Source organism: Urtica dioica, chromosome 8 (genome assembly GCF_054948205.1).
Source record: "Urtica dioica subsp. dioica isolate 48M chromosome 8, U.dioica_male_clone48M_v1_H2, whole genome shotgun sequence".
NCBI lineage: Eukaryota > Viridiplantae > Streptophyta > Magnoliopsida > Rosales > Urticaceae > Urtica > Urtica dioica.
This window is the reverse complement of record NC_142763.1, coordinates 1605065-1821303: the sequence shown is the minus strand read 5'-3', so window position 1 is coordinate 1821303 and position 216239 is coordinate 1605065. Positions and strand designations below refer to the sequence as shown.

At 35.7% G+C, this 216239-nt stretch overlaps 25 protein-coding genes and 10 pseudogenes across 32 annotated transcripts in view; 19 read left to right on the top strand and 16 right to left on the bottom strand.

Moving 5' to 3' along the window:
- The first annotated feature begins 15328 nt into the window (after positions 1-15328).
- EXL2 (EXORDIUM like 2) lies at positions 15329-16584 on the top strand. Its single transcript, XM_089623455.1, has one exon. It carries the CDS (start codon positions 15413-15415, stop codon positions 16313-16315), a length of 903 nt encoding a protein of 300 aa, XP_089479581.1. The 5' UTR covers positions 15329-15412; the 3' UTR covers positions 16316-16584.
- Positions 16585-18509: 1925 nt separating this feature from the next.
- LOC149387106 (polyadenylate-binding protein 2-like) lies at positions 18510-21875 on the bottom strand. 2 transcript variants are annotated; one of them, XM_089624277.1, is made up of 6 exons: positions 21692-21875; positions 21448-21550; positions 21022-21092; positions 19204-19395; positions 18983-19110; positions 18510-18833 (listed from the first exon to the last, which is right to left on the bottom strand). In XM_089624277.1, the coding sequence occupies exons 1-6, from the start codon at positions 21740-21742 to the stop codon at positions 18821-18823; spliced, it is 558 nt and encodes a 185-aa protein (XP_089480403.1). In that variant the 5' UTR covers positions 21743-21875; the 3' UTR covers positions 18510-18820. The 2 variants fall into 2 exon arrangements, with proteins under 2 accessions (XP_089480403.1, XP_089480402.1); XM_089624276.1 differs by having other exon boundaries at positions 18510-18837; positions 21692-21873.
- Positions 21876-30203: 8328 nt separating this feature from the next.
- On the bottom strand, positions 30204-34843 carry LOC149387105 (ABC transporter G family member 1-like). Its single transcript, XM_089624275.1, has 8 exons — positions 34473-34843; positions 33742-33821; positions 32584-33039; positions 32200-32286; positions 31970-32101; positions 31575-31775; positions 31391-31477; positions 30204-31042 (listed from the first exon to the last, which is right to left on the bottom strand). Exons 1-8 carry the CDS (start codon positions 34768-34770, stop codon positions 30368-30370), a joined length of 2016 nt encoding a protein of 671 aa, XP_089480401.1. The 5' UTR covers positions 34771-34843; the 3' UTR covers positions 30204-30367.
- A 4381-nt stretch (positions 34844-39224) lies between these two features.
- Positions 39225-42288, top strand: LOC149387104 (uncharacterized). The gene is made up of 4 exons (XM_089621900.1): positions 39225-40062; positions 40444-40585; positions 40657-41217; positions 41770-42288. Exons 1-4 carry the CDS (start codon positions 39314-39316, stop codon positions 42001-42003), a joined length of 1686 nt encoding a protein of 561 aa, XP_089478026.1. The 5' UTR covers positions 39225-39313; the 3' UTR covers positions 42004-42288.
- Positions 42289-45082: 2794 nt separating this feature from the next.
- On the top strand, positions 45083-49189 carry LOC149387103 (metacaspase-1-like). Of its 2 annotated transcripts, XM_089621904.1 has the most exons (6): positions 45092-45253; positions 45362-45729; positions 47300-47630; positions 47720-47831; positions 48081-48272; positions 48765-49189. In XM_089621904.1, the coding sequence occupies exons 2-6, from the start codon at positions 45369-45371 to the stop codon at positions 48822-48824; spliced, it is 1056 nt and encodes a 351-aa protein (XP_089478030.1). In that variant the 5' UTR covers positions 45092-45253; positions 45362-45368; the 3' UTR covers positions 48825-49189. The 2 variants fall into 2 exon arrangements, with proteins under 2 accessions (XP_089478028.1, XP_089478030.1); XM_089621902.1 differs by having other exon boundaries at positions 45083-45729.
- A 3754-nt stretch (positions 49190-52943) lies between these two features.
- On the top strand, positions 52944-55499 carry LOC149387102 (metacaspase-1-like). Its single transcript, XM_089621901.1, has 5 exons — positions 52944-53481; positions 53930-54260; positions 54752-54869; positions 55060-55257; positions 55349-55499. The coding sequence occupies exons 1-5, from the start codon at positions 53019-53021 to the stop codon at positions 55406-55408; spliced, it is 1170 nt and encodes a 389-aa protein (XP_089478027.1). The 5' UTR covers positions 52944-53018; the 3' UTR covers positions 55409-55499.
- A 143-nt stretch (positions 55500-55642) lies between these two features.
- On the bottom strand, positions 55643-57998 carry LOC149387101 (1,8-cineole synthase). Its single transcript, XM_089621905.1, has 2 exons — positions 57214-57998; positions 55643-55947 (listed from the first exon to the last, which is right to left on the bottom strand). The coding sequence occupies exons 1-2, from the start codon at positions 57872-57874 to the stop codon at positions 55643-55645; spliced, it is 966 nt and encodes a 321-aa protein (XP_089478031.1). The 5' UTR covers positions 57875-57998.
- Positions 57999-59230: 1232 nt separating this feature from the next.
- On the bottom strand, positions 59231-66443 carry LOC149387099 (uncharacterized). Its single transcript, XM_089621603.1, has 13 exons — positions 66236-66443; positions 65806-65885; positions 65603-65683; positions 65373-65507; positions 65212-65298; positions 64849-64902; positions 63889-63982; positions 63708-63775; positions 63512-63581; positions 63287-63339; positions 62427-62520; positions 59522-59619; positions 59231-59320 (listed from the first exon to the last, which is right to left on the bottom strand). Exons 1-13 carry the CDS (start codon positions 66441-66443, stop codon positions 59231-59233), a joined length of 1212 nt encoding a protein of 403 aa, XP_089477729.1.
- Positions 60204-61572, bottom strand: LOC149387100 (uncharacterized; annotated as a pseudogene). Its single transcript, XR_016300768.1, has 4 exons — positions 61166-61572; positions 60658-60793; positions 60495-60562; positions 60204-60418 (listed from the first exon to the last, which is right to left on the bottom strand). The product of XR_016300768.1 is annotated as an uncharacterized LOC149387100 (transcript).
- Positions 66444-69526: 3083 nt separating the features above from the next.
- On the top strand, positions 69527-72478 carry LOC149387098 (uncharacterized). The gene is made up of 4 exons (XM_089621599.1): positions 69527-70083; positions 70586-71018; positions 71729-72106; positions 72425-72478. The coding sequence occupies exons 1-4, from the start codon at positions 69527-69529 to the stop codon at positions 72476-72478; spliced, it is 1422 nt and encodes a 473-aa protein (XP_089477725.1).
- Positions 72479-74595: 2117 nt separating this feature from the next.
- On the bottom strand, positions 74596-76408 carry LOC149387097 (phenolic glucoside malonyltransferase 1-like). The gene has a single exon (XM_089621495.1). It carries the CDS (start codon positions 76328-76330, stop codon positions 74936-74938), a length of 1395 nt encoding a protein of 464 aa, XP_089477621.1. The 5' UTR covers positions 76331-76408; the 3' UTR covers positions 74596-74935.
- A 3528-nt stretch (positions 76409-79936) lies between these two features.
- TOC64-V (translocon at the outer membrane of chloroplasts 64-V) lies at positions 79937-84991 on the bottom strand. The gene is made up of 13 exons (XM_089624440.1): positions 84604-84991; positions 84360-84512; positions 84141-84265; positions 83314-83439; positions 83039-83221; positions 82782-82926; positions 82498-82666; positions 81984-82118; positions 81702-81902; positions 81284-81411; positions 80880-80931; positions 80546-80615; positions 79937-80447 (listed from the first exon to the last, which is right to left on the bottom strand). Exons 1-13 carry the CDS (start codon positions 84867-84869, stop codon positions 80365-80367), a joined length of 1836 nt encoding a protein of 611 aa, XP_089480566.1. The 5' UTR covers positions 84870-84991; the 3' UTR covers positions 79937-80364.
- A 1320-nt stretch (positions 84992-86311) lies between these two features.
- Positions 86312-89751, bottom strand: LOC149387095 (putative protein phosphatase 2C 9). Its single transcript, XM_089623291.1, has 6 exons — positions 89366-89751; positions 89033-89127; positions 88346-88585; positions 87914-88190; positions 86955-87109; positions 86312-86866 (listed from the first exon to the last, which is right to left on the bottom strand). The coding sequence occupies exons 2-6, from the start codon at positions 89069-89071 to the stop codon at positions 86726-86728; spliced, it is 852 nt and encodes a 283-aa protein (XP_089479417.1). The 5' UTR covers positions 89072-89127; positions 89366-89751; the 3' UTR covers positions 86312-86725.
- A 3525-nt stretch (positions 89752-93276) lies between these two features.
- On the top strand, positions 93277-94109 carry LOC149387094 (small ribosomal subunit protein uS10y). Its single transcript, XM_089622106.1, has 3 exons — positions 93277-93484; positions 93591-93704; positions 93808-94109. The coding sequence occupies exons 1-3, from the start codon at positions 93373-93375 to the stop codon at positions 93948-93950; spliced, it is 369 nt and encodes a 122-aa protein (XP_089478232.1). The 5' UTR covers positions 93277-93372; the 3' UTR covers positions 93951-94109.
- Positions 94110-95574: 1465 nt separating this feature from the next.
- Positions 95575-99100, top strand: AOX2 (alternative oxidase 2). The gene is made up of 4 exons (XM_089622105.1): positions 95575-95915; positions 96026-96154; positions 97660-98148; positions 98810-99100. Exons 1-4 carry the CDS (start codon positions 95685-95687, stop codon positions 98867-98869), a joined length of 909 nt encoding a protein of 302 aa, XP_089478231.1. The 5' UTR covers positions 95575-95684; the 3' UTR covers positions 98870-99100.
- A 937-nt stretch (positions 99101-100037) lies between these two features.
- Positions 100038-109388, top strand: PAA1 (P-type ATP-ase 1). 2 transcript variants are annotated; one of them, XM_089623261.1, is made up of 17 exons: positions 100038-100627; positions 100723-100776; positions 101004-101157; positions 103346-103420; positions 103530-103807; positions 104535-104768; positions 104895-104993; positions 105233-105382; positions 105679-105825; positions 106008-106058; positions 106600-106748; positions 107081-107216; positions 107671-107768; positions 107964-108204; positions 108283-108486; positions 108674-108754; positions 108873-109388. In XM_089623261.1, exons 1-17 carry the CDS (start codon positions 100235-100237, stop codon positions 109119-109121), a joined length of 2793 nt encoding a protein of 930 aa, XP_089479387.1. In that variant the 5' UTR covers positions 100038-100234; the 3' UTR covers positions 109122-109388. The 2 variants fall into 2 exon arrangements, with proteins under 2 accessions (XP_089479387.1, XP_089479388.1); XM_089623262.1 differs by having other exon boundaries at positions 100039-100627; positions 107084-107216.
- A 160-nt stretch (positions 109389-109548) lies between these two features.
- Positions 109549-110810, bottom strand: LOC149387091 (cytosolic sulfotransferase 5 pseudogene; annotated as a pseudogene).
- A 1077-nt stretch (positions 110811-111887) lies between these two features.
- Positions 111888-117541, bottom strand: LOC149387090 (potassium transporter 7-like). Its single transcript, XM_089623140.1, has 10 exons — positions 117060-117541; positions 116053-116281; positions 115711-115959; positions 115507-115557; positions 115018-115278; positions 114845-114897; positions 114658-114772; positions 114282-114536; positions 113337-113859; positions 111888-112917 (listed from the first exon to the last, which is right to left on the bottom strand). Exons 1-10 carry the CDS (start codon positions 117339-117341, stop codon positions 112383-112385), a joined length of 2553 nt encoding a protein of 850 aa, XP_089479266.1. The 5' UTR covers positions 117342-117541; the 3' UTR covers positions 111888-112382.
- Positions 117542-124655: 7114 nt separating this feature from the next.
- LOC149387089 (cytosolic sulfotransferase 14 pseudogene) lies at positions 124656-126177 on the top strand (annotated as a pseudogene). Its single transcript, XR_016300986.1, has 2 exons — positions 124656-124782; positions 124973-126177. The product of XR_016300986.1 is annotated as a cytosolic sulfotransferase 14 pseudogene (transcript).
- A 6951-nt stretch (positions 126178-133128) lies between these two features.
- On the top strand, positions 133129-134061 carry LOC149387088 (cytosolic sulfotransferase 15 pseudogene; annotated as a pseudogene).
- Positions 134062-138305: 4244 nt separating this feature from the next.
- LOC149387087 (cytosolic sulfotransferase 15 pseudogene) lies at positions 138306-139309 on the top strand (annotated as a pseudogene).
- Positions 139310-141995: 2686 nt separating this feature from the next.
- LOC149387086 (cytosolic sulfotransferase 15 pseudogene) lies at positions 141996-143259 on the top strand (annotated as a pseudogene).
- Positions 143260-143747: 488 nt separating this feature from the next.
- On the top strand, positions 143748-144991 carry LOC149387085 (cytosolic sulfotransferase 15 pseudogene; annotated as a pseudogene).
- A 9757-nt stretch (positions 144992-154748) lies between these two features.
- LOC149387084 (cytosolic sulfotransferase 15 pseudogene) lies at positions 154749-155723 on the top strand (annotated as a pseudogene).
- A 1750-nt stretch (positions 155724-157473) lies between these two features.
- On the bottom strand, positions 157474-158448 carry LOC149387083 (cytosolic sulfotransferase 15 pseudogene; annotated as a pseudogene).
- Positions 158449-162893: 4445 nt separating this feature from the next.
- LOC149387082 (CD2-binding protein-like protein) lies at positions 162894-166447 on the bottom strand. Its single transcript, XM_089624589.1, has 10 exons — positions 166293-166447; positions 165990-166206; positions 165285-165410; positions 165004-165156; positions 164572-164701; positions 164383-164424; positions 164000-164269; positions 163865-163907; positions 163273-163350; positions 162894-163166 (listed from the first exon to the last, which is right to left on the bottom strand). The coding sequence occupies exons 1-10, from the start codon at positions 166376-166378 to the stop codon at positions 163109-163111; spliced, it is 1203 nt and encodes a 400-aa protein (XP_089480715.1). The 5' UTR covers positions 166379-166447; the 3' UTR covers positions 162894-163108.
- Positions 166448-169275: 2828 nt separating this feature from the next.
- On the top strand, positions 169276-170395 carry LOC149387081 (cytosolic sulfotransferase 1 pseudogene; annotated as a pseudogene).
- Positions 170396-171532: 1137 nt separating this feature from the next.
- Positions 171533-173268, bottom strand: LOC149387080 (tropomyosin). The gene is made up of 4 exons (XM_089623494.1): positions 173174-173268; positions 172567-172754; positions 171893-172049; positions 171533-171796 (listed from the first exon to the last, which is right to left on the bottom strand). Exons 2-4 carry the CDS (start codon positions 172744-172746, stop codon positions 171660-171662), a joined length of 474 nt encoding a protein of 157 aa, XP_089479620.1. The 5' UTR covers positions 172747-172754; positions 173174-173268; the 3' UTR covers positions 171533-171659.
- A 1612-nt stretch (positions 173269-174880) lies between these two features.
- LOC149387079 (dentin sialophosphoprotein-like protein) lies at positions 174881-180379 on the top strand. Of its 3 annotated transcripts, none has more exons than XR_016300720.1 (8): positions 174881-175125; positions 176526-176684; positions 176970-177547; positions 177665-178016; positions 178425-178500; positions 178599-179146; positions 179266-179388; positions 179644-179883. XR_016300720.1 is itself a non-coding variant. In XM_089623492.1 (8 exons), the coding sequence occupies exons 2-8, from the start codon at positions 176661-176663 to the stop codon at positions 180072-180074; spliced, it is 1923 nt and encodes a 640-aa protein (XP_089479618.1). In that variant the 5' UTR covers positions 174884-175125; positions 176530-176660; the 3' UTR covers positions 180075-180379. The 3 variants fall into 3 exon arrangements, 2 of the variants coding, with proteins under 2 accessions (XP_089479618.1, XP_089479617.1); XM_089623492.1 differs by lacking the exon at positions 179266-179388 and adding an exon at positions 179970-180379 and having other exon boundaries at positions 174884-175125; positions 176530-176684; XM_089623491.1 differs by lacking the exon at positions 179266-179388 and adding an exon at positions 179970-180379 and having other exon boundaries at positions 174884-175125.
- A 137-nt stretch (positions 180380-180516) lies between these two features.
- Positions 180517-183473, top strand: LOC149387078 (Tetratricopeptide repeat (TPR)-like superfamily protein). The gene has a single exon (XM_089623490.1). It carries the CDS (start codon positions 181100-181102, stop codon positions 183224-183226), a length of 2127 nt encoding a protein of 708 aa, XP_089479616.1. The 5' UTR covers positions 180517-181099; the 3' UTR covers positions 183227-183473.
- Positions 183474-183667: 194 nt separating this feature from the next.
- On the bottom strand, positions 183668-185972 carry LOC149387077 (plant/protein). Its single transcript, XM_089623493.1, has 4 exons — positions 185687-185972; positions 185068-185215; positions 184577-184745; positions 183668-184000 (listed from the first exon to the last, which is right to left on the bottom strand). The coding sequence occupies exons 1-4, from the start codon at positions 185912-185914 to the stop codon at positions 183781-183783; spliced, it is 765 nt and encodes a 254-aa protein (XP_089479619.1). The 5' UTR covers positions 185915-185972; the 3' UTR covers positions 183668-183780.
- Positions 185973-196825: 10853 nt separating this feature from the next.
- On the top strand, positions 196826-201071 carry LOC149387076 (uncharacterized). Its single transcript, XM_089622900.1, has 13 exons — positions 196826-197139; positions 197646-197719; positions 197881-197964; positions 198093-198173; positions 198483-198563; positions 198808-198900; positions 199244-199423; positions 199513-199580; positions 199760-199811; positions 200105-200158; positions 200242-200331; positions 200551-200617; positions 200717-201071. The coding sequence occupies exons 1-13, from the start codon at positions 196998-197000 to the stop codon at positions 200809-200811; spliced, it is 1161 nt and encodes a 386-aa protein (XP_089479026.1). The 5' UTR covers positions 196826-196997; the 3' UTR covers positions 200812-201071.
- A 124-nt stretch (positions 201072-201195) lies between these two features.
- Positions 201196-205501, top strand: LOC149387075 (Polymerase/histidinol phosphatase-like protein). The gene is made up of 5 exons (XM_089622899.1): positions 201196-202247; positions 202465-202589; positions 203020-203334; positions 203512-203681; positions 204931-205501. The coding sequence occupies exons 1-5, from the start codon at positions 201900-201902 to the stop codon at positions 205314-205316; spliced, it is 1344 nt and encodes a 447-aa protein (XP_089479025.1). The 5' UTR covers positions 201196-201899; the 3' UTR covers positions 205317-205501.
- A 2064-nt stretch (positions 205502-207565) lies between these two features.
- Positions 207566-209302, bottom strand: LOC149387074 (cationic peroxidase 2-like). The gene is made up of 3 exons (XM_089623894.1): positions 208794-209302; positions 208437-208599; positions 207566-208164 (listed from the first exon to the last, which is right to left on the bottom strand). Exons 1-3 carry the CDS (start codon positions 209190-209192, stop codon positions 207743-207745), a joined length of 984 nt encoding a protein of 327 aa, XP_089480020.1. The 5' UTR covers positions 209193-209302; the 3' UTR covers positions 207566-207742.
- A 6532-nt stretch (positions 209303-215834) lies between these two features.
- The window catches only part of LOC149387073 (peroxidase N1-like), a 1782-nt gene continuing 1377 nt past the window's right edge, over positions 215835-216239 (bottom strand). Inside the window, exon 3 of the mRNA XM_089624000.1 lies at positions 215835-216239. This exon is cut by the window's right edge and continues 180 nt beyond it. Coding sequence (XP_089480126.1) covers positions 216007-216239 — 233 coding nt within the window. The 3' untranslated portion in view covers positions 215835-216006.

The following is a 216239-nucleotide window of genomic DNA, read 5'->3' as shown; positions in this document are numbered from 1 at the left end:
AAATAAATAATCTGTACCTCTACATTTTTCCAAAGACTGACATTCGAAAATCTTCACTGTAAAAAAAAATTAACAGTGAGAGTCGGGCGACCTCTAACCAAGCTCCGATCGTCTCTCCCACCAACCACCGCCGTGAGGCTCGTCGCGACCCCCTTTCGGAGCGCCGACCACGGCCTCCCTCCGGAATCCGAGAACACCGACTCCTTCCCCTACACTCTAGTCAACCGCATCTTGTGGTCGTCGATCTGGCTCCGACGAGCCTTCGCCGACCTCCTCCGCCGCCTCCGGCCGATCTGCGTCATCGGCGACAACTTCTTCGGCTGGACTGCCCCCTTGGCCCGCGACCTCGGCGTCTTCCTCGTCATCTTGGCATGTTGAAGGTTAAAAAAAACCCAGATCTGGTTTTGTGGAGAGAGAGAGAGAGAGAAAACGTGGATTCTAATATTTGGTAACTACTTTATACAAAATAGGAATTTAACATGCACAAAAAAAGGAAAAAAAAAATAACGTGATTTAAAAAAAAAAAACTATCTTAATTATTGAAGGACAAAAAAGTAAAAAATATTTTGCCACCTAATACGTTTGGTTATTTCCCTAAAAATCTCCAAACATAGGCTAGATCCCAAATCAAACGTTTTATGTGGCCTAGTTAGTTACAAATCTCTAATTAATATCCCATAAAACAAGAAACAACTCCCCTAAATAACACAATCGTAAAAATAATTTCCATTTTGAATATAATTTTTCTTATTCTTCGCCATTTGAATCGAAAACGAGAATAAACCGAAAAAAAATCCCGTAAAAAAAAGCTGAAGATGTCAACATATTAACAATTATTAACTTCAGTAAGTGATTTATAAGAAAAAACAAGAAAATCAAATGTTTATGCAAAAAAAAAAAAAAAAAAAAAAATAGTAACTAGTATTACGGATTTTTAACTAAACGTAATTCACAAGAAGAAAAAAAAAAAAAAAAAAACCATAAAAACCCTTATATCTATTTAATAGTTACTACCAATTATTGAAGGAAAAAAAAATCCAGAATTTATAGAACCTAAAAAGAAAGTCTATTATCTCCTTTACCATAGTAGATGACCAAAGAAACAAATATGGAGGAATAAAGTTATAACTTATATTTATGGCGATCAATGAAGAAACAAATAGTAAAAAAAAATATATACGAACCTACCACTTTCAGACTCCAAGCAGAAAAGATTGTAGTAGTGAGCAAGAAAATAAATATATCGTAAACCTTGACGAAAAATGATATAAAATAGTCATTTGAAACTTATTGATTAGCAAAATAGTCAATGTTTCAACTTTTCAGCAAAATAGACAAATTTACTTTTTCAAAAATTTTTGAGTCAGGATTAAATTTTTTGACGAATATTATAAACAATTTATCACTTTAAAAAAAATTAATCTTGAGTTCGAAATTTTTATTAAAATCAATTTGCTGCACATTTTAGCTATTTCACTCAATTAAGACAAACCTTGACTATTTTGCAAATTCATAACTTTAAATTGGCTATTTAGCTACATCACCCTACAAATAATAAGCGCCCAATAACGATTTCAAAAAATTGCAGCATTACCAAGTATTTGTACATTGACAAATTCTTATTAGTATGGTAACAAATTAATTAATAATTATTAACTAATTTAGAATATCTCATTTAAATTTATTTATTAACTGTAAACACAAAAATAGAAATGATATAATCTTATTTATCTTGAATAATCTCTTTCCTCGTCAACCAAATGACTGATGGGCTAAAAAATAAAAAGTATTGGCTAAAATAAAATTCTAACATTTCAAATTACTTAGTTAATAAGTAGATTGGACAGTGCGTACAGCCGGCCCTAAAAAAAACCCTAAAACAGAGTACATCTAGATCTAGATCTAGATCTCTCCCCTGGGGCCAAATCCGGCGGAGACTTCGGTCACCGATTAGGTGTCTCTCGGCTCCGGGGGAGGAAGTACGGCGGATCTACACCGACAAAAGGAGTCAAGAGCTGTGGTGATGGAGGTTTTGTGTGACGGTTTGAGTTATGGTTTTTGTTGCAGCGCGGCTCTTCGGGGGCAGAGGCATGGCGGTTCGGTTTATCGACGACGGAGGCTCGTCTCCTCGGCGACGGCGGTGCGGCTCGTCTCCTCTGCGTCGGCGGTGCGCCTCGTCTCCTCGGCGACGGCGATGCGGCTCGTCTCCTCTGCTTCGGCGGTGCGGCTCGTCTCCTCGGCGAAGGCGGTGCGACTCGTCTCCTCTGCGTCGGCAGTGCGCCTCGTCTCCTCAGCGACGGCGGTGCGGCTCGTCGCCTCGGCGAAGGCGGTGCGGCTCATCTCCTCTGCGTCGGCGGTGCGCCTCGGAGCCTCGGTGGCGAAGTGGCTCCGCTCCTCATCGACGGTGGTGCGACTCGTCCCTCGGCGACGGCAGCGCGTCTCTGTGCCTCGACGACAGCGGAGGGGCTCGGCTCTTCGGCGATAGTGGGACAGCGTGGTTCATCGGCAACAACAGCGTGACGTGGCTCTTCGTGGCCATCTTCCTCCCATCGTATCGGTGTCGACTCTCGTGTGTCGGACTCCGGTTCCGATTTTAGATTTTCTTTTCAGTCTCAGTATTAGTTTGTGTGTGAAACTTTTAATTTATTGTTGTGATTTACTTGTTTTGGCTTATTATGTAGGCGGATTAGCCGTTGTCTCCTTTGTCGTTTTGGATTTCCTGTTAGAGTTTTCTCTATGCAGGCAGAAGAATCATCTTCTTCTTGGTCACCGGATCAAGGTTGATTGGATTTCTCCATCATCCGTTATGGATATTTTGAAAGAGCCATATATGTGCTCGATTTCTCTTGTGCTCGTTGTTCTTCCTTTTGTCGGAAGTATGCACAAAATTGCGCGATTATCTGAACTTAGTGTTAGATTCACTTCGACTTAGGTCTGTTGTGTTCCTTGTACTAAGATGTAATTCTCCTGTATTTCTGGGTATTTTACCCTTTTCTTAATGGAAATCCATTTCTATTAAAAAAAAAAAAAAATTACTTAGTTAATATATTTTTATTTTTTTCAAGTTAGATTAGGAATTCAAGTTAAAGGTGTAAATTACGTACTTTCCTTGGCCAAAAGCAAAAGTGGATATCCGGGTTCTTAGACTTCTAGTACTATACTTTTTTTTTTTTTGCTTAGACTATACTTTATATTTATATTTCGTATACGTACTACATGCATGGACTAGTCGTAGCTAGTGGCACTTGACAACTGGCAATATGAATGTAAACTCACTCCTAATTATGCCCATCGTCATCAAAGTGTTATTTTTTCAGTAGTTTTGTTGTATCGAGTCTCATCCAGCTATTTGCGATAAGCCCCATTGGACCTCGTCAACCCATAACCATACCCAAATTACATATAGTATTCATTTGATCCTATAAGCGATAACAACCATATATACATAAATTAAGATCTCATCAATTCTAAATTGGTTGACGTTCATTGCTATTATTATTATTATATGCAATAACATATCATGCATGAACCATGGATAAAGTTTGTATTGAGTGTGACAGTACAAGCTAATCGATAATCATATATATTTTATACTTGAGCAATATTAAATAAGCTGATGGTAGCTCCAAAGATCACTCTCTCATCAAATTGAAATTACTAATTAAAACATGCCTTCAAATCTGAAGGCACGCGTGTCCAGCTCATTGCCTGAGATTAATATATATATAACAACGCAAGAGTTCCATCGTAATGGAATAGTTGTATTCGTATATATCCATCGATTTTAATTGTGGTCGCTGGTCAAATGTATTAAGTTGATGATAAAAAAAATTAAATTTAATAAGAAAATACTATAAATGTCATTTATTCAATGGGTTTTTTTTTTTAATTATTTTTCATTCATATATTCACATATAATAGATTTCATTGAATAGCTAAGCACAAATTACAAAACAAAAATGCCTAAAAACTCCAATAATAAAGATATTGCACTATTTTTTTTAAGATTGGACTCACCCTCATAATAAGAAAGTAGTGCCATCCAAACTATGTCTTCATGGGGGGTTTTGTAATTTCTTTTTGAACGAAAACTAAAACTAAACATGAGATAAATTTATATATAGTACTCCTCATTTGTGCAAAATGATGACAAATATTAGTCAGAGGTGACAATAATTTAGCCAAATTAATAATTGTTGAAGTTTGGTGATACCACTTGATTTGGTTCGAATGGAAAAGTTCACGGTGACAAATATGAATTTTTTAAAATTTAGGAGTAGTAGATTTTGCGCGAGAGAGAATAATATGACTCCACGTAGTTATCATTTAATTAAAAGTGGAAATTTCCTTATAAATTCTCCCGGGTTGTTAACTTGTTTTTATCTTTTATAGTTCTACAATTTTTATTAACAATTACATGTTTAGCAAACTTATACTTTATAAGTGTGAAATTTTATTATTTATTATTTATTATTTTTATGTTTGAAAAATTAAAAATTAATTTATATTTCTCAGAACTTACAATAAAAATCTAATTTATATTAACCATTTATTTCGATAATACCATACGGTTAAACACCATATTTTTTCAACAATATACACGCGATGACGAAGCTAGCTTGACCAGATCAACAAAAACTAAAATAATATGGAATTAAGATTCTTTACCACTATCTTGGCTGGTTCTTGACTTGTCCGGATTTGAACTAAATTAGTGTCCCACATTTTTTTTCGTCAAAATTATTGGACTAAACAAGTTGACGAGATGAGAGGAACATCGTGTACCACAAGCCAGTCTACCATGCAATTTCCCATACAAAAAGCAAATAATGTTTTTTCAAAAGTTTGATTTTTTGTCTTTTAAGTTAAACCCGACTTGATATAAGCATTTTCCCAAATGGACCCAAATGCACTTTTTTCCTTTTTTTTTTGACTTTGTTCACCTTCAGTCCAATAAAGTAGGGCAAGTGGTTGACGCGTGGAATTTGTAATTTGTCCTTGTTTACGACACCATATAAAGATTGTAATTTTCAATCTAATACTTAATTCAAATGTCGAAACTTGAAATAGGCTATATATATAGCCAACCCGATAGGTCATATTGCCTGTTTCTTTGCTATATACTGTTTCGACGGCTTCACCATTTTCACTGTGCACAATTTAAATAAATAATGCACTATTTTATGACTTAATATCAGATCAATTATTGTAATAATGTACTCGGAAATCAAGATAGTTATAAATGTCTCAGCATATTATTGTGTTTTTGTTGGCTTACAAATTTCAACAAATATTCCAATCACTCCATTGTTTTGTTTTGTAAGGCGTGGCCGGCAAAATCTTTGATTTTGTGAATTATAATGTCTGTCGGTCCACAACCAAATGAATCCAAATTTGGTTGTTCAATTTTTTTTTTTTTTTTTTTTTTTTTTTCATTTCGGACTCGCTACCGACTCATGTTTCCCATAACCTAATTAAAATTTTCATTTTCTTTCTGGAATACGTTGCATGTTTCTCTCTCTCTCTCTCTGTGACCTAATTAACATTTCTTTATTTTTAAGCGTAACCTTAAGGTCCGTAATATTAATTGGCAATAATATCAAGCTCTCCTGAAAAAAAGGGAAAAAAAGTATATTGAATAATTATCATATAGCTGGGGTAAGTATGCATAGAAGTTATAAACAATATTAAAGAATCATAAAAACATCAAAGACAAGGCCTTTGTATGGACTTTCAAAGTAGCCCCACTCGTGCAACTTTATGCCTTTTAAAAATCCAATTTGGATTTATTCTCCTTCTTCGTAAAGTATAGAACATGTTTGAAACTACGAGGCAATATTTGCTATAATCAATTACGGATCCATGAAGCACTATGCTATTTTAACGTAAATAATGCATTTCCCACTCAAGCTTAGATTATATTATAATATGTACAAAATTATGTTGAAGACACTAAAATAAAAGGTTAGAATCTACAAGGGCGAGCTTCAAAAAATTACTCTTTCTTAAACAAATTATATATACGTAATTTGGTACATATCTTGTTTCGAAAACAACATATATAGTACTCTCTTTAATTCAACGTACGTACACGAGGAAAGTTATATATATTCTCTGTTCCACTTTCTCTTATTTCTATAAGTAAATGATCAACGCTAATCCATGGAGTGTTTATTTAATTACCAAATTTTCTCCCAATATTCTAATAACTTTTTGGTTTGCTTAACAGTTGTATATATGAATATAAATGATTCCGAGCTAACTTATTTTGTATTTTTTAATTACCAAAACTTATCTATCGAATGTGTCACCAGTCACCACCAACCCTAATTGTATGAAATCCTACCATTTGTGTATTCTTTCGAACTTTACGTAATAAAGCGATTTTTTCCGTATTATAATTATCAGTGTTTATGGGGCAAATTAGCTTTTTCTGTCTTAAAATTCCTACACCATCTTCAATATCAAGTTTGCATGGAAAAGTAAAACCTAATGGGAATCCAGAAAAGGGGTTACATTTTCTATATGTTAGCTGGCTCACTTTTGTCTCATCCAAACTATAGAGGTCCTTTAATTAATGTTCATTGTCAATCCATCAACTGAGATGTTGATAGTTATTTAGTTTTCAGAAATAAGATATTATCAAGATAATATGATCTTGTGTTTTTCTTGTAATTTTGTAAATATATAAAAAAAATCATTATTTGAAAAAACCAAAACCTTTATTCTTTTTAAGTGAACATATATCCCTATCTTATGACCTATGGTCATGTGAAAATCCTATTTTTAATGATATATATATATATATATATATATATATATACATATATCACTACTACAAAACTGGGATCCTATAACGCTTAAAAACAGTTGTAAAATGATTCTACAACGCTTATTAAGCGTTGTAAAATCCAGCGTTGTAGAAGCTTCTACAACGCTTAGATATCCGTTGTTACACATCCGTTGTAGAAGCTTTTACAACGATAGAGTTCTATTGTCCATTTTTCAAAAATTCAAGAATTTCTCGCCGCGGCGATGTATATTTCTCGCCGCATCGAGATATTCTACAACGGATAAGATATCTGTTGTAGAACTATCTCGCCGCGGCGAAAAATATACACCGCTGCGGCGTGAAATATCTGGGTTCTTCCCCAATTCTCGTCGCGGCGATGTATATTTTGAGGCCGTCTTCTAGTTTTTCTTTTACCGCTACCGCTAGAACTAGTAGTAGTGGACGACATGAAATCTAAGAACCACAATTCCAACTAAATATCAAATGTAAACTCAATTCCAACAAAATATCAAACAAATATGGTGTTTCAACCTACATTATATCAATCCATACTCTCAATTCCAAAAAAAGACTTATTTTCAACCTAAATTATACATAATTCTCAACCAAAAACTAACCCGGAGTGTAGATGAGGAGCATGGAGGCGTGGAAGAAAAGAGAGAGTCGGAGTTGTCGCCGGAGATGCCTAGGCTTGTGTGAGTTTGACGCGGTGGTGGAGTTTATGGGTTTGTGGTTGTGGGTTTTGTTGGTATGAGGTTTGAGTTTTGTGGGTTTGTGGGGACGGAGAAGAATAGTGAGGGCAGAGAGAGAGAGTAAGGGAGGAGAAGAAGAGAGCGAGGGCGGAGAGAGAGAGAGAGACAGAGAAGTGAAGGCGGAGAGAGGGTGAGGGCGGAGAAGAATAGTGAGGGTGGAGAGAGAGAGAAAGGGAGAAAAAGAATGAAGAACAATGAAGTATGAAGAAGAAGAAGAAGAATGAAGAAGAAGAAAAATTGACTAAGTTTGAAATTCGGGCGGGCCTTTTGAAAAAATTTAAATTTTTAGGTTTTAAAACGCTTCTACAACGCTTAGAGTAAGCGTTGTAGAACACTCGCCGCAGCGAAGACTATTTCTCGCCGCGGCGAGGCTACTAAAAAGTAAGCCCAGAATTTTCTCGCCTTGGCGAGAGATAGTCTTCGCCGCGGCACGAAAAATATCTTCTCCAAAAAAGGCTTTCTAGAATGGACCTTGCCGCGGCGAGGTCCATTAAATTTCACTAATCCTACAACGCTTAGATTATCCGTTGTAGAAAGTTCTCGCCGCGGCGAGAAAAACACGTCGCCACGGCGAGGCTTCTACAACGGATAGTCTAAGCATTGTGGGAGATCTGAAATATGGTGAAATTTTACAACACTTATAGTAAGTGTTGTAGAAACACCAAGCTTCTACAACACTTATAGTAAGCGTTGTAGAAACACCAAACTTCTACAACGCTTAGCCATAAGCGTTGTAGAAACACCAAGCTTCTACAACGCTTAGCCATAAGCGTTGTAGAAGCACCCAGTTTCTACAACACTTATTTTAAGTGTTGTAGAATCTCCTGTTTCTACAAACACTTAACCGTAAACGTTGTAGAATATGGGTTGTAGAATCCAACTAGTAGTGTATATATATATATAGTAAGCGTTGTAGAAACATCAAACTTCTACAACGCTTAGCCATAAGCGTTGTAGAAACACCAAGCTTTCTACAACGCTTAGCTATAAGCGTTGTAGAAGCACCCAGTTTCTACAACACTTATTTTAAGTGTTGTAGAATCTCCAGTTTCTACAACATTTAACCGTAAACGTTGTAGAATATGAGTTGTAGAATCCAACTAATAGTATATATATATATACACGCGCGCGTGTGGCTAATAATCTTATGTAATTCGTAATAAAGAGTTTATATGGAAGGGTATGTAGTTCATACATTTTGTGAGAGAGAGAGAGAGAGATATATATATATATATATATATATATATATATATATATATTATATATGGGAATGATTGTTTGTAATTATTTTCTTCAATTTTATAAATGAAATATTTTAAATCTTTAAATTTGTAATTGGTGGCAAGTAGAAAGAATTTTCCTCGTATTAATATTCTTCCTATCTACTATTTTTGTATAATACATTTATTAAGTTTTAGGGATATTTTTAGAATATTGCATGCTATCAATAATACAATTACTTGTTAGCTGTCACGTCTCGTGTACATATCAAAGAGAAAGTTGTTGCGAAGGCTACGTAGAGCTGAATCCTAGTTAGGGTGCCTAATTTCGTTTATACACATATTGGCATGAAATAAGTCACGAAGCGCCAAGACTCGAGAGCCAAACCTATAGTACTGATATTCGGATATTGGACCCAATTCAACAAAGCTCGAACGAGCATCTACCGAGTGTTCGCACATCCGAATCTGCGCATATAAATAATAAAATTCTGTGTATATATAATATAAGTTAGGCAGGAAATATATAAACAAAAAAGGAAATCAAGATTCGATGGCTCTCGTGAAGCGTAGATGATTGACCATACATCAACTTGGGATATACATTCTTAACAAAATAGCACATATATAATTGACAAAACAAAAATGAGTTTAGTGTTAATTAGCTGGAAATTGAGATCTATGACGTAGAGTGGTCCTAATTTTGTATTTAATTACACGAATCAAATGTGCATTTATCATGTAAAGGCGACATTTGAATAATAAAAAAAATTCAAAAATTATAAATTTGAAATGTAGATATCAAGAAGTGATGGGTCATGGCACGAGCATACACTTCGAGATGATATATTTTTATTAATTCTCAGAAACATAAATTCCAAATTGCGAGGGTTTCAAATGTTCATATTATTTACTTCTTTTGCAGCATTGTTATTTATTATTATATTTCCTCGTTTCACTATCTTTGCCAAGTCTTTGTAGGTCCAATAAATGATTGTTGTACATGTCCACTCGTGCAAATACATGAATATCTTCCTGTATTTTTCCCCTAGAGCGCTAATGAATGAATGCATGTAAATCTGATATTTCCGAATGAAAAATATCAAAATGAATTAATAGACCACCAATCACATTAATTAGTAACTGTTTTTTTTTTTTTTTTTTCCATTCACATTATGAGTATACAGAGACAAAGCCAGAAATCTAGATTAGGAGAGCTAATATGCAAAAAAAAAAAAAAAAAAAAAAAAAATTCAAGAGAAACTAATTTATAAATTTTTAAAAGAAACAAATATACAAATTTTAGAAAATAAGGACAAAAATTAGTGCAAAAAATAATTGAGAGGAGCTCAAATCCCCAATGAATTGGTTGTGGCTTCGTCCTTGTCCTTGGAGCGTACACACAGTTAAACTTAAAACTTCACTAATCTAGTTATCTTGTATTCAAGTTTTGATTTGCTCTCCGAAAGGTCCTTATGTACAAAAATTAAAGTTTTGCTCATAAGGTTTGGAAAAAAAAATAGAATTTAATTTTCATTTGTTTTACAACAAAAATTAACATGAGAATCGACTACTCGCAAAACTTGGGACATTTATATATTAGGAGTGTGAAAAAAAAATCAAAAATCATAAATCGGACCGGATCACCGATTTTTTAAACCGCCGGTCTAGTTTAAAACGATTTATCTAATCCGGTCCCGTCCGAATTTTTAGACCACTCTAAAACGGTCTGGTCCGATTTAAAAACTTTAGACCACGGTTTAGATCGTACTGGACCGATTTTGATTTTTTAATGTTTTTTTTTTTAATAATTCTAAAACATTTGAATGAACTAATATAAGTGGGACATTTTAATAAATATATGTTTATGTTAATTAAATTTTTTTATACTTTTTAATTAAATTTTATACAAAATTAAAAAAAAAAATTAAAACAATTTAAAATGCTCTAAATCGGACCGGACCGATTTAAAACGTTTTGGTCCGGTTAGATTTATTTTCTTAAACAGTCCGATCCAATCTAAAAAGTTTAAACCGTTTAAAACGATCGGATCAGGTCCGATTTAGAGGTCAGTTTTAGATCGGACTGGATTACATGTGTCACATGCAAATGGTAAATAATTTTTTTAAGGTACAAAAAAAAGTTGTAGGGAAAAAAATGGTAAATTATTAGTTTGCAGTCAAAAGGAAAATCTGAAAAATAGAGCAGAAGAAAGCGTAAGAGTGAACTGTAGATCCACTTACGTTCAAATAATAGGTCAAATTTCTCAAAGTTTGTGACCAAGTACTATTGGAAATTTTGGACAACTTTAATCATAATGGACAAAAGAGCATGATGATCGAAAGTAAATAATAAACGTGTGGGATGGTGAGTTATTGGATGAGGATGCCACGTGTCAGTCGAAGGCTTGTCACACGTATTAGTCACCATTGATATGAATTCCGGCTGCCGACCATTATGGTGCTACTTGTGGCTGGTTTCTATTTTCCTTTAGAATTTCAAACAAACTTGTTTCACTTCCATCCTATACTTCAATGCTATATTATTTAAATATTGTTTCTATGGCTACCCCTTATCTAAAGTATTATAGTTACTATTTTGGACGCACGCATTTAAATCACTAACATAAAATATATTCAATATTATTAGTAATAATTTAAATACAAATACGATATGTAATGCATTAGAGAATCTTTACTTTACATCTTCATAAAAAAATATATTAATTATGATCTTTCCCATTATAACTTTTAGAATTTTAGGCATTAGAGAATCTCCAATCAATACATTTTCATATTTCATCTCTAAAATACTTATTTGTATCAATAAATAGTATATTTAATCTCTAATCCATCTCTATCCCATCTCTATTGTACATCTTGTTCAAAGAATATTCTAATTATGATCTTTGCCGTTATATTTTTTAGAATTTTAGTTTCAAACCATTACTATTTTATAGATTACAAATTTTCCCCTAAAAAATTAGTAATGTTCATATTAATTAAAATACAAATATATTATGTAACTTTTATGAATCCTAGCTTTTAGTTTTTAATTAAGTAACTTTTAAATTCTTGCTACTTTTATTTGTTGTATATGTGATATAGTGACTTTTTTTGTAATAGTTTTAATTAATATTTTTTCAGTATAAGTTTATTTGAATTAGTGTTTTTACAATGTATTAATTTAAAAATAAACAATATGTATAAATTGCAACACAAATTAAAAAGTATAAAATTAAAAGAATAAATGTAATATTCATATAAAGCATAAAATTATAATTATAAATCAAATTTGAAGTCAATTATATAATTTTAAACTTTATAAAAAGATTTATATCATGAACAGTGCATCTCCAAATTTAGAGAACATCTATCCATTAAGAAGATGTAAATTTAAAGAATGAATGCAAATGAAGATGTATTTGAGCATCATCTCTATATTAATCTCCAAAGTAAAACTGTATGGGAAATGGTCTTATAATATGTATATTAAAAAGGATCATTATCTATTATATAAACTACTCAATTTTTGGAGTGTTGGTTTTGAGTAGGGTAGCTTAAAACTCGGGGTATTCTTATAAGTTTACATCTAAAAATCAAAGCTATCCGTGATTTGTATTTCATTTATTTTTCATACTTACAAATTGTAGAACCTTTTTTTTTACAGCGAGGTTAAATTTTGTTGCCCGAGTGTTACGTGATACTTTCATGTGTTATCATTTAAGTACATGTATCGTATCTGTGTTGTAAGTTATTAGTTCATGGAATACGATGTAGATTTATGAATTGTTGTTGCTTTTTGTCGGTGGTGTAGTTCGATACTACTACTTCTTTTTACTCACGTGTAGCATGCCTTTCAAAAAACTATGTAGACGTTTTTCTTTTATTTTTTTATTGTTTTAATTTTATCTTGCCCTTATTAGTCCACGTGCCTGAATTGGGAAATGCAAAGAAAAGGAAAAAAGAACAGTTATTGGTTTTTAAAAGCAGAAATATCACATCAGACAGAAAAACATCTTAGTCACAACAAAGTCTTAATTTTAATATGTACTGTAGTCATATACTATTTTAATTTTAGTACTCTATTAACCGATCGAAGATTTTTCAAACTTGATCTCAAACACACTATTAATATTTCAAACTTCTCAAAAACTTTACGCTGAAGCCAATTTTGGTGGGTGTGTTTAATTACTCATTCAAAGTACTAGAATGTAACTATTGTAAGTACGTCTATAGTCCATTTTTTGTCCAGTAAAAAACCAGTTCTCCAAGAGATATATATCAACAAACAATTCTAATCATTTTTTTTTCCAATATAAGATGTACATATTCTATGATGCACTTCATATTTTGATACTAAATACATGTTAAGTTAGAAGTATGATAAATATATTTATTCCAAATATTTTTGTTTATTACTAAAATAAATATTATATTAAAAAGTTCTATGTTATTCATACATTAAATAACAAAATACATATTTTTTTAGTCGTCTAAAAGAAATACTAATTTGTTCTCTCAAACTTCTAAATTAAAATCAATATGATTTATAGATAAATATCTGGTGGAATTCAGATAACGATTGATCAAAATATCGTTGACTTGTTGAGTTGAAGAGAATGATTATTACGTTACCAAATTAATTGTCCCATATCGTATGATCCAGTGGAGAACACCACACCAGAAAAAAAAAGCCAACGAACCTGGTTGGTGCACGCAATTACGCACCTATTATTTTTAACATACCGTCACACTATTAAATACGTTATAATTTATAATCATAATTAGGAGATAGAAAGCTATTAAGTTGGGGATCCGGAATAAGAGATTAATGTTAAGACAAAGGAGTTAATTTAGAGAAACTCGAGAATAAGACAGATGAGTAAAATAATGTTATATTATTATCATCGATGCATGCCATCGCAATTCCATACAAAATAAAATAATAAAGTTTCTAAACACTTCCCTCGAAGTCTGTACCAACCTACTAGAGCCCACGCTCTAAATGACGTCATTATTCAAAAGGTGGGCCCTCTTGACGCCTCTGATTCCAATAACGCAAACCCGTTCGTTTATTTATATCCATCCGATCTGATTACTTTTAGCGCAAAAATATGAAATATATTCTTGATATAATTACTGACTACCAAATTGCTTCGTTGTGGTCCCTACTTCATACCCCACACTCGAGTGTTCCTTTAAAGAAGAATTATTACAAAACAAAGGTAAGATCACAATATACAATCAGGCCACAAATTTAATGAAAAATGTATCACATAAATTTAAAGGATAGTATTTCAATTACAGAAATAATTGTCATACAAATTTTAAATAAATATAATAAAAAATTAACTCTAAATTAAAGGCAAAAACTAAAGATTAATGATTTGAATTAATATAAAAATTTTTTCACCAATTGCAGCATCTTTTTTGGAATGAGTTAACGTTTTTAATTGATATGCGAAAGTGACCTTTGGGGATTTAATTAAAGATTAAAGACTGGTGAGGAAGAAAAGAATAAAAAAAATATTAAACTCCAATAACTATTTTTAAAATATATATCTCTTTTTTGGGTCAATTTAAAAATATATATCTACTTGTTCGTTTCGTTCTATATTGGGAAAATAACACATTTATACCCTGTGTTTTAGTGAAATGTCGAGTTTAACCCTCGGTTTTCAAAAATGTCGAGTTCATACCCTCTGTTTAACTAAAATGACGAAATTATACCCCATGTTTAACTAAAATGATGAAATTATACCCTGAAATAGACAACAGTGTCACGAATATTCTTTTTATTGACTTTTCATTGACGTTGACTATAATATGTATATATAAACACCAATTATCTTTATTCATTCGCGCCATATATGTAATTTATTTAAAAACTAAAACATAAACAACAGTCTCTTAATCGTGAAGAACACATAAAGAGGCAAATGGGTAAACATCGATAGTTGATAGTCATCAAAATCGCATATTCGAACAGAGAATCCAGAATTTAGAGTTACAATTCGAACACGGAATGAAGTCATTTCTTAGGAGGTATGCGTTTTATTATTTAATTTCAATTTAAGGCTATTTTTATTTCAAAATTGAGAATTTGGAAGTTAGGGCACTGATTTAGATTTGATTTGGTTTTTCTTATATAAGAGTTAATATCAATGAAAGGGAGATTTGTGACGCTGTTATTCATTTCAGGGTATAATTTCGTCATTTTAGTTAAACAGAGGGTATGAACTCGACATTTTTGAAAACCGAGGGTTAAACTCGACATTTCATTAAAACACAGGGTATAAATATGATATTTTCCCTTCTATATTTCCTCTTGCATAGTTGCTGTGCTGCTGCTGACTGCTGAGTCAGTCTACGCTACAAGCTAAATAGACCTTCCACGTCACTCTCTCCCTCTAGTCTACACCAGACACATCACAGTACAGGCTGGCAACAGTCCAACCGTGAATGGAATGCATCCACGTGGACTCCCTCGATGGCGACACTACTCTACAGCTGTCTCACTCTCCCCCCTCAGAACCGCTGTATAAATACCCCCAAAACTTAAAATCAAAAATCCCCAAAAACTAAACGCAAATCGAAACCCAAAATTAAAAAAAAAAAAGGAAAGGAAAAAGAAAATATCTAACGATGGGAACTATTTACAACTCTGCCATCGTCTCCCTCCTCGTCGTCGCGGTGCTCTTCTCCTTCGACACGGCGGTCGGGGCTCTGGTGAAAGAACAGCCGTTGACGATGAAGTACCACAACGGAGCTCTGCTGAAAGGCACGGTGACGGTGAACCTCGTCTGGTACGGGAAGTTCACCCCGGCGCAACGCGCCGTCGTCGCCGACTTCGTCCAGTCGCTGAGCCCGACGAAGCCGACGCCGTCTCCGTCAGTCTCCACGTGGTGGAGGACGACGGAGAAGTACAAAGGCACGGCCGCGAAGGTCGTCCTCGGAAAGCAGACCCTCCGCGAGAGCTACACGCTCGGAAAGTCCCTCAAAAACCCTCACCTCGCCGCCTTAGCCGCGGGAGCCGCCACGCCGGGGTCGATCACGGTGGTCCTGACCTCGTCCGACGTGGCGGTGGAGGGGTTCTGTATGAGCCGGTGTGGGACCCACAGCGCGACGGGGAAGGGCCGTGGGAGACGAGCCTACGTTTGGGTCGGAAACTCGGTGGCCCAGTGTCCGGGCCAGTGCGCGTGGCCGTTTCACAGGCCGATCTACGGTCCCCAAACGCCGCCGCTGACGGCGCCGAACGGCGACGTTGGGGTTGACGGAATCGTGATCAACCTCGCGACGCTCCTCGCCGGGACGGTGACGAATCCGTTCCGGGACGGGTACTTTCAGGGCTCTCCGGCGGCGCCGCTGGAGGCGGTCTCGGCGTGCCCCGGGGTGTTCGGGTCCGGCGCGTATCCCGGGTACCCGGGTCGGGTTTTGACCGATAAGGTCAACGGAGCGAGCTACAACGCGAACGGGGTCAACGGGAGGAGGTTTCTGCTTCCGGCGATGTGGGACCCGCAGGTGGCCACGTGTAAGACGCTCGTGTGAGAAGGGAGGGGAGTGAAGTACGGGAGTGTACGGTACGGTGGCTTGCTGACGTGGCTGTGTGGTTGTAGATAAGATGGAGAAGAAAGGAATGGAATGTGAGGTTCTGGGTTGTTTGTCGTCTTGCGTGACGTGTAAATGGTGTTTGGTTTAAAGGAAATCATGAGATATAATTATATATTATATGATATGTATATTTGTCTTTGGAGGCCTATGCTGGGAATGAGATTGTGGTTTTTATTAATAAAAAAATGATGTCTTTTTTTCTAAAATGTGAATGCAAGTGGGATTAATTAATAGTTTTTGTCATTTTCATTTCTTCGCCTTTGGGTGATTAATGATTGGAATATGGTCAACAGGAAGTGGATGTGGGAGATTTTCTATTACATAGTTTATGATTTGAATTTAAATTTCAAGTGAAGTTGAGGTTTTTCATATGATTATCCATTGAAATGAACGAAAAAGAAAAGCCTAATGAGTACTGCTTATTGTAGTTATCTTTGTGGACCACTCAGACTTAATGAATGCTCTTTTTTTTTTACTCCCAAAACAAATAAACGACTTTTATTTTATGTATTACTTCAAGAATCCAGTTCGATCTCTATCTTACAATAGAAAGCCAATGCAAGTAATGAGTTACGAGTCCCCAAAAACAATAATTAGTTGTTGAATAGAAGAGGAAAGCCAAAAACAGAGAAATATGCAATAAATAAAAACAAAGACCCTTTTGTACGAAATGGCAGAATAGCAGAGAAAAAAAATGTTTTATGTAGTTTTTTTTATCAGAGTTTGTGTAGTTTTATTTGAAATATGCAATGAATGGGCTTTTAATTCTGTCTTGAACTTGGGCAATAAGATTGAGGTCTCACGTCATTTGTCTTGTTTTATTTCTCTGTTTGTTCCTCTGTACTAGCCTCATGGACATATGCAATTCTTTATTTTCTCGTTGTCATGTTTGGAAACAAATAATGCCAAACTCCATTATTCTGGATAAGCTTGACATCACTGCTAGTCGGTCCTAGTGAAATGCTTACTTACACGTAACCAAATGAAATAATATCTTGTGATTCTCAACGTCAATAATTGTAACACTCCTTGAGGCAAAGAAAAATTAAATAAAAAACCTTAAATTGGTTTATTTTAGTTCTTGTTAGATGACAAAAACTTGTCATAGCGAGAACCAAGTCACCGACTATAAATTGGTTAAGACTTAAGACTAGACTGTCTTCATAATAGACCTAACCTGATTATAAGAGAATAAATTTTTAAAAAATGTGATTTCAAGGGAGCTCATGATAGGTGGAGAGTAAATAGCAAAGGATTGTTTCTGTGTGTATCCCATCATTTTTTATAGGTAGATTACACTTATGATCTCGACGGATATGAATCTATAACCGTCGAAGTTCTTGGTATAATCATCATTGTCCTCGTGTTTGAGACGGTTACAATATAACTTTGTGGTCATGTTTTGACAATCGTTTGACTAACTTCTCCAATTTTCTAGGTTTTGACCAGTGGTTTATTAGCCCTAAACTTAGGGGCTCAGCGTTTTTCTCTTCCTAGATGGTCCTCGAGCTCTTCTCTCTGTATAGATGTAGAATAGGACCGTTTTCAGTTTTCAATGAATCACGGACATTTTTCTTTCTCTTATTATGAAACATATCAAACCATCATAAACTGTCCATGTCCTAAATATAAGTTTTTTCTCTTTATTTTTTAAGATCACGAGAAGCTAAAGAACCAGCTTCTGTAGCGTAACAAACCAAACCAAAAAAATAAGATTAAGATAATAAAGATATCTTTTGTTGGTAATGATATAATCTGGTAGAGTTCCTAAAAAATAAAATAATAATGATCTTGTAGAGTTCAACTATTTTGGAGCATATTGACATTGGTGTCACGTCCGCCACAATACACCAAAGTTGGTGAGGGCCACGAATTTCACGTGAGTCCTCTTTCAAACGCTACAGAGATTATTAGCCTACTAATGTTTCAGCTCCTAGCTAAATCTAAATAATTCACAACCTAAGCAAATTTCTGACACATAGTTCGTATTATTTTTGCCTTAGCTTTGATTGTTTGTTCAGAATAGGGATTCCCATTAATCTTCTTGAAATTTCCTAGTTCCAAACTAGCTCATACAAAACATCAATATAACAGAAACGGATAACCCAAAAAAAAAAAAAAAACCATGAAGAACAGAGCTGTTAACTACAGCAAAAAGGTCCTATCTTCAAAGGCACATAGAAATTACATTCACTCTTCATCGTTTGGATAAAATGCTTTAATTCCACACGCACAAGTTATCCACATTAACCTAAGCGACCCAAAATTAACTACCATGAGAAACCATTTTGAATTAACATCCCAGATAATAATAAATAAAAAAAAGATTAAAAAAAGGGGGAGGGGGGAAAGAAGAAAAAAAGATATAACGAAATTGGATGAAACATACTGCGAGAACGAACTCGGAAACTCAGAAATAGGGGTTGTAACGCATAGGCATTCTCATCCTCGGAACCTTTCTACAATTGAAAAAATATATAGGGAAAATCGTCAGAGCTGAGGACACCAACAAGACTCGAAATTCCACAGCTTTTTCGTAACACGAGTTAAAAAAATCAAATACAAATCGGAAAAATAGAAAGGCATAGTAATCATGAGGCATACCCATAACCATATGGGGCGTACATAAACGGAGGAGGTACATACGGGTTCCTGCCTCGGAATCCCATCGGACTCGCTCGCCGCCCACGAAACTGCTTCATTCCAGGCACATTAGTTCTTTTAGCAGAGACCTGAAACACAATGAAATAGAGCTCAGGGTTATTTTTTCTTAGCCTTTTAAGTTTCAAGGATATGATGTAATATGAGTTAACAATGGCTCTAACTTTTAGCTGGCGGCCGTGTAGCTCAGACTCATTAAGAAGAATGGCCTCTTGAACAGCTTCGACCTCGACAAACTCCACATAGGCATAACCCTTTGGTTGGCCAAACTTATCTGTGCGAATCGTGACCCGGTTCACAGTTCCACATGACTGGAAATGCTGTTGCACTTCTTCAGGGGTGCACGAATAATCCACCTGTGTATATCCCAACAAGATTATCATCAGCGGAAATACCAACTTGTGGAGAAACCAAAGCAAGTTGTTGTATGGGTAGCAAAGAAAAAAAAATATGGTTAAGGAAAGCTAAGAAGCAATTTAAAATAAAATTTATTAGAAATTGGTTAAATGGAATTAGCTTAAGTCTTTATCTTATCGATTGGGATAATACTAATTAGAGTCACTAAAGAGACATCAAAGTCTAGAGACCCCTCACCATACGCGAAAAAGGTAACTTAGAAACACTTGAGCTTTAACCATCAATAAAGCATCTGCTTCGCATGAATAATAAGCTCCACGCTTGTTTGCCGTCTTACTTGATTAATCTTGTTAAAGAAACCTCAACCAAGGCAAGGCAAACTAATCTAACCTCTTTCATAATGTGTTTCCCTTTTCTTTTTTCTAAATCTTTCTTTGGTTTATTTTCTCTCATACTTTTTTTTTTACTTCTTTTTTTTTTTTTTTTTTTTGGATAAAAGATAGATTCATAGTCCATTTTATTTTTGAATCATCCAAAATACTTTTTCTTTTCCTTTTTGTTCTTTCTGTTCTCATTTCTTTTCAGTTTTCACTTTTTCTAGCATTCTCTCAGTACCCCATATCTATCCCTATTCCCTACCCAAGAAATTTGGTTATTGGAAAGCTGGAGTGAAATTTGACCTGCCATTATAATGAAACATGAGAATATGAGATGTCAAATCAGATTCCAGATCAACGGAAACTTTAGATACAACATCAATAAATTAGCTTTGAAAATTAAACAAATAACTCAAAAGAAAGGAAACGTTTTTCTCTTAAATTCTTGATAGAAAACTGAGCATTCAAAAAATCACGGCCAATTAGTCGAGAAATAAAGGCCAAAAGAAAAACTGAACTAGTTATGTGAAAGTTCAACAGGGCATTCGGATTAGTTATGCAACAAAAATGTTATACAGCGTTAAGATTGAATGGCAGTTTCTAGTTTCCTACACCATTTAGAGTTCATTCCGTAACTATCTAATGATGTTCCTTATGATCAAAACAATGGTGTATCTCAACAGCTATTAGTCTTACCGACTATTAGATGACTACACCTATAGAAAATTCGCCATTGCACATTTCTCGTCTTTGAGGAACAGATACAAATCTTTCTTCTCGTCTCCGTACACGATCTTCCCAAGGGACACAAACTATGAAATCTCTTAAGCCCAATAACATTCTCAGCATCGGTTAGCCACTCATTCTCTCCCTCTCGTCAAGATATTTTCATGGTCTAATCCACTAGTAACCAATATTTCAATCATCTCTATTCATTTCATCCTATACAAACCTTCAGTTTTCCCGACATTTAGTAACCAACTATAAAAAAAAAAAAAAAAAAAAAAAAAAAGCGTGCACCTACACAATAACACGCACAATACCTTTCTGATACCTCCCAGAACTACGTTATTTATACTGCCGATGAGTCAAACACAAATTGATTTGCAAGTAAAATGACATTGCAGAAATTGTCTATGACTTTAATATAAGACACACACACACAAGAAAGCAAGAAAACTTTTAACCGAACGAATAAATGAATATGGTAAAAATCATGGAATAAGATTATATAAGACGATGACTCACATTGCCCACAAACACAGACCGAGAATCAACTTCCTCCTTGTTCGCCTGGGTCGAAATAGCCGAAGATGGCTCTGGTTGCACAACAAAATTCAATTAGCAGAAGATTCAGGAAAAAAGGAAATCAACAAGAGCATAATAAAGGATTAGATTTACATTTGCACATTCAACATTTCGCTAAAATTACTCAAAACAAATTATTACAATAGGCAATCCACCTTAAGAACACCCTAAATCTAATATCTCTCTGAAGAAATCTAAATCCAATCAAACTAGCTCCATTATTTATAAATTAGGGTTAAAAAATATATCAATTTTTTTTCTCTCTATATCAGTTCTTTATGGAGACGAATTCCGAATTCGGTTACAGGAAAAACGAAAATGCAACTACGAAAAACCCTAACAACCGAAAAAAAAACCCCAAATCACCTCTTGCAGAGCCCATCTCCTTCTCGACCTTAGCCTGCATCTCCCGGAGCGCGGCGGCTTCGTCCTCCATTTCCTTCAGCCTCTTCTTCATGTCGTCGAGCTCCTAAGAAGTTCCAAGTTCGAATGAATCGATTTAAACAAAAAGCTCGGATTTGTTAGGGTCTCAAACACAGACGAAATCGAAGCGCAACGATACAATCGGAAATGAGAACAGATAAATTGAGGAAAGAACAAGAGAACGAACCACTTCTTCGGGCACGTCCGTGCTGGTCATGTCGACATCATCGTGTTCCATCTCTTTCTCTCTCTAAAAAGCCGATGCTCAGAGAGAGAGAGAGAGGTAGAGAGAGAGAAAGGGAAAGAGAGTGCTCTGGGAGAGGGGTAAAGAGAGAGTGAGTGTATTTGATAATAATACTAGTACATAGGAAATTTCACATTTATATATTTAATATATATATATATATATATATATATGCATAAAATGTTTTATTCCACTTTATAAGATTTTGAGATAAGATCTCAATTTTTTTTTTTTTTAAATGTTCATAAACTAAAAGGATGTCCAAAAAAAGTTCTTATGAAATCACAGTTTTTAATACAGAAAATTGTAACGAGATGACCTTTAATAACATAAAATAAATATTTTATGATTTTATAAAAGACAGATCCATGCTCCTTTCTTTCTCCCACTTTCTATTTTTATTGTTAGGCTTCATAGTACAAAATTGGATTTTAATTTTAGAGCCAATATAGTATTTTTTTTTCAGCCTAGTGTAAGCTTTCACATTAAAAGTTCAATAGTGATAGTCGTGAAGGCAATAGTTTAAGAACATTCTTGATGTCATGAAAAGAGAAATCTCATAAAACAGTCCAAATAATCTACCATATGCAGTTATAATGAATCCAGGTTCAGCTGAATTATTTGGCAGTGGCTTCAGAGCAATTTCTGGATATCTATGGTTTTTGTGTGCACGATTGATAAGTGGATAGATAGCAATGAATTGATTTTTTTTTTTGAAAGTCACCATGACTTGAATTCGGGTTCTTTGAATGAAGAAGATGATCGTTTTCTTTTACTATTTTGAACCATTTTTCAGAGTCCATACCAAATTCTTAAAACATAAGTTGATGACGTTTTTGTTAAATTTTATTTTACTTAAGGGTATCTTTGTCTAAATAAAAGAAAAAGGCCTAGTTTTGGATAAACTTTAATCGATGAGCATATTAATGAATTTATACCTCGTCTACTTTATGAAATTTTTCCAATGACATTTTTTTTTGTTGATAAAATTGCTCAAGGCTTTCATTAGATAATGTGTATGAAATTCAAAAGTATAAACATCTTACATCTCTTAACGAGATAAAATGAATCCCCAAAACAACAATGATTTAATTCTAGGATTTGATGAAAGCACATTGTGTGATAACTTTCGATAACTGGAATATACATCACATTGAAATTCGAACAACTCATTGACTCTTTCAAAAAAACACTCAAAGATTAATGAACGAACCAAATGCTCGAGGAGCACCAACCATAGTAAAAAAAATGTTCGAGTGTTCGCACCGTCAAAATACTAAAAAAAACAAGAACCCATTAAATGGTTAAGTCATATTTGTCACTATAGTGTAGTTGGACAAAACATAAAAGCTTACACAAACTAATTGCACATAATAAACTAAACAAAACAAAATCCCTAACATCAAGGGTAAAACACACAAGTTCAATATACAAAAATTATTCATGATAAAACTAACATCTTCTCTATAAAATCCACCACATGGAATAACAATCACCACTGAACGCATGGGAAGGGTCGCGACAGAAGGGGTCACGTAGCCGAAGGAAGTGGATGGAGAGGACGACAATGAAGGCGGAATCCGGCGAGATGGAGGCGGAATCCGGCGAGAGTGGCATTAAGTGCTCTAAAAGTGATGTTATAGAGAAGATAACAAAACCACCATCTCTTCCTAAGTTGGAGAACGTCGGTGAGCGGTGTCTCAACCCTTAGAGAGAGGGTGGTGGTGGGGAATCAAAATATCTTAAATTTCTTTACAAAGAAAAAATAGAAGAAGAGAGAAAAAGTAGTTCAAAGCAAGAAAAAAGAAAGTATGATCTGTTTTTTCAGTGACATTGCACAGACAAACTTAGCATCATTGTTTCATATACTTCTCTCTACATTACATATATATATATATATATATATATATATATATATTTTGTATAACCACGTCACACAATGTAATTTCATAACGGTTTTAGATCGTCGCTTTGGCAAATAAAATAACCCGGAGACCGTATAAATGGAATTCACACCTAAGATACATAAAAAATAGAAAGTCCTAATGACATTAAGGTATTGTCACGCCCCGGGAAAGATGGGGCGTGATTAGAATATAAAAAGAAACACTAATAAACTTTACGAAACTAACCCACGGTACATACTCAGTTATTTACTTTACAAGTCCAAAGATAAAAGAAAGAAAACGGAAATATAAAACCAACCTTCGACACTTGATAGACTATCCAGCGAAAACCTTCCAACTCTCGACCACACTTAACTCCGAGGTCTTCCTAACCCTTCTCCTTCTCACATCCTGATTATAAGAAAAATTTGAGGGAAATAGGGGTGAGCCTGAGGCTCAGTAGGTACTATAGTAATGGTTTGATTTTTAAAAAAAAAATTTCGAAAATAATACTTACTTTATAATAATAATATTCTTGTCCCGCGTAAATCACCATACACGTACAAGTATAATAACAGTCTTATACGTGTAAATCACCATACACGCACAAGTATAACTTGCAGGAATGTAAATTGCATGAATGTAAATGACAGAAATGTAAATGACAGAATGCTGATGCTAGAAATGTAAATGCAAGAAATGCAATTGAATTTAAATGTGCATCTACGCCCATTTAAACGTCTACTATTTCCTGAGCCCCTGTCAACATAACCCGTGACAGTCCTCTGATCAGAATGGTGCACTCTCCACACCCTTATATATATACGATTGCACTCTCCGCTTCATATATATACGTTTCCGGCTCTATCAGGATATACAAAACATTTTATTTCGCAAATACGGGATATATGTATAATATCGAAAATATTCTCAACTTCATGATCAGATATCCTGAGATGAAGTTCCGCCACATTTTCTAAGAACGGTTTAGGTTTCGTGGCACGTTCACAACCATTTTCATTTCGAAAATAATATATACTTGAGGCCAAACCATAAAATCAGGAGAGAAGGGTTATAATAACCTACCTCGAGAGTAAGCGTCCATGTCGCTCTTCCACGAGACGTTCGCTCGTCCTGTGAACCTGAACGTTCACTAAAATCGAGAATCCAGACGTTCACTTACTCCGTGAACCCTCTAAACGACTTTCAGTCTTGAGTCCTATCACGGTAAATCAAACCGATCCTGAATCAGAATTCTATGAGTAATCCACAATACTCAAACCCAAACGTACGATTTAAAAGAATCGTAGAACTCAAAGACATATCCTCGGAACAAAACTTCAAACGATACGAGAACGTGTAAATTCGAACGAAAAACTACGATCAATCTCAAAACCGAGAAACAATTCTAATAAGCAAGCTCGTTCTCCTTTGAACGAATCTAATTCCATTTATCCATAATGAAACTAGAAAATAATTTCAACAAACGAATAACGTTCCTTTTCTTCTCCGAATCTCAAAGAAAACATAGTCAAATTTCTTATCGCGACGCTCGAGTAACCGAGATACCAAACGTTAAATCACAATCGAGTCTTAACTCTTAAAATCCTTAAACGAGCTTAATAATAATAACGAATAATCTACTATTTTTTTTCTCTTTCCAACTTGCATCGAAACCGACTTTCAAACAAATAAAACGTACTAACGTACTAACTCGAACCTATTTGTACAAAATAACTTTAACTCTGTAAATTACAACATAATAAATAAATAACTCAGCTAATCCTAAACGGATGCTTCGCGAGCCTCCGAGCCAAAACCGAAACGCCGTATCCACTCGACGTTCTCCGGGTCTTGTTCGTTCTCGCCTCGTCGACACTCGCGCTATAGCTCCGTCGTTTCTCGGCCACGTCCTCGCCGTCTCGACCAGCCGTTGTGGGCTCTGCGTAGCCCGCCTAAGACGACCCTAGACCCTTGACAAATAAGACTCACAAACGAAAGCCAAACGATTCATCAAACCAAAATTCCTATACAAACCTGAAACTCAACTCAGATAAACAATAATCCATAACATTCATTCTCAAATTCACAACTTTAAGCAATAAACATTACCAACCGAGTCTAATCAATATCCAAAACCAGTTAATTTCCCGAAATCACTCAAGAAACTCAAAAATCCCAAATTCACTTTCAAACCCTAGAGTCCAAAATTCATTCGGGTTTGATTTCTTTTACCTTGTTTTCGGGAGATTCGCAAAACCTGTCACGACCCGCGACCTCTCGTCGGCGGCTCACGGGCCGAGACGGTGGGGTTACGTCTCAGATTTCAACATCAATATATAACAATATATCTCATATCAGCGGAAACATAATCAAATCAACATAATAACCATAATACTTATATTAAACATAACACGATCATATATAAGTACTATAAGTGGTTATACGAAAACCTGGGTAAATTTTTCGCTGTTTAACTTTAGGAATTAGAGCCTTATAGCGACTCTTATTTATACACAAGCTCCCTAATTTTAAGTATATATACAAGGGATAGTTTGGGGATCATAGTTTACGAAAGGGGTTCAACAAAATATAGATATTATTATAGAAGGATTTGAACCCGGGTGAGTTCCCATTAGCCCAAAGGTCAAGAGATACACGTCTGGTCTTCATCCACGACTTCCTTATTCACATCGGCGCCTTGCCCTTCTCTACATTACCAAGGGTCATAAAACTATGAGTCGATTGACTCAGTAAGTGGGAGTCTAACCTAGAAAAATAAAAGCGACTAATGCCATGTGATAACATGTGACGTGCAAACAAGCACATAAGAATGCATGGATGCAAGTCTAACAAGTCTAGAGCATGACTCATGTGTACACATTCTAACTAGTACTTGTCGTCTTTAAGGTTACACACATCCCCCACTATAACCTTCAGAACGACAAGAGACCAGCCTTAGACTTCGAGCAGCAGTCGTCCGGCGGCCTAAGAGTTTTAATGTTAGTCTGGGATCCACTAATGGTACCACTTCATTCGACGTCGGCGCAACCCCCAGGCCCTCATAGCCCGTCAAGGTGCATTCTTCAGGTCTTCATAACCTGGTAACAAGATCGGGTGCGACTCTTGGTCGACTTCCCGATAAATGACTACTCAGCGCCATCCCCCAGGCCCTCATAGCCCGTCAGGGTCCATTTCATTTTTGGTACCATCGACACAACAATTCTTTAAGGTTCGGGTACTCTGCTGCACTCAGAGTACACACCTATGCTACTTACAGGAGAGCGACTCAGGATAAATCCTGAAAGATATTTCATTTCCCTTTTATGCTCGTTAGTGTTTTAGGTTGAAGACTCGGGATGTGACTCCCGGTACTTCTACCCTCGATTTGAATTCGAGAGTTAAACATGGCTCTCCTGTCTCCCCCGTTCTAACGGGTCAATCACAGATCCTAAGGAATAACTATATCACATATCAGAGGCTGGGTTTCACAAATCTTACGTTTGAACTTATCGAGCGAACTCACGCTAAGTTTTCAGGAAAAGCGGCCGAAGCCTTAATCTTTGAGATTATTCGATTTTAAAGCTTTCCTATTCTTGTTTACTAACAAACAATAATGCACGTAAACAGGGTTATTCCCTTGGTATGTAGTTGACTTAAGTCTCCACACTTACCCGGAAAAAGATCGTCTGGAAATTGTTGACTTCCGGAGTTTCCTTTCTTTCACGCTTCCTGAGACTCTACACGACCTGGAGCGTTAACACGTTCTGAAGTGTCGAGAAACTAAAATCCAAAGTTGAAATCTCATCAGTCACCATATCTCCAACTTGTCATAAACTCTCAAACATGTCAATAAACCATATAACTTGTCAACAAATTCACTTTACTTGACATAACTTTTCTATCTCAAAAACGAGCTAACCAAACTCGAAACGAACAAACTCATCTCAAATCACAAATCATTACTTTAAATTCCAAATTCCCAAATCCCGAAACTATAATCATAATAATCCAAAACTCATGTCATTTCTTCAAGTCACGTTAACCAAATCCAAGAATTAAGACCCGAGGCTCAAATTATAGATACACAACAGTCTCAAGGCCACAATATCACAATATGGCTCACGGTTACAAACACCCAAACAGCCACAATAAGTCACACAGGCATAACAACCACACGGCCAAGATTTTCACATCAACTAAACAATTTTAACGTCTCATAATCATCACAGCCTCATAATTCTAGCACAACAATGATCCTCACTGACTCAGAATTTCAAATCAACACACAGAGCCAAAACAATTCCAAACCAAATCGAATTCAATTCACAAATCCAACAAAACCAAAAAACACTCTCGGCCAAAATTCACGTCACACGGCCAACAAACAATTTCGAGTTCAATTTCTTCAATTTCAAGTCATCAATATCGATTATCAAACTCAAATAACAACTAATCACCTCCAATTCTTCAGAAATCATCAAAGAACACGAAATCCCCAAAACCAATTTCTCAAAACCCTAGTTTCCAATTCGGGTCAAGAAGATTTACCTTGTTTATGGAGGAATTGGACTCTCCGGCGTGCTCTCTCTCGATTCCTGTGGTTCTTCCTTGGTCGGCAGCTTTGGGTAAGCTCGCGGCGGCCGTTCTCCTCGCCGGAGCGCGCGCGCGGTCGCTGTGAGACGCGCGGGAGACAAAGCGACGAAGACGAGGAAGAAGAAGAAAGGAAAAGGGAGAAGATGAGGTGACTATGGCCGAGTGGTGAGGGGTTTCCCGAGCTTTGATGGCTGCTGAATTTTTTTTTTTCCTTTCTTGTTTTCTGCTGAAATTTGACTATGTTTTCTTTGAGATTCGTAGAAGAAAAGGAACGTTATTCGTTTGTTGAAATTATTTTCTAGTTTCATTATGGATAAATGGAATTAGATTCGTTCAAAGGAGAACGAGCTTGCTTATTAGAATTGTTTCTCGGTTTTGAGATTGATCGTAGTTTTTCGTTCGAATTTACACGTTCTCGTATCGTTTGAAGTTTTGTTCCGAGGATATGTCTTTGAGTTCTACGATTCTTTTAAATCGTACGTTTGGGTTTGAGTATTGTGGATTACTCATAGAATTCTGATTCAGGATCGGTTTGATTTACCGTGATAGGACTCAAGACTGAAAGTCGTTTAGAGGGTTCACGGAGTAAGTGAACGTCTGGATTCTCGATTTTAGTGAACGTTCAGGTTCACAGGACGAGCGAACGTCTCGTGGAAGAGCGACATGGACGCTTACTCTCGAGGTAGGTTATTATAACCCTTCTCTCCTGATTTTATGGTTTGGCCTCAAGTATATATTATTTTCGAAATGAAAATGGTTGTGAACGTGCCACGAAACCTAAACCGTTCTTAGAAAATGTGGCGGAACTTCATCTCAGGATATCTGATCATGAAGTTGAGAATATTTTCGATATTATACATATATCCCGTATTTGCGAAATAAAATGTTTTGTATATCCTGATAGAGCCGGAAACGTATATATATGAAGCGGAGAGTGCAATCGTATATATATAAGGGTGTGGAGAGTGCACCATTCTGATCAGAGGACTGTCACGGGTTATGTTGACAGGGGCTCAGGAAATAGTAGACGTTTAAATGGGCGTAGATGCACATTTAAATTCAATTGCATTTCTTGCATTTACATTTCTAGCATCAGCATTCTGTCATTTACATTTCTGTCATTTACATTCATGCAATTTACATTCCTGCAAGTTATACTTGTGCGTGTATGGTGATTTACACGTATAAGACTGTTATTATACTTGTACGTGTATGGTGATTTACGCGGGACAAGAATATTATTATTATAAAGTAAGTATTATTTTCGAAATTTTTTTTTTAAAAATCAAACCATTACTATAGTACCTACTGAGCCTCAGGCTCACCCCTATTTCCCTCAAATTTTTCTTATAATCAGGATGTGAGAAGGAGAAGGGTTAGGAAGACCTCGGAGTTAAGTGTGGTCGAGAGTTGGAAGGTTTTCGCTGGATAGTCTATCAAGTGTCGAAGGTTGGTTTTATATTTCCGTTTTCTTTCTTTTATCTTTGGACTTGTAAAGTAAATAACTGAGTATGTACCGTGGGTTAGTTTCGTAAAGTTTATTAGTGTTTCTTTTTATATTCTAATCACGCCCCATCTTTCCCGGGGCGTGACAGGTATGCTCGTCGAGGCTGTTTCTGGTAGTAACGCATGGGTCTTCTTTCTCCAGCGTTGACTGAAGCAATGGTTACTAGAGAAGCCCTAAGCTGGATCAAGCGCAGAGGTTGGGAAGATGTATTAGTAGAATCAGATTGTCTAACAGCTATCCCAAGCCATTAGGCGATCTGATCACATTATGGCTTCTGATTTTGGCAAAATTGCAAAAACATTTTGGCCGATTTACGTTCTTTTACTCTTTCTTCGGTAAAACGTTCTGCAAATTCGGTTGCTCGTTCCCTTGCTAGAGCGTTGGGTTTACCATTAGTTCGTATATTCCAGGATGAGTCTGTTCCTTCGGAAATAATTATGATGTTGTTTTTCCAAGATTGAAGTAATTAATAAAAGGTAAAACCATTTTTATTTTTTAGAATAAGGACATGGTCAAACAATATAGAGTCAATAGTACTCAAGGAACAACCTTACTAAATGCATCTTATTAACTGATAATAAACGATAATAGTAATGATCTATTGGTAACCTCTCTTTATCTCTCTCTTTTTCAATGCATTGGAGTTGCTACGGGATTTTCCATGATTTGCACGCTTTGCTTGCATTGCATTTTCGTCGCGAAAGAAACTCTCCAAGTCTTCAACTTCTCGTTAGCCTTGAGGATCACCAAGAACAAAACCCTATAGAAAACAACCATCCCAAGCAAAACACCAAGATCCACCCACTTGGAGTAACTCATGTCAACCTGCCACGTGTCCCTCAAGATCACCTCTCCGGCGATCTTTGCCCTGCCCCCATCTTTCCCAGGGAACACCAAACCCTCGAACTCGTTCTTATACAGCCCTTGATAAGCGTACCTATGGAACGCGACATAGAACAAAGGGTACTTCCAAAACTCTTCCGGGAGATCGCTCGGGAGCCTGAAAAACCCTCCCCCGAGCATCATCACGGCTTGGATCCCAGCGCCGACGATGATGCCCATGAGGAAGTTTGGGATGAGGCTCGCGACGATCATCATGATGCTCTCGACCAACATCATGCATGCGTAGAGGACGAGGACGAAGTACGAGAAGTGGGTGAAATCTTTCTGGAGCCCCGATAGATAGTAAGTCAGGGCGCCCGGGATAAGGGCGATCAAGACTAGGTAGGGTTGAGCGGAGAGCGTGTTGCTGATCACGAACGATGTTACGCTATAGTGTCCGTTCAATCTTTCCCGTTCAAATACCTAAATAAAGATCATTCGTTATATAATAGTTAAGTAAAAATATGTAAGACATATTCCGATTATCTACGATGAAGATTTTTTTCCACTTTTATTACTATGATTGTCATTAAATACAATTTTTTGTGACATATGTGTCATTAAATGCAATTTTCATGACATGTGGTGTCAAAAAAATGAAAACAGAAACATTTCAATGAATAATGAGAAAAATTAGACTATTGAGGAACTACATGCTTTAATTCAATGCTAAATTTATGCACTGAACTATTGTGTAATTTCTTTTGACTGTAAATCAAAATCTCCACAATAATACTATGGTGAGACTTAGACATAATGAAAACGGCTTACCTTCATGTCTTCAACAAAAGAAGGGAATCCGCCGATAGCCATGAAAGTTAAGAATGTAGCCGTAAACATGATCAACGAACCTCTTGCCTGAAAATAATCAGAAAAACGATCACACAATTCATTACTTTTATTATACTAAATAAAGTGAACCTCGCGAATGATTTCTAATTTTTTTTTTCTTTACCTGAATCGATCCATAGGTAGAGCCAATATCATAAAATATAGTTCCGAGGCAAATGGCGAGTATGACGTAGACCGCGACACGCATCCAATAGTAGCCGAGATCTCGGTACATGTTTTTGAATGATCTCCTTGTTAAGACTTGACATTGAGTAAGAAAGCTGGCATGACTTCTCTTCTTAGTCTCCAATTTTATACAATTTCTCTGATCATTAACAGTGATGTTAGTTTTTGGATAAGAAATGTAGAGCAGCACGTATATATGCTATTAGCACCAGACTATTGTATTTCTTTTTTCATGTATATTATTCAGACTCAGACTCTTCATTTTTCTCTTTGAATCCCTAAATCTTCATATGCCAACTAGTTTAAGAGAGCTTTGAGATGCTAATTATTAACCTTTTGATGAATCTCAGCTACTTGTCTTCGAACTTCGGGGTAGCCTTGAGATGCTTTGTAAGACTTTATTAGAGTGTCAATTGCTTCTTCTACCGTGATTATCTCTCCATTCCCACACCCCTTTTCAATATCCTGAAAAGATATTACTCAAACAATTCATATCCTATCTATATACATACATATATATAGTAGCATTATAGATATTCCTTAAAAATCAATCACGCACATACCTGCTCAAAATCCCTGTTTATGGTTTTTAGGAAGTGATCCGATGGATTTTGGAGAGTTGGGCAAGGAAAACCACTTGAAGCAAAAAACTACAAAAAAAAAAAAAAAAAAAAAAAAAGCAATTCAATTATAGACATGAATTAGGCAGTAAGCGCGTTTGGCTAGTTCATGTATGTGACTAAACCCTAGAGATACAAAAAAAAAAAAAAAAAAAAAAAAAAAACATTGAATATGTTTAGATTGTTAATACTTTAAAAAAAATGAGTTAAACTACCTATTTTAACTCTATACGTTAAAATTTTAGTTGAAAACTTCGTACTAAATATGAACTATATAGACACGAATTAGGCTATAATTTTAATTGGCTGTAAGCGGAGATGAGATACCTCGGTTGCTGCGGAAGCGGGGCCAAAGTAAACGGTTTTACCGGCGGAGAGAAGGCAAAGAGTGTCGAAAATGTGGAAGACCTCGGAACTGGGCTGGTGGATAGAAGCGACGACGGTCATGTGGCCGAGAGCGGAGATTCCTTTGATGACGTAGAAGGAGGCGGCGCTGTCGAGGCCGCTGGTGGGCTCGTCGAGGAAGAGGAGGTCGGGGCGGGTGAGGAGCTCCATGCAGATGCTGACGCGGCGCTTCTGGCCGCCGCTGATGCCCTTGACGCCCCACCCCCCAATGCGAGTGTGCGCCGCCTCCTGCAGCCCCATCTCGCGCACCGTCGTCTGCGCCCGCTCCTTCTTCTCCGCCGCCGACATCCACTCCGGCAGCTGCAGCTGTGCCGAGTACTGCACCGCTTCTTCCACCGTTAGGGTTGTTGTCAATGTGTCCTCTTGCATCACGTACGCCTGCAATTTTTTTTTTATTATTTTATTTTTTATATAAGTAAGGGACATAATCATTTTTTTTTTTATTGAGAAACTAAATTAATTATAATATTTTGACAATGTATCTATATAATTATAATTTTTTGTTTTTTTTTTATGAGAAACTAAATTGATTATAATATGTTATAAGTAAGGGACATAATCATTTTTTGTAGTGTCTCATTGTAGTGCTAAATTATTATATGTAAATGTAAGACATCAACCAGAAAAAGTCATGAAAAGGGATATAAAAATTTATCATCTCATATAAAATATTAAAATACTAGATAATTTATGTCTGTTTCTTTTTTTCAATTTTATGTAGATATATTAATTATTTAAACGTTACAAAAAAGAAGTTTGGTAATCATTCTATTCAATAATAATAATATGTTGGCACATCAATTGAGTTTTTTTTTTTTTTTTTTTTTTTTTTAAACTTACTATATTGTTAGAGAAATGATTTTCAACCGTGCATCAAATAAAAATGTGCTTGGGACCCACATTTTTTTTTCTATTTCATTAAAAAAAAAAGGTGCTTATGTATATGCTTTTCTTTTTTTTCAAACAAAAGCAGAAGTCAGAGTATAGTTATTCTTCTTACACTTTTCCGGTTTTATTAAACCCAAGACTAGTTTTAAGAATAAAACGTCCACACAAGTTTTGCTTGAAAAAATGACATACCGATGTACCATAGGCCAACGTCTGTTTCTGTCCATTTATTAGAATCTCCCCACTTTGCCTTGCATTTGAACTCAACCTTCCTGCAAATATTTTCAAGGAGTTGACTTTGAGTTGTCTTATATGTATATAGAAATGACTCACTATATTCCTAGTCATGTGGAAGTGACAAACCCGAATGAGAACCATATAGTATGTGAACGCCTTTATATGATCTGACCCACAAGATAAATAAATAGGTTCTTTCTTTGAAATCTTTGGCTTTTACATCATCATTTCACTCAAATCAATATTAAACATGATTCATAAATATATATATATATATATATATATATATTAATTATATGGTTGTAAAAAAATATCATTAAACTGTATATCAGTTGTGTGATTAAATACGATCGCATGTTTAAAAGAAACATCTGTTCATTTTAATTGTGAAAATATATATTTTTTTAATATTGTAACATTATAGTTTCGATTACGGGGAGCAAAATTGTTTTAAGGCCAAACTAACAAAAATTAAAAAAAAGTTAGGGACTAATATGTTACAATCACAAATTTGATTCAAGACTTCCCTAAAAAATAAAGGCTATTTGCGGCCTTGAAGAATATAAAGATAGATAAGGTATAGACGATTTTTAGTGAGATGAAAATATAAGTAGTAGTTCATATATACATGGTAATAAGCAGTACATAAATATATGTATATATATATATACAAACACTGTATATACCTGCTAAGGCATCAAGAAGAGTGGACTTGCCACAACCAGAAGGACCCATAATAGCCAAGAGCTCTCCTGGTTTGGCGTAACCAGTTAGGCCTTGGAGGATTGGTTTATTTCTCCCTTTTCCATTTGAAACGGTCACCCAAAGATCTTGCCACGTCAGCAAAACTCCGGCTTCTAAGGGCAGAGCCGTATCATTAGATTTTGTGTGATTATTCGGAACCCATTTTGGCGGTGGCTGTATGATATCTAGTGCCGATCTAGGCACTTCTATTATACGCCCAGAATGAACATTACAATCCATGTTTGGTGGACAGAGAGAGAGAGAGAGAGAGAGAGTGAGAACGAATTGCCCTAGCGTGGTGTCACTTAGTATTATGATACATATATATATACTAATTACCAAGTATGTGTGTGTGTGTGTGTATATATATATATATATATATATATATATATATATATATATATATATATTCACCCTTGCATTATTTTCTTGTGAAACTAAACCGTTTATGAACGTTTCAAGTTTTAGAGTAGTGTTTTAGTATGCAACTAGTATTGACTAGCTAAAGCATTTAATGAGCAGAAAAACTTGTAGTTCGAAAATTATGGATGGGGTACCCATTTATTGCTATTATTATTGAATGTCTACTAAAATAATAAAAATGTATTTCATTGTGTCTGTTTAGTCATTGTCATTTGTCTGAGTAGTAGTATTACGTCCAAATTCCGTTGGTCTAGAATACATTCGTTTTTCATGTGTATGGGGTTAGTTAAATGTAATTCATTTGAGTTGATAAACTATGACCTACGTTTAAAATCTGGGCGAGATATCGGAAAAAGAAATTATCGGTAATAAGATTTGTTATGGGATAATTTGGTCAAGCACCGAGTATATTAGTCGGAATCCCGAGCAGTAGACAAAATTCAGCACCAAACTTAGGTAAAATAGACCCAAGAGCTAACCATTGAAAAGGAACGATCCGTTCATAAGATAAGAACGAAACCTACCGATCAGAACTTCGGAGAGAATAGAAGACCGTAGGTCAAAGACTAGTCAAACCAAAAGAAAACATGTTTCAAATTCCTAAAACGCACACCTCAACGGTTCCAAAATCATAAAGAGAATAGTAACCGTCCACCTCTGCGAGTAGAAAGCGGCAGTTACCCAAAAATCACCAAGAACGTGGGATTGATCACCCCACGTTCACCAGAATAACCGTCAGAGCCCACGATCATGTGGTAAAGGAAGCAACCCCAGACGGATATAAATAGGAAGCTACAAAGATTCTCAGGACAGGAAAATTTTACGCCTTTATTGCTTTCTTCTACTTAGAACACATTGTAAATATTGCTCTCTTGTATTAGATTCGTCAGTATAAAGAGAAAGTCTTGCCTAAATCATATCAATACTCGGAGTCTTCGTACTCGGAGCCTGTGTATTTTCGTAAGATATTGTTGTACTAATTTTACGGGTCAACAAGATTGTAAGCAAATTCGGCCGGATGATTTGCGGAGGGAAAAAATTTATCCAGGAAAAACATGTTTGAAAATAGGATATAATATTAAGTTCAAATATATAAATGATAAAAAAAAATGCGAGGCACACATTATATTTGTCATAATAATTATGAATATTAATGTAACTAAAATATTAGCATCATAATGCTTAATTATTTCTGTCAGCTGTATTTTAACGAAATCAAATGTACACGATAAAAGTAAATATATATGATATATCATAACACGTGTTATTAGGGATTTGTCAGGTGAATTAAACTCTACAATAATTTGGACTTTTCCGTGAAGAAAAGTCATATAAATCGCTAGAATGTCTTTTTCCCATGAAACACTTTTTTTTTTTTTTTTTTGAAGGCATCCCATGAAACACTTGTCTTGTCTAAAGACCATATAATTTTGTGGGTTATACTCACAGTCCAGTCACTTCAGTGACCCACATTGTCATTGGTCAATACATTTTATTTTAGTCGATATATGCATCTCTTTCAATATCTCATAGGACTAAATATGTGAACGGGAATATTTTTCAAATTTCCTAGTATCAAAATTAATATTAAACCTCAGTTTCTCAATTTTTATGCATATGTGTACAAGAACTAGGTTGTTGAGGGCACAAAATAGCTCCAAAATATATATCTGGTATCTACTCATGCTTAACAGGCACGAAACAAGGTGTAACTCAAGGGTTATAACCCCTCCTCAATTTTTTTTTTTTTCACTTTTTACTTACTTTTCATTTTATTTTTACAATTTTTTACCTTTAAAATTTATAAATTAACCCTCCCTAAATTCTTTTTTTTTTCAAATTAGGTCTCCTTAAAGTGAAATCCTGATTTCGTTCCTGATCATGCATATGCATATAGATTATCGTTTACTATCGTATTATGCATGCATGTATACATATGGCGCACACACACATGCACATGTTTACATGGAGGTTTTTTATTTTTTATTTTTTAATAACTATACTATGGAACATCTTAAAGCGAGTACAAATGATTAATTAAGCCACATGTACCCACAAACATGATTAATTTCAAGTTTCAACAAATATATGATAACAATTGTATTAAGGAAGTGATTAAAAAAACTTGTAATTAAGGGAATTCTCTCTCTCTCTCAAAAGTTGAAATTCGTTCGGTTCGGTTCGATGTTGACCATTTTTCATATATGAAACCGAATTTTCGATTTTAAAAAATTTGGTCAAATAACCAGTCTAGTTTAGTCCAAAACCGAAATTCGGTAACCAAAATATTCGGATATATCCAGTTTCTTAAATCTAATAAATTTGGTTATCCGATTCTTTGAAATCCGGATTCAGTCTTAAAACTAGGTTTAAAAAATTGGTTATCTAGTTATTAAAATCCATAACCACTATGAAACTATTTTTTAATCCATACTCGGGTATAAAATTATTCAAATGATCAAAATTTGAGTAAAAATGAATCATATAATCCTAACGTGATTATTTATTTTATTTTATATTTATTTTTTTTAATAAAGAACAATTGGTTAAATATCCGATATCCGATTTTTTCGAAATTTATAATCGATATCCGGTCCAATTTTTTAAATAGAATTTGTTATCCAAATCCGAATTTTAGTTATATGAAGTGACATCAATTTTCGATTTTGGATCAGTTCTATTTTATCTCATTTTTTGTTCGGTTTTGCTCGCGTCCACGCACTATCAGCTATTTAATTATTTTCCGGTGGAATGAAATGTGATGGATGGTTTCATTAAATTTTCTGAGCTGAATGTTCGTAAACACGTGAAGAACATTTGAAAGGTTTATTTCACGACCAAATTGAGACCACATGCTGATCATCAAGACAATTGCATTTTCTGCACATATCTAATGAATTGTGTGGCCAGCCATGCCCATTTGTGACATCATCAATGACGGACATATAAGAGAGGGATTTAAGACATGCTTGTTTAGAAATTCAAGCTAAAAACAGGATATTATAGAGCTAAAAACAGGATATTAGTAACATTATCGTATATTAAGAATATTTGTTAAAATAATATCAATTTATTTATATTACAATAATATTTGTGGTAACTTCATTCTTCAACAGATAATTAATTACCTATTTTGTACGAATTTTTCTAAATTTGGGAAACGTCGTTCCATATCTTTAATCAAAATAAGAAAAATTTAGTTCTATGGCGTGGTAAATTTTTTTTTTTTTTTTTTTTTTTTTTGTATACAACAAGCTCCTAAACAAATAATATTTAAGCATATCTAATGGCTTAAATTAGTATGAGTACATTTGTATAGTAACTCTTTTTTTTCTTCGTATGTTTGGTTCAAGCACGAAGGTGCACATGACAAACAGATGATAATATATAAATCTCAAGACCGATTAATCCATTTTAATTTTAATAAGTAATTCGTTGATATCAAAAGCAATTTTTTTCACCGTGATGAATTATGATCATGGTATTTTAAATAAATTAATATCTTCGACCACAATATTACCAAAAAATTGACCGAAGTTAAAGGTATCAAAAAAGTCGAGTCGGGCCAACCCATTTTTCAAGCTAAAAAGAGGTGGATCCGTGTCCGATCAATCTAGACCCTTTTGTTCGAGGGTCGGGTCAAGCCGGGTCTAAAGAATAGGACCTTAGGTCCAACCCTGGATCAAGCTCTCAATCATCGGGGTCAAAAGCCGGACTTAAACTGGACCTCAAAAAGCCCTAGTTAGCAATAATCATAAAAAAAAAATAAGATTTTTTAATTTAAAAAAAAAATATCATTTCAATCAAAAAGATAAAAATATTAGTAAAAAATATCTATATCATTAATAAAAAATTAATATATGTGCCAAATACACTTGTTATATGCAAGTAATAAATAATTTAATTAAAAATATAAACATTATGATTATTTATTGAAATATTTATTAATAAAGAGATTTAGTTTTAGTAATATAATAATGATGAACAATGTTTAAGTGTGAAATTGGGTTTGTGATTGGAGTTGGAAAAAAATTTAGTGCTAAAAACGTGATTACAATACTAAATTTAGTGGATGGATTGGAGTCGTCCCGTTGTATACTAAAGTCTAAAAGGGCATTATTTTGAAAATAAACATGGAATTGTATGAAGCATTAAAAAAAAAAAAAAAAGTTGGGCAATGAGGTCCAGTAGTTGTCATTTCTCCAGTTTTTATGTCGTATTTATTTTGTTTTGTCGTTTTCTCCCGCAACAAACAAGTACAACAATGAAGAGAAGAGATAGCCCAGTATAAAAAAAAAATCCAAAAAAATTATATTTTTTTAATCCAGCCCAGAGTCGGTCAGTCACTCCAATAGAACAAATGGCGGCGGCGATCACACAGTCGCCGTCCCTCCCGGCGGAGGCACCACCGTTAATGTCCTGCGTCGACCTCTCAACCCTCTCACAGTCCGAACTCCAAACCCTAGCTCGCTTCTCCTCCTCCGCCACCACGCAGTCCCTCGTCTCTCCGACGAAAATCGACCCTTCCATCTTCAACGAAAGCACTGGATCTCGCCGCCAGACGTACTCCTCCTCCTCCGCCGCCGTTCACCACCGCCGTCGCACCGCCGCCGCTTCGCATTCCGACAACCCCTCCCCTCCCCCGCCACCTCCCTCCGCCGCCGACCTCACGCACAACCGCCTCATCATGGACCGCCTCAAATCCCTAATCTCCCGCCACCCGAACTTCCACTCCGTCGAGCTCCTCTCCCCCTCCCTCCCTCCGCCTCCGCCTCCGCCTCCGCCGCGGAAGCGCGGCCGGAAGCCGAAGTCCTCGTCGGATATCACGGCGGCGACGGATCATCTGAGACCGGTGGACGCCGCTGCGCTGGCGGCGGCGGAGGATCCGTTCGGGGACGAGCTGAGGCGGAGGACGGCGGGGATCGAGAGCGAGGAAGGCTTGCTAGGGTTCATGAGGAGCGTGGAAGGAGAGTGGGGAAGCCGCCGGAAGCGGCGGAGGATCGTCGACGCTGCGGAGTTTGGGGAGGTTTTGCCGATTGGGTGGAGGCTGTTGCTAGGGATTCGCAGGAAAGAAGGGCGGGCTTGGATTTATTGTCGCCGATACCTGAGGTGATCTTTTGAATTCGATTTCTTCTTGCTTTTCTTTCTGGTTGGCTTATCAGAGATAGAACTCCAGAGAAATGTCGTTTTAGGATGAATTCCAATTCAATAAAAGCATGGCTTCTTAGTTTAGGAGAACTGAAATGGTGACTGGAAATGCTAGGATTAGAGCTTCTAATTCAGATGTATAGAACCGATAAATCATGTTTGAGCACATTCTTCTCAGACGCTTATACTGAAAAAAAAAACACACTAGAAATGGTTTAAAGTAAACGAGTAGTCTTGGGCGGAAATAAAAGTTTAATGCTTGGCTTTATTGCCATTGATGGGAAAACAAGAATAAAAAAAATGATCTGTGTTCGCTTGGTTCATTGTTCCGATACTCCACAGCCCCACAGGGCAGCATTTCATTAGCTGCAAGGAAGTTTCTTCGTATTTGCAATCCATTGGCTCTCAAAACGAGACACATCACCCGGATTACGGTCACCCAATCGAAGAAGATATTCATTTCGAAAGACGTGTCGCCAAACATGTAAGTACACACTGTGCGGTTGTTCTTTATCTCTAATCATGGACTGAGTTGAAAAAAAAAAAAAAAAACAGAATGCAGGTCTGATCTTCAAGGACGGAGATTCCAGCAACACAATATCCATTCTTTCGGGGATAGAGAATCTCTCGGAGGTACCGATACGAGACCTGTTCGAGTGTCGCAAGTGCGATGATACGAGGTTCGACGACAAGGAGTCGTATCTTCAACACGTCCTGGCGTTCCATCAGAGGACTACAAAGCGGTTCAGCCTCGGCTCCTCGGTTCAGGAATCACCCGAACCGTCTTTGAGGATCTCGAAAATGGACGCTCTGGTCGAGATTGCGCAGAATTCAATAATAGAGACTTCTGGGTGTGAAATCGTCGATAACAAGGATGTGGCCATTGATGATGGGATTGTGGATGTGAAGGTAGTTTCTGTTCTCGACGATACATTTCTTAGCGTTGATGCCGAGGATGTAACAAAAGGAGATAACAGATCGGAATTTGCTGAACTTAGTACCAGTGATTTCCCGATTAGAATGGACATCGATGAGAGTATTCCAAGCCCTTTCGCTACGATCGAGACAGAACAAGCCTCGTCTTGTTTCCCCTCGGCGTATGAAATTTCGGATAAGGTAAGACATTAGCTATATAGGCCCTCTATGCTTGTCAAACTTATTTTGAATAAATATTTTATTTGCCCCCTGAATCATGGATGGCGTGTCACTTTGTTTCTGGATATAAAAAAATACCTCAAAACGTTCCTTTAGGCTACAAGTATAAATTGGATCAATTTAGTTTTTTGTTTATTTATTTATTTTTATTTTTTTTTAATTCTTTATTATCTTTTTGTAACATTTGTTATCTGAAAGTGACAGAACTAGTTAGTTATCCAAAGTAACTAAAGCATTTTAGTTTAAGGCATTCCAACCCGAAACGAAGCTCATGAACTGATATGATCTTTAGATAAAAACCTACAGTGGAATACAATTTTATATCTTATAAATTGGGGGATAAAAAATGGCAAATAAATAATATGTTCATTTATTTTTAGTCTCATCCTGGTTATTGTCGGTTTTGTGTCATTGGCTCTGTACTTCGCTTGTCTTGTGGGTCAAGCAAACATAATCCCATTTTCATATATTTCATTGATCTCAAATCTTGAACATAAAACGGTGATTTTTCAGGTGGAGCAACTTTTTGGCATAGAACCAAGTCACGAGAACGAAACAGATTTTGACGAGCCGATGATCGATGATGCGATAGAATCTGCGACTTTGCAAGACGTACCGATCGATCTGGCGAACAGCTCGGAGATGGAGAGCTTGATCGCTGGTCCCTCTGTTCAGTTCGAATCGGAAGAATCAATGTTAAACACGACTCAACCGTCAATTCAGAAGCAGGACAGTAATCTTCCGTGAAATTGGTTGCAAAACAAAAACTTTACGGCGCACCACGATGCGGTGGATAACGATTCACACGTTCACCCTCATTTTCTTTGAATTTAAGGCATCTCTTCGATTTTAGGGTTTATTAGTAAGAGACCGAGAGGCCTGAAGATGTTGTAGTAGTCTTAAGCGAGTTGTTTCAATTTCTTACATTTGTGATTATTCTGGAATTTTTAATTTTTTTATTAAGGGCTGAAACATCAGAAATTGCTTGAACAATAGAAAGACACAATGGAGAAAGAACAATACTTCCCAAGACGCAAAAGTTTACACATTTTTTTAAAAATATTATTATTATAATTGGTAATGATGCCACAACGATATCCAATTGATGCTCGTATCACTACACTAGTCATTTTGTTCCACGTTTTCCATGCTTTCCTTCTCATTGCATCACTTTTCTGTCAACAATTGATTTAAGGGAAAATAACACATTTATACCCTGTGTTTTAGTGAAATATCGAGTTTAACCTTTGGTTTTCAAAAATGTCGAGTTCATACCCTCTGTTTAACTAAAATGACGAAATTATACCCTATGTTTAACTAAAATGACGAAGTTATACCCTGAAATAGACAACAGTGTCACAAATATTCTTTTTATTGACTTTTCATTGACGTTGACTATAATATTTATATATAAACACCAATTATCTTTATTCATTCGCGCCATATATGTAATTTATTTAAAAACTAAAAAATAAATAACAGTCTCTTAATCGTGAAGAACACAAAAAGAGGCAAAGGGGTAAACATCGATAGTTGATAGTCATCAAAATCGCATATTCGAACAGAGAATCCAGGATTTAGAGTTACAATTCGAACACGGAATGAAGTCATTTCTTAAGAGGTATGAGTTTTATTATTTAATTTCAATTTAAGGCTATTTTTATTTCAAAATTGAGAATTTGGAAGTTAGGGCACTGATTTAGATTTGATTTGATTTTTCTTATATAATAGTTAATATCAATGAAATAGAGATTTGTGACGCTGTTATTCATTTCAGGGTATAATTTCGTCATTTTAGTTAAACAGAGAGTATAATTTCGTCATTTTAGTTAAACAGAGGGTATGAACTCGACATTTTTGAAAACCAAAGGTTAAACTCGACATTTCACTAAAACACAGATTATAAATGTGTTATTTTCCCATGTAATGCAAAAACAAGAAAAAGCCCTACTAAATGCAAAGAAGAGGCATCTATTACCCACCCAACATCGAAGGATTTGAACTATGAATTAAATATGGGATTAATACACCTAGCCTATGTGTAAAGTTGTCCTCTAAAAAAATAATATTATATTGATGATGGATCACTATAAATCCGTGTATTATTTGTTCGTTGCATTTTAATATTTTTTTTACGGTTAGCTCAGATTTGGGACCAAAATCTTACCATCTGTGAGCGCATTTTAGAACAAAGAATTATGTAATCTCAATCTTTGACAAATTTAGCCAAAAAAAAAAAAAACTAATTACATGACTCATTAGTCACATTTCTCCAAATTTTTCTTTAATATTGCTAGGCTTAGAAAATGGTTTTCGATTTTGTTGAATAAAAATGTGTGATAGCTAAAAAAAATGAGTGCAAATGATCCTTGAATTATAGGTACTTAGGTGTAAGTATATTGCTAAAATAATTTAAGAATTCTTTATGACACCAAAAAAAAAAAAAAGAATTAAAATTTAGTATAATTTTCTCTTGAAAATTAGTTAGTATGTTGATATAGTGTTTTTAGGATCTAAACATAGTTTATTTAGTTTAACAAGTTTGTAAGTACGAAGAAATGAAGAAAGAAAAAAACAAGAACCTCTAAAAGACGATAATCTCTTCCGTAAAAAAAAAAGAAAAAAAGAAAAAAAAAAGAAGTCAATATTATCTATAAAGTTTAAATGAAGCGCCTCAAATTTCAATAGTAAAATGAGTACTGTACATTTTGTACATAAATGCGGTTCCTTTCGTATATTTTTTAAAATATCAAACATCTCATTTTTAAGCGGCTTCATTTACATATCTGTCTCCTTTTATAATAATGCGTCTTAATAGACACTCTCATCTTCCACTATATATAAAAAGACAGGTATCTGATTCTTTATTGATTTGAATCGTTAATGCTTATGCTTTGAGCAATACCGCTCATATTTGATTACGAATGAATATGATTAATTGAAAATAATAATACTCCTCTCAAAATCAACATTCCGCACTTCTATTTATAAACGGGTATATTATAAATATACGTCCTCAAATATTCTATACTAATTAATCTGTCATGTCTATTAATATACACCTTAGTTTATACATTTATGCGACGTCAAGATTCGATTTTGTTCTTTTTTAACACACGCTTCAAACCTAAGAATTATACAGTCTCTTCAAAGATCTTCACTTCAATGATCGGAATAGCTTTTAGCATCCAGAAAAAAATAAAATAATTCCTTATAAAATACACCCCTGCAGAAACGTACGTGCCAACTTCTCCCTATCTTTAACAAAATGACATTGAACAAACTTTTCATAGGAATAGAGATATGACTTGACAAAAAAGTGTTTTTAGATTCTTTTGTAGAAAAAAATTTCTGCTTTCAAAAGCGCAGAGGTGTTTGATAAACTGTTGTAAATAATTGTAACCGTTAGCAAAAGAAAATTTATGTTTGGTAAAATTAGTATTAATATTTGTAATCAATAATTATTTATATAAAATATAATTAATAATAAGATATTCTTAGGTGTATAAAAAATATATTAAAGTGGGTGTCATAAAAAAATTATTTGATAAAGCATATAAATATAATTAAAATAAAAAGCTTATATAAGATAATAAAAAAGTTAGAAGAGAGTAAGTTATAAGTAAAAGTTACATACAAAAAAAACTTAAAATAATATATTTTAATTAAAATATTAAAAAACAGTTTTCAACTAAAAAAAAGTAATTTTATAAAAAACTTAAATATGATTTAACTTTAAAAAAATACTAAAATCAAACGGGTTTAATAAGCAATGCTAAACACATTGTTTCCTTCCAGTTTATTCTAGGTCATAAGAAAACCTTCACGCATTACTTAAATCTCCCTTTCCACATTCAATTTTTTCGTCTGTTCTTGCAACGTTGGTTTTTATTTTATTTTTATTTTATTTTAGCGTCCTTTCCGACGTTCAAGTTTTGTCAACTCTTCCTGTACCGTTGGTTTTAAAAAAACCCAAGTTCTCTTTCCTTTTCCATAGGTAAGTCTACTAAGATTTCCCTACCGCACATCTGTAATAAATAATTAAATACTGATATCTCTCTCTATCATACATCAACCTTTTCGGTTTGCCCTAATCAACAAACAGTATAAATATGGGGTCGAGGAACCAATTGCCGGCAAATCACCACTCTCTCCGGCCACAAGAAACGGACTGGTCTATTCCAAAGGGACGTTTCAATCAGTTCTCATCGCTTAGAGAGATAGCTTACAGGCTAAGAAACCGCGATCAACGTGCGATCATGAGCACGTACGGACCGTCGATGAACACTAAGCTCTCTTCGGCTAATAGCGATGCCAATAAACGGCAAAACAAACGAGCACTTCTGTGCGGAATCACGTACACTAACAAGAGGAAATACAGGCTTCGAGGGACAGTCAATGACGTGAAGGACATGAGAAACTTGTTGATCAATACCTATCAATACCCAGCTCATTGCATTCGAGTCCTCACAGGTAAAGATAGTTACAACTCCCTTTTTTTTTTGGGAATTTAGCATAAATCATATGTATATTCCTTTTTTTTAATCATTATTATTACATATTCATATGATCTACTTGTTTTTTTTTTTTTTTTTTTTTTTAATGTTGCGTATTAGTCCAAATTTTTTTCCCTTGATTCCTTGAGTAAGCATTTAATTATTATTATTATTTTTAATAGAATAAACATAGAATTAAAGTGTTACGTCAATATGCAAGAACTTCGATAAAAAAAATAGTGTGGACCTCCCAAAGGTTATGTTTTTGGCAAAAGAATCTGAATAAACTTTGACATCAATATTATTCTTGTTGTAGTCGTTTCTTATATAAAGTACACTCTACATTTCTAATCATACAGTGTACTTTTCTTTTATATTTTACTTTCCCGCCTTGTATAAAGTATAATTCTAGAGAATACAATTCTTTTGCCTCCACTTGATTATTGTCTATCTCCCCGTGAAAAAAATAGGTTAGAGTTTCTAAATACTAAATGTAAAAATAAATTTAGGTACTGAGATCATATTTCATCTTATCAAGATTGAATTAGATTCTGGATTAAATTAGATTCTCAAGTCACATCTCACTATAAAATACATATATATATATATATATATATATATACATATATATCCGAAGCGATGTACCTCTCTTATTTGCAATGTCTTTTTTTTACCATAACAGCAAACATGACTGCAATTATATTCTTCTTCAGCAGAAAGAAAGAGAAAAAAAATAGTAAAATTAAACTCAACATTTCCAGTAGATCAAATATATTCCCTTCATTGGTAAGCCGGTGGCAAGTTTATTAGCCTTCAATATTCCTTTTTCTTTTCTTTTTCACCCTAAAAGTGTATTATTAAATGGCGTTGGAATAAGAAAAGAACAATTTTTTTATTGGTTAACCGTAAAATGAATATTAGGTAAGAAAAAGGAATATTAAATGGTTACCTTACCTAACCGTTTTATTAGTTTATATATGCATTTTACTATAACGGCTATGGTAACTGAACCAATTTTATTAATTTAAACTCTATATAAGCATTTCTCATTTATTTCTGACAAAAAAATCCAGCACTTTCATTTTCTTTACAATAAAAAAGTTATAGGCCGCTACAAGAAAAAGAAAAAGCGTCACCACTAACTTGTTTTCTAATCATCTTAAACCAGTTCATTATATAGTTTCAAATTTTGTTCTACATTTGTAAACAATAGTATAATTTTAAACATATCAATCTCTAATATAGTACTGCTGCTAAAATATCCAAACCTCAATCATGATACCGCATTTAGAAGCACTAGTTACATTAGAAAATATAATGTTGGTGGGTTTCACCTCTAAGATTAATTTGATAAAAGATTGTACTAATTTTCCTTATATATTTTGTATAATTTTCTTTAGAGCTTTAATATTCTAATGGATCGTTTGCAAATTATAATGTGTTTGATTGTTCTAAATTCAAAGGGAGAAAACACACGTTTACCAAAAAAAAAATAAAAAAATTACTATATATGCTAAATTTAAACAAATATTGGTTCGATCCGGAAGAATTTGAGCAGGACAAAGATTTTAAGCCGACGAAGAAGAACATCGAGAGCTCCTTGAACTGGCTCGTAGAAGGCTGCCAGGCCGGGGACCACCTAGTGTTTTATTTCTCGGGACATGGCTTAAGACAACCCGATTTCAACAACGACGAGATTGATGGGTTTGATGAGACCATTTGTCCTCTCGATTTTGTCGAAAATGGCATGATTTCCGACAATTACATAAATGTGACTATTGTTAGGCCACTTAAAGAAGGCGTGACACTTCACGCCATCGTCGACGCCTGCCACAGCGGAACTATTCTTGATCTAGAGTATGTTTATAACCAAAATAGGTTAGTATATCTTCTATTTGAATTTGGCAATAATTTTTCCCTAATTTTAAACAATATCAAAATATTCACCTACAAATTTCCCAATACAGTAAGAGGTGGATTAGCAACAAAGCTCCTTCCGGGGCCCGGAAGAGTACAAGTGGTGGATTGGCTATTTGTCTCAGCGCTTGTGAAGATAGTCAAATCGCTGCTGATACTACTGTAAGAAACTTTCTAATATTAAAATGAATTTTTAATGTATATCTATTAATTTTTTTTTTTTTTTTTTGAGTAATTAACTGGACTATATCGATAAAGAGCGGACATATATTCAAAATATTTACTCCAAATGATATGTTGACATTTGATATTTTAAAAATGAAATGAAATTGGAAAATTTTCTAAGATAGAAAATTAATTGAAATTCGGGGATCATCTAATAGTTATTTTTTTTTTCTTTCTCGGTTGAAGGCTTTCACGGGAAAGGAAATGTACGGTGCATTGACATACGTTTTCATCGAAGTAATTCGGCAAAATCGCAATGTAACATACGCAGAATTGCTTGAGCAATTGTCCGCCACCTTCGGTGAAAATTCGGCTAACCAAGTAAAATGCTTCAACTCAAGGAGACTAGCAAGACTATTCGGCTACAAAATTGTGCAGGTTTTATATATCCTTAATATTTACTCTTAGATATATCTTAATTTTTTTTTTTCTTAAAAATTCATGTTAATTAGTGTCTGTTTGAAGGATTTCAAATATAACTTTTTTAACCCTTCTAAATTTATTCTTACCTGTTTATATTAAAAAATATAATTTTATTTTTTTAAATTAATTGTTATTTTAAGAAAATCAACAATGAAATTCACAAAAAAAAAAAAAAAACACTAAGCTCGCTTTTGAATTCTAATTTGTTCATCTAGAAACTTTGAAGTAATTAATAATATATGTATGTATGTTGTGGTCTTGAAACATTTTCATGATATCTAGTGTTCCAACAATATGATTTTATTTTTTTGTAGTATATCGACGCCACAGCAAAAGAAAACCTTTCTGCAAAACAATTTTGATGACATGTCTTTAATACCAGGGTCGATTCTATACGCGTATATTATTTCATTATGTAAACTCATATTAATTCATGAAAATATGCAGAGGCCGTTGCTATCATCTTCATCATCGGAGTTCAACATTAATACAAAAATTATCCTCTGAAAAAAGACAAGAAGCGAGATTGAAATGTCTGCATATTGCATGGAATATGCTGATCTAATGAAAGCATGAGCAGTGACTGGCTTTGTTTATTGTGTTGTGGTTTTGTATTTTCAATTTCTAATACTGTATTCATGTTGTGTATCACCCTTTATTGGTCCACGAATAATAAGTTAAGATCACAGAACAAATAAGTGGACCAAAAATACGATGCATTTTATATTACCCTGTAATATTACTTCCTTAATGACTCCAGTTATAAGAATTTGATTACTTGAATACCGTACTATTGTTACACTGCTACTATTGGAATTTGTTTAGACTTAATTGAAATAGCTCATAACTTTTGTTAGATTACCTGTCTATGATCTACTGATGCATTTATATATCTCAACTCCATTTTTTGTAGATGTGCGGTTCTCTATTTATTTGTCTCATTATTTAATGCAATATTGTTTTTGCGTCGCGAAAAAAAAAAAAAAAAATTCGCGACCTTTCTGCCGAGTCTTTGCTTTTGTTTTGTTTTTTTTTTCTTCTTCAAAAACTCAGGTGTGCAACTTATTTTAAAGTGAAATGATAATTTATGTGTAAAGAATATTTCAAGTATGCGATCCAGTTTAAACTTGAATATAGTTTATTCTTTTGATAAATTTACTTAAGAACTTACTACTTCACCATATAAAATAAAAAACATAAATAGCATATTTGAGATTTTGTCGAAAGTTTGACGAAAAAATTGACAAATAATGGCCGCGGATGCCGGTATAGGAATTTCTTTAATATTGATCATCACACAACTAATTTTTTTTTCTTCATTTTTCAGACGTTGAATGAAAAACCTTTTTATGGTCTTGAGCTGGACTCAACCGTATCTATATATATGGTTGGTATTTAAAAGAGCTGCAGGAAAAAACATGAAAAGAAAAAGAAATAAATAAAATACAAAGCATAAAGTGGAGTTAGAATCGGGTTCTGCCTTGGCTTTAATCTACAACTCGTCAACTTCGAATAAGTCACCAATAATAAATACTCCACTTTATGCATGCATAGAGCATGTATTAGTGTGTGTGTGTGTGTGTATGCATAAAATACTCTAGTATTGGAGGTGACTAGATTAAAGTGTATTTGAAGATCTTCGTTTCGTTAAAGAAACTAGACACAAGTTTCTAAAATTAAATAAAATTCTATTTAAAAAAAATAAAAATCGTATATAGTATTATTTTAAGTCACCAAACTTTATTAAAAATGTATCACGTAGAAAAAGTGGGTGCTCACTGCATCAAAGTAATCGAGTTTTGCAATGGTACTAGATTGATTAAAAACGGCAATCTAAACCATGTGTTATGCATTTTAATATATTCCGCGTAGATAATATATAGTACTAATTCAACTCATGCTTATCTTAGTTTGATCATTTTTTTTTTGTTTGTAATTTTTAGATAATTAGACTAAAATTTTAACGTATAAAATTTAAGGACCGGTTAAACAGCTAGCCAAAACAACACCCATATTTTAAAATTATAGCCCAACTATTAACATATTTAGGAAAATAGTCAATTTATCATGACAACATTCCAACATTCCAATAATACCCTTAGGTTAATATTATTAACTATTATAGTAAATAATATCATCCATAACAAAAAAATAGTAAATCTTATTTACCGTAACAAGAACAACAAATCTTATTTACCGTAACAAGAACAACAATAAATCTTATTTACCGTAACAAGAACAAAAGTAAATCTTATTTACCATTGAGTAAATCATTCGTTTCTATGACACATATAATAGTAAATCTGATTTACTACATATTTGTTAGACAATTCCAGGACAAACACTTTCAATAGAATTACTAGCACATTTTCTAGTTAATTTAATAGTAATTCCGACAATAAATCATATTAACCATTGAGTAAATCATTCGTTTATATGGTAAATATACCAGTAATTCCGATTTATTACATATTCCGAAGATTGACTCACGCTTGGATTTTAGCTTCCTCTCTTCGGCACCTAACCAAACAAGAATATAATTAAATAAAATATTCAAATTTAAAAATAAAAAAAAATCACCTTCAATTTCTAATAACGTCCTTCTGGCATATTCCACGACTGGCTGATCAGACTCTGGTTGAGCCTGAACTGCGATATCGAGCCGAACTCGAATGGCAATGCCGATCCGAGTCCGCCGCTGGAATTCGCCGCCATGAGGTTCGCGAGGCTCCCGATCTCCTAGAAGAGTCCGCAATCGGAGGAGCCTCCTTCGAGAACCGAATTCGCCGCCGCGGCGGGAGGCTCGGCGAGTTTCGGCTCGGGATTCGACGGCGGCGCCGACGCGACCTCGGCGGTGGTGGTTGTCGCCGTGAGGCTGGAGCTCTCGCTGCTGGAGTGAGAGTTCGTCGTCGTCTTCATCCTCTCCTCCTCCGCCGGCGCCGCCGCGGAATTCACCTTCTGTTTGGATCGCTTGGTTTTCCGGCATCCGGCGCCGACAGGGACGTTGCGGAGGACGCCGCCTTTGGTTCTGTATCTCCGGCAGCTCTTGCAGAAGTGACGTGGCTGAGAGAGGTTGTAGTAGCAGAACTTCGTGTTCGCCGAGTCGCAGCGAGGACACTTCAGCACCGGCGGTGTCTGTGAACTTTCCTTCACGAAGATGGCCATCGAAGATTTGGGCAAAATGGATACGGTTATGTAGGGATGAGGGCATTTTTGGTAACCTAATTTCACTTTGGCTATTCTTTTAAATAAGTTAATAGATTTACTATAATTTTAAATTACCCCTTATAAACATGTTAGTTGTTAACAAATCTCAAAATTTAAATATAGTGTATGTCTAACTCCGCAATATATATTTTATTTAATTTATGAAAACTAGTACATATTATCTTAACATTTTGTTAACCTTATGTTACCGCGAATTCATAAATTACACTAGTATTAAGTGTTACAATGTTTTTTTTTTTTTTTTTTTTTTTTAAATTTAGTTCTACTCTGTTAAATATTATAATAAGTTAAACTAAAATCAGTTGACAATTAGATAGATATTCAATGACCTTATATACTTAACAAACAACTGATAAAAATGTGTATATATATATATTATGTATATTATAACTTGTGATATACAATTTACTTTCCGGGATAATTAGATCAATAATTCAATAATTTAAGAGATTTGTAAGTAATTAGGCCACTTTAAACATGTAATTTTGGATCTAGCCTATGTTTGACAATTTTTAGGGATATAGCCAAATGACTTATGTGGCAATAATTAAGGTCTGATTTGCCCTTATTTATTAACAAATTCGTCACTTTCTCTCTCCTATTTTTTTTCAAATAATTTTTTTTGTATCAAAACTTAAAAAATTCATATTTTTCTCATACGAACTCGAAATTGAGTGATTTCAGATCCTACAAATTCGTGGCGTCGAGATCTTCAAAAATAGACCCATTGTGTTTGATGAAAAATTATGTTTAATGCATCATAGTTACGTTTCCATTTATTTTTTTGATAATTTCAAAAATTTCCAGTTATTTCCATATATAAGGTAATAACGTGATTTTTCTACATCTATGGTATTAAACGTGATTTCTCATCAAACACAATGGATCTATTTTTGAAGATCTCGGCGTCACGAATCCGTAGGATTTGGAATCACTCAATTTCGAGTTCATATGAGATAGATATGGTTTTTTTGAAGTTTTTATGTAAAAAAAATGTAGAAAAAAAGCAGGAGAGAGAAATTGACGAATTTATTAATAAATAAGGGTAAATCAGACCTTAATTATTGCCACACAAGTGTGTTGGCTATTTTCCTAAAAATTGTTAAACATAGACTAAAAACAAATTTCATAGTTTCATTTTGGCTATTTCGCTACACTGCCCATAATTTAATTGTATTTTAAAAAATAGTTCAAATTTTATTTTATTAAAAAAAATAATCTACCAATCGACAGTAAATAAAATTAATTAGAGAGTTATTTTGAATTAATTTAATTTATTGCAAGTTGGTGATTTATTTAAAAAAAAAATTGAGTCAGAATATTAAAAGGAGCGGTGGAACGAGTAATGGCAACAAATTCTTGATAAATTAAAGCCATCATCATATTTATCCCATACGATATACGAGTGAATTAGTGTGTCTCAGAAACAATATTCCTGAAAACCTAGATACAGCTCTCTCTCTATCTGATATTATGGCGGGAAGGGCAGATAGATGCGGGGGTTGCGGGACCCAGCTTAGGGTTCCGGCGGGATCACAGAGTATCCGGTGCGCTGTGTGCTGGACCGTCACAACACTCCATCCCGATCATCACTATCACTCTAATCATACTCATAATTTCAACACCTCCATAATTCAGGCCGGCCAAGACTCGATCTACTGTGCCACGGCGATGCTCCGGAACGCCGTCTCTTCGGTAGTGACCGGAGGCGGATTCTACGGCCGTCCCCGGCCGGTGAATATTCCTCCGGCGGTGGGACCGGTTCCGGCGACGCCTCTCCCGGTGGCGTACGGAAGGAGGCGAGCGGTGCTGTGTGGGGTGACGTATATCGGGAAGAGTTATGGGATCAAAGGAAGTGTGAATGACGTCACTTTCATAAAGTATTTTCTTGTTCACAACATGGGCTTTCCACTTTCCTCAATACTAGTTCTTACCGGTACACATACTCATACTCGTTTTTTTTTTTTTTTTTTTTTTTTTTATGTTTATCATTTACATACATTTTTTTTTTTTTTTTACAAAATATTAGCAAAATAGTCAACTTTGAATTTAGCAAAATAATCAATGTTTCGTAAATTTTAGATAAATAGCCACTGCATTTTATTTATAAATATTTTTTTTACAAAAATCCCCGTAAATAAGTTCAAAACTTTTTTTTAGTATTTATGGTTATTTTTGTAAATATACGCTTGTAAATAAGCGTAAATAAAATGTAGTGACTATTTACTTAAGATTTACGAAACGTTGACTCTTTTGCAAAAACAAACGTTTAAATTAACTATATACTGAACCCTTTTTTTTTTTTTCTTTAGCTTCATTTACCTGTATTTAGATATCCAACCCAAAATAAATGAATAATATTATTTGTTTTCTTTGGGAGATAGAATATGAAGCAGATCCTGGAAGAGTGCCAACAAAGAGAAACATGGTAAGGGCGTTGCGGTGGTTGATGGAGGGCTGCCAGTCCGGCGACTCGTTGGTTTTCTACTTCTCCGGCCACGGTTCGCGTCAGAGAGACACCAACAACGACGAGCTCGACGGCTACGACGAAACCCTCTGCCCCGTCGACTACGAGACAGCTGGCAAGATTCTAGACGACGACATCAACGATCTCATTGTTCGCCCGCTGCCACGTGGCGCCACGCTCCACGCCATCGTTGATGCCTGTCACAGCGGAACTGTCCTCGATCTTCCGTTCGTATGTAGAATGAACAGGTATACGAGTTCGGATATATACTCGTTTTTTTTTTAATTCAAATTTTTATATTTTTTTTAATTAGTTTTGGTTATATTATTTTTTCTAATTTGTTAAGCTGATGTTTCCTTATTAATTTTAGTTCTAAATTTGACATGACAATTAATGGGCTATACAACTAAAAAGAATTTCAATATTAAAGAAAAAAAAAGAAGAGAAATTCCACAAATTTTAAAATATTTTATGAATATTTAATTATTTTTTAATTTTCAAATGATTTTGCGAAAAACTCAAATGAAACGGTGAAAACAAGAAAAAAAAAAACTGTAAAAACAAGATATGTCCGGAATAAAATTAAAATTGATATGTCTCGATATATTTTTTTAAGAGGTAAGGTCGGATAATTTCAATAGAAAAAAAGGGGTATCACTAGAACTTAACCAAATGTTAAGTTGGTGAAATTCATTGCCAACTTTACAATGATGTCATATATATTGATATGATGTGTTAGGGAGGGATGTTATATGTGGGAAGATCAAAGGCGTGGAACGGTTTATAAAGGAACAAGCGGAGGGTTGGCTATTTCTATAAGTGCTTGTGATGATAACCAAACCTCCGCAGATACTAATGTAAGCGCGTTCACTCACTCACTCACTCGAATCACTTTAATTTCCCGTGTGTGATTTATTTTGTTTATTTTCTGGTTAGGTCAGATTCGGAGCTCAAATTAACCGTATATATATATATATATATATATATATATATATATATATATATATATATATAATTAATGATTGTGCGTGTGAATAAAAAGCGCAGGCTTTATCGGGAGGACATACTTTAACCGGAGCGATGACGTACAGCTTGATACAAGCGGTGCAAAACGAGCCGGGATTGACTTACGGTCGATTGCTTGGCTCAATGCGAAACACAATACGCCAAGCTAAAACCGGAATACGCCTCGGTGGCCCTATTGTCTCTCTACTCAACAAAATTCTCCGTACTGAGTTGTCCCAGGTACGTACGGACTAAGATTCAATAATTTAATTTGCCCATGAAACATTTTTCTTTTTTAATTTATTATTATTATTATTATATATATTTGCAGGAGCCTCAGTTGTCCTCATCACAACAGTTCGACATCTACTCCAAAAGATTTGTGCTGTGATCAATCAGATGGGATATTAAAATTAGAGTGATTATATTTGACTGTTTGTTTTCCTTTTTTCAATAAAGAGACTCAAATTGATTTGGTGACACGTAATTATTATCATTTTCTAGTTACTAATACTTCATCAAATATAAATGAGTTTATAGGAGTAGCAAATGTGAAGTGTACAAAAAGCCAATTTTGATAAATATATATTTAAAATTGTAATGTAAGAATAGAGTAAATAAATAATTATTTGGCGAGCAAGAGGTTGCGAGAAGAGTCGCACCAACGAAGGTAAGAGGCGCGGAGGTCGGGCCAATCGGAGGAGGAACATCGTGTGAAATGGTGGAGCCAAATGGCCAAAATCTTCTCTTTCTCTTGTTGACAATCCGACGAATCTATGGCTTCTTCCAAGATTCTCTCGAGCTCGCAACGCTCAGCCGAGCTCAAGATTGGCTCGTCCGTCCCGTTGCTTGCCCGACACAGCAGCGCTATCCACGACTTTATCATTTTCATCTTCATTTCCTTGTCCTTGCCATGCTTCAATAACAAGGCTACACCAAAACAGCTTGGCTTTAGTGCATAACACAAGAGGCAACGTTTTATGTCTTTTTCTATATAAAACCCTCCACGTAATACTAGTGTTTCAGTTTTTGTTCATGATTTTTTTTTTTAACTCAGTAGAATTTAGCTACTTTTGAACTCTAAACACTAATTTGTGTCAATTTTTTTTTTGTTGCTAAAAGAGTAGTTACAAAATTGATCTATACTTTAAGGGAAAATAACACATTTATACCCTGTGTTTTAGTGAAATGTCGAGTTTAACCATCGGTTTTCAAAAATGTCGAGTTCATACCCTCTGTTTAACTAAAATAACGAAATTATACCCTGAAATAAATAACAGCGTCACAAATCTCCCTTTCATTGATATTAACTCTTATATAAGAAAAACCAAATCAAATCTAAATCAGTGCCCTAACTTCCAAATTCTCAATTTTGAAATAAAAATAGTCTTAAATTGAAATTAAATAATAAAACTCATACCTCCTAAAAAATGACTTCATTCCGTGTTCGAATTGTAACTCTAAATCCTGGATTCTCTGTTCGAATATGCGATTTTGATGACTATCAACTATCGATGTTTACCCATTTGCCTCTTTCTGTGTTCTTCACGATTAAGAGACTGTTGTTTATTTTTTAGTTTTTAAATAAATTACATATATGGCGCGAATGAATAAAGATAATTGGTGTTTATATATAAATATTATAGTCAACGTCAATGAAAAGTCAATAAAAAGAATATTCGTGACACTGTTGTCTATTTCAGGGTATAATTTCGTCATTTAGTTAAACAGAGAGTATAATTTCGTCATTTTAGTTAAACAGAGGGTATGAACTCGACATTTTTGAAAACTGATGGTTAAACTCGACATTTCACTAAAACACAGGGTATAAATGTGTTATTTTCCCATAATTTAATTAGAAGAATATTAAAAGAAATAAATAAATAAATAAAACAAATAAGGTTTCGTCATCTTTTGAGTCAGTTATAGGAACGCTTAAAATTGACCCAAAATCTAATTGCGTACGTCGTGATCAAATACGGACAATAAATAATCGTCATTGCGTTATTACAGTGTATCAAAATAAAAATATTTTCCATATATACATGATTTGGGCGATTTATCTATTATATTAAAAAAAAAACCCTAGAATTTTGTCTTATTAACCAAAAAAAAAATTAAATAAATAAAAGTCAAACATATTAATATGGCAAGAATGTTTTTACATTTACTTGAGATCTTTTTACTATTACGTACCCGAGAGCTTAACGAGTGAGCACTGAAGCCGCGGCTCGGCGGAGAGAGCAAGCCGAGCCAAGCCGTCCGCCGAGACCCAGCGGCGCACAGCCTCCTCCCCAAACCCACAGCCGACCATCTTCCGTCCAAGCCACACAATCTCCGCCGCCACCTTCTCCGCCGCCGGACCCTCCGCCGCCTTCCCACCTCCCATCGCCGTCCTCGCCGCCCTGTAGCACCACCGTGACACGTCGTCACCGGCGATGGCCTCCTCGAGAAGAGCCAGCGTCCTCGCGAAGGCCGCCGAGAGGACCGCCCGGTTGATCTCCAGCAGCGCCGGCGAGGCGATCCTCTGATTGTCGTCGATGAGGCGCTCCGCCATCGAGCGGACAAGCTCGTACTTCCTTGAGGCGACCGGGACTTCGGCGGCGGCGCCGAGGAGCTGCGAGAGCGCCCCGGCGAGGCCGCCGCCGGCGGGGAGGGAAGTCACGGCGTCGTTTTTGGAGGGCCCGCCGGAGGAAGGAATGAGGGCGAGGAAGAAGAGGAAGATTGATCGGACGACGCTGAGGATCGACGCTGCGAGTGAATCATCGGAGAGAATGAAGATCCACGACACGACGTTTCGGATGAGATACGGTGCGACGGTGATCGGAGAGCTTATCAGTAACTCCATTGCTCCCATTTCTCTCTCGAACTTTCCTTTTTGAGCGTTGATAATATATAGTGTTAATAAATAAAATTTCGTGCCTGTTTGAGGTTTTATTGGTGAGAGCGAATTTAGAGATGATAAAAAATGGAAATAACTTAAAATTTTACGAAGATTGTGATAAACATGAAAATAAAAATATAGGGATAGGAATTAATGTGTTTCACACCGTTACGTGTTTTCTCAGCCACATGAGGAGAGGAAAAAAAAAAAAAAAAAGGTTACGTAATGTACATGCTAAACATGAAAAGGAAAGTGCGTCAATATCGAAATGCGAAGTTAAATTAGCTCTATATATTCCCATTTTGAAGAAGAAATATAGATACATATTTATATTCTGGTAAAAATATATAGCCATGATCTTTTAACAATGTCTATATAAATTCATGTCTATATAACTTGATTGACACTAGAAAAATAATTATTAACAGTACTGGTTTTCGTCTATTTCTCTCATTTTAGATTAATTTTATTTAATTTATTAGCTTCAATTACTTATTAGTTATTTAGCACGAAGATCAAATAAATTCCCGACGACGACTTCTCGGGTCCATGTACTGTACATGGACCAAAATGTAATTAATTCATAAGTTTTATTTAACAAAAAAAAATGGATTGATTTGAATGGGTACAAATTATAATGTAAAAGGAAGGTAACAAGCAGGCACGAAGCCAAGTGGTGGCCAGGGGGGCCCCCCTCAAATTTTTGTTTTTGCACTTTTTACCCAGTTTTTCATTTATTCTTACATTTTTTTACCCTCAAAATTTACAAATCAGCCCCCCCTGAACTTTTTGTTGCAAATTAGCCCCCCTAATTTTTATTCCTGGCTTCGTCCCTGGTAACAAGCGCGTAACTTACCAAATATATATATGGGTCAAGCGGCTATATAGCCAAATAGAACTTAAGCTTTTGTAAAATAGCCATAGTTTGTCAACTATAAACAAACTAGCCAAAGTAAGATTAATCTAGGCTAGATTAAATTTAATCCCAACGAACTATAAAGACAGAATGTAAGTTTTATGAAGGCTGGATTAAAATTAATCGAGACAGGATTAAAAGTCGTAGTACTCTCAATTGGCTATTTTGCTATACCTAATGAAACTATGGCTATTTTGCAAAAGTCATAGTTTGAATTGGCTATTTCATACCATTTTTCATATATATATATATATATATATATATATATATATATATGAAATTATAATGCAATAGTAATGACTAGATACCTAAAACTATTTTACTGTTACATATACATATACCTTGTAAATCCAGTAACAATAATATTGCATGGTCTGCGCATATAAAGTGAATGAGACGATTAAACAATATTATCATACGCCAAACTTGTTGTCAAACCAATTGCAAGCTTCCACTCCCATTTCCGGGGTCATCACGTGACCAATTCCAGGCTGAGCAACAAACTGATCAACGTCGTACATAAAAAATAAAAATCAGAAATATTAACTAGTTGAGAACATCGAGATAATACGACACAATAACTGGAAGTCGACTATTTACCTCATATTATTGTACTTATTTATGACTACGAAAAAAAAAACTCATATTATTCTTAAAAATTCATAATATTGATTAGTTGAATGATATATTGAAGTTACATATACCTCAAAATCATCTGAACTATTCAGATTCATATAAGCTCTTTGTGCCCCAATATTAGGGAGATCTACACCTTGAACGGGACACCGTGGATCTTCTTCGCCTGCAGTAGCAAATTAAGTGGGTTAATAAAAGGGCTATTTTGGCCTTAATTTAGTCCTACTTTTGGCAATTTTCCTTAGTTCTAATTGACCCACCAAAATTAAAGGATTAGCCCAAATTTCAATTTATTAAATAAATTGTCCAATATTTTAGACACTTCCTAAACTACCCCTAACTAAAAACTCGCACAAACCAGAACCGCTCTTCTTCTCCTTCTCCGACGACCTCCGAGTCTCCCTCGCCGCCGCCGACTCCGATCTCCGCCGCGATCACGATTCCGCCGCCGCGGACTCCGAGAAATGTACAGCGAGTTTCCGAAGCGATTCCCCGAAATCGGAGGATTCAATCTCTGCCTGATGTTAGCGATCAACAAACAATTGGTGGTCCGACTCGGATCTCGATTTCTCCTCGCTCGAGTCACGCTCCTCCACACCAGGGGATAGGGACTGGAACGACGAGATTCTTAACGTCGTCGGCGAGATCCGCCATAGACGCCGTTGAGCTCCGCGGCGGCGATGCTCGACCTCACCGGCGGCGGCGATGCTCAACCTCACCGGAACGAACCAGCTCGACCACGGCCAGGGCCGGCCCGATCTCATCCGGGGCCCTAGGCGAATAAACATTTTGGGGCCTTTTGATAACAATAAAAAATTAAATATAAAACAAAAAATTATAATCAAGTTTTTCATTCATCAAAACATAACACGCCTAGCACTTTAGATGTAGCAAAAAAAAAAAGCATAGTGAAATACAAATTCAGTTTCCTCATGCCTCTTACAGTAAGAACACATTAGCTTAACCTGCATTAACCTAACATTTAATGAGAACATGCAAAAAATAGAAGAAAAATAAAACTCTAAGAAGTACCATCACAACCTTCTTGTGGGCATCATCGGGTATAGGGTCTCTGAACTTCCATCTGTTGAACGCCTCCAAAATATCCGCTAAACAAAAGAACCAGATTGAACGAGTTAGGCGATAAACACTCAAGCCGAGGCAACACAGAATGCAAGGACACCAAGCTATATCCTGTGCCTACCTTTGTTTTGCTTGTCCATGGCGAGAATCAGATCAAAGTCTACAAAATCGGAGGGCTTGATTGGTGTAGATATTGACGTTATCTCGATCCCACGCCTTTTCGCGGTTGCCCTCATCCTTTGGTCAGCTTGATTTCCCTTCACAGGGGACAAAATATCAAGCATGCCCTTCCTCTTTAATTTATGACATTCAACTCTCTCAAATCGCCAATGTTCTCTCAAAGTTTTCAGACACCATAAGCAAACAGGCTAGTTTTCGAATTTATATTTCCCCATCTAATTTAATTTAAGGAAAAAGAACAGCCATGTATTTATCATCTTCACATCCATGAAATGCAAAGCCAAACTAATGCACTTGGTTATGTTCACACAGATTAAATTCTACCATTAAATCCTGGGTCATCTTTACATTCACACGTGAGGGCAATTATAACAGATGTACATCTAGAAAGATGAGATCTTTAGCATTCATAATCCGGAATGAAAAGTAGCGATTAGTTAGTTTAATACCTCATGGTAATTAGTCAATGTTGAAGTTAGAATTCAAAGCCCTTTTGTTGACCAAGTCACTAAAGACCCCTTCAGCGGCTGGGCTTCGACAGATGTTTCCTAAGCAAACTAAGAGCACTGAGAAGGGTTTGGTCGTCGCCTCTGAACCAGAAACTCTTGACTCCGACTCTGAAGAAGCCATGGACGCGCTGATAAAAGCCCTCTCTGACCTCACCAATCCCCAAGTGAGTTTTCTTGGAGGCGTTTGAAATCGCAGAAACGGGTGTTTTGTGGAGACAGCGTCGCCGGTGTGGAAGCTCTTCGCAGGGGCTCTTCGCTTGGGTCGCGTGACTCGCGTCGTTAGGTTAGGCGGAAGAGGCTTGTTGCCTCATTCATTAAATAGAAAAAAATAAAAAAAAAATTGGGGGCCCTTAAAAATTTGGGGCCCTAGGCCTGGGCCTAGCTCGCCTTAGCCCAAGGCCGGCCCTGACCACGGCGCCGAGGAACAAGACGAAGAAAGGAAGGCAATCTGCTGCTTGGCGGCGCAGGGAAGGTACGGCGAGGATCGGCCGAACTAGTGGTGAGAGATCGCAGGTGTAGAAGAAGAAGAAATAATTTCGCGATAAGTTAATTGAATTAACTCGCGAAATTGAGTTAAGTTAATTAAATTAACTTATTGGTTGAAAAAATTAGATTAGTTTATGAATTTTTTTGTGAGTAAATTTAATTTACTAAATGATTGAATTAGGAATTAGGTTAATTAATTGAATGCTTTGAATGACAAACTTGACTTAAGTTATGATTTTTGTAAATTTTTTGTGAATTTCAAATCCTTCATGAATTAGTTAATTAATTAACCTAACTCACTCCAATAGGTTAATTAAATTAACCTATTCGCGAATTTACCAAGAGCATTATGATCTGAGCTGAAAATATAGGCTATTTGTTTAATAAAATGAAACTTGGACTATTCCACCAATAAGAATGGCAAACTTGGCTAGTTACAACAAATTTCACTTAATAAAAGGTATCGAGTTCATTTTCATAATTAGTTTAATTAAGCCTATAAACTATATAAATACAATTAGGACAAAAAAAAAATAGACACGTTTTTATTTTATAAGGTAAAGTGTAATTAATTAACAGCTGTTGATAAGCTATTTAATCGCTCTTCAGAATAGTGCGAAGTGATGCCAATAAGGGGGTAGTATATACGGACAACTATATATTTTTTGTTTTGGAAATATATATACGGACAAATTAAATACAACATTAGTGATACCATTTAATATGAGAAGAGGACTAGGTGCGATTGCTGGAATGGTATAAGGAGAGTCAAACTGGGCAGCTAGTCCTGGAACAATCCTAGCCCACACCTATAAACAATAATTGCAATAATAAGTGTGAATGTGATACCTTTTACGCAATATTGTTCACACAAAATACATGATTTCTTAAATAAATAAATAAAAAATACATGAAATTATCTTTACACAGTTATATTATAAGTGTCACAGTTTATCACCACCACTCTAGCTATAACATTAGGGTGTTCTAATTATATAGTCAATTCAAATTATTAGATTAATAAAATAGTTAAAATTATGTGCAAGTACTAATAAATTGTTTAGATAGGTGTCAAAATTTTAATTGACAATATAAAAAAAAAATTTATAACTTTGACTATTTTACAAATAAATCGTTTAAAATTGCTATGTTATATAACATTTTCTTAATATTATTTCTCACATTTCCATTCGAGAGAGTTTTTATTTGAGTGCTTTATTTTTGTTTGAGAGCTTTGAATGCATTGTTTAAGTTTTCTTGGTGTGTACATTCTCTAGCTTGGGGCTCCAATATAGGTGCCTTATGCATATAAGAAACAGAGAATTTGTTTTTACTTTGGGAGAACGGGAAACACACTGATCTTATTCTCGGAAGAAATAAGAGTGGAAGTGAGGGGATTTCGGACGTATATATGTTACTTAGTTAGCGAGAGAGTCGTTGAGTGTAAAACTTAATTAATTGTACCACGGGATCGTAATAAAATTGATTTTCACCGGCAAAGGCCTTCAGATGTGGGCACGATTTGCCGAATTGTTGCTGCAGTTTCTATGTATCATACATGATGTTTAACTTTACCTTGTCCACCACTTCGCTATCAATCGCAGTCTTTCCTAAATCAATCCTTGCTTCTGCAACGAAAACAAAAATTACAAATCAGTAAAAACATAACTGAACGATTGTATAAACTTTTGTGAAGAAATTTGTATTTCGGATTGCACTGTATTTATCTAATCAAGAATAAGATTTGCTTGATAAAATGTACTCTAATTAACTTAAGTGTAGTTTGGAAAGTGGTCTTACGCTCAAAAACCGGCCTTATGCTGTCAACTCGTGCCTGCCACTTGTTATTATCTATAGCCCAGCGGAAACCCTAGCGTCACATATATTATTGATTAATTAGTTTTACAAATACTGGCTTTTTATAATCAGTTTTCCATCCATATAGTATAGCAGATAATGGTAATCATATATATTAATATATTCTGAATATGACTACCTGAACTCCAATTATTGGGGCAATTACAGAATAACGTGGATCGGCAAATGCAGCGAACCATGAATTAATGCATACCTGCAATAAATTTTACATTGAAAGTTTGAATAATTTAAGGAAAAAAATAGAATAATACTGTTGCATTTTTTTTTTAATAATATTGATAAATTAGAATATGAACAATGACCTCCAAGAGATATTCCAGTGATGCCAATCTTAGTAGGGTCTACATCCTTTCTTGCTGTTAAATAATCTGCCAGTTTTATCAAGTCCCACACCTACGAATATGATCTCTAAAAGGTTATCATTTCTACTAGGAACCAAAATTATCGAATTCAAGTACGACATTTCATTTCAGACAAGAAGAAAGGAAAAAAAAAAAAAAACCTTTAAGATTATTGAAGGAATAAAAAAATATTATAATTCCTTTCTGTATCGTATTAATTGTTACATTTTTTGATAACTTTTTAGAATGTTGGACTTTGGCCTTTAATTTATTTCGGAATTCATACCCCTAAACTTTTAAGTTTAGACATTTTTAGCAATTCTAGAAGAATAGCTAATTAATCTACATAATTTAATAATATTAAATATTTATTTAAATAAATAAAAACTCTCTCAAAAATAGAAATTTATTAACTTTAGTAGTATAATTTATGAAGTAATTAGTGAAATTTCTAAAATACACATTAATTCTAATTTTTTGCTTGAAATCATGTAAAATTTGTCGTTGAAAATATCAAAGAAAAATTTTAGCCGTCTAAAATGTTTCTTTGATATTTAAGGAGAATGTAAAAAAAAAAAATTAAAAAAAAAAGAAGAAGAAAACTTTAAAGCCAAAGTATAACTACCCGATAAATCTAAGGAATTTTAACAAAATTATGACAATTTGTAACTTTTTATTTATCGAAATCAATTAATTGCTTATAATTCCAAAATTATGATCAAGTTTGTCAATAAATTCAGATTTTATTAACTTGTTTGTCAATAAATATATATTGATAAGTTTGTCTATAAATAGTCATGAAATTAAAAGCAATCAATAAATTTTGATTTAAAAAGTTATAAAAACATAGTTTTAAAATTATCCCCAAATTTAAGGACAACAGATATCAAGAATCTAATATTAATAGTATTTGTTTACCGTGTCATAAATGAACGGCATGGTGTCACCTCTTTTCCATGACAATACGAGAGCCTGAAATATTTAAGATAAGAGTTCATTAGACATGTAGTCATATTTATAATTCCACATTGCTATATAGGCAACGTTTAGTAAATCTTAATTAAAAAGTCACGTTCATGTATGTACACGTATAAATTGACGTAAATACTCATATTTTTATTTCAATGAAAAGGCAAACATCACGTTATCTTTATGGTTATTTAACTAAGATTTATGGAACGTTAGTTATATAACAATCGCAAACGTTTTAATTGACTAGTTATCTAATTTTTTGTTAATATAATTGTTAGCATAATTGTTAATATAGTTGTTAATATATACATCATTGTAGCTATTATTGTTGCTGGCACGTTCACCATGGTAGCGAGCGTCAACGGAAACCGTCACGTATCCCTTTGATGCATAGGCCTATAAAATAAAATTAATAAAAACAAATCCATGTTAGTTGTTTTTTCCAGATATGTACTTGTAAAAATATATACCTCAAGCCATGGTCTTATTGACTCTTTACACATGCCCGTAGCATGAAGAAAAACAACACAAGGCCTTTTTTTCTTCTCATTTGGTCTTCTCTTCTTGCTCAAAATTAAAACTGGTAATCGTCCTTGTGTCCCAGCCTAATTAACCATCATGATTAATCGACATCATATGTTTACCTTAAAATAATTATAATAGAATCTGATGTACGTACTGAGTACTGTATATTATATACCTCTGTGGTCAAGTAATAAAATTCCTCTTGAAGAGATCCTTTTAAATTCTCAACGTTTGCGTTCGGACAAGACGACAATGCCTGTATTTGAAAGAAAAACGACGCAAAATGCTAATGTTAGTACAGACATCGACATTCAAGAATATATATATATATATATATATATATATATATATAATACTTTATTAATTTATATTAATAACCTCTCTGAACTGAATTGATCGTGCTGAAGCTTGACATGAAGGTTTCGTGACTGGTCTTGCCGGTGACACAAGCAAACGAACTGGAGAGAGAGAGAGAGAGAGAGAGAGCACTTTTTTTTTTCTTTGCCATTTAAAATTAAAACATATTGATTTATTTCTCAAAAAATTCTTATGTGTCCGTGAAAAAAATATATTATATTCTGTTCTGATATATTTCTGATTGATGTATCGTCGAACAGCTTTTCTTTTTTTCCTCAAACAGTCTACGAATAAAGTAGGTCATTTGCTTGCATGTTCCACCAACCTCCATAATGAGCAGTTCATTCTTTTTCTCAAATATATATATATATATATATATATATATATATATATATATATCATTATTTCATGTGTAAATTTCAATTACATCAAAAACCACGTACACACGTACCTTCAGCGGATCGTCTGCTGCAAACAACATGGATGAACTCTGCTCGTAGCTTTCCGACGCCGGTGACCGTCGCTGCCTTGTGAGACACGTGTGAGGAACACAGTTGTGCACGTGTGAAAGTATCGAGATCGGAGCTCTTGATCAGTAATGGTAGAGTTGATAATATTAGTGTAAGCCTAAGAGACACGCAGAGGAGAAAGAAAGACATTTTAAACAAAACATATACAAGAAAGAAGAATTACTAGTATTGTAATAAATGTATAAAGAAAGCTAAATTAATTATTTGAGCGTTCAATCAAACGTTTTGAACTACATTAGATTCGAAGTATTTATATAGTGCACAACGTGAAAGTTACGCGTATTACTCTCATCTCGAGATTGTATAAGATATGAATCTGATATCCTTTGATATGACAATATATATATATCCATCAAGCCTTGCAGGCTTTGTTTGGTACAATGGGCACGAAAAGGATTTGGACAAAAATAAAAAATCTGGTTGCACTTGCACATTGTAAATAAAAAAAATTCTTGGACATTCGACGGATCCATCCAAGTAATTAAGAAATGAGAAATTATACAATATAGGCCACTTGAAACTATTTCAACTAAGAAATGGTCAACATGTCCTAATTTATAGATAACTAGCCACTCTCACTTTATTAGGCAGTTTTTATTGGTTGATTTTACTATCCTATATAATTCATTTGTAATTTTAAATAATGATAGTTTTTTTTTTCTTTTCCTTTCCAGCGTTTTCCTAGTTTTTTTTCCTGTTGACTTTCACGTTTTAAAGGACATAATTTGACAGTTTATGCACTAATTACTCTGGTATTTTCTGTGTTAAATTATTTATTTTGAAAGAGTTTAACGTATCGACTTTCCTAATTTTAGGCCAAATAAACTTTTTTATTTTTTTGAATTGTAAACCCGTTTGTAAATAATTCTTCTTTTAATGCGTTTGTTTGTTAGTAATTAATCAGATGCCCAGCATTAGCATTACCAATTTAAAAATTCTTAGTATTTGTTTGTTTATAAACAAGTTTCGTTTGGGTTGTAAATGAACATATAGCGTTTGAAAAATTACAAACAAAATTTAGTTTATTTACAAACATACAAGTTTAAATATATTTGTGAATACATTAACTACAACCAGATAATATGTTCATTGCCCTTAATAATTTGGAAAAATTAAGTAGATGAATTTTATGTTAATTTGGATGTCCAATTTTCCATATTAATTTATCTAATATATATATATATATATATATATATATATATATATATGTTTTTTGATATTCTTGGCCATTTAATTTATATTTATTGGAGATCCAATATGGCAAAAATTATTTATCTGTTTCATTACTTTTGGACCTCTGAAAAATTAAGATTAATTTTTTAACTCATTTTTTTGTGAGAGATATGTATTGATTTGTAAAAATTACTTTATCAACTTTTTTCAAAATAATAAAAAAATTACTATTTTTATTAAGAGCTCATCGTGGGAATATATTGTACAAAGACCAAAAAAGGCTCAAAATCACAAGAAATAAAGCTCAAAGAAACTCTTAAGAAAAATGATACAACGTGGGCATAAAAAAAATCATAATGTTATACCAAGAACTTGTTGATTGTGGCTGATATTTTAAGGTAACAAGTACTATCTTTGTTCTTGATTGCATTTTTGTTGGCTTTGCATCCATGTCCAAGAAACGAAATATTATAAAATAAAAAATATAAGGTTCATAACAAAATAATAGAACTAGAAATCACAGGAACCAAAGATTCAGTGATAGAGATATATTGTATCTAAATTTAGACAATTGAAACATTAAAAAAACAACAAGAGGAAAATAGTATAACAAATAAAAAGAATCCCTCCATTAGAGATGCTAGAGACGCAGTGAAGTTGTGGCGGATGGCAATAACTCCCCCACTAGCGAAGGACTCAGTGAAAAACGACGAAAGAAACAAGAATAAAAATAGGTTTTTCTCCTTCTTAAATTAGGGGTTATCCTCAAACAAATTTTATTCTTACATTATATCGCTTGTGTTTGGAACTCAGAGGATGTGATAGGCTCTTTTTCAGCCAATCTAACATTTCCATTTCCTTGATTAATATCTTCCAGCTTTGTTGAGAGATCTAACAAAGGTAGGAAGTGAAAATTTAAAGAAAAAGTAATATATAAGAGAAAAATGAGAACCCTATGTGTTTGGATTTCCAAGTGTATTATGAATATGTATATATATATATATATATATATATATATGAATCTAAGTCTTATAGTTATACACAGGCACAAGCCAGTGTCTTAGCCCCTCAAAATTATTATTTTTTTCGTTTTTTTTTTGCCTATTTTCATTTTTTTTACAATAAAAATTTACTAATCAACTCTCTGAACTTTTTATTATTAACCTCTTAGTTTATATTCATGACTTCGTCCCTAGTTATACACATGGTATATTTTAAATAATATGCCATCAACTTATTATTGTGTATTTATCTGTTTATTAACAATAGTTATTAGTGAATGCAATTCCTATAACAAAGTTCTAGTGAAGTTACTGCAGCACTGCTAGTAAAAAAAATAATAGAATTCTAATTACAAGTCATAAGAGACAGCAGACGTGTAGGGCCGCCCGAGGTTTAAATTACATAGACAACAGTCTAGGGCCCTAATTTTTTTAAGGAAAAAAGGTCCGAAAACAGTTCTCAAATTTTAGAAAAAAAAAAGGCTATTATACCTATTTTTTTAATATATATTTAAGAATTCCTAATTTTTTATTGTTGCCCGAAGCCACACGATAGTTTGGGCCGGCCGTGCAGTTGCAGACACGGTGTCATGCTCATTGTTCAAAGGAGTTGGAAAACATATATATATATATATATATATATATATATATATATATATATATATATATATAAGCTTAAAACGAATCTCAATGTTTCGTACTGGGAAACGAGATTTTATTTTTTATGTTGTACCAGTAAACGACTTAACAAGTAATATACATTTAGTACGTAACGTTGATCACACACATACATGTAATAAAGCTCTCGTAATCACATGGGACTTGCATAGTAAATGTATAATTTACTCAATATTTCAATCCCATTTTTTTTTTTTTTATATATCAGCCTTCAATTTCAACAAAACTTAAGACTACTCTTTTTTTTTTTTTTTAAATATTTGATTTTAACAGTGTGACTAACCTTAAATCACATATTCTTGACTATTACACTGAAGATTAGAACATACAAAATCAATATTACAATAAAACCAAACCACCATGTCCAGGTCATCATCTCACCGGAGCAATAACTATCTCTCCTCCGTCAGATCATCGGTCATCTTGGCCGTCGTAGTCCTCGCATTCCTCATCTTCCTCCACGTCCGGTCCCTCCACGTCATCACCACCCCTTGTCCCTCCGCCGGAACCCGCTTCTCACCGGAGCTTCTAGAAGATCGGCTCCGCCGCTCGGTGACGTTCCTGCCTCTGAAAGACCTCCGGTACAGCTCCGCCGCCTTGGCGGGCCACACCTGGTTCATGAGCTCCCTCTACGACCACCAAGATGGCGACGGCGACGTCCAACACCAGCGTTTCCCGTCGCCGGAGTCCGGTGGGAGAGTCCTCTGCCTGAAAGGGAGGGACCACCACGACGGCGCGTGGAACTCGTACGCGCTGGCGTGGCCGGAGACGCTCCCGGAGAACGCCACGGTCATGCCGGGGCTCACCTTCGTGTCCTACAACCACTACGACTACGGTAACATCTGGCACGGCCTCTCCGCCCTCTTCCCCCTCGTCGCCTGGCACCGCTCCGACGGCTGCACGGCGGCGCCGGACCGGTGGGTGCAGTGAAATTATGTTTTAGTCCTTCAAATTAGTTTTTTTTTTTAATTTTTTTTTTTTACGTAGTAAAATTAATAATTTCTTCGTATTATTTTATTTATTGATTTTTGTATTCATATTTTAACATTTTTGGAAAATTAAAATTTATTACTCTAATTTTTATTGTTGTCCCAAATTATACCAACGAAATTGACGAACTGGCACAAATAATCCTACTCTTTATCAGTTTTAATCAAATTGTCCGTACACTGTTAATGTGTACATAATTTTATCCTTGAACTTTTGAATTTGACGTTTTACGTCTTTCAACTTTTAATTTTTCTAATTCCTTCCATGAGCTTTTCATTTTTTCTAATCTCGTCCAAGCTTAACACAAATCAATAAAAATATTTTTTTTTTTAAGAAATCAATAAAAATAAATTAAATTTCAATTTAATAAATAATTTGTCATCTTAGTTATAGTTTTTCATTAATTTTTTATAGTTTCTCCGCCTCTAGGTGGGTGTTGTACCATTGGGGAGAGCTTAGGGCAAAGATGGGTCCTTGGCTAAGGACGCTCATGGAGGCCACTTTTGACGGCCGGTCTCTGGCGGTGGAGACATTTTCCGGTGGTGGCGATGACGTGGCGGATCCGGCACCGGTGTGCTTCGAGGAGGCGGTGGTGGCGCGGCACAACGAGGGAGGGATGTCGAGGGATCGCCGGACCGCCGTATATGATCTCATGCGCTGCAAGGCTAGGGTTCACTGTAACGTCAGCGCCGCCGCCGCCGCGAGGGGTCATGAGATTGGGATGACTGTGTTCATGCGCACCGGTCCAAGATCGTTCAGGGACGGGCCCGCCGTGCTTGATATTTTCCGGCGGGTTTGTGCCGCCGTGCAGGGTTGCCGCTTCAGAGTCGCTTACTCTAGTAACTTGACGTTTTGTGAGCAGGTAATATTTTCATTTTTATTTATTTTGCTTCTCGAAATTTGTTGAATATATTATACATACACACACGTATAATTACACAACATATCTTATGCATGACCCTTGGTAATTAATTAGATAAGTTAGATATATATATAGATGACTAAAAAACTTTTTAGTCTCAAATTTTTCTTGTAAATATAACAGTATGTGTAAGTATACAAAATATCTTATTCATCACGACCCTTGTTAATTAATTATGTAAGTCAGTTATAAAATGCTCAAGTCATTAGTGTTATAATTTCTTGTAAATGACTCGTAAAAGTTATATCTTAACATTTTTTATTTGCATAGCTAGTCCCCATTTAATTACCTTATATGATGACATGCCATAGACATATATATGAGAGAGACGCGCTTAAAGGGATAATTCATTATCTGAATACTACTAATTTAAGCCTTACTACTCATTCATGAATAATTAGTCATAGGGGATGATAGTACAGAAATACATTAATAAAATTCATATATAAAACGCGCAAAATAAGCAGAAATAAATGGTAGACTTTTCATGCGATGTTTTTTAAAGGTGTGTTATCTTCAATAAAATTCGTGCTTTTATCTTTGAGGGTTTGGAGCTGAAAAAAAAAATGTTGACTAGTGATAAGATATCCAATAAAGGTATTTAAATAAAAAATATATATATATATATCTAATGATATAACTACCTATAGGTGAAGCTGATGAGTTTGACGGACGTTCTGATATCGCCCCACGGCGCACAGCTGACGAATATGTTTCTGATGGACCGAAACAGCAGCGTTATGGAGTTCTTCCCTAAAGGCTGGCTCGAGCTCGCCGGAGTCGGACAGTACGTCTACCAGTGGATCGCCAGCTGGTCCGGGATGCGCCACCAAGGCGCCTGGCGGGACCCACACGGCGTCGACACGTGTCCGTACCCCGACAACGACCGCCGCTGCATGAGCACCTTCAAGAGCAGCATGATCGGACACAACCGGACCTACTTCTCGCAATGGTCCACCAAGGTGCTCGATGAGGCCAAGGCCGTTTCCGAGGCCCGATGGTCAATCTCTACTCGTTTTAATGATTCCGTTTGTTCTTGTTGATTATAATTATTTTTTTTTTTAAAAACCCAAATTGCATGAGATGTATATTTCACGTGTATTCTGCGTTGCATGCTTAATATTTTTTTGTCATGCTTAATTAATAATTGATGTTAAATTAAAAATATTATTAATCGTTTTAAATAAGAGGCTGCCACTTTTTCTTTTTCCATCCAATATAACAGTCTAAGTACTTATGGGCAACTAAAACATAAAAATATGTATTTTTTTTCCGCAAATATATATATATATATATATACATATAAGTATGATTTTGGTAATGACGGAGAATATAAGTATGATTAGAAGGAAATGATGCACATTGCTTTGGCTCAAGATTCAGAGTTTGCCGGTCTCTAATTAATTTGGTGTATCGTACATATATGTGCATCATTTCCTTCTAATCATTCTTATATTCTCCATCATTTCCGCCATGAACCTCCTCGCCTCTGCCAGACTCTGCCTCGATATGGCCTCGTTTGATCTTCTGCGCCGCCGCCACAAAACCTCCTTCGGCGGAGAGAATTTCTCCGGCCGTAGATCTAATCTACAAAACCATTTTACCATTCAAAATGGTTAATAGGTTTTATCGGTTAGCTACATTTTTTTAAAATGGTTTCAATATTTTGGTTAACTGTGATTATTTAGGATATCAGAATTCATTGATTGCATTGATTTCAATCATTCTTTCAATGATATCAGAATTCATAAAAAATCCAAACCACCATGTCCAGGTCATTATGTTACCGGAGCAATAACTATCTCTCCTCCGTCGGATCATCGGTCATCTTGGCCGTCGTAGTGTCGCATTCCTCATCTTTTTTACTTTTTTTTTTATTTTTTTATTTGATAGTATATTTTTATGTTTTTGGCTTTTTTTTTTCTTATAAGTTTCTAATCACTGTTTTTTAGTTTGAATATGGTAAATTATTTGAAACGAGGATAAATAAAAGAAAAAAAAAATACATTAAAATGCGATATTATTGAAATAAGATAATAAATATTTGAAAAATAATGAAAATAGATATTGTCTCAACAAAATTTAAACAGATAATTGTTTAAAGTTTAAACAAGAGAAAAAAAAAATGTTAAATCAGGTATTTTAAGAATTAAAAATAACTATCTATGTATTATAAAAAAACAGTTATGAAAAAAGTTAAGAGAAATTGTCTCATTTGCCACCAATTTCATAACATTTTCCCACTTTCCACCAAAATGCTAATTTTTCCCAAAATGCCACCATCTATGTCAACAATGTTGACATCTATTTTTTCTCTTCACTATGAGATGTCAACATTGTTGACATAGATGTCAACAATGTTGACATCTCGGTGGTATTTTGGGACAAATTAGTGTTTTGGTGGAAAATGAGAAAATGTTATGAAATTGGTGGCAAATAAGACAATTTCTCAAAAGTTATATACGGTAATTGTTTTTTCTGAAAAATCTGAGGCCTTAGTTTTGAGGAGGCCTTGGGCTTTTTTCCCTTGGGCCAGGCCTGGCTATCCATTGATGATTGAGCTTTGTGAAAGATACGACACGTGTGCATTGGAGCAGACAAGAGGTGTATGAGATCGCATGGAATGAGCTCCAGCCGATCATCACGATCATAATCGATAAAGCTTGGAAGAATGTTGGACGATGAGATTACTCAGATCATGGTCATCGTTGTTTGATGAAACTTCCACAATGAGCAACTAATTTATAGGGGAGTATTTCTTTTCAGTAGAACACGACAATTTTGACGTTTACGACCATATCGAACAATAAATTGTAATCAATTGTAATAAACAAAAACAAATTAAGACAAAACTGCTATTTATATTTTAAAAAGCAGTTTTGTTTATCTTTTTTTTTTAATTTAAATTTTGTTTCTTTAACAAAACTACTATAATTTTGCAAATGAACGTCATGGTATTTTTTTATCAAATGTCTTCCTCGAATTTTGTTCTTCTTCCATTTCTTACAAAAGTTTTTGTTAAGTGTACTTCGCAGTTTTCAAGTATGATTTGAATAATTTATATCTTTGTCATGTTGGTATGTAACGCAAAGAAGCTATCACCGGAAACAAAAACAAAAAAAAACCCAAATATTTAAATTATCATTTTCTAATAAACCAAAATATGAGTTGAGGTTAGTAGTGTTCCAAGCACCATCCATAAACATAACCAACATATATAGAGGGAATTTTGAAGAAAACAAAATTTAGAAATAGGAAAATAAAACAAACTAAAATCCTTTGGACTATTATAATATACCAGTTGGCTGCTAAGCTGTTGTATTTTTATATTAATATTAGCTACTACATACTATAGTTAGGACTCCGATCATAGGACCTATGCCTTTCTTTTTCTTTTTCTTTTTTTTTCCTTCTTTTTTTGAGAAAGATGAGAGCAAATGAGAACCTAAGAAAACAATCGAAACACGATTATGAAAGGCTTATCATGGTAATTTCTTTATTTCTTCTTTCTAGAACAATCGAAACCTGGTAACGCACTTTCTTCGATACACGAGTTATAAGAAAAACAAACAACGCACATAACAACTAACAAACAAAATGGAAACATAGATAATTGTTGTATTAGAACTACTTTAGTCATTTTTGTAATACAAGTTGGTACTGATCTGATACAGCAAACAAACTACTTAATTATTCCTTCTAAATTCAAACAGAGTCTCTGTCTTTCCTCTTGAGTCTGAGTTCTGATACGTAGTGTTGCATGAAAGTGAAACACATAGAAATTGAATATGCATCTAAAAAATAAAAAGTACTAGACAATCTTTCATAATAGAGTGAAGCTAGCGACGATGAACAAATCACTCAATAAGACCTCGAGTGAAGAGAGAACCAAAAGCTTCCATTTCGTTTATTTCGCGAACCAATCCGATCTCGATCCCGCCGAGCCCGTCTCGATCGTCGGAAAACGCGAACGCTCCCGTGCTCTCTACGGAAGCCATCTCCACTTTCCTTGGCCTACCGTACCCGAAATCGGTCCCGTAGACCTCGAACCGGTTCGACCCAGCAACCCCGAACGCGTTCACATTATCATTCGGGTCCGTGAACGCTCCGATCAGCAACGCGGCCCAGCTCTCCGCCCCAGCCAGAGCTCCGTCACGGTCGACACTGTTCACAGTCTCGGCGATTGCCTTTGCGGCCACAACGAGGCCGTCTTTCCCGCGCAGTGCTTTCGGGTCCCGAACAAAGGCGACTCTGCTTCCGATGCAATTGCCGAAGAAATTCTCCGGCAGAGATGGGCTGATCCGAAACCTGCAATCGTAGTTCAGGACAAGCATTACCACGCCGGATTCGATTCCTTTCGCCGTGGCAGCGCAAACGACGGAATAGGCGAAGGCAAGGCCAAAGGATGAGAGTCGAAGACTATTCCGATCTTCGTCTCCGAGTCTGTTTCTGACCGATTCTCTCAGCTTCGCTACGTTATCGCGGGTCAATCTGAAAGTCCCCCGAACTAGAGGATGACTTGGCGTGGCTTGTTCGAGTCTCCAACTCATGAGGCTTCTGTTGTTCGGACCGCGATCTAGATCTCTCCAGTCCTTCGCGAACGCCTCTTTGAGCTTCGCTGGGTCTTCTATCGCCGCCTTGTCGCAGAACGGTTTGATCTCCGGCGGCAAGTCTTCCGATGATCTGAAGAGATGAGCCCAGGCTCTCATGAACAAGGTCGTGGTCTTTCCGTCGGCGAGCGCGTGGTGGGTCGAGATTCCGATGCAAAACCCGGCGTCCGGGAAAAAGGTGATTTGCAGGGCCGCGAGCTCGGCCTTCTCGTCGGACTCCGATAGCTTCGGGATCAGAGGAAGGCTTGCTTTCGCGTCAATGAATTCTCCGTCGAAGCCGCCGGAGAGGAGGTAGAAATCGGCGCCGCGGGACTCGGCCACCGCGAGGGAGACGCCGTCGCCGTCTTCGCGGACGACGAAGGGCTCGTCGGAGGATTCCGGCCAGACTAGGGTTCCGGCGAGAGGGAAGTGGGCGAGAGCGAGGGATAAGGCTCGTTTGAGGCGGGGAAGGAGGTCGGAGTGGAAGGAGGATTGAGAGGCCGAGAGGTCGTAGAAGTAGAGCCGTGTGACAGCTGGCAGTCGGAGCCACCGGACATCGAAGAAAGTGAGAGCAAGAGTCGTACTTGGATTGCTTGATTCTGGAGACTTGATCTTTGAGGTTTCAACTATTTTGACTGTAATTATTTGTGGTATTCCTTCCATAATTTCAGATCATGTGTTAGTTTGCAGAGTAATAACAAATGGACGTACATTGGATATGGAACAAGGGATTGTCTTCGCTCCCTATACATAGATATTTTTTTGCAAATTAGTCCTTTTAAGAATTATTTATTTATAGAATAAAACCAAAACGTATAACCTTCTTGCTTATTCAGAAAGTTAGGAAAATAGTCAACTTAAACGTTTGACATTGCTAAATAGCCAATTTTTAGTAAATCTTAAGGTAAATAACTGTAAATAATGACGTGGCCTAATATGTTGAGATGACTATTGATCTGAGATTTACGTATGTAAATACATGAAAATAACTATGTACCTAAGATTTATCAAACGTTGACTATTTAGTAATATCAAACGTTTAAACTTGCTGTTTTTACAATGGGCATTTATTTTAATAGTGTTTATTTTGTAATTTATCCAATAGAATTTAAATTTGATCCCTAAAAATACCGTAAGAGATATACACAAATTTTAGAGCAAGATAATTTTTTTAATCTGAAATTAAGTTCTATTTCTCTCTCAATATTTTGTATTTGATTTTTACCTTCCAATATATTATTTTAACATGTAGCCCTCTAAATCTTAAATTTTGTATTTCGATAATGCTATCAATGGATGAATGAGCTTTGCGAAGGATAAGACACGTATGCATTAGAGAAGACGAGACGTGGATGAGCCTATCATCGTGATCATAATCGATATAGTTTGGAAAACCATTGGGTGATATGAGATTACTCGGATCATGGTCAATGATGTTTGATGAAACTTCCAAAATGAACGGGGAGTATTTCTGTTTCTACATTTACGACCATATCGAACAATAAATTGTAGTAAATTGTTATAAGCAATAAATTGTAATAAACAATAATAAATTAATACAAAACTGGAAGTCGAATTATTGTACATATTTATGACTACGAAAAAAAAAAACTCATATTCTGAAAAATGCATAATATTGATTAGTACCTCAAAATCATCTGAACTATTCAGATTCATAGAAGCTCTTTGTGCCCCAATATTATGGAGATCTACACCTTGAATGGGACACCGTGGATCTTCTTCGCCTGTAGCAAATTAAGTGGGTTAATAAAAGGTGGCGAGTTCATTTTCATAATTAGTTTAATTAAGCCTATAAATTAACAGCTGTTGATCAGCTACTCTTTAGAATATTGATGAAGTGATACCAATAAGGGGGTTGTATATACGGACAACTGTATATTTTTTGTTTTGGAAATATATATACGGACATATTAAATACAATATTGGTGATACCATTTAATATGAGAAGTGTACGAGGTCCGATTGCTGGAATCGTACAATGAGAGTCACACTGGACAGCTAGCCCTGGAGCAATCCTAGCCCACACCTATAAACAATAATTGCAATAATAAGTGTGAATGTGACACCTTTTACGCATTTTTTTTATTTATTTTTGGAATGAAACGGAATTTCCATGAAAAATTGGGTATAAAAACTCATCAATATAGGAGAATAAAATATTAGTACATGAAACAACAAGATTTAAGTCGAAGTGAATCTAATACTAAGTTCCGATAATCATACGTTTTGTGCATACCTCCGATAACGGGAAAAACGACGAACACAAATAGAGCACACACGAGGTTCGTTCAAAAACCCAAAGATGGTCAATGGGAAAATCTAAACCTAACAGTAAGATTTACTGCGGGATAGGGGACGACGGCTAATCCGACTCCAAAACAAACCAAATAAAGCAAAGCACAACAATAAAATAAGAGGTTCACAACAACACCGAAAATTAAATAGACTAAAATAAACGTTAAATAAGCGACCGAAATCTGATAAACAACACCAAGATGATGGACGGAAGATGAACCAGAGGGGTCCCGCCGCACCACCATCGCCGACGAACGCAGCCGCACTGCCGATTTCGACGAGCCCAGCCGCACTGCCATCACCGGCGAGCCACTCTGTACCGCCATCGCCGATGAACACAGCCGCGCTGCCATCGCCAGCGACCCACTCTGCACCTCCAAGGCCTACGAACATGGCCGCGCCACAAACGTCGACGAGCCACTCCGCACCGCAGCCGCCGCCAATGAAACCGGCCGCATCTTCGCCCGAGGAATCAGGCAGCGCCGCCTCCACTGTCGCCTCCATTGCCGACAATGACCCTAAACAAATACCCAAACTTGCATAATCATATTTGGATATCATTTCTCACGTCGTACCTCCTCCCCCAGGGCCGGAAGACAACCAAACGGTGACCGGAGTCTCCGTCGGATTTGGCCTCAGGGGAGAGTAAGAGCGGAGGTCTAGATCTAGATCTAGATTAGAAAAGAGGGAAATGACGCTCTAGGGTTTGAGAAATATATTATTTTCCTTATGTTATATTATGTACCTTATACGCAATATTGTTCACACAAAATACATGATTTCCTAAAAAAAAATGGTAATTTAGCAAAATAGTCAACTTAAACGTTGGGAATTGCTAAATAGCCAAGGTTTGATAAATATTAGGTAAATAACCAATTTTATATATTTACAAACGTAAATATTAAGTAAATAGTTACTGTCATATATTAAGTCATGTCATCATTTATGGTTATTTATTTAATATTTACCAAACATTGACTATTTAGCAATATCAAACGTTTAAGTTGACTATTTTTCTAATTTTTTGAAAAAAAAAATACATTTTATAAGTGTCACAGTTTATCACCGCGATTAATCTAGCTATAATATTAGGGTGTTCTAATTAAATAGTCAATTAAAATTAATAGATCAACGAAATAGTTAAAATTCGTCTAAAATAAAATCGCTAGGTCCGTTACTGCGGCCGTCGCGGACCTCGTTGTGACCATATGGACCACTGACACCAAAAAAGGCGCTCAAGTAGCTCGAGAAACTCATCACCGGGAAAGGAAAAGACCCTCCGATGCTCCTCATGTTCTCGTGAAACTCCTTGTAGTTGAACTCGACGTGAGCGACGAGAGTGAAGGCCTCGGTGACTCCCGTGAAGAGGAACTATAGCCACTTGCTCGAGAAGGATGAGTCAGCGCCCGCCTCTTGTCCTCGACGAGCCCGAAGATGGCTAGGGCCACCAGCGCGAGGCTTATCACCAGAATGGAATCACTCTCGTCACCACTTACATCTCCTCCACTTGTTGCATGCCCGAGAGCCTCCACGGGTTGCTCCGACCCGTCCGGGTTTATTTCATCCTTGTACAGAATGAAAGAGAGTGAAATGAGTTTAAGTAAATTGTTAGTTAGTTTTTAATAATAATAGTAACATTATAAGTATTTCAATAATATAATAATAATGAAATTTTAAAACGGAATTTTTATTCTGGTCTAATGTTACTACACGAAGAAAATTTAAGAAAATGGATGACGTTGTTTATCTATTACTTAATTAGAACTTTATGAGCTTAATAATTAATGGCATAGATTACTATGATAGGAGTCTTTCAAAATATACTAACTTATGTATAAAAAAACCAAATAAGTTGAACATAATTACAGCCATAACTATTGATTAGCAGAAATGCAGCGATGGAAGCGAATCCAAGAGTTTTGCAACGACCAAAGAAAGTGACACATAGAAAAGCACCGATAATATTAATAGAATGCATTGTCTTGAAAGCTCAAAAGTATTCAATGAGACATCACAGTAAATAATATCAAAACACCCGACGAAAGTCCGGTTATTCTTATTCTCGACGCGTATTGTTTGGCGTTTATGTTTTTCTCTTCGATATCCCGTTCTCGGTGGTTAAATCAAGCATCCACTTCCACAAAATTGGGAATGAGTGAAAAATACACAGCTCATGGCATTTCTCTAACCAACTTTGATCACGCAACTTAATAATATACAGAAGAATTTTTTTGCCGCTCGCAAAAAGGCGAAACTAGTCTTGACTTTCAAAGTTTTTTTTTTCCCTCGGTATTCACAACTTTCAAGCATTGTAAAATGGTCTCAATTCTTTAGGCACCAAGCTTCTCCAACGCGAAACCGAGGAAGAGAAAAACCACAGTTTAACTCATCAGTTTCCTTAGTCTTTTCTCGGCAATATTAGCAGTCTTATTGTGTGGTTCGAGAACAAGAGCATGCTTAAAATCTGCATCACAAACAAAATACTTTGGAAAAGAGAGAAGACGAAAGAAAAAAAAAAGACGAGCAAATCCAAGTTGTATAGGAACACCAGGATTCTCTCACCTTGAGCAGCCTCTTTATAACGAATAAGTGATTCTCTAGCTGTTCCACGTCTTAGATACGCCTTCACATTCTGTACACGGAGAATATCAAAACGCAACAGGTCATCATTCATAAGAGCATAGATTTAGCGAAGCGTCTCACTCTAATATATTTCTCCTACACGTTATAAGAGTTTTAGGTGACTAATCAATTAGCTTTGACTTCACTCGTGACAATCCATCATTGAGAAAAATAAATAACATGTATGTCACATATTTAAAGTGAAGCGATGACGGGTATTATGCGATTCTAGTTTGACAATGACTAGTATTGAGATTATGAGCTCGGACCGTACCTTCTTGTCAAGTTCGATCGCCTTACCAGAGTCGTCTTCTGCTTGCTGGAAGCTACATGATTAAAATCAGATTATAAATCAAACATCTAAAAAAATACCGAACAAAATGACGAACTATCATGTTGTGAAAAACTCAACAAGTGTCATACTGTTAAGAACCTCACTCATTTTATCAGTGAAAAATAGGCTAAACGTAATACAAAAATAGTTGTCGGACTTTCAAGCGGTCTCTTAGAAAGGAATTTCTTCCCCTCCCCAAAAAACCTATTGTAATCAGCTTGCTTTACTTCTCTACCAAAGTAGCTCTTGTTTATAGCCTGACAACTTTTAGCTATTCTATATTTGAATCCATATCTATTAATTATTTTAAGTCCAATATTCCTTTTATGCTAATACATACATACCAGCCCAACTCCAAATATGCAGCTGCCCGATTGCAATAAAACGTGGCATTTTCCCCATTTAACTTGATAGCTTCGCCGTAGTAATTCACAGCTTTATTCCATTGCCTTCCCTTGAAAGCAGCATTACCCTGAAAGTGAACTTTCCATAAATATAGGACCATCTTTCATATAAGTACTAGTCACTAGCTTAGTCTCGTGATTGCTCATTGGTTTAATTTTAATATTTTCTCTTTAAAAACAAAAACAAAAAAAGCTTACAAAATTATGTCAAATGTACCTAAATCCCAACCCACCAAAGTGGCATTGAGACTAACAAATCAGATCATCTAATTCAAATGACTCATGATTTAAGAGCAGTGACAAGAGAAAAATGAGCCAAAAGAAAATTAGTGGAGAGAAATAGCAACGATGATCAGACCTTCTCCTTTAAGAGTTCAGAAGCATCCATGTCGCCATTGGTATCTGGCAATGGCTCAGAATCCGACGCAGCAATGACTTGCTCTTGTAGACACGAATACATATCCAAAACTGTATCAAGGAGAAATTTATCCGCACCGTGGAATGACATAAATGAAACGGACATTGGGCAACTGTCGTATTTGCCAACTGGAACTGTAACCTGGTAACGAGAGCAAGTATTGTTTACAAATGGAATGAGCCGTTCCAAAAAAAATTAATAAAAAATAAAAAAAACATTCACCTGGCAACAACCAGACATGCTTGCAATGCTTGCTAAAGCAAGTGTCCTGTCAAGGAACTCGGACGAATGCCATTTTTTGGTACGAAGCTTTAATGGAGGATCAGCTACAGTAGGAAACACAAGTAGTCCATCATCCTGAAACACCAAGTATGGGTTAGGGTTTTTTTCTTCTTTTTATCGAGTTTCCTTTTTTTTTTTTAAAAGTACAAGTTGGGGTCTACGACGTAAATCGGTATTATACGGTTACTAAAAAAACACTTACTGATAAACAACCATAAAACCCATGATCAGTTAAAAGAACTTATAGTGAATCATCTTTTGGGAGGCGAGCCACGTAGAAATAAGGAGGAACCCGTTAAGAGATGAAAAAAATGGAGGTTTCGTGTCCACCAGTTAAAAAGAAATACAGGCTTGATACGGAATTATTAGTCGCGACATTATACAACATTAGAACAACGGTGGTAGTACAAACATTGATTGAGCAATATACAGTAGTTCTGGGAAAAAGAGATACCTTCAATAGACTCTGAAGAGCAGCTCGCATCTCTGTCCTAACTTTATATAAAATCTTAATGTTGTCGTGTGTAGTCTTAATTGCTGCATAAATACGATCTGATACATGAGGTCCAAACTTCGCTTTCGCTGATTTTATCCACTCTTCATGGTTTGATTTAAATTCATAACTGAAGGGAATAACCATAACAAAATCAGGAGTTTATGTCAACAGAAAAGTTAGATATATTTTACACTTCAAATACCAATTAAAAGGAGGGGATTCAAAACTAATTCTGAAATTACCTTTGCAATGAAAACATTGCAGACGACAAAGCTTTCAAACAAAATGTACCATCTTGAAGATTTGTCGATACTTCAGAGAACCCTTTGAGACTAGGTGCCTTGGAAGCAATATACTTCCCAAAGTTCATATGTTTTGGTGGCATATCTGCAGATGAGACAATTTTACGAGGGAATTCTCACTTTTGCAATATATAGGCAGATTAAAAAATTGCAGCTAATTATGAACCCCAGATTTTTGCCAGTTCAAGCAAACTTACATCCAGATAGGGTTTCAATCACTTTATTGACAACATGTCTAGTCCTTTGAGTGGGAATTTTAGAGAGCTGAAAAAGATCATCAGCGAAAATTAAGCGCCTTGGCCTTCTAGTTTCCACTGATTTCAGCTGAAGCAAGGCATGTCCAGCTCGATGTAGAACGGACGGGTCACGAGAAAACAATCCTTAAATATCAAGACAATAAAAAAAAGATTAAGAAAATAATTTTGAGGAGAAATTTAAACGGAATGGACTGGAACTCTGTTTTTTTGCATACCAACGGTGTCCAAACTTTGTGAATTGGGCAAAACACCAATCATGGACACAGCTCCGTGAGACGGTCGAAATCCAATTACACCACAGAATGAGGCTGAGATTCTTATGCATCCAGTTGTATCGGTGCCTATTGTAGAAAATATAAATTGAGAGGATCTTCAAATACAAACACGGACACACTTGTGGATAGGAGATACACATTTACCTATGTCTATAGTACCGGTAATCAGATATATATACGAGTAGAATAATAAATAGACAATGTTAATGAAAGTGTATCAGGACATATTGACTAGTCGCTATAAGTAGAGCTTGAATAGTACTGATATAGCCGAGCGAATTTCTAAAAAAAAAAAAAAAAAAAAAAAAAAAACAGAACAAGGCAAACTCGTATCTTCCAGCAACTTTTTTGACTCATTTTACGACACAAATATAAAAACGGCGCGAAAAGTTACACGATGAGAACAAATTACTGAGAGGATCTTTAAATGTAAACAAACACGGACACACTCGTAGATAGGAGATACACAATTAGAATATAGACAATAAAAATAAATAATGTTGATGAATTTGTATTCAGAACATAAACAGTCGCTATAAGTAGAACTTAAACAAGCATCTGGAACAGAACAAAAACATCCGAAGCTACATTCTTAGCAGACACTAATACTGATTCAACCGAGTGGAATTCTACAGAAAACAGAACAAAGCAAACAAGAAGCGAAACACACATCTCTAACAACTTTTGTTGGCCAATTTGCAACAAATATCAGAAAGGAGAAAAAAGGTACAAACTTGAACAGCCATTTTCAATACAATTGCAATTACCAAGAGCGAAATCGACAAGACCAGCAGCAACAGAAACGGCTGCTCCGCTGGCCGAACCGCCAGGGATACACGAAGGTACTTCCGGATTAATTGGTGTACCGTAATGAACATTCTCTCCAGTCAATCTGAGCCAATTCGATAGCAAATTTAAACATCAATACTAAATTTTCTATCTATATATAGAGAGATATGTATGTGCAAACAAGCCTTTTCTTTTACCCATAGCCAAGCTCGCCCATGACAGTCCTTCCAACACATTTGGCGCCATTCTTCAGCATCGCCGTCACAGCTATCGCCGTCTTTTCCGCCGCCTGGTGACTCCGCCGCCAGTCCCGGCTCCCGAAACCGGTCAAGTAATCCTTCACCTCAAAGCTGTTAAACGTTTCAAAACCCTAAGCACCGAAAAAAACAAATCAAAGAGAGAAGAGCTCGAGATCAGATTTCCAGAGAAGTAGAACCAGACATGTCGGAGATGGCGAACGTAAGGCCAGCGAGGGAAAGCGCGGCGGCGGGGGGCGGCGGCTGAGGAAACGGAAGGAGCTCGAATCGCTCGACAAATGCTCCGAAATCCTCTCTGTGGATCGGATTAATTGCTCCGGCTCTTCTTCTCCGGCGAGTTTCGGCGGCGGCGATGACGACGACGATCCCGGCGACGCCTACCCCGACGGCGATCCAGGTCTTAGGGTTGGAAGACGCGCTGGCCTTTGCGAGCTCGAGAGGCTTCCACATGATCGGCCGATCAAAGAAGAAGATGAAGAATCTTGTGACGATCGTCAGAGGGTTTTGCGAGGGTTTAACTTTATATGCTTAGAGTTAGACGAAAGAAAGGTGTGTGTGCGCTTTATTTTTTCATTACTAAATTACTAGTTAAAGTGACGTCATGACATCTTCATATATTTTTAAGTCCGCTATGATATTCGTATAGTCGTATAAAAACTCAAATTTTACCAAATAATTATTCTTTTATAAATTTTAAGTAAATAATCATAAAATTTTATTAATAAACCCATAAAAACATGAATAGTTCTAAATATTTATTAATAGTTAAAAGTAATTATCAGACTCCAAAAACATAAATAAAATGCTAAAAATATTCAAATAATGTCACATCAGCATAATGATTATTTACTTAAAATTTTTTAAAAAAATTAATGTCTTAATTACTAAATTAATTATATTTTGAATTTATACGTATATTTTATATTTATTTAACCAATATAAGGCAAGCTGACGAGAAATTAACCCTAAATTTCACGTGAATGCTGAAAATGAGTTCGAGTTTCGCTTTTATACCCTGGTATTCGTTTAAAAGTACACTGAACCACGCCAATTTTTGTGAATCGGGAACTGGATCACTTACCGTCCAGTTCCCACCGGTTCTTAAGGAATCTATTGATTTTGTACGGAATCGTGCCGCGACCATTCCTAAACTCGATTTTCGGACAGGCCGTCCCGAAATTTTAAACCTCAGGTGATCGATGAAACCAATTTGATATTAGAGATTTATAGAAAACCAACAAGTAGCAAGGTACACTGTGTTGAGACTTGAGAGTGGCATAAAAAAACAAGAAAAACCAACCACCTAAACGAGCGCGTTTCAATGGAATACTTGCTCGCACGTGCGGAAAAAAAAAAAAAAAAAAAAAAAGGAAGATAGCGTGATTGATTATCATCAATGCACTGATGATACTAAATTACTATAAGAGGTGAAACCCACCTGACATTATAATAATAATCATTTTCTATATATATATATATATATATATATATATTATATAGGTAAAGAAAACATGCTGTTAAATTTTATTTTATTTAGCAAAAAAAAAGAAGGTTACCCAAGGAAATAGCCGTGGAGGCCACGGCTAACTTGTTGCCGAAGCAACACATTGCTATGGCAGATACAAAGCGATCGGACTTCTTCTTGCTGATATCGGACAACTGTGTTCAAAACAAAGATATTAATCTAATTTCTCTTTAGACGGCCTTAATTAGTGTTACTCACTGTTGATAATAACTAATAAGTCAAAAGTTGGGGAAGATGAATCTTGTTCTATCAACGAAAAAATGGCTAAAGAAGAGAAACAAAAATTGGAGGTAAATAAGACACTAAAACACACACAAACCAGAAAAAAAAAAAAAAAAAGAGCACACAAGATGACACAGTTGGGAAAAGTTCCAAACAGAAATGTAATTGCGACGAGAAAAAAAATAATTACAAAAATATTCACTTACACGAAAGCGAGTTGTTTTTCCTGGTATACCATATATGTATCCCCACTACAAGCAATAATATATATAAAGTTGACCGTTGACGGACTTCAATATACTTTGAAGTCTCATATGCAAATTACACAAAAGACAATTTATGGTATGTATCTACACCCCTCTCAATTAACTAAATAAAAATAAATAAATAAAAAAAGAGCAAATATAAAAACCCCACAACAAACAAGCTATAGGCAACAAAGTAAAATTTTACATGGTAATAAAACCAACAAAATAATATATATATATATATATATATATAATTTTGTAGCCTTACTTCCTAGAAGCAAATAAAACTCTCCTGGAAGATCGAAACCGTTTCAGCCCTTGAAACGAACGACGATGATCGAAATGTCGTCTTTGCTATCTTTGTGTAGCGCTGCGGCGGCGAGTTGCTTCGCTGCCCTTTGAGGGTTTTTGCTCTTTTTCGCAATATCTACGGCCTCTTGGTTAGACATGACCTGAAAATTAAATAGACCCCAATAAATAACGGCCGGAAAAAAATGTGATAACTATAAGAAGAAAAAAAATTAAACAAATTGCTGTTACCTTCCATAGGCCATCGCTGGCGAGGATGAGAACATCGGTATCAGAATCGATCTTTGCAGATTTAATGTCGGGATCGGATCGAAGGTGTGACTTTAGGTTCTTGTCCCCGAATGCTCGAGAAACGGCCAGTTGACCGTTTACCCGGGCCACATCTCCTGGTACAGATAATAATATAAATTTAAACCCCTTTTTCTTTAAACATTATAAAAAAAAGCATGGAATGAATGAGCTAATGAACCAAAAAAGATGATCAAGATATGTGAGAGTGGTTCACCCAAGTTGTTGTAGTAACCAACAGAAAGTAAAATTCTTGTTATTGTGATGTGTAAGCTTAAGGAATGACTTCTTAAAAAACGACCCGAAATGACTATGAAAATAATAATAATAATAATAAAACACGCTATAATTCAAAGAAACCGAATAAAATGGGAAAACATGGCAAGTTATTTGGATTGTGAATGTACTCTTGACAAAACCCACAACAAACAAGCTATATTCAAAGTAAAGAGAAACCAGCCAACCAACCAACCAACCAACCAACTTAATTCACCTAGCTCCTTAAATGGGATTGAAGCTTTGAATGAGTCAAAGAGTCACATCATTCCAAAATGTGTATAAATGAAATGTGGTTCGGAGTCAAACGGGTAAAATAGGAGTAGATGCCAACATACTATATGCCTCATCTAAATTATATATATATTTTTAGATTACTAGCTATAGAAAGAACTTATACATTGTTGAGTTTTACAAGCTTTGGAGATAAATGAATCTTAAAAAACAAAGGCGGAGCCACTCTTTGGGAAAATTAGTACATCTATTTTTTTTTTTACATTTTAGACCAAATTTGTATAAATCTTATCTTATACGCCCCTGAATTTTTTTTTTCTCATAAACCCCCCTGTATTGAAATCCCGGGGCGGGACATAATAATAAAAGTTTCATCGTGTACAAATTCAAACCTGGCATGTTGGAGACAAAGCCGCCTCGGTCCTCGATGCTGTCGCGCTCGGTGTTGGGCTCGTGATCCGTGCTCATCTGAACCGCTTGGCCTCTCTTTGACAGCACCGCTCGAGAGTCCCCCAAATTCGCGACCCACAACTTCCGACCGTCCACAAGGATCGCCGTCACCGCCGTCGACCCGCCTCGCCCCAAGTCCGGGCTGTGACTCAGAATCGCTTGGTCCGTCCTCTCGTAAGCTTTCGAGATCGTCCCTTTCGGGTCCGTCCAAAACTCTTCCTACAAACCGCCCAAAAAAAATACATTAGCGTAACATTGCTTCTTTTCTTTTCTTTTCCTAACGGTACGTTCACTAAAACTAGAAACGGAACACCATTTGAATAAAACTCGAGCGATATTGAAGACCACTTTGCGTGAGAGTTTTTGAGCCTCACGTCTTTCAAGATGTTGGCGAAGAGATTCTTCTGCAGATACGCGGGAACGCTGTCTCCCAAATGGCCGTCGTAGATCGCGAAGAGCCCGACTTCATGGCCGTGCGATTGGGCGAACTTGGCCACGTGATAGTCCTCCATCGGGTGATTCGCTTTGCCTTTGACCAAGCTGTAACCATACTTGACCGGGTTCTGGTGGCTCCGACCCTTCCCTGAGCTACACGAAGATCTATTACCCATGACCTGGCACGAAGATAAGAAGGGAAGAAAAAAAATGAAGCAGCTTTTGAAGAAGCTAGGAATTTTTTTTTTTTTTTTTCGGAGCCGAGCCCCATGGTTCTTGTTGACCGTAAATTATCAAACTTTATTCCCTTAGATTCCTCCTAAAAGCCATAGACGAGTGACTCGATCTCGTTCTCTGTGTATTTCCATAGAAAGTCTTTTCATGAAATTTTGTAAACTGATATGTCTGAGCAAAGCCTTTACAAGGAGACAAATATCAAGCTTTTGTTAACCCTTGCATGATATAATTTAAAAATAAAAATAAAACTCATGTCTTCTATATTATCTCCAGATAAAACATGGATTGTTACCCCGAAAAAAAAATCGTAGAACTACAGGCAACATATATACAAATAAAATAAAACAAAATAAATAGTGAAGAAAAAAGAAAGATATATATAAACTCACCTGAGAATAAACAGAATTGAAGCAGCAAAAATTATCCATAGATTTAAATCTGAACTCTAAAGCCCTCGATTATTTCACTCAGCCATCTACCACTTCTGCAGGAGAAGAAAGAAAAAGTGAAAGCTTTAATCAAATTCAACTGAACTATTCTTCAGAATATATATCAAAGCATGGAACTTTGATCATCAAAAAGGATAATTCAACCCTGCCCCAAATCAAAATTAAATAAAAATTCAATAAAAATATAAAATAAAATAAAATTAAGATAACACCTGAATCTGTGGGTATGTGCTAAGAATCATAAAAATACTAGTATCAAAGAATAATCCTTACCGATCCGCCAAACAGCTAATTTCCCCAAGAACAGAGCTGCAAAACAAAGACTTGAAATTTCCTATTTATTTGTGTTATTGACTTCTTTTTTAGAGAGGGAAATACACCAAAGATATAATTTATCCACAACCACCTTTGAGAAACAGAAAATTTTAATATATTATATCGGGTATACAAACAACATCCAAATAAAAAGTTGAAGATGTAATCTCTGTTTGTAGTTTAATTTTTCCTTCTTCTCTTTTCTTTTCTAGTTTTGTATGGAAGAATGAAAGAGAAATGAAAGATGAAGAAGAAGAAGAAAAACAAGACACCGAAGAAAGTCTACTTTGAGGAGGCAAAGAAAATGGCTGCCCAAAAGGCAGAGCTTGCTGTTATTGACTTTTTTTTCTTCTGTTTTGTTTTTTTTTTTTTTTTTGGTTTAATTTTACTGACACTGTTGTTTTAGCTTTTGTTTTATTATTAATTGAATATTATTATTATTATTTACAGCTGTGTTTGAAGTTGAACTTTGAACTTTGAGGTTTCATAGATTTGATCAAAATTAAAGATAAAAAAGTTAACAAATAAAATATATGAATATTAATATTGAGGGCATTGGTTCGGTCACCTCTGGACTGTTTGTTTGTGGGGACATGACAAAGAAGCGTCCTTGCTGGCCTTTCTTTCCAAAGTCAGCCACTTCTTTTCTTTTTTCTTTTTTCCTTTTTTATATTTTTCATTTAATTAATTATTTTTATTAAAAAATATATTAATAATTTCAAGAAGTTTCTGTGGTGTTTTTTAATTAGTGAATTAAAACATACATGATTATTATTATATACATAATTATACGTATAATTAGTGGGTCCAACACGCTATTTAGGGGGTGATACACCACATTTTTATGTTTATGAAAGCATCCTCTACTTTTCAAAGTCTTCCAAGTCTCCTTCCCTGGCCATTAGGATATATCCCAATTTGTGCCGAGAAGTTTGATAAATTGTGTGTGAAAATAACTTTAATTTATATTCTGATTTCAAATAAACAATACTCATAAAGACAAATTTAAAATTATTTTTCGGCCACACTAACAAAGAATAACGAAAGTAAAATTGCAGGAAAAAAAAAATCAAGGTAAACTTATCTGTAAGAAATTTGATAAGAAAAAAATTAACAAATAAGCGTAAAAGTTCACGTATTAGCTTGAAATTAGTAATTGAAAGTCGTAAATTTGTATACAACTTCAATGGTTGAGTATGCACAATTTTGTGATGTTACGGAAGAAAAAAATGTTAAAGAATCACAATTAGATTTTTTTTTTTTTTTTTTGGTGAGTTTGAACTCATGATCTTATTCATTTGAATGTAGTATGCAATTATCATTTTGGTTAGCCAAGAATCAAAACAATTGACAAGTCATTTTGGTTACGACGCTTCTGTTCTCTTTTTCTCTCTCTCTCTCCAAAAGGGAAAAAAATCTAAGGTTTTATCTACAGAGACGCCATCGTTACCGGCTCCCTCCTAGGTCCAAGACGCCCAGCGCGACTTCGACCTGAGGGAAGAAAAACGTTCTAAATCTTATCTGCATAGTCAGTCTCTCTCAATTCTCTTGTCTCTCCTATCATTTATGTTTTGAACCATCCTCTTCGGTGATTTTTCCCGTCCAACTCATCCCAAATCCGACAACTCTCCCAGAGTCGTCGCTCCCGGCGTCGCCCTAATCTGGAGTTTGGATTTGTTTGTTGCGGTGGGTCGTCTTGTTGATGGGTGCAGGTTAGAGCACTTTGAGATCCCGATATGTCATGTTCAGTTGGCGAGGGTGCAACGCTTCGAATGTCTGGAAGGATGGGGTATCTTGTAAGGAAGGACTGTTGTCCTCATCGGGGAATATCGGAGATCAGAGGCGGGGTGTGGACTAACTTTCGGTGTGTCTTGGATTACATGGATCATTTTTATGGGATTTTTCTTTAGTATTGTGCTTGTTTGATATTTTAGTTCTTTTGGTTGTATTTTGGATTTGTTTGTTAAGTACTCTTCTTAGTGGTCTTGTTGTTTTGGTTTGATTTTAATGGAATACGGATTAGCTGTCATCCCCCGTACCAATTTGGGCTTTCTGTTAGATTTTAATCTATACAGACATACAAAATTATCTTTTTTATGGTCATTGTACCCTAGTTGATTGAATCTATCCACTAACCATTTTAGGTATTTTGAAAGAGTCATATACGTACTCGAGTTTGAATGTGCTATTCATTTTTCCCTCGATCGGAAGCAAGTACAATATGCTATTATTTGTACTTGATGTTAGATTCACTTCGTCTCGAGTCTTTGATATACACTGTAATAAGATGTTATTTTCATATATGTGTTGGTGTTTTACCGTATTATTAATGGAAGTTCGATGCATTTAAAAAAAATCGACTTTTTGAGTTCCCAATGTTGTACATTCTTTTTCCTTTAAAAGTATCTTGATTCATATAATGAAAAATATATTCTTCTTATTGTGGTTGAATAATAAATAGAAAACTAAAGATGTTCATTTTTTACAAGAGTAATGTTAAAATATCAATTAGATGTATAATTTTATCAAATTTATCTGGACACGTGTGAAATGTTTTTTTTTTCACCAACATTCGAAGTTTTCTATTTTAACCATATTTATTCAGAAATGCATTTTACACTACTATGATATAATAGTTTTCTTGTTGCTTGAATTGGTATCCGTACAATAAATGAAAATGGTTAGCATTTTAGGATGGTCCACTTTTGAATTCTTTGTTCACTTTGTTTGACTGATTTAATGGCGTGTTGGGAAATTGTGGAACTCGCTCTTGCATGACCACACTTGAAAAGAAAATCACGAAAGCCTATTTTGACAAAATTAATATGTAATTTTGTTTTTTTAGTGGCGTGCTTAGAATACATCATACAATTAAAAATCTGAGGAAAAATCAAAAGTAATTAATGAAAATTCGGGACAAATAGTCACGTTTCAAATTCCATATCAAGATGTTTAATTAAAAAAAAACAAATTTAGCACATACGACGTGAAGTTCTCGACAAACTGATTAGCGTGTTGTATGGTTGACTTATCACATAGGCCGCGCTTATAAGAAGTTGTGTCACGATTCTCGACTTGTCGAATAGGCAACGCTGATGATAAGGTATGTTGCAGTGCAGTGTAAGTCATCGTGGTGCACCACAGAGTCGAGATGATCTGCGAAAGGATTGATGGCTAGCAGAAGCCTTCGCCGAAGAATGATTGTCGGGCTTTGGCCGATGTGCTAAGATGAGGTCATCATCCACGGTGCGTGTCGCAATGTAGGGTGGTGGATGGCTCGAATTATATGAATGTATTCCATATGATAATATCGTACGAGAATAGTTTTATTTGATAATGTAGGCTGGCTTAGTCGTTTTTCACAACAAACATTGATTCTATGATAATATCTTACGAGCCATATGTTTAACTTGTATGTATAATAACGGTTGCTTTGTTAGAAGATTGGTGTTTAGAATCTTGAACACTTTACACTTCACAAAATAGTTCCTTGGAACGATTTTTATTTTTCTTCTTAACTCATTGTGATTTACTTGGTCAAAGAAAGTAGCATCATCATGCCACTATAAACACACCATTGAAACACAAAAAAGTCTTTCATGTTGAAACTTAGGGGTTATTATTGTAATTTTCCAATTTAATTGATGATACATGATTGTGATACATCGTAAAATGCCAGATTGGAAATATTAAAAAGAAAAATAAAATAAAAATCAGTATTTTTTTTCCCAAAGCATGAATAGGGTTACGGGCCGATAGTAATGGATACAATCAAGAGGCCTACGGGCCGGTTCTCACTTAAAACTCCAAATCAAAGTCCAAATCGAAGCCCATTCTTAAGCCCAAGCCCAAACAATATATATAGAGTTTCACAAGCAATACGTTAGGGTTTCTCTGCATCGTTGCTCTCTGATAGTACAGACGAACGCCAATCGCTTCATCACCTTCTCATCTCAGTGGTAAGAATGGCGTACGCTGCGATGAAGCCGACGAAGCCAGGGCTCGAAGACCCTCAGGAACTTGTCCACAGGATCAGAATCACACTCTCCTCGAAGAACGTCAAGAACCTCGAGAAAGGTCTCTCTCTCTCTCTCTCAGCACTCTTTCATTTTTCCCCTTCAAATCAATCACAAAATTAGGCAATTTGAGAGTTAGGTTATAATTAGGATGTATCGTTGGACAGTTTGTGGCGATTTGGTCCGGGGAGCGAAGGACAAGAGGCTTAAGGTCAAAGGACCGGTGAGAATGCCGACCAAAGTTTTGAACATCACCACCAGAAAGTCTCCTTGCGGAGAAGGTATAAATGATAATCGACGATCAATGTGTTCTTTCTTGTTCCGATAATTGAATATTTTCGAGCTCAGTACAAATTTTGTCTTCCTTTTTTTTTTGTTCTCCAGGTACGAACACCTGGGACAGGTTCGAGCTTCGCGTTCACAAGCGCGTGATCGACCTATTCAGCTCACCGGACGTGGTGAAGCAGATCACTTCCATCACAATCGAACCAGGCGTCGAGGTCGAAGTCACCATCGCCGACTCTTAAATTTGAATTTATGATCGCCTTCTCTTTGTGGCCATTTTGTGGCGTAGTTTTATTTTTGTAAGTTTACTGTTTTGTGGTGAAGAATCTTCTTCTTTTTTTTTTCGTTGGGTTTACTATATTCAAAATTTTGGATGCTTCTATATACACTTAGTTCGATTTCGCTGTGCCATGCACATTCTCATAGCGCACTTAGTTGAATTCTGATAGCTGTTTGGCTTTACCAAATTTGAAATATTTTGCTGCAACCTCTAGTATTAAGGCTTAGGTATAGCTTAAATTGATTTCTTAATTTGAGGCCAACCATCCCTGGTAATTATCTTCGGAGCTCTACTAACTAGAGGACTCTATCTTCTGGGTTACAATACTTTTCCATTATGAAGTAATGTGAAAAGTTAGAGATGATTACAGAAAGTTTTACCATGAATTATGTTTTATTATCCTATGGCTTTTACCTTGTGTCCCATCAACACTTGGTTGCTTGGTAACCAAAAACAAGCGATTTACCGAGTTTACTTGTGTGAACATTTATTCAAAAGTTTAGATTTTTAAACATACAAAAAGCAAAAAAAAAAAAAAATACTTGTACATTAGTGCGTTTGCAATAGAAATTGTTAATATGGATGGTTAATAGTATTATTTTTGTCCTTGTGTAATACCTCAAGCAATTGCGGATATCATAAAACACTCTTCCTATTGTATCGTGTTATTCAAAAGTTTAGATTTTTAAACATAAAAAAAGCATAAAAAAAATATTTGTACAGAAGTGCGTTTGTATAATAATTGTTAATAGGGATGGTTAATCGTATTATTTTTCTCCTTGAGTAATACCTCAAGCAATTGCGGATATCATAAAACGCTCATCCTATTGTATCGTGTTAATGCACAGAATTGGAATTGAAATTGAAAACTTGCTCTGTTTATCGCTTTGTTAATAATGCTTATAATGCAGTCTTGTGCATCTCTGCAATGCAAAAAAAAAATAATAATAATAATAACATTTAACATAATGTATAACATTTAACACCTGTTAGCTTGGAAGTTGCAACCGTTAGATTGTTGTGTAGATAAAAGAAATAACAAGAGAGAAAATGTAAAAAAGAAAACAATTCAAAATGTACGACTATTAAAATCCAAGTAAAATTGTATTGCTCTCCTTACTATCTCCGTTACTCTACTATAAAAATTTCAGTGCACTAGAGAGTTTCGACGTTCTCTTGAATTTTCTTGCAAATTTTATTTTTACTTGCAGATTTTATTTGCATTTTAAAATCATGGTTCCAACTTCCAAATATATGGTGATTTGAATGATGGGCAGAATAAAAAGAGTTGCAACAAATTGGAAATAAAAGCGACAGTCAGGTGTTTTAAAAATGAGTGAATAGAATATTAGAAATAGAATGCAATGGAAGGGAAGTGATGCACTCAAAGCGAAATTCGCGGGAATTGGACTATCAAATCACAAACGTCGCAGTCCACTGAATTAACTTACGCCCGTATGTGTATCCCAATCCTGACCGTCAAAATTTGCTTCTCCTCCAAGAAATTTCATCAAACGGTTTTAAGAAGCCCAGACTCGTATAGACTCGAAACACCACACCGATTAAAGTCTCTTTCAACGCTCCTTCACCTTTCTCGCGTGTAAAGCACAGAGTGGTTTGATCCTCCAAGAAAACTGGAGAGTTGAAAAAGAAACGTCTCGAAAATCTGAAACAGAAGTAGGAAGAAACGAAAGCGATGATTCGTATCGCAGCAAGGTCTCTGATCAACAGTCGCGCTTCCGCGGCGAATTTCCCGGCCATGGCGGCGGCGAGAGCGATGTCGAGCGTCGCGCCGGGGATACAGACGCCGCCTCCGCAGAAGACATCGGAGGCGAAGGGGAAATTGTCTCCGTCGAGCTACTGGGGGATTTCTAGGCCGAAGATCACGCGCGAGGACGGGACTGAGTGGCCGTGGAATTGCTTCATGGTTATGATTTCTTTCAACTAATATATCTGTTGTTTTGAATATTACTGAATCATGGTTGTGTAGATTGAAGATCTAATGTAGTTTATTTTGTCGTTGTGAAAATTGCATAGCCATGGGACAGTTATTCCGCTGATGTATCGATTGATCTGGGGAAACACCACGTTCCGAAGAGTTTTGCTGATAAATTTGCCTATCGGACTGTGAAGGTTCTGAGAATGCCTACTGATTGGTTCTTCAAGGTTTGTTATTCGAGCTTTCTCTATGTTTAACAATAGTCTATAAAATCACTGTGATTTTTGTTTGTTCACTTAAAATGACAGAAAATGAATAGAAATTAGAACAGTGATGGTACATATTCGAAGGTTATTGATGTTGAGTACTGTATTGATACGAGTACTTTGCTCTATCAGAAATGCTTTTCAGATGTTAGTGAATGTGTAAAATATGATTTGTATAACTTATTCATGACGTTTATATATGCTTGCATATATGTACGTCTTTTTCTGCATGGAAAAATTTCAAAAAATTGGGTTTGGGACTATATCTTCAATTTCAATTCATTTTTAACATTTGATATCGCGGTTTCCTTGAGCCGATGTACTTGTGTTCATTGATGCTCAAAGAAAGCAATAGAATTAGAACTGCGTAGTCTGCATATATATGTGTATATGATTTTCATTGTGTTCTGTGGCGTTTACACTGTTTGGAAGGTGGAGGGAACGGAAAACTTGTTGATTTTGACAGGTTTGGTTGTTTGCCATTTTAAATTCGTCTCTGAAATTTTGAAAATTTGTGTGTTTTTTTTTTTAATTTTATTAATGTTATAACAAGAAATACACCACGAAACAATCCATCCACACATAATTCTCTCTTTTCTGCCAAACAAAACTAAGGAAATGCATGACTGATTCTTTTTCTTTCCATTTATTCCCTAGTAAAATAATTCATCCTTTCTTCTTTCCTTCCTTCTTACCAAAACATAAAACGTTGTCCTTTAAAAATTAGTATCTGTTCATAAGTTCAATGCCCATGGTGATATTTGTTCATATCTTGAATTCATGGATGAGTGTCTAGAATGTTAGCTTATGAGCTGTTACACTCCAGTATTTCAGCGGAAAAAACTCATCAATTCAATTTTAGCCTTTTGAGTTCACCCGTATTGCTCAATTGAAATCTAACAACGAACACGATCCTATAATTTACCGTCATTTTCAGGGTAATTCACTTTAAGCACAACGATAAAAAGTTGTAGATTAGGTCACACACATACAAAATTTGGATCCATGGAAAATAGGATTTTTAGTAATGAGTAGACAATGGGATTGAATATAGATAAGTTAAAAGATGTTAGTATTTACTGTATACATAACAGCTATTATGGTAATATATTGGTGAGGGGCGAAGATGGTTTTTTTTTTTTTTTGGAGAGAGCAGACCTCCCAACATATTCTGTTTATCTTGTTTTCTTTTAATACAAACAGTTGAGGTTCTTAGCGCATACATGAATCGAATAATTAATATATTTTAGTATGGAAGAAAAAATATATAGAGACATGCTCAGAAATATTTAGGTTCTAAAAAAATATATTTAACGTTTTTTTGGAGACATTTTTATCTTTCTTATAAAAAAAAAATATTGGTACAAATGATTAGTACTTGTGTTTAGGGTTCAATCTCTTATTTTTTCTAAAAACTTCTTCTACTTTATATAATAAATATATGTATATATATATATATGTTGCAGAGGCGATACGGGTGTCGAGCGATGATGCTTGAGACGGTGGCGGCGGTGCCGGGCATGGTGGGAGGAGTCCTCCTCCACCTGAGGTCTCTGAGGAGGTTCCAGCAGAGCGGCGGGTGGATCAAAGCCCTGCTCGAGGAGGCCGAGAACGAGAGAATGCACTTGATGACTATGGTGGAGCTCGTGAAGCCCGTCTGGTACGAGAGGCTTCTGGTCCTCGCCGTCCAGGGCGTCTTCTTCAACGTCTTCTTCGTGCTCTACATCGCCTCCCCAAAAGTGGCCCACAGGATCGTCGGGTACCTCGAAGAGGAGGCGATACACTCCTACACCGAGTACCTCAAAGATCTCGACGATGGGAAGATCGAAAACGTCCCTGCCCCGGCCATCGCTATCGACTACTGGAAGCTCCCCAAGGGCGCTCGCTTGAAGGATGTCATCATTGTCATCCGCGCCGATGAGGCTCACCATCGCGATGTTAACCATTTTGCATCGGTAAGATTTATTTGCTTATCACTTGCGCTATCTTTATTCACGGTGTGACCCAAGTGTTGGTGGTCTAGTGGTCAAGTTCTTGGTTTATTTCCAAGAGGTCCTGAGTTCGATTCTCACCAACACCTGGGTACCCACCTAGCAATTGCTAGTGTTTCAAGTTCCCAAATGTTGTGGGGTCAGGCAGGGAACAGTAAATAAAAAAAAAAATCTTTATTCACGGTGTGCATGTCTGGTCTGGTGGTTGGTCTCACAACTGTGGACGAAACCGTTTGGGAAAATCGAGAATGGTTCGGACCACATAAGAAGGTTAATCAAAGCGGACACCAAACTGTTTAGACTGTTTAATCTTCCAAATTCAAGAAAAATAAATAATTTCAATAAATTTAAGTCTTAACATAAACACACTAACAATTAAGATGTTCAACTCAAACTTATGTGTTCAACTAAAATTTTATAAGTTCTAAGTGTCTTAGAAGTTCTAAAAACACAGAAAAATTGTATTTTTTGAACTGCTGTGAACTGTTTGACCGGCGGTTTAAAAGATGGGATGTCCTGTACGGTTTATGATATTTCGGTATCTCCGCAAACCCCTATTCTCAAATCACTATTTTATTTTCGATCTTTCGAGTACTGAATTGGTTCTGTTTTTTGTTGTTGTCAGGATATCCAATTTCAGGGAAAAGAACTGAGAGAAGCCCCAGCCCCTCTAGGATACCATTAGATATGGTCTTTCCTATGTGGATTCATGGATTTGAAATAATGTCAAAAAGAGATTCTCGTCAGTCGTCTATGCAGTAAATCTTGGTATATGAAATGCCCATGGATTGATAAGTCGGATTAGTTAAAACTTTTTCTGAGTATTAAATGGTGGTTCATGCTTGTAATGTTTTTCCTAGTCTTCTGTGTGTGTATATATTGGCATTAAAATGATAAGACGTCTAATTTAGTAGGATTTAAGGATATTTCTAAATTCTTTAAATTCATAACTCTTTCTGTAGTAAAAAAAAAACAGAGATTGACTTAAATCCATTCATCCGAATATTTGGCCTAATTATAGCCATGAACATCAGTAAAAGAAAAAATAACATATATAATACTTTGTGTTTTAATAAAATGAATAATGTAATTTTTGGTTTTAAAAAATTTCGAGTTCATATATTCTGTTTTAAGTAAAATGATGAAATTATACCCTGAAATGAATAAAAGTGCCACAAATCTTATTTTCATTGATATTGATTTATATATGAAAAGTCAAATCAAATCTAAATCAGTCCCTTAATTTTCAAATTCTCAATTTTAAAATAAAAATAGTCTTAAATTAAAATTAAATAATAAAATTCATATTTCCCAAGAGATGATTTCATTTCGTGCTTGAATTACAACTATGAGTCCTAGATTTTTTGTTCGAATATGTGATTTTGACGACTATTAACTGTTAATTTTTACCCATTTGCCTCTTTATGTGCTTTTCTTGTTTATTTTTTAGTTTTTTAAATAAATTACATATATGACGCTAATGAATAAAGATAATTGGTGTTTACATATAAATATTACTGTGAACGTTAATGAAAAGTCAATAAAAAATCAATGAAAAGAAGATTTGTGACACTGTTGTCTATTTCAGGATATAATTTCGTCATTTTAGTTAAATAGAGAGTATGAACTCGATAATTTTAAAAATGGAAGGTTAAATTTGATATTTCAACTAAAACATAAGGTATATATATTAAAGTTATTCTAGCTATGTTGAACTGTAATAATTATAAGAGATTTACTATAATTATAAATTCTAACTAATTGATTATTTACTATAATTAACCTACTCGCGGCAGGTACATAATATACCATAAATACTTTTCTTCTTTTAAACGTGGTGGTTTACTTTCCTGTCCTTTTACACAGTAGACTGAATTTCCTACCAAACTCCGTGACTCTTTATTGCAGATTCGGACCGTTCCTCAAACACCCACGCCGCGCTATTCATTACTGATCGTTAAATTAATATACGAGAAGATAATATCTACATAAAAAAAAAAAAAAATAAAGAAAGAAAGAGAGAAGTGAGACTCAGAGTCACAGAGCTCCAATGGAGTCCATCAATGGCTTCTACACAATCTCAAAAGCTCTCAGCCTCGGTGGTCCCGGCGGCTCCGCCGTCACTAGAGCCGCCCTGACTCGCCACTGCGTCGCCACTCGCATCGTCACTCGCCGCCTCCGCTGTATTTGCGACTCCTCGCTCCTCCGGAAGACCGCCTCGCCACCGCATTTTCTCCGCCTCCGAGATTCGACACCGCGGTTCGTCGCTTACTTCGCGTCTTCCGGCGGCGGAGACGGAGGTTTCGGCGGAGAAAGCGGCGGCGGCGGAGGAGGAGGGAGTGGGCCTGATGGCGGAGACGCGGATTCGAAGCTGGCGGCAGCGGCCGAGGGAGGAGAAGGCGTCTCCGCTCTTCCAAGTGACGTCATCATTCTCGACGTTGGAGTAGGTTTCCTGATTCCATTTCTACCTATAGTCTGTCTATGTACGAAGTTTTTCTTTTCGAAATTATTGAAGTTTCTTTTTGGTTTCCATGTCAGGGAATGAGTTGTGGAGGCTGTGTCGCGAGTGTGAAGAGGATTTTAGAAAGTCAAGTAAAGTTCTTTCTTCGGTGATTGTTTATTTTTCTGTATATAAAATTCTAGCTGAATATAGATTGTACAACTGTCCAAGGGAAAAAACATAACATGTGTGAAGATAAACATTGAAAGATTACTATAATTGTGATTGAATTTGTGGATTTATAAGTCTCTATGAATATCGAAATAGAGTTTTGAGGAAGTTAGATTGATGTATGTTCTTGGTTTATTGTCAATGTTAGCCTCAAGTGTCGTCAGCTAGTGTAAATCTCACAACTGAAACTGCCGTGGTGTGGCCTGTGGCTGAAGCCAAGGACTCGCCGAACTGGCAAGCACAGCTAGGCGAGGCTCTTGCTAAGCATTTGACAAATTGTGGGTTCAAGTCTAATCTCCGAGGTAAATAAATAATAATTTATTATTTTATTTATGTAATGCGTGGCTTTTTCCCCCCTAAGGATTAACTACTAAACTGTTGCCAAGCATACTTGTAAAATAATCCATTAGTCATAAAAAATAAAGTTACCAAGTCTATTTGAATGGAGATTTGGAAAATTGGTTTATTTTTTGTCTGTGAATGAGATAATGAATCCATGGTAAGCATTAGAATTGGATGGTTTTTATTTTCGAGCAGTTTATTTTTTCGTTGTTGGATGATTTAATTATTTGATGAAAATCGTGTTGAACCAAGGTTAGTGTTAAGTACGAAATCTCTTTTTGGAACCATCTCTTATGTTTTTTTTTCTTATCTATTTTTTTTTTATAGTTGTTCATTTCTTAGACCGAAAAGAAGACGTACTTGTTGTGCGTGTTCTTTGTACAGTGTTTGACGCTAATTACTATTTCTGTCTTTGCGTAAAAGTGGATTTAAATTTGTGCATTCCACTCTTGTTGATTCTTGTTTATCACTCTGTAGCACTTAAAAAAAAAGAAAAGAGAAGGAATAGTGTGTAAACTTGCATTAACTTGGCTTACAATTTTACTACAGTAGATGTGTTATTGGACACTTGGATGTCATAAAGTGTTCTAGATGCCAAGTTCATCACCTGAAGAAGAAAGACAAAACACAATGATGATTTTGTGGAATTTGGCAATAGATGTTTGTCTGATATTTTTAATAGAAGTTCCTAAACTAATGAATAAACTACATATTGAATGGTTGTCTCTTTAGCACATTAAATTTTAAGTAAGCTACCACGTCATGGGTTCCAAGTCATTTTTTTGAAATTTTGGTGGGTTAAGTGGCAGGTGAGGCTATTAGTGAAGGAGATATATCGCCGTAGAAATGCGAAAAAGAGCTCTTTTCAGGAGCAACCATAAGTCTTTATGGTATGTCCTCAGATTATTGGGTTTGATTTCTAGAAACAAAATTTCTGCTACATCTTAGATCTGCTACAATTAGAAGCCAGTGATGTATAGGTATCAGTATGACCCGATAATCAAAGTTTATTTTGGTTGATAAATAAATACTTAGGTAAAAATGTATATACTGAATATATTCTCGGAAAATAGAAATTCGTCTGAAAATATTGAATTATCTGTTGAGATTTTCTACAAAAGCCAAGGTTAGATTTTCCAGGATTTGTCATTGGTTAATTTGGAAGAATGTTTGCAACATCTATCGGCATTACCTGAAATTGCGGGAGAGAAATTAGAAGTGTCTTTATCCCTGTATATCTATGTCCAGAGCTCAAAACTGACAATGTTTCAAGAATATGGTGTTAGGGCTGTCATTTCCCCCTAGATTAGATTTGAAAGAATAGGATGATGATGTATTATTAATATATGATTCCTTCTTTCAATAGGTGAGACTCAGCAGCTACTTATGGATTGGTTGGAGAGGCATATATGTAACACGGCATAATATATATCTTGGAGAATTTGTTATTCCATGTTCTGAAGTTTTTAGCTTTCCTGTTATCGAATAGAGTTCTACTAATGAATAAAATTGTTCTATGACTAAAATGAAGCAAAGTGTTGTATTTCATATTTTTGTTTCTAGACACAGTGGACCTATGAGCATTATTGTGATGAGTAAACGCTTAATGGACTTGGCAATGGAAGTATAATTTTTTTTAATTAATGATACATCAATATATTCAGATGCCATTATATCTCACGATGCTTGCATTGATTTCGGGCGCTTTACTCGTGGATGCGTTTTGCGAATATTACTCTATTCCTATAATACTAATTTTGCCTCTTTTCTTCATATGATTTTGTGCAATTAAGGTTAAACATGCTGCAAGATCTCTTAATCCATGTGAATGTTAATAGTTCTGCATTACACGTGCTTTCATATAATTTGAACTTATCGCGTTTCCCCTCTGGCTGTTCTTTGTCTACAACTTCCAGTCAATGATTAACTTGTTTTCCAAATTGTGAAATGTAGGGGAAGGGTTTTTATTTTTTTTGTATTGTAGGCATGCCTTCCTAATTCTGTTGCTTGGTATCACATTTGGAATCCAATTGTATGTGGGCAATCTTTAATATGCATTTTCTTTTGATCAGATTTCCAAACAATCTATAGCAATATGATTTAGCTGTCAGAATGAAATGGTCTAATTCACTGTACATGTCTATGCAGATTCCGGGGGAGACCATTTTCTAAAAGTTTTTGGAAAGAAAATGGAAGAAAAGCAGCACCGCCTCAAAGAAAGTGGTATGAATATTGTCAACTTTGATTAACCTATAAATTCTGCGCAAAATTATTCTTATATGAATCCTCATCTATTAGCAGCTCAATTATGATAGTCATCTTTATCTTATAGGTCGCGAGCTTGCTTTTTCCTGGGCTATGTGTGCTGTCTGCATTTTCGGTCACATGTCTCATTTCTTTGGAGCTAATTCTGCATGGATCCATGCTCTTCATTCCACTACATTCCATTTATCATTGTCTTTATTTACATTACTCGGCCCTGGCCGTAAACTTATTCTTGATGGTATGAGGAGTCTTTTTAGAGGGGCTCCAAACATGAACACTTTGGTTGGTCTTGGGGCTTTGTCATCATTTACTGTCAGCACATTAGCTGCCCTTATTCCGAAACTGGTACGTAATCGGTGACCCTTACAGTAGACGTTTAAATATTATGTTCTTGAAACTGTTACAGTTAGCTATTTTTAGACACTTTTATTTGCTTTGGTTTGAGTGATTACATTTTCTCTCGTGTTTAATATTGAAGTGGAAATTTTGGTTGATGTATCGGGTTATGGCTCTGGATTCTTGGGTTCTCTTGTTGTTTTGCGTTGGATCCGTAGTCGAGCATAACTCCGACTTATCCTTTTTGTAAATCTGGCTTTTGCCAATGTTAAATTTAAGGTGTGATTCTTTTCTTGCTGTAACGAGTTCAAAATATACACCTTAGCAGATTTGTGTCGGGATTGGTCTAGCACTTTGTAATTTATTTCCCTTGTTTGTTTTATGACTGTCAAGTGGTGTTTTTGGGGTCTCAGGGTGGCGTGTTTGACTAGGGTCAGCTTTAGTCTCCTTGGCTTTTCTCGCAGCCTGGCTTTGTAATTTTCACGGCTTTGCCGATTTTGATAAATTTCTTGTTATTTATTTTAAAAAAATATATAGAAATGTGTGATTTTTTTAAAAGAATTGCACTGTGATATTTTGTTACATATGCGAACTGACCATGAAGACCATTTTAACCGACTGCCATGCTTGTTGACTCTTCTATCTTTCTCTTCAGTCAACTAATTTCGTTTTATTTTGTCTTCTCTGAAATAAAACCAAATGATGATGTGGCTTTTTATTGATGACATTGATGTAGGGTTGGAAGACGTTTTTCGAAGAACCGATTATGCTAATAGCATTCGTCCTATTAGGGAGGAATCTTGAACAAAGAGCTAAAATTAAGGCTACAAGTGATATGACAGGACTACTAAGTATTTTACCATCAAAAGCTCGTCTTCTGCTAAATAGTGATGAAAAAGGATCAGACTCGACTGTTGACGTTCCATGTAGCAGTCTCTTAGTTGGTGACCTAATTGTTGTACTACCTGGAGTACGTGTAACACCACTCAATTTTTTCTGCCGATTTAGTAACACCTTAAGTAAATTTTTTTTTTTGTTTGGGTCAGATGGTTATTATACAATTCTCTGCGAATCTTATACTGAGATCCCTTTGCAGGACCGTGTTCCCGTGGATGGTATTGTCAAAGCTGGAAGAAGCACCATAGATGAATCAAGTTTCACAGGGGAGCCATTACCAGTGACCAAACTACCTGGGGTATTACTCTATTCTGATTAAGCAAAGTATTTTTGCCACAAACTTGGGTTCGATTTTTTGAAGCGTTGATTCGGCTTCTGTTTGGTCCTCTAGCCTTTTCTTTAGTCCTTGCATACATTTTTGTGAAAGCGTTGATATGTACGTTGTGTATAGTATTCATTCATGGTTTTCTTTTCTTGGATAAGCTAAGGAAAAGCTGTAATACTTCAGAATCCTTATTTGTTTTACATCTGGTACAGAGCGAAGTTGCAGCTGGAAGCATAAATCTTAATGGGTCTCTAACTGTTGAAGTGCGAAGACCTGGTGGTGAGACTGCTATGGGAGACATCGTTCGTTTGGTCGAAGAAGCCCAGAGTAGGGAAGCTCCTGTACAGCGCCTAGCAGATAAGGTTATACCTTCTTCTTTAATTGGTTGATGCCATGATGTTCATAGTTTGTTAAGGCCGAAAGAGGATACAAGTGTGTTTTTTTTTTTTTTTTTTTTTTTTTTTTTTTCAGGTGTGATATTATAATGCTCTAATTGTTTGGGTGGCTTACTTGATGTTGGAATGATCAAGTGAAAGTTTGATGTTTGCTTTCATTTTTAATCAAGTTAGGGAATAACATATATATATATATATATATGTTACCTTTCTAAACTGCCCTAGTGTTGTATTAACTTTTGATATTTTATGATTTTCACCAGGTGTCTGGGCACTTTACTTATGGAGTGATGGCTCTCTCAGCTGCAACATTTTCGTTTTGGAGTCTCTTTGGTCCTCGCGTTCTACCGGCAGCTCTTCATCAAGGAAGTTCAGTTTCCTTGGCACTGCAGCTTGCTTGCACCGTTCTGGTATAATATATATGTATATGTGGAGTTCATATGCAACTTTCAATTATATTTTGAGAAAATGCAACTTTCAATTATTGTTAGGCATCGATTCAAGAATTCCTAGCCTTGCAGTTACACTCGCTATGCCAAAAAAAAAAAAAAAGGATCTAAAAGACGTGCTTACATTTACTTTCTGAATGCAGGTTATTGCTTGTCCATGTGCACTTGGTTTAGCCACACCGACGGCAATGCTGGCAAGTGTTTTCCCCCCACTTTTTCATAATAGTGATTTCTATTTAAGGCAAGAAATGTGATATTGGGTTCTCATTTAAAACTTTTGTATAAAGAAGGGGCGAATCTAGACTAAATGAATAGTATTTGATGTTCCATACGTCTGGTATGATAACCATTGCATTAAATTTTTTTCTTGCTCATTGTTGCGATAATTTTCTCTCGTCATTTAGCAAAGACCAGAAGCTCTTAAAATTTAATTAAATCTACTTTCAATCGTATTATCTTATCGTATTTTCTCTCATCATGTACTTCCTTCCGTATTCTTAAAGCTTTCTTAAAAGCTACTTCAACTTGATGATTAACGGCAATCACATTAAAGTATCTATCTTTGCTGAGCAAGCATAAATTCTTTTCGACTTTGTTAAACATCTAGTTATCAACGAATGATGATATCTGTGGAACAAAATTCTAGTTCTTGTTTTTATTGCATAGCTATACATTTGAACTAACTTTAATATTATACTGTATATGTTTATAATACTCTTTTCACGCGTTCTTCAGGTCGGAACTTCATTAGGAGCAACTAGAGGATTGCTTTTGCGGGGAGGAAATATTTTAGAAAAGTTTTCAATGGTAGATACCATCGTGTTTGACAAAACAGGGACTTTGACTATTGGGAGACCTGTTGTTACAAAAGTTTTGACACCAAGGTGTGCTAATTCAATGTCTCTCTCTCTCTCTCTCTAATGATGTTTGGACAAAAGTCAACTTTCTTGTCTCTGGTACACATAAGAAACATGAAGTTTATCGAGTAATATCGACCCATAATTTGCTAATGCTTCCTCTTCTAAGATTCGAACTTTGATCCTTTGAAAAAAAAAACCACGGCCAATTCATGGCAACTATAAAGTGTTGAACTAGTTGAAGCTTTATATTTTCCCCTCTCTATTTTTTATTATATATTTTTCAGTTTCCTCTAAAAAAACTAGGTTCATCTTAAATACATTTTCGCCAATGTGACCTATTTCTCCTTCACTTTCAGCAGACAACAGTCAAGCTATACGTTGTCAGAAGTTGAGGTTTTAAAGTTAGCTGCTGGAGTGGAAGCTAACACAATTCATCCTATTGGGAAAGCCATCGTGGAAGCTGCTCGGCAGATTAACTCGGAGAACCTGAAGGTACCTTCTTCACGTAGTTTGTGCAATGAATCAAATTGAAAATATAACACCGTGGTAAATAACAACATTTCCAAAAACTAGGGATATATTACAATGAAGAGAGGACAGAAAGACGATAAACAGAGAAAAAAAAAGAAGGAAAGGTCGAACCCTAAAGCCTAAACACAGTACAACCTTTCAATTCCTCATCTCATCTCTGTAGCTCAAATAAATTAGAGACAATGAACAATTCTTCAGTGGTTTATCGGTTGAGTGTTGGCCCTCCAATTAGAATAGTGAGCTCGTGTGTAGCATTGACGCCCCATTGTTAGGCTAAGATTTTACTTTCTCATTTCTTAATTAAATAGGTTTACGAAAAAGAAAAAAAAAACTTCCTATCCTTGTTTGTAAAGAGTATCCCGTTCCACTCGAATTGAATCGTCATCAAATTCTCTAACAAGTCCATGTCTTACAGGCAGCAGATGGAACTTTCACAGAAGAACCCGGCTCTGGCGCTGTAGCAATCATTGGCAATAAAAAGGTGTCTGTTGGGACATTGGACTGGGTACAGAGGTAACATGCCAGTTTTCTCTTATCTTCATGGCTTCAAAATATGCCAGAATCAGTATCGTCACATTCAATCATTTGATAGTTGAGTCTTGGAAAATATCAATTGATAGAAATAGTTTCCTTTAGCTCGGAAGCAGATAGAAGCAAAATTTAGGATTGTCATTATGTAGATGTTAATTTTTCTTCTTCTTCTTCCAGGAACGGAGTTACCGAGAACCTGTTTCCAGTAGTAGAAGATCATAAGAATCAATCTGTCGTTTACGTCGGAGTCGAGAATAATCTAGCCGGCCTAATTTATTTCGAGGATCAGATCAGAGAAGACGCCAGACAAGTCGTTGAAGCGTTGTCCAGACAAGGTATCGACGTGTATATGCTATCCGGTGATAGAAGGAATACAGCAGAATATGTTGCGTCTGTCGTAGGGATTTCAAAAGACAAGGTATATTTTTTTTCTTCTTTTCTCTTAAAGGGAACATACAATTGTAAACCTATAATAATTCGATTCCGACTACTACAGGTTCTATATGAAGTTAAGCCAGAGGAAAAGAAGAGGTTTGTAAGCAAATTACAGAGTGAGCAAAACATTGTAGCGATGGTCGGAGATGGAATCAACGATGCTGCGGCCTTGGCGTCGGCCCATATTGGAATCGCAATGGGCGGCGGTGTCGGCGCAGCCAGTGACGTGTCTTCCATAGTGCTGATGGGCAATAGGCTCTCTCAGGTATTTATCTATCTATCTATCATGAACATGATTCTTGAACAACAGATTTTCTGGTTTATTTGTATATTAGTAAAAAAAAATTAATTTTTTTTTAATTGCGATTGCCAAAAGATAAAATCATTTTTCTCCCCCCTCGAGAATCTGAATATATATATATATATATAATTCCGTAAATTATGCAATGCAGTTACTCGATGCTTTGGAGCTTAGCAGGCTGACCATGAGGACGGTGAAGCAAAATCTCTGGTGGGCTTTTGGATACAATATTGTAAGTGTACTTGACGAAGCCGATAGTGCATTTTTTTTTCTCATGTAATTTACTTTGCTCGGTGCTCTGGTAGTATATTCGTTTATTTATATATATATGTCGGACATTGTTCATTCAGGTTGGAATTCCTATTGCTGCCGGAATGTTGCTTCCGGTTACGGGGACGATGCTCACTCCATCAATCGCCGGAGCTCTCATGGGTCTGAGCTCCGTCGGAGTGACACTTAATTCATTGCTCTTGAGACTCAGATTTTCTGAAAAGCAGAAACGTTTTGATGGATCATTTGCTCATACCAAAATCGACATAGAGGAACCAAGAGAGAGAGTACAGCAACGTACTTCTGATTCTAGATGGAAAGGTGCATGATATTCTTAAACGGAGAAGAAGGCTATTTTTGTAAAATAGCTTAGAGACGCCTCAATAAGCTAAGTCGTACTTTTGTTCATCAACAGTATTCTGAACAAGAATACGGCGTAGCAAAACTTCAAAGATTATTCGTAGTTGAGATAATTTATTTCATCCTTAGTTTTCTCTAAATAAAGGGTTAGGTCTCCCTATTTTTATATCCGAAGCATTGTGTAGTTGATAGTCACGGAATGCATAAAAAGCGGGACTTCTATATAATATAAAAAAAAAAAAATCAGGGAGAGCCACAGGTCCGGTGCTATGCAATAACTTCAATACGATTTCTCATGCTTGACTGAATTAAATGTGGATAAAATAACTACAAAATAACTTTTTTGTTTTTTTTCCCTTTTTCTCTTATTAAGTATAAAAAAAAGAATATTATTTGTCAAGTTTTTCATGCTAAAGCGGCTAAATTTAGGTCTAATTATAAAAACTTTATAATTTAAGAGATTGAGTGCCCTGTTATTCAACATCAAATCGAACCCAATATCATTCCATAAAAGTAAACGCAGCGTACAATAATGCAAATTCCAATCAGCAGTTCTGAGCAAAAAAAAAAAAAAAAAAATCAGCAGCCAATTGAATTGGAAAATAAAATTACTCAAAAAGACACGCAATGACCGATAACTTCAAAGAACCCATAACATAATAAACCACTGTTTACGATGTTTTAAATGCCAGACCAGAGCCTTGGAGCTTCTCTTGGATCACACTTTTCACTCGTTCCACCGATTGAGGACTAAGATCGTTGACCCAATCACCGACCTCGCCTTTTCTGAAGAAAGTCTCGTTCTTGAGGTTTGGGACACAATCTTCAGGCTTGTTCTCGGCTTGAATATCTCTCAGACTCCTCAAACTACACAGCTCGCAGATCTCCCGAACAACCCCTTCATTCTCTTCCTCGGCCGAGAAAGGAAACCCCACGAACTCCGCGAGCCTCTTCACTTGTCCCTCGATGTCCTCTTTCATGTCCTCGTACTTGAGAAACAACACTTTCTCTGGTCTCTCCAGGCTCGCCCTCCAAAACCCTAGGACGTGGTCCCAGAACGGTCCGAAAGTGTCCTCTCCTCTGCAGAACCCGTCGACGTAGTCGTCAAAGGTCCACGTGGGGTCCACTCTCGAGTCGTCCTGTCGGAGGACGAAGTGCCAGTAAGAGACGATGGTGTCGAGAGGGTTTCGACACACGTACACGACCCGACACTCGGAGGACTTGATGGACTCGGGGAGCGACGCGTACGGGACGTGCGTCGAAAACAGCCTAGGGCTCGCCACGTGGCTCAGGTCCGGGGCGTTGACCGGGTCCGAGTACAGCGTCGTCTCCAAGAAGGGAATGAGCTTGTGAGGGCTCGAGGAGAGCAAAAGAGTGTCGTTGACCGTGTACTTGCCCCGGTTGACCACCGAGAACAAGAGGGCCTTGAGCCACGTGGTTCCGGACTTGGGCTTCGACGCTACGATGATGTCTTGGTCTTTTGCTCGGAAGCCTTTCTGAAACCTAATGATGCCGGGGATGAAAAAGGTTTGGTACCAAACGCCTTGATACTGTGACATACCACTTTGATACCTGCTTCGGGCTTTAGGAAGCCGAGAAACAATCATTTCTATATCATCATTATCATCATCTTTGCCATGACTTTGATCAGACTCCATTTTAACAGAGGCACAAGAAAGAGATTTAGAAATTACTTGGGTATATAACTTGTATATGTATGTGTAACTAAGGACGAGGTTATAAATATTGAACATGCTCTCTGAACGTATGTATTGGAATTTGGAACGATGACGGTAGATAGGAGGGACAGGAGTATCTTTCATTTTTTTTTTTTTAATTTGATATGGTTTGGTGATATAATTTTACCTACTGTAATTTGATATGAATTAAATTATTTGGCAATAATACTGTAAAAGTTTATCTTGAAAGGTAACCTTTTAAATATACTAGTAAAATGGCCGTCAAAAGAAAAAAAAATACTAGTAAAATAGTGAGGGGCACAAAACGACATTTCAGCTGCCTCATTATACGTAATTATTGTTGAAGATCATCAAATTTCTCTCATCATGTGCCCACACCTTGGATATATATACATAATATATATATATATATATATATATATATATATATATATATATATTGTCGTACTCAACAATTGAATTAAGCTCTTTGAGTTGTTGGATAATGATAGCATTTGTTATATTTAAACTATCGTCAAATGGTATCTAAAAAGTTAATTGACAATTGAATAATTTATAACTTTCATATTCTTATTAAATCTTCTCTTATCTATGTAAAAGATTTACACGTCTTCTCAAGAGAGACAGTGCATCTTGTGTGTGTGTGTTCATTTTTGAGCAGTCTAGCTTGAGGACCATAATTTATAAAAACGGTAGTTCATAAGGTAGGAGCAAAAAAACATTATATTTAATAATATCAAAGCAGTTAGCCGGAATAAAAGGCTAGTCAAAACTAAAGACACGATTATATATATGGACGCGGTATATATATATATATATATATATATATATATATATATATATATATATATATATATATATATATACTCAAATACATGGTCTTACAGTTATTTGTTTCACTAATATAAATCAATCTGACAGTTCAAAATATTACAACTATTCAAAACTTTTCTCTCAATTTTTTTTTCTTTCTGTAAGCTTAACCTTCCAGAAAATTTTAAGTCGATGACTTGTTTAGCGGATAACATATATTGATTTGAATTCAAATGCAGCCAACAAATTCTCAATTTAATAGAATTTAGTACACTGCATACGCATAAATGGCAATTTCATCTTTCTTCCTCGTAAAATACATCCGTAAACAGAACGCCTCAAACAGGGGATTATTATACACCCAAAAAGATAAGAAGAAAGCCTATGGATGTCATATCATCTTCCATGTTTTGTATCATATGCCTATACATCGTTAATCAATGTGAAAGATACACAGTAAATGTCTGTCAAACCACCCGACTTTGTACTCAAGCTCCTATCAATTCTACATCACAAACAACGATCCAGAAATGGATATCATGGCCACAGGCAAAACCAAAGCCGACAAACGGGTATTTCCCCGACGGCTCATTCTCTTTTGAATTCCATCAACAGCCGAGAGAGTATATACCAAAAAAGTTAGACGTCTCAACCCGATTTTTCTTTTCTTATTTACTTTTAAGATATTTGTGCTTAGCGATTTTGAAGCTAAGACCATCAAACCATATATGTCATACCAACCTGCATCAAATTCGAGTGAGGCACACTCAGATTCGCGATTCCCCTCCTGCAATTTTTTCTCAAGAAAGCATAGAAGTAGTTTATTATGAGCTTCTTGATGAACCATGACTCTTTTCTCGCCCTAATGTCCCCGTGACCGAGAAGATAAACGACGCCGGACTCTTTGGCCTTTCGGATAAAAGACAGCTCTCTCTCTAGCGTCTGCTCCGGGGTCAGCGTCGGGTCAGTGGAAGGAAACGGCCTTATTCCTTCCGATGTGCTTGCCTCTGAGATGGGAATTCGGGTATCTCTGAATTCTCCGAGAAGAGGGACTCCGAGAGAGTACACGCTTCCATTCGGAGCTATGAGAAGCCTTGAGCAAGAAGGCTTGTCCTCTGAGTCCGAGTCGTGGTCCCCTTCACTCTCCAGTGACCTTTCCTGAGCTTCGCGGCGAATGAATTTCTCGAGGCTCTCAATCAGGAGCTGCTCGAATGTTACGTGGTTTTCCTTGCGAACATCCTTGTACCCATACCTGATTTTAGAAATAGATACAATGATATCTCGTAACAGAATACTAAATAGCCTAAAAAATCTCAAACAAGATAAAAAAAAAGGTATTAATTGCATGTGATAGTGCTCATCTGAAAGTTATTGCAAGAATAGTGTCTATAGTTTTTATTGCAAAAATAGTGTTTTCAAGTTGGAAACAATCATTATTATTGATATTTACAAGTTTTTATAAAAATTGTTTACTGTTTTCGGTTTTATTTAAATTCTATAAGAAAATTAATCCAAAATAACCGATAACAATTTGAAAAAACACTACTTTTTAAAGGATTAAAAACCACTATTTTTGGAAATGTTGCACTTCAAAAACACTATTCCTGTAATTTTCCAAAAAAAAAAGAGGTTCATACAATACAACAATGTCAAGGGGATTCAGAATGCTACCTTGCAATGCAACGGAAGATGTGGTATCCTTTTGGACAGACTCGGCGAAAGAGGAACCTCTCACTTTGAGGAACTACAGGGACCGGGACGTACTTTATGCAAACAAATATTATCATGGAATGAATCGCTGGAAGGGTGGTCAGAAAATGGCCAAATATTGCAGGTATACCCTTCACGAGCTCATTATATAGCAAGCCGATTCCGGGAGCTCTTATCGTGCCGAGGTTGCAACCCAGTTCCCGCATTAAGTCCATCGATAGCTTTTGCTTGACTTCAGTTTCATACTTGAGCTTACTCCCATAGTTCCAAATGGACATTATCAAAAACATGATCACGGCAAAGACCAAGGTAATCCAACTTCCGTCGCCCACACTCCACAAAACTGACGAGAAGAAGGTCAACTCCAACCCAAGGAAAAAGATTAAAAAACTTATCACTACGATTATGTTTATCTGCCATATAAGAAGCATAACAATGGTTACTAAAACCGTTGTCATCATCATAACGCCCAGCTCCGCAATCGCTGCAAAACAAAATCCACTTTTAGAAAGAAGAAAAATATTGTATATAAATGAAACAGCAGGATGAAATAATCAGTATGATTCCATCAAACTTTGCAATAGCTTAGTTTTCTTGTGTATAATGAACTCTGCAGTAATTTTTTTCATGAGTCAAAACCCTCGAAAAGGTTTTCGGTGGGAGTCAATGTGCTTATTTCAGAACTAACCTCTATTGTCAACTCATTAAGATTAAAAGTAAATTATAACTTGGGATATGGAACACCAAAAAAACGAGTAAGAAAATTGCTGATTTTTTTAAGTAAAAAAAAATGCTGATATTTTTCTAAGTAAAAAAAAAATGCTGATATGAGTATTGAAATTTTGTTCAATTTTTCAAACCCGGGAAAAAAAACATACAAGTTGAAATAAATAAATAATAACTTACCATATGCATTTCCAATCTCATTGATGCTTGAGATAGAGCAGACAGTGACTAAGCAAACCACCAAGAGAAACCAATTTATGACGGGGATATAGATTTGGCCCATGAACTTCCTAGAGGTATGAATGATTTTAAGACGAGGAAAACAGCCAAGTGCCATCGATTGCTTTATGCATGAAAAAGTAGCTGTTGTCATGGCTCGGCTGGCAATCAACGCTGCGATGTTGGCAATAAGCAAGATCGGCCAAAATGCACCACCTTCACACCGCAACAGTATGATTCCATAATGTAATTGGTTGTTATAATATTCAATACCAAGATACAACTGTGCTCTCATATTGTAAATAACAATCACTAGAAACTAAGAATTCTCATTTACCTGGAATTGAAGAGAAAAATGCTTGCTCAACCGCAGACTGGTTTTCCATTAAGTATGCAGCTTGGCCCAAATAACCCAATAAAAGGCAAGGCAAGACAAGAAGCACAAAAGTAAGCTGCAAATACCAAGTCAATCAAGTCATATCACAGCAAAAGAATACCTAAACCACATTAATTTGCTTCTTTACCTGTACTGACCGAACAGAAAAATAACAAAGATCTGCAAACATAGCCTCCGAACCTGTAAGTAATACAGAGTCAGTGACACCTTAAAATGCATTGGTGGCTGGGAGGACCTAATAAATAGAGCACCTGCCAAGTATTTCCAGAAATGAAAAACCAATTCTTCTACACTAGTTACCTGTGGCACATAGAAGGCAGCCTCCAAGAGAATACCAAGCCTTTGTAGAGTTCCTTTTGAAAAAGTAATACATGTGAATAGGGTTAAATGCGCGTAGCACACTGGCATCATACTTCACGAGGTTGTAAATGCCAATGCCCGCCAGGGAACAAAACCATACAAATAAGGCCGGGCCTACTGCGAGCCCGACTTTACTTGTCCCATATTTCTGCACACTGAACAATATTACAAGGAAGGCAACTGAAATCATCACAACTTGATCTGCAACCAAAGAAATAAAGAAGAAGAAGGAAGTCAATTATGATTTTCTCCACAATAATGCTATCTCTAACTACAACCAGAAATGCAGTTCCTTATATTCCATTACTAGGAAGTTCAGCGAACTTTTGTTTATGCCATGTCTCAGTGGACAGCCATATCTCATATGCTTGATTAATTATAGTTCAAATAGACGGAGTTATAAATTCTGCAAATGGAATATAGTAGTACCTTGCTTAATGGCAGCCACTCCAACTTTTAAACCACCAACGGCTGAGATTACTGCATGAGATTAACAAAATATATTAACAACAAAACCTACATAGTCGATATATAAAATCTAGCCAGATCAGAATCATTTTCATTCATTTCAAGTTTTCAACCATGGCATTTGAAACAAACAGAAAACTGGGCAATATAGTCGATGCAAATAACCTGACATGGCTGGTGTAATTACACCGTCAGCAATCACCATCGCAGTACCAGCAAGAACCAACGTCAGAAGAAGCTTTTTCAGAGTGAGTGAAGCCTCGAGCCTTTCCTTGATTCTTAGAGATCTCTCGAGTTCAGGGGAGGGAACTTTCAATCTGAAGCTCGATATACGAGTATCTGACGGAAGCTGATTCGGAAGAAGACTAACTTTTGCGTGTCGACAGATCAACGAATACAGAGCAAAAGTTCCACCTAATAAATTTATGATACTGTAAGAAGATAGCCGCTTAAAATCACAAAAGAAGGCAGTAAATAATTGGTGAGATTAAATTTTTGAAATATTACCTTCACCATCATCGTTGGCTAAAAGTACAACAAGAACATACTTAACAAGGGGGATCAAGATTAAGGTGTACAGAACTAGTGACAATGCTCCAAGAATATCTTCACCCCCATTAATAGGTGCTTTGCTAAACATCACACTGAACGTATACAGAGGACTAGTTCCAACGTCACCAAAGACAACCCCAAGGGTTTGGAACGCAAGTACTATTTTCTTTCCGACACTGAATTCCTGCAAATAAACACACATTTTAATGTAATACGTTCCATTTAACCTCTTATAAAAAAAAAGAGTTATTTAACAATATAGAAGGGCCAATTATGGAAATAAACAGAATCTTTCCTACACAAAGTTATAGGATGTCTCATTCAAACTAAGATTGCGCTCTCTTGATTATATCTGGAAAAGGTTACCAGGTTGACTAAATAGTCCTTTGAAAGAAAGAATTTGCAATAATGGCTGATAACTGGATACTTGAATATCTAATACACTCAGATAGTGGTGCAAGTCAGCCTCATTGCATACTTGTATTTAGTGTCTCCATGTTCATGTAGAGCTACCTTAGATAGAAATGATTCCTACATGGGCTATACAAAGTGATCCGGAACTTCGATCGGCTCTCCTCTACGATAAATCACAAAACCCTACTCAGTACAACATTCAGTCAAATCAAATCCGACTAGAGGCTTCAAAAGAAAAGACACTCAATGCGTGGATACCAAATTCAGCTATACTTGTACTTTTTCTTTTCTTTTCTTTTCTTTTTGCTAGGGTACTTTCTTTCAGTTGCAAAATCATGATCATGATTCGCATCAGAGCGAAAGAGAAATCAAACCGAACGATATCAGCATTTGTCTTGTATTAAATTCCAATAAAACAAGTGTCCATACTTTTCTAATGCCAAGCTCATCAAATCTTGCTCCGAAGAAAATATAACAAGAAAAACAAGAATCATCAAGCAAACAAGATTATAACCACATTTTCAAAGCTCAATTACGAATCGACGAACCTCGTACTCGTTCCGCTGAGCTCCGGGGACATCCAGGGCCTCGACGTCGAAGGAATCGACTCTCGGACCGGTCCGAATCAGCCTCTGCTCGGCATTATCGTCTTCTTCCTCTTCCTCGGAGTCCACGGTGACTCTGAGCCTATCGCCTTCGTTGTCCTCGTCCTCGCCGCGGTCGATCTCCGAGTCGTCCTCGTCCTGGAAGACCCAACGCGACTCGATCGAGTCCATGGAAGCCAATCCGCCGTTGATCTCGCTCCTCTCGGAACTCGCATCCTCCGCCATGGCTCTCGGCGGATTTAGGTTTGGTTGCGGGTATTGGATGCCAAGAAAGCTAAGGAAATCGGAGAATCAAATTGAGCGAAATTTATTTATTTTTTGGAGATAATGAGAACACATTTTAGCAATGACTCTGTTTTACACACCATATGATTTTTGGAGAAATCCTTAGACTCCTTGTATAAATCTCTAATTTTTTTTTTTTTTTTTAATCTCAGATTTCATATTCTTTGTTTTAAATTTATCACAATCGCACTCTTAATTAACTAGTCTATCGTTGATTATCTTTATATTTTAATATTAATAATAAAAATTCTTCAAGTCAATATTTTGAAAACAAATTTGTCCTACTTTATCAAAATTATAATTATAAAATAGATTATCACAATTGTTAAAAATTATCCATGAATCAATATATTCATTGATATTTTTTTGCATGTTAATAATTAGCAAGTGCGAAACTTGATTATTGTTATCTCATTGTGAGAGCAGTGACGGATTCAGAAATTTGATTCAATGGGGGACACGAATAGGATTGATATGTGTACATTTAATTCACAATTTTTGTAAAATTTATAATCATATTATAAACAAAAATTATGCAAACATTTAACATTTATCATTTTTAAAAGCTCAGAAAGAAAAATAGAATTTTTAAATAAGACTTTATGTTAAAATATTATTATGAAAATGCTCTATCTGAATACAACTCCAATTTCTTCATGAACCAAAGTAATTGTATAATGAATAATTACAATCACAATTAAACCAACTCATCATAATTACCTCCATATAACCAAGAGAAAAGGTCCCCAGATAATCACAATAGCGAAACCAATACAACATAAACTGTGTAATATGAAGCGAAGCAAATGCAACAAAAAATATCTAATATAATCATATGGAAACCGAAGAAGAAAAAAATAACTTTGAGACAAAACCGACCAAAAACATATGACAAAAGAAATATAATTAGGAGTGTATATATATATATATATATATATATATATATATATATATATTTAACGTTGGTTCGCTCTAGTATACCACCGAATTAGAGAAATGATTGTTTAGATCATTTTTACCGCCCGTTCTAACCCGCACTCCATCTCGTCAACATCGGAGCGAGTAAATTATATGGTGAGTTTTTTTTTTTATCCTTTTTAGTCTAATGAAGGAGAAATTGAAAGTAGTGAATTCATTCAAATTAAAATAAATATTAATTATTACATAGCTAATAAAAAGGAATCATGGGAGAGAAAGGTCTGGATATATACGTAAAATAAGGAGTCGTGTAAAATAGCAAATTATATAAAGAATTATAACTTCTTTAGCTGTTATATATATTTAATGAACAAAATTGACCAGTTTGCTAGAGCATTGGTTTAAAATGCCATATTTAGAGTGAATTCTCTTTTAAAAAAAGGCCAATCATATAATATTTACAAATAAGATGAAAATAAACTAAACTTAAGATGAAGACAGTTAAGAACTAACGAAAATGAAGATACAAGAGAGATTATATCTTACCTTAATCTAAATGATTTTGTTATGAGGTAATAGAATATTAAATGGGTCCATTAAGAAAATTGCAAATTTAAACGTTTGATATTGCTAAATAGTCAACGTTTGCTAAATCTTAGGTAAATAACCACTTTCAAACATAAATTATAAATAATTACTCTCATATATCAAACTTTGACTATTTACCTAAGATTTATGTATGAAAGTTACTATTTACATAAGATTTACCAAATATTGACTATTTAGCAATGTTAAACGTTTAAGTTGAATATTTTCCATTTTAATTTGTTGAAATTAAAATGCACTACTACTACCTTTTGCTCGAGACAATGCGGGTGATTAGTCCATTAATTTTTTTTTCTTTCTTTATTTTTTTTTTACTATTTTTCATTCATACCGAAATTACTTAACGTGATGTTAGATGGTTGTTCAACTAAGTTGTTGTGACTAGTTGTTAAACAACTGATTGATTTATCCAGATAACTAAGACCAGTGACCAATCAAACATATAAACAAAAGTAGTAAGAGACACACGAGATTGGTAATCTTGTTCGGTGAAAACTACCCACACAGGGGGACTGACACGTCTAAGTGAAAAGCAATCCACTAACAATCGTCAAAGATACAAGAATATTAAGTTTGACTAAACTCCCCTTCACAAACACCTTCGTCTTTGACACATTCTGGATTCTTGGCAACCTAAGCTCCTCTTAGGTTTGAGACTCCCTATCACTTTCACTCAATCTTCTCCCGAAGATTCTCAGCACGTCAAGATGCAAAACACACGTTCCCACACGTAGTACGACGGTACAAAAGCTATGAGTTGCTTTAAGTTTGTTTGTCGATGAAGATCTCATGAATAGAGAAAAAAAAAACTCGAAGCTATGGCTACGTGAATTTGCCAAACAGTAAACGAAAAACCCAACCACGCAAACCCTCATTGGATTTCATATGGCTAGGTTCCTATACATTCGCGAAGTCTAATAAGTCGGATTCCTAAATCCGATCTTATTCATCCAAGAAAATCGGAACTAAAACAACGTGTTTTAGTTGATTTGTTTCGCGTGATATGCTAAGACACAAGTACCCTTCTGCTAAGTTGCTTGAATAACTTCTTGATGCTTTGATTTGAACAATATGTTACAATTTGTTTTGCCAAACATAACTATGCCACAAAAGATCTAACACATACATATTATATATTTAATTACATGAAATATTTAAACTCGAATTACAAAGAAATATTGTAAAGATTAAATAATAGAGACGAATCGTTGTCTAGGAGGATTGAACTCACGTCCTCAATCAGAAAGAGACATTACAAGCATGAGATAAAACCACCAAATCTACATGTTTGAAATCATTTATTATTTCTTATAATTTCGTTATCGTTTTCTATCACTTACTTGCATCTCAACCTCTTAAATTTATTACAAAAAATTAGGTAGCCAGACAACTAAAACGTTTAGGATTGCTATATAGCCAACGTTTCGTAAATCTTAAGTAAATAGTCATAAAAATAATGTGGCATTTTTGGTTTGCCCTTTCATTAAAATAAAAGGGTGGGGTATCTACGTCAATTTACACGTATAAATACATGGGCATGGCTATTTACCTAAGATTTACGAAACGTTGGCTACACGTGTAAATATAACTATATAACTAATGGACCCAATTTATTAATAACTATCGTATTTCAATAATTTTTATGTGCTCAAGAGTGAATGACGGGATTTCGACAAAAGTGTTAGTGACTTCAAAGTTTTGAAGCAAAATCAATTAAACTATAATTTAAGACACTTTTATTAGCATGCTCAATGTGCAATGTTCTTTCTCTCTATCTCTCTCTCGTATGTTTCTCTTTGCTCTTTGTTCTTTGTCTCTCTCTCTTCGACGCTGATCACATCTCCCTCCCTCAGCGTCCTCTCCTCCGCCTCCAGCTCCGCCCCTTCCGGCGTATATGTCTACAATTATCAAAATTATGGACGAACATGTCTACAATGATCAAAATTGTAAAATTGTAGTAGACATATAATTATACTCTCTTTTTGTAAATTTATTTTTACCATCAAGAACTCTTCTCCGTTCATACATGTCTATGGTTTAGGTAATGGAAATGGCCGAAATAGAATGGTTCTGAAGCAAAGCCAGACCTTGCTAGATACGAGCAATAGTCGAGAAGAATTCGGGTATGAAACAACAACTAGTAGAGCTCTTTCACGCAAAGCACGGCCGTCCATGGTAAGGTCATACTTGTATCGCTTAGAGACTCCTATATGACGAGAAACACCTCCATTTTTCTGTGCAGAGACCTCGATTTATCCTATGGAAATGCAACGTCGCGTCAGGGAAGGATTTGGACCAAAGCAACACTTGTCAGGTTGACCGAAACCAAAAAAGCTTCCATCAACAGTGATCTCCGACGTCTCATGGACGATAATATTGCTGTCGACGCCATTTTCAACACCATCTATATTCCTAAACTTGAATTTCACTTCCATGCTCGCAGATTTCTCTCACGGAAGATCTATTAAAACACACACACACATGCGCGCGCCCACTCACGCGCGCGCGCGCGCGCGCGCGCACACACACACACACACATATATATATATATATATATATATATAAAAGATGAAGTTAAACCTCCCTTATTCACACCAAAACCCTAATTAGATGGAGACAACAACATCAATGGCCGCTGCGGCGACGCCACCACCCAATAAAAATAACACGAGTTCTGGTGTAGTGCAAGAAGCACGCCGCGGCAGAAAGGAAGAAGAAGTTCACTCCAAGTGACGCCGAACGGCTCAGAAAGTAGGACGGCGAGTTCGCCGCCGGACTCGGCGACATCTTCGTACTCCAACTCGCTCTCGCCGCCAACCACCGTGGCGAGGAACTGATCTTCCACCGAGGAGTTGGGATTCGCCGATCAAGCTCCGTTGTTTTTGTAAAAGAGCATACTGTCACGAGTAGAGGAAAGAGAGAAAAAAAGAGAGGTGATGGGACTGAGGAGAAATAAATGAAAGAAAAATAAATGAAGAGGGTAAAAAAGGAATTTCACATTGTATCTACTAATAAATTTATTCTAATTAACATTTTAGTTTGTTTTGGTCAAAAACATCACAACAACTAATTCATCCGTCCAAATCCCATGAATGATGGAGATTAGAACGAAATAGAATTTTTTGGAGCTCAGAATCAAAGCCTACAAACAAGAAAAAGAAAGTCCTGAATCAAACTCATAAGAACAGAAAGAGGTTCCTCTTAGGCCCAGAACCCACAAGCACAATACTCCACGTATAAATGAAATTATTCTTAAATTAGAACCATTGATAATTTTTTCTACCATAATTCAAAAGTCCTATTTATTTTAAAACTATAATACATGTCATTATGTGTCATTGTATTTTTAACTATTTTTTTTACTTTTTCTTATTTATTGGCATATTTGTTTATCAGTTAATCGGTAATTTGTTGATATGTTTGTCAATAAATTTGTTAGACCTGATTTTAATTAGATAAATTTTAGATTCTAAGTGGGAATACAATTTGGCTTCATAAAATAAAAGCATGTATGTATTAGCACCGAATATAGGGTGTTGCTTTACGTTACAAACAAATAAGAAAAAAAAAAGTTTGACTTTAAAGCTCTGAAATTATTTCAGGACAATAAATGTAACGAATGTATATGCGGGACAAATAATTGAACCCATAAAATTATGTTTGTCACACATTAAATTTTACTCATTATTGCACATAAAAAAAATTGAAGCTAGGATGTGTAGTTCATAAATTTCACACTTTAAATGATTTTTTTTTTTTACTTGATGAATCTTTAAAAAAAAATTACTACATTTGTTGACATCCCCAAATAGCTGACAAATATGTCAATATATTTTCAAAGAAAATCTTAGATTCTTTAAAGATTTATTAACATCTAAAAATTTGTTGACATCATAAAAATCTCGAATTCTATGAAAATCTCGAATTCTATGAAGATTTATTGACTAACATGTCAATAAATTTCCAAAAAGAATCCGAGATCCTATGAAGATTTATTGACATCAATGAATTTATTCACAAAGATGTCAATAAGTCTTCAAAAGAAGTCTCAGATTCTTTGAAGATTTATTTACATCTAAGAATTTATCGATAAATATGTCAATAAATTTTAAAAAAAAAAATCATATTCGATAAAAAAACAGCTCGAGCTCATAATTTTATCTTCACAGAACACTTGATCTTCCATAAAATATATATTCAGTCAACCCTTGGACGCTAAACTAGAAAAAGAAATGAAGAACGAAATCATATAAACATGAAGAACGAAAATGAACCCAACCTTACTTCTGTGATGTTTCTCGAGTCCGTTAGACATCGTTGAGAGAGAGTGAGTAGCATGAGAGAGACAATCTGGAAGAACGAGAGAGAGAGAGAGAGAGAGAGAGAGAGAGAGAGAGAGAGAGAGAAACTTTTTTTTAGTTGGTTGAAATATTAAATGAGTTAATTACTCTCTCAAACTCTAACTCAAAAAGTTTTTTGTTTTCTGTTTTCTAATTTTTGTAGTTGTATTGAAAAACTGTTTTGTAGTTGTTTTCAAAAAGTTGTTTGGTACAGTTTTCATTTTTGTTTTTGAGAAAGTTAAAAAACTGAAAAAAGTGTTTGGTATAGTTTTCATTTTTGTTTTTGAAAGAATGAAAAGAGAAGATGAGGAGAAAGAGGAGAGAAGAGAAGAAAAAAAATTTCAAAAACACCTTTTATTTGTTTTCAGTTTTCTTTACTTTTTTCCAAAACAACTTCAAAAATTTTTGAAATTTTTTTCCGAAAACACTTTACCAAACATGTTTTCAATTTTTGTTTTCAATTTTTTCAACTCAAAAACTAAAAAACAGTTTTTGAGTTGCTTACCAAACATGCCCTAATAGGGTTGTTTGTTAGTTAACTCAAAAAATTTTTGTTTTTTATTTTCTAATTTTTGTAGTTGTACTGAAAAATTATTTTGTAGTTGTTTTCAAAAAGATGTTTGGTACAGTTTTCATTTTTGTGTTTGAGAAATTGAAAAAACTGAAAAAATGTTTGGTAGAATTTTCATTTTTGTTTTTGAAAAAATGAAAAGAGAAGATGATGAGAAGGAGGAAGAAATTTTTTTCTAAAAACACATTTTATTTGTTTTCAGTTTTCTTTCCAGAAAATTAAACCAAATACATTTTCGTTTTTTGTTTCCAATTTTTTTAACTCAAAAACTGTTTTTTTTAATCTCCAACTTGATTCAGGTTCAAAGGTTAGATATCGCTAGTGTTTGATGTCGATTTTGTAGATAGAAGGGACAGATTGTTGTTGAATTTTATGTTTTGAAGTTATAACTTACTGTTTTTCGAGTTGGGTTTTGTTCAGTCCTTTATTTTATTTTATTTTCATCCAAAAGGTCGTTTCGATGACTATCCTCGAAGATCTCGACTTGAGTAAAGAAAAATAGGTGGCTTCGTGCATGCACGTTAATTATTAAATTTTGGTTAATACATGCCAGCTTGCAAAACAATTAGGAATTTCACAACGTCAGAGAGGTCTATCTATCTATCACAATTCCAAAACGATAACCACTACGGTGATAAAATATTATATTTACCATTCCTGGGTACACATGCTCATCACCTTGCGGATAAAGACACCATATTTACATAGTTTACACACACACACACACATATATATATATGTATATATATGCGTGTGCAGGCACAAGTACCAGTCCAGGATGAGGTATAGCCCCCTCAATTTTTTTTTGCACTTTTTGTCCATTTTTCATTTTATTTTTATATTTTTTTACCTTCAAAATTTATAAACATGGCTTGTGTATGGTCACTTTTATTACATTTCACAATTAAACTGAGCTCAAGACTAAATCCAAATCCAGGACACAAAGGTATGTTGCGCTTGAACGATGGATTTTAAGATATAAATAAGAGATGCTTATGAAACTTTCACTTTTCTTTCTAGCATAAAAAGGCACTCCTTTGGTTATAACACTTCGGACACAAGCAGATTAATTTTGTAACTATATATCGACGCGGATTAATAACCATATATATAGCGATTGTCTTTGGTCTTTGTAGAATTTATATACCCCAACGGCCTTTCTGGACTTCTCTTAGTGCTACGGAAAATATGTCGTCGAACAATGAGTTTGATCATAGCCATTACGATCCTGAGGATGATATAGAGCTAATTGTTTCTCAGCTGCCTAAAGTTCGAAGCAGGTTTCGCAGTGGATTTTCACAGTACCAAGGGTTTTGGTTCCCATCGTATCATGTTTCCAACATAATTAGGTTCCAAAGAAACTTCCAAGCCAAAGGTCGAGACATCATTGTAGCGTCGAAGCCCAAATCTGGCACCGTGTGGCTCAAGGCACTCTTGTTCTCGGTGGTCAACCGGGCAAATTTAACGGTCAACGACACTCCCTTGCTCTCCTCAAACCCCCACGAGCTTGTGCCGTTCTTTGAGTTCATGCTCTACACGGACCCAGTCAACGTTCCCGACTTGAGCCACGTGGCGAGCCCAAGGCTGTTCGCCACGCACGTCCCGTTTGAGGTCTTGCCAGAGTCAATCAGGAGCTCCGAGTGCCGCGTCGTTTACTTGTGTCGAAACCCTCTCGACACGCTAGTCTCTTACTGGCACTTCGTCTCAGGTCAAGACGTTTCAAGAATCGACTTGGCGTGGACCGTTGAAAATGACGTTGACATGTTTTGTAGGGGACAAGACACGTTTGGGCCGTTTTGGGACCACGTTCTGGGGTTTTGGAGGGCGAGCCTGGAGAGACCAGAGAACGTGCTGTTTCTCAAGTACGAGGATGTGAAAGAGGACACTGAGAGCGTCGTGAAGAGGCTCGCGGAGTTTGTGGGGTTTCCTTTCTCCGACGAGGAAGTGAAAAAAGGGGTTGTCCGACAGATCTGCGAGCTTTGTAGTCTGAGCAGTTTGAGGGATATTCAAGCCAGGAATGAGCCTGAAAAGTGCGTCCCCAACGTAAGCAACGAGACTTTCTTCAGAAAAGGAGAGGTCGGCGATTGGGTCAACGAGCTGAGTCCTCAAATGGTGGCGCGCGTGGAAAAAGTGATCAAAGAGAAACTTGAAGGTTCTGGGTTGGCCTTTAGAACATCATAAACTGTAGTTTTGTTTTGGTATGTGTCCTTTGTTTCAAAATCTCTTCTTTGAGTGTGCATTTTCGGTTTTCATTGATGAATGTCATTTTCTGGATGACTCTATTCTCGGAGAAATGCTTCATATAAATTGATGTTTTCACAATTTTTTAATATCTATGACAAAAGGGAAATCTGGATGCTTTATTTTGATATTTTGTTAGGCGTAATAAATCCATATATATTTCATTTGTTTTCGATATATTGATTTTCTCAACCAATGTTTTAAATTCCGACGAAATCCGTTGGAAATCTATAGCAGCGCTGCTACCGGAGTAAAAACGACTGGCGAAAAGCATATTTTTCTTTTTGTCGTCGATTTTTATAATTTTCGCCGATTTTTCGTTTGTCGTTTGTTTTTTTTACAAAAGTTAAAAGAAATTCAATGGAACTAGCTAAACATGGAACACAAGTCACACGTAACCCCGAAACCTTTACCAATTAGACCAAGTACCAATTTTGTAAGAGTATTGTTTACTTTAAATTATATATTATATTTATTTTATGATTTTAGACAAATACTACATATAAGATAAAAATTCATGTATAAATATAACAAATAAAATTTTAATAATAAAAATGGATATATTTTCAATTAATGATGCATTTTCAATAATGTATTTAATTATATTACTACGCATAAAAAATAAATGTATAAAAACAAAATAAAATGATGAAAATGGATGTTTATAAAAGAAAATAATATTATAAAAAAATTGATATGTTATCATTGAATACTTATTACCCATTTTTAGTACATATATAAACACGGATATTTCTAAATTATATACCTGAATATATAGAATATGTATTAAATAAAATAAAATTAGGATAAACATATATTAAATAATAGTACTAAATATATTGCTATTACTATAACTTAAATGTTTATATTACAATTTTAATAATTGAAAGATACATGTGTGTATATATATATATATATATATCATATTTTGCAATATTATTTTCGTTCGGTTTTCAATCGACATGTCGATTTTTCATTGAAAAAGATATATCAATTATCTTTTTCAACTATTTTTATGTTCGGTTTAAATTAGAGGACTCGAAACGGCATTTCAATCCTTGAATTTTCTAAATATAAACAATAAGGCATGGAGATTACCCTTGTACTCAAAGATACACATGCAAGAGAATCGAGATAGCGTCTTTTACAATAATAAAAAAAATTATATAATCATATGGGTTTGCGTTGATACTCGACATATACACAGAAGTATCCATAAATAATAATACTATAATATACGTATATGTAAATTATGCGTGCGTCAATGCGTGCATGTTAGAAGATCTGCACTGTAGCAGACAATAGTCATAAATATATATAATATTATGACATTGGCATCTTGCTATATAGATTATTTTTGGAGAAATATAATAATAGAATTATCGATATTATTGTATTTTTTTTCACTGTGTGAGAAGATCTGAGAGTAGTATCTTTAAAAAGGAAATAGTCTTTTGTTTACAAAAGAAAAAAAAAAGGAAATAGTCCTAAATATAATATAATGAAAGTGTCATATAGCTCTATTGTTTTTGGAGAAAAGTAATCATGCAACTATCAAGTTTATGTTATTAAAAAAAAATCAAGTTTGTAGTATTTTTTTCATTTTAAAAAATTGATAAATTTTCATATCTCTAAACAACTTAAAATATATTTAAAATTCTTAAAAAATTGTTTATAACTTTATGAAGTATCAAATATAATCTTCTCCAAAAGATTAAAATTTGTCAACTTAATTTGTTTGGTATTTTAATGAGTAAATATATAAGAATACTGCTTAATTAGATTTTTTTATGAAAACGAATAGATACTACAAAAAAATTGATGAACCAACTAGAATATCATCGACATAGTAATTCACGCTACAAAAAACTAAAATAATAGGTCGAGACTCGATTTATGCAGGCGGACATGTGCACCACATGTATATAACGTTTGTCTCAGCTTATTAAACTTGATTTTAGTTTTTTTTTTTTTAAGTTAAATAATATTCAAGTATTTGGTAAAATTATTTTTTCTAAAAGCTAAAAAGTGTTTTTAAATATTTTAACTAAAAGCTACAATTTGTAACGTTTATACGTAACTTTAGTTTTTAATTTGTAGTTTCTCTCTCTTAACTTTTTTTTTTTCTCTTACACTAACTTTTAATTCTAATTATCATTATATGCTTTTATCAAATAATTTTTTTGAAGTCACCAAAATTTATAATTTATTTTTTACATTCTATAGACACCCACTTTGATATATTTTTTATATACCAAAATATATCTTATTATTATTAATTACATTTTATATAAATAATTATTACTTATAAATATTAATATATATTTTACCACACACTAAATCAGCTTTTGTTAACAGATACAGCTATTTTACAATAGTTTACCAAACACTCATCTGTTTTTTAAAACAACAGTTTTTTCGTACAGCTATTTTAAAATCACTTTTTAAAAAAGCAAAGTTATGCCAAATGCAGCCAATGATTGCGTTTGACATATCTTTGCTATAAAATAGTGTGGTATTTACGTCAATTTATGCGTATAAATACATGGACGTGACTATTTATCTAAAATTTACGAAACGTTGACTATATAATAATGTAAAACTATAAATATGGTTACATATATCTATTGGACTGTTCCTCGAATTATCAAAATACTGATTTAAACACTTTTACATGTCGAAGACATAGAATAAAATTAGACAGTACATTAACAACCAAATTGATTTATTTTATGTAAAATTATTGCATACCAATAATAAAGTAGAATATATTGCATTCTTAGATGGAATACTTTTCCGGCAGTATTGCCAAGCAAAGAGAGTGAAAAGAATATCAACCTAGTATATTATTGGCGGTAAAATATTAAATATTTTCGATTTATTATAATTTAATACTCATCTTTAAAAATTACGATAAAAATACTCAATGTTACCAAGTCGTATCTCCGTCATTTTAATTGAAAAACACTATCACGAGTGTAAATGACGCGCTGACATGGCAACACTTTAATGGTGTTTAAAAAATGAAGACCATTAAACATCCTAACTGCACTTCGACAGCGTGTCATCCACGTCGTCACATTTAATGGTATTTTTTCATCCAAACACCATCATAGACTTTTAATGGCGCCTCTTTTAATGACGCTTAAAATGTGCAATTAAATCTATTTAATGACGCATTTTGAACGCCATTAAAAACATTTTTTTCTACTAGTGAATAATCTTGTTATATTTATACAATTTTAGTATAACATATGTAAATCGATAATTTTAATATAAAAATCTTATAAAAAGATAAATAAAGCAATAAATTTATAATTATTATAAATTAAGTTATTAAAATCGTGTCTCATATAAATTAAAAAGATATATATATATATATATATATATATACACACACATATGTATATACACATTTATACAACTAAATATATGTATTAAGTAAAAATACGTTGAGATTTAAATTAATGAGAGTATTTGATATTATATTTGTGCAAAAATAATTAGATATTGAAATTGAAAAAATATATACATACATATATGTATATATATATATAACATATTATGTAACACTATTTTCATTTGGTTTTCCACCATCATCTTAATTTTCCATCGAAAATGGTATTTTATTTGTCATTTTCCACATTTTTTCGTTCGGTTTTCCGTCGGTTTGTCGATTTTCCGTAAATCATAAAGCTCGAAATGACGTCGAAATTGGTATTTCGAACCTTGATTTAAAATACAAACTTTACTTTATTTAATTATTGCATAGGATAATAGTCGGCTATGCAAAATATATGATGAGATATGATTTTAGATTTGGACAATTCGGCCTCAACTAACAACTTTTTGGAAAAACGTATTGGGACCACGTTCTAGGGTTTTGGAGGGCGAGCCTGGAGAGACCAGACAAGATGTAACATCTCAAGTACGAGGACATGAAAGAGGATGTCGAGGGCAATGAATAATGTCAATCCAATTTCACTTTGAATAAATTGTCATTGACATCCCTTTTTAAAGTTTGTTACATTTTTTGTGAACATGAACTAAATTTTTTAAACTTTAAAATATGATCACGTATGTAAGTTGCAAACCTGAGATTCCATCAACAACAAAAATGATGAAAGTTAGATTATTCTTTTTTATTTTGGTGATTTACTTTTATTTTCATCATTGTTCTATCTATTTCCTCATTTCATTTCACAATCTATTCCCTTTACTGGTCGTAGTCTACTATTACTCGTGTTATATGTTTAAGTGATTCTTGTCTTAATGGAAAAAAGATGTATAAATCGAAATTCACAAACGTTTAAAAATCACAAACTTAGCAAGCCGTAACCTTCAAACAATTATCACTATCCCAGGTCAAAATCCCAGTTGAATTGATAAAAAAAAAAAGGTGCATATTTCAGATCAACATTGCAACGTTGATTGATGATGTAAAAAATACGAGTTTAGTGGGTGTCAATGCAAGATCTGGAGTTGTGCTTTGTTGATGCTCAGATTGTCAAACAATTTCTCACTTTATACTCTTTATTTTTGCACCAGGCTTATTAAAAAATTATCCAATGGTTGGTAATTTTGCATACAATGGTTGTTTTTGTATTATTCGGAAAATTCAATAGTGGGACATAGTTATTACAAATCTTGTTGTGATCATCCTCTATTGAAGGAGAAATGCTTCATATAAATTGATGTTTTCACATATTTTTGTGTAAATTCGGAGGGCTAACGATCAAATAACGGTTAAATTTTTTCAGCCGTTCAGATCATAACCGTTGATAATCTTATAACGGCTAAGATTTAATAAATAAAAAATTAAAAATGGTAACATTAACGTTGAGAGAGCATACACACGCTGACACACTCTTGATTCATCCAACGGTACACACGCCTGCCGAGACTTCCGACACGCCTTCTGCACCTTCCGCCACTTGTCGGAAGTGGTTCTTCCGTCCGTCATCCTCACGGTACACTAAGCCACGTAAACTTCAATATTGTAAAATAGCCAACGTTTTAAAAAACTTAGCAAGCTAGCCAAATTTTGCCCACCTAACCAGTCTTTAAGTTTTTGCTTTACCCAAATTAACCGTTTAAGAATTGAATAAGAAAATTGGTTATTTATAGAAACAAATTAAATCGTATATTGAGTAGGCATTTTCATTGTATTGCTTCTGTGTGTGTTTTGTTATTTGTAGCTCTCATTTAAGGGATTAGTTGTACTCTCATTAGTTGTATTTATTTGTATTAGTGCTGGTATACAGTGGCGGATCCAAACTCGGAAGGAGGGGGGGCCAAAACTGAAATTAGGCTGTAAAAAAAAAAAAAAAAATATTTAGCCCAATTTTTTTTTTTGAGGGGGGGACCAGGCCACTTGAGCCCACCACCTGGGTCCGCCCCTGTTGGTATATTATAAATTATGTTAATATTGATTTATTTTTGTGTGTATTTGTGTTAATATCAATAAATTTGTTAAAAAATCCAACATAAAAAATATGGGAGACTACGATGCAATATTCGAACGTCACAATGAAAAGTTAAAATTGGAGAGACAAAATATTGTTGATGTAGAGTGAGATAATTACGAAATAAATGGTCACTAAACGTGATTATGATTAACTCATTTGATGACTTTTTAATTTTGAAATATTTAATCGTTAATTTTTATTAATAACTATTTTTTTAAAATTAACGAAACTTTGTTTATCTAGCGAAATTTACGCTTGTTATTATCTCTAAAAGTATGAGGCCGGTCAGTAGGTGGGATAACTTTTTTTTTTTTTTATTACTAAAAAAGGTTGGAATTTGGAATACATAATTAAAAGATTAAAAAATTAAAAAAGACAACCTTTCTTACGTGGGTGATACCTCTATATTCTCCTCTGTTTTCGTGGACAGATATAATTGTATTCAGCTATCTTCGATGACCTCACTTTATAAAAAAAAAACCCATCGCCCCACGGCACTGAATTACAAGAGTTGTTGAAATGTCTTAATCAATAATATCCTAATCGCTGTATAAGACAAAAAAGATAAATCAACAACTCCAGTATTGTCCCGAGTGAGTGTTAGATAATGTTGCAAAGAATCAAAATTACACATACTCCATTATTACATGGATGATGAATGGATTGTTCTCCAACTGTATAAACCTTCAATCAATAAGAGCGACCACGTTTATTACATGGATTATCTATGTTAAGACGGAGTACAAACTCATTAGATTAAATGCTTGTAGTTACACGTCAATATATAGCATATATAACCAACGACAAGTTCGCTTGGTTTGAATATTACAGCGACTAACAAAAATGTCGTTTGATAATAGCCCTAAGAATGAGTCATACGATCAAGATGATGATATACAGCTAAAAAATGTAGAGGCTTTTCCTAGAAATGACTGCAATAAAATTTAGTATGAAATTTTGTTTGAATAAACAATGCAAGAACTTATATGATTTTATCATTTCAGTTTCGTCTCTGATATGTAGAGCAATTTGATCTCTTTTTTCTTTTTCTTTTTTTTGAAAAATCAATTTGATCTCTAACCTACTGATTTTGTTGCATCTGGTTAATTTTGGTTTTTTATGAGTTTATTCAACGCCTTATAAAATGTAATATTTTTCCAAACTACTTTTTTATTTTTTTATAGAACTTAAAAAAGGACCATCGACATAAAAAATATTCTAAATATTATAAAATCATCGAACTTTTTGTAAACTAAAATAAAATAAATTATTCTCTTTCATAAAATTAATAAAATATTTTAGTTTATAAATATGTTATAAAGTTTTTAGATTAAACTATTACATATATGGGTTGATAAATGTCCTCCTTTCTTGCCATTTATAAAATAAATAATATATGAGTTCTGGCTCCAAACTTTTAAAACTTCGAATTAATATTCAATAAAAGAAGGAGAACCACACTTATTGCATGGATTATTTTATTTAAAAAAAATAAAAATTAGAGTACAAACTCATTACATATACATGGATTATATATACCCAACGACCTTTGTTATTGTTTTGACCTAGGGCAACTAAATAAAATGTCATCCACTATACCGTCCGATGATAGCCATAATAATGATGATGATATCGAGCTTATCATATCTCAGCTTCCAAAAGCTAGAAGTTGGCTGAGCAGTGGTTTCTTACAATACCAAGGTTTTTGGGTCCCAGACTTTCTCGTTCACAACATTATTAGGTTTCAGAGAAGCTTCCTAGCAAAAGACCAAGACATCATCGTAGCGTCAAAGCCCAAGTCCGGAACCACGTGGCTCAAGGCCCTCCTGTTCTCGGTGGTCAACCGGGGCAAGTACACGGTCAACGACACTCCTTTGCTCTCCTCGAACCCTCACAAGCTCATTCCCTTCTTGGAGTACGACGCTCCAGCGGATCTAAGCCAGCTGGCGAGCCCTAGGTTGTTGTCGACGCACGTGGCTTACACATCGCTCCCGGAGACAATCAAGAGCTCGGAATGTCGGGTCGTGTACGTGTGTCGAAACCCTCTCGACACGATTCTCTCTTACTGGCACTTTTACGAAAGCCAAGATGGCCCGAGTGGCGACCCCACATGGACCTTTGAGGACTGCCTCGATGGGTTCTCCAGAGGAGAGGAGATGTACGGGCCGTTCTGGGACCACGTCCTAGGGTTTTGGAGGGCGAGCCTGGAGAGACCAGACAAGGTCTTGTTTCTCAAGTACGAGGACATGAAAGAGGATGTCGAGGGCGTCGTCAAGAGGCTCGCGGAGTTCGTGGGGCTTCCTTTCTCGGCCGAGGAAGAGAAAGAAGGGGTTGTTCGGGAGATCTGCGAGCTGTGTAGCTTGAGGAGTTTGAAAGATATACAAGCCAAGAACAAGCCTGAAAATGGCCAAGTCGGGAATTGGGTCAACGAGTTGAGTCCTCAAATGGTTGAACGACTGGAAAAGGTCACCCAAGAAAAACTGAGTGGTTCTGGTTTGGTATTCAAATCAACCTAGAAGGGAGGGTTTTTTTTTTTTTTTTTTTGTTGTACTCAATTAAATTTTCTTCATGGTCTAATTTGTTGGTTTTTGTTTTTGTTGACTGTAATTTTCTTCGTTGCGCTTAGATGGTTTTCTTTGAGGTTCCAAATCCAATTTCTGCTGATTGGAATTTGAATGACGTGTGTATCTGTTGTTATTGTTCGCAACGAATGATATAAATCCATTGTTATTTGAATTATTGGACATTGAGTTACACTTTTAAAGTAAAATCTTTTGATGATAATAACAATGTATTAATCTTAGCTTTAGGCAGGAATGATACTGATTTGGAATGGTATACAAGACATAATATTTTGCGCAGAGCAATAATAACCACAATTATTATAATGGATTTGTTATCTAAAAAAAATAGACATCGTATTTTATACCGTCTGCAGTTACACACAGGTAGACATCATTTTATTTTTTTTTTATACGTTTATTTTTTATACATAGTAATATAATTAAATACATTATTAAAAATGCAGCATTAATGGAAAATATATCATTTTTATTAGTAAAGATTTATTTGTTACATTTATATATGAATTTTTATGATATATATTATTTGTCTACAATAATAAAACAAATGTAATATATAATTAAAAGTACAATTGCAAAATTTGTCCATGGTTCAACTGGCAAACGCTTAGGTTACTCGGGTGGGTGACTTGGGATCCATTTTGAACTGGCTCCATTTTATTTCATTAAAATTTTGTACAAAAAAAACGACAACCACCAATGAAAATTGGCGAAAAATTTCGACGGAAAAAAGGAAAATTATGCTTTTCGCCGGCCGTTTTTACTCCGACAGCGGCGCCGTCGTCGATTTTCGGCGAATTTCGCCGGAATTTAAAACGACGATTCATGCTACAAAAAACTAAAATAATAGGTAGAGACTCAAGACTCGATTTATGCAGGCCGACATGTGCACCACATGTATATATGGGCTGAGTGGGATTATTAATTTTATCAAAATATTAGACACACTACTACAAATTAACATATTAGGTGCGGAAGGGTATTAGGTGCGACATGTCGCACCTAAATGTCGCACCTAAGCACATATTAGGTGCGACATGTCGCACCAGATAATCTTCCAAGCGACTAAAAATTTCGCTAATGATTAGTGCTATCCGGTGCGACGGGTTATCCGGTGCGACGCTGTCGCACCCAATGTCGCACCTAATAAACTTTTAGGTGCGACATTTTAAGCATTGGGTGCGACATTCGTTGCACCGGATAACGTATTTTGTCCTAGTGACAATTAGTCAATTAAAACGTTTGAGATTGTTATATAGTCACTGTTTTGTAAATCTTAGTTAAACAATCATGAAGAAGATGTGACATTCCTGATTTTCCTTTTTATTAAAATAAAATAGTGTAGTATATACGTCAATTTATGCATGTAAATACATGAACGTCACTATTTACCTAAGATTTATGAAACGTTGTCTATATAACAATGTAAAACTGTAAATATGACTAGAACTATGCCTTGAATTGTCTAATACTGATTTAAACACTTGTACATGTCAAAGACATTATAAAATAAAGTTAGATAGTAGAATCCAAAAACAATTAAATTAATTTATTTTATGTAAAATTATTGTATCGAGCGCCATACCAATAATCAATAGAATACATCATTCTTAGATGGAATACTTTTGCGACATTATTGCAGAGAGTTTGCGACATTATTGCAGAGAGAGAGAGAGAGAGAGAGAGAGAGAGAGAGTAGCAACTAGTAACCCAGTATATTATTGGCGGAAAAAATATTCAATATTTTTGATTTATTATGGTTTAATACTCACTCTTTAAAAATTGCGACGAAAATACTTAATGTTATCAAGTGTAAATAACGTGCTGACATGGCAACACTTTTAATGGCGTTTAAAAAATGAAGGCCATTAAACGTCTTAACTATACTCCGGCAGTGTGTCTCCACGTCATCACATTTAATGGCGTCGTCATATATATATTAGTCCTAGAATGCTATTAATTTATAAACAAACTTTAAACTAATCCATATTTAAGCTGGCTTCTCGGACGGCACGCCCACGGAAGGACGGATTCCCGAGTCACACGTGCCTCACGGTACTTCCGACACGTGGCGGAAGGTGCAAAAGGCGTGTTGGAAGTCTTGGAAGTTCCTTTGAAACCTAATGATGTCTAATGATGTTGGGGACGATTTAGTGTAGGAACCAAAACCCTTGGTACTGTGACAAACCAGTGCGCAACATGGTTCGAGCTTTATGAAGCTTAGAAACAATGATTGATCTCTAAATCATCTTCATTATGATTTTCATGAGTATGATCAGACTCTTTGTTGCTGGATATAACTGATGACATTTCTTAAGTGGCTGTATGATTCAAAATGAACAACCAAAAAAAAGGTCAGTTGATCTATCTTGATGTCTACCTGTGTGTAACTGCAGACGGTATAAAATACGAGTGTCTATTTTTTTTTTAGATAACAAATCCTTTATAATAATTGTGGTTATTATTGCTCTGCGCAAAATATATCCATTTGAAAATCCATTTTTCTGTTTCTGGATTGATTTATTGGACAGAAAAAAATTATGAATGCTAGAAGATTAGTTAATAGTCTGTTAATACCTATTATCGCAGGTTTTATTTATCGGTACTTACCGTGATAATCTGTTTGTATAGTGTTTTTTTCTCCTGTTTATGGGTTGATTTGGCTGAGAAAGAAAAACGAAATAAGTATTTTTGTCAGTAAGAAAAGAATGAAATACAAATTGTCTTTTTAATTTATTGCTTTGATTTCTAAAAATAATCTAGACATGCAAATGCGCGGAAAAGTGAAACCAGGGGCAATACGATCCACTACTAGTACTACCCGTTGACAAAACGTTGACCACTTAAAAAAAACGTTGATTATTTTGCGATTTCTGTTTCGAAATAGCTATTTTGTAGTTCCCAAATTTTATTATTTTTTCTTATTAATTGATGACTGTTGTATTCTTGTAGGCAATTAAATGTTAGAAATTTAATGGGGAGCGTATTTACATGTACTTGGGTCTGATATTTTGTAAGGGTTTGCATAGTAGTTAAAAGATTCGTGGACAGAAAGCAATGAGCTGTTAAATTGGATTCAGTATCTTCGATGACCTCACTTTATTAAAAACCCATCGCCTCACCGCACTGAATTACAAGAGTTGTTGAATCAATAATATCCTAAACGCTGTATAAGACAAACAAAGATAAATCAACAACTCCATTATTGTCCTGAGTGAGTGTTAGATAATGTTGCAAAGAATCAAAATTATACATACATGGATGATGAATGGATTGTTCTCCAGCTGTATGAACCTTCAACTCAATAAGAACGACCACGTTTATTACATGGATTATCTATGTTAAGAAGGAGTACAAACTCATTAGATTAAATGCTTGTAGTTACACGTCAATATATGACATATATACCCAACGACATATTTGCTTGTTTTGAATATTACAGCGACTAACAAAAATGTCGTCTGGTAATAGCCCTAAGAATGAGTCATACGATCAAGATGATGATATACAGCTAAAAAATGTAGAGGCTTTTCCTAGAAATGATTGCAATTAATTTAGTATGAAATTTTGTTTGATTAAACAATATACAAGAACTTATATGATTTTGTCATTTCAGTTTCGTCTCTGATACGTAGAGCAATTTGATCTCTTTTTTCTTTTTTTTTTTGAAAAATCAATTTGATCTCTAGCCTACTGATTTTGTTGCATCTGGTTAATATTGGTTTTTTATGAGTTTATTCAACGCCTTATAAAATGTAATATTTTTACAAACTATTTTTTATAAAACTTAAAAAAGGACCATCAAAATAAAAAATATTCTAAAAATTATAAAATCATTGAACTTTTGTAAACTAAAATAAAATAAAATTATTCTCTTTCATAAAATTAATAAAATATTTTAGTTTATAAATATGTTATATAGTTTTTAGATCAAATCAAACTATTACATGTATGGGTTGATTGTCCTCCTTTCTTGCCATGTATAAAATAAATAATATATGAGTTCTGGCTCCAAACTTTTAAAACTTCGAATTAATATTCAATAAAAGAAGGAGAACCACACTTATTACATGGATTATTTTATTTTAAAAAAAGAAAAGAAATTAGAGTACAAACTCATTACATAGACATGAATTATATTATATATACCCAACGACCTTTGTTATTGTTTTGACTTAGGGTGAATAAATAAAATGTCATCCACTATACCGTCCGATGATAGCCATAATAATGATGATGATATCGAGCTTATCATATCTCAGCTTCCAAAAGCTAGAAGTTGGCTGTCCAGTGGTTTCTTACAATACCAATGTTTTTGGTTCCCAGCCTTTCTCGTCCACAACATTATTAGGTTTCAGAGGAGCTTCCGAGCCGACGACCAAGACATCATCGTAGTGTCGAAGCCCAAGTCTGGCACCACGTGGCTCAAGGCCCTCTTGTTCTCCGTGGTCAACCGGGGCAAGTACACGGTCAACGACACTCCTTTGCTCTCCTCGAACCCCCACAAGCTCGTTCCCTTCTTGGAGTTCAACGCTCCAACGGATCTAAGCCAGCTGGCGAGCCCTAGGTTGTTGTCGACGCACGTGCCATACACGTTGCTCCCGGAGACAATCAAGAGCTCGGGGTGTCGGGTGGTGTACGTGTGTCGAAACCCTCTCGACACGGTTCTCTCTTACTGGCACTTTTACGATAGCCAGGATGACCCGAGCGCCGATCCTACATGGACCTTCGAGGACTGCCTCGATGGGTTCTCCAGAGGAGAGGACATGTACGGGCCGTTCTGGGACCACGTCCTAGGGTTTTGGAGGGCGAGCCTCGAGAGACCAGAGAAAGTGTTGTTTCTCAAGTACGAGGACATGAAAGAGGACATCGTGGGCGTCGTGAAGAGGCTCGCGGAGTTCGTGGGGTTTCCTTTCTCGGCCGAGGAAGAGAAAGAAGGGGTTGTTCGGCAGATCTGCGAGCTGTGTAGCTTGAGGAGCTTGAAAGATATACAAGCCAAGAACAAGCCTGAAAATGTTGTGCCCTACTTGAAAAACGAGGCGTTTTTCAGGAATGGCCAAGTCGGGAATTGGGTCAACGAGTTGAGTCCTCAAATGGTTGAACGACTGGAAAAGGTCACCCAAGAAAAACTGAGTGGTTCTGGTTTGGTATTTAAAACAACCTAGAAGGTAGTTTTTTTTTTTTTTTTGGTACTCAATTAAATTTTCTTCTCGGTCTAGGTTGTTGGTTTTGTTTTTGTTGACTGTAATTTTCTACGTTGCGCTTATATGGTTTTCTTTGAGGTTCCAAATCCAATTTCTGCTGATTGGAATTTGAATGACGTGTGTATCTGTTGTTATTGTTCGCAACGAATGATATAAATCCATTGTCATTTTAATTATTGGACATTAAGTTCCACTTTTTAATTAAAATCTTTTGACGATAATAACAATGTATTAATCTTAGCTTTAGGCAGGAATGATACTGATTTGGAATGGTATATAAGAATCAAGCTTTCAAGTGTGCAGAAACGTAATATTTTGGCTTATTGTATTATCAAGACAAACAACATAGATGAAGGAAAAAAAGAAGAAGACAGAAGCTATGAACCATTGCCAATGATACTATAGTTATAAAACTTTTATATATTTCAAAGATTAAATTATTATACTTGAGTCGACCAAATTAATTTATTTTATTTATTTTTAGAATGGAGAGAGAGGTAAAAGTACACTATTAATTTTTATTCGTGATATATATACTAACTATTAAAAATACATTAATAAAGGTATATTGGTAAATTTAATTTAAAACTCATTTATATGCTAATACATGTCTAATTCCGTTAAAAATAATGGACAGAAGGACAAAATTGATAGATAAATAACGTTCTGGTAAAAAAAATGAATATCAAGAAGTTGTTATACGTGCATGAAAAAATATGTAATTTACCAACTAAATTATTGCTTGATAAAATATTAAATCTAAATCAGAAACTAAATTCAATTTTTGAATAAGACACACAATTTATCAGACTCCAAGCTGAGTGGTACATATTGAATAGTCCTCGATATTACATTATTGAATACGACAACAATAGCTCAACTAATTTTGTTTCAGGTGGAATATAAAATTTTATAAGAAAAATTAGATGAGTTAAGCCACGTGAAACTTCAATATTGTAAAATAGCTAAAGTTTTGAGAAAAAGCTAGCCAAATTTTGTCCACCTAACCAGTCTTTAATTTTTTGCTTTACCCAAATTAACCGTTTGAGAATTGAATAAGAAAATTGGTTATTTATAGAAACAAATTAAATCGTATATTGAGTAGACATTTTCATTGTATTGCTTATGTGTGTGTTTTGTTATTTATAGGGAAAATAACACATTTATACCCTGTGTTTTAGTGAAATGTCGAGTTTAACCCTCGGTTTTCAAAAATGTCGAGTTCATACCCTCTGTTTAACTAAAATGACGAAATTATACCCTCTGTTTAACTAAAATGACAAAATTATACCCTGAAATAGACAACAATGTCACGAATATTCTTTTTATTGACTTTTCATTGACGTTGACTATAATATTTATACATAAACACCAATTATCTTTATTCATTCGCGCCATATATGTAATTTAGTTCAAAACTAAAAAATAAATAATAGTATCTTAATCGTGAAGAACACAAAAAGAGGCAAATGGGTAAACATTGATAGTTGATAGTCATTAAAATCGCATATTCGAACAGAGAATCCAGGATTTAGAGTTACAATTCGAACACAGAATGAAGTCATTTATTAGGAAGTATTAGTTTTATTATTTAATTTTAATTTAAGGCTATTTTTATTTCAAAATTGAGAATTTGGAAGTTAGGGTACTGATTTAGATTTGATTCGGTTTTTCTTATATAAGAGTTAATATCAATGAAATGGAGATTTGTGACGTTGTTATTCATTTCAGGGTATAATTTCGTCATTTTAGTTAAACAGAGGGTATAATTTCGTCATTTTAGTTAAACAGGGGGTATGAACTCGACATTTTTGAAAACCGAGGGTTAAACTCGACATTTCACTAAAACACAGGGTATAAATGTGTTATTTTCCCTTATTTATATCTCTCATTTAAGGATTAGTTGTACTCTTCTATGAAGCTCATTATTAGTTGTATATATTTGTATAAGTGCTGGTATATTATAAACTTGTGTTAATTTTGATTTATTGTTGTGGTGTATTTGTGTTAATATCAATAAATTTGTTACAAAAATCCAACATGAAAAATTTGAGAGACTACGATGCAACCTTCGAACGTCAGAACGAAAAGTAAAAATTGGAGAGACAAAATATTGTTAACGTAGAGAGAGATAATTACGAAATGAATGATCATTAAACATTGTTATGATTAACTCATTTAATGATTTTTTTTATTTGGAAATATTTAATGAAGAGTATATATATTTGATATCCTCATTCATGATTATTTTGTAAAATTAACAAAACTTTGAAATTTACGCTGCTTATTATTTCTAAAAGTCAGTAGTGGGATAATTTTTTTTTTTATTAAAAAAGGTTGGAAATCGGAATACATAATTAAAAGATTCGTGGACAGAAAGCAATGAGCTGTTTGATTGGATCCAGTATCTTCGATGACCTCACTTTATTAAAAACCCATCACCCCACCGCACTGAATTACAAGAGTTGTTTAAATGTCTTAAATCAATAATATCCTAATCGCTGTATACGACAAAAAAGATAAATCAACAACTCCATTATTGTCCCGACTCCCGAGTGAGTGTTAGAACATGTTGCAAAGAATCAAAATTACACATACTCCATTATTACATGGATGATGTATGGATTGTTCTCCAACTGTATAAAGTATAAACCTTCAACTCAATAAGAACGACGACGTTTATTACATGGATTATCTATGTTAAGAAGGAGTACAAACTCTATAGATTAAATGCTTGTAGTTACACGTCAATATATGACATATATACCCAACGACATGTTTGCTTGTTTTGAATATTACAGCGACTAACAAAAATGTCGTCTGATAATAGCCCTAAGAATGAGTCATACGATCAAGATGACGATATAGAGCTCATTGTTCCTCGTCTTCCTAAAGCTAGAAGCAGGTTGTGTAGTGGTGTCTTACAATACCAAGGCTTTTGGTTCCCAGCCTTTCTCGTCCACAACATTATTAGGTTTCAGAGAAGCTTCCGAGCAAAAGACCAAGACATCATCGTAGCGTCGAAGCCCAAGTCCGGAACCACGTGGCTCAAGGCCCTCCTGTTCTCGGTGGTCAACCGGGGCAAGTACACGGTCAACGACACTCCTTTGCTCTCCTCGAACCCTCACAAGCTCATTCCCTTCTTGGAGGTCAACGGTCCAGCGGACCTGAGCCAGCTGGCGAGCCCTAGGTTGGTGTCGACGCACGTGCCTTACACATCGCTCCCGGAGACGATCAAGAGCTCGGGGTGTCGGGTCGTGTACGTGTGTCGAAACCCTCTCGACACGGTCCTCTCTTACTGGCACTTTATCGCTGGCCAGGACGACCCGAACGCTGACCCCACGTGGACCTTCGAGGACTGCCTCGACGCGTTCGGCAGAGGAGACAACCCTTACGGGCCGTACTGGGACCACGTCCTAGGGTTTTGGAAGGCGAGCCTGGAGAGACCAGACAAGGTGTTGTTTCTCAAGTACGAGGACATGAAAGAGGATATCGAGGGCCAAGTGAAGAGGCTCGCGGAGTTCGTGGGGTTTCCTTTCTCGGCCGAGGAAGAGAATGAAGGAGTTGTTCGGGAGATCTGCGAGCTGTGTAGCTTGAGGAGTTTGAAAGAAATACAAGCCAAGAACAAGCCTGAAAATGTTGTGCCCTACTTGAAAAACGAGACGTTTTTCAGGAATGGCCAAGTCGGGAATTGGGTCAACGAGCTGAGTCCTCAGATGGTTGAACGACTGGATAAGGTGATCCGAGAGAAACTGGATGGTTCTGGTTTGGCATTTCCTAGAAAATAGTTATTTGTGTTGAACTCCTTCAAAAAAAACAAAAAAAAATCACGGTCTAAATTGTCGATGTATTGTTCTGTTCAGATGTTATAAAATCTAATTCGTTTGGATGACTTATTATCTACTATTACTAAAATGTTAACTAGTTCACAATTTTTAAGTTTTACAATGACTCGAATGTCCTAAGAATATAATTCAACTGCTGAGATCCATAAAATATCTTAACTCCATTAATGAGATGACTAACTGCCAGCCATTTACAATTAAATATGACAATTCCGCTTTAAACGATACTCTTTTGGAATTGTAAATTAGAAGATAAAAACAACCTTACTTACGTGGGTCATATCGCTATACTATTTTTTATTTATTTATATATATATAAATATATGAAGAAGGACAGTCCCATCGAATTGTGACTCTATTCATTTTATTAAATTATAGACTTTTGTCCGAAGATATGATTTTATAGTAGAAAGTAGAAACGAAACGATCAAATTAAGTTTATAGTTATTTCATTGAACCAAATTAGATTTTTAAAAGACGACTTCCTCCCTGGACCCTCTGCTACATCATTGATCCTTGCACCAACCCAATAAGTAGGTTTAAAATATCACAGCTATTGCATGGATTCTTAATTAAAAACAAGAGTAGAAACTCCTGTAGCTACATACACATCCTCAACAACTATTTTTTTTTTTTTTTGGGTATTACAGCCACTGAAAAAATGTCATCAGCTATAACCAGCAACGAAGGGTTTGATCATGATCATGACGATATAGAGTGGATTGTTTCTCAGCTTCCTAAAGCTAAAAGCAGTTTTCCGAATGGATTGTCCCAATACCAAGGCTTTTGGTACCGAACCAACTTCGTTCCCGGCATCATTAGGTTTCAGAGGAGCTTCCAAGCCGACAACGATGACATCATCGTAGCGTCGAAGCCCAAATCAGGCACCACGTGGCTCAAGGCCCTCCTGTTCTCGGTGGTCAACCGGGGCAAGTACACGGTCAACGACACTCCTTTGCTCTCCTCGAACCCTCACAAGCTCATTCCTTGGTGCGAGGTCTCGCTCTATTCGGACCCGGCCGCCGCGGAGGACTACTTGAGCCACTTGGCGAGTCCGAGGTTGCTGAGCACCCATCTCCCTTACACCTCGCTCCCCGAGTCAATCGAGAGCTCCGAGTGCCGTGTCGTGTACGTGTGTCGAAACCCTCTCGACACGCTCGTCTCTTACTGGCACTTCATCGCCGGCCAAGACGACTCGAGAGCCGACCTAGCCTGGACCATGGAGGACTACGTCGACGGCTTCTGCATCGGAGAGGACACGTACGGGCCGTTCTGGGACCACGTTCTAGGGTTTTGGAAGGCGAGCCTCGAGAGACCCGAGAAAGTGTTGTTTCTCAAGTACGAGGACATGAAAGAGGACATCGTGGGCGTCGTGAAGAGGCTCGCGGAGTTCGCGGGGTTTCCTTTCTCCGGCGAGGAAGAGAGCGGAGGCGTTGTGCAGAAGATTTGTGAGCTGTGCAGTTTTAGTAGTCTGAGAGATATCCAAGCCAAGAACAAGCCTGAAAACTACGTCCCCAACATAAGGAACGAGACTTTCTTCAGAAAAGGCGAGGTCGGCGATTGGGTCAACGAGCTGAGTCCACAAATGGTTGAACGGGTGAAAGAGGCTATTCAAGAGAAACTTAGTGGTTCTGGTTTGGTATTTAAAACATCCTAAAACAATAATATAGTTTATGTTTACGTCTTTGCCAGGAGTTTTAATTTGCAATTCAAGCTGATAGGTAATTCGAATTTTGCTTGTTGTTTGAAACTGGCTTATTTACACTTTTGGCACTTTAATTTGCACGCGTTGTCCGTCAATTTTTTTTTTTTTTTGTTAGAATATCAACTATATATGTAACCTAATAAGTGACTTTTTACTATAAAAATGATCGGTTCTTGTGTGTGTGGTCACAATTATTACTTTGTCGTTTTTCATGAGTAAAAACCCCACACAAATTTAACGTCCAAAATACAAGAAAAGCTCAAGTGCATGTTAACCGGACCGGCCCACTTCACCAAATAAAGACCGCGAAGCGTATCTTTAACATTACATGATCATTCTATGTCCTCATTTTTTTATAATGCAAATTAACATCCACAAAATAAATAAATAAAAATCTAACTAATTATAACTCTCTATGAAAAAACCCCCAAAAAATAACTGTTTCCCTCCAATTTGTAATGATCTAAAAAATCACAATTCTTTCTTTTCTTCACCCGCAAGCTTTTTCCAATTTCTGCTCGTTCTTTCTTTTTCTTTAGATCCACGAGCAATCACTGACATATTTCTTTTAGGACAAATGGTATATGGCTTTGACGTTTCCACTCAAAATTGGGCCTTTTATATCTCGTGAAAAAAACCAATAATATTGTTCAAGAGCGCCAGTCATCATAATTTTTGAGATTCTAAAAAAAAAAAAAAAAATTATGTTTGGTAGTACGTACACCATGTCGCTTGGCAAAATGACGAAAAATCCAATACTGTGCCTTAAAAAAAATTATCAAAATTGAGCCTTTTTTCCCCCCAAAATTTATGAGGCCTTATTGCCTAAGTTTCATAAAGCTTGGACCTGGTCGGGTCTTAATAGACGTTCACTGGTCAACCGCTTGATGGCCACTGAAATGGATTCATTCACAAAATTGTTAAGTTTTGAATTTTGAAGACTGTGGAATTTTGAATTTTACCCATCTTTACCACAGTCTTCTTGCGATTGACCGCAGCTGCCGACGTGGCCTTCTTAGAAATTGTGGCATTTTGAGTTATAAACCGAAAGTTCTCCCGAGACGCCACCAAAAAGACCTGTTGGTCTTATTGTGATTTCAACAGCTCCTTAGAAAAAGTGTCATTTTAAATTGTATCCCTCGTCACCACGGTCCTCTCGAGATCGAATGTTGATGATAAAAAAATTATGTTAACAAAAGTAAGAATATTTAAATTCATTGGTGGTAACACCTAAAGAAGTTAGGATGAGTTAACGATTAAAATGACGTTTTCGTGGACAGATCGATGAGCTATTAAATTCGATTCAGAACCCCCATAGCCCCACGCACTGAATTACAAAATTTGAAATGTCTTCATCAAATCTGAAAAAGCAATCAAAGTCGAACTAAATTACCCAGGACAAGATATATTATATTTTAGATCATAATACGAACTTAATTGTTATTTCAATTGCTGAAAACGAGATATATCAACTCCAGGCTGTGGGCTGGGGAAAACTGATGAAAAGGGCAATCTACTTCGAATGAATAACAACCACGCGTTTATTACATGGATTCATTGTTTTAAAAAAGAAAGAGGAAAATTTATAAGAGGAAAAACTTTTTATATATCTACTGCTTCTATAATATATCTTTTGACATTACTAAATAGTCGACGTTTGTTAAATCTTAGATAAATATCCACTTTTAGACGTAAATCTTAGATAAATAATCATTTTCAGACGTAAATCTTAGATAAATAACCACTTTCATATAACAAACGTTTGCTATTTACCTAAAATTTAGGTCTGAAAGTGATTATTTAGTTAAGATTTACCAAACGTTGGTTATTTAACAATGTTAAACATTTAAATTGATTATTTTCTTAATATTTTTTTTTTTAGTTTTGAACTACAACGACTAAAGAAAATGTCATCGACTATACTGTCTGATGATAGCCATAATAATGATGATGATGATGATGATATAGAGCTTACTGTATCTCAGCTTCCTAAAGCTAGAAGTTGGCTGTGCAGTGGTGTCTCACAATACCAAGGTTTTTGGTACCCAACCTTTGTCCTCCACAGTAATGTTAGGTTTCAGAGTAGCTTCCGATCCGACGACTTAGGCATTAACATTTTGGGGCCACGTCCTAGGGTTTTGGAAGGCGAGCCTGGAGAGACCAGAGAAGGTGTTGTTTCTCAAGTACGAGGTCGGCAATTAGGTCAACGATCTTAGTCCTCAATTGGTGGAACGAGTGAAAAAGGTCACCCAAGAGAAACTCCAAGGTTCTGGTCTGACATTTAAAGCAACGTAAAGATTGTTTATGTTATATAATGTACGTGTTTTCAAGAGTTTGAAAGGATCTTCGTTGTCTTACGAGTTTTTGAGTCATTTTAAATTTCCATTTCAATTTGCTGCTGTCTGTAATTTGCATTAATGTATGTATGCCACTGTAATGTTGAATAACAGGACACTAGTGTCTGTCTCATATTTCTTAAATTAAATAAGTTGTAAATAATAAGACCAAACTATTGCTACTTTAGCATGGAATACTTGAGAAAGAAAGCCGAGTACGTACTTTCGCCTAAATAACTCTTTTAATTCTGAAAAAAAAGGTTATGTTAGAGTATCATGCGCGAAGACGTGTCGTTCCTTTATTTCTTGTCGTTCTCTCTCTATGTCGTTTACTTCCCTAAGTCTAGCTTATATATACTCTGTACTCTTTGAATATTTGGCGGTATGGAAATGAGATCTTCTTCTTCTCTTTTCTATCCAAACACTCTCTAAATCTATCATGGTATCAGAGCAGCGATTCTCGTGACCTAGAAATCGTCAAGCTCTCAGATCGGTGGTCTTCTTCTTCTTCGATCTCTCGATTCATCTTCATCGGCGATCTTCTTCTTCTCCGATCTCTGTATCCAATTTTTTTTTTCGCTTCGCCAAACACAAATGGATCCTGGAAATGCTATCCAGTTCATTACCTTTTCTCATCCAATCTCATCCAAACTCGATGGGAACAACTTCATCGTGTGGCGCAAACAGGTGTTAGCACATCTGCGTGGTCACAATCTTCAGCGATTTCTTTCGACTGAAGTGATTCCTCCGCCTGAGTTTACTTCGGAGCGCAATCGCGAAAATGGAGTGGTCAACCCTGCCTTCGTCGTCTGGGATCGACAAGATCAGCTTATTTTCTCCTGGCTAATGGCTTCGATGAATGACAGTCTTCTCTCAAGAATGGTCTCATGCGAGACGTCTGCTCAGATCTGGAGCACCTTGAGGATCTACTTCGCTTCTCAGATCCGCGCGAAAGTCTCTCAGTTCAAGACACAGCTGAATAACACGAAGAAAGGTGCGTTGTCGATTGATGAGTATTTACTCAAGATTAGGAATCTTGTAGACCTTCTGGCCATGGTTGGTGAAGAGACTAAGCCTAAAGATCACATTGAGTACATCTATCGTGGATTACCTGAGGAATATGAGAATTTCATTATGAATATGGACACTCGTGCTGAAACTCTCACTGTAGTGGAAATCGAATCTCTGCTTCTCACGCAAGAAAGCAGAATTGAGAGAAAATTCAGTGCGATTAATCTCCAAGACATGTCAGTGGCAAATCTGGCGAACTACAGTCCTCAAGCTAACTGGAGTCGAGGTCGTGGATCTAGCACCTACTTTGGTGGTGTCTCGATGACAAGATGAGGCTCATTTTCCCATCGTGGTGGTCAAAATTACAATCGCGGATCGCTGAGCAATACTGGAGGCTACAACACTGGTCGTGGCTTCAACAAACCTCCTGGTCCAAGAGGACGTGCTGCATATGGTCGAGGTCGCGTGCAATGTCAACTGTGTGGAAAAACAGGTCACCTAGTCATGCAGTGCTTCTATCGTTTTGATCAGTCCTTTTCTGGACCTTCAATGAAGACAATCTGATGCAAAAGCAAGAGTTCACCGGCAATGAAAAAGTTCTCATCGGAAATGGTATGGGCCTCAAAATCTCACATATAGGAACCTCCTTCTTTTCCTCACCTAATAACCACAAAACACTCATCCTAGATAAACTCTTACATGTGCCTAATATTACCAAAAACCTGTTGAGTGTGTCTAAGTTTGCCAATGATAATCATGTGTTTTTTGAATTTCACCCTACCTTGTGTTTTGTGAAGGACAAGGTCTCTAGGCAAATTCTTCTCCAAGGACGTCTCCTAAATGGCCTCTATGTGTTTGATAAAAATTAGCTACCTCTACAAGCGTTTACTCAATCTCCTATAGCTGATAAGTCTTTTGTTCCCACCCCCAGGACTATGATTTCTGCTCATGTTTCTAGTGTTAAACCAAGTAGTACTAATGTTTTTGAACTATGGCATAACCGATTAGCTCATCCCTCAGAGAAAGTTGTGAAACTTGTCCTACATCAGTGTAACGTTTCAAATGTCAATAAAAACTCATTTTCTGTGTGCAAATCCTGTTGTTTAGGCAAAATCCACAAACTGCCTTTCCCATCGTCCATAACATCCTATACTAAGCCCCTTCAACTAGTTCATACAGATTTATGGGGCCCATCACCACACCCATCCACAAGTGGTTATCGCTACTATATTAACTTTGTTGATGCCTTCTCACGGTTTACATGGATATACCTCTTGAGGAGCAAGTCTGAGGCACTCCCTACATTCAAGCTTTTTCAAAAACATGTGGAACTTCAACTTGGTCATAAGATCTTGGCAGTACAATCTGATTGGGGTGGAGAGTACAGGTCATTCTCAGCGTTCCTTACCTCTCAAGGCATCACCCACAGGGTCTCATGTCCTCACAGCCACCAGCAGAAGGGTCTGGCTGAGAGGAAACATCAGCACATAGTGGAGTCTGGACTTACACTGCTTGCTCAAGCCTCCATGCCACTGTCATATTGGGATGAAGCGTTCAGGACAGATGTATTCATCATAAATAGGCTTCCCACTCCTACCCTGTCATTCTCAACACCTCTAGAGACCTTATACCAAGTCAAACCTACTTATATGCAGCTCAAAGTCTTTGGCTGTGAGTGTTATCCTAATATCGGACCTTACAATACCCACAAACTTGACTTCAGGCCTCAGCAATGTGTTTTATTAGGCTATAGCATAAACCATAAAGGCTACAAATGCCTAGCCAAGTCAGGGAGGATTTTCATCTCTAGGGATGTTGTCTTCAATGAAGGTGTTTTTCCCTATCCTACTCTATTCCCCACTGACACTCCCACTGCCCCTGTCTCACCCCAGTCCCTACCATCACCACTGATCAGTGCCCTCCCTGACCCTACCACCGAACCAGTCCAACAATACAGGTGTCCCATTCAGGTACCAGACCCCATTCCTGTTCCTGAGCCTATTCTTGTTCCTGACCCTGCCCCAGACCCTAACATTCCTACCTCTATTCCGGTTCCTGACCCCAACATGTCACCTGACATTGCTCACATACCTACTCATCACATGGTCACTCGAAGTAAGAATGGAATTTCCAAACCAAAGGCTTTTATTGCTAGCAAAGAACCTGAAACAGTGGCTGAGGCTATAGCGTCTGAAGCATGGAAACAGGCTATGACTGATGAGTACCTGGCACTATTGAGGAATGGAACTTGGAGCTTGGTTCCTCTTCCTCCAAATCGCAAGGCCATTGGTAGCAAATGGGTGTTCAAACTTAAGCAAAACTCTGATGGATCTTTGCTCAGGTACAAAGCAAGATTTGTGGCCAAAGGTTTCAAGCAGATTGCTGGTTTTGATTATCATGAAACCTTCAGTCCAGTGGTGAAGCAAACCACGATTCGCGTTGTGCTAACTCTTGCCCTTGCTCGAGGCTGGTCAATCCGTCAACTTGACGTGAATAACGCGTTTCTTAATGGCGACTTGAAGGAGGAGGTCTATCTAAGCCAGCCTGAGGGATTCACTGACAAGTCTTCTCCGAATCTAGTTTGTAGGCTTCACAAGTCCCTGTATGGGCTCAAACAGGCGCCACGGGCCTGGTTTGACAAACCTCATCACGTACTGCTTGCTGCTGGGTTTTGCTCTGCCAAGTCCGATCAGTCACTCTTCATCAAAGTCACTGCATCTCTGACTCAGTTTGTCTTGGTGTATGTTGATGACATTCTAGTTATTAGCAGTGAGGCAAGGTCGCTGGACACGCTGGTCGCTCATTTGGACACTCAGTTCAAGTTGAAAGACCTCGGCGATCTTGATTATTTCCTAGGAATTCAAGTGCACCACGTTGGCACTAGTTTGCTGCTTTCACAGAAGAAATATGCTCTTCACCTGCTCACTCGTGTCAATATGCACACTGCTAACGGCATTGCCTCTCACATGGCTTCATCAACTCAACTATCTGCTTATGGTAGTCCTGAGGTTGACAATCCTCAGTTGTATCGCAGTGTCATTGGTGCATTGCAGTACCTCACTATTACACGTCCTGAACTAAGCTTTGCCGTCAATAAAGTCTGTCAGTTCATGCAAAGGCCACTTGCTGATCACTGGCGCGCTGTGAAACGTATTCTGCGCTATGTGGCTGGTACCTTGGATTTTGGGCTTCATATTCGGCGCCAACCTGTTGCTGATCTCTCTCTGGTTGGGTTCAGTGACGCTGATTGGGCCTCTGATGGCGATGATCGCAAGTCCACGTCGGGTGTGTGTGTCTTTTTGGGCTCGAACCTGGTTGCTTGGTCCTCACGCAAACAACACACCATCTCCCGCTCCTCTGCTGAAGCTGAGTTTCGTAGCCTAGCGTGTCTTGTCTCTGAAGTGACGTGGATTGGTTCCCTTCTCCGTGAACTCAATCACGTTCCTCCTCAGCATCCTGTCTTGTGGTGTGATAATCTCAGCGCCGTTCTTCTTGCAGCAAATCCAGTCCTCCATGCCCGGACGAAGCACATTGAAATAGACCTGTATTTTGTGCGTGAAAAAGTTCTGCATCGTCTTGTGGATGTCCGTCATGTCCCAGCTATCGATCAGACTGCAGACGTGCTTACAAAGCCAATCTCGAGCCATCAGTTTCCTGCCTTGCGTTCCAAGCTTCGTGTTGATTCTCTCTCAACACTAGCTTGAGGGGGGCTGTTAGAGTATCATGCGCCTACGACGTGTCGTTCCTTTATTTCTTGTCGTTCTCTCTCTATGTCGTTTACTTCCCTAAGTCTAGCTTATATATACTCTGTACTCTTTGAATATTTGGCGGTATGGAAGTGAGATCTTCTTCTTCTCTTTTCTATCCAAACACTCTCTAAATCTATCAGGTTATTTGGTCACATCACTTATTCATACGAAGAACAATGTGACATGTGAAGTGGCCCATCTCTTACCCTTCTTTAAAATAATAGGCTAATAAGTTTAATTTAACTAAAAATAATGACCAACTCGCGACCTGCATCGGCTAAGCTGCCAAGCTCGCGTCACAAAGCCACCATCTCGCCACCTACTCGTTAAGCAATTGCCTAAGGCTCATATTATTTTTTAATCTAAGAATGATGGATTTCTGTTTGGGTCTCAAAATTTGAACAGCCAAAAAGCCTACAGTTTTACTAACACCTTTCTCTATGTAGAACGAAAACACTATGACAATTAATGTCAAAGGGAAAAGAGGACATGGAAAATTGAAAAAAAAATATACATTTCCCTTTCCTACACAATTCATTCTACCATTTAGGAGGTTTTAAAGAAGAAGACTATCCAACCACCTAAATTAAGATTATAGAAATATGGTAATTTAAACTCAGAAAATATATAATATATATATATATATATATATATATATATATATATATATAAAATTTATGTTGAGTGTTGTCTAATAAAATCATTAGCTAGGTTCATGTATTAAAAATAACAATGTTTTTTTTTTCAATCAATAAAGAGCAATGCATTATTACGATATTTATTGTAAAAATGTTGGTCATAAAAATATGATACGACTGTTTGGATTTTTTTTTTCTTGCTAGTTTTTTTTTTAAGACCTAATAATTAATTTTGTAGATGTCGAGCCGACCCTAAGTCAGGGATCTCAGGTTATGAGTGTTTGTACGAGCCAAGACTTCAAAAGCCTCTATAAATAACTCCTCAAATAACACCGTTTTAAGGTAAATAAAAACTTTTTTTTTCCTATTTTCACTACTTTCTCAAACACAAGAGAATAACTTAAACCTCACCTCACATTTTTCAGTGAACTCGCGTTCAGTGTCGAAAGTACGTTTAGGGAAATCCCTCTGAAACTTAATTTCAACAAGCGGTGTAAATGCCAAAGTATAATAAAGTTTCATCTCAAAACTAATTGGCGAGAAGAGTAAATCATGACATTTATTAACTCTTATTGGTTCTTATCTACTTTCAAGTTTCAATGTGAGATTTTTAATAGTAAATGTTGCGTGGCCTTCTATATGTTAGGCAAATATTGGACGCCGTAGATGTCGTCTTTTTGTTCGATTTTGGATAACAAGCCCATTGCTTAAGCTACTATCGAGCCCACGTCATGTATCATTGAGCGCCCCGACCATATGTCGGAGAAAATCTCTCCACACTCCGATCCATCATATTCTTCTTATCTTGTTTAGTTGAAGTATTCCATGTGTTTCTTGTGTTTTTGTGGACAGGTCAATGAGCTGTTTAACTCGATTCAGCTATCTTCGATGACCTCGCTTTATTTTTAATCATAACTAAGGTCCCCATGCAGTGAAAAATAACTTTTATAGCCCCACTGCATTGAATTACAAGAGTCGAAATGTCTTCCGTCAAATAGAAATAATTAATTTTGAATTAAATACACAAGACCGAGATATATAATATTTTCATTCATGATAGAAACGTGGACACAATTGCCAAATACGACAAAAGACTATATCAACTCCAGGCTCTCGGCCACGTATGAGTGGTAACTAATGAAAAAAGATAGGGAAAATAACACATTTATACCTTGTGTTTTAGTGAAATGTCGAGTTTAACCTTCGGTTTTCAAAAATATCGAATTCATACCCTCTGTTTAACTAAAATGATGAAATTATGCCATCTGTTTAACTAAAATGACGAAATTATACTATGAAATAGACAACAGTGTCACGAATATTCTTTTTATTGACTTTTCATTGACGTTGACTATAATATTTATATATAAACACCAATTATCTTTATTCATTCGCGCCATATATGTAATTTATTTAAAAACTAAAAAATAAACAACAGTCTCTTAATTGTGAAGAACACAGAAAGAGACAAATGGGTAAACATTGATAGTTGATAGTCATCAAAATCGCATATTCGAACAGAGAATCCAGGATTTAGAGTTACAATTCGAACACGGAATAAAGTCATTTCTTAGGAGGTATGAGTTTTATTATTTAATTTCAATTTAAGGCTATTTTTATTTCAAAATTGAGAATTTAGAAGTTAGGGTACTGATTTAGATTTGATTTGGTTTTTCTTATATAAGAGTTAATATCAATGAAAGGGAGATTTGTGACGCTGTTATTCATTTTAGGGTATAATTTCGTCATTTTAGTTAAACAGAGGGTATGAACTCGACATTTTTGAAAACCGAGGGTTAAACTCGACATTTCACTAAAACACAGGGTATAAATGTGTTATTTTCCCAAAAAGATAATATCTACTCCATTATTGTCCCGAGTGAGTGTTATCTAGATATGTTGCAAAGAAGCAATAAGAACCACGAATACATATATTCCATTATTACATTGCTTGCATTGAGTTCTGGCTCCAGTTGTAGAAAACTTCAAATCAATAAGTACCACATTTACGACATGGATTCTTTATTTTTATTTTTATTTTTAAAAAGAAAAAAGAAATAGAAGTGAAAACTCATGATATATAGTTATACTGCTTGTAGTTCCACGTTAAATCTACAGCGACTAATAAAGAAAATGTCATCGACTACTATACCGTCTGATAATAACCAGATTACTGATGACGATATAGAGCTCATTGTTTCTCAGCTTCCTAAAGCTAAGAGCAGGCTGTGCAGTGGTGTCTTACAATACCAAGGCTTTTGGTTCCCAGCCTATGTTGTCCGCAACGTGATTAGTTTCCAGAGGAACTTCCAAGCCAACGAGCATGACATCATCGTAGCGTCGAAGCCCAAGTCCGGAACCACGTGGCTCAAGGCCTTATTGTTCTCGGTGGTCAACCGGGGCAAGTACACGGTCAACGACACTCCTTTGCTCTCCTCGAACCCTCACAAGCTCATTCCCTGTATGGAGTACAACGCTCCAGCGGACCCGAGCCAGCTTGCAAACCCTAGGTTGTTGTCGACGCACGTGCCATACACATCGCTCCCGGAGACAATCAAGAGCTCGGGGTGTCGGGTCGTGTACGTGTGTCGAAACCCTCTCGACACGGTCCTCTCTTACTGGCACTTTATCTCTGGCCAGGACGACCCGAACGCTGACCCCACGTGGACCTTCGAGGACTGCCTCGACGGGTTCAGCAGAGGAGAGCACCCTTACGGGCCGTTCTGGGACCACGTCCTAGGGTTTTGGAAGGCGAGCCTGGAGAGACCAGACAAGGTGTTGTTTCTCAAGTACGAGGACATGAAAGAGGACATCGAGGGCCAAGTGAAGAGGCTCGCGGAGTTCGTGGGGTTTCCTTTCTCAGCCGAGGAAGAGAAAGAAGGGGTTGTTCGGGAGATCTGCGAGCTGTGTAGCTTGAGGAGTTTGAAAGATATACAAGCCAAGAACAAGCCTGAAAATGTTGTGCCCTACTTGAAAAACGAGACGTTTTTCAGAAATGGCGAGATAGGGAATTGGGTCAACGAGCTGAGTCCAGAAATGGTGGAACGACTAGGTAAGGAGATCCGAGAGAAACTGAAGGGTTCTGGTTTGACCTTCCAAATGTCCTAGAAGATAGTTATGTGTGTTGTAGTCGTTTGAAATTTATTTTCACGGTCTAATTTGTCCTCTCTTTTTTTCTTTTTCTTTTTTGTTGGTTGACTAGATTTCTTCGTTGTGCTTTTGAAATGATTTAATCTCTGAGGTTCAAATTAAAATTTCTGCTGATTGCAATTTTGCGTGATTTGTGAATATCTGTTGTTGTTGTTGTTTGCAAGGAATGATATCAATACATTGTCATATTAAATGATTAAACACTGACTTTCCACCTTTAATATTCACTATCACAAATGTTTAGCAACTACATCTGAAAGCTCGTCTTTCAAAAATGACTACGATCTTCGTTCCTTCATGAAAAATTTGTACAAAAATCCAACATGAAAAATTTGGGAGACTACAATGCAACCTTCGAACGTCGCAATGAAAAGTAAAAATTGGAGAGACAAAATATTATTAACGTAGAGAGAGATAATTATGAAATGAATGATCATTAAACGTTGTTATGATTAACTCATTTAATGATTTTTTTTTTATTTTGAAATATTTCATTCATTTTTGTTAATGATAATTTTGTAAAATTAATAAAATTTTGTCAATTTTGCGAAATTTACGCTTGTTATTATCTCTAAAATTATGAGGCTGGCCAGTAGTGGGATAATTTTTTTATTAAGAAAGGTTGGAAATTGGAATACATAATTAAAAGATTAAAAAATTATGTTTGGTAGTACGTACACCATGTCGCTTGGCAAAATGACGAAAAATCCAATACTGCGCCTTAAAAAAAATTATCAAAATTGAGCCTTTTTTCCCCCCAAAATTATGAGGCCTTATTGCCTAAGTTTCATAAAGCTTGGACCCGGTCGGGTCATAATAGACGTTCACTGGTCAACCGCTTGATGGCCACTGAAATGGATTCATTCACAAAATTGTTAAGTTTTGAATTTTGAAGACTGTGGAATTTTGAATTTTACCCATCTTTACCACAGTCTTCTTGCGATTGACCGCAGCTGCCGACGTGGCCTTCTTAGAAATTGTGGCATTTTGAGTTATAAACCGAAAGTTCTCCCGAGACGCCACCAAAAAGACCTGTTGGTCTTGTTGTGATTTCAACAGCTCCTTAGAAAAAGTGTCATTTTAAATTATAGGTTTAGTGGTTATCTAATCATATGAAATGTTAGAATTTTGAAATACCCAACGTTTCGTTAATTTTTAGTAAATAGCCACATAAATCTATTTACACTATAAAAATAACAAAAAATGCAGAGTAAATTTCTAGTAAATATGGTTATTTACGAAATGTTTCCAACAGTTTTTAACTATTTACAAAAAATTTACAAAACGTTGACTAAAAGACAAACACTTATGTTTATGTTCATGTGGCTTATATCGCTAAATTTTTTATTAAAAAATTCTGGTAGGATAGATGAAGGAACGAAGATCGTAGTCACTTTTGAAAGACGAGCTTTCAGATATAATTGCTAAACATTTGTGATAGTGAATATTAAAGGTGGAAAGTCAGTGTTTAATCATTTAATATGACAATGTTTTGATATCATTCCTTGCAAACAACAACAACAACAGATATTCACACATCACGCAAAATTGCAAGCAGCAGAAATTTTAATTTGAATCTCAGAGATTAAATCATTTGAAAAGCACAACGAAGAAATCTAGTCAACCAACAAAAAAAAAAGAAAAAAAGAGAGGACAAATTAGACCGTGAAAATAAATTTTAAACGACTACAACACACATAACCATCTTCTAGGACATTTGGAAGGCCAAACCAGAACCCTTCAGTTTCTCTCGGATCTCCTTACCCAGTCGTTCAACCATTTGAGGACTCAGCTCGTTGACCCAATTCCCGACTTGGCCATTTCTGAAAAACATCTCGTTTGTCACGTAGGGCAGAGCAGTTTCAGGCTTGTTCTTGGCTTGGATATCTTTCAAACTTTTCAAGCTACACAGCTCGCAGATCTGCCGAACAACCCCTTCTTTCTCTTCCTCGGCCGAGAAAGGAAACCCCACGAACTCCGCGAGCCTCTTGACGACGCCCTCGACATCCTCTTTCATGTCCTCATACTTGAGAAACAACACCTTGTCTGGTCTCTCCAGGCTCGCCCTCCAAAACCCAAGGACGTGGTCCCAGAACGGCCCGTACATCTCCTCTCCTCTGGAGAACCCATCGAGGCAGTCCTCGAAGGTCCACGTGGGGTCAACGTTCGGGTCGTCCTGGCCAGAGATAAAGTGCCAGTAAGAGAGGACCGTGTCGAGAGGGTTTCGACACACGTACACGACCCGACATCCCGAGCTCTTGATTGTCTCCGGGAGCAACGTGTATGGCACGTGCGTCGATAATAACCTAGGGCTCGCCAGCTGGCTCAGATCCGCTTGAACGTCGAACTCCAAGAAGGGAATGAGCTTGTGAGGGTTCGAGGAGAGCAAAGGAGTGTCGTTGACCGTGTACTTGTCCCGGTTGACCACCGAGAACAAGAGGGCCTTCAGCCACGTGGTGCCAGATTTGGGCTTCGACACTAAGATGATATCTTGGTCTTTTGCTCGGAAGCTCCTCTGAAACTTTATAACGTTGTGCATGAGAAAGGCTGGGAACCAAAAGCCTTGGTATTGTAAGACACCACTGAACAGCCTGCTTCTAGCTTTTGGAAGCTGAGAAACAATGAGCTCTATATCGTCATCATTAATATGGCTATTATCAGATGGTATAGTAGTCGATGACATTTTCTTTATTAGTCGCTGCAGATTTAAAACAAGAATAAAAGGTCCTTGGGTATATATTATATATTTGACGTGGAACTACAAGCGGTATAACTATATATCATGAGTTTTCACTCCTATTCCTTTTTTCTTTTTCTTTTTTAAAAAAAAAAAATAAAGAATCCATGTAGTAAATGTGGTACATATTGATTTGAAGTTTTCTACAACTGGAGCCAGAACTCAATGCAAGAAATGTAATAATGGAATATATGTATTTGTGGTTCTTATTGCTTCTTTGCAACATATCTGGGTAATAATGGAATAGATATTATCTTTTTTCATTAGTTACCACTCATACGTGGCCGAGAGCCTGGAGTTGATATAATCTTTTGTCGTATTTGGCAATTGAGTCCACGTTTCTATCGTGAATGAAAATATTATATATCTTGGTCTTGTGTATTTAATTCAAAATTAATTATGTCTATTTGATGGAATGGAAGACATTTCGACTCTTGTAATTCAATGCGGTGGGGCTACAAAAGTAATTCACTGCATGGTGAACTTGGTTGTGATTAAGATAAAATGAGGTCATCGAAGATAGCTGAATCGAGTTAAACAGCTCATCGATCTGTCCACAAAAACACGAGAAACACATGGAACACTTCATCTAAACAAGATAAAAAGCAATAATACATGAAGTGGGCTTAAGCAATGGGCTTGTTATCCAAAATCGAACAAAAAGACGACATCTACGGCGTCCAATATATGCCTAACAGATAGAAGGCCACGCAACATTTACTATTAAAAATCTCACAATGAAACTTGAAAGTAGATAAGAACCAATAAGAGTTAATAAAAGTCATGATTTACTCTTCTCGCCAATTAGTTTTAATGAGATGAAACTTTATTATACTTTCACATTTACACCGTTTGTTGAAATTGAGTTTCAGAGGGATTTCCCCAGACGTACTTTCGACACTGAACGTGAGTTCACTGAAAAATGTGAGGTGAGGTTTAAGTTATTCTCGAGTTTGAGAAAGTAGTGAAAATAGGAAAAAAAAAGTTTTTATTTACCTTAAAATTGTGTTATTTGAGGAATTATTTATAGAGGCTTTTGAAGTCTTGGCTCGTACAAACACTCATAACTTAGGGTCGGCTCGACATCTATAAAATTATTAGGTCTTAAAAAAATACTAGCAAGAAAAAAAAAATCCAAACAATCGTATCATATTTTTATGACAAACATTTTTACATCGTAATAATGCATTGCTCTTTATTAATTGAAAAAAAACATTGATATTTATAATACATGAACCTAATGATTTTATTAGACAATACTCAACATAATATATATATATATATATATATATATATATATATATATATATTATATTTTCTGAGTTTAAATTACCATATTTCTATAATCTTAATCTTATGTGGTTGGATAGTCTTCTTCTTTAAAACCTCCTAAATGGTAGAATGAATTCTGTAGGAAAGGGAAATGTATTTTTTTTTTTTTTCAATTTTCTATGTCCTCTTTTCCCTTTGACATTAATTGTCATGGTGTTTTCGTTCTACATAGAGAAAGGTGTTAGTGAAACTGTAGGCTTTTTGGCTGTTCCAATTTTGAGACCCAAACAGAAATCCATAATTCTTAGATTAAAAAATAATATGAGCCTTAGGCAATTGCTTAACGAGTAGGTCGCGAGTTGGTCATTATTTTTAGTTAAATAAAACTTATTAGCCTAATATTTTAAAGAAGGGTAAGAGATGGGCCACTTCACATGTCACATTGTTCTTCGTATGAATAAGTGATGTGACCAGATAACTTTTTTTTTTCAATATTAAAAGAGTTATTTAGGCGAAAGTACGTACTCGGCTTTCTTTCTCAAGTATTCCATGCTAAAGTAGCAATAGTTTGGTCTTATTATTTACAACTTATTTAATTTAAGAAATATGAGACAGACACTAGTGTCCTGTTTTTCAACATTACAGTGGCATACATACATTAATGCAAATTACAAACAGCAGCAAATTGAAATGGAAATTTAAAATGACTCAAAAACTCGTAAGACAACGAAGATCCTTTCAAACTCTTGAAAACACGTACATTATATAACATAAACAATCTTTACGATGTTTTAAATGTCAGACCAGAACCTTGGAGTTTCTCTTGGGTGACCTTTTTCACTCGTTCCACCAATTGAGGACTAAGATGGTTGACCCAATTGCCGACCTCGCCTTTTCTGAAAAACTTTTCATGCCTTATGTTGGGGACACACTCTTCAGGCTTGTTCTTGGCTTGAATATCTTTCAGACTCCTCAAACTACACAGCTCGCAGATCTCTCGAACAACTCCTTCTTTCTCTTCCTCATCGGAGAAAGGAAACCCTAGGAACTCCGCGAGCCTCTTCACTTGTCCCTTGATGTCCTCTTTCATGTCCTCGTACTTGAGAAACAACACCTTGTCTGGTCTCTCCAGGCTCGCCTTCCAAAACCCTAGGACGTGGTCCCAAAATGTTAATGCCTAGGACAAAGGTTGTTGGGTACCAAAAACCTTGTATTGTGAGACACCATTGCACAGCCAACTTCTAGCTTTAGGAAGCTGAGATACAATAAGCTCTATATCATCATCATTATCATCATTATTATGGCTATCATCAGACAGTATATACTGTCGATGAAATTTTCTTTAGTCATTGTAGTTCAAAACTAAAAAAAAACAAAATTAAGAAAATAATCAATTTAAATGTTTAACATTGTTAAATAACCAACGTTTGGTAAATCTTAACTAAATAATCACTTTCAGATCTAAATTTTAGGTAAATAGCAAACGTTTGTTATATGAAAGTTGTTATTTATCTAAAATTTACGTCTGAAAATTATTGTTTATCTAAGATTTACGTCTAAAAGTAGATATTTATCTAAGATTTAACAAACGTTGACTATTTAGCAATGTCAAACGTTTAAATTGATTATTTTTCTAATGGACCTTTTCAGGATATATTATAAAAGCAGTAGATATATAAAAAGTTTTTCCTCTTATAAATTTTCCTCTTTCTTTTTTAAAACAATAAATCCATGTAATAAACGCGTGGTTGTTATTCATTTGAAGTAGATTGCCCTTTTCATCAGTTTTCCCCAGCCCACAGCCTGGAGTTGATATATCTCGTTTTCAGCAATTGAAATAACAATTAAGTTCGTATTATGATCTAAAATATTATATATCTTGTATCCTGGGTAATTTAGTTCGACTTTGATTGCTTTCAGATTTGATGAAGACATTCAAATCTTGTAATTCAGTGCGGTGGGGCTATGGGTTTTTGATAAAATGAGGCCACCGAAGGTAGCTGAATCGAATTAATAGCTCATCGATATGTCCACGAAAACGTCATTTTAATTGTTAACTCATCCTAACTTCTTTAGGTGTTACCATCAATGAATTTAAATATTCTTACTTTTGTTAACGTAATTTTTTTTATCACATAAACATAAGTGTTTGCGTTTTACCAACGTTTTGTAAATTTTTTGTAAATAGCCAAAAACTGTTGAAAATATTTCGTAAATAACCATATTTACTAGAAATTATTACTCTGCATTTTTTGTTATTTTTCTAGTGTAAATAGATATATGTGGCTATTTACAAAAAATTAACGAAACGTTGGGTATTTCAAAATTCTAACATTTCATATGGCTAGATAACCACTTAACCTTTTTTTAATATGCAATTGTTATGATAAATTGATAATAACAAAGTATTCTTAGCTATAGGCTGGATTAAGGACACTGATTTGGAATGGCATATAAGACTTCAGCTTTCAAGTTTGCATAGTCGGGGTAAATGAAGAAAAACCGGGTTTAAATTTCAAAACGGGTCCGAGAATTAGAGCTCCAAATTCCATGACAATACTGTTCAATCTTCACCCCCAATCTTCAATAGTCGCCGATTGCTTCTCGGCGTCCGTACATTGAATTCTTCCTAAACGCCTCGAGTCACACGAGATATCAAGGCTAAGTTTCAAGATCCTGTAACATTTATGGTTTTTCTATTTTTATACGAAATTTCTTTGAGGTTTTTCATGTTTAAGAGTGTTTTTTTTTTTAAATCGTATTTAACCTTGAAATTATAGATCTATTGTTCTGTGATGTCACTGATAATTTTACTGATAGTATATGTGGCAAGAAATGTGAGCTCGGAGACAGCTGAGTCTTCAAATGGCAGAATGACTAGAAAAAAGGTAATCCAAGAGAAACTGAAAGGCTCTGGTTTGGTAATATAACTAAATAAAAATCCTTTCTACTTTTCGAGCCAAAAAAAAAAAAAAAAAAAACTTCTCTACTTTTCATATGGTCTCACGTCCTTAATTGGAATAAATGACATGGTCAAATGTCGCTTTGTATAACTGGACAGACTTCCAATCTTATATTAAATCGTTAAGCGTAATGGCAAATTATTATAAGCTTTAGGCTGGAAGAAGAAGCCAATTTTTTATTTTCTCTGTTCAACACTGTTTCGGTAATGGTATATGAGGACTAGACCCTAAGGTTTGCAAAAGAAGAAATAGAGACCACTTTTGCCCATGGTATTAAAACACATATATATAAGCAGATCAGATCTTACACTAACAATCTTGCTCAGTCTGTACAATCTCCCTTACAAAAAACATGAAATTGTCTTCTTCCATTACTCTGTTGAAGCTTGAATTTCATCATAACTTCCAGTTTCCTCATTGAACGAGTACCTGAATTCAAGGTATTAATATAAGCAAATTGCGTCAATGTAAAAAAAAAAAAAAAACCAACAACAACACACACACACAATAAGGGAAAAAGAAGACTAGAAGTTACCATTGCCCAGATGCAGCAGAACAATACAGCGTCGTAGACGGGTCATAATAATACCCCAAACTGCTACTGTAGTAGTATCTGGAGAAATAACCACAGTTTCAGCTCTCGAGGAGAGGGAAATATAATGAAAAGAGAGAACAATTTTGCCGGGTCAGTGATCAGAATTCAAATACGCAGGCATTATCCTGGGGAAGGATTGAACCACAATCACGGCTAAGTAGAAATATTTGTACAAGTTGGTAATACGACTTTTGATCAAGTGGAAATCGAAATTCTCCGAACTGAAAAGCGCGGAGACGAGAGTGTGATCAAAACACACAAACATTCTAGTTCCAACTTGCAGAATACTTTAGTTGAAGATGTCAGAAATATCCTTGTCTCATTATTACTAAAGTATTTTAATGATTGATTCCTAATTTCGTAGTACCAATGTAGATCTTATTATGCAACGGGGAAACTACGTTGATAGAGATGGGTAATCTAGCGGCAAGAACAAAGTATAAGTAACATAAACAGAAAAAGTGTTATCAGAGCTAACAAATTGTGTCTAAACACTACGGAGTAAAATTAAGTTTGTGAAAAAAGAGAGTACCCAGAAGACTCGTCATACACATAATCACTTTCTGAAGTGCCATCTGCAAAGAAATAAAGTCCAGGTGTTAGTTTGCATAGCCATCATGACTACGTAAAATATGATCTACAGATAAGCGAGTGAATGCAAGTTTACTTTCTGAATTGTTGCTTTGCGGGTTGGTCACATTGACGCCATCGTCGGAAGAACCAGAGACTATATTAGTATCTTCAGAAGATGGATTAGCAGTAGGAAGTTCCTCATCGTCCCCAAACATATCATATACATCTGAGGATGGATCAGCAGAAGCAGAAGAAACGGCACCAACATTGGCTAGACCAGACAGAATTTCCTTGACTAAACTTCCCTGTTCTCCAATAGCCGATGGACCTTCACCTCTTGATCGAGCAAGGGTCTCGTATCCTTCTGAAAAAGCATAAAAATATAGAATCAAAGAATGAATTTACATTAAAAATGATTATGATAAAACGGGAAGACGAGTTTTTATATGCACACAGAAACATGCAAAAGAAACAGACCTGCCTCGCGCTGAAAAATCTCTTGTTTCTCATGGTACACATCTGCAAAGTAATAAAATTAATGAGCAACCAACCTGAAAAAAAATGCTCATCTCATTCATCTTTTCCCTAGAAATTTCATGATAAACAAAAACCTCCTATTTCTCAATCAAAGCGAATATAAAATCAGCCAAAAGCTCAACAAATTACCATATTCACCATTCTCCAGGAGTCTCATGGCATCTTCAGTTAGCTGATCAAATACGGACTTTGTTTCAGATGACATTTTATCCTTTCTGCTATTTGAATTTCCTTTCAATCTTCTTAGAGCTTGCAGAACCTACAATGTGAAATAAACAATTTAAACACCCTTATCTATCCCTTCATTGAAATGGCAAGATAAACACTACTAAGCCAAAAAAAATCTCAAGTTCCCAGTTGAATAAGTAATATAACTAAGCACAAAAAACAAAAGAGTTTACAGTTCCTACACGTTATGAAAGACTGGAGCTACATGTTTCAAATAAGTCAAATTTTTATTTAAACATTCAGAAGGAAGATAAAATGAAACACAAATTATACAGAGAACATATCATATACACAGAAGATGCATAAATAGAACAACTGAAAATGAAAACATACTGTTTCACCAGGCTCAAGCACATCTGTGATGCGTCTTTTGATCATTCCAATATCACGGGGTGTAAGTTCTTCGACTTCGTCATCATTTTTTGATACTGCCGGTTTTTTACCAACAAAATTCGGATTGACCTCGAGACTATCAAGCCATGCATCCTGTCAAAGTTCAAATGAACATAGTCAACATTTTCAGCTCCGCATCATCTTTCTTAATATAATAAAATTAAAAATCAGGGAAAAATTCTTATGCATATTTAACGAAACTTAAATTTTAATATCAGTACCTTGTCCTCTTTTTCCTTGACATACTCAATAAAATTCATATTTTCATCAAAATAGCCTTCTTCCCTCTCTTTGTTCAAGCTGAAAGGCTCGATTTGAATCCCTTCTTCGACAAAGGTCTCGTAATCCTGTCAAAAGATTCCTTCATCACAGCCTATCCATTCCAGTGACCCCAAATAGGGAAGTATCTGGTTATCATCCTGACTCAAAATAAACGCCGCCAAATTTTGTGAAAGGCCTCATTCCAAATCATAAATGCAATCTTTAAGAAGTCAAGCATGATACTCCTAACACCAATGAAAGAAGAGCAAACATAACAAACAAAATAACAAGTGAAACTCCAACAACCTTTACCTCTTATTTGTCCCATTTATTATAAACTCTAATGACCGAGAATTACATACGGTCCTTCATTTTCTGAACAAGCCTATAACCCGACATAATTTACAAAAAAATTTGAGAAGCAGAGAAGAATAGTTCTTGGCATATTAGCACGGGAGTTCATAACTCATATATACTACACGCCTCGTACTTGTAAGACTCAATCCTACGTATAAAGACTCATTTTTTTCTGAATGCAATTTTGATTCAAGGAATACACATACAGTCTCTAACTCAAACGCCATCACTGAACAAGCGACTCATTTCGATTACCGCATAACTATAATAAAACCCTAACAATCTGAAGCCATGCCAAGAGAACGAACCTTGTACGCGACTTCGACGGAGGCGACATCAGCGACGAGGCCTTTGCTGTCTTCTTTGAAGTGTTCGGTGGTCAATTGGCCTCGTCGCTTGGCTCGCTCTTTGGCGACGATGCGCGGGTCGTTCAGAGGTATCGGCTCGGTCTCCACGCTCGGAATCACGGAATTCTCTTCTCCAGGTTTCACCTTCTTTCCCTTCGGAAACCTTACCTTCTTTTGCCTGCGATGAACCGAACAAGACCATTTGAACTTACAGTTTCTCGTGAAATACAAATGGAATTCTTGAGGAGTAAGAAGTTTTCTTACATGGGAGGTTTGTGGGACTTGTCTTCTTCGTCGTCGTCGAATGAATACGGGCGTTTCAGACTAGGGCGAGAGGAATTCGCAGCCATTGTTTCGTCTCTGTGTGCGCTGTGAGTGTTCGTCTCTCTCTCTCTCTCTCAATGATGATTGACGAAATAAAATAAGTCTTGGGCTAAAGAGAGAAACTATTGGGCTTTGGATTTGGGCTATTGTTTTAAAATTTGGAATTTGACATGAATACTCATTTTCTCATGTATAAAAGACTTCCCTACATATTGTCTTTTGAAATTGAAACGACAAACCACTTTTATATTTTAAATCAAACTAGTGAAAGCGAAGTCTATACAAAAAAAAAAAAAAAAAAAAAAAAAAAAAAAAAAAAAGGAGAAGAAGAAGAAGAAAAAGAAGAAGTAAGCTTTACTTTTTTTTTTTTTTTTCTAATAAATGGCACGGCTATACAATATGGACTATAAACCCTCAAGTTTTCCCTAACCTACTTGCACTGCACGCAAGCTTGATTGGTTGTACTTTTATAATCTGTTTTTTTAAATTAAATCGAACAATATAGTAAAGAAGTAATCAGTATAAAAAAAATATAACATTTTTGGCAGCAGTTCAACAACGTGACAGTCGATAAAATTACCCAGAAGAAGGAAAAAGAAATGAAAGTGACTCTGAACAAAAAAATAAATTAAAATGTGTAGGTTTTTATGGTTTGAATTTGAAATGCCGATACTGGCCTTAAAAGTTAAAAAAAAATGTTACGATTTTTTAGCCTGTTAAATAATGTTTGTTATGTTATAACTGTTTATTTATTATTTTTAATCTTTTAACTAACAAAAAATAGTTAACTTTTGTAAACGCGGGGTGGTCCGGGCCACCCTCAACGTATAACTAGTTCCACCTCTGGTAGTAGAGCACTTCGCCCCATGACGTCCCCTTTTCTAGTCGCTGAAAACGGAGCGGAGCGCGGATTGTAGAGCTCGAAGTTCGATCGATCCTTTCAGAGGGACCTCGAGAAACCTAGCCCGGTCTATCGCCTGCTCATCTTCCAAAAACTCCTTTTCGTAGAGATCGACCATGTAGATGTAGATGTAGATGTAATACGAGGACTCGCATCTCCCCATGGAACTTAGAACCACGCATACTTTTTCTTCTCCGTTGCAATTTTCGTGTTTTTGCGCAATTTTTGTCGGTCACCGTAATTTTCGTTAGGACTGAAATTAAATCGGTTCAGTTTGATTTTGGCCATTTTTCATATCCGAATATATTCGGTTTTAAACCATTTGATCCAATAATCAGTCCAAAATCGAAATTTGATTATCCGAATATTCTTTTATCTAGTTTCTTAAATCCAATATCCAGTTTTAATATCCAATTTTCAAAATTCGATTATTCGATTCTTTAAAATTTGAATCACTATTTAAAACCGGTTATCCAGTTCTTAAAATCTATAATCACTATGAAACTAATTTTCAAATCTATAACCAGTTCTTAAAATTATTACAATGAGCATATCTGAGTAAAAACAAATCATATAATCTAACGAGAATATTTAATTTTTTATTTATTTTTAATAAAAAAAATAATTAGTTAAATATCCGATATCCGATTTTTTTAAAAATTCAAAACCGATATCCGGTTTACCTTTTGAAACTGGATCAGTTATCCAAATTCGAATTTTGGTTATATGATGTCGCACCGATTTTCGATTTTAGATCGGTTTTATTCGATTTTCAGTTCGATTTTGTACAATCCTCATTTTCGTGGACATAATTTTTCCAAATTTTCACATTATTTTCGTCGCAATTTTTATCGGACACCGCAATTTCCGATTTTCGGAGCTTCCGACACATAAACAGCCACCAAATTTTCAATCCTTAATTTATATACACGCTCCAACCCGAAAATCTCACCTGAATTCATCTTATTCGCACGATCCATCTTCATCTGACGGCTCTAAGCTTTGTTTCATCCAAAGATACATATACGTGAATCGAGACAACATCTTATACAATAATATATATATATATATATATATATATATATATAATCATGGGTTTGCGTCAAATCGACTCGCGAGAGAGAGAGATGTACGCGGCGGCAGGGCGGGGGGCTGATGTAGGCGGCGGGGCGGGGGAGGCTGGTCACGGCCGGCGGGGCGGTGGGCTGGCCGAGAGAGAGAGAGAGAGAGAGAGAGAGTGAGATCAAGAGAGAGAGGGGGGGGGACGTACCGGAGCGGGCGGCGGGCTGGTCCAAGCGGCAGGGCGGGGGCTGGCTGAGAGAGAGAGCGCGGGGCGGGGGGCTGGCTGAGAGAGAGAGAGAGAGAGAGAGAGAGTGAGTGAGTGAGTGAGATTGAGAGACGGTGAGACGGAGAGAGAGAGAGAGAGAGAGAGAGAGAGAGAGAGAGAGAGGATGTACCGGAGCGGGCGGCGGACTGGTCCAGGCGGCGGAGCGGGGGAGGCTGGTCACGGCCGGCGGGGCGAGGGGCTGGCTGAGAGAGAGAGAGAGCGCGGGGCGGGGCTGGCTGAGAGAGATAGAGCGAATGAGTGAAAGAAAAGAAGAGGCTCGGGGTTAAAACCCCTAAAACTATTGGGTGCGACATTGTCGCACCTAATAATCATATTGGGTGCGACTAAGTCGCACCAAATATGAAATCCCAGATCTGAAAAATTTCGGAGGGATTCGGCGGGGAAGTTTAAATTTGAAACCCATTGGGTGCGACATTTGTCGCACCTAAATGAATTAGGTGCGACAAATTCATATTAGGTGCGACATTGTCGCACCGAATAACACTAACCATTAGTGAAATTTTTAGTCATCTGGATGAATATTCGGTGCGACATGTCGCACATAATATGGGCTTAGGTGCGACTATTAGGTGCGACATGTCGCACCTAATACCCTTCCGCACCCAATATGTTAATTTGTAGTAATGTCGATATATGCACACACTACACATAAATAATAATACTATAATGGGGAAATGGTGGTAATAATACTTAAGGTTTGATCAAAATACTACTTATATATTCAAAGTTTTTTTTTCTTTAACAAAAATACCACATGTTACGTTATTGTGAGTCCATTACTACTCGGACCATTAAGTTCAAATAGAAATTTTAACGGCAAAGTATTTACGTGTACCTAAATTTGAAACTTTGAATATTTGTGTGACCATCTCCCCTACTATTATGATATATATGTGTGTAAATTATGGGTGCGTCAGTGCGTGCATGTGAGAAGATCTTTTATGATCGAAATTCCGTGAGAAGATCTGCTCTATACAAAGAAATAAGTCCTAAATACATAGAAGATTATGACATTGGTATCTTGCTCTATAAATTATTTTTGGAGAAATCCCATATAATAATGGAATTATCGATGTTATAGTATTATTTTTTTTTTTCACTGCGTGAGAAGATCTGAGAGTAGTCTTTTAAAAGGAAATAGTCATGTGTTAAAAAAAAATGGATAGAGAAGGGAATAGTCCTAAATATAATATTATGAAAGCGTCATATAGCTTATTATTTTTGGAGAAAAGTAATCTTGGAATTGTTGAAGTTTTTAGTATCTTTTTTCATTTTAAAAAATTTATGAATTTTCATATCTCTAAACAACTTAAAATATATTTAAAAATCATAAAAAAAAATTATTTATAACTCTACGAAGTATCAAATATAATCTTCTCCAAAAAATTTAAATTGGTTAACTCTCAGCATACCCAACGACCTTTCTGTTTTGAATTACATCTCTTAAAAAATATCATCGGCTATGTCCAGCAGCAACATGATCATCATCAAAACGACGACGATGACACAGAGCTCATCGTTTCTGAGCTTCCAAAAGCTAGAAGCAGAGTTCGTGGCGGTTTGGCACAGTACCAAGGGTTTTGGTTCCAACCCTATGTTCTCCGCAACGTGATCAGTTTCCAGAGGAACTTCCAAGCCGACGAGCATGACATCATTCTAGCATCGAAACCCAAGTCCGGAACCACGTGGCTCAAGGCCTTCCTGTTCTCGGTGGTCTCCTCGAACCCCCACAAGCTCGTTCGCTTCTTCGAGTTCACGCTCTACGCGGACCCGACCAACGTCCCTGATCTGTGAGCCACGTGGCGAGCCCTAGGCTCTTCGCCACGCACGTCCCGTACGAGCTCTTCACAGTGCCGGATCGTGTACGCGTGTCGAAACCCTCTCGACACCCTCGTCTCTCACTGGCACTTCATCTCCGGCCACGTACGATGACTCGAAAGTCGACCTCGCGCGGACCATCGATCGAGGACCACGTCGACGGGTTCTGCGAGGGAAAGGACCCGTTCGGGACGTACTGGGAGCTGTGTAGCTCGAGCAGTTTGAAAGATATTCAAGCCTGAGGACATCACACCCTACTTGAAAAACGATACGTTTTACCGAAAAAGGCGAGATCGGCGATTGGGTCAACCTGCTCATGAGCCCTCAAATGGGGGAGCGAGTGCAAAATGTGATCCAAGAGAAGCTCAAAGGTTCTGGTTTGGTATTCAAAACATCGAACCTAGAAGAAACCTATAATGTGGGTTGTTGTCTCTCTTCTTTGTATTTGTTAGTGGATTGAGTTTGTCAGATTCCTAATGTCTTTGTACCTTTGGTTTGCAATGAAGGACATTGATCCCATTTCACTTTTGAATAACTGGACATTCACTTCCAATCTTAAATTAGGCAGCACAGCAGGTCTGTAGCTAGTGGGATCACTTGCTGTCTTTAATTTTACTAATTTATATAATTTTTTTGCACAGGAAATTTGTGATATATAATGTATTTAATCTTTGAAATATATGATAGTTCAATGTGCATGCTAGGAAAAGATACAATTATATTTATAATTGTTTAAGTTAAATTTCATATCATCGATGTATAACTATTTTTTTTTTTTTTTTTTGTATATATTTGGTAATATTGACAGTAATAAAGGTTGAATAATTAATGTTAGATGCAATTTTCTGATCTAAAAAATTCCACCTACTTTTATTGATAGACACCTAGAAATACTTTTTTTTTTTAATTACCCATTTATATCTACTGTCCTCAAAAGACTCCAAATCGATTACCTTGGGGTTTTCATGTAAAATGAAGCACATGATGTTAATGACTCGTCTGGTGTTAAAAAAAATGTGTATATTAAAATCATCAATAACATTGAGTTCATACTTCACCTTAGAGCTTGCCATTATCTAACGTGGTTCAAGTAAGAACTATGGCAACATGTCAAAGTCGAAACTACTTGTATTAGTTTCAGGTCAAAAGAAAACGTTTGACGGATGTATGAAGAGCTTAGCTTGTGCATTCTGAGTCCTATTACGTTCATATGCATTCATTTACATAAGAAAACAACTCACTAAGAAGAGGGACTATTTCTTGGCTCGGTGCCCCCAAGAGTCTGAATAATAGCTTCTAAGAGCTTAATATCCTTGTCGCGCTTTCCGATCTCTTCTTGCTTTGCTCGAAGCTCTTCCATGTGCAGTCCAAACACCTCTACAAAACCGAGCAAAAAAAATATTAATAAAAATTCAGTCAATCCATATATTGTGATTCCGTTTAAATGATTTTGAGTTCAAAGTTCAAACTCACTTGTGGTGTTTTCGAGCTCTTTTGTGACTTCATGAGCACGTAATTCGGCGGCCTTTTGTGCAGCCTCGGCTTGTCGTTTCTCCGAACGGGCCCGAGCTGCCGCGGAAATGGCAGCATCGAGCTCTCTCTCTAGACTCTCCACTCTCTGTTCAAGAGCCTACAGAATGTATATCGAATCCATGTGATGGTTCCTAATGTGGTCGTATTTTTTATTTTTTTTTAAATAATGAGAGCAAAGCATCGGCCGGGTTCCTATGTTGGCACGTGAGAGGAATCAAAACAGAAGAATGTAAAAAGCACATATATGAAAGTAAAGAATCGCTTATCATTTCTTGAAGTGACCTGGGAAATCTTATGAGCAATTACGTACTCCGTATAGCTCGTTTTAAAATTAGATTGCACTCCATATAGTTTCGTTTTTTTTTCCATTCTTTGGTTTTGATTCCTCTCACATGCCCACATAGGAACCAGAACGAGGCTTGGTGCTCATTAAAATAATTATAAAAAGAGGACGGTTATATGATCATGAAGTACAGAATTTTTGGCGTCACTTGAAGGTGATAGTTGGCCATAGCTATGAACTACATTTTCACAGCATTTCAATGTCCGAAATGACTCCTATTAAGCGCAAAGTTAACTAAACTAAACGAAATCGTATCGAGTTAAGCAGCGACCTTGATGGTCCGGGCTTGTTCGGAGCTGAGGGAGGCTTTAGCGAACGAGTCATCGTCCACGAAAACAGATTTCTTCAGCAGGAGCTTTTTGAGAGACTCTAGGCTGTGAGATGTCTCCAAGAGATTGGCGATCGCTCCGTCCCATCTCTCATCACCTTTTCCTTTCTCTTCCATCGCCATTAACAATTCTGTACATTTATTTTTCAACAAAAAGAACAGCTAGTTCGGTTGGTAAGAACAGTCGTGAATTGGAAGTTCTCATATTCCGTACGATAAATTTCTCAACAATTTGACACCGCACACAAGCTAAAACTCATAATCATCAAGATCCTAAGTCTCAACAGAACTGCCAAATATGAGTCAAATATTTTATTTTCCTAGAATGTGATTACGCCACAATCCATTGAATATGCAATCTTGTGGAACAGATTATTCAAATAATTGAGATTCTTTGGAGAAATGTGACTGGCTTCTCATACCCATTTCCAAAAGAAAAAATGAAAGAAAGAACACAGATAAGAATTCAATCTGAAATTGCGACGATCAAGTGTAATCTAATCGTACGAATAAGATATTGGATTCATAATCAACGAATGAGAGTACGAACCTTGGATCGGAAGAAGAGAGATTCAGGACTGACTTTGCAACTTCAAAGCATCACAGTTGCGAATGGGATGTGATTTTCATTTTCGGAACGAACAGTCCGTTGAAGTAATTTGTGGGTCAACCCGTATATTAGCGGTTATTGGGCTGGGCCGACATATTGGGCTTGACCACAAGTTTATTATTTTCAAAAGTAACCTCTAAGTTTCAAAATTAGAAAACTATCTTCTCTATATATTTAGAGATTTGTAACTAACTAGGCCACTTTAAACATGTAATTTTGAATCTAGCCTATGTTTGACGTCTTATTTGACCTTATAAATTAACAAATTTGTCACTTTCTCTCTACTATTTTTTTCAAATAATTTTTTTTTCATCAAAACTTCAAAAATTCGTATCTTTCTCACACGAACTCGAAATTGAGTGATTTCAGATCCTACAAATTCGTGGCGTCGAGATCTTCAAAAGTAGACCCATTGTGTTTGATGAAAAATTATGTTTAATGCATCATAGTTACGTTTCCATTTATTTTTTTTGATAATTTTAAAAATTTCCAGTTATTTCCATATTTAAGGTAGTAACGTGATTTTTCTACATCTATGTTATTAAACATGATTTTTCATCAAACACAATTGATCTTTTTTTGAAGATCTCGGCGTCACAAATCCGTAGGATTTGGAATCACTTAATTTCGAGTTCATATGAGATAGATATGGTTTTTTGAAATGTTTATGTAAAAAAAGTGTAGGAAAAAAAGTAAGAGAGAAAAAATTACGAATTTGTTAATAAATAAGGGTAAATCAAACCTTAATTATTGACACGTAAACATGTTGGCTATTTCCCTAAAAGTTGTGAAACATAGACTACAAACAAAATTCATAGTTTTATTTTGGCTATTTTGCTACACTGCCCATATATTTAATAGTGGAAAATTTTAAAATTTATAATATATACCAAAAAATTAATTGTTAATGTTTACAGATTAAATGAAAATTCATTTTGTTAAGTTGGTTGACATTTTTTCTAATTAACCTTATACTTATGTCTCTCTTATTTGAAGTTTAAAAGTAATTATTGAAGTTAATTGAATTTACTTCGATCAAATTTAAATAAATTAAATTAATTGAATTTATTTTGATTTATGAATTATTTTCTTAATAAAATGAAATTTGAGTACTAAAAATTTGAGCTATAATGAAACTTTGGCTTAAAAAAGCATGAGCTACCGGGCTAGAGGTATAATGGTAAAAAAAAAAAAAAAGTCTCAGCTTAATGATACCTAAACTAAACTTTTTTTTTTAAGGCAGCTTTGCTGCAGTGAGGATTGAACCCACGACCTCCACACAGGAGATGGTGTGGAATTACCACTAGGCTATACTAGGTACCACATACTTTAGTTAATTATAATGTGACACAAACCAATAATAGTTTAACAAACAGATAATGGGCGGCTGAAATTCGAGATGCCAAAATAAAGTGACAATAGCACTGTTTTTACTTTCGCCTAAACAACACAACTGGACACGTGGCGAAAGCGGGACCCATATAGGGGACTTCAACACGCGTACCAATCGTGTTTAAGAAACAGATCGGATCTCAATCACTTGTCTTTCGTCCACGAATTCTGATCCACTCTCTTTCTCGTCTCGATCTGTTCGCCACGTGGCGCTCGTTCCGTGACTCTTTTTTTTCCTTAATAACTAAGAGAAAAATATTGTTTATAGTTATAACCTTCTATTTTTGTCTCGGGTAAAGAGAAGAATTAGGAAAAAAAAATTGGACCAGGTTGCGTGTTGTTCTAGAGAGAAGAAGAAGAAGAAGATTAACTCGAGTCTCTGGAGTTTCAAAGCTCTGAGTTGGCGATTTTCACCTTTTAGGGTTCTCCGATTTAATTTTTGCCGGGATTTTGGATTCTTGGGATAAATTTTAGGTTTAGACTCGGAATTTCGTCATCAGGTCAGTCAAAGGTTCTTACTCTTCTCTTTCTATCTTAGTAGCTCGTTTTTCTCTGTATTTTTGTTGTTGTTGTTGCTGTTTAAGCTGCGAATATGCAGTTTTATTATTGGAAACTTAGCTTCTGCTTACTTTATAGGAGTTTGATGGTGTGTGGTGTTGGTTTGGACTCTGTTTGTATGCTGAGATTGAAAGTAAACGAGTTTGCTTTTATTGTATTATTTGTAAAATGAGAACTGTGAACTTATTTGACTGATTTCGATGGAAACTTTTGCCTTTGAGTTTTTTTCTTTTCTTTTCATTTTTGGCACTGTTAAGTTTGTGTCTTGAGTTCCTGAGTTACTTACTAGAAAAATAAAAAGAGAACCTTGACTATCAGCTTAGATTTGGCAGCGTAAGAACTAACCTAAGATGTGGGAACTTTGACTGCAGGGCAATTAATTTTTTCTCTCGTCTTAAACGGTGAATATGTTTTCTGAAAGTATTGGTAGTTGTTTCCAATCTGTTTCTTTTCTAATTCATGATGAAGGGGTAGAAATAATAAATCAGTTGTTTGAGGTATCAAATATGCTGGGGTTTAGTTTATTTCTTTTGAAGGACCGCTTTTACTTGCTGGATTTTTGTGCTGTTCAAAGAGGTATGTAGGATATGGTATAATATTGGTCTGAAAGTAGAAAAAATTCCTAGGTTTATGCAGAACTTTGGCCAAGGACTTGAGAAATAGGTATTAAATATAATATTTGGGCGTAGTAGGGAAAAAGACGATCAGTTGCATCAGAGGTCCTATTGTATAGTAGCGAGTGTAAAATCTCAACTGGAAGCTGATAATGGTGCAATGATATTGGTACAGGAAGATAAGGGAAGGTCTTACATGATCGCATACATAATTTCGGGTATTTAAAGAAACAAAAGTTAATGCATGAGAAAGCATGCTTAAGTTATAATCTATATAGGATATTACGGGATTTATGCTGGCGCTCTTAAATGATACACTCTGTATATACTGAGGTTAGAAATTACAGTTAAAAAAAATGGTTGTCATCTCAATAGTGAGTCGAAAGCCTGTGACGTTTAACTCTAGCAGAGCTCACAAATCAAAATCCTTGAAGTTGTATAATCCCTGCTTTCTTTTTCTTTTTCTTTTTTATTCTTAAAACCTGACTTTAGACCAAGGGGAGTCCAAAAAAGAAAAGTAAAGAAAAGAGTGAAAGCAGCTTGTTTTTGGTATAGAGGTCTTAGGTTCGAATATTACCGATACATATCTGATTTTTCGTTGTTTTTGTTGATCTTAGTATTGTATAAAAGCTAATTCCCTTTCTCTCATGCTTGCAACTGCATTGTGATGTATTCACAAGCTCCATGTTTAGTTTTAATTTTCTTTTGTTTCTTTTTATCTTATTGAGAAAGCACAAGTGAAGTGGATAGAGACTTCTCCATCATAAACAAAGCACAAGTGAAGTGGATAGAGACTTCCCCATCATAAACATGACTTCAGATCAAACCTTTGTCTTTGGTGGCGGATAAAGGATATTGGAGGAATGTCAGACTTGTGTTTGTATCAGGTATTAATACAGATATGGTTAAAAGTTAATTTCCATATTATATGCGAACATGATGTCAACTCCCATGCCAATTATGATACGTAGTTTTTCTCATATTTGACTGATATACAAGTCTCTGAAGTTAATGGAAACCATGAAATGAGCTATGACTGTGTGGAAAATAATTTGTTTTTATTGACTTTGGTTATATATGCTATGACCGTTTCTTCCTCTGATCAGTCTAACTCCATTCAACTTAATATGCATTAGCTTGATAGACCTAAACAGCTTTCGATAATGTTACAGTTTGCAGATAACTTTTGGGGCGAATTTGGAGAAAGTGATGATCATTTAGTGCCTCAACCCGAGAATAAGCAAGGAAATAAATCCTCAGCAGAGGACGATAGTCGTAGAAAACTGCAGAGTGAAGTAGTCGACATCAAAAGGAATGCTGATACTTCATCTAAATTCAGAGTTCCAGGAAAGGGGACGAGAGAGAAACAGCCTGTGAGCGATAACAGTGAAATGTTAAAAGAGGGCACGTGGTCTCACACACCCGATGGTGGATTTCCTTCTTGTGATACTGAATCCACTAAAGGAGCTCCTAGTGTAGCATCTGAAGCTACTGGGATTTGTAACCAGTCATTCAAAAGTGGCAACTTAGAATCTGATCGCTGTGAATTCGATGCCAATGATTCTATAATGGAAGATGGGTGCACTGTAGATGATAATGCCTTATACACTTATCCTCTAGGTCAAATGTCTCAGAGTGACAATGATCTAAGCTTCCTTGATTCTCAGCAAGAAGACAAAGATCATGGTGATTTGTTATTTTATGGGTGGCCTGATATCGGAAATTTTGAAGATATTGACAGAATGTTTAAGTACGTATTTGAACCTTTTACCCAGCAGTCGTTTTCTTTACTTTTACTTTTTTTTTTGTTGTTGTCTTGCGTAGTAGTAAAAGAACTAATGTTTCACTTGGCTGTATCTAAATGCAGAACTTGCGACTCGACGTTTGGAATGCAGAGTGTTAACAATGATGAGGATATGTGCTGGTTCTCCACTTCAAATGCTACTGGAAGAACTGAAGATGCATCAAAGTCTGGATTCCAAACTTCGGGTCAGAAAGAAGTTTCGTCAAAATATGCCTCAGACCCTAATGAAGCTTCACAGTCAGATAATGAAGGTCACCACATCCATGCTTTAAACAAAAAGTATGTTTCTGACAGTAACAACATGAGATCTCAAAATAAAATTTATGAAGAAACTACTGCTCCGGGTCGGCTCTCCTTTTCTCACGAAATAGATTCAAAATCTGAGAATAGAGATATATTGACTCCAAACGAACAGGTATATAAAGTTTTTATGCTACTTTTCATTTTTATTATTATTTCATATCTCTTTTACGATCTTACAAGTCTTTGGTCTCACATACTTCAACAATTAACTGAAAGTCTCTGGTTTCTTAGAGAGTATGCCTCCATGTTTTAGTTTAATAATGTCACTGAATATGATTCACAAAGGACCCTTTTAGTTTTTCTCTACAACATCTTTCAATTTTTGTTTGTTTCCGAATTCGTTGAAGGAGGAGTTTCCTTCAATAATATTTCATTGCGAGCTAAATCATTATTCAATCATCTGATACTCTTTATCGTCTAGTCTTCGACTTAGAGCTTGAAAATTAAGTTAATATTAGCCGGGCGTGACATAAACTTAAGGATTGTTATGCATTAATATTATGAGAGGTTTTCATGACAGTTCATATCTGGTAAGAGGAAGCCGAATCACTACAATCACTTAGAAGAGGAAGGAACGAATCAGTACCTAGAAAAAGGTAATTCTTTTTGCCGTCATAACATTTCAAGCAAAAAACAGATTTGAAGCTTCCCTTGCTGACTTATCCAGTGAATTATTTTATTTTTGCTCCACCAGATATTCAGCAGCATAAACAAAGTGGGGGACCTGATTCGCTGGGTTACACTCAGAGACAATATATGCACATGGATTACAGTAATCACTTGGATCAAATGTCAGTGTGCCCAACTCTCTCTGGAACAAAATCCGAGAACAATGGCTGTCCGTCTCCTTCACTCAAGGACACATCCTATGCATCAAACCAACTGCAATCTATGGAGAGTTCTCATGGTCTTTCCGTTGAAATCTCTGCTCTGACAAAAAATGAAACGGGCGAAAATCAACACAGTTGCCAGGGTTTCCAGTCTCCGTTCGCCACGAATTCAGAGAATGCGACCGCAGAGAACACAATGGTCTTCCGTGGTGCTACGTTGAATCAAAACCGAGTACAACACGAGAAAAATCAGATTGAAGTTCAAAACAATTTCAAAGGCGGTAACAACGAGAGTCCAGCTGAAAAGGATTCTTTGAATATACAAGAGAGTTCTTCATGCGTTAGCTCTGTGATGGATGATATCTCACTTGAAGCAACCAGTTTTCGACATCTTCAGCTTGTAATGAATAAGGTATACTCTTTGCGGTTTATTTCGAAAATTTTAGCTCAAAGCCCTAGTTTTGTATACAAGAAAGGGATTTAAATATAACACTGGTCACACGACTTAGAATTTCTCTGGGGTATAATCAGTAGCAGGTCTCTTGACTTCTGCTGGGTTGTTCTGTGAGTTATTGGCCATATCATTGGATTCCAGTTGGGTGTGTTATCAAATCAAATATAGCTGTTGGGAGGGAATTTCAAGGGACTGGACAGGTAGAAAAGGTTTATTTTTTCAGTTTGTGATGATTCTATAAAATTAATCCGGAGTGTGGGTTGCGTGGATTTAATTTCATATAGGATTACTTTGCATATCTATTGTTAGAAGCAAAAATTGTCAAAACGTAATGTCCGGTTCCCAAAGTAGTTGTGTCAACAAATGTGGAACTCTTTCAACTTTAATGAGCTTTTCTGTTATGACTATAAGATGGGATATTGAAATTCTAATATCTTTAACCTGCCTGAGTTTAGTTGGATGTCAGGACAAAGATCTCCATTAGAGACAGTCTATACCGGTTGGCTAGGAGTGCCGAGCAAAGGCATAATTCTGCAGACCAGAGAGGGGATAGAGAGAACGGAGCTGGTTTTATGGTCATCGAAACTGATACTAACCCAATCGACCGGTCAATAGCGCACTTGCTATTTCACCGGCCTTCAGATCCATCTAGAGTGCCCAAGAATGACCCAGTATCGCTCAGGCCTCACATCATGGTAACTTTTCGTCATCGTTTTCGGAGTTGAAACTCAGCCATAATACCTTTTGTTTAACTTGTTTTTCTGGTCTTGATCATTACCAGACCCACGAGTCTGTTTCAAGCCCACAAGTGCTAGCCGAAAAGCAAATCTGCCCAGACGAAACCAGTGCTCGTGGAGAGACTGAGATGCTGATAACTGATAGCTGATAAACCATGGTTACCATCGGCTCAGTCGTACTGCGATCAGGAGTTTTCAGGACAGTTTGGTTAACCTCATTATGTCAGTGGTCAGTCCAATTTATTATACATTTTGTTGAATTCGAGAGTAGAATGATTTTATATATATGTTGTCAACGACCTTGCTATCATATCCGGCTTGTTCCCAGAGGATCAGGACTGTTAACCTTTTATAAGTTAATGCTCTGATCCACATACTGGTTGTATATCTACCCATGAACATAACCATATACCAAACAGAAATTCCATAGAAATCGTCCGGTAAATTCGTTGAATTTGGCTCGATTTGTGTGGTGGTTTGTTTCAGAAAATGCTTGTTCTCTACCGGGATTCGAGTCCCGGTCAAACTATTTATGTGTATGTCGATCTTTTGACTGACTTTGTCTCTCCATAATCATTCACTAAACTGAACTGGCCAAAGTTTTCAAGTTTGCAAATTCATTCCTGTGTTTGATATGGAAAGTGACTACAAACTTCTAAGCAAAAAGTGACTGCTAACTTCTAAGCATTTGCTTCATGATTTGTCACGATACAAGACCTTCTCTTACCTTCAATTCTACTCGAATAATAAATCGCTTGTTTGAATGTTTGGCCACAAATTATTCAATCCTTGGTCAAATCTGCAAATGAAAACGTTTTTTAGCATACCGTAAGAAGAGTGACGACAAAAAAAATTCCTCAATTGGACCGAGGCCAACTTCATTTCCCAAAGGTGGGTATATCAGGGAAAAAGTAGGATATGTAATAAAACATAAGTGAAATCATTTTTCGTTTTTAGCCTGATAATCGATTTTTCTTTTTTGTTTAAAACTTTTAAACAACAAGAAATTAAAATGCATGGTTTTTACCTTTTTTTCAAAAAAAAAAAAAAAAAAAAAAAAAAAAACTATTAGTCACGAGTCACGTCTATTTTCCTAAAACCCAAGTACTATAAGTAAATCCTATAGATTTCATTTACTACAACCATAAGCGAATAATTAACGTTGTGCGTAGTTATGAGCCTGTTTAGTCCCCGTAGATACTTGGCCACTATTGCTCAGACCTCCATTATCGAGACCTCACACATCTCAACCCTCCCAGATATCTCACGTCTTTATTGTCGTTCGATCCAACAATGCATTGAAAACAAGTCTTTGACAGACACCAAAGTAGTCCATGCACGTATTTTGAAGTTCGGCTTGGTGGGTCAGTACGTGGGAAACAAGCTCACCGATGGGTATCTAAAATGTGGCAGCACAGTCGATGCCCGTAAGCTGTTCGACGAATTGCCGGAGAGAGCCATAATCACTTGGAACTCGTTGATATCTCACTATGTAGCCCGTAAAAACTGCAAGGAAGCTCTTTCCTTGTGTCCGATGATGGTCTCGGACGGAGTTTTGCCCGATCGTTTCACGTTCTTGAGCGTCTTCAAGGCTCTCTCTGAACTGGGTCTTTGCCGAGAAGCGAGAAAAGCTCACGGAATGTCTGTTGTTTTGGGGTTGGAAGTCTCCGATGTGTTCGTCGGATCCTCTGTTGTTGACATGTACGCGAAGCTCGGGAAAATGAGAGAAGCCGAGTCCGTGGCTGATCGGGTTTGGTCCAAAGACGTGGTCTTGTTCACGGCTCTGATTGTGGGTTTCACTCAGAACGGAGATTCTCGTAAAGCTCTCAAGAGCTTTGGAAAAATGGCCGAGCAAGGGATTAGGGCTAATGAGTACACTTTTGCAAGTGTATTGATAAGCTGCGGAAACTCGGAGGATTCGAATTTGGGAGGATTGGTCCATGGTATGATAGTGAAATCCGGGTTTGAACCGGTCGTGGCTTCTCAGACTTCGCTCTTGACTATGTACGCTCGCTGCGGATTAGTCGAGGATTCTCTGAAGATCTTCGAGTACTTTGTGAACCCGAACCAGGTGATGTGGACGTCGCTGATAGTGGCTCTCGTCCAAAATGGAAGAGAAGAGACTGCTTTGAAGAAGTTCAAGGAGATGATCCGCGGCTCGAAAACGAGACCGAACTCTTTCACTCTCTCCGGGATCGTCCAAGCCTGTTCAAGGCTCGCCGTGCTCGAAGGAGGGAGACAATTCCACGGTCTGACCGTGAAATTCGGACTGGACCGCGATCGGTACGCGGGATCCGCGTTGGTTGACTTTTACGGGAAATGCGGGACCGCAGAATCGGCGAGATCCGTTTTTGATGGTCTGATAGAACCCGACTTGGCTTCCACGAACTCGATGATCTACAGCTACGCGCAGAGCGGTCTCGGCCGAGAAGCAATCAAGCTCTTTGAAGGGATGAGCGTCTCGGGGCTTGAGCCGAACGAGGTCACGGTTCTGAGCGTCCTTTTGGCCTGCAACAACGCGGGGATGGTCGAACAAGGCTGCGAAATCTTCGCCTCCTTGAAAAAGGACCGAAGTTCGGTTTTGACCAGAGACCACTACGCTTGCATGGTCAACCTTCTCGGACGGCGCGGGAGGCTCGAAGAGGCCGAGAGTCTGGTCAGAGAGGTCGAGAATCCGGATGTGGTTCTGTGGAGGACGTTGCTCGGGGCTTGTCGAGTCCACGGAGAAGTGGAAATGGCAGAGAGAGCTCTGAGTCAACTTCGCAGCCTCGCTCCGGAAGACGGAGCGACCCACGTTTTGATGTCGAATCTCTATGCTTCCACCGGGAATTGGGGAAAAGTGGTGGAGATGAAGAGCTCGATGAGGACGATGAAGGTGATGAAAGAACGGGCCGCGAGTTGGGTCGAGATTGACAAGGAGGTCCACACTTTCATGGCCGGAGACTGGTCTCACCCAAGATCGAGCGAGATCAAAGAGATGTTGGAGACTCTGCTCGAGAAAGTCAACGGTCTCGGATATGTACCTGATACAAGTTGTGTTATGCAGAAATTCGATGAGGACGATAAGAAAGGTTCGCTGTACCATCACAGCGAGAGGCTAGCCATAGCATTTGCTCTGTGGGTGACCAGAGACAGAACCTCCTTGCCCATAAGGATCTTTAAGAACCTTAGAGTTTGTGGAGATTGTCATTCATGGATTAAATTGGTCTCCAAAGCCGTTGGAAGAGAGATCGTCGCTCGAGATGCTAAAAGATTCCATCGTTTCAAAGACGGGTTGTGTTCTTGCGGTGATTATTGGTGAAACACCAACTTCTTGAGCTGATCTGTCTACATTTTTATTGAGTTTTGACAGAACAAAAAAAAAGATCATAAAAAAAACCCAGCTAAGGTGCACGCATACACTCAAAGCATTCCATTTGATTTTCTTCACGGTGTATGTAAAGGAAAGCACGAATACATAGAATTAATTATCAGTCTCTTTATTCTCCCCTTGATCATGAATTTCGCTTGCTGAAATCAACTGTCCAACACAATTTTATGATTCATAATCCCCTCTTAAACTCATATCTACCTAAGAGTATATTTGAGTGAAGATTTAGCAGTGAAATCCTTCTACCATTTCACACACTCGCAAAAAAAAAAAAAATATATATATATATATATATATATATATATATATATATATAAATAAAAATAAATAAAAAAACCGGAGAGAAATGAAGGTAACGAAGAGCTAGGCAAGTAAAGAAAACTGACAAGTTTCACTTTCATTTTAATGGTTAAACGATACCAACCTCCATGTACCTAACAACAAAACAATTGACACAGTACATACTCATCTCAATGATATTCTTTCTAATCGAACTGTTGGCGAAGTTGCATCTCGGTTTCGCTTTTCCAGGTGGCGTGAGACGACTGGCCCTTCATCCTCTTGTTCTTCTCCTTGTCTTTTACGGCCGAACCCTTCTTCTTTGTCTCACTGCTCGGGTCAGCTGGAGGGCGATCGGCACATACAGGGCACACCATTCCTTTTGCGCTTGTGTATGTTTTCGGTATTCCACATTGTAAACACATCCTGCAAAAAAAATAAAAGTAAAAAGTACTTTTTATTCTAATTCAAAAGTGTAATTATAAAAAACCTAGAGATATCCAAATAGTGATTTATCACCTGAATTCCAGTTGGGGGATTTAAAGGAATGTAAAATTTGCGAAATAACTTCCATGAAATTTAAATGGTTTGTCAACACAAATACAGCGTATTCCTATGTATGAAAAAACTAACAACAAAAAAATGAAGGTTTACCTGAATTCCAAATACCTAGAGATATCTAAATAGTGATTTATTACCTGAATTCCAGTTGGGGGATTTACAGGAATGTAAAATTTGCGAAATAACTTCCATGAAATTTAAATGGTTTGTCAACACGAATGAAGCGTATTCCTATGTATGAAAAAACTAATAACAAAAAAATTGAATTCGGCCGTGAAGGTTTACCTGAGTACTCAACAAGTATTACACTGATGCTAAAACACACGAGTATGTATATGTATACACACACACACACTGTATATATGTATGTATATATAATATTTATGTATGTATGTATATATATATATGTATGTACATACACGGCTGACAAATAAAACGTACCTAAGAAGATCAGCAGCGTCCTCTGCATTTGGATTGGCTACAGTAATAACACGCTTGCCTTCTGGTTCTGCGTTTGAAGATACTGACTTTGGCGGTAAGTTACCCTCCATGTCACTTCTCACTCGTTCGTGAATTCCCACAAGATGGGCTTTTGATTCCATCACAGCACCTGTGAGACACAAGTCAGAGAAATGTCGCAACTATTCGAGTCATAAAAGACGGACTGCTCAAGATTCCCCTAATTCCTCACTAAACAATGACAATAAGTTCACTTAAGCTCTTAAGATGCATACTTTCCGGATGCATATGGTGGCTTACTGTGCATCGTAACATATAGAAACAACATTAAATCTACGGGGAAAAAAAACCCATCCACGTGATTCCATAGTTTGTACTTGATATCAATGTAGTAAGCAAGTGATCTTTCTTTGTTATTGATAATTCAAGCCATCCCATGACCCAGAATACGGAAATACGATAAAAAGGCATACCAGCAGGTAAGTCTTTCTTGTCTTTATTATGCTTTCTTCGACCGTGCCTCCGGTGATGATGATGATATTGTGGCTGCTGATCCACTTCCCTTTTGGGACGACCATACTCTTCCACCGAGTTGTTAAGAAAATCCGGCGGTGCTGAAACCTCCATTGTTAACCACGACAACAAAAAAAACCAATCAGACAAATAGAACAAAAGAGAAATTAACAATTTTCACTTAAAGAACCCCATAATGCCGTTACTCTTCAATTCAAAAAGCTCTGATTTTTCCTCGAAACAAATCGAGTTCTAAAATTTATCATCCTCAATCAAACGGTGAATTCCAAACCGAAAGCTCAAACTCAAACATCCTCAAAGCCAGTAGGTTCTCTTAACATTTCCAATAAAACCAATCAAACCTTAATCCTCGGAGAAACAAAAACTCAGAATTCACTGAATCCTATTTTTCCGAACACTAAGCTCTAATCATCCGCCAAATTTATTCAGAATCCAAGTATTTCTCCCTTAAAATGGCTGCGAATTCTCAACCAAAACCCTAATTCTTCGAAACAAAGCTCCAATACTCAAATGGAATACAAGTAGGGGAGTCAGAGAGAGAGAGAGAGAGAGAGAGACCTCGGAGAAGGCTTCGAAAGCTGAAGGAAGACCAGAAGCGTTGGGCTGCGGGAGGTCGAAGAAAGTTCGGTCAGCGATCGAACGGTTAACAGCGGCGGAGGGATCGTTGTCGAATTCGTCACCGTCCGAAGAGTCGCTGCCTCGACGGAGATCGTCGGTGAGAGTATATTCTTCTTCTTCCTCTTCGGGAGAAGAGTAGCCTTGAATCAGACTCAGAGCCAAGCTCATCTTCGAACTCAATCACTCGCTTGCTCTTAACACGACTTGCTCCTTAAGGCCAACAAAATGTATGGCTTCGTAACATCTTGTCGTATTATCACGTACTTGTATTTTTTTTTTAATAAAGGACAATTTTAGCCCCTAAACTTTGTCACTTGTAACAAGTTGATCCTCGAAGATAAATTTAATCGGTCTTTGACCATGTGACTTTCACGTAGTTAGGCCCAAAAAGATAAATTATGGCTTTGTCCTTCTTTATTTTGTTTATATTGTTGTATATATGTACGTGTAAAAAAGATATCGAAGATAGTGCTCATCTTCTTTGGGTGAGAAAATTCCCAATTCGAAAAGCTAGGGCTGAAGACGAAGATGGCGATTTGAAGTTTCTTTTGTATGTTTTGAGCCTAGTCGAGTAGAAGATAGATTGAACCTAGTAACATATCGTCTTCGCGAAGAAAATCTCACACAGAAGTGAACAACATCGGTGAGTCGACAAGTGTGCGGCGATGAGCTCCGGCGTGTTTCTGCAGGCTCAGTGGGGTCAAACGCACGTCATGCACGACGGATAATCCGGGTCGAAGATTTTATGGATGCCCTGAGTATAAAGTTTGTGTTTGTTTTCAATTTGGAGGTTTTCAATTTTTCAAATCGTTGATTAACAGTATCGAGATTCACCAGAATAAGGTGATGCCAGGATGTGGATTTCATGAGTGGCTGGACCCCCCTAATGTGCTCAAGATCAACGGCGATAATTCCCGAACTATTGAAAAGGATTAACGCGTTTGAGAGGACGATGTCGGAGTTGGTAACCGAAGAATTTCACCCCACCAAAGCACCACAGTAAAGGAATCGAAAGATCTGAAACATATTAAGTAGATGATATGGCTTGTATTGTGGATTGTTTTTGTACTTTTGTTCAAGTAATTGATGACGCTAGTTTTGTAATGTGGCACGCAAATTATTGTGTATATGAATGCCGATTGTGGTGGATGTTTGGTGTTGTTGTATGAAAATTACATTAGTTGATCAAATATCATGGAAAAGACCTGATTGAACCCCCAACGTATTTGGCTCCGCCATTCTCGAATACCATTGGCCCGCCATTGTAGACTTTTAACGTGAAGCTGTTGAGCAATCCTTCTAGAAAATTAAATTAAAAAAAAGGCAAAACCCCATTACACACACTCATTCCATTAAATAACAACCACCAACTCAAAATCTCAATAATAAATATGGAGACCCTACACTTTATGTGTAGGAGACAAAAACGACACTGTCCTCGATAAAAAGCTGAAGACAAACACTAGTGGTCCCCATCACATACCATAACACCCAGATTGCATTAGGGTTCTATTTCTATTCGACGTGGATTATTTTTTCAAAGGACTCTTGCTCGCTCCTCCCGTTGAATGACCTGAAATAGAAGGCATCTTCCTCACCGACGACTTCTTCAACGGCGATTTTTCCTTCGTCTTCGCTATTCTAAAATTAGGGTTTCAACTCACTTATTGATAACAATTTTCAAACATTTTCATCTGTTTTTCTTCTAAAATAATTCACGCCGGAATATCTTTTACACAACTACATAATATTATTATTGATTTATCTTCATTTTTCGACTTAAATACAAAAGTGTATAGAAATGCAACTTGATTTATAGTGGGATAGACATAAAGTCATAATAATAGAAGAGAAAGATTAACGTGTATAGAAATGCAACTTGATTTCCAACACATTAACGTGTATATAATAATTATGATCAGCAACAAGACAAAATATAAAATTGTATTATAAGGGGCAGATAAATCTCACTCAATCAGTGCTGTGGTGATCAATGAATCATTGATGTAGAAGTTACAGTGGACCGAAAATTGGTGATACATCAAGAGCAACATCTCAAATTAATTTCTACATACAACTGAATCCAGAAGATGGACATAATAATAGAAGAGAAAAATAGCACATAAAAATGTAACTTTATTTTCAACACGTTAACATGGATAATAAATGTAATCAGCAACAACATAAGAGAAGAGAAGCGCATGTACATAAAGTGGTTTACCGACAAATATCGAATTTACCGAAAAAATATCCAGTGAACATATATTTTACATATATATTTCAATAATATAATTATGATAAACTAAATATTATTAATATCTAATATATTATACTTACATATTTTTAGAACGCTCTAACTTACTAGCCTTTTTAAAACTTAGAATTGTAAAATAGCCAATGTTTTAGTAATATTTGGTAATTAGCCTTTTTTGATGCAATAAGACATAATTACCCTTATTTTTTCCCTCTAATTCTTTACCAAAAATAAATTATATGAAAATAATTTATCGATACATCTCTCTCTCTCTCTCTCTGTGTCTCTCTCTCTCTTTCTCTTTGTTACATTTTTAGCCATAAAGGAGGTTAAAAAAACAACATATCGCAGTTAATAATCGGTAATAACTGTTTATAGGTTTCTACCAGAAACATTTTAACAGTTATTACCAACAATTAGTTAAAGCAGAAACCTATTAACAATTATTAACGATTAATAACCGCGATTTTTTTGTTTTTGACTTTTGTCCATGGCTAAAAAAATGTGACGATAGAGAGAGAGAGAGAGTGAACGTGAAAATAGAGAGAGAGTGAACGTGAAAATAGAGAGAGATAAAGAGATAACTGAGATCCTAATAATTATGGATTTTGAATAATAAATTAGATTTTATTAATTTTGAAAATAAATTATATATATTAACTAATTAATAAGGGCAAAAATGGTACGTAAGCAGAATGACTATAAATAAAAAAAAAATCTGAAACGTATGATAAAATGATATTCTTAGGTTTGAATTGGCTTAGTCAGTTACAAAACTCTTATTTTTATCATCTTTTAAAATTAAAAGATTAAATATGATCACATATGATGTGATTTTTATGTTTAATGAGTAATTATTACATTGCTAATTAATTAAACAATAAATTTAAGAGTTTATAAATAAAAAAAAAAAAAAAAGAACACTAACCTATATAATAATAATAATAATAATAATACAAATTGTGGCCATCCATCTAATATTTGCATAGTGAAACATTATCTAATATTTGCATAGTGAAACATTGTATAACAATGACTTAATTTGAATAATACACAAACAATTATTAAAAGAAAGGGACACACTACGCTGATATTGGGTGTTACTGTGTTAGTCACGTTTGTGGATGGGAGTGTCAGACTATTGATGGTTGTGGAGTGAATAGCAATAAATGAGATTTTTTTTTTTTTTTTTATTGCTCACAATAATATGGTTTACTTAATACAAAATGTGAGCCCAAGTCTTTATCTTTCCTTTTTATATATCTTCTTCTTCAAAAATATAAAAACTCCGGACCACCATTGATAACCTGTAAAAAAAAATGGAAGCTTAGTATTTATGTGCGAGTTTCGGTAGTAAACAGGAGAAATTTAACGCGCGGACGTCGGGAAGTGGTCGGAAGCCGTGGGAACCGGGAACCGGAGCGTTTTCCGACCGGTTTACCCCAGTTTTCCCAAGAATTCCGGTTTTGTAACGAACCGTACCGGGACCTCTTCATTTTCTGGTTTTCGGCAGGTTTCCAACCGGTTCCCATGAGATTTCAAACCTTATACTCTAATTAATTTATATGTGAAATTGGATCCAGAAGAAGGACATAATAATAGGAGAGAAATATAGCACATAGAACTTTAACTTTATTTCCAAAACGTTAACGTGGATGATAAATATAATCAGGAACAAGATAAGAGAAGCGCCTGCACACAAAGTTAGTATTTATTACGAGTTTTGTCCATAGCTCCACGTAACACAGTATTCGTTTTATAGAAAAAAAACACAATATTATTCTCACATTTTGGTATCAAAACATTGAAGAAAGTATTATTTTTGTTCATTTAAAACAAAATAAATATCCATTTTATAAAAAATCACGTTTTGTAAATTCACACAGCCTCCGGAGATCTTCTTAAATATCCTAATTAAAATAAATATCCATTTTATTAAAAAACAATCAAAATCTCTTTTCATAAAAAAAATCATTAACCTTTTATAAAATAATATTTTAACTTAATTTTTTTATATATAAAATAGCCAACCTTTCGTTAATTTCCCGTAAATAGCCGTCTTGTTTACGTGGCAGCTTATTAATTGAATTAGTTTTACATTTTTGCCCTTACGCTATTTTAATTAGGCAGTTTTTTTTTTTTTAAATTTCGAATCAAATATTGAAACCGAATAGGGAAGTTTTCAAATTTGAAATTTGAATTTTCCAGCAGATTTTGAAAGTTCTCAGCCCAGTTATTGTTATGTATTTGGAAGTTTTCAGCGTTGACTTTAGGTAATTAGTTTATATTTTCGTGGCAATTCATTATGGATAAAATTTGTAAATATATTCTTCATTTATTGATATTATTTTGTCTTCCATATATTCATAATTTCCAGAATTTTCGTGCCCAAAATATTTCCAGAATTTTTTTCAGTTTATTTACACGAATATACTGTAAATATGCTTTGTATTTACAGTGAATATACTGTAAATATGCTTTGTATTTACAATGAATATACTGTAAATATGCTTTGTATTTACACGAATATACTGTAAATATGTTTTCTATTTACACGAACATACTAAATATGCTTCGTATTTGTTCTTCTCCGTCGTCTTCGTCATCGTCGTCGGCGAGGATGGCGGCGGCGAGGAGGCGGAGAGAGAAGGAGGAGGGTGTTGGTGGAGTGGTGTGGTGGCTTCGGAGGAGAGGGTGGGTTGTGGAGAGAGTGAGGAGCAACAAATTAATGAATTTTAATTTGCTTCCAGAAATAACGCGACAATTATATATGATGACCAAATCTTTGTAATTATGTCTTATTATTAAGTTTAAAATGAGCGGGATATTTATTGAGGTCTGTTTGGTCTTTTAATTAGTTGTTAATTGGTGGGCGTGGCTATTTACTGGAAATTAACAAAAGGTTGGCTAAAAACAAAACATCTATAACCAAATGGCTATTCACCTATATAACCCTATAAAAAATAAATAAAAAGAGTGATATTCATAATAGAACACATTTTTATGTGAGGTATGAATCATTTATATTAAATTTAAAAGAGATGTTTGATATTTTTTGAAATTGATGGGATAAATCGCGCATGCAAGGATGTTATTGGTATTTTTTTTTTCAAAATATATTGACCTGTTTCAATGTTTATATATATATTTTTGTTGTTTTCTTCTTAAATAGCTAGTGGGACGTTGTGTTTTTGTCTTTTATATTGTTTTGTATGATAGAGCCATATTGATTCATGGTTGCTTTGAACTTTTGTTCATTACACTCACTAATTGAATTCGCTGTTCTATTTTATACTATTTACGTAAAAACTTTATACATCCCCTAAAAGAAAAATTAAACAAACGCTAAGAATAATTCTATCAAAATTATTATTTATGGTCATTAATGACTATTTTATAACATATATCATGGACGACTTTGCAAATCTCAAATTTTAATTTGGTTAGTGAAGTATAAAGTCGAAATCTATCGCAAATATAATAATAATAAAAAATAGTGGTTGTGGTCGTCAATTATTACTATATACGGTCCAAGAGTTGGTGATAAGCCTACATCAAAGGGCCATATACACAAAAGACGTACTGCAACTATGCCGAAATGGAAATAAACTTCTATCAGTAAACATAAAGTATATATGGTATCCAATGGTGCCAATATATATATAAATAAACAATACTCAGCAAGCAAGCGTCAAAAACCCATGGTTTTCCAATACTACCTAAGAAATGAATAAACAAAAACTTCCACTTGGTGACATGATAAGAGCAGCCAGCTGATCATTCAATGCCAAGTATTTTTTCCTATAAATACATGAGTTCATCATAGTTCATATATACCAGAAAAACAAACAAGATAATAAAGAGAAAAAGGAAATGAATATGAATATGAAGACGACGGTGGTGTTCGCAATAATAGCGGCGATGGTGGGGCCCGGGAGCTGTGGCCGGCTGGGCGACACGATCGTTCCCAAAGTGTTTGAGTTGCAGTGCAAAATCGCGACGGAGTATTGCTGGGCTTTGCAAGGAAAGTTCTGTTGTCAAGGGCTTAACTGTATAAGCGACAGTTTATTCGATGCGGGCGGCCACTGTGTCCCCGATCCGTACTGTATCGCGGGAGGTAAAGGTTGCAACTTGTTCAGTGGCCCGTGTTGCTTTCCCTATCGTTGCAGTCAGACCAGCAACGGTGTTTGCAAGCCCGGCGGATATGGCGACACGGTTGTTGAGCCTTCAACAGCACTACCTATGTAATATATATATTGTATCCAAATCCCACGTTGGTTAACTTTATTCATATATATGCCAATATATATGAAATACTAAATAAAGACGTGGGATTATCTATCTATCTATTTGTCATTTGTGCAATCCGCTAGGAGATCGTTTGTACGAGGGCAATATGTGTGCGCGCGTGCGCTTTGTTATTTTATTTTAGTAGTGTCTGAAAAGGAAGTCTCTTGCTTGGTTAGGGTTATGGTGTACGTTTTGCATTGTACTTCTTGTCGGAACTTGTTGGGAAAAATCCCCCTGAAATAATGTGGAATATGATTTTTCCTAACTTTTTCGTGCACAGTTAAATTCAGTACGGGAAGCCAACTAAGCCAAACGCAAAGTAAAAAAATTATGATAAAAAACGAAAAAGACAACTAAATATATATATCATGTACGCATTGTCCCCATTTTCCATGATACATCTCCAGAAGCTTTTCAGCCTTCGTCATGCCTATAATTACAAGAGCTACACATCACAAATTTGAATTTTCTTTTTCCCTTTTTTCCCTTCTACTCATTATCTTGCTTAGTAAAATGCAAGATAATAATTGCAGTAACTCTTGTAAAGGATCTCACAAAAAAAGGGAAGGGGGGAGGGAGAGAGAGGACCAAAAATTTTCTTATAGTTTGGTCAACTAAAAATGAGTCCATTAGGAAAATAGCCAACTTAAACATTTGACATTGTTAAATAGCCAACGTTTGGTAAATCTTAGATAAATAGTCATTTTCATATATTTAAATACGTAAATCTTATATAAATAGCCAACTTTATATATTAGGTCACGTCATTTTTTACGGCTGTTGCTCTAAGATTTATCAAACGTTGATTTATTATTATCGTGATTAGCATTTCAAGATGGGCACAGTGGATAAAGATAAGAGGCATTTAATTAATTTAATTTAATTCAATAGGGTATGTAAACCTAGGCAGCGCGCACTATAAATATAGAGCGGTGAAAGAACACAAAGAAAGCAGCTACATATAATAATATTATATATATACAGATATGAATATGATGATGAAGAGAAGATGATGATGGTGTTGCTGGTGGTGCTCATGGGAGTGTCGGCGTGTATTGATGGTGAGAGTGAGTGCGGGGCCCACAGCCCAACTGTATCCTTCCTTATGGCGAGAGTTGCGTGAAACACATAGATCAAGCTGCCGAGGCACTACCTGCCGATGGTGCTGGTGACTTCCTTGCCCTAAAATGACATACATATCTCGTCTCTACGTACTACGTTACGTACTATTGGCGTTATACCCATATAATAATAATAATAATAATATAATGTCTTGTTCTACTTCTGTCTATGTGTGTTGAAAATAAGGCCATATTCAGCTACCTTCCTACGTAACTGCTTGAATATCCCACCTTGCTTTTGATAAAATGTTTTCTTCTCCTGTCTCTCTCTCTCTCTCTCATATTAATTCATAATGTTTCGTATTTAAGAAAAAAAAAATCATTTGGGAAAAATCTTAGAGAAAGGAATTTTACTAAAGAGTACAGTACTACATGGATGAAGGAAATCGAGCTAGCATATAATTTAAACTTCACGACATTTTTATATATATATATATAAATCCGAGGATTAAACCTACGTCTCCATGCAAAATGAGATTGCACGTACGGGAAATAGAGATCCAAATTAACTAGCTATATTGGAGGAGGTATGGGTAAAGGGTGCATCAATCTTTCAACATTACAAATTAAAGTAGAGTTTGAGTGTGAATCTGTTTAAGTAGACGAACGCTAATTTTGACCATGGACGTTATATGAAAATAAATGGTGGTATTATAAATTATCATGAACATCTCGCCAACTCACTCCATAATAAAATGTGATGAGACAAAATAGATTTGGATATGCTTCAAATCATCTACACAGCACACAAACTTTTCAACATTTTAAACAAAAACACCATTGTACACATGAAATGCCTACATTACATCATAAATTTCGTTATTGGTGCGTGGGGGAAGTTCATATTTTTTGTAGTGTGTTAAAAGTCATCGGTTTGGGTTATTATAGATAATATGCTCTTCCGTACTAAACATATATAAATCTCAAAATGATAAGATAAAGATAAACAAGAGAGTTATACCGCATCAAAAAGTCTTAAAGAAAAATTTATCGAACCAAGCTCGACATGAGAACTCCACAATAGTTAAAAGTAGTCTTAATATATGAGGTAAACTATTACAACCCCGTAGTTCATTTCCAAAATGTACATTAAAATAATTATGCATATCTTATAGGCACCTCGTTTTTCTTTGTGAACTTTATATATCCTTTTCACTAAGCTTAAGCTCATTTCCATGTAGATTACATTTGTATTGCAGGTAAAAAAAATATGGAAGTAAATGAGAAGTGTGGACCAACGACAATAATAGTGAAAGAGTTGGGATGTGGTTGTTGCACGAAATAAAACTTTCCGTATAAATTTTCAAAGTATCCAAATATGAGATTTTATTTTCTTTGGTTAAAAATTATGAAGTTTCTAAGGCTGATTTTAATTCGTTGAATTTTATCATCTTTTAGCTTTAGAACAGTGTATAATGATGTATAAATGATGTAACCTTGACTATTAATACCCTTAATGAATTAACTCCATTTTTATGGATACAAATCAATAATGTCATAAGTTAAATTATCATTATATTATGTATATCTTTAGATAGGAGGAAAAAATATCCTAAATATCCACCCCGATAATTATAGAAGAATTTGTTACAACTAACCAATTCTCTACTCTTTTTAAGATTTTAACCAAAATTTCATTTTATTGGCTATGTTTGATTTAACTTATTAAGCTTAATTTTAGTTTTTTTTTAAAGCTAAATCATATTTAATTGTTTGGTAAAAAAATTTTTTCCCTAAAAGTTGAAAATTGTTTTTTAATATTTTAACTAAAAAACTAAGAACTACATTTTAAAGCGTTTTGTACATAACTTTTGTTTTTGGTTTATACTTTTCCTCTCCTAACTTCTTCTTTTTTCTCTTACACTAATTTTTAATTTTAATTATCTTTATATGTTTTTATCAGATAATTTTTTTGAAGTCACTAAAATTTATAAGTTAATTTTTACAAGATGCCACTTTAATATATTTTTATATACCAACAAATATCTTATTATTATTAATTACATTTTATATAAATAATTAATACTTACAAATATTAATATATATTTTACCAAACACTAAATCAGTTTTTGCTAGCAGCTACAACTATTTTACAATAGTTTACCAAACACTCATCTGTTTTTTAAAACATCAGTTTTTTCGTACAATAGATCTAAAAGCACTTTTTTAAAAGTAAAGCTACGCCAAAGTCATCCATTAATAAAATAGTCCACAAGACCGAAATAAATTAAATTAACTAAACCAGTTAATCTTTACTTCGGTCTGGTGAGCTATTTTGTTAATAAAATGAAACTTGTATTATTTTGTAAAAAGAGAGTGAACTATTGGGTTACTGGCCTAATTGTCTCACAAATATATTGCCACAATGAGACTTTTTGTTTCTTGTGCTCAACTACCACTGAGATGAAGAATACTCAATGTTTGGTCAAAATACTACTTATATACTCAAAGTTTTTTTCTTTGGCAAAAATACCACATGTTACGTTATAGTTGATCCGTTACTACTCGGACCGTTAAGTTCAAACATAAATTTTAACGGCAAAGTATTTACGTGTAACTAAATTTGAAACTTTGAGTATTTTTGCAAAAAAAAAAAAAAGAGAATGAGTATATAAGTAGTGTTTTGTCTAAACATTGAGTATTTTTACTACCATTTCCCCTATATATATATATATGAAAAGCTTAGATATTACGGTACATAGAACTCGAAACATGCAATAAAGTATAAAAATAACAAATCTACAGTGCCTCCCCCCCTCCCCCCCACCTCAAATTTTTAGGATTTTTTTTAACCCAAAATTTTTCTTTTGTCACCCCTCTTTTTAAATTCTGGGTCCGCCACTGATTACCTATTAGAAAAATATTTCACATGATCTCCTAACATACTAAAAACTTGTCGTAAAGTTGATAAAACTTGCGTTAGATGTTCTCGGTTGATGAGAAATAATAGATATAATTGTTTTTTTTTTTATAGAGAAACAATATTTTTGGGTGTAGATAAATATTTTGGTGAAAATAAACTGGAAAACTAAGTAAAATTTCTCATATAGTTTCATTAGCTTAAATGATATTTTTGTTCTCCAAACATAATTATATGATTTATTGCAATATTGATTGTCAAACTAAGTCATTTAATTGATACGGATTAAGTCTCGTTAGTCACTTCATTTAACTTGTATATTTACAAATTTGAAAAAGAGGGAAAACGAAGAACTAACTAATATTAAAATTTCTTAAAAGAATATTATTTTAAAAAAATTCCTTACAAGAATAAACAGAAAGAAGAAGCTATTATTAGAATGCGAATGCGATATACCTTGTACATATTTATTTATTTTTTAGTAATTTGAAATTTGTGTAACCAATTTTAGAGTGTGTGAACGAAGTGTGTACGACTTGTCGCTGGCGACCAGCAGTCAAACAAACAAACAAGGCAAGCTTAGTAATATTAATACCCAAACACGATTCAAATTCATTATTATTTTTGTTACCGGAGTTCATTTCTCCCTCAATTGGGTTGGTTGTGATTTCGTTCTGCCGGAAATTCAAGGGCTTGTTTCGCTGAAGAACCAAAAGAAAAGCCGCCATGGACGGCGTTGTTCAGAGGCTTCGGAATCTGGACGCGTACCCTAAAATCAACGAGGATTTCTTCAGCCGTACGCTCTCCGGCGGCGTTATCACAATCGTCTCGTCGCTCGTAATGCTCTTCCTGTTCTTCTCCGAGTTCAGTAAGTCCCTCTCTCTCTATCTCTCGATTCATTTGATTTATGTGCTTAACTGTATTGATGTGCTTGATTAATCAGGTTTATTTATTTTATAATGCCGATTTCTGTTTATAATCTAGACTCTGATGGTGCTTTTCCTATCTTGGGACTATCTAATACGACAGCTTTATATTCTGTGAATTTTCACATCTGTGCGATTCCGATTTTATGCAAAACGTGTAAACGTTATCAGTTTGGGTGTATTTCTTGGATCAGATTTTCCCAAATTGTGGATTTGGATATTGCTCATTAAGTAAACTATGAAATATGTGAAGATTGAACTCTTAGGCATACTCACCATTGATAAGTATAGCCCTATTGTTTTGCTGGACGAAGTAAAAAAGAAAGAGTTCATGCTTGGGCTAAATTTTTGTTGACTTGTCGATTCATTTTAGTGCCTATTACTCTAATTGTTGCTCTTGTTTTCCTTTACGTTATAGATACGATTTACGAGTCGAATGAATTTGCAGGGATATATCTCCATACTGTTAAAGAGACGAAGCTTGCTGTGGATACTTCAAGAGGCGAGAGCCTGCGCATAAATGTACTATCCTCAGTTTTTTTTAGTATTTTTACAATCTGTGAAAGACCCAACCGCAGAAAAATTTCCCTAATTCAGATTACAGAGACGCTTGCATTTTTTTTTTATCCTTAATGTTATCTTGTGTTAAACTGATATATTCTTTTGTTGCTCTGTAATTGCAGTTTGATGTCACTTTTCCGCTCATTCCATGCTCGTTACTCAGTGTTGATGCGGTCGATATAAGCGGAGAGCAACACCTTGATGTTGTACGTTGTGCTATCAATCAAAGCTTGTTTTTTTGTTGGGGTTATATCAGACAGACATAGTAATCGTTGATTTGGATTCTCCGTCACCTTTCCGATTAACGATTTTGCAATGAATCTTTTGCTTGCAGAGACATGATATAGTGAAGAAAAGACTTGATGCTCATGGTGTTATTATTGAAACCAAACAGGATGGCATTGGTGCACCAAAGGTTTGTTATCTTTGAATAGATTGTAGTTTACTTTTCTATTTGGTGGTTTTTATTCTAGTTTCTGTAAGGAGTTAGATATTTGTGCGTGCATACAATAAAAAGTTTGAATCTCGTTCTCCAGCGTTATACTACATCATCTTAGAATATTTATCTTATTTTTACATTGTAAGAATGGTGGGATATAATTTCTTTTCCTGTTGTATTCTGTTTACGAATAGAAATTAATCATTTTTTTTTTTGGGTATTTCTGTTTCACCTGGTTTGGAGAGATTGCTTACATTTCTCGTTTCTGATATTCCCGTTGCACAGATTGAGAAGCCTTTGCAAAGGCATGGTGGCAGGCTTGAACATAATGAAACATACTGTGGCTCATGTTTCGGAGCAGAAACGGTATTCTAATTTTACTTGTACAAAGCATTTCCTAATAATCAGAAGTGTAAATATATAGGAACTGTACATTGGCATCAGTTGCCTTAAAAACAAAGGAAGCGCTTGATTGCTGTGGATTTGTGTCAATCTGGTTAACTGGAAATCAAATTGAAAATTTCCCCACATGTGGATAAGATATAACTAATGTAAACTTTGCATGTGGGACTATGGTATCTATTGACCTCTCTTTTCCTCATATACACAGACTGATGACCATTGCTGTAATTCATGTGAAGAAGTTCGTGACGCTTACAGGAAAAAAGGATGGGCAGTGACGAATACAGATCTGATTGATCAAGTAAGTATGAAACACTTTTCTTCTTAATCATGGGAAGTTATGCTGTACAAACTTGCAGAACAACATGCAAGTTTTGCACACATTATTGCCAAATTAGAGACAGCTTGTTTCATGCTTAAGATCTTGGTACTATGCTAGCTAGGTTTGTAAAATACGAGTTTCCTTTTTTATTTGCTGCGAAGAAATAATATTGACTTATAAGTTTAGTTTAAACTATCTACCATGAACTTGGGATGTTAAATGCAGATATGTATGCTCATTCTGAATATATCAAAGCGCTCACGAGATTGACCAATTGCTTCATTTTAACTTTTGAGTTTATTGTGTCTTTATTGGTTTCCAGTGCAAACGAGAAGGTTTTGTCCAAAAGGTAAAAGATGAAGATGGCGAAGGATGTAATATTGAAGGGCATCTTGAAGTAAACAAAGTGGCTGGTAGTTTTCATTTTGCACCAGGGAAAAGCTTTCACCAGGCATCTTTCCTTCTGTTTGATTTTCTGGATTTCCAGAACGATTATTACAATGTAAGTGTTATGTTGAATCAGTGGGGTTTGTTTTCATTTCGATTCCAAGACATGTCATTATGTTTAAAATTTCTCTTTTGCATTTACAGATAAGTCACAAGATTAATAAGTTAACTTTCGGTGACTATTTTCCCGGTGCGATCAATCCACTCGATGGGTAATTGCTTGTTTTATACTTAATCTGTCTTGCATGAGACTCATAGTTAATCTTGATGTTTATCTGTACTCTTACTTTAACCTGGCTGCTAGCATTTCTCAATCAATTTTACCTGCATGTTTTAATTAGGATTTTCTATTCTCACCTTGAAATAAAAACTGTTTTCAATGCATCTTCAGGTCAGAATGGATCAATAAAGCGGAAAATGGCACGTACCATTATTTCCTCAAGGTTGGCATCTTTTAGTTCTGCAGTCACTCTAGTCTTTTGTGCCTCATACAATCCTGTTCTTTACCTAAATAAAAAATGTCTTAATTTCTTTTCTTTCTCTATAAACATAGGTGCACAATAACTATAGATATGTTTCAATTGAGTAGAATACATGATAGTGTTAAAGAGGGTTCAAGGTTAATCATCAGTGATTTCTAATGTCTTACGGACGATTTTGAATCCATGCATGTCGGTCCTGTAACGATTCTCCGTATATCCGAGATTACTCATCAGAGTTTGTATATGCATCACAGGTGGTCCCCACAGTATACACCAGCATTAGGGGTCGCAAGGTTCATTCGAATCAGGTATGTATGGTCAACAATATATACTTGCGCTCTCTAGTTCATTATATAGTCTTGAGAGAAATTATCACATTTGTACGGTGCAGTACTCCGTTACAGAGCATTTCAAAAGCGCAGAATATGGACGGCGCTCACTTCCTGGAATATTCTTCTATTACGATATTTCTCCGATCAAGGTGAGCTACTTAGTTCCATGCTGTACAAGCTTTCTATTTGAAAGGAAAGAAATTAATATTTATTGTACATAATACTAAAGCTGTTACATGGGAAAAGTATAGGGGGGGTTAAATGGAATCCTTACATACTTGGATAATGCATCTCTAGTACGGTATTACGTGGGTATAGTAGACAAGACTTTGGTGGAGGTTTCATACAATACCGTACTGATTTTTCAGGTTAGCTTCAAAGAAGAACGTGTTCCATTTTTGCACTTCATCACACACGTCTGTGCTATAGTTGGAGGTACTCTCTCTCTCTCTCTCTCTCTCTCTCTCTCTCCACGTAGTGTGTGTAACCGTGTAGAAACTCAGGAGACTTTTGTGTTAATATTTATTTCTGTAGGTATTTTTACTGTTGCGGGAATAATCGACTCCTTTGTATTTCACGGTCAAAAGGCGATGAAAAAGAAGAAGATACAGATGGGAAAGTTTGGGTGATGGTTACAGTTTCTCTAAATCATGGTTAGCCTCGTGTGGAACATGGTATATGGCTGCTTAGTCCTCTCTCACATATTTTGATTTGTTGTAGATTATATTGAGCTTATGAGATTCGACTTTGTATAGATAGATTGACTTTTATGAATGTGCTCGAGTTTTAGTTAATGTTCTTAGACCATCAAAGTTCATCATTTAATCCACTCCATGAGGTTTCTTTTGCACTATGTTTAGTATGAAAGAAGAAAGAATTATTGCTTTAATCTGATTGTCATTTTTTTTTTCTTTGTCTTACCTACAACACAGTGTTATTATTATCATCATTAATGAAAAAAAACAAGGATAAAAATCATTCATTCAATCAAGCATGAAGTTCATACATACAGATCGTAGAATCTAATGCAAAAACATCAAACTATATGTCACTCAAAATGTTATTGGATTTAATATACTATCTTTTATATCCAAAATAAAAAACAAGAAAGAAAGAAGGGTTTCTAACCAGACTTCTATCAATTCAAGATCAGAATTCATAAAAGAGTTTTTTATTTTTTATTTTTGTTTATGAGAAAGAATTCATAAATCATCGCCAAACATACCAACCAAACCTGATTTCATTTATTCGATTCTCACGTACACGAAAAAAGTAAAAGGAAGAAAGAAAAAAAGAAAAAACAATATAATTAGCTTGGTTGTTACCTTTTTGTGATTTGACCGAAGAAAGTAACCGAAGTACAAACACCTGCTCTACTAGTTCTTTCATTCATAGATATCCTCCGTATATTTCTCTGCACTCCCTCTCTGTCTATTGTTTCTGACAAGATAAGAGAAGAGAGAGAGAGAGAGAGAGAGAGAGAGAGAGAGAGAGAGAGAGAGAGAGAGAGAGGTCTCTTCAGTCACCGACCACTCTGAAAAAACCCCAACGGGATATTGTTTTCTATTCCATTAGCCACTACGGGTCGAAGATAAAGAAGAAAAGCCTGCAAAACCCCGAAAGGGATATCTTTTTTTATTCGGCGAGAAGCAGAAGATAAACCTGCAAAAAGCCCCAATCCTTGAGGATATTGTTTTTTAATCCCTGAGGTCAGCAAATGGAGGTCCTTCAAAGCTCGAACGTCCCGAATCTGATGAAGAAGCCGAAGGAGAGCAAAACGACGACGAAGACGAAGAAGAAGAAGAAGCGCGGTGGGACGAAGAGGAAGATGACCTCCGAGCAAGTCTCCGCTTTCAAGTCCGTCAGCGAATGGGTCTTCTCCGACCAATCCAATTCCTCTTCTTCGAATCCGAATTCCAATTCGTTTCTGGTTGACGATTTCGGGGTTCAGAAGAGCGTCAGCAGAGCCAGAGAGAGCTTGCTCTTCGAATTGCACTCTCATTCCAAATGCAGCGATGGCTTTCTCTCCCCTTCCAAGCTCGTTGACAGAGCTCACGCCAATGGGGTCAGTGTTTTCATTATTATATTTTCCATTCTCTGTGATAAAGATGATTACTTTAGTGTCTCTGTTGGCTTACATACTTGAGATTTTCTCTCTCTCTTATAGAGACACTAAATATTGCTGGTGATGTGTGCTTTCTATCACTGTAGAGTTTTTTTTTTTTTTATATATATTTTAAGGAGCTATAATTTAATTGGAGTATGTGCTAATTATATAACAGGTGAAAGTTCTTGCTCTGACAGATCACGATACAATGGCCGGCGTGTCCGAGGCTGTGGACGCCGCTCGCAGATTCGGGATGAAGATAATCCCCGGCGTCGAAATCAGTTCCATTTTCACCCCAAGGTGATTGACTGATTTACTCACTGAATTCCTCGTGCTTTGTAGCTGAAGCACTAAGCTCATAGAACTCTAGACATTCAAAAGTTACTCTCTGTTCCATAGAGCAATGACGTGTACTTATATAACACGAGATTTGCTCGCTCGATTGTGAATATAGTGGAAGGGACATATAGGTTTGTTTCGGAATATACTACGTTTGGGGTTTTAATAAATTTCGGAATATAGATTTTAAACATATCTTAAACGTCGGATAGATTGCAAATCCAACATTTCAAGTGGCCTAGTCCGTAGGATTTTTCTTTTAATAAAGATCCTCGTATTGGAGTAGAGAGCTTAACGGAATATTTTCCGGTAACTGAAATTCTGGTTTCGACACATTAAAATGTCGTTTTTTTTTTCTTCTTTTTCTTTTTCTTCTCGGAATGTTTCGCAGAGGAGATTCTGGGGTGGAAGAGCCTGTACATGTTCTGGCGTACTATAGCAGCCTCGGGGCATCGAGAGCGGAGGAGGTTGAGAAGTTTCTGGGTAACATAAGGGAAGGCCGTTTCCTGAGAGCAAAGAAGATGGTCGAGAAGCTGAACAAGCTCAAGATACCGATAAAGTGGGAACAAGTCACCAGAATCGCCGGCAAAGGAGTCGCTCCCGGGAGACTTCACGTCGCCCGAGCCATGCTCGAATCTGGCCACATCGAAGACCTCAAACAAGCCTTCAGTCGCTACCTCTTCGACGGCGGGCCCGCTTACGCTACGTAATATTCTTGTCTCAGTACTCTCGAAACTCCCGAGAAAATGCTATACATTGTGGTGGTGATACCTGAAATTAGCAAATTATTATTTAGTTTTGTTTTTCGTTATTTATGTCTCGAATTGGGAACTGATTTTATCGATGTCATTAGTCATTTCGTGGTATTTTGTTTGATTTGCAGGGGAAACGAGCCTCTTGCAGAGGACGCGGTGAAGTTTATATGCGAGACCGGAGGCGTGGCTGTGCTCGCTCATCCGTGGGCTCTGAAAGATCCCAGACCTGTTGTTCGGAGGCTAAAAGAAGCCGGTCTTCACGGAATGGAGGTTTTTCGAAGCGATGGAAGGCTCTCGGGTACGCAAATTTCCCCTTCTTTTTTTTCTGTCGAAAATGGACGGAGTGCCTAAATTCGTGTTTTTAATTAAAGGGCTCTCTAGATATATATAGCCATATAAAAACTTAAGGGGCCGTTTGGTTTAGTTTTCTAAACTCGTTTTCTGTTTTTAAATTCTGTTTTCTGATTTTAATTTTTAAATTTTAAAAACAGATTTAGAATTACGTTTCAGAATATTTTAAATGTTGTTTGGTTATGTTTTTCATTCAATTGTATAGAGATAAAATAGAAAACAACTTTTCATTGTTTTCTGTTTTCTAAACAAATTTCAAAGAAAACAGAAACACGATTCTAAATCTGTTTTCTGAATTTATAACCAAACAGTTTTTCTAAAACTGTTTTCTAGAATTTAGAATCAGAAAACAGAAAACAGAGATAGAAAACATAACCAAACGGGGCCTTAAGTTTTTTAATATATGCAATCTTTGGTAAATTTTAAATAAATCATTATTATGATGATGTGATATTTGTTTGGACGTTTTTAGAATTACACTCATGCCCTTTAGAGTCTGATGGTTCTCAATTAATTGTTAAAATAAATTGAACTGGATGTTTCTGACAAACCGAGATTTTTCGTTGAGAGTGTTATTTATTGATACTACTTTGATTACACTCTTTCAGGGCTTTGGTAACTACAAATTTCACGTATCAAACTAAGATTGTTTGTGGTTTAATTAATAGTACTTTCGATTAATGACCATGATAGTTAAGAAAACAGATAGATCAATCTCTCCCTCGAGTTTTTTCGACTCCTAAAATACCTAATCTCTCTCTCTCTTTCTCTCTTTAAACTCTGATGATCTATTTATGCTAAAATACAATTAAGTAAATAAAAACGAGATTAAATAACTATTTTCCTTTCTAATTAAAAAATTACTAATTTGCCCCTCACGATTATATGACGAGTCTGTTTCTGACCAATTTCTATCGATAAATAATTTCTATTTACGCTTACTAAATAAATAAATAAAATTATAATGAATAATTTTTTTTTTCAAAATATTCAATATTACATCACAATATATAACCATTATATTGACCTTTTAAGGACAAATTACAAGGAATGACCTTCAAGCAAAACTTTTTTACGTTTCCGGGATAACCCTTACTGATTAAAAAAAATGAGTTTAATTAATCCCCTGCTGATAATAGAAACTCCGTTCTTTATGTTAATGTCCCGTTCTTCCACTTCTTTTTGGTCAAAAACAGTGTTCAGCGATCTCGCCGATATGTTTGATCTCTTGAAGGTCGGCGGGTCCGACTTCCACGGAAAAGGAGGCCACTGCGAGTCCGAACTCGGCAGCGTTCGGCTTCCAGTTCTCGCTCTCCGCGACTTTCTCAAAGTGGCCCGGCCAATCTGGTACGAGTCCATAAGGAACGTCGTAGAGACTTACGCAGAAGACCCGTCGGATTCAAACCTTTCGATCATCTCGAAATTTGGAAGAAACCCGACTTCGAAAGGAGGCTTGGGATCGATCGAGCGTTGCTTGTCTTCGTGGTTGACAAACGATGAAATGCATAGCCCGGAGTTCGAGGCTATCATGTTAAAGCTCTCCAGCATATCACTTAATGATAACCCGGGAACTATAGAGTAAATAATCATTCAATGATTACATGGCATGGATTATTTTTTCCCTGCATGTAGATGTAGTGTAAGGTTTCCTATTTATTCTCAAATTAACATTTTCTTTTTGGAATTTCATGTATTTTGCCCTCTGGCAACTCATGAGGTGAAATGCATTTTTTGTCATTTTTTTTGGCATTGCTTTTTTATTCTTCATCGGTTCTTCCATTGCTCTCAATTATTTAGACTGGCAATAGTATTCTGTGATAGAATTTCCAAGGCCGTACAATGATTTGATTTTACCACAAGTTCAATGTTGTCATTTTTCCAAGCCCGTGTAATGATTTGATTTTACCACAGGTTAAATGTCTTTTTTTTTCTTTTTTTTAAGCACGAGTTAAATGTCTTTTTTCATACAAATTTGGAAAGACCGAAAAGCATAATTCAACGATTAAGCACCAAAGGCAATTATTATTTTTATTTTTTGTGAGAAGTTCGCAAAAGTTATAATATTATAACTAGCAGGTAAGCATTTTTTTTTCCTGCGAGCACTTAAGATGCTACATATTTTAGTACGCCTTTGGTTAAATTAATAATATCAAGCAGCCACTTGAGATATATATATATATATATATATATATATATATATATATATATATATATATATATATATATATAAAGCAGCCACTTAAAAGTAACGACTCGTACCTAATTTATTTTATGGATATAAGGTGTCACGAAATTTAAAACACTCCCTTTTTTTCCCCTAATATTCTAGAAATGTTAGAGCTTTTGGTAAAATATGATTTCCCCTCCTTTTCTTTTCAGTATTATATGAAGTTTTAAACTACTACTCTCATTTTTTTATAAGGGTTATAAAGCTTTACAAACTTGGTTGGTTGTAACATGAATTGAAAGATTCCTAAAACACGGTTGATAAAGTCAACATAAGACTATTCGATTTATAATTGTTGCCGATATTTTTTGTACCAGAGGAATCCATGCAGTATTAGAGTAAGATAACGTGGTAAGAAAAAAATAGGAAATTTTTTTTTCTATGTCACATTACACATAATTCAATACATATATGAGGTATATATCATATAAATAAAAATTAGGGTAAAAATTATGTGTTTTTGAACAAAAAAATATTCCTCTCTCTCAAGAAAAATCCTAAACAAAGGCGCATAATTTCAATATTTTTAATTGAATGTTTTTGTTTAATTTATTGCGCAGATTTTCATGATGTTAACGTTATGTTATATGGAACTTGGCGTCTCAAAGATAGTGAAATTGTCGATCTTAGAGGGAGTAATTAATATATACTCATGTCATGAAAAGCCGTGCAAACATAAAGTTTTGCAAGCTATTGGTTAACATGTACAAGCTACTTAATGTTGATAAGTTCATTTTTTTTAATAGATGTTTCGTATAGAATTGGTGAAGTTCAATGTTCCCCGACCCCATACAATTTTCGTGGATGACAAAGTTGGTTACTACATTAATCAATCAAGAACGTTGCACCACATTTACCATCACATCCATACGTTGCACCCTATTGACCACCACTTGGGCCAAGTACTAGCAATACTCGTAAGAACAATAATGCCCATGCACAAACAATATCTTAGAGTGAAAAGCATAAATGTGTGTGTGTGTGTGTGTGTTTTTTTTTTTTTTTTTTTTTTTTTTTTTTTTTTTTTTTTTTTTTTTTTAAAGAGTAAGGAGATCATGAACTAGTCCTTGTAACAAATAGAGTGCCATTTGGTAGGCTCTCTTGCACATTCTCTCATAATTAGCCGGTTGACTATATCATTTCATACAGACCTAGTAGTTCACAAATGGTCGTGTCGTTTAAACGAGCATACGTGCTGTATTGTATGGGAATCTATTTGTAAATTTGTGGAAATTTGTAACTGTTAGATCGTTTCCCTGCACGAACCCCACTACTATTATAAACAGTGGACACTAATAATTTTTGTTTATTTTATTATAATAACTCTCTCTTTCCTCTCTCAAATTAATTCGCTTACATACTCGAAATCGTTCTAGTTTTCTTGTTCAGACATCACTAATTTTTTGGCATGGTCGAGATTTGTCGTATCAAGCGGTGTGATTTTACAGTTTAAACCCGTATTTTAATATGGTACAAATTTCCAACACGTACCGGATGTTCAAGAAAATCTGCCAACTAATAAATTATATTACAGATATTTATCTTATCATGATCCGTGACTTTTAATTAAAAAAAGAAAAAGTGTAACCCACCACAATAGAGAATTAACGACGGAATTCTAATTTCATTTATTCAGAATGACGATTCTTAAAAAAATTCATATTATATGAATTTTTTATCATACACCTTGATAAAAATAAAAACAAATTCCTGAACACACACACATCAATGATCAACACTTGCTTGTAATTATTCAAAGGTTTAAGTAGTACGTAGATTAATTAATTGACGGCGGTGCAGATCCTCCGAATCTCTCCGGCAGCGCCGGTCTTGACCCCGATATTGCCCATCTTGACCATCGATCTCGCGAACTCGACGTTGAAGTTCAACGGCGGACCTCTTCCGGGGACGCTGAGGAATCGCTCGACGAAGGGCTTGGTGTTGGGGTCGGTCCAGAGAAGGCTGTCGGAGTCGATCACGGCTCGGCCGGCCCTGATCTGAGAGTAGAACCGCGCGTCGAACACGGACCCGCCTCCGTTGTCGAACTCCACTCTTCTCGAGGCGTCTCCGTTCTGCGGACACAGCGCTCGCAGCGTCGGCACGAACGCCGGGTCGATGGCGGGGTCCGCCCCCGTCGAGCTGTTGAAGTTGAACAGCCTCCGACCCGCTAGCCCGCACGACGTCGTTCCGATCGTGTGTGACCCTGAAAATGATAATATTATTATTATCAGAGCCGGTCCTGACTATAGGCGAGCAAAGTTGGTGTCTTAAGTAATTTTAAATATATATTATATTTATGCCTAAAATATTAAATTTTTATATTTTTTCTTTTTTATTTAAATTTTTATGATTATCGAAGGGTCCCAAAATACTAATTCGTCTAGGCCCGTTAATGAATTCGGATGAGTTTGAGCCGGCCCTGATTATTATTATATATTAACGAGAAGCATATGTATGTATGTATTGTATACGTACCAACAAGGGCTACAAGGTCTTGAGTGGTGAGTCCCAAGTCCGTAAACTTTTTAAGCTGTGCAGCCATTGGCTCTAATGCGTTAGGCATATTTGAGGCCTCGGAGTTTATTGAAACCCTACCATCTCTTCTGCCAGTTGGCACTATCCAGCCAATTCCTTTAGTCTGCCCAAAATGCAAAATAAAATAAAAAATTATTATTCTCAGAAACAAAAACCATGAATCTTATATATATGATATCATCGTCGAGAACAACAAAAACGTGTACATGTCTCTTATCCATACGATATCATGGTAAAAAATAGCTATTTTTATCATTGTGATAGCATGTATTAGAGAAAAAAATAATATGATCATACCAAAACAACGGAATCACGGGCAGCGATTGCGAGAATATCGGCGCACGAGACGGTGTTAGGGCATGCAGATTCGAGCAGAGTCTTGGCCTCGTTGATGGCTTCGTAGCCGGGGATTCCACTGTTCTGAAAGGAGGTCTTCTCGGTCCCGGTGCCCTCGATGAGGACCGAGCCGTCGCAGCCTCGGACAAAGCAGTCGTGGAAGTGCATTCGGAGCAGTCCCGGGGCAACCCTAGGGTTTGTTTTGAAGTGCTTCTCGACCGTTGCTCTGACGACTCTCTCGGCAGTAGGGCACGTCGCCGAGTAGAACCCGACACGTGTCCCCTGGCCGTGCACCGAGACGGCGGCGATGAGACCGAGGAGCAGAAATGATAGAACCACAGGAAAACTAGGGCTTTTCATATTGAGCTTATTATAATGTGAGTGTGTTTGAGCTGTTTTTTTTTATGGATGAATGATATAAGAAGAATACTATGAGAGTAGGTTTTTTACTTGAGACTTTGGATATATTGTGATGAAATTGGGAGTGAAGAGTAGTGAATTTATAGGGGAGTGGGAGGTCAAAAATGGAAGGAAAGTAAGCAAAAACAGGCGATTTTGTTCAAAAAGGTTGGTCAAAGTTGTTCCATATAGAAACAAATAATGATATAGTGGAGTGTGTCGTTACTACGTAATTCGCACTGTGTTTGCTTTTTATATGTATTTTGGCTGGGCTTGGAGATAGCGCGTGAAGAAAAGTCAATGTCTTTTTCCGTTGACAATCAAGTTGATGATATGCTCTTGTATTGCTTATCTATATTGATCGTGTATATGGTTAAAAATGTATCGTGTAGATATTTTATTACGTGCATGCATGTGATCATGATTCATCAGGTCCTCGTCGGTAATCAGCTCTTCACTAATTGATCAATATTGGCTACATGTTTTTCACTTTTCTATTATTGTGAGAAGTTTTACTAAGAACGTGGACGGTATGCACCAAATGAAAAATACGTACGCATGTGGTGTGAACGAAATTTTTTGAAGACTAAGAAATAGCTTTAAATATATACAAATGAAGACGACGTACATACGCGTCATATGCTAAACTTGAACATGTAAGACAATACAATGTATAAAGATTAATACTGCACAGTTTAGGATATCATAAATGTCTTTTTCCCATGGAGTAATTAAGGCCTTAAATAACTTTGTTTAAGGTAGTAATAGTAGTAAAAATTACTACAGCTAACTTATTTTCAAAACGTTTTCTGTGAATATATCGATTTTCATTGTATTATGAAAGCATCTTATTTTTTAGTTTTTATTCCTTGTTCTTTACCATTCTATATTTTTTTAAATTATGTTTACAGTTTTATTTAAAATAACGGCAAAATTATCTCAAAAATTAAAAAAAAAATGAGCTATTTAAGAAATACTTTGAAAATTAAAATATTCAAAAAATTATTATCTTAAGATGGGGCATTTATGGAATTGTTTCTCTAGTATATATATACTCACAAATTATAAACTATAATAAGAGTTTAGACTACTCGTGCCCTGTGGTTTTTTTCCAATATATATTGAATATAAACTCCAATTTAGAAGATGAATATAAGAATTCTATGGGAAGTTAGCCATATTAAACGAATTCCTATATAGCAAACTAACCACTGTTTAACAAACATTTGTAATTGATCAATCAACTATAAAAGGGTATCATAGTAAAATAATCAATTAAAATTAATACATTTGCAAAAGGAAAAATTACAATTATAAGTAAAATGTCGAGTTTAAACTTTGATTTTAAAAAAATATCGAGTTTGTATCCTCTGTTAGATTAAAATGACGAAATTATATACTCTAAAATAGATAATCGTGCTACAAATATTCTTTATATTGATTTTTCATTAATGTTGACTCTGATATTTAGTTGTAAATCTCATTTTACCCTTATTCATTCGTCATTTATAGCGCCATATATCATTTATTTATGAAAAATTAGAAAACAACTTCCAATCCCCAATTTTGAAATCGAACTAAATCAAAAATAGACTAATAAAATTCATATATTTTAAATATGCAACTTTGATTCTTGGAATCCATGCTCGAATCAGTAATTTCTATGACTTTCGAATGTCGATCTTTATCCTTTCCTTTGTCTGTGATTTTCACGATGTTTCAAATTTCACAGATCATTGTTTTTTTTTTTAAATAAACTACATATGGAGCTAGGGGTGTGCACGGTCTGGTCTGGTCTAAAACCGGTCAAAAAATCAAACCGAACCGGTTTAAAAAAAATTAAACCGGACCGGACCAAATAAGAAAAAAAAAACCGGACCGAACCGAACCGGTTAAAACGGTCCGGTCCGGTTTAAACCGTTTTAGACCGTTTTATTTTAGCCTATTTTTTTTTATATTTTTCTTGAACAATAACCGGTCCGGTTTTCTTTTAGACCGTTTTGGACCGGACCGTTTTAGACATATTTTTCATTAATTTTTGTTATTTAAATACTAATCAGTCCGGTCCGGTCTTAACCGCGGTTTAGAATTTTTAAACCGGACCGGACCGGTGAAATTTTAAACCGTTTAAATCGGACCAACGGTCTAAAAACCAACGGTTCGGTCCGGTTTAGGTTTTATCGGTTTTTTGCGCCGCCCTATATGGAGCTATAAGGCGCAAATAAATAAGAGTAAAATGAGGTTTAAATATAAATATCAGAGTTAATATTATTGAAAAGTCAATAAAATGAATATTTGTGGCACAATTATCTATTTTATGATATAATTTTGTCATTTAATTAAACAGAATATACAAACTCGATATTTTTTAAAATCAAATATTAAACTCGACATTTCACTCAAACACATAATATATATATATGTCATATTTCCTTTGCAAAATAGTCAAAGTTGATCTAAAATTAATATCCATAACATCTCCCATACATATCCACTCAAGAATACCTTATCTATTTAATATCCATAACATATATATAATAAGAGTCAACCTCATTAAGCTTTCATCCAGAAGCCGATGTGACTTCGTCGAGCAACGACACACGACACACGACAGTATTTCGATTTTTTCTTTTTTGTTTTCATATTTTTTTTCCTTTTTTGTTTTCAAACCAGTATTACAAGAAGGAATCAGGAGTAAGCAAACCTTGGGAACTTGAGTGTATTGAGTTAATGGCCCTGATAACGAATGAGGTGGCACTATAGTCAATATTATATACTGTCATGGATTAGGATATATACAGAGAGTAACGTTGTAATTTATGTTTAAAATTGGCGACGCAAAATTTATGAATTAAAGGGTCAGATCACCGCAGACACAAAAGTCAAATTTTACAGATCGATAATTTTTTGAATCGGGCGGCTAATATATGTATTTCCTACCTATTTTAATAGATTCGATATCCATCAATTTTTATCCCCCGAGAGTATACGTCTCTCTTTTCTTTTGTTTTTGTTTTTGAAAAAAAAAGAATACGTGTCTATTGGTGCAATGTTTCGGGATAATATATATATATCTCTATCCCAACGACCTCCAATATCATACTACTTGATCAAATCCGAATAATAAATATATATTTCTTACATAAATTGAGGTCAATATATATCATCGGAAGATTGTAAGAAATCAAAACGTTAAGGGTTCAAATTTTTAATTTTAAAAAGTTATGTTATTTGGAACTATAAGAAAGGTGGCTTCTATAATGTTGTACGGTTATCCTACAACTTCGATGATGTATGTTTAGGATGATATGACGCGTTGATTAAAAGATAAACGGCCTTGGTTATGTTTCGGCTTAAACCCTTAAATGAGAATGAGTGTAGACGATTACTTTAGCTTAGGTGAAATTTGTATAGCTCCAAATTTTATGCCTTTCCTCCTTGCGTGTATTATTTATAAAATCAGCCTATATAAAGGCCATTTAATGAGAATAAAAGATATCAATCTTTCTATTAATTATCGCTTGAGTCTGCGTTTTATTATGAATATTAGGAGTTTCAGGGCTGATTATTTTAGGATTTGGTGCTAATAATTTAAGGATATGGCGGGTTAATTTAAAATAGGCCTAGTTATATTTTTGAACCTAAGTAGTGATAAAAAAAATAAAAAATAAAAAAAAAATAAAAAATAAAAAATTAAGTCACCAAATCATTAAAAGTCATTGCCGGTTCTTTTAGTAGCGGCGACCTTATAAATCGTCGCTAAAGACCTCCGCATAGTCTGCCACTAAAAGCTATATTTCTTGACATTCTTGTAGAGTAATTGGAGCAAACAAGAGTCCAGACTACTTTTATTAAATCTTTTTGTTAATTATATTTGAAACCAGCCATGGAAATATGTACGTTTTCAATATTCTAAATAAAGGGTACAGTATTAAATAATTTTTTATAAAAAATTATGAGTGCTTTTGTATATTTGGTTACAAAAACAATAATTAAGAATTACCAAAATTCACTACTACATAATATGTAATAGAAGTCCCTATATTTGCATCATGTACTCTTTTGAGTGACACCCAAAGTAAATCTGCCGAGGTTAGGGTGACATGACACGTCGTGGGAAGGTCACCTGGATTTTTTTGGGAGTCACTTTCGTCACTTTTTAATTGAGCGACGCCCGACTCGCTTTGCGATTTAATCCAATTACACTACTACAAATGTTGGATTATACAACCCACTTTCTACAACGCTTATGACAAGCGTTGTAGAAACTAAGGATTCTGCAATGCTTATGACAAGCGTTGTAGAAACTTGGTGTTTCTACAACGCTTATGGATAAGCGTTGTAGAAACTTGGAGATTCTACAACGCATATAGTTAAGCGTTGTAGAAACCTGGTGTTTCAGATTTCCCACAACGCTTTAACAATCCGTTGTAGAATGCGCCGCGGCGAGAACTTACTACAACGCACATGTATTTCATTTTGTCTTCTTCGTGCGTCTTCTTCTTCTTCACGACTCTGCGAAAATTTCACCAAAACATTCTTCTTCCTCCCAAACGCCGCCGGCTTCTCATCTCTGATAGGTGCGTTTCGTACACGTTAAACTCCTATTTTTCGATTTGAGCTCTCAAAAAATTATGGATTAATTCTTTCTATTATTGGATAGAGTTTTCCCTTAATTTTTTATGCATATTTATTTGCAAGAATCAGTAAGAAGTTATGACTATTTTAAGTATCACTGCGCGTCGCAAACCTGGACATAGCAGCAGGCGCGTTCCGCGTGCCCAACTGAGCGCACGCCGTTCACTTTAACTGTTATTTTGCTTATTTTTAGCCTCCAAAATGTTATTTCCCGTTTGATCTACTACTTTTATTAAGTCTTTTTGTTAATTATATTTGAAACCAGCTATGAAAATATGTACGTTTTCAATATTCTAAATAAAAGGTACAGTACTAAGTAATTTTTTATAAAAAATAATGAGTGCTTTTGTATAATTGTTGTTACAAAAACAATAATTAACAATTACCAAAATTAATAAACATAGCGGACAACTTTAAAAGAAAAAAAACCGCCGTTTGATCTGCTTGTCTTATTAAGCTAATACGTGGGCGTGTGGAAAGTTTAGCAAATAACGTGCTTCACTTGGAATATATCGATTTTCAAACAACTAGTGTTTAGCAGCATATATATAATGTATATTCTCGATCGACGTTGGCAAATCACATCATATTCATTTCATCTACAATATTAATTTGGATTTATGCAAAATGTCTAAAGTTACGGTGGCAATATTTCAACATCAAAGTTACATCTTTAATTGTAGCATCTCCGTGACTAAGCAAGCAAACTAATAATTACAGCGACAGGGACACGTACATACTGTGATTCAAACAATTTTGGACTATAATAAACATTCATTCATAATATCTTTCAACTTATCTGAACTTGTACATATCTATTCTCTAATACGTGTGTGGTACACACTTTCGCTCAAAATATAATATTCTTATATTCCTTCTAAGTTTGACCTCCCTGGAAGATTTAGCACCTCTTAAGATGATGATAAATTATAAAATATAAAGCAAGGGGTCAAAAATTTTATTGTTTTTAAATTGATAAATTTTGTATTAAAATTGATTTTTTAACTAAGTATTAAAATTATGTCTATAAAAATTAAATTATTGAAAATTCAGGAAGAGCCTATTGTCCCGGCTTAAATATCAATTAATACTGATTTGCTTTTTTTTTTTTTTTTTTGGGATCTTAGAGTCTGATTCAAGACCTTTGGCGTCACAGTCCTTTATACTATATAGTGAACTTTTATGAAGCTGTAATGAACTTCATGCATTTATGAAGGAACGTAATCATTTAAGCCGGGACAATAGGGTCTTCAGAATTCTACGAGGTATAAAATAAATAAAAAAGAAGTAATTGCAAGGATTCAAATGCCAACAATTTTCGTCGGTTTCCGGCGGCGGCGCTGCTGCCAGAGAGGATGTACGGCCGACGAAGGCACTGTTTTTTGCTTATTAAGCTTATTGGAAAACAAATGGCGTCGGTAGATTCAAACTCGAAACCAGCTGCTACAGGTTTGTAGTGCAAATTACTAAAAACAACAAAAAAAAAAAAAAAAAAAAAAAAAAAAAAAAAAAACTATAATCGCTCGGAAAAAGACAAAATGAAGAAAGCCACTCTCAAATAAGTCTAGATCAACATAGGAGCTATACCACCCTACACATACATACCATCAACATGGAAGAAAACTAACAAACATAAGAATAAAATAAAAGTATATGGAAAAGCCTAATAACAGAGGCTGAAATCAAGTATCCAAAGGAATTAGGCATATTGAAATCAACCACTGGAAATTAAAAATAAGTAACGTTAACATATATAAATTAGGCATGTGGTAAATAATATTTATAGAGTAAATGGTTGCCAAATTTGAACAAGTAATATTCTTATTAAAGAACATCAACAAAGAGTTAACAAGTATCAATTTTATTGTGACGAATTCATTGGATTCTTATTTAATCTTGTTTTATTATGGTTGTTTATATTATAACCTAGCGAACACATTTTTTTATAGTTTAACACATCACATGTCCAAAAACAGTGTGACCGGCCAGCAAAGTTTATTTATAGCTGACGATTACACATACATATATTATATATGAAGTTGATCATACATCTTATTTGAATTCAAAGCAGCAAATACATCAATCAAACACTTGCTAGTAATTAAATAATTAATCAATCAGTCATATTCTTGATTGATTAATTAATGGCCGTGCAGATCCTTCTGATCTCGCCCCCGGAATTAACGATATTGCCCATCTTAATCATCGATTTCGCGAACTCGGCATTGAAGTTTAGCGGCGACCCTCCGCTGGAGACGCCGAGGAAGCGCTCGACGAAGGGTTTGGTGTTGCGATCGGTCCAGAGAAGGCTGTCGGAGTTGATCACGGCTCGGCCGGCCTTGATTTGGGAGTAGAAATGGGTGTCGAATC

Excerpts from the sequence above, each read along its gene's own strand:
- EXL2 (XM_089623455.1), top strand. The coding sequence starts at position 15,413 with ATGGGAACTATTTACAACTCTGCCATCGTCTCCCTCCTCGTCGTCGCG.
- LOC149387106 (XM_089624276.1), bottom strand. The coding sequence starts at position 21,742 with ATGGAACACGATGATGTCGACATGACCAGCACGGACGTGCCCGAAGAA. Across the intron at positions 19,396-21,021 it reads GGTCTGTGTTTGTGGGCAAT|GTGGATTATTCGTGCACCCC; the intron begins GTGAGTCATCGT and ends GGATATACACAG. Across the intron at positions 18,838-18,982 it reads TACGCCCCATATGGTTATGG|AAAGGTTCCGAGGATGAGAA; the intron begins GTATGCCTCATG and ends TTTCAATTGTAG.
- LOC149387105 (XM_089624275.1), bottom strand. The coding sequence starts at position 34,770 with ATGGATTGTAATGTTCATTCTGGGCGTATAATAGAAGTGCCTAGATCG. Across the intron at positions 33,040-33,741 it reads CGTTGGCCTATGGTACATCG|GCGTACGTGATGCAAGAGGA; the intron begins GTATGTCATTTT and ends AAAAAATTGCAG. Across the intron at positions 31,478-31,574 it reads CTACCTATGGATCGATTCAG|GCAAGAGGTTCGTTGATCAT; the intron begins GTAAAGAAAAAA and ends GATTATTTTCAG.
- LOC149387104 (XM_089621900.1), top strand. The coding sequence starts at position 39,314 with ATGGCGGCGGCGATCACACAGTCGCCGTCCCTCCCGGCGGAGGCACCA. Across the intron at positions 40,063-40,443 it reads TATTGTCGCCGATACCTGAG|CCCCACAGGGCAGCATTTCA; the intron begins GTGATCTTTTGA and ends GATACTCCACAG. Across the intron at positions 41,218-41,769 it reads CGTATGAAATTTCGGATAAG|GTGGAGCAACTTTTTGGCAT; the intron begins GTAAGACATTAG and ends GTGATTTTTCAG.
- LOC149387103 (XM_089621902.1), top strand. The coding sequence starts at position 45,369 with ATGGGGTCGAGGAACCAATTGCCGGCAAATCACCACTCTCTCCGGCCA. Across the intron at positions 47,631-47,719 it reads TATGTTTATAACCAAAATAG|TAAGAGGTGGATTAGCAACA; the intron begins GTTAGTATATCT and ends TTCCCAATACAG. Across the intron at positions 48,273-48,764 it reads TCGGCTACAAAATTGTGCAG|AGGCCGTTGCTATCATCTTC; the intron begins GTTTTATATATC and ends GAAAATATGCAG.
- LOC149387102 (XM_089621901.1), top strand. The coding sequence starts at position 53,019 with ATGGCGGGAAGGGCAGATAGATGCGGGGGTTGCGGGACCCAGCTTAGG. Across the intron at positions 53,482-53,929 it reads CTCAATACTAGTTCTTACCG|AATATGAAGCAGATCCTGGA; the intron begins GTACACATACTC and ends TTTGGGAGATAG. Across the intron at positions 54,870-55,059 it reads AAACCTCCGCAGATACTAAT|GCTTTATCGGGAGGACATAC; the intron begins GTAAGCGCGTTC and ends TAAAAAGCGCAG.
- LOC149387101 (XM_089621905.1), bottom strand. The coding sequence starts at position 57,874 with ATGGGAGCAATGGAGTTACTGATAAGCTCTCCGATCACCGTCGCACCG. Across the intron at positions 55,948-57,213 it reads CTCACTCGTTAAGCTCTCGG|CCTTGTTATTGAAGCATGGC; the intron begins GTACGTAATAGT and ends GTTTTGGTGTAG.
- LOC149387099 (XM_089621603.1), bottom strand. The coding sequence starts at position 66,443 with ATGTCTTTCTTTCTCCTCTGCGTGTCTCTTAGGCTTACACTAATATTA. Across the intron at positions 65,508-65,602 it reads TTTATTACTTGACCACAGAG|GCTGGGACACAAGGACGATT; the intron begins GTATATAATATA and ends ATGGTTAATTAG. Across the intron at positions 63,582-63,707 it reads CCCCAATAATTGGAGTTCAG|GGTTTCCGCTGGGCTATAGA; the intron begins GTAGTCATATTC and ends ATGTGACGCTAG.
- LOC149387098 (XM_089621599.1), top strand. The coding sequence starts at position 69,527 with ATGTCCAGGTCATCATCTCACCGGAGCAATAACTATCTCTCCTCCGTC. Across the intron at positions 71,019-71,728 it reads ACTTGACGTTTTGTGAGCAG|GTGAAGCTGATGAGTTTGAC; the intron begins GTAATATTTTCA and ends AACTACCTATAG. Across the intron at positions 72,107-72,424 it reads CTACTCGTTTTAATGATTCC|AAGGAAATGATGCACATTGC; the intron begins GTTTGTTCTTGT and ends AAGTATGATTAG.
- LOC149387097 (XM_089621495.1), bottom strand. The coding sequence starts at position 76,330 with ATGGAAGGAATACCACAAATAATTACAGTCAAAATAGTTGAAACCTCA.
- TOC64-V (XM_089624440.1), bottom strand. The coding sequence starts at position 84,869 with ATGTGGAAGCCTCTCGAGCTCGCAAAGGCCAGCGCGTCTTCCAACCCT. Across the intron at positions 82,927-83,038 it reads GATTGAAACCCTATCTGGAT|ATATGCCACCAAAACATATG; the intron begins GTAAGTTTGCTT and ends TCTCATCTGCAG. Across the intron at positions 81,412-81,701 it reads CTGAACTCTTAAAGGAGAAG|GGTAATGCTGCTTTCAAGGG; the intron begins GTCTGATCATCG and ends GTTCACTTTCAG.
- LOC149387095 (XM_089623291.1), bottom strand. The coding sequence starts at position 89,071 with ATGGATAATTTTTGCTGCTTCAATTCTGTTTATTCTCAG. Across the intron at positions 88,191-88,345 it reads TCGCCAACATCTTGAAAGAC|GAAGAGTTTTGGACGGACCC; the intron begins GTGAGGCTCAAA and ends GGCGGTTTGTAG. Across the intron at positions 87,110-87,913 it reads CTTTGTCTCCAACATGCCAG|GAGATGTGGCCCGGGTAAAC; the intron begins GTTTGAATTTGT and ends TATCTGTACCAG.
- LOC149387094 (XM_089622106.1), top strand. The coding sequence starts at position 93,373 with ATGGCGTACGCTGCGATGAAGCCGACGAAGCCAGGGCTCGAAGACCCT. Across the intron at positions 93,485-93,590 it reads CGTCAAGAACCTCGAGAAAG|TTTGTGGCGATTTGGTCCGG; the intron begins GTCTCTCTCTCT and ends ATCGTTGGACAG. Across the intron at positions 93,705-93,807 it reads AAAGTCTCCTTGCGGAGAAG|GTACGAACACCTGGGACAGG; the intron begins GTATAAATGATA and ends TTTGTTCTCCAG.
- AOX2 (XM_089622105.1), top strand. The coding sequence starts at position 95,685 with ATGATTCGTATCGCAGCAAGGTCTCTGATCAACAGTCGCGCTTCCGCG. Across the intron at positions 95,916-96,025 it reads GGCCGTGGAATTGCTTCATG|CCATGGGACAGTTATTCCGC; the intron begins GTTATGATTTCT and ends AAAATTGCATAG. Across the intron at positions 98,149-98,809 it reads ATGTTAACCATTTTGCATCG|GATATCCAATTTCAGGGAAA; the intron begins GTAAGATTTATT and ends TGTTGTTGTCAG.
- PAA1 (XM_089623261.1), top strand. The coding sequence starts at position 100,235 with ATGGAGTCCATCAATGGCTTCTACACAATCTCAAAAGCTCTCAGCCTC. Across the intron at positions 101,158-103,345 it reads GTTCAAGTCTAATCTCCGAG|ATTCCGGGGGAGACCATTTT; the intron begins GTAAATAAATAA and ends ATGTCTATGCAG. Across the intron at positions 103,808-104,534 it reads CTGCCCTTATTCCGAAACTG|GGTTGGAAGACGTTTTTCGA; the intron begins GTACGTAATCGG and ends ACATTGATGTAG.
- LOC149387090 (XM_089623140.1), bottom strand. The coding sequence starts at position 117,341 with ATGGCGGAGGATGCGAGTTCCGAGAGGAGCGAGATCAACGGCGGATTG. Across the intron at positions 116,282-117,059 it reads CTCAGCGGAACGAGTACGAG|GAATTCAGTGTCGGAAAGAA; the intron begins GTTCGTCGATTC and ends GTTTATTTGCAG. Across the intron at positions 114,773-114,844 it reads TTTCTGTTCGGTCAGTACAG|CTTACTTTTGTGCTTCTTGT; the intron begins GTAAAGAAGCAA and ends TGGTATTTGCAG.
- LOC149387082 (XM_089624589.1), bottom strand. The coding sequence starts at position 166,378 with ATGGCTGCGAATTCCTCTCGCCCTAGTCTGAAACGCCCGTATTCATTC. Across the intron at positions 164,702-165,003 it reads TGCTTGAGCCTGGTGAAACA|GTTCTGCAAGCTCTAAGAAG; the intron begins GTATGTTTTCAT and ends TTCACATTGTAG. Across the intron at positions 163,167-163,272 it reads TCTGCTGCATCTGGGCAATG|GTACTCGTTCAATGAGGAAA; the intron begins GTAACTTCTAGT and ends CCTTGAATTCAG.
- LOC149387080 (XM_089623494.1), bottom strand. The coding sequence starts at position 172,746 with ATGGCGATGGAAGAGAAAGGAAAAGGTGATGAGAGATGGGACGGAGCG. Across the intron at positions 172,050-172,566 it reads AACAAGCCCGGACCATCAAG|GCTCTTGAACAGAGAGTGGA; the intron begins GTCGCTGCTTAA and ends TACATTCTGTAG. Across the intron at positions 171,797-171,892 it reads AGAGCTCGAAAACACCACAA|AGGTGTTTGGACTGCACATG; the intron begins GTGAGTTTGAAC and ends TCGGTTTTGTAG.
- LOC149387079 (XM_089623492.1), top strand. The coding sequence starts at position 176,661 with ATGTCAGACTTGTGTTTGTATCAG. Across the intron at positions 176,685-176,969 it reads CAGACTTGTGTTTGTATCAG|TTTGCAGATAACTTTTGGGG; the intron begins GTATTAATACAG and ends ATAATGTTACAG. Across the intron at positions 178,501-178,598 it reads GAATCAGTACCTAGAAAAAG|ATATTCAGCAGCATAAACAA; the intron begins GTAATTCTTTTT and ends TTGCTCCACCAG.
- LOC149387078 (XM_089623490.1), top strand. The coding sequence starts at position 181,100 with ATGAGCCTGTTTAGTCCCCGTAGATACTTGGCCACTATTGCTCAGACC.
- LOC149387077 (XM_089623493.1), bottom strand. The coding sequence starts at position 185,914 with ATGAGCTTGGCTCTGAGTCTGATTCAAGGCTACTCTTCTCCCGAAGAG. Across the intron at positions 184,746-185,067 it reads CAAGAAAGACTTACCTGCTG|GTGCTGTGATGGAATCAAAA; the intron begins GTATGCCTTTTT and ends TGTGTCTCACAG. Across the intron at positions 184,001-184,576 it reads GACGCTGCTGATCTTCTTAG|GATGTGTTTACAATGTGGAA; the intron begins GTACGTTTTATT and ends TTTTTTTTGCAG.
- LOC149387076 (XM_089622900.1), top strand. The coding sequence starts at position 196,998 with ATGGACGGCGTTGTTCAGAGGCTTCGGAATCTGGACGCGTACCCTAAA. Across the intron at positions 199,424-199,512 it reads TCCAGAACGATTATTACAAT|ATAAGTCACAAGATTAATAA; the intron begins GTAAGTGTTATG and ends TTGCATTTACAG. Across the intron at positions 199,812-200,104 it reads CGTACCATTATTTCCTCAAG|GTGGTCCCCACAGTATACAC; the intron begins GTTGGCATCTTT and ends TATGCATCACAG.
- LOC149387075 (XM_089622899.1), top strand. The coding sequence starts at position 201,900 with ATGGAGGTCCTTCAAAGCTCGAACGTCCCGAATCTGATGAAGAAGCCG. Across the intron at positions 202,248-202,464 it reads ACAGAGCTCACGCCAATGGG|GTGAAAGTTCTTGCTCTGAC; the intron begins GTCAGTGTTTTC and ends ATTATATAACAG. Across the intron at positions 202,590-203,019 it reads AGTTCCATTTTCACCCCAAG|AGGAGATTCTGGGGTGGAAG; the intron begins GTGATTGACTGA and ends AATGTTTCGCAG.
- LOC149387074 (XM_089623894.1), bottom strand. The coding sequence starts at position 209,192 with ATGAAAAGCCCTAGTTTTCCTGTGGTTCTATCATTTCTGCTCCTCGGT. Across the intron at positions 208,600-208,793 it reads CCCGTGATTCCGTTGTTTTG|ACTAAAGGAATTGGCTGGAT; the intron begins GTATGATCATAT and ends CATTTTGGGCAG. Across the intron at positions 208,165-208,436 it reads AGACCTTGTAGCCCTTGTTG|GGTCACACACGATCGGAACG; the intron begins GTACGTATACAA and ends TATCATTTTCAG.